The 242,836-nt window shown below is 49.7% G+C and overlaps 5 protein-coding genes and 2 pseudogenes across 26 annotated transcripts; 2 read left to right on the forward strand and 5 right to left on the reverse strand.

Annotated features, from left to right (window-relative positions):
* Positions 1–3,684: 3,684 nt before the first annotated feature.
* LOC101040174 (interferon-induced transmembrane protein 3 pseudogene) lies at positions 3,685–4,163 on the reverse strand (annotated as a pseudogene).
* Positions 4,164–23,278: 19,115 nt separating this feature from the next.
* Positions 23,279–136,134, forward strand: ARHGEF11 (Rho guanine nucleotide exchange factor 11). Of its 10 annotated transcripts, none has more exons than XM_074389635.1 (43): positions 23,279–24,895; positions 81,089–81,121; positions 82,623–82,637; positions 82,963–83,054; positions 85,380–85,478; positions 89,887–89,936; positions 90,791–90,848; positions 91,695–91,873; positions 93,031–93,102; positions 98,575–98,694; positions 100,332–100,377; positions 101,013–101,089; positions 102,261–102,398; positions 106,957–107,031; positions 107,249–107,350; positions 108,471–108,569; positions 110,038–110,080; positions 111,369–111,465; positions 111,646–111,768; positions 112,693–112,716; positions 113,892–114,036; positions 114,648–114,747; positions 115,508–115,537; positions 118,774–118,900; positions 122,323–122,502; positions 122,592–122,639; positions 122,848–123,035; positions 123,524–123,670; positions 123,964–124,043; positions 124,199–124,324; positions 124,826–124,943; positions 125,799–125,977; positions 126,558–126,633; positions 126,891–127,058; positions 128,150–128,240; positions 128,947–129,072; positions 129,491–129,552; positions 130,456–130,677; positions 130,978–131,340; positions 132,398–132,493; positions 133,408–133,655; positions 133,886–134,075; positions 134,835–136,134. In XM_074389635.1, the coding sequence occupies exons 1-43, from the start codon at positions 24,864–24,866 to the stop codon at positions 134,891–134,893; spliced, it is 4,743 nt and encodes a 1,580-aa protein (XP_074245736.1). In that variant the 5' UTR covers positions 23,279–24,863; the 3' UTR covers positions 134,894–136,134. The 10 variants fall into 10 exon arrangements, with proteins under 10 accessions (XP_074245736.1, XP_074245738.1, XP_074245740.1 ...); XM_074389637.1 differs by having other exon boundaries at positions 130,459–130,677; XM_074389636.1 differs by having other exon boundaries at positions 23,280–24,895; positions 114,651–114,747.
* Positions 88,649–89,463, reverse strand: LOC101039324 (high mobility group protein B1 pseudogene; annotated as a pseudogene).
* A 34-nt stretch (positions 136,135–136,168) lies between the features above and the next one.
* LRRC71 (leucine rich repeat containing 71) lies at positions 136,169–149,693 on the reverse strand. Of its 5 annotated transcripts, none has more exons than XM_010348492.3 (16): positions 149,327–149,693; positions 146,591–146,740; positions 146,139–146,267; positions 145,975–146,050; positions 145,681–145,758; positions 143,464–143,532; positions 143,079–143,238; positions 142,917–143,000; positions 142,728–142,817; positions 141,446–141,595; positions 141,150–141,243; positions 140,333–140,421; positions 139,097–139,138; positions 138,932–139,021; positions 138,358–138,479; positions 136,169–138,064 (listed from the first exon to the last, which is right to left on the reverse strand). In XM_010348492.3, the coding sequence occupies exons 1-16, from the start codon at positions 149,484–149,486 to the stop codon at positions 138,013–138,015; spliced, it is 1,635 nt and encodes a 544-aa protein (XP_010346794.1). In that variant the 5' UTR covers positions 149,487–149,693; the 3' UTR covers positions 136,169–138,012. The 5 variants fall into 5 exon arrangements, with proteins under 5 accessions (XP_010346794.1, XP_039315837.1, XP_010346791.1 ...); XM_039459903.2 differs by having other exon boundaries at positions 138,907–139,018; positions 149,327–149,692; XM_010348489.3 differs by having other exon boundaries at positions 138,907–139,021; positions 149,327–149,692.
* A 2,162-nt stretch (positions 149,694–151,855) lies between these two features.
* PEAR1 (platelet endothelial aggregation receptor 1) lies at positions 151,856–174,261 on the reverse strand. 9 transcript variants are annotated; one of them, XM_074390207.1, is made up of 25 exons: positions 174,116–174,261; positions 171,604–171,722; positions 169,616–170,590; positions 164,086–165,837; positions 163,281–163,385; positions 162,422–162,522; positions 161,174–161,266; positions 160,672–160,912; positions 159,860–159,980; positions 159,544–159,680; positions 159,255–159,467; positions 158,788–158,962; positions 158,582–158,702; positions 157,679–157,842; positions 157,486–157,588; positions 157,211–157,357; positions 156,876–157,001; positions 155,506–155,634; positions 155,265–155,393; positions 154,905–155,117; positions 154,605–154,693; positions 154,366–154,498; positions 153,886–153,948; positions 153,540–153,794; positions 151,856–153,020 (listed from the first exon to the last, which is right to left on the reverse strand). In XM_074390207.1, exons 4-25 carry the CDS (start codon positions 164,184–164,186, stop codon positions 152,869–152,871), a joined length of 3,111 nt encoding a protein of 1,036 aa, XP_074246308.1. In that variant the 5' UTR covers positions 164,187–165,837; positions 169,616–170,590; positions 171,604–171,722; positions 174,116–174,261; the 3' UTR covers positions 151,856–152,868. The 9 variants fall into 9 exon arrangements, with proteins under 9 accessions (XP_074246308.1, XP_074246311.1, XP_074246309.1 ...); XM_074390210.1 differs by having other exon boundaries at positions 169,616–169,843; positions 170,410–171,722; XM_074390208.1 differs by having other exon boundaries at positions 164,086–164,279; positions 165,753–165,837; positions 169,616–171,722.
* An 11,763-nt stretch (positions 174,262–186,024) lies between these two features.
* NTRK1 (neurotrophic receptor tyrosine kinase 1) lies at positions 186,025–206,067 on the reverse strand. The gene is made up of 17 exons (XM_003937856.4): positions 205,786–206,067; positions 202,576–202,650; positions 202,221–202,292; positions 200,035–200,103; positions 199,077–199,222; positions 198,661–198,803; positions 195,634–195,766; positions 193,405–193,731; positions 193,003–193,020; positions 192,777–192,832; positions 192,370–192,472; positions 191,751–191,897; positions 191,204–191,334; positions 190,860–191,032; positions 188,179–188,419; positions 187,689–187,847; positions 186,025–186,418 (listed from the first exon to the last, which is right to left on the reverse strand). The coding sequence occupies exons 1-17, from the start codon at positions 205,995–205,997 to the stop codon at positions 186,233–186,235; spliced, it is 2,391 nt and encodes a 796-aa protein (XP_003937905.2). The 5' UTR covers positions 205,998–206,067; the 3' UTR covers positions 186,025–186,232.
* A 1,748-nt stretch (positions 206,068–207,815) lies between these two features.
* Positions 207,816–227,172, forward strand: INSRR (insulin receptor related receptor). Its single transcript, XM_003937855.3, has 22 exons — positions 207,816–208,368; positions 213,210–213,761; positions 215,326–215,629; positions 215,719–215,861; positions 216,072–216,216; positions 217,706–217,920; positions 218,116–218,242; positions 220,434–220,672; positions 221,060–221,227; positions 221,371–221,566; positions 221,770–221,811; positions 221,886–222,106; positions 222,337–222,473; positions 222,556–222,718; positions 222,898–223,003; positions 223,663–223,715; positions 223,918–224,147; positions 224,642–224,752; positions 224,892–225,051; positions 225,369–225,498; positions 225,637–225,771; positions 226,063–227,172. Exons 1-22 carry the CDS (start codon positions 208,284–208,286, stop codon positions 226,304–226,306), a joined length of 3,906 nt encoding a protein of 1,301 aa, XP_003937904.1. The 5' UTR covers positions 207,816–208,283; the 3' UTR covers positions 226,307–227,172.
* The last annotated feature ends 15,664 nt before the right edge of the window (positions 227,173–242,836 follow it).

A 242,836-nucleotide genomic window follows, 5' to 3' on the forward strand; every position in this document is an offset into this window, starting at 1 on the left:
CTCAGCCTCCCAAAGTGCTGGGATTACAGGCATGAACCACCATGCCTTGGAGATTTAAAAACAAAAACAAAAGCAAAGTATTTGCTGTCCTGAATTGTTGGTGGCAGTGAGGACAATCCCCACCCTCTCCCTTCCGTTCCCTAATGAAAACCCTGACCCAGGGAGAAGAAAAAAATTCAAACACCATACATGTTTCATATACATAAGATTTCAGTGTTTCACATCTTGTCCCCTGGGAAAGTCTTCCGGGGCAATAACAAGCATGGAGGTGTCATCTGCTATAGCAACGCCTTCTTCTGAGATACCTCTTGAAGGACTTGCCTGAGACAATCCTAATTGTGCCCACATGGACATGGATAATACTATACATGCTGCTCCGTAACACAGTATTTCATGGATGTCTTCCCAGTTAAATATAGAAAAGCATACAGTCACGCATTGCTTAATGACAGAGATACATTCTGAAAAAATGCATTGTTAGGTGATTTTGTCTTTGAACAAAGATAGGGTATATTTACACAAAGCTAGATGGTACAGGCTGCCACACACCTCAGCTCAGCATAGCCTATTGGTCGTACACTACGAACCTTACAGCAAGCCTGTGCTAAATACCGTAGGCAGTTATAACACAATGATAAGTACTTGTGTATCTAAACATAGAAAAGATACAGTAAAGCCCGGGCGCAGTGGCTCACGCCTGTAATCCCAGCACTTTGGGAGGCCGAGCAGGGCAGATCATGAGGTTAGGAGTTTGAGACCAGCCTCGACAACATGGTGAAACCAGTTTCTACTGAAAATACAAAAACCAACCAGGGGTGGTGGCGGGTGCCTGTAATCCCAGCTACTCAGGAGGCTGAGGCAGGAGAATCGCTTGAAACCAGAAGCCTGAGGTTGCAGTGAGCTGAGATCACGCCACTGCACTCCAGCCTGGGCAACAAGAGCAAAACTCCGTCTCAAAAAAAAAGAAAAGAAAAGAAAAAGAAAATGGTACCCCTGTAGAGCTCATTTTGCCTTGAATGGGGTTACAGGACTGGCGGTTGCTCTGGATGGGTAAGTGAGCGAGTGGTGAATGAATGTGAAGACCGAAGATATTACTGTACACCATCATAGACTATAAACACTGTACACTTAAGGTATACCCCATTTATTTAAAAGTGCGGTAGGGTGATCTCGGCTCACTGCGACCTCTGCCTCCTGGGTTCAAGCGATCCCCGTCCCTTAGCCTCCCAAGTAGCTGGGATTACAGGCACATTCCACCATGTCCAGCAAAGTTTTTGTATTTTATTAGACATGGTGTTTCGCCCTGTTGGCCAGACTGGTCTTGAACTCCTAACCTCAGCTGATGGGCCTGCCTTGGCCTCCCAAACTTTTTTTACTTTAAAGCCTTTAATTTTTTTTAACTTTAGACTCTTTTGTGGTAACACTTAGCTTAAGACACAAATACACTGCACAGCTGTACAAAAATATTTTTTCTTTATATCCTTATATGTAACGATATTATTTGTATTCTATAAGCTTTTTTCTACTTTTAAAATACTTTTTTTATTTATTACTTTCTAAACTTTTTTATTAAAAACTAAGACACAAGCACACGGCCTGAGCGGTGGCTCATGCCTATAATCACAGCACCTTGGGAGGCCGAGGTGGGAGGATCACTTCAGCCTACAAGTTCCAGACCAGCATGGGCAACATGGGGAGACCCCTCTTCTACCCAAAAAAATAAAGTTAGCTGGGCCTGGTGGCGTATGCCTATGATCCCAGCTACTCGGAAGGCTGAGGTGGGAGAAAAGCTTGGGGCTGGGAGTCAAGGCTGCAGACACTTGTGATCGCCACTGCACTCTAGCCTGGGTGACAGAGCAAGACCCTGCCTCAAAAAACAAAAAACAAAAAAAGCAAACAAACAAAGACAGAAGCACACACAAGCTTCGGCCACGCACACACAGGGTCAGGATCGTCAATACCACTGTCTTCCACCTGCACCTCTTGTCCCACGGGAAAGTCTTCAGGGGCAATAACAGGCACGGAGCTGTCATCTGCTGTGACAACAATGCCTTCTTCTGGAATTCCTCCTGAAGAACTTGCCTGAGGCTGCTTCACAGTTAATTTTTTTTTTTAATAAGTGGGAGTACACTCTAAAATAATGTGTAAGATTATAGTACAGTAAAAGTATAAAGTATTAAAAGCATGGTACAGTAAATATGAAAACCAATAACATAGCCATTTATTATCATTACCAAGTATTATGTACTGCACACAATTGTATGTTCTATGCTTTTATGTGACTGGCAGTGCCACAGGTTTCTTTACACCAGCATCACCACAAACACGTAAAGAATGTGTTGCACTATGACATTCCAACAGCTACAATGTCACTGGGTGACAGGAGTTTTTCAGCTCCATTATAATCTTATGGAACCACATGGTTATGAGGCACTGACTATATACAGTTCAACAAACATAAATTAAATGCCTACTGTGTGCCAAACACTGCACTCCCAGGTGCTGAGAGGCAGAGTACCTACCTTAAGACACTTTCATCTGTGCCATGTCACACAGACAGCCTGGCAGAAGTCAGTACGTTGCACAGAAGGCAAGCCAGCTTGCAGGTGGATGGGTTGGGGAGTGGGGGAGTGGCCAGGAGGGGCGGCTCTGCAGGAGTTGTTTAGAAATCAAATCAATCCACTTTTTTTTTTTTTTTTTTTTTTTTGAGATGGAGTCTCATTCTGTTGCCCAGGCTGGAGTGCAGTGGCATGATCACGGCTCACTGCAACCTTCACCTCCCACATTCAAGCAATTCTCTGTCTCAGCCTCCTGAGTAACTGGGATTACAGGCACCCGCCATCACACCTGGTTAATTTTTGTTTTTTTAGTAGAGACGGGGTTTCACTATGTTGGCCAAGCTAGTCTCAAACTCTTGACCTCAAGTGATTCTCCTGTCTTGGCTTCTCAAAGTGCTGGGATTACAGGTGTGAGCCACCACATCTGACCCTAAAATCAACCTACTTTAAAATGCCAAAAAATAAATCTTAAGAAGTCATCTCTAATTCCAAAATGAAGAAAGCCAGGTGATATGTGCTTATAAAGTTATCATAACACGTACGCAATTCTGTGGTCACTTTTTTCCATCTAATTATTTAATAGACACTTCGCCAGGTATTTGCAGCTAGTCTTGACCATGTTAACCATAGCAAATATCCCACTTGAATCGACATACATTTAGCCGTTACCCTTTTGGTGATCTTTTAGGTCGTTTCTTGTTATTTGCTTTACAAATAAAAATGGTTTTGAAACTTTTGACTGTGGTTATAATCTTTTTTGTTTTTCTTATATTATTCCTTGAGATAAATTCTCAGGAGTGAAATTACCGGATCGAAAATTATGACATTTTCCCAGCTATTCTGGAGGCTGAGGTGGGAGGATTGCTTGAGCCTGGGAAGTTGAGGCTGCAGTAAGCCATGATTGTACCACTGCACTCCAGCCTGAGTGATAGAATGAGACCTCATCTCAAAAAAAAAAAAAAAAAAAAAAATGACATCGTAATGACGTTAGATACACATCCTTCAAAAGATGGTCACATTTTTTTTTTCCAGGAGCACGTGCACTTTATTGAACCACTGTAGAAAAGTGTGTGAGGGTAAAGGGTTAATACAGGATGGGCTGGGGGCAGGGCGAGGGATAGAATCTGGATACCAGGGAGACAGACAGGTCACAGGCAGAGCCCCTGGCCCGGGTGATTCCTCTGGATCTACCGATAGGCTTGCAGAATCAGGATTGGGATGATGATCATCAGAATGGTCATGATGATGCCCAAAATCAGGGCCCAGATGTTCAGGCACTTGACGGTGGAGGCGTAGGCCTGGGTCCCGGTCAGGTCGCCAACCATCTTCCTGTCCCTAGACTTCACGGAGTAGGCGAACGCTATGAAGCCCAGGCAGCAGGAGTTCATGAAGAGGGTGTTGAACAGGGACCAGACGACATGGTCAGGCACGGAGGTCTCGCTTCGGATGTGGATCACAGTGGATGTTGGGGGTGCAGGGTTGTGGGGCACCCCCAGCGCAGCCACCTCATGCTCCTCCTTCAGCATCTCATAGTTTGGGGGACGGTCGGTGCTGGCGGGAGTGAAGAAGTTTTGGACAGTGTGGTTCATGGTGTCCGGGAAGACCGGCCGTGGTGGGGTTGCTGGGATCAAGATGGTCACATTTTTTAAAAATCTTCACGTTTATAAAAAATCACATTTAGGCCTCATGCAGTGACTCACACCTATAAACCCAACACTTTGGGAGGCCCAGGTGGGAGGATCACTTGAGCACAGTAGTTCAAGACTAGCCTGGGTAACATAGTGAGACCCCATTTCTACAAAAAATAAAATAATTAGCCAGAGATAGTGGTGTGTGTCTGTACTCAGGAGGCTGAGGTGAGAGGATCACTTGAGCTCAGGAGGTCAAAGCTGCAGTGATCCATGATCATGCCACTGCACTCCAGCCTGGCTGACAGAGCAAGAGCTTGTCTCAAAAAATAAAATAAAAAATGAAAGTTACATTTATGCACCATTTACTATGAGCCATGCTGTCCTAAGTGCTTTGCACACATTAGCTCAATCAATACTCATAACAGCTTTGCACTATTATAATCCGTTCTTTTTTTTAATATAGGTTTTTTTGCAGGAATTGTATCTTAGTATGTTGCTCAGGCTTATCTCAAACTCCTGGCCTCAAGCGATCCTCCTGCCCCAGCCTCCCAAAGTGGTGGGATTACAGGTGTGAGCCACCACACTTGGCCTTTAATCCCATTTTACAGATGAAGAAATTGAGGGCTAGAGAAGTAAAATAACTGGCTCAAGGCCACGTTCCTGGCAAGCCACAGAGCCAGGGTTCAGACCCAAGCAATCTGGCTCCACAGTCTCTGCTCAAGTGGTGGCCTCTGGTGCCAATAGCAAAAGACAAGTCCTCTTGGAACCTCAGCAGCTCTGGCCTTTCCCCACCCTTGGTCACTTTTACCAATAAGAGTACTGTTATGTCAGGCCGAGGCAGGTGGATCACGAGGTCAAGAGATCGAGACAATCCTGGTCAACATGGTGAAACCCCGTCTCTACTAAAAATGCAAAAAATTAGCTGGGCATGGTGGCGTGTGCCTGTAATCCCAGCTACTCAGGAGGCTGAGGCAGGAGAATTGCCTGAACCCAGGAGGCGGAGGTTGCGGTAAGCCTAGATCGCGCCATTGCACTCCAGCCTGGGTCACAAGAGCGAAACTCCGTCTCAAAAAAAAAGGAGTACTGTTATGTCATTACTGTCCTCTTTGATACATCTTCAAATAGATGGCGAGGGCCACCGAACGTTTCTCTGCTCATTTGATACTTGTAATTTAGCCTCTCCTGTTTTAAAATTAGGAATAAGGACGACCTCACTAACACAATAATGAAAAGACATTTGAAATTCATATGGTGGCCAGGTGAGGATGGAGGGAGGAATAGGAATGGGTGAAGAAAGAGGAAGCAAAAAGGAGATGGAGCTCTTCAGAAGATTTTCAGGAAAAGGGAGAATATAAAACATTCCAAGCACCAGACTAGCCATCCATTATTTCACTGAGCGTTGAAAAGATAAATGACTTCGATAGAACTCCCCTCTGGCTACTTGGGCAGAAAGCTGTAATTTCGTTTGAAATTTTAATGCTGTAGCTAATTCACTGTTTGTAATTATTTCATTGTGTTTTCCCAAACACTTCAGAGGCTCAGACCAGGCAGGGCAACCACAGGGAAAACTGAGTGAGCGCCACCGTAAGCACCTGGAGTTTTCAGCCAGAAGAAAGTAAGCACCAAGTGAGACTGGGTCTGTGGACATCCTAATCCCATGAGACCCACGCAGTGCAGATACCATGGACCACGGCCAGGACTTAGCAATGGGGCCAGGGATATCATCCAGTCCAATTCATTTATTTTTCAGTTGCAGGTTCAAAGGCCCTTGAGGAGAATTATTCCAGAACATCAGGAAAAGCAAAACCTGTGTATGAACTCCTTCGTGTCAATCACAGTCACTTTTCCTACCGTCGGCTTTCTGTGAATTGATGGAGAAAATCTCACAACTGCAAGACTTGCTGCTGCCATAAAGCCCTCCCTGTCCAACCTCATCTGGGCCCTCAAAAGCCTTTTACTAGTCCTGGGTCAGCTCGCCGCGTCTATTCTAAATCTTCTCCCACCCATATCCCACTCCCTTCCTCTCCAAAGTTGACTGCACTTCCTTGCCGAGGCGAGGTGGCTCACGCCTGTAATCCCAGCACTTTGGGAGGCCAAGGTGGGTGGATCACCTGAGGTCAGGAGTTCGAGACCAGCCTGACCAACATGGTGAAACCTCATCTCCACTAAAAACACAAAAATTAGCTGGGCATGGTGGCACATGCCTGTGATCCCTGCTACTTGGGAGGCTGAGGCAAGAGAATCGCTTGAACCTGGGAGGCGGAGTTTGCAGTGAGCTGAGGTCACACCATTGCACCCCAGCCTGGGTGACGAGTGAAATTCCATCTCAAACAAAACAAAACAAAAACAAAGTCTACTGCACTTCCTAGTAGGGCCCCGTTGCCCTCCTCCAGTCCTTACTTCCAGTCTCAAGAATGAGTTGTTCCTGACCCAGTGATATAACCCCTCCCACCTTCACTAAACAAGGAAGGTCAAGCAGGTGTTAGCTCTTATGCCCACTCCAGTTAATTGACTGGGACACAAGCTAGGAAGCACATGGAAAAGGATTCCAAGGTTGTGCTGATTGCTTAGGACGGAGAGTGGTTCCATGTTTTTCCCGTGACTTTCATCATACTAAACCCAGTGGCCACATTTTTGTCCTTATCTTATTTTGTCCTCTGGTTGTGACATGGTGGACGGCCCTTCGTTCCATTAGCTGCCAAGATCCATCCCTTCCCGTTCTCTCCTTCCTACGCCTGTTGCTTTTCAACCTCATTTTTGGGCATTCCTCTGCACCTCCGCCTTTGGGGTCCACAGCTCTGTGTATTCCACACATTGTTCCTACAGAGTTTCCGTTTGGGCTTCTCTCCGTGCCTTAACCACCACCTACATGCTGACTGCTCCCAGATCTGTATGACCAACCCTAACCTCTGGCTCAAGCTTCAAGGTCATGAGTCCAAATGCCCACTGAGCATTTCTGCCTGGATGTCCCATAGGCATCTCAAACTCAGCATGTCCAAAATGGAACTCTTTATCCCAACCTCTGGTGCTGCCTTCCACTCTCCTTTCTGTTCCTTGCCCTAGTTAATGACCCCACGATACATCCAATTAAACCCAAGCAGAAACCAGGGTGGCAGCCCATGCGCTGTCTTCTCCCTCACCTCCTGCACCTGGTAGGTTGCCAGATCCGATCAGCTTCACCTCCTAAACATTTCTGAAATCTGCTTTCTCCTGGATAACTCTACACTGACCTAGTTTAGGCCCTGCAGATAGTCTCATCTCGTCACTGTCCAAGTCACACTTCATATTTTTAGGATGGTCTGTTTAAATTGCCAATCTAATCATGTAACTTAAAACTCTTCAGTGGGTCCCCTGAAAAAAAAAAAAAAAAAAAACAACTCTCCATCCCCCCAGTGATGATAATTTATACGTACTATAACATCATTTAAATAGATATAGACATAAAAGTAGGTATAAATATATATTTATGGCACATAAAACTATAAAAGCAATGGCAATTTACCAATTAAATAGAAACGAAACTATAAAGCCAATACATTTTAAAATAAAAACGTGGCTTTATTGTGACAGATGATGTTTGCTGAAACTAATTGCTGCCCAAAACGTGATGTGGAATGGAGAGCTCCAGCGCAGGGTCTCCGGAGTTTGGGACGCTGTGCAATGGCTCACTTCTCCCACCACTTTTCTCTATTGGAACTTGTGCTAACCCTTGGTTCGTTCAGCCTGCTGGGAGGACATTTGGCCTCCTCCAGGCGCAAAGGCATTATTTACATATTAAGTCCTCCTCTGTTCTTTTCTCATTAGCTGAGACAATTAAAGCAGCACTACTTGGTGCCAACTGATCACAAACACAAAGACGAATGCAGACACTGAAATCATTTGGCAGTATAGGTTATAAATTGCCACCCAGATAATCCAAACCATAATCATCTCATTTGTTTTTCATATTGTCATTAAAAGTAAGCCACAAAAGTTAACGTTTTCCTAGAAATTCCATGGACTTCAGATAAGACCTAAAGAACCAAGTCCAGGCCGGGCGCGGTGGCTCAAGCCTGTAATCCCAGCACTTTGGGAGGCCGAGGTGGGTGGATTACAAGGTCAAGAGATTGAGACCATCCTGGCCAACATGGTGAAACCCCGTCTCTACTAAAAATACCAAAAAAAAAAAAAAAATTAGCCAGGCGTGGTGGCACGCGCCTGTGGTCCCAGCTGCTTGGGAGGCTGAGGCGAAAGAATCGCTCGAACCTAGGGGGCGGAGGTTGCAATGAGCCGAGATTGCACCACTGCACTCCAGCCTGGCAACAGAGCAAGAATCCGTCTCAAAAAAAAAGAACCAAGTCCATGGTCTGTATAACGTGGGATCCAGGAGCTCCTCACTGGACCCCATGCACACGACACTCACAGAGACACTTCTGCAGCCACTTCCCACCACCCACTTGACACGCTGGTGGTACCAAATCCCTTGTGCCTCTGTGCTTGGATGCCTGCTCATCCCTCTGACTGGCAGGCCCTGCCTGCCCTCTTCTTAGGCTAACTCCTCCTTATCCTTTAGAGTTTTGCTCAGAAACTCATCTTGACCCCATGGGCAGGGTCAACTGCCTTTCCTCTGTGCCTAGCTTTATCATAGCACTGACTGCATCGTGTGCAAACAATCCTGGAATGTAAGCTGCCCCAGGGCAGGGACCAGGCCCAAAGAAGCTCTACAGCGCTGTCTCCTAGACAAGGTCTGGCATATGGCAGCGTGCAGCAAGGGCTGCTGAACTAGAATCCCGGCTTCATGCTGTACTGGAGAGAAACTCCCCCAGTGGCTGGGCTGTAGAACTTGCTTTGATGACCATCTGTGATCTTACACATGTCATTTCATCACCTCCAGCCCCCAGCTGCCCCATCTATGAAACAGAGACGACACAGATATACTGGTACAGTTACAAAATTAGGAGGAAATTTGATGCAGCATGGCTTCAAGAGCAAACTATTGGAAGCAACTAAATATCCACCTTTGCTGTGCTAATTAAACAATGGTACATTCTTACAGTGGAACATTGCACACTATCAAAAAGAAAGAGGAAGCTCATTATATACTGATGTGGAATTACCCCTCAGGTTTGTCTTAAGAGAAAAAAATGGGAGCAGAAGAGTATGTGTGGGATGTTACTATTTGTCTAAGAAGGAGGGGCATAGATAGATAGATAGATAGATAGATAGATAGATAGATGCATGTTGAGTTGATTAGGTATTAAAATGTTTGAAAAGGACTGGGCATGGTGGCTCACACCTGTTATCCCTGCACTTTGGGAGGCCAAGGTGGGTAGATCACTTGAGGTCAGAAGTTCAAGACCAGCCTGGCCAACACAGTGAAACCCGGTATCTGCTAAAAATACAAAAAAAAAAAAAAAAAAAAAAAAATTAACCGGGCATGGTGGTGGGCGCCTGCAATCCCAGCTACTCTGGAGACTGAGGCAGGAAAATCGCTTGAACCGGGATGCGGAGGCTGCAGTGAAGCTCAGCCACATCACTGCACTCCAGCCCAGGTGACAGAGAGAGACTCCACCTGAAAAACAAAACAAATAAAATAAAATGTTTGAAGAGATAAACAAGAACAATAGAGGTTACCTACTGGGGAGAAGATGGATTCTCACTATATTGCCCAGGCTGGTTTGAACTCCTGGGCTCAAGTGATCCTCCCACTTCAGCCTCCCAAAATGCTGGGATTACAAGCATGAGTTGCTGTGCCTGTTTTATTTATTTATTTATTTATTTATTTATTTATTTATTTATTTATTTTTGAGACGGAGTCTTGCCCTGTCACTCAGGCTGTAGTGCAGTGGTGCAATCTCGGCTCACTGCAGCCTCTGCCTCCTGGGTTCAAGCGATTCTCCTGCCTCAGGCTACTCAGTAGCTGGGACTACAGGTGCACACCACCATGCCCAGCTAAATTTTTCTGTATTTTTTTAGTAGAGACAGTGTTTCACCATATTGGTCAGGCTGGTCTTGTCTTTATTTTTGAAGGACATGTTTGCAGAGTTAAAGGGTTCTAAGTTGACAGTTTTTTTTTTTCTCCTAATAGTTTTAAGATGTTGCTCCGCTGTCTTCCAATATGCATTTTTTACAATGAGAAATCAACTTTACGCTCTAACTCGATTTTTCTGTATGTAATGTATGTTTTTTTCCCTCTGCTTCCTTCAAAATCTTTTTATCACTTGTTTTAAACAATTGGATTATGATGTTCTTGATGTAGTTTCTTGTGCTTGGGGTTCATTGAGTTTCTTGGTTCTGTGGGTTATAGTTTTCATGAAATTTTGAAAATTTTTGTTATGTATTCAGATATTTTTGTCTGTTTCTCTCATCTTGTTCTTCTCCTTTGGAAATTAATTTATGTATAATAGGACACTTGAAGTATCTCACAGCTCACTGAATCTCTTTTTTCAGTCTTTTTTTTCTCTTTATGTTTCATTTTATATGTTTCTATTGCTATTCTGTAAACTCATTAATCTTTTCTTCTGCTGTATCTAATTTGCTTTTAATTCTAGCCAGTGTATTTTTCATTTAAAACATTATAGTTTTCATTCCAAGAAGTTCAATTAGGTTCTTTTTTTTTTTTTTTTTTTTTGGGACGGAGTTTCGCTCTTGTTACCCAGGCTGGAGTGCAATGGCGCGATCTCGGCTCACTGCAACCTCCGCCTCCTGGGTTCAGGCAATTCTCCTGCCTCAGCCTCCTGAGTAGTTGGGATTACAGGTATGTGACACCATGCCCAGCTACTTTTTTTTGTATTTTTAGTAGAGACGGGGTTTCACCATGTTGACTAGGATGGTCTCGATCTCTTGACCTCGTGATCCACCCGCCTCGGCCTCCCGAAGTGCTGGGATTACAGGCTTGAGCCACCGCGCCCAGCCTCAATTAGGTTCTTTTTACACTTTCTTGTATGTCTATGCTTAACATGCTCAGTCTTTCCTTTAGCATCTTGAGTGTGTGTAATACAGTTATAGTAATTATTTGTGGGTACTAATTCTATCACATGTATTATTTCTGGGTCAGTTTCAATTGATTGATATTTTTCCCCATGGTAGGCAATAATTTCCTTTGCATGCCTGGCAATTCTTTATTGAATACCAGCCATTGTGTTGGTAACAGATACTCAGTGCCACAAAGAAAAATCAGCGCTGAGACAAAGGGTCTCTCAGCAAGCAATTTTTGCTTCCTGGACTGCAGGAAGAGTACTTCCATTAGCCATCTTGCCACAGGAGTACAACAAACAAAGGAAAAGCAGACGTATTTATCCCTTACGCATTTGGGGTCATCCTTACTGCCATGTCTGATCTCCATTGGCAGAGCCAGACCTCGCGCAATCTAAACTAAAACCCGATTGGCTAACAACTTAAAACTTTTCTGAACAGGTAAAGGCAATGGCAAGCTGGGACATGCCTGTGAGCACTTCCAACACAGATATCTTGGTTAAAGTACATGGACATAGAATGTACTACGTGCCTGTGAGCATGGCATGTCTAACAGCTACATAGGATAGGGCTTAACAAAGAGTTATTAGCACACTTATGATTTATTCTTTAACAAGAAAGGAAACTTTAAGAGGAACTTTTCTACCTCCCACACATTGCGAGTTTTATTTTGTTGGGTGCTAGATGTTTTTTACTTCCTATATATATTCTTGAATTTTGCCATAGAATGCAGTAAAGTTTCTTAGAAACAGTTTGAACCCTTCAGATTGTTTTTTTTAAACTTTGTTAGGTAAAACCAGGACTATATTTATTCTAAGGTTGATTTTTCACCCTCTTTATTGAGGCTAGACCTTTCTGTGTACTCTGCCTTACCTCATGAGTTATGAGATCTTTCACTCATAACAGACATTGTTCCTGGCCCTGCGTGAGTGTCAAATGTTATTCTCTCTTTTTTATTATTACTATTTTTTCGAGATGGAGTCTTGCTCTATCACCCAGGCTGAAGTATAATGGCACAATCTCAGCTCACTGCAACCTCTGCCTCCCTGGTTCAAGCAATTCTCATGCCTCAGCCTCCTGAGTAGCTGGAACTGCAAATGTACACCACAATGCCAGGCTAATTTTTGTATTTTTAGTAGAGATGAGTTTTCACCATGTTGGCCAGGCTGGTCTCGAACTCCTGACCTCAAGTGATCCACCCACCTCGGCTTCCCAAAGTGCAGGGATTACAGGTGTGGGCCACTGTGCCTGGCCAAGTGTTATTCTTTCTAATCCTTTCAGGAAGTTCTTTTCTCACCCTGAGGAAATTTCCTCACATACATTCATTGATCTAAATTCAGTTGAGTATTCATAAGAGACTGGCCCTGTGGAGATCTCCGGAGTCCCCTCTGTGCAGCAATCTCCTTTTTGATACTCCGGCCTGTGGGCTCCAGCCACCTTGCCCTCCTGGACTCCTGACTTTGACTCCTCAACTTGGAGAATACCACAGGACTCCACCTGAGTTCCCCCTTCCTCTGCCGTGGCCTGGAAACTGTCCAGGAAGTAAGCTGGAGCAAGTAGGGCTCCTGGCACTTGTGTTCCACTTCTCAGGAATCACTGTCTCGAGAACTATTGTTTCATATGTTTTGTCTATTTTTTTCATTGTTTCAGTTGAAACAAGTGAGTCCAGTCCCTATTACTCTATCTGGGCTAGAAAGAAAAATTCTGCTTGCCCTTTATTTTCAAACTTCAACCCCATTTCTGGACTTAAAATCTGAAAAATTTTCACACTAGTGAAATTAAGTTTTAAAGGAGGACTGTTCATGTTACCCTTTTAGGAGGGAGGCTCTTTAGTCTAATGATGAGCTCTTGAGCCCTCTGTCCGGATTTGATTCTTAGATCCTCCAAGATTTGAGTTTCAAGCTGTATGACCTTGGAAATGTTAACTAATTTGTCTATGCCTGCATCCACATTTTAAAGTAGTTAATAATGATAATGATAATGATAATAATAATAATACCTTGCCTATAGAGCTTCTGTGAAGACTAATTGAGTTAATACTTGTAATGTGCTTGTACAATGCCTAACACATAGCAGGTGATTATTACATCTGGCTATTTACATAAATGAAGAGTGCAAGCATTGTGTAATCAGATAAGCTTGGCTATTGTGGGATGCAGATTGGTAGGAAGTCATGAGAAATGAGGGTGGTAAAGGAGGATGAGCAGGGTGGAATAAAGTTTGGAAACTGGGCTAATTTTTGTTGAGATGGACCGATTTTTTCACCTAATTTTTGCTGACTGAACCAATCAGCCTGGGGAAAAAAATGTACAACAGAGCTGGGGGCGGTGACCCACACTTGTAATCCCAGCACTTTGGGAGGCCAAGCCTGGTGGACTGCTTGAGTCCAAGGGTTCAAGACCAGCCTGGGGACATAATGAGACCCCATCTCTACAAAAAGATGAAAAAATTAGCCAGGTGTGGTGGCACACACCTATAGTCCAGCTACTCCACAGCCATGATCATACCACTGCCCTCCAGACTGGCACAGAGACTGTCTCTAAAAAGGAAACCAGCCGGGCGCAGTGGCTCACGCCTGTAATCCCGGCACTTTGGGAGGCCGAGGCATGCGGATCATGAGGTCAAGAGATCAAGACTATGGTGAAACCCCCTCTCTACTAAAAAATACAAAAATTAGCTGGGCGTGGTGGCATGCACCTGTGGTCCCAGCTACTCAGGAGGCTGAGGCAGAAGAATTACTTGAATCCGGGAGGCAGAGGTTGCAGTGAGCCGAGATCTCACAATCTCGTCCCTAAGGGGCACATATTAAAAGAAGATGTTGTTTACTAATCAGTATCAAATTTGCAAAGCATTAGAAAAATTATCTAATGTGGACAAGAAGTATTTCATGAAATAGAAACTCTCATTGAATAAAGTAGAAACAGGTTTTTACTCTTTGGGGGACAATTTGGCCATATGAATAAAAAGCCTTACAGTGGACACATCTTTTGCTTCAGTAACTCCTCAAGAATGTTTATGGCAGCATCATTATACTAATTCAAAATTGGAAAATTTTTTGATGATATAAAATAATTGAATTACAGCTCAGATGGAATGACAGGAGATTTATCTAGTCTTCTTCATAATTCTCCGTTTGTTTTCCTCCAAGTTTTCTGTAATAACCTGTATTACTCTGATAATAAAAACATCTAATTTTTAAATTATTTTAATTTTAAGAGAGGACAGCAGGGAGCCAGTAGGATTATCTGGTCGAGATGGGAAAGGGTAAAGACTACTTCATTCCAACAGTAATATGTAAAGTGGGATGGACGAGGGCCCAGATATTCTGATTACCACTTCTTCATGTACTTGGATGAGTTTCACAGGAGGCTTTTAGGGAGTCCTGCCCAAGGACTTGCACACATAGTGACCTCTCCCGCTGCACTTTGAGAGGAACATTGCAAGGATCCATCATAGCCTGCAGCTCTTTGCTGGCAGGCTGGGCTCCCTGCTTGGTGATTTTTGAGAAGCGTGGCAGCTGCAGGGAGAGCCCAGCATGTGTGCCAACCTATTCTGATGTCTCACTAATCCTCACGGCTGGAGAGCACACAGCAGTCAGACTGGAGAGATTAGAGATTCTCAACCAAGACCACAGTGATTCCAAGAGTGGGAGAGACTGCCTTTTTGAGAAGTGGGTTAGCATTAGGGATGGAAGTGGGAGGCGGGAAGCTGTGTTGCTGGGTAGGGTGAAGCGTGAGGCTGGGGAATTCTTAAAATGAGTATGTGGGGTAAAATAATGAAGATTGAAGAACAAAAATTAAATGGAGTGGACTCGAGTTAAAAGGACATTGGATGAAGGAGGAAGCTCTAATCAACCTGAGCCAGTCTTGGCTGTTATGGATCGTAGGGAAAGAGGTCTTTGGCAGCCCAGGGCTTTTCTAATTGATGTTAACTATAAGCCTTCATGGTTGTGTTAGTGTAGGAAACAGGAAGAGGTCTGACAAGAAGCAGGTATCTGAGCAGAGCTGAGTAAATGATGGATATTGAGACTTGGGTGAAAAGATAGTGAATAAAGAGTTTCCTATTGCTAAGCAGATACACCAAGCTAGGTAGGCCAGGCTAGCACAGACGGCAAGGAGCACATAGATCAGAGTCCATAGGGGTTCATACAAACTCTTCTAGAACATTGAAGTGGAGGTAATTCTTCCCAACTCATTCTATGATGCCAGCATTACTCTGAAACTAGACAAAAACATTATTATAAAAAAAAAAAAAGAAAAGGTGGACGAGGTAGCTCATGCCTGTAATTCCAATACTTTAGGAGGCCGAGGCGGGCGGATCACCTGAGGTCAGAAGTTTGAGACCAGTCTGGCCAACATGGTGAAACCCCATCTCTACTAAACTTCAAATGTTAGCCAGGTGTGGAGGCACATACCTATAATCCCCTACTTGGGGAGGCGGAGGCAGGATAATCGCCCAAATGCAGGAGGCAGAGGTTGTAGTGAGCCGAGATCACACCACTGAACTCTAGCTTGGGCAACAAGAGCGAGACTCTGTCTCCGAAAAGAAAAAGAAAAGAAAGAAAAGCTATGGACTAGTATCTATCATGAGTATCATGAGCACATATGCAAAATCCTTAACAAATTTTTAGCAAATCAAATCCAACAATGTATAATAAGGTTTTTTTTTGTTTTTGTTTTTGTTTTTTTTTTTTTTGGAGACAGGGTTTCGCTCTTGTTTACCCAGGCTGGAGTGCAATGGCGCGATCTCGGCTCACCCCAACATCCGCCTCCTGGGTTCAGGCAATTCTGCTGCCTCAGCCTCCTGAGTAGCTGGGATTACAGGCACGTGCCACCACGCCCAGCTAATTTTTTGTATTTTTAGTAGAGACGGGGTTTCACGATGTTGACCAGGATGGTCTCGATCTCTTGACCTCGTGATCCACCCGCCTCAGCCTCCCAAAGTGCTGGGATTACAGGCTTGAGCCACCGCGCCCGGCTAATGTATAATAAGGTTAATACATCATGACCAGGTAGAATTCATGCCAGAAATTTAAGCCTCGTTCAACACTGAAAGTTCACCATATCAACAGACTGAAGAGAAACCGTAAAATCATGTCAAGCGATGTGGAAAAAAGAATTTGAAAAAATACATCTATTCTTTTTTTTAGAAAAATAAATGTCATTGTGTATATTTGAGGTTCATAACATGGTGTTATGGGATACATATTGAGAGTAAAATGATTACTATAGTGAAGCAAATTATCCCATTCATCATCTCACATGCTTTTTTGAATGGCAAGAAGAGCCAAAATCTATTTATTTAACAAAAAATCCTAATATAATACAATTTCAACTATAGTCCTCATATTGTACATTAAAACACAACTATTTTTGGCAAAGCTCCCAGCACACTAGGAAAGGAGAGAACTTCCACAACCTGATAGAAAGAATAAACCTACAGACAGTATCATGTTTAATTGTGAAAATATTCAATTGCTTTCCCACTAAGTTGAGAAACAAGGCAGGGAATTCTTATGTTACTCGTTCTAACCGCATTGCACTAGATGCTCTAGCTAGTGCAATAAGACAAGAAAAAGAAACAAAGGGAGTGTAGATTAGTAAGAAAGGAATAAAATTTTTATTCCCAGATAACATAAGCATCAACTCAGAAAATTTGACTGAATTTACAAAATACCCAGTTGAACTAATAAGTGGGTTTACAAGATTGCAAGATACAAGATCAATATGCAAAAATAACTGTGTTTCTATGCACCAGTAGTAAGTAATCAGAAACTGAAATGTAAAAAATATCATTCAGCAATAAATAAAAACACTCAACAGCACAGATGAATCTGAAAATAATTATGCTGAGGACAAGTCATAAAAAAGGAATACATACTATATGATTTCATTTATATACAATTCTAGAAGATGAAAACTAATCTACGGGAGCAAAAACTATATCCACAATTGTCTGGGGACCAGAATGGGGACGGGTGCCCAAGGGGAAGGGTTGGGAAGAAAGAATGAGGAAGCAGTACCTGCAAACTGTTCAGGGTAATGTTCATTATCTTCGTTGTGCTGACAGTTTCTTGTGTGTATGTGTCAAAACTTACCAAACTATACGTTTTAAATATGTGTGATTTATTGCATGTCAACAAATTTCTTTTAACGGATATGTTTCAGTTTTGTTTTGTTTTGTTTTTGAGACAGGGTCTCACTGTGTCGCCCAGGTGGCAGTGCAGCGGCATGATCATAGCTTATTGCAGTCTTGGTCTCCTGGGCTCAAGTGATCCTCCAGAGTAGCTGGAACTACAGGCACGCACCATCACACCCGGCTAATCTTTTTGATTTTTAGAAGAGATGAGGTCTCGCTATGTTGCCCAGGCTGGTCTCAAACTCCAGAACTCAAGCAATCCTCCTGCCTTGACCTCACAATATTTTTCAGTTTTAAAAGCAGGATTTGGGCAGTTTTTTTATTATCTTCCTCTTGGCATCTCACCTTTTTTGTTTCTCACATTTGATCCTGGGAACTGTGTCTTATTGGGAAGAACACACACACACGCACACGCACACACACACGCACACACACAGTACAACATACCCAACTTCCCAAAATATTAGCCTTAGGTCTAAAATTGGTTTTCTTTCACACATTTTTTTTCCTTTACAATTTATCTTGGCACCTTCTCTGTTATTCAGTTCGTTGCAGTGTGATGGGAGAGCCTTGGTTTCTAAGGTAACCACAGACAGGAAGGTAGCAAGCTGGGGTGGCTGAGGGGCACACCTGGGTGACCCTGAAAACAATGCGGACCTCTCTCCTCGGGCAAAGGTAAGAAGCTCCTTCTCCACTAAATTTTCTGAGATCCTCAAGAGGGACAAGGGGCCAGATCTCTGGGGGAAGAAAACTCAAGGGACACTGAGATAGAAGACAAAAAAGTAAGAGAAACATTTGCTGGTCCATTACCCCATGGGAAAAAGAACTCTCTGGGAGATTGAGGAGTTAAACCAATGGACTGTATTTCGAGGTCCACTCACCCCAGTTTCTCCTCAAAAGTTCTGCACCTCTGCCATCTTTCTGAGAAAGTTCTGTCAAATTCATCATTCTTCGGTTTTATCATTTTCCCCCAGGGCCTGGCATTGCGCCTGTGACAAGAAGGCAGTACAGGTAATACAGGAAAGTCGAGCACAGACCCTGGAGCCAGAGTGCCTGGGTTTCCAGCTCCGTGACTTTGGGCAAGTTATTCTGCCTCTCTGGGCCTCTGTGTCCCCAGCTGAAAATGAGGTTGATATAATAATAGTACCTACCTCAAAAGCTTGCTGAGAAAATCGAGTGGTTAATCCTGGTAGTTTCCTCAGAACAGTATTTACATAGCAAGCACTAGATACGTTTTGGGTATGCTTATTACCTGATATTAAAATTTTACTGGGAATTCAACAGATTAAATGAAAACAACATTCTGAGTGTCAATGAAATTACATCTGGAACAGAGATTTTAGAATTGGTTGTTCTGGCTACCCAGAAGTATTCTAGAGAAATCAAAATCAGCTAAATGAAAAAGCCACAGAATTGTCTCAGCCTTAGGAGTAAGCAATATCCTAGTTAAGCCTCTCGACATCATCTTCCCAATTAATAAATGTTTAAGAGGAGTGAAAGATCTTCAATAAAACAATGGCGCTATCTCTCCAGTGGTGATTTTATTTTGCCAGACCTGTCCCTTAACAGCACCCTAGAAGGAGGATGATGGCAACCTGGAGTCCATCTCTTTAAAAGAAACACCAGCCTGGGATGGGGGTGTCTGCTCATGGATCAGAAGTTGCTTCTCTAGAATTCACATCATGAATCATTCAAGGTTTTTTTAATCACTGCTGTCCCTTAGGTATTTAATCAACCACTGAGTTTCCAGAATCTCTCCCAGAAATAAAAGTCGGCCATACCCACCTACCCACCTTTTTCTTTGCTTCTCACTTCTTAAAGATAATCAGGTATGAATTCTAGTCTCAATCTATCAACTAATGGGATTTCATGCAAATCACCTAAAACTTCTCTGTGCCATAGTTTCCTTAACCTTAATGTAAATAGACATAACAACTAGTGTCCTACCTATTCCTCGGGATGTTAGGCGGAGAAAAGGATTCATCTATTAAGAGAGTTATGTGGGGAAAAGTTAAAAGGACTATTAAAACTAATTACATTTTACTAATACTAATTCATTTCAGGCAGGGGTGTCTAATCTTTTGACTTCCCTGGGCTACATTGGAAGAAGAAAGATTGTCTGGGGCTACACGTAAAATACACGAACACTAACGATAGCTAATGAACTTTAAAAAGTTTCATCGTGTTTTAAGAAAGTTTATGAATTTGTGTTGGGCTGCATTCAAAGCTGTCATGGGCCACATGCAGCCTGCGGGCCCCATGTTGGACAAGGTTGTTTTAAGGTATCACTTCCTAAGATTTATCCTGATTTTCCTGCCCAGGACTCTATAGCTTACAGAGCCCAGGCTTGTTCATATTAAATCCTTACAAACTGCAGACAACAGATTGCAAAGCTAGAAAGCGATATCTAGTTCTCTGGACTCCTAGTCTAGTGCTCTTTCCATTGATCACCAGCCTCCGGATTCCTACAGCCTAGTCTGTCTAGGCCACAATCTAATCTATTTTGTTTTCCAACCTGAGACTTGCAGTTTACTTAAATGGTCAACTAACTTCAGGGAACTCTATCTTACTAAAGCCACCCTCAACGTCTTCAAAGTGGAGTGTGCAAGGATACGCATGAGGAAAATATTTAAGAATGCACTCATAACGGTATTTAATTATAGCAAAAATAATGACATTTTACTAACACTAACAACCTGGCATTCTCACTCAGTCACTACATCAGAAGTCTTCTGTCACACATAGTATGTGAGGAGGTTCCAAGAACAAGAGGTAACATCACCCTTGACATTCATTTTCTTCATCATGTACGCCATCCACCAGACAAAGACAAGTCTGTTAACTGCCACAAACTTCACAATCCTTGGTAATGACAGAGAATGACCGTGAAAATCTTTGCTGTGCAGCCTGACAATCTCCTGGGGAAAGCCTAAAATGAAATATTGAACGTAGAGACGATGCACATTTTTATTTCACGTGTTCTATGATGAGAAACGGCTGTCAAGCGTATGCTACCTAGCACTTACTTTCAAACACAAAAAACAACAACAAAAATGTCGCTTAATCTGTTCCTTCAAGCTGTCTCTTCAAGGTTAAGATGACAGTCTATCCATGAGCGAGGAAGTCACTGCTTTTCTAAAGAAACACATACTTTAGGAAAAAGTATTTTGAAGATGGATGACTGGAAATAGTTCCAATACCGTGATTTTTAAAATATTACCAAAAACAATGGTTTCACCTATGAAAACCTTTGCACACTTTGAAAAACTAGGAAACAAAATTTTAAAACTTATTTTTAAAATTTAAATGAAATTTCTTAATGGAGGTAGAATCCATTTATTAAGAAAATAAAAATGTAATGTCTTCCAATCATTCCAGAAGGACTGACAAGATATAAATTTACTAGTTGAATTTCTTTTTTTTTTTTTTTTGAGACGGAGTTTTGCTCTTGTTACCCAGGCTGGAGTGCAATGGCACGATCTCAGCTCACCGCAACCTCCGCCTCCTGGGTTCAGGCAATTCTCCTGCCTCAGCCTCCTGAGTAGCTGGGATTATAGGCACGCACCACCATGCACAGCTAATTTTTTTGTATTTTTAGTAGAGACGGGGTTTCACCATGTTGACCAGGATGGTCTCGATCTCTTGACCTCGTGATCCACCCGTCTCAACCTCCCAAGGTGCTGGGATTACAGGCTTGAGCCACTGCGCCTGGCCACTAGTCGAATTTCAATTGGAAGTCTTTGGATTGTTGGTGAATGGAATGGGAAAATAAGTATCATGATTTAATAAATGCAATCAAGGGCGTACTTCTTCTGTTTGAATCTACCTATTTTTAACAAGCATCTTTTCCAGTTATGACAGCCATTAACTTTCACTAAAAAGTATGATTTTTAAAATGTTCTTCATTTTTAAATTTCAACCTTTTAATATTTCTACACTAGTGTTGTGTAAGGTATATAATAAAATGCATGTAAATACTTGTTTTAAAAATAAATATTACATATATTAAGAAAACATTATTAATCTTATTATTTTGAGATGGAGTTTCGCTCTTGTTGTCCAGGCTGGGGTGCAGTGATGGGTTCTCAGCTCTCTGCCTCCCAATTCAAGCGATTCTCCTGCCTCAGCCTCCAGAGTAGCTGGGATTACAGGTGCCTGCCACCATGCCCGGCTAATGTTTCCTAGTTTTAGTACAGCAAAGTTTTCACCATTTGGCCAGGCTGGTCTCGAACTTCTGACTTCAGGTGATCCACCCGCCTGTCTCCCAAAGTGCTGGGATTATAGGCATAAGCCACCGCACCAGGCCAAGAAAACATTATTTTAAAATGTTTGGCAACCAGTGGTCTGTCCCCACAGAGTGGTGTCCACATTTGAGAGCATCATTTTTTCAGGTAGTATGGGAATGACCCAATTAAGTCAGCAACAGTCTAGACTGTGCTTCAAGTGCCGGGCAGATCACCTGTTTTGGGTTCTGGCCTAGGGACTGGTGGAGACAGGGTGAAGGCAGCAGGTTCTTTTATTTGCCAAGTGCTCTCCTAGCACTTACTTGATAACCTGATATACCTGATATACATTAAAGGCAAAGTTCCCGGTTCATAGTAGGTCTTCTATTGATCCTTATTTGTTTCTTTTTCCTCTTGCAATTTGCATAGCTACCACTTCTAACACTGGCAAGGTCATTCCGGAGCTCACAAGCGTGTATGGATAATTTACATATACATATCCACCCCCTCCCAGAACAATCCAGGTAGTGTGAAAGGAAGAGAACATATGCAAACACCCCACTGCCTGCAGAGTATTTTACAATGGCATTTACCTAGGCAAGAAGGCAAAGTCCACTCTCCAGTCCTAGTGAGAGTTTCCTTTTTAATGATTTTTTTTTTTTTTTTTTGTTTGAAACGGAGTCTTGCTCTGTTGCCCAGGCTGGAGTGCCATGGCGGGATCTCGGCTCACCGCAACCCCCCCCTCCCGAGTTCAAGCGATTCTCGTGCCCCAGCCTCCTAAGCAGCTGGGATGTACAGGGGCGCGCCACTGCGTCCGGCTAATTTCTTTTATTTTTAGTAGAAACGGGGTTTCACCTTGTTGGTCAGGCTGGTCTTGAACTCCTGACTTCGGGTGATCCGTCCCCCTCGGCCTTATTTTAATGATTTTTAATCATAACGCTTGGGACCTTCTGACTAATGTCATGTTACTTGTAAAGATGTAGAAACTGTGATTCTACGAGAGGGGGGCATGAAAACAGAATTGCTCTGGAAAGGCTCTTCCATAGAGTTCAAAGACACTTGACACTGCCTGGTATTAAGATGCCCAAGCCAAGCCGAGAGGAAACAGCGAAAGGTCTTCCCCGCAAGTCGGTGGTGTTAGAAGTGGGTAGGACCACATAAACGGGAGGAAACAGAAGAATTGACATCACGAAGGAGGCCGCGACACATGTTTGAAAAATAAGCGAGCCGTGGCCGCGGGCGCCCGGGTCATGCCGGTAGACGCCAAGAGGTAAACCTGTACCCGTGGGCAGGGGCACGGGGCGCGGGCACCGTGTCGGGGCGGGCAGAGGGTCGAAGACAAAGGTCGGCTCAGGAGCAGAAGTCAATAAAAGGGGAAAGCAGCCGAGGAAAAGCGGCAAGAAGGCGGCAGGGGTGGCGCCGGTGGCGGCGGCGGCGGCGGGGACGGCGCGCAGTGCCTGGCGGGGTCGGGGCCGGGGTCGCCCGCGGGCCGAGCCGGGCCGGGCCGGGGACCCGCTAGGCCGCGCCGAGGGGCAGGGCCGGCGACGGAGGGGCCGCGGAGGGGACCGGCCGAGGCGCTACGACGAGAGGTCGCGGGGGGCAGGGCGCGCAGGAAGGCCGGGACAGGGGCGGGCCGGTCGGCGGGAGTCGCCGCCGCGGGAACCGAGGCCGACAGGGGCGCTCAGCTTCCCGCCCCCGCCCCCGGCCGCCGCGGCGTGAGGGGAAAGGCCGGCGGGCGGCGGGCAGCGCGGCGAGGAGGAGGAGCCTGCGGCCCCGCCCCGCCGGAGCGAGGGAAGGAGAAAGGCTCGCAGGGAAGGAGGAGGGAGGGAAGGGGGCGGCCGGCCGGGCCTGAGCCCGAGCGAGCGGCGAGCCGAGGGGGAAGGGGCCCGGAAGGAGGCGAGCGCGGCCGCGACGCCGGCAGTCGGACGCCCGCTCGTGCCGGCCTGCCGCAGCCGCCGCAGCCGCCGCCGCCCTCCCGGTGCTCCGAGCCCGGCGTCCCGAGCGGCGGCGAAGGCCGGAACACGGCGGTCGGGCGCGGGGCGAGCGGCGCCGGGAGCCGGAGGCCGGGCCGGGCGTCCTGCGCGAGGCACGGTGGGCTCCTGCCTGCGAGATTAGGCGAGGGGCGGAAAGGGAGGCGAGGAGAGGCCGAGGGGAGGCAGGCGAGCGGATTTTCCAGCAGGCTGGTGTGGAGGAAAAACCCTCCCCGAACTCAAATCCACGACCAGAATCCGAACGAATAATAAGGGAGCCGTCTTTCTGGCCGGGCGAGAGAGAGGGAGAGAGAAGGGGGAACGGGAGGAAGCGAAATCTCCGTTTCATGGAGGCTGAGGCAGGAGAAAATTTCGGAGCCTGGATGTGGAGGAGCCCAACAGCAGAACTAACTCAGGAAATCGTCTTTCAGAAAAAGGCCGAACGTAGGCTGGGTCTGAGAATCAGTCTGGGGTAGGTGGAGGAACCTGCAAGTTTAAAGGAAAAAGAAAGGGAGAGAATATTTTCAGAGATTGTCTCTGGTTTGTGATCATTGCTACCATCTTCAAGGTAAAAAGCATTGCATTTCAGGTGTTCTTTGATTTTTCTTTTTCTTTTCTTTTCTTTCTTTTTTTTTTTTTTTTTTTTTTTTTGGTGCAATTGGCTCATTTAAGAATTTCAAAACATTTAATGTAAAAGCTTTTTTTTTTTTAAAGAACTCCATAAATTTTAGTTCCCAGGGTTGCATTGGACTTGGAAGGAGTGCCGTTGTGTACATACTATTGTATGGTTTTATTTATTTTTTTACTGTGCAAATCAGCTAGAAGATTTTTTTTCCAAGTGCCATTTCGGATTTATTAATCCTTTTTTTTGCTTTCCTGAAATATATTTGCTGTTGTCATATTAAGCATTGGAGACTAGAAAATTATTTTTCACCCTTTGAGCTAGAGGGTCTCTTGCCCACAGAAGGACAGCTGAGAAAACTGGATTTAAAGGATGGTTTTATCTGTACTTTGCAGTTAACAGTGATTTTTAAAGGCACATTTTTCTGTGATTCATTTTTTAGCCCATAGTGCTAACCTTGAAGAGATTTGTGGCTGGGTTTTTGGTTTCTGAGAAGGTCATAGTTTTTCCCCTTTTCCTTTCGTTTTTTTTTTTTTTTTTTTTTTTTAAGTGAGGGAGGGGAAGAGGGGCTGAGAAAGGAAATCATGCTCGCTGGTAGAAGTAGAGTGGAGCATCAGTTACCAGGGTCCTGAGAGCTGGAGGAGAAAGGATTCAGTCTTCAAGTTGGGAGACCCTCCTCTCACCTTGCTCAAAAATTGCAAGCGATTCAATCCTGATCAAGACACCAAAGCTGCAGGATTCTGGAACCGTGGAGACACCGAGAAACCATGAGTGTAAGGTTACCCCAGAGTATAGACAGGTAGGTTTGCTAATAATTTGATTTTTTTGACATTGACTAAAGGAAAGACTGGGAGGGAGGGTGTTGCATTTAATGACTGGTTGAAAATGAGGGTCTGAGTGGGCTGTGGGCACTGGTAGGCTGGGAGCATTTGTCTCTGGGGACTGTCAGCCTGTGTGGTTATGTGCTCTCTATGTGTCTGTGTTCAAAACACAGCTCTTGATTCAGCATCTTTTGAATATAAGCAATAAACAGTGAAGCCAGGAGAGGGGAAGGAGTGGGAAATGTTTCCAGTGGTTTATGACTTTTGCCAGGATGGAGGCTGAATTTGAGTCCCCCCAACTTGCCAGCCTCAGGTGGGTGCAAGCGTGTCTTGTGAGTCCCTAGGGGTGCACTATGGGGACTGGCTTTTAAGTGCTGGAGCTGCTGGGAGAAGGGTCCTGGGAGGGGCGTAGGTCTCCACCAGGCTGGTTGTTATGGAATGGTGGGGCTTGGTGGTGGGGTGGATCTCATTTCTAGAAATGAAGAGGATGTTCTTGGCCTGGATGATGGGACAGAAACGTCCTTTGCACCCATACAGGTCTGGATTTTTACCAGTAGCTGACATGGCCCCAAAATGCGTAGGTCACATTAGAATTTCCTCTCCTCCGAGCTTAGAGTTTAAATTGAGACCTGCCAACCAGCTGATGCTCTAGGTTTAATCTTCCAAGCCGTTCTTAATAAGCTTGACTCTGCAAAATGGGCCTTTCCTCTGGCTGGAGCCGGAAGGAGTTGTTGTTTTGGGCTCAAAGGCCTGCTGGGCAGCGGCACTGCCCTCAGAGTCTGAGCACATGATGCTCCTTCCCCCAAGAGTCCGCCCAGCCACCTCTGTCACTGGTAATGTTACAGTGTGGTTGCAATTCTTTCCTCCAAATGACTGGTACAACTTTGTAAGGTGCCTGCCTCTTCCTTCCCCTACCCCACCTCAACCCTTCTCCCCATAAGAATCTTGCGGGGTGGTGGAGGGGTGTTTTGTGGGCACTGCACACATTCTAACTGGATAGATGGGTGATTGAAGGACTGAATAAGCAAATGAAAGGACTGGGCCTGGAAAAAATATTATTGGAGAGAAAATGAAGACTATTTGCAAGGAGGCAATTGCTCCCTCCATGCCCAGTCCACCTTCGGTTATCCGTGCTATTAATTTCCTTTTGGCTGTGGAATGTGGCCTAAAATGCATATAATCTCTCTTTCCCAAGCACTAATCTCTGCATTGCCTCAGAGTCCCATTTAGATTAGTTCAGCAATCCCTAGATGGGAACTGACTTAGCAGTGGCGAAGAGGAGGCAGGCAGCCACAAGGATATGTGGCCGGTTCAGACCTCCCTTCCCCTTTCTGTTGGCCTCTCTGCAGTTTGACCCTTGGAAAGGGAGAACTGAGGCATGTCAAGGTGAGGAGTTGGAAGGGTTTACATGGCTGCCCTTCTTCCCTTTTCATCCTCTTGGAGTTTGAGAATTAGTGTACTTGCCTTTTTAAGATTTGAATGGTGAACTCTTTCCGGTAAATTCAGGGATTTGAGAAGATGGAAACCCAAGTTTTGGGGGTGCAAGAAGGAGGAGGCAGTGAGGGTTCCTACATTGATGTGAGACACTCCTCTGGGAATTTGGATATCCTCATAGATAAAAATCTCAGGATTTGCCCAGCACATTACAGTTTCCTAAGTGCTTTCACAAAACATCATCTCATGGTTCTGTGAGGTAGACAGAAACGTCAGAGGTTATTGTTCACGTTTCACAGAAGGAGAAACTGAGGCTCAGAGAGGCTACCCAGCTTGCCCAGTGCCATCTTGCCTGGCTAGTGACTGAATCTGGACTTAGAGATTCAAATACAGGTCTGAATCTGTGGCCCTTTCATTGCCCCATCATATCCAACTAGGTTTCTATACTGGGCCTGTAGAATGTGTGCGGCACCGTTTTCTTCTTTCTCTTTGGCAGTAGGGTAATTACCCACCAGCAGTCAAGGTCTTCCCTACCACTTTCCTGTCTTGGGGCTTCTGTCTTGGGGCTCCTACCTGGGGGTTTCAGTCTTGGGGTTTAGACTTGTAAATCCTATAGTTAAAGCACTATTTTCTCCTATGAGATAGTGCAACTTTGCAGGGTAAGGGTATTCCTCACCTCCACCCTGCCTGACTCTCTTTCCTGTTAAGAGTGAGTGCTAAGACTCAGATCCCCTTCAGATATCCCCAGATAATCTGAGTGCTAGGATTCAGAACCCCTTCAGTCATCCCCAGCTAGCTGCGTTGAATCCTCCCCACTTAGCTGTAGGCTTATTCGATCAGAACTTTGGACATCAGGCTCAAGACTCTATGGATTTTAAATAATTGCAGTCTTAAATCACACTGAAAGGAATAAAATGCTGCAGATAATGGAGTCCAGTATTCTTTCAGTTTATCAGTTTGCTGTGTAGAGAACCTAGTGTAAGGTGCTGTAAGAGAGTTTTAGAAATTAAGGCAACAGTTCTTGCCCACAGAAAAAGCATGCAACTGGGGGACTTAGAAAGATATAAGACTCCTGAAGACCACATTAAGCAACACCAGACTGTAAGCTCCACGCAAGCAGCGACAGTTTGGTTTGCTTGTGTTATATTCTGTGTGCCTAGCTTCGCGTCTTGCATGTGGTGAGTACTCAAGAAATGTTTGACAAATGAATGTTGGAATGAATTGAACGGATCCGCAACTATAAAATCTTTCATTTCAGATTGTTTCAACATTCACGTTAATTTCAAATGTAGTCAAATGGGGTCAGTTAGAGAAGGTATGCTAGGTAATGTGTATTTTCTGGAAGATAAATGACATAATAAAGGGCTATGTATTTAGAAAGAGAATATAGCTCAGAGTAAGAAGACTTTGGAATATTTACTTGGCAGTCTTTTATTCCCTGTAGCACCCTGTTCGAGAGTGACTCCTGGGTCCATAGAAACCATAAAGTATTGGCAACTAATCTTTATCTTTCAGTGTTGATCAGTTATTATTGAAAGATGGGCTAAAGTGTAGCTGCTCATGTCCCTTTCCGTTTTTATCTGTGAGCAACTTACTGCCTATTAATATATATTCCTTTCAAGAGTTTCTAAAAATGTGTTTGCTATTGCAAACAGGGATGATGATACTGAATTATTTTTCATGGGAGTGGTCACGAGTTTTGCTAAGCCATCTGTATCCTTTAGCCTGGTTCCCCATGGCAAATATTTTTGAGATGGACAAGTGGGTTAGGGGTTTGCATTCGTGAAACATCTCTCCTCTGCCCAAAGTTAGTTCGTATGAGGATCAAACCAAAGTACTGTAGGCCAAGAGTTTGTGGTTTGAGTCCTGGCTTTCCCCTTAACTATGTGACCTTGGGTAAGTCACATGCCTCCTCTGGCTTCCTCATGTGTAAAGCAGTAGTAGCTCATTTCTGTGAAGTACAATCCAGTTCTCAAACATTTTTATATGGTGTGTCATTTGAGGAGTATAATGTTTATTTCATCTCTCTCACAGACCTGTTGAAAAGAGCAAATCAAACGAGTTATGTATTTCAAATTATTTTCTAAACTGTAAACTCTATGTAAATTTTAGATGGTAAATTCACAGATTTGATTTAGCTTTGTGGACAACTTTCTGAGCTAAGTAGCCCAAACCAAATTAAAGGTGACTGAAATCTTTACATCATTTTGAAGAATTAAGCAGAGTGAACTGGCTTTATTGTTGCAGAAGTGCATGGGGTCAGGAGGAAGGAATATTTTTCCATTAGACAGGGTACTAGAAGAGTATGAGAAGAGAAAGGTTACTGAATCTCCTTCCCAGGAATTCTGATGAACGAGAGACTTCATCTACCTCGGCTCAGCTTAAATGTATGTCACTGATGGGGCTGGAAGGGATTCGTTCTGTGATCTCTGGCCATTCCTTGTCTTAAAAGCATATGGCTTTCCTAATTCAAAATAAATCCAGACCCAGCAACTGTTCCCTGTCAGGAATCTCTTCCCACCTTTGCTTCTGGTCGTTACTGAGCTCTTCTATAGAAGCCCAGACATTTAGCTGAGCTTCTACCTAGATGAGAAGGTTGGCCTCCCAGCATGGTGACAGGGATCCAGAGCTACACATAGTAAGTCCCCTGAAATGCTGAGTCTTTTTCAAAATGTACCCTTGTTTCTATCTAGGGGTGTGAGATAAGAGACACAATGATTTGCAGCTGAAACATTTGGTGATTAATCACCATTATGAGTAGGAGCAGACTAAGCTTAACTTCAGATACTCAAAAGCATTTCTGAAAGAATGCCCTTTGATTACTTTGTTTGTTTAGCTTTTTTAATAGATAAGAAATAAGAAATTAAATGACAACACGAGTTCATAAAAAAATAAAAAGATTTTGTGAACGGTACATAGCTAATCCCCAAGTTAGTGTAAAGGTCAAGGAGTTCTAGAAGCTCACAGCCTCTGTGGAATGGAGTTTAGAAACTCCAGCTTGTATAGTGTTTCTTGCTGCTTTAAAGTTTTGATAATCTGATGTATGTGAAAAGACTTTGTTAACTGTTGAGTTCTATAAACATGAGAGGACTTATTTTAATCTATATTGACCCAATCTGTTTCGCCTCTTCATAGTGGCATTGCCTTTAAAAATCCATTTTATTAGTTTATTATTTTTTTAAACTGAATTCGAAGATACATCACGTGGCTTGGAAACTCTCATTGCTGTGGACCGTGTTCTTCCTTCTTCTGTTAATCACTGCACTGGGAAAAGACCCAAGCATAGACCTGCTAGTGGCATGCAAGATCACTCCTTTGCCCCATGGGGTAGACAGGACTGAAGAAGTTTCTGAGCCTAGCCTCAAAAAGAAAAAAGTGTAACTTCATAAAAAGTCATGTTGGATTTTTTGTGAAAGGAGGTTTGGAGTTCTGAGGAAAGAACGCAGCGTCTGAGGTAATAGATGTGGGTGTTGGGGCCAGCTTTTAGCAGCTGAGTGAATGACCTTGCAAAGGTGCTCACCTGCCCTCAACCTCAGATTTCTTATCTGGACACATGAGGGAATTAGACTAGCTAGCCTCTAAGATTTTATTCCTTTTAGCTATTACGTTCTTGGAGCCTCTGAAAACAGAATGGAATGCCTTGTGTCTTTTCAGTGGGCAAAATGGTCTTTCAGAAATCATTATCTGACTTTCCTGAAAACTAGTGAAAGTGAAAGTTTGAAAAGAACAGAGAACAAAGCTGCCTGATCAAATGGGAGAGAAGGTGGAAGTACAGGGACATGGAAACATCGGAGGAACTGAGAGATCTGTGACCCCTAATAGAATTGGAATAGGATTTGGGAGGTGATTTTGTTTTGTTTTTTGAGACAGGGTCTCACTCTGTCGCCCAGGCTGGAGTCCAGTGGCATGACCACGGTTCACTGCAGCCTTGACCTCCCCCGGCTCAGGTGATCTACCCACTTCAACCTCCTGAGTAGCTGGAACTACAGGCATGTGCCACCATACCTGGCTAATTTTTGTATTGTTTTTAGATACGAGGTTTACCATGTTGCCCAAACTGGTCTCAAACTCCTGAGGTCAGGCCATCTACCCACGTCAGCCTCCCAAAGTGCTGGGATTATGGGTGTGAGCCACCATGCCAGGCCTGGAAGGTGTTCTTAAGGTCTGGAAGAACACCCCAATTTATCCTACCAAAACAACTGGACAGATTTCAGTGAAAAAATCACAAAAATCTGGCAGGACCTTAAGGGATCCTCTTGCCCTTTCCTCTTGACTCCAATAAGGGTATCTCTTAAGCTAGTAAAGACAGGCTGAGGGCCTCTCCCATTTTCAGTTGTCTGGAGGGTGAGTCCATCAGTTCAACAATTACAAATCCCTTTGGATATGAAACCTCCTCTGCCAGGATTTAAAACCATTTTATTGTTTTTCTATTCTGATTTCAGCATAGGCCTTAAAGTCACTAGTATCCCTCTATTACCTTTGTTGACTTCTTTAAGATTTTCCTCCTCATTTTAAAGAATAGCATACTAAGACACGAATGTGTGAGAAAGGGGCTTTGAAAAGGTAGACTGAAATAATTTCAGAGTCTTGCTTTCCAGCCCTTGCTCCGTTCTCTCCATTACTTGGGAGCAGCCCCTACAAAATGGTGTAATGGGATCTGTAGTCAACAGGCACAGCCTGGCCTCAAATCACATAGGGAACCAATCTAGCAGCCCTCCAAGTGATGACCTGTGGTCTGTGATGCCTGACAGTTGGCTGGTTGGACTCAAAATGTTTATCAGATGGCTCAGTGCCCAGCACAGTTCTCAGTGTTCTGAGAGATAATACATGAGAATGTAGAGCTTACATTCTTTTTTTTTTTTTTTTTTTTTGAGTTGGAGTCTCACTCAGTTGCCCAGGCTGGGGTGCAGTGGCATGATCTTAGCTCACTGCAGCCTCCACCTCCAAGCGATTCTCTGCTTCAGCCTCCTGAGTAGCTGGGATTACAGACACATGCCACCACACCTGGCTAATTTTTGTACTTTTAGTAGAGACGGGATTTCACCATGTTGGCCAGGCTGGTCTCGCACTCGTGACCTCAAGTGAACCGCCCACCTAGACCTCCCAAAGTGCTGGGATTACAGGCGTGAGCCACTGCGCCCGGCCTCAAGCTTACATTCTTGTTGGGAAATGTTATTAACAAAACAACACAAAATAAAAAGATGGTACATAATTGCTGAATTCTTATGTACACCAAAATGTACATTTAGAAAAGAGCCAAAGGTTGGTGCTAATGAAAATAGCCATAGGTGGAATTATTAGGCATTATTATTCAGTTAGGAATTACTCAGGTCGAAGAAAGAGAGGAGGCCATTTCAGACTAGAGAAGCAACGTAAGCAAGGTTCTGTCTGGGGTAGCACCAACACCGTGCGGTCTGCAAGTGTTAAGATGATTATAGAGCAGAGAGAAAGTAGATTGATAAGGTGGGTGGGGTAGGGAGAATAAAGGGAGTCAGGCTTTATGTGATAGTAGAAAGGGAGCCAGGGAAGGTTTATATATCATAAAGTGATAAAAATAGTGTTTCAAGAGAGAATTCTGATATTAATATGTAGAGTGGAAGAGATCTTGGGGTTAGGAAGCCTAGGAGTTTTGTAGCGATCTTAGGAAAAGATAGTGAGCTTCTGAATCAGAATGGTTATGATGGGGACAAAGAGTGGCAGGATTCCCGAGACATTTTGGTAGCAGAATTAACCAGTATTTTAAGGCCGAATCAATATGTTTTTTTTTTTGTTTATTTTTTGGTTTTTTTTTTGAGACAGAGTTTCACTCTCCTTGTTCAGACTGGAGTGCAGTGGCATGATCTTGGCTCAGTGCAACCTCTGCCTCTTGGGTTCAAGCAATTCTCCTGCCTCAGCCTCCCAGGTAACTGGGATTACAGGCCCCTGCCCCCATCCCTGGCTAATTTTTTTGTATTTTTAGTAGAGACGAGGTTTTGCCATGTTGGCCTGGCCAGTCTCAAACTCCTGACCTCAAGTGATCTGCCCACCTCCGCCTCCCACAGTACTGTGGGCTTACAGGTATGAGCCACCGAGCCCTGCCCTGAATCAAATTTTATTCCTAAATGTATGAGACTGGTGGACTAGGAAAAGGGTCGTGCTATTGATAGAATAGGATCTTCAGTAAAAGTCGTTTTGTCTGCCATTGATACCTAGCAATTTACTGAATACAGTGGATACTTAACCTTCCTAAGACCCTTAGGTTAGGCCATTTCTACCACATAGTTTTACAGTTCTTCAACACAACCTTTTAAGAGAAGTGGGAGTCCAGGTGGGGTGGCTCACACACTTTTTAATCCTGGCACTTTGGGAGGTGTGTGGATTACCTGAGGTGAGGCATTTGAGACCAGCCTGGCCAATATGGTGAAACCCCGTCTCTAGTAAAAATACAAAAATTAGTCAGGTGTGGTGGTGCACACCTGTAGTCCCAGCTGCTTGGGAGGTTGAAGCAGGAGAATCACTTAAACCCGGGAGATGGAGGTTTCAGGGAGCCAAGAATCCTGCCCTCCACTGCACTCCACCCTGAGCAACAGAGCAAGACTCCATCTCAAAAAAAGCAAACAAACAAAAAAAACAACAAAAAAGAAAAGTGGGCAGAATCAGTTTTGGGAGCTCCCTTAGGAAGTTGGGTCATGGTTTGAGGAGATGAGCATATATCTGATGGATCGTGATTAATCAGCCACATCTCATTCCCACATAGCTGACGAAGCTCCAGGGCTGGAGGGCCGTTTATGTAGAAGGCATTCTAGTAGCCTAATGTGGAGAACATAGGACTTAAAGTGAGCCCAAGCTCAGTGGCCGACTAGCTGTGTGATCAGGATAATTTGTGTAAAAGCATTTTGTGAATTCCATGGTGCCAAACATATGGTGAGTGTTGTTAGAGCATTTGGATTGGCAGGGACCCCAGATTGTCCTAAACTCTCCTCAGCTGCTACTAGAATACTAGAATGCTTGGGTTACCCTCAGTCCTGTGCTGATTCTCAACTAAGGATGGACAGGCATGGTGTGGGACTGTGCTGAACAAACACAGGACAGTAGTTAAAAATCAGGAGGCCTAAGTGCTCATCCCAAGGCAGATCCTTTGCTAGACACACAGTGTCTTTCCTTTCTAGCCCATGCTCCCAGCTTGGGATTCATGACTTCTTTCTTCAGTTTAGCCCACATCTCACTAATCATAGGTCGCATTACTGTACCCTGTCACCCTGCTTCAGGTAGACCAGCCTGATTTCTGGGCCCACATCCCTCTTTGCACACCTTTGTATCAGTGTTCTTTGTCTTCCCCCAACTCCATTGCTCTTATTTCCTCAAGGAAGCCTTTGCTGGTTCATATCACCAAACCCTACACATTTATATTATTCAGCATTCCTTTTGCACAAACATACAGCAGTTCAACTCTGATTTACTTGTACAAAATAATTTGTGTAAAAATTCTGGCAGACTATCTTAGCACATGGTAGACTGTTATGTTGGTTCTATTCCACTCTTTTATATGGGTCTTGTGTTTTATCCTGTTCCTAAGGGTTCAGGAGTGTCTTCTTTGGCCCAGCTTAGTTCTCTTTAGACAACTAAGAGTTGTCCCTACGTGTTCTTTCCTGACTCAGAACATAGCTCATTCTTGATAGTGCTGATTCCTTCTATGCCTAGCCAAGGGATGTTAAGAAAGCAAGCTCTAAACATTCCTGCCAGGAACTAAGACCAAAATTCCTCTTGTTCTCGTTGGGTGCTAGGTCTTTGGTACTTGGTATGTCTTCCAGGGGCAGAGCAGCCTTGTTGGGGTTGCCTGCCTTCAGCCTCTCCGAGTTCTGGGGATTTCCCCATTGGCGGCTTGGTTTCCGGGCTGCCTTTCCCTGCAGGGGTCTCATGGGCACAAGGCCTACCCTGCCACTGTCCCGCCTGCCCCAGGCTGGCCCCATTCATTTCCCAGAGCAGGGCCTTCAGAAGTTTCTCCCCAAGAGACTGCTGCTGCAGAGAAAGGCCACTGTTGTTCTGGGGGGAGGTGGCTGGAGAGAGTGTAGTAAATAGCTGAGTGAATAGGACCTTGTGTGCAGCTAGAACCACAGACCCTCTTCCCCTCAGAGCCCTAGGGAGAGGGGAAAAAATACCACTAGGATTTCAGTGTCTTCACAGGAACAGCGTTTCACGTTTGGGAACATTCATGCCACCCCTCAAATAAGAAGCTTGGTCTGTTTAACAAGTCTTCACTTATTGTAGTGCTAGACATCAAGGATTCAACCAGAATACATTGCACACGTTGTCCTTAAGGAGCTTTTGGTTTTGTGGAGGGAGACAGAAGTAAATATGATAGCACCCAAACTTAGTCCTGTGGTAATAGTTGAAGCACTGGGAGAGACACGTAAAGAAGGTTTCCTAGAGGGAAGGACCTTTACATTGAGGCCAAAAAATAAAAGCCAGGCTGGAGAAAGGGAAAATCTAGGCCTGGCGTCCCCAGACTTTTTACATAGGGGGCCAGTTCACTGTCCCTTGACCGTTGGAGGGCCGCCACATACTGTGCTCCTCTCGCTGACCACCAATGAAAGAGGTGCCCCTTCCTGAAGTGCGGCGGGGGGCCGGGTAAATGGCCTCAGGGGGCCGCATGAAGCCCGCGGGCCGTAGTTTGGGGACGCCTGCTCTAGGCAGAGGGAGCAGCAGGTACAGAAGCCTCAAGCAAGAAAGAGCATGGTGTTGTGAGAATTGCAAGTAGCCGTGATCTGTAGTGAGACCATTGAACCGTTAATTAAATGAAACTGGAGAAAAGGAAAACGAGTAGGACAGGGCCTGAGGACCCTGTAATGCTCTGTCCTAGAGACCTTGGACTTGCTTCTGAGGGCAGTGGAAGACCATTGTGAGATTTTAAATAGGGGGTGACATGATCAGATATGCTTTTACAAAAGCAAGATCATCCTGGCTACAATGTAGACATGGGATTAAAAGGGTGAAGAGGGAAGATGGGTTAGGAGACCTTTGCAGTAACCTGGACAAGAGATGAGTGTGGTCTGTGCTACAGAAGTGAGTTTGGTGGAGATGGAGAAAAATGAGAGATCAGAGATTACGAAGTTGATTATGTGGGCCTGGGGGAGGCAAGGGTTATATGGGGATGAAGGAGAGTGTGGGGCAAGGATGACACCCTTACTCTTGTCTTGGGCTACTGGGTAGTACTATTCAATAAAAAAAAGGAACTCTAGGAAGAGCATAACATGGTTGAGGAGAGAGGAGGAGGGGGTCAGCATCCCTTTGGACATGGTGCGTTTGAAGTGCCTGTGGGAGATCCAAGGAAAGCTGTTCAGCCGGCAACTGGAGCTTGGGCTGGAGGTCAGGAGGGTGTTCTGGGATAGAGAATCATATTAGCAGGTCATCAACACCTAGCCAGAGCAGTGGAGGCATAAGACTGTCCAAGGGCAGGGTATAGAGAGAGGAGAGGGCTGCGCACAGAACCCTGAGAGGCATACATTTAAAAGGGAGGTGAAGGAAGGTGAGCCTGCAGAAGAGACTGGCAGGGAGTGACAGAAAGAGCCAGGGCAGTGAGGGGCCTCTGGAGTGAAGGGAGGGAAGGATTAACCATGTCAAGTTCTCCCAAGAGGTCATGGACAAAAAGGACAGAGAAATGCCTGAACTTAGTAACTAAGAGGATGTTCATGACCTCGGTGAGTGATACCTGGGCACGAGCAAGGGCAGGAACCAGTTTGCAGCGGATCCAAGTGAGAACAGGAGGTGAGGAAATGGTGATGGACACAGGCTAGTCAGTTCTTTCATGAAGTTTCATCAGAAAGGAAAAACAAATGTAGCTCCTGGTCCTGTCAGTAGGACTTTAATTTTTTTCAAGGTAGGGATGTATTACCCTAGGTTAGAGGTGCTCAACCTTTAGACTACTTTAGAATCAGCTGGAGAACTTGTTAAAATACAGGTCTGTGGGCCCCATCCCAAATGTTCTGACTCTGTGTTTGAGCCGAGGTTGGGGCCTGAGGGTCTGCGTTGTTACCAACTTCCCAGATGATGCCAGTGCTGGCATTCTGTGCTTCCAGAGTCACTGCCTTATGACATCCATGCTCTTAACAGACTCTTTTTATGTTCTTAGAACAGAACTTTTGTTCATTGTCTATTTCAAAACTTGTTAGTGGCTCTACTCTGCTGGGAATTGCTTCAGTGGATTGTGAATACCTTGGAGCAGACTGGTCGTTTTGTAAGCTTAACATAAGCTCCCCATCTGGGAAACCTTGCTTAGCCCATTTCTGCTTACCTCTGACACAGATGCAAATAAATCCTGTCTACTAGAGATCTCTAAGGATGGTGGGTTTACAGGATTTTTTTGTGATTTCAAAATTAAAGCCCAGAAGAGTCATACACTAAATAAATGTCAAAGCTTATAGTAAATGTCAAAATCAAATATACATAATTTTAATAATTCAGTTTTGGGTTAAGAGAGAGAATACATTTCCTCAAACTGATCCTAGGTTCTGAATTTTCTAGTGGGAAGGATCCTTGGAATATCATCGTTGCTTCTTAGAATGTTGTTAGAGCTCTTAAAACATGGTTCCTGCACTGAAAGAGCTTACAGCCCCAGAACATACTTCCGCAGAGTGGGAGGTTGTTCTACCCCTGTGGGAGTCCACACCCCCACTATGGCTTCTCTGCTCAAGGGGTGGGAGTAGGGATCCCATGCAGTTCTGGGGTTCTATTCTAGAGCCTTTGCCACTTCTCTTGAAATTGGGTTCAGGACCACACAACTGTGGTTTCTGAGAGTCCCCTGACCTTCAAGCCTCTTCCTCCTCTTCTGCTTTTCTTTTTGCCCTGTGTATCAGTGGGGCCATTTCTCATCATTTCCAGGTTCTCCAGACCAATGGCTCTGAGTCTGAGATGCAGGTGTGGGTCAGAGGACAGTGGTAGGTACGTGACACGGCCTGGAAGTTCCTGTGCCAGAGGGTTTCCTAAATAACACTTCGGGCCTTAGGATCATTTAGTTAAGCAATCGGAAACCCAGCGGAAATCCTAGTTCTCTTAGCTCAGTCTAGTTCAGGGTTGGTAGCTACACTTCTGCTGTAGCTCATGCCTGCAGACACGTCTTTTTACTCGTCCTGAACTTGAGGCGCGACAGGTTGAGGAAGAACTGGGCAGGGTATAGGGGGAGAGACCACGCCCTCATTAAGATCTTACTTCCCATTTGTTGGTCTGGCCTATGGGAATTTTTAAATTCATTTAACACTTTTACTGAATACCTATTACATGTTAGGCAACATTCCAGGCACTGGGGATAGATACACTGGAACTTTTGTTCTGTTGGGGCAAGACAGACAACAAGCAAGTGTATAAAATTATTATGATTAGTTGTGATCCAATGTATAAATGCATTTTGTAAGACCTGGGTTTATGACTGCTGTGGGAGAGGCAGGAGGAAAGATGTGACAGGTTTAAGGAGGAATTACAGTCAAGAAGAGAAGTCAGTTTTTAAAGTGGGGGTGGGGGGGACATAATTCATGGGAAGAGAAGGATGAAAGCTTGAGGACCAAGATAAGAGTGCAGTGATAATGAGGCTTCTTTGTATTTCTGCAGCACACTATGTAGTTGGCAAAGTGTCTTTTGTCCATTATCTCATTGAGGTGGTCCAGGGCAAGCATTTTTTCATTTTCATTTTTTAGCTAGGGAAACATGCCCAGGGAGGCTTTAGTAACTTGCTTAAGGTCTACAAACTAAAAAGTAATGGAGTTGGAATTAAAAAAAAAAAAAAAAAATCCTGTGCCTACTGAGCGCTCACCTAGTGCTGTTCCTCTTTTCCTGTACCCCTGTCAAGGCTTGGTGGTAAAAATGTGTCATTCTTAAGGGAGCCAGACATCAGATTTGCCTGAAAGTAGTGAAAGGTAACCTCTGTAGATAAACCAGGAGTCAAGTCGTCCAGGTTTTTCTGTCTCTTCCCAACACAATCTTGTCCATGGGCCCTTTAGGACCTGAGGTTTGCAGTCACTGTCTAAGAAGAGGATAACTCCCTGTCTTTTGCCTCCTCATTGGTTAATGGTGGGGATAGTGGCACGCTGGGGCCTGGTAAAGTTTCTGTGAGGCTGGGAAAGACGCAGTCTCCTCAGAAGTGGCTCGGCACTCTACCACTTCGCAGTGCAGCGTCTTTAAGCTACTCAGGGATCCTATCTTTGTGTACACTATGGTGCCTGGGACTGTGTAATGAATGGATGCTCAGGATGGTTTTATTGAAAAAAAGGATACAATTTTTTTAGTTAACAGCTTTATTGAGATATACCGTACCATAAAATCCACTGTTTTAGAGTGTACAGTTCAGTGATTTTTAGTATATTCACAGAGTTGTACAGCCATCATCACTGTCTAATTCCAGGACATTTTAATCACCCCCAAAGAAACCTTGGCCCATGAGCAGTCGCTCCTCATTGCCCGCTTCCCCCAGCCCCTGAAAACCACTAATCTACTTTTTGTCTCTATGGTTTTGCCTATTCTGAACATTTCATGTAGATGTAATAATACAGTATGTGGTTTGTTGTGTCTGGCTTCCTTCACTTAGCATGATATTTTAAAGATTTAACCATGTTTTAATATGTATAAGTACTTCATTCTTTTTATGGTTTAATAATATCCCACTGTATGGATAGACTCCTTTTTGTTTATCCATTTATCAGTTCATGGACATTTGGGTTGTTTCCACTTTTTGACTATTATGCATAATACTGATAGGAACATTTGTATGCAGGTTTTTGTGCGGACATACGTGTTCATTTCTCTTGGGCGTATATCTAGGAGGGGACTTGCTGATCATTTGGGAACTCTGAAGAGCTGCCAAACTGTCTTCCAAAGTGGTTGCACAGCCAGGCACGGTGGCTCACACCTGTAACCCAAGCACTTCGGGAGGCTGAGGCAGGTGGATCACCTGAAGCCAGGCGTTCAAGACCAGCCTGACCAATATGGTGAAACCCCATCTGTACTCAAAATACAAAAATTAGCTGGGCATGGTGGCAGGTGATTGTACTCCCAGCTACTCAGGAGGCTGAGAGGTAGGAAAATCGCCTAAACCTGGGAGGCAGAGGTTGCAGTGAGCTGAGATTGTGCCATTGCACTCCAGCCTGGGCAACAGAGTGAGACTCCATTTCAAAAACAAAAACCAAAGTGGTTGCACCCTTTCACATTCCCACAAGCAATATGTGAGGGTCCAGTTTTTCCGTATCTTTTTTTTTGTTTTGAGACAGGGTCTCACTTCAGTTGCCCAGGCTGGAGTGCAGTGGTGCAATCTCAGCTCACTGCAGCCGTGACCTCCCAAGCTCAGGTGATTCTCCCACGTTAGCCTCCTGAGTAGCTGGCACTACAGGTGCACGCCCCCATGCCCAGCTAGTTTTTTTGTATTTTTAGTAGAGACAGACGAGAGTTTCACCATGTTGCCTAGCTGTTCTCGAACTTCTGGATTCAAGTGATCTGCCCACGTCAGCCTCCCAAAGTGCTGGGATTATAGGCATGAGCCACCAAACCCAGCCAGTTTCTCCGTATCTTTACCAACACTTACTGTCTTTCTTTTTGATTGTAGCTAGCCTTGTGGGTGTGAAATGGTATCTCATGGTGGTTTGGTTTGCATTTCCTTAGTGCTTAAAGATGCCAAGCATCTTTTATGTTGATTATTTGCATATTTTCTTTGGAGAAATGTCTACTCAAATCCTTTGCCCATTTAAAAATTTGGGTTATTTGTGCTTTTGTTGTAGAGGAGTGGATACAGTTTTAAGCTAAGTCATTTAACCTTTCTTGGCTTTACTTTTATCTATTGTAAAGTGGGAAAGTTGGATTTGATCTCTGAGATTCGTTCAAATCTAATTTATTTAATCTTAGGCAATTTAGTCACTCTTTTAGGGTTCTACTCACCACTATGTTGCAGTCCAGTCTGGTTATTAGGGGTATGAATTTTATGTTGAATCAATCTAGGTTTCCTGCTACTTAACCCTTCTAAGCCTGTTTTTCCCTTTGGAAAATGAGGGGAAAAAGTATTTCTTTCATGAGGTTCCTCTGAAGATTAAATAAAAATAATGCATGTGAAGTGCTTAGCAAAATACCTGATGTAGTTAAGAATTCAATAAATGTCAGCTATTATTATATCATTACTTCACGTCTTGTAGTCTCTACTTGGCAAGCCAGTTCCCCATCCCCTGGATGTGACTTGCCTGTCCTGCCTGCTTTTAGAGCTTTTGCCCAGATCAGTATTATTCAGTTTATCTGTTGCTCCCCAACAGGGGCTTAACATAATTCAAATCATTTATTTTGCTCAGAATTCTGGAGGTTGATTGTGCTGAGTCAAGCAGTTGTTCTGACTGGAGGTCTCTCATGCAGCTGTAGTCATATAGGGACAAGGCTGGGCTTCCAAAGGCTTCTTCACTCTGGCACCCTTGCTGGGAGGACTCAAAGAGCTGGGGCTTGAAACAGCTAGAGCTCTTGAGGGTTCTCTCTTTCTCTCCTCCACCACCCTTTCTCTGGAATCTCTAGATTATCTTTCTCCATGGCGACCTCAGAGTAGCTGACTTCATACAAGGAGGGTGAAGGCTCTCAGAGCAAGCATCACAAGACATTTGCAGAGGTGATGTCTTGATGAGCTAGCCTGGGGGGTCCGTTAGTTGAGGCAGTCACAAAGGCCAGCCCAGGATGGGGAGAAGACATAGACGCCACCTCTGATGGGCAGTGGTAAGGCTCTGGAAAAACGCCAGGGATGGGAGCTACTGTTGCAGTTACTTTTGGAAAATTTGTTTGCCACGGTTATTTAACTCCTTTATTGTTACTTTTTTGTCCATCCTCTCCTTCAAATACCCGTCCAAAATCAACTTCCTAGTGAAGTCGTACCTCATTAACTCTCCTTGATGTGGATTTCTTCTTTTTCCTAAAGCTCTCACCATGTAGGTCCCTTTTGATTTTTGTATGACATCTGATTATCTTTTCTTGTGCCTCTGTTACCTGTAAATACTCCCATAGTACCCACAACCAGACAATACTGCTTTTTTTTTTTTTTTTTTTTTTTTTTTTTTTTCCGAGACAGGGTCTCACTTTGTCAGCCAGACTGGAGTACAGTGGCACGATCTTGATCTTGGCTCACTGCAGCCTCAACTTCCTGGGTAGCTGGGACTACAGGCACATGCCACCACACTCAGCTAATTTTTGTATTTTTTGTAGAGACAGGGTTTCGCCATGTTGCCCAGGCTGGTCTCAAGTGATGGTGGGCTCAAGCGACCTCCTGCCTCAGCCTCCTAAAGTGCTGGGATTACAGTGAGCCACTCCGCCCTGTAATCCTAGCACTTTAAGTAATGTGGACCAGCTACCTGAAAGAGTTTACTAAAAATCTCCAATTAAGGTTTTTTCAATAACTTTAATCAACTAGTGATCAAATGTTGACTGGTTCTCTCTGTGTTAAAAATTCTCATGCTTTTTCAGACTGACCCCCAGCCCTGGTCCACATCCTGCACTTTAGGGAAGCCCACGTTCCACCCCTTTGTTTACTCACATTCTATCACATCTAGGCATAACTGATAGACTGGGGTGGCTCAGGAGAGATCTGTCATAACAATTAGCATTTGTTCAGCATATTGCTGATTTTGGAAAGTGCTTTAAAAACAGGCATTCTGAAACATAGCTGTTATGGTTGTTACTCTCCTTTATCATAAGAAAAGCTGAGGCTCCTGGGAGTTGGTACCTGAACTCACATAGTACTGAACCTATGCTCTGACCCTAAACCCTGAGCTTCCTCTCCTTGCTTGAGGAAGGCCTCTGATTTGGCCCCACTGGATCTCGGAAATTGCCTTCTACCTTCCAGTCTTTGTTGAGGGTACTGAACTCTGATGACATCTCTTTCTTCTACAATTCTAGCCCTACCTTCTCTATTATAGTCATCTGGGTGATCTGGGACTCGGAGCTTTGTTTTCCTTGCATGGTCTTGCCTCTGCTGTTTTGACTGTTTACCCTGGAGATTGTGTTGCTTGGGCACCCTGTGAGCTTGCTTAATTTGAAAAATTGCACTCCCATTAGGGGAAACCGTGCGTGCGTGCGTGCGTGCGTGCGAGTGTGATCTAGGAAGACAGTCTGAAAAATAGTGCTTAATAAAATAGGAAGCACAGGATGGGCAAAAGGACAGGAAAGTAGCTAGACAAAGTAGAGAAAAGAATCTTCCAAAATGGTAACTTTAAAGGTCTCTTTTCTTCGGTGGAGGAGAGAACAGGCAGATGCAAAACCCATGCTGTCTCTGCCTCTGACTCTGCTGGTATCCACCCCTGACTGCAGATTGATACTTAGGTCGTCAGGGACTCTTCACTGAGAGTTGGCTTCATTTTATTTCCTGTCTTGACGATCAAATACTTGGTGAGTGTAGTTAGGCTGCTGTTGCAAGAACCAGGATATAAACGAGGCAAAGGATAAGAATCCACTTAATATAATAATCCTTTCAGTACCAAGCATTATACAGCGTTTTTATTCTTCAAATCACTTTCTATCTATTGTTATACCTACCCTCGTCACAGACTCGCGAGGAACAGCCTGGGCATGATGAAGGAGCCATCTCCCGCCAAGTGACTCAGTTTCCCTTTTCTCCTCTCCTTCCTTCTGCCTGGGTTCCTCTAGGACACACTTTTTTGACAGCTCTTTCCAGCTTTTGAAATTGGTCCCTTCTGATATAACTCAGCTCCTTTATCTGTCCTCCCATGAATAGAGTCCCTTCCCTCCCTGATAGTAATTAACAGGGGAGCCTGCTCATCTGTGTGGCTGCCCAGTCTGTCATCATCCATCTCACGGAGAACCCTTTATATGAAAGCCACAAGATTAGAAAATAAATTGGCTAGGGCAGAAAGATTACCAACTCAGGCTAGGAACCTGCATGTTCAGGAAGACGTAGGGGAGGGGTGGTGAAGAGGGAGGAATGAGATAACTAGCTGGCAGCCCTGACCCTCCTGGAATCCAAGGTCCTTTTTCCCTCTCTACTAGATTTATACCCTGTCTCATTTCAGCTACCATTGTCTCAGTCAGCATCTACACCTGCTTTGTCTTGTGTGCTCATTTCTCTTCGACATGCATTGGGGAAGATAATACAGACGAGTGGTACTTGCGTTTAGGGAACCTTGAGCTTGTTGGAAAGGCAAAAGAGCTAAGAACTTGAAAGTAGCAGCTTCACTTGAAGAGCAGAGTAAAGGCACCACAGCCCACAGCAGGAGTGCTTACTGTCTGTACCATAGGTTTGGTAGAGATAACAAATCTCCCCTTCTTTCTGATTTTACTTTCAGGTCTTATTTGGCAATTAACTGACTTCAGCAAGAGATGTTCATAGATCCCGAGTGGATGTTCTGTAATGTGCTAGACAGAGGTTGTAGGGATTTAATTTATAAGTATATAGTTAACATGGGGTATGTGTTCAAAAAATAGGAAAGGAATAATCACTCCAGATGCCAGAGGAGTGACATATCTAAGACACATTTTAAAAAGTTTTCTCTGGTATTATGAATAGACAGGGTGTTCAAGAGAAAACATGAGAGAACTATTATACTATTACAGTAATCTAGTCAAGAGATGATGGGCATAATTATGGAGTTAAAAATCTGTTGTTTTGACTGTGGCACAGATACAAACTTCTTTAACTGTGGAGAAAGATAGGTTCTTGTGTGTCGTTTTTGTTTTTTTTTTCCTTTCCCCCATGCATTGTATCTTTAATAGCTTTTGGTCAAAGATGAAAAGGAGATTATTATAAATGTGCCCTCAAGTCAAGATATAAATATATTGAAACATATTTACATAACATGGCAGGCTGAGTACCACCTATACCTGCAGACAAGTTTTTTGAGGATTAGTGAATTGGCTGATTTAATTGCTACTTCATCTAACCTTCATGACTTCACAATCCATAGCCATTTATTTTGTATCATAATAATCCCTTGTGTATGTGCAACACTTGCAGTTTTATCGTTTGAGTATTTTCATATATATTCTTACATAACAGCTTCTCGAGATCTAATTCATATAAGATTCACCTAAGGTTGTGCAACCATTATCACTGTCTATAATTTCAGACATTTTCATCACCCCAAAAATAAACCTCAAGCCCATTAGCAGTCACTTTCCATTCCCCCTCCCTACAGTCCCAGGCAACCACTAGTCTACCTGGTCTCTGTAGATTTGCCTATTTGGGGCATTTCATATAAACGGAATTATACAAAATGTGGCCATTTGTGTCTGGCTTCTTTCATTAAGCATGATACTTTCAAGATTCATTTTGTTGTAGCATGTGTCAATACTTCATTGTTTTTATGCCAGTTAATGTCCTGTTGTGTGGATACACCACTTTCTGTTTATCTGGTCATCAGTTGAGGGATATTTATTTCTCCTTTTTGGCTATTATGAATAATGCTGCTATGAACATTTGTGTATGAGTTTTATGTGGGCATATGTTTTTATTTCTCTTGGTTGTATATGTAGGAGGGGAGTTGCTGGATCATATGGTAACTCTGTGTTTAGCACGTCGAGGAACTACCAAACTTTTCCAAAGTGTTTGCATCATTTTACGTTCCCACTGGCAATTTGTGAGGCTTCCAGTTTCTCTACATCGTCTCCAGTAGTTGTTATTATCCATCTTGTTTTTGTTTGTTTGTTTGTTTGTTTGTTTGTTTTTTAAAGGCAGAGTCTTGCTGTGACCCAGGCTGGAATGCAGTGGCACGATCTCGGCTCACTGCAATCTTCACCTCCCAGGTTCAAATTATTCTCCAGCCTCAGCCTCCTGAGTAGCTGGGATTATAGGTGTGTGCCACTGCGTCTGGTTAATTTTTGTATTTTTAGTAGAGATGAGGTTTCACCATGTTGGCCAGGCTGATCTCGAACTCCAGACCTCAGGTGATCTGCCCACCTCGGTCTCCCAAAGTGTTGGGATTACAGGCATGAGCCACAGTGCCCAGCCTGTTATCTGTCATCTTATTATAGCTGAACAGTGGGCATAAAGTAGTATATCATTTTGATTTGCATTTATTTAATGACTGATAATGTTGAACATCTTTTTATGTGCTTATTGGTCATTTGTATATCTTATTTAGAGAAATTTCTGTTCACATCCTTTGCCCATTTTTATTTGGGTTATTTGTCCCTATATTGTTGAGTTTTAAGAGTTTTTTATAGATTCTGGATATTAGACCCTTGTCAGAGACATGTGATTGGCAAATAATTTCTCCCATCCCATGGAGTGTCTTTCCACTTTTTTTGAGGGTGTCCTTTGACACATAAGACTTTTTATTTACATCTAATTTCTTTTTTCTTTTGTTGCTATGTTTTTGATGTCATGTCTGAGAAACCACTGCCTACCTCAGAAGTCACAAAGATATACTCCCATGTTTCTTCTGAGAGTTCCGTAGTTTAACTCTTATAGTCTATGGTCCGTTTTGAGTTAAATTTTATGTATGGCATGAGATGGGTGTCCAACTTCATATTTTTGCTGGTTGTTCCAGCACCATTTGTTGAAAAGACTATTCTTTCTCCATTGAATTGTCTTGGCACCTTTGTTGAAAATCAGTGGACCCATAAATGTGATGGCTTATTCCTGGTTTCTCAGTTCCATTCCATTGATCTCTGTCATTATGCCAGTGCCACACTGTAGCTTTGTAATAGGCTTTGAAATCAGAAAATATGAGTTCTCCAACTCTGAGTTTTTTTCAAGATCACCATGGCCATTCTGAGTCACTTATATTTCCATATGAATTTTAGGATCAGCTTGTCAATTTCTATTTAAAAAATCAACAGGAATTTTGATAGGGATTGCATCAAATCTGTAGATAACTTTGTGGAGTAGTACCATCTTAACAATTTTAAACCTTCCAACCCATAAACATGGATGTCTTCCCGTTTATTTAGGTCTTTAGTTTTTTCAGTGATGGTTTTTAGTTTTCAGTGTACAAGTCTTGCACTTCTTTTTTCAGATTTATTCCTAGGTATTGTATTCTCTTTAGTGCTATTGCAAATGTAATTGTTTTCTTAATTTCATTCAGATTTTTCATTGCTAATATATAGAAATACAGTTGAATTCTCTATCTAGATCTTGCATTCTGCAACCTTGCTGACTTTATTTTTATCATAATAGGTTTTGTTGTGGATTCCCTAGATTTTCTATATGCAAGATCATTCCATATATAGAGATAAGTTTTTCTTCTTCCTTTCCCATCTGGATGGCTATTTCTTTTTCTAGTCTAATTTCCCTGGCTAGACTCAGTACAGTGTTGAATAGAAGTAGTGAGTGACCATCCTTAGTTTATTCCTGATCTTAGGGAGAAAGCATTCAGTTTTTCACCATTAAGTATGATAGCTTTGGCTTTTTTATACATGATGTTCATCAGGTAGAGGATTTCTATTTCTAGTTTGCTGAATGTTTTTTATTATAAAAGGGTGTTGGATTTTGCTAGATGCTCTTTTTACATCTATCGATCGAGATGATCATGGTTTTGTTCTTTAATCTCTTAATATAGTGTGTTACACAAATTGAGTTTCATATGTTAAACCAACCTTGCATTCCTGGGATAAACCCCACTTGGTCATGATGAAGAATACTTTATCCATGTTGCTGGATTCAATTTGCTGATATTTTGATGAGGAGTTTTGCAAGTAGAGTCTTGTTTGATCCTTGAAACAACCCTATGGGATTAGGGTCCATATGAAGCAACTGAGGCCTAAGTTGTTTGCCTGTGACCATATAGTGTCAAACTGGAACAGGAATGCAAGACTTGAATTTAGTCTTTTTATCCACTGTTTCACATGGCCCCTTGTTTAGCATCTATAAGCCACAATTGATTCCATTTATTTAGACTGTTTCCTTTTATGAAACACTGTCATTACTGTCTTGTATTGAAAACTTCCAGAGGGTGGTCTTGTTAATACTCCTGTCACATGGCCACCTAATTAGGGCTTAATATTGGATGCATTTGAGGTGCTAGTGAAATTTACATCCTTGATGGTTATTATTTTGATTTTAAATATATCCTTGTCATTGTCTCTTTTTTGATTCAGGAGCATTACAGGGCAAGGACATGGCTGTGATTCTTTCTTTTTGGGTATTCAGCATTTGCCATTCTCAAATAAATACTTGATAAAGGTTTTAGGATTGGAGGGATGCATGTCTGTAGTGCCCACCTGAAAACATCTAAGGACAGGTTCTGTTGTCCAAGGATTCACATGGCCTGAAATCTCCATGTTCTTCTCTTTAACCTATACTGTGTACCCCATCACATCGCTCCCTCTCTCCCTTCTTCCTACAGAGCAAATGACATGTCAGAGACTACAATTGCTGAGAATTTACAGACAGACTCTCAACATTAAATCTTTTGCTTTCTCCACCTTTTCTGATGTGTGCACAGGCTGCCTATTACATATTTCATGTTTAGATACCCAGAAAGGCTCTTCGGGGCAGCTTGGAAGAGTGGCCGGTTAGCACATGGACCAACATTTACCTGGAAATATGTAACATTTTGCTGGCTTTTGAATTCTTTTGAATTCAAATGGATACTTTTAAATTCTCAGTGCCTACATGTAATGCAGTTGGTTTATCGATATCAGCATTGTAGTTTATCCTTGTTGTGAACTCCTTAGCTCCTGCTGTAGTGTAAAATGGGAAAAAAATGACAGTTCATTTTAATGTTAGTCAAAGCCTGACATCCCTAAGAATATATCTGCTGCAAACAGAACCCCATATTATATTACAAAGGCAAATGAGGAAGTGTTGTGTAAAAATTATCTGTCTTTGCTGATTATTTGTGTTGCCTCTCCATTAATGTGTGTTTTGAACTTGCCTGTGCATTAATTGATTAAATCATCTTACGTATGTACAGATATATAAAATGCAAGAGTGTGTGTACGTATTATGATTTTCCTCCATTTTAAATTCAAAGACGGTAGCCTCATTTTAGGATCTACCAGCACTATGTCCTGGACAATAAATAGAATGTCTTGGGACAGCCTTATATTACCACTAAAAAGAGCGAGTGCCTACATCTCTATAATTGAGTAAGGGAATGTTTAGTTCCTAATATAGACCCAGCATATTTTTTTTCTTTTTTTTTGAAACGGAGTTTTGCTCTTGTTACCCAGGCTGGAGTGCAATGGTGCGATCTCGGCTCACCGCAACCTCCGCCTCCCGGGTTCAGGCAATTCTCCTGCCTCAGCCTCCTGAGTAGCTGGGATTACAGGCAGGTGCCACCATGCCCAGCTAATTTTTTTTTTGTATTTTTTAGTAGAGATGGGGGTTTCACCATGTTGACCAGGATGGTCTCGATCTCTTGACCTCGTGATCCACCCGCCTCGGCCTCCCAAAGTGCTGGGATTACAGGCTTGAGCCACCGTGCCCGGCATATTTTTTTTCTTAATGCTGTTTTTTTTTGTTTGTTTAATCACTTTATTAAGGTGTATTTGATGTACAATAAATGTGCACGTTTATATTATATAATTTGATGTGTTTTGGCATACATGCACATCTGTGACACTGTCCTCACAATCAAGATAAAGAACATACCCATCACCTCCGAAAGTTTCCTCATCTGCATTCCTTTGTAATCCATCTTTCTCCTTTTTCCCCCCTCTCCTTTCCCTAGGCAACTACTTGCCTCCTTTCTCTAACAATAGATCAGTTCACATTTTCTGTTATTCTATGTAAATATAATCATACACTGTATACTCATTTCTTGTCTTTTTTCACCCAACACAATTATTTTCCAATTTGTCTATGTTGTTGTGTCTATCAATAGTGTGTTCTTTTTCCTTGCTGAGTAGTATTCCATTTTATGGGTAATTTGTGTGTTTGTTCACCTGTTCATGGACATAGGGGCTACTACAAGTAAAGCTGCTATGAGCATTCATGTACAGGTCTTTGTGCAAACATGTTTGCATTTTGCTCGTCTAAATCCTAGAAGAATGACTGGGTCATATGGTAGATGTCTGTTTAATGTCATAAGAAATTTCCAAATTGTTTCCCAAAGTGGTTTTATAATTTTACATTCCCACTGGCAATGTATGCTATTCCCAGTTGTTCGGTTTCCTGATCAACACTTGATAATTTCAGTCTTTTTCATTTTAACCATGTTAGTACATGTATGGTAATATCTTATTGTGGTTTTAATTTGCATTTCCCTGATGACTAATAATTTGTATTATATAAATAAAAATATAAAATATAAATATGTGTCAGTTTGCCTTGTATATATCTTCTTTTGTTGAAGTATTTGTTTGGGTCTTTTATCTGTTTTATAAGTGGGCATATTGCCTAGTATTAATGCAGTTATTGAATTGTAAGGGTTCTTTATGTATTCTAACTGTAATTTCTCTGTAAGATATATTTTTACTACTATTTACTCCCAGTTTGTGGCTTGCTTCTTCATTTTTGTAGCAGTGTCTTTTAAAACTTGTTTAAATTCGCATATAGCGAAAACTTAGTCTTTTGAAGAACAAAAGTTCTTCATTTTGTTGAAATCCAGTATATCAGGTTTTTCTTTAATAGTTTGTATTCTTTGTATTTAATGAATAAATCTTTGCCAATTTCATAGCCACTAAGATTTTCCTCCTGTGTTTTCTTCTAGACGTTTTATGGTTCTAGCTCTTACATTTAGATCTATGATTTATCCCTCATTACCGTTTGTATAGTGTATGAGATAAAGATTGATGTTAATTTATTATTTTTTGCATATGAGTCACCATTACTTGAAAAGCAAATTCTTTCCTCATTGAATTGTGTTCTCATCTTTGCTGAAAATCTGTTGATCATATATGTGTGGTCCAGACTCTACTGTGTTCCATTGAGCTCTGTCAATAACATCCTGATTTGATTATTGTAGCTTTACAATATGTTTTGAAATCAGTTAATCAAGTCTTCTAATGTTGTTGTTCTGTTTTCAGAATTGTTTTAGTAGTCTAGGTCTTTTTCATTTCTATATAGATTTTGGAATCAATTTGTCAAAAGTGCCTTCTGGGATTATGATTGGGACAGTGCAGAAACCATAGATCAGTTTCTGATCATAGAGAGAATTGGCATTTTAGGCCGGGCATGGTGGCTCACGCCTGTAATCCAAGCACTTTGGAGGCCAAGGTGGGCGGATCACCTGAGGTCGGGAGTTCAAGAGAGAATTGGCATTTTAACAATATTCAGTTTGTTAGTCTATAAACATCATGTATTTCTTCTTTTATTTAGGTTATTAAGTTCTCTCAGCAATGTTTTTTAGTTTCTAGTGTCAAGTATTATACATTTCTTATCAAATTTATCCCTAAGTATTTCATATTTTTGAGGCTATTTTAACTGGTAGTATTTAAATGTCAATTTTCATTTATTTTTGTTGGTATGTATAAACATAGTTGAATTTTTTTTTCTTTTTTTGAGACAGTCTTCCTCTGTCACCAGACTGGAGTGCAGTGGCATGATCTCGGCTCATTGCAACCTCCACCTCTCGGGTTCAAGTGATTCTCCTGCCTCAGCCTTCCAAGTAGCTGGGACTACAGGCATGCATCACCACACCCAGCTAATTTTTGTATTTTTAGTAGAGATGGGGTTTCACCATGTTGTCCAGGATGGTCTCAATCTCTTGACCTTGTGATCCGCCCTCCTTAGCCTCCCAAAGTGCTGGGATTACAGGAGTGAGCCCCCGCACCCAGCCCACAGTTGATTTTTATATGTAGATTTCATATCCCGAAACCTTGCTAAATTTACCTATTAGTTCTGTCATAGCTTTTTTTGTTCATTCTCTAGTTTAGAATCAGCTTATTTGATTCTAAGTGATGTTTTCTGCAAATATGACAGATTTACCTCTTCATTTCAATCTGTATATTTTATGAGTTTTGGAGAAAATCAGGCTGTTAGAACTTCTTGCTAGACCTTTGGAGCAAGTGAGATGCTCTCTCACTGGAAATTCTTTTAAAAATCAAAAGAAAAGAGACTATTAAATCCCTTTCTCCATTTCTTCATTAATTCAGTGAACATTTAGTACCCACTGTATCAGACACTAGTGATTAATGGAGGAGACAGACATATAAACAAATAATTATAATTTAACAAGTATGTGTAATAAATGCCATGGTAGTTAGGATACAAAATGTGCTGAGAATTTAGAGGTGGGACTGTTTAGAATCTGGGCAATGAGATGATCTTTACAGACCCTGCTGCTCTGGAAGGGTATGACTGCCTGAGGAATACTTGGAGGTCATTGATAAGAAAGTGTTTAAACTGAGCTATCTGGAGAAATTCCACCTCCTCCTCATCCTTATTGTCCATATTTGCTTTATTATTATGGGGAGTCTTAAAGAAATACATCTTTATCAATAGTTGTTCTTCTCCTTTCTGTTTTCTCTTTTAAATCTTACATGGTATGGCAGCAGCCTTAGCTTCTAGCCTTAAATCTCACTAGGCTGGATGCGGTGGGGCATGCCTGTGGTCCCAGCTACTTGGGGAGCGGAGGTGGGAGGCTCGCTTGAGCCCAGGAGGTAGAGATTGCAGTGAGCTGAGATTGTGCTACTGCACTCAAACCTGGGTGACAAAGCGAGATTCTGCCTCAAAAATAAATAAATAATAAAACTCTTTATTATGGAAAATTTTAGACAAATAAAAGTAGGATGAGATAAGAAACAGTTATCAACTCATGCCGATTTCATTTTGTCTGCACTCCTACATACCCTTCACCAGATTGTGAAGCAAGTCACAGACCTTATTTTATCTGTAAATTTTTCAGTATGTCTCTCTCAAAGATGAAAACGGTTAAAAATCCAATCACAATACTCTTACCACACACATAATGAACAGACACCAAACAACCTAGCAACAGAGAAAAAGAATTTTAAAAACCGAAATATTAGGCCAGGCACCATGGCTCACACCTGTAATCCCAGCACTTTAGGAGGCTGAGGCAGGTGGATCATCTGAGGTCAGGAGTTCAAGACCAGCCTAGCCAACATGGTGAAACCCTGTCTCTACTAAAAATATAAAAATTAGCTGGGTGTGGTGGCGGGTATCTATAATCCTAGCTACTTGGGAGGCTGAGGCAGGAGAATCGCTTAAATCCAGGAGGCAGAGGTTTCAGTGAGTTGAGATTGCGCCACTGCACTCCAGCCTGGGCGACAGAGCAAGGCTCTGTCTAAAAAGAAAAAAGAAAAAAAAAAAAACCATAAAAAATAAAAACAATAATATTAGAAGTAGCTCCCTTTTGTCGCCTGCCAGGCTTGTCATGGGTATTATGGATGCATGGTCTCATTCAGTTCTCACAATAGGCATCTGGGGCTGTAGGTCTTATTTGTGATTGACTGGGCAGCCTGACTCCTGGCAAGCATATTTCCTACTGTTCTTTTGCTGCTTCATTACTGACTGAAATCTTAGAGATATTCACACTCCTGATTTATTTTTAAGACTGCAGTAGTCATCACATCACTCTTCCAATTCCCCTATTGTGACAAGGTATCTCTCCCCTTCCTCAGTTGAGAATTCCCAGAGGGCAGGGACCATAATAGCAAAGTGACTGGCACCTGGTGGAAATTCAGTAAATGTTTTTGATTGAGTGAATGAGTGTATCTGGCTCCCCCGGGAGACACGCCTGTTGGGCCAGGTCACCAAGAATCCCGTGGCTGATCTTCCTTACCAGTGCTTCTGTCTCCTTCAGTGGAAAGAGGCACCGATCCACACGTGCCTGTGCTACATGCGGTGAGGCCCTCCAGGATATTGTGACCGTTAGCAGACACACACTTCGCATTACCGAGGACCTAGAGTGTAATTATGGCAGTAGACCTTCAGGCTGCAAAGATGAATAAGACAATCCCTGCCTCAAATAGCTCAGAGACCATTAAATAGACAACTACAGAACAAGATGAATGCAGTGATGGGAATGTGCACCGTGAGGTAGGAACAGGGTAAAGTTAACCCAGCCAGGGGAGGAGAGTGCGGTTGCTTCTTTGTTTGATAAATACTTGTATAGTACTTACGTACCAGGCACTGTTCTAAGCACTTTGCACATAATAATTTTTTTAATCCTCATAACAGCCTGTGAGTGTCCCCATTTCATAGCTGTGTGTAATGAGACAGAGAGCATTAAGTACCTTACCCAAGCCACACAGCTGGTAAGTAGTGGAACTAGGGTTCAAATCTAAGCAGTCTGGCCCTAGGTTCTGTGCTCTTAACCGCTATATCATGCAGTCTCTGAAATTCCTGAAGTAGAGGGGGAAATGAGAAGCATAGACATTTGTATCGGATTGTCAGGATTTGTTGTTTAACGGGCTGTGTGGTCACAGAAAAGGAAGAGTCAAGATTGATTGCCAAAGTTCCTACCTAGTGGGGAGAGAATACAAGAGGACAGAGGTGCAGTGCATGGAGATGTCTGTCAGTGCACTGAGTTGAGTTTGAGCACCTATTGGCCGAGTTGTCCCCCAGAAAGTCACACATGGAGCCTGAAACCTGAGAGACACTAAAGGCTGAAAACAGGAATAGGGAGTCAGCATTGTTACAAACGTTGGTTAAAAGGAGAGTAGGCACTGTCTCCTAAGGAAGGGTAGGATTCGAGTAGCAAGTCTGAAAGCAAGAGGAATCAGCATTGTTGCATGCAGAGAGAGGTCCAGTTAGATGAGATCTGGAAAAGAAAATGCTTCCAACTTCTTGGTTGAGGGGCTGTTGGTAATCTTACTGAAAACAGTCTCATCAGGGTTCTAGAGGCAGAAGCCGGATTGCAGTGGATTGAGGGGTGAGTGTGAGGTGAGAAACTGGAGACAGCAGATGTACAACTCTTTCCTGGAGTCTGGATGAGAAGTGGAGAACATAGATTGGTTGATTGGTTATAGATAGAGGGGCTTGTTGGGTCAAGGAAATATTTTTTCCCAAGAGAATTGGATCACTTTAGCCCAGGAGTTTGAGGCTGCAGTAAGCTATGATCACACCACTCCACTCTAGCTTGGACAATAGAGCAAGACCCTGTCTCAGAAAGACAGAGAGAGAAAGAATTGGATAAATTTATGGGCTGAGGAGGTAGAGCCAATAGAATTAGATCTTGAAGATTTAGAAGGGGCATGAGTGAGATTTGACCTTGAACTAGACAGAAAAGGCTAAGATGAGTGTGAGGAACTTGTAGGTAGAGGTAAGAAGTCAAGGAAGAACAACGCCTAAAGGCTCCAGTTATTTTTATGTGGTAAGAGGCAATACTACCTAATGATAGGGAGAGGGCGGGCTTTAAATATGGAGGCTGAGGAGAGCTATAAAGTTGTAGAGTTATGATGGAAGGTCATGGAAAAGGTCGTAGAAACACTAATAAAACCCTGACTGGAAGCACTGAAGGCCCGAGCAAGGCTGGAGGCCTTGAATCTGCATGTTAGATCACACAGTGGTGCGATTTTTCCCTAGCTGAGTGCAGCTAACAAAGTGGAAGTAAAGCCCGAAAATGGGAGCTTTTGCCACTGTGCTAGTTTGTTGGACAAACTTGGTGGGAGGATGAGGATACAAAGGAATGGGGACTGCTGCCTTAGGTGATCAGCTGTGAAATTCAGGCTAAAAAGAAGAGAAGCCGAGAGGAGGTTGATGCCTGGGAGGAAAACACAAGGGTCTGGTGATGTCACCATGAAGAGACTGAAAGTATGAGGGGAAACTGGAGCCTGTGTTTTTGAAGGTGGCAGTATTGTGAGCAATGTCACGATCCAAAATGCAGTTCTGAGTGTGAGTAGTGGAGGTGGGGATAGGAATGAAAGTCATGAAAATTAAGGGAAGAAAAGGGATTCAAAGTGGGTTATAGGAGAGACACCCATGCATGGAGATTTTCTATACAGGATGAAAGGTGTTATAATAGAGGGAGGGAGAATACCAAGTACAGCTGGGGCCAGTAGGAAGGTGTGAGCAGCCACTGCTGGGGGAGAGGCAGGGAAATGCTTCACCAAGAAGCTAATGGTTAACGTTTGAGGAATTAATAGGGGCTTGAGGAAGAAGCAGGAGTTTTTGCCAGGCATCCAAGGAGTAGACATGGTGAGACATGGCTGTGCTACTGACAGTGGTGCAGGGAAAACCAAAATTGCCTTTGAAAGAAACCCACCCACTAGAGAAGGTTCTCAGTGTGTGTGTGGGATAGTGGGGAGGTATGAGGAGTTGGGGACAGACTCAAGTACATGATGGAAGGGAAATGGAGTCAGCCCTACAAATAAACCAGATTTCTAAAGGACAGAGCTACAGTGGCTAAAGGTCTAGGCAGAGGTATCCGTTGCAGGCATCTAAGACCTAGATAGCAGAGCAAAGGACGAAGCGTTCACGTGAATATTATTGTCCTGTCAGCTTCAAATACCTCTCCCTCCACATCACTGCCGCAGCAACCCCCTAAAAATGTACCCTTGTCTAAAGACCTCTGGTGACTTTGTACCAGACAGGGAAGGGGAATCTGACTTGTGCCCTATTTTATTTTTCTCCCTGAGACCTAGCTATAATACGTTTCTTCATGTATATTAGACAGTCAGTTTTGTTGAATGGGTGGTCCAGAAATGATGCAGATGGTGGTGATGATTGCAACTAAAATTTACATAGCATCTACTATACACCAAGCACTGTTCTAAATGTTGTTTAATACTCAACAGCAAACCTGTGAGGTAGGTTCTCTTTTTAGTCAGTCAACATAGATGATTTGGCAAAAATACTGAACTAGTTCCTAGACAGAGAAACTACTTTCTTTGGATATATGAGCAACAGGTATCCATCCAGAGTAGATGGTAAGGAAGTAGTGTCTTCTGAGAATCTCTTATGAAAGTACTAGGATAGACCTTTTCTTCCTATCTATAAAACCAGAAAAGCATGGAAGTGGAGGGCTGGTTGTTTTGCTCGTTTCATTTGTGTGTTATACTTTTTTTGAAATATATTTCACATATCACAAAATTTATTCATTTAAATTATACGGTTAAGTGATTTTTAGTATATTCACAGTTATGCCATTATCACATCCTACTTTTAGAATTTTTCAATATCCCAAATGGAAACCCGACACTCTTCCTCTTTCTTGCTCCCCACTCCTTCATCCCTGCCCCAGCTACCCATCAATCTAATTTGCCTATTCTGAATATTTCACCTACATGAAATCACACAACATGAAGTCTTCGTAACTGGCTTCTTTCACTTAGCATAATGATTTCACAGTTCTTGCATGTTGTAGCATGTATCAGGATTTCGTTCTTTTTTAAATTACCAGTTAATACGTTATTGTGTGGATATGCCATCTTTTATTTATCTGTTAATCAGTGGATGGATATTTGGGTAGTTTTCTACTTTCTGGCTTTTGTAAATACTGCTGCTATGAACCTTCATGTACAAGTTATTGTGTGAAGTTTTCACTTGTCTTGGGTATATACCTAGGAGTGGAATTCCTGGGTCATATAGCATATGTGTGTTTAACATTTTGAAGAAATGCCAAACTATTTTGCAAAGTGACACTATTTTATATTCCCACCAGCAATGTATTAAGCTTCTCATTTCTCCACATCCTCACCAGTACTTGTTATTGTCCATTATTTTTGTTCTGGTTATCCTAGTAGATGTAAAATGGTATCTCGTTGTTTTGATTTGCGTTTCCTTAATAACTAATGATATTGAGCCTCTTTTCATGTGCATATAGTCCATTTGTATGTCTTCTTTGAAGAAGTATCTTTTCAGATCTTTGCTCATTTTTAAATTGTGTTGTGTTTTTATTGTTGATTTGTAAGAGTTCTTTATATATTCTGGTTACAAGTCCCTTATCAGATATGTGATTTGCAAATATTTTCTCCCATTCAGGGGTTTGTCTTCACTTTCTTGATGATGTCCTTTGGAACACTAAGTTTTTCTATTTCGATGAAGTCCAGTTTTTAAATGTTTTTTCTTTTGTTGCTTGTGCTTTTGTTGTCACGTCTAGAAAACCACTGCCTAACTCAAGGTCACAAATATTTTTTCCTGTGTTTTCTTCTAAGAGTTTTACAGTTAGGTCAATGATCCATTTTTAGTTAATTCTTATATATGATGTAAGGCAGGGGTCTAGCTTCATTCTTTTGCATGTGGATATTCAGTTGTCTTAGCACCATTTATTGAAAAGGCTATCATCTCTCCATTGAATTGTCCTGGCACCATTGTTGAAATCAATTGACCATAAATGTGAGAGCTTATTTGTGGACGTTCTGTTTTATTGATCTATGTCTATCCTTAAGCTAGTCCCATACTGACTTGCATACTGTAGCTTTCAGGTAGATTCTGAAATCAGGAAATATGAGTCCAACAACTTGATTCTTTCTTAGGATTGTTTTGGCTATTCATTTTCATATGAATTTTAGGGTCAACTTCTCAATTTCAAAAAAATTGCAATTTTAATAGGGATTTCATTTAATTTGTGAATCAATTTGTGGAATGTTGCCATTTTAACAATCTTAAATCTTCCACTCTATAAACATGGATGTCTTTTCATTTAATTGTTTTCAGTGATGTTTTGTAGTTTTTAGCATATAGGTCTTGCACTTATTTTGTTAAATTTATTCCTGAATATTTTATTCTTTTGCTGCTATTAAAATTATATTGTTTTCTTAATTTCATTTTTGTATTGTTCACTGCTGGTGTATAGAAATACATTTTTCAGTCCGAGTGTGGTGGCTATGCCTATAATCCCAGCACTTTAGGAGGCTGAGATGGGAGGATCGCCTGAGGCCAGGAGTTTGAGACTGGCCTGGGCAACATAGGAAGACCCTATCTCTACAAAATATTAAAAAATAAAAATTAGCCAGGGTAATTCGCTACTTGGAAGGCTGAGGTGGGAGGATCACTCAAGCCCAGGAGTTTAAAGCTGTGGTCAGCTACTATCACACCACTGCACTACAGCCTGGGTGACAGAGCAAGACCCTGTCTCTTAAAGAAAAAAGGAAATGAAATTTTTTGTATGCTGATCTTGGATCCTGCAACTTAGTTCTAATTTTTTTTTTATGTGGGTTCCTTAGGATTTTTTTCTATATACAAGACGACATCATCTGTGAAAGGAGAGAGTTTTCCTTTTTCCCTTTCCATCTGGATACCTTTTCTTTCTTTTTCTTGCCTAATTGCCCTGGCCAGAACCCCTAATTCAACATTGAATGGAAGTGGCTAGAGCAGACATTCTTGTCTTTTTAAAATTTATTTTATTTTTTGTAGCGATGGGATCTCACTGTGTCGCCCAGGCTGGTCTCAAACTCCTGGGCTCGAGCAATCCTCCCTCCTTGGCCTCCCTAAGTATTGAGGTTACAGGCATGAGCCATCGCGCCCAGCCCAGATATTCTTGTCTTGTTGCTGTTCTTAGGGGCATATCTTTCCCTGTTGAGTATGATGTTAGCTGTGGGCTTTCATTTATTTCTGAGGGAAGGGTGAGATTGAATTTTATAAGTGCTCCAGGCAGCAGGTTCATGTTGAGAAGAAAGCAAAAGAGGTTCAGATTGAGATTCAGCTAATGCGTATTGAATCAAGTGCGTGGGGAGAATGGGAGCCTTTTAATATTGGAATGAAGTAGCAAATATAAGATTACAGATCTGAACAGCTTAGTGTCTTTCAGTCTTTCCAGCCAGGTAGACTGGTTTCACCCTCCACAGAAGTTTTCCAGCTAGATTAGACTAGCTCATGAATCTGTGTTAGTAAGAAGTCCTATGTTTAGATCAAATCATGGTTCAGAGTCAGGTTTAGAAGCCAGGAGAAATAAAAAATGAGTGTTTATCCCTTCTGGGTACCCTTTAAGAGCTTAGCTCAGTACCACCAACCTTAGGATAGCTCCCCTTGCTGAGTTCCATTTTCTGATGACTATGTTTATTACTCAGTACATTCTGTGTACAATTGGCCCTTTGTGGCTTTGGACTTCTCTTATTTGTTCATTGCACAAACGTCTGTTTTGCCTGTGTCTCCTAACTCCTCAAGATTGTATGTTTCCTAAGGACAGGAACCATGCCTGCACCTTAATATATGCCTCAAATGTCTAAAGCATTTCTCTGTACCAGTAAATTGTCATTAGCTGTTGATAAAGGTAAATGTGATCATAAATACAAAGATCTCTGAGTCATTTGGGAAGCGTATTAAGTATAAGTCCATTTTATACTATATAAGCAGACTTTTCATAGAGGCGAAGATCGCCTAAAAGTCATGATTTTAAGATTTGACACAGACACACTTGGGTTTTTAAAAACATACAGAAACATTAGTACTAAACTGCCCCTAGGATTTATTTCATTTCATTCTTAATTGTCTACAGGTGATATACTGGGAAGTCTGACTTTTTACTTCCCATGGACCTCATCAGCGTCTCTACTAACCCCTACTCCTGAGTATAATCTTGGAGTTCGACAATAGCTAGGAGGAAAAGCCTTTGAAAACAGATCCATGCCTTGCCTTTTGTTCCTTTCCCCACCTTGTGAAGGAATGAAGTAGGACTTAGGAGAACAGCTCCCTTTGGATGCCTCTCAAAGGTAATAGATACCATTGGCTCCCAGCTTAGAGTAAGAGGCTCTGAGAAGTTAAATGAAGGATGAGATAGAGACGCTGAACCCATTCTTCCAGCTTCTTCTAGTGTTGTTATTTCCAGAATGGCCAACACCCCTGCATTGATACACAAGCACATTCCAAGGCCTTGTGTAATAGAAGGTTCACTGGCCTCCTGGGATAGGAGCTCTGGGTTCTAGTTCTCATTCTGCCACTAGCGGCCCTGAAGACTCCAATTAAAGGCTGTCTTAGTTATTGTGGGTCACCACAGGCTGCGTGGCTTAAACAACACACATTTATTTCTTACAGTTCTAGAGGCTAGAAATCCAAGATCAAGGTGCCAGCATAGTCACATTCTGGTGAGGGCTCTCTTGCTACTTGCAGATGGCTGCCTTCTCAGCGTGTGCTCACATGGTCTTTCGTGTCTGGGGGTCTGTGTGTGTGTGTCTGTGCACGCAAGATGTCTCTTCTTAGAAGGGCACTAATCCCATCATGAGAGCCCTACTCTCGTGACCTCATCTAACCTTAAATACCCCCTAAAGGCCCCATCTCCAAATGCCATCACACTGGGGTGTAGAGCTTCAACATAGGAATTTTGGGGACAAACATTCAGTCCATAACAATGGCTGTGGTCCTCAGTTTTCTTGTCTGTGAAATGAGACTGTTGAGATTCTTTCTAGCCTTTATCATTTATAATTCTGTGAGAAGTAGATTTGCATTATTTTCTAGTTTGAGTTATATGAAATGTTTCCTCTCTTCATTTTCTTGGGCAACTGAGAACTGAATAGGGCTAGGTTTAAAGTTAGGCTTATTCTTTCATTTAATAAGCATTTTTGGAGCATCTCCTGTGTTCCAGGAACTGTTGTAAGAGTGGAAGCTATAATAGAGAACAAAAGAGAAGAAAAACAGAACACCTTTGCCTTCTTGGAGCTTACTTTCTAAGCAAATTAAATAAGAAAATTATTTGTTAGATAATGTGTGTTAGATAATACTGTGTGTTAGATAATAGTCGTTAAGGAGACAAAATAGGAAGTATCAGGAATGTGGGACTGCAATTTTAGATAAGGCGGTCAGAGAGAAGATCACCTTAGGTGGTATTTATGTGGAAAAGGGAGAGAGAATGCTTAATTCTGTGTAGCCAGATTGGAAACTGAGACCCTGCTAGGGAAAGTACCTTAACCCGAAACCCTACAGTAGCCTGGTTCTTGTTCCCAGATGCTGATGACCCACTTCTGTCTGCACATACTCCTCCCCCCACCACCCTGTCATTCTGCTTTGTGCCAGACACTCCACACTAATTAATGATTTCACAGCCCTTTTATAAATCTCAACCCAAGGACTGTAATAAGAAGTTCCATTTAACACCCCTGCTGCCAGTACTGCCTCAGTCTGGGAAGTCTGGCTGGCTTAGAATCTGTACCAACCCCTGAGACAGTCTGATGTTTAAATACTGTCATTGCCTTCGCTCCCCTTGTCAATGCTGCTGCTTCTCTTTTGCTGATTTCTCGTTCCTTTTTCCACATCTTTCTGTGTAACCATCTATCCCCAGCCATTTTATTCTATCATTCTCTTGCTCTTTCCTGTCTTTTGTAACTTCCACATTTCCCCCCACTTCTTTGTTTTTTCATCTCATGTCTGTATTTATTCCATCTCTAACTCTTCTGTTTTTTTCTCCTCCTTTCCATCCTGTCATTCCCTTGTACCCTGAAATGTACATGGAAAACAGGGGTGACACAGGTGAGGTGTTCTCTTCATTTCCCCACTCAGTCATGCCCTGGTACCTCTGCCACCGCCCCCCCCCCAACTGTCTGAGCACAGAACCCTTGAGGGGAGAGCTTCTGACACAAGTCAGAAAGGGCTGTCGATCTTGGCCAGCCTGGCCTTCAGGAGCCGCCCCTCACTAGGCCTGTGACACAGGTCTCATGCTGCAGTTCTCAGGCTGCCTCACTGGGGCCCTTCATCCTCTGGCTTAGGCTCCTGGCACGTTACACTTAGTGTATTATGGGGATGGCATCACATACCAGTCAAATCATTAAAGGTTCAGTGTGATCCAGAGAAGGAGGTACCAGCAGATGGTGAAACTTTTCTCAGTCTCTGCGATCTTCTCACTGCCTTTCTGACCTGAGCCCTATCCAAGTGTCTGGAAAGCCAGAACTGCCTGACTTCCCCTGCTGTTACCAAGAACCAGAGCACTGAGTCCCAGGCCAGTGCTGTCTTCTGTACCAGAGGGCAGACGGAATCAGAGAGCAATTCTCTTGTCCTCAGAACCCTTTTTCTCTAAGCTCAGGAAAGAGTGAAACTAGATTCCACCCATTTCTACCCTGTGATTACAGTTCTTTTAGTGGGATATATCCTAGCTCTCTCACTCCTTCTCACAGTCCCACTCTGTCTTCAAATCAAAGTCAACTTCAGGATTGGAAGGAGTCTTGGCAGTCATCCAATTAAACTGGTTCTCTGATTCTGATGTGGTTCTGTGGGTTCCATTTTCAATATCTCCAGTTTTTCTTTGGCTATCTGGCCTTTTAGATTTGTGATTTACGGGCCAGTTACAGTAGCTCATGTCTATAATCCTAGTGTTTTGGGAGGCCAAGGCAGGAGGATCACTTAAAGGGTCAGGAAGTTTGAGAGCAGCCTGGGCAGCATAGTGAAACCCTGTCTCTACAAAAAACAAAATAGATTTGTGATGTCCTGGTTGCCATTTGTCAACTGGTTTGCCACACACAAGTGGGTTGAACAATGCTGTGTGTAGAATCCTGTTTTATAGTGAATATTGTGTGTGTGTGTGTACATATACACATATGCCTTTGCAAAAACATGTTTTACTGGGCCAGCAGAGGAGAGTACAAAATTTCAAATATGGGAGACATATTCTTTTCTTTCAAGGAGTTTACAGCTTGGTTGGGGAAACCAGAGATGTCAAAATATATTGATCTAAGAATACCTAGAAAAAGAGTGTCAAAACAAGTGCCCTTTAATATGGAAATCAGGCCTCTTTAGAATGAACCCCAGGGAAAGTTCATATTTTTAGTCATGCTGAAAGTGTGAAATATAACTTGAAATAAATGCTTTGAATGGGTTTGTGTTGACTGTTTTTCACTTTGATTTTGTTGTAAGAGACTAAGTAATAGTACAAGAATAAATTTGTGAGGACTCAAGTTAGGAGAGGCTAAATCAAGGAAAGCTTCATGGGATTAACACATTTTAAGTTAGGTTTTGATGGAATTGGGTGAGTACCAGACTGTTTGGGGGCATTTCTCAGTCAACCAGAATTCTGGGGGCTCTGAATAGCCTTGAGAAACTCCCCTGACAACCTTCAGTTCTGACCTCTGAGCCATCGCTGTTCAAAAGACCTTTAGGATGTTGAAGTCCACGTCCTATTTGAGATGCCCCTCCATCCATCTTTTGCACTATCCAACATTAACTTCACCTCCTTAGAGTCCCTAGAGGTGATTCCAGGAAACCCAGACCCATTGAAGGCTGTCAACATTATGGGAGTTGAGGGATGCAGCCAGCCCTGAGACCACTGGGAGCTATAAGGGACAGCATTCTCTTTTTAATGGTGGGTATAAGGCAGTCATCAAACTAAGCTGAGCAAATCCACTGCCCAAGCAATGGGCAATAACGCAGGAAGGAAGAAAGGAAGTACTGTACAAAGTGTGTGTGGAGTTTGAAATAATGGGAACGTCGGTCCTACATTTCAGCATAGAAGAGCAGCATATTTAGAAACAAAGGCAAGGCCTGGCATTCCTTCCTGTTAGCCAAGATTAGAAGGAGCTGTGGGAGGGGTAGACTTTCTGCAGGACCCCTCTGTGATCTTGGGGGTGGAGAGTTAGAGTCCTAGATTCCTTTGACCTTCTGGATGTCATCTTTTCCACATCCTGTCTCTAGCCAAGGCTCTTCCTTTCTGGAGAGATTGAGGTTGTTGTTTCCTATTTCACAAGATCCCTTTTATTTTCACATTTGGGGGGTCTCATCCAGGAAATTCCTTCCTGATGTCATCTTTGTGAGATGTAAAGGAGGGAATGAGGGGAGGGGCCCCAAGAATGTTTCTCCTTCTGTGGAAGCTTTTTTTCGGCTCTTACTGCCATTCAGCATTACTTGTATCCATGAGATGGCTTCTTTCCTCCCTCACCCCACCCTTCTTCAGTTTCCTGGAAATGGAATGGGGGCTGGAAGAGAGAAAGGATGGAAATTCCCATTGCATCTCTCTCAGCTGTGCAGTGGTTCAGATGGGGTTTTGGTGAAGGGGGATGGGAGAGGTAGAGATGGAGTCAGCCCTGGAGGGAGAGGCCAGGAGACTGCTGAGCTGATGGTAGGGGCCTAATTACTCCCTGCCTTGAGCTTGCCTGTAATTGTGGTTTCTGGGAGCCAGCGCGTCCTGGAAATCTGCTGGCACAGCAGAGATTTGGGGTTTCCGCCTGGGATGGAGTTGAATTTTCCACTTGGAGCAGCTTACCCAGCCCCCATTTTTGTTTGGGGAGCAGAGTGAATCCCTAAAGCTCAAAAGGAGCAATTAGGATAGTGGTAGGAATATCAGGCCTTCCTTTGGAACTGAACAAGAGGTTGTGTACTGTGAAATGCTAGACATTTTCGTAAAGTTCAGAGAGGCGGCAGATAGCAGGACCCAGTGAAGAGTTGTATGCTGGAAGTTTGAATATCAACTCTGTCCCTAACTGAGGGCAAGTGACTCAATCTTTTTAGACATTGGTTTCTCCATCAGTGATTTGATTTGAAAATCTGTCTTTCCTAGCAAGGTTGTCCCTTAAGTAATAGATGGAGAAATCCTAGACCAATACAAGGGAGCAACTTTAGTCCCCCTTTTGCTATGGTGGTGATAATAATAATAGTTAACATATTTTAAGCATTTAATGTGTGCTCTGTGCTAAGTGCTTCAATGAATTCTACCATTTAGCCTCTTAACAATCCAGTGTAATAGTTACTTCTGTTATACCTAAGGGAGCGTGGGTTGAGAGGTTAAATATGTTACCTGAGGTCATGGCCCCGGTGAGTGTTGGCATCAGGATTCTAAAGCCTGTGCATTTGGCCAGCAGACATACAAAGTTGTCAGTACTGCATTTTACTCGCTTTTGTCAGGAAACACTCAGAGCCAGACTGGCTTAGTGAAGCTGGCTGTTGGATTTGGCATCAGAGAATCTGAATTCAAGTCCTAGCTCTGGGCCTCACCAATCCTGGGAGCTCAGGCAAGTCCTCTATCTTCTCTGAAACTGTTTTCCATTCATGAAATATATTTTGAGAGTTGTTCTGAGGGTTAAGTGAGATACTATCCGGCATAACACCCGCTACTCAGTAGATACTTAGTGTACGTTAGCAGAATCTGACTTTGAATGGGGGGAATTTGGATAGGTGTCATAGTATAGACTCAAAATAAGCAGCCCCAGTCCCGACCCTCCTGATTTTGTGTTCTGAGATTTTAGAACACTGGCATAAGTTAAAGATGGATCTATGGCAAAGTCAAATGGATGGCGAGGACTCTTTTTAGATAGAGTGCAAAGAATTAGCCGAGTAAAGACTCTGAAGTTAAACTGCTTGGGTTCATATACCAGCTTCATCTCACTTGCTGGATGCATGAAATCAAGCGACTCAGCCTTTGCGTAGCCCATTTTCTAACCTGTAAAATGGCAACATTAATAATGCCAACTCATGAAGTTGTTGTGAGGATTTAATGTTATAAATAAGAATGGCTAACATAATAATCCATCAATGAACAATCAATAAGTAGTTCTTACTGAGTACCAGGCCCTGGCCTGGGCATTATTTGCATGCTTTAAATGATTTAATCCTAACATTCTCATGAAATAGAATTCTAACATTCTTCTGAATTCTGTTATCCCTATTTTATGGATGAGTAGTCTGAGGCAAGAGATTAAGTAACTTGCCTAAAGTCAAAAGCGCATTTACAACTGGGAGGGGGGCTCAGGAGCCTACATTCTTGTCTTAGTAAGTGCTTTAAGAATTTGCTAGCTCTTATTATTATCATCATCATGAGTTCCCATTTATCAGTCACAAGAATTTACTAAGAGCATATGCTTAGCCCTGTGTTATTGCAGGCTCTGTCAACAAAGTATATGTGACAGGATTTCTGCTCATGAGGAGTTTATCATCTAGTTGGAGGGAGATAGGAATAATATGGATGAAACGATTTGATAACAAGTGCTAACTGGCATAGTATGGACTCAAAATGCAGCAGAAATGGATTTGGTTACTGAAAAGACCATTGGGTAAGTTGGACTAGTTAGGAAAGTTTACTAGAGATGGCGATGTTGAATTCAGCCTTAAAAACGTGGGCTAAAGGGCAAGGTTGGGCTCTTTGGGGTACTAGAGTTTGAGAGGATTTAGAATTTCAAGGTTGGTCATTCAGCATTCAACAGATTTCCATCAAGTGTAACCTGTGTGCCTCACTCAATGGAGAATAAGATCCAAATCGATTGCTCAGTTGCGGTTGTTTCTTTCCTGGCCAATTCAGGTTCATTTCCTGGAGAGTATATTTTACAGACTAGCAATTTCCAAGTTGAAATACGATTATTGCCCTACTCAATGTAGGCCATTGTTGATGTAATAAAGCTTCATTATCATGCGATTTGTGCCCGGATAGGATCAGCATACATGTCCAGGCCCTGGAAAGGAACTGCAGGGACCACCTGGTTCATTCATCTCTTCCTCTCTCCATCACCTCACCCCTCCCTCCGCTGCCCAACCCCACACATGCACATGCAACCACACTTTTTGCTTAGGAGGAATATAAGGCCTAGAACTAAGACTATAATTCAAATCTTCAAACCTTCAGGACACTTTATTTAAACTGTGCTGCCTGGTAGTAAATTGTGAGTCAAATTAAGTGCTCTAGAACAGACGCCTACCATTTTTGTAAACCTACAGAGGGAATTATAAGCCCATTTCCCAGTGCCAGTAATTTTTGTCTTCCTAACACTCCTTGCACTGTTGTGCAAGCCCCTCAATATCAAAGATGTAATTCAGTAGGAAATGTGTAAGAGACAGCAACACTTGGTGGAAGTGGCAGGAGCTACTGCTCTAAAAACCACTTTTCCTCCCACAGAATGATCTGGGATCTCCCCCAGTGGAGAGGGCACCCTCCCTTTTTTATGATCTAGATCTGCAGACCCCGGAAGTGCCTTCCTAGCCAGAGCCAATGGAGCATTCTTTTGGTTTGTGGCCTGCCTATTACACCTCCTGTCAGGCAGCTATATGTTGAGTTTGTTGCTTGGGGTTGCCTTTGTCATAAACACAGTGGCTTGTCCCAGTGGTCCCAGGCCCGTTAGTCAGTGTGAGGGGATGGAGTAAACAACAGAAAGATCCAGAGTGGATCCCTGAGTGATGAAACTGGTGAGAGCTGCAGGGATCTGGCTCCTAGAAAACTTGACTCCGATTTTCTCTGGCTGGCCTTCTGTGAGCATCCTAGCCAACTGTGTATATCAAGTATATACGCTGTAGAGCTCAGTCTGTTGGTTGAGAGACCCATTTCAGGTGGCTGGAGACTTGGTGCTAAAGAAACAAAAAAATAGATATCTCCGTCAGGACAGGTATTTTATTAGATCACACGGTAGAATATATGCGTTTCTTTTAAAAGCAATACACAGGCAGGGATCTGTGAGGATAGCACAAGTCAGATGCTTAAGGGCCAGAGGATGCAAAGAATAGGCGCCGTCATCATTCTAGAGTTCATTGAGGAAGGCTTCCTGAGGGAGGGGAGTTTCTGGGCAGGTTTTAGAAGGGTGGAACAGGAATTTCCAGAGGGGCCTGTTGCAGGCTGGAGAACAACCTCCCCTGCCTGCCCGCCCTTCTTTCTTCTGTTTCTAGCAGGGCTTCCTGAAGTCACCATTCAAGAATGTGGAGGATATGGACTCTCAGCCCTGTGACGCTCTGGCTCCCCTCCCACAACTCTAATGCCCCCCCATTACAGTTGGGAAATTAGGTTGCATTTACCTGCAGTTACGTCCGCTGAAGAAAGGCAGCCTCCCCGAGATAGGAAAGGGATTGCAAAGATTTGGCAGACCTCATACCATCTATTCCCATTGCTTCCACAAGTTACCCATTTGATGGTTTAAAGTCAAACACTGACTGACTTTCCTCTGCCACCTAGTACTTTCCTATCAATTTTGATATGAACTCAGGGAAAGGGAACTAATTTAAAATCGACTTTAAGAAAGTAAATTAGAAAGGTAAATCTTCTGGGCCAAATCACACTTTTTTTGTGGGGGAGCGGGGGAGATGGAGTTTTGCTCCTGTTGCCCAAGCTGGAGTACAATGCACAATCTTGGCTCACTGCAGCCTCCACCTCCTAGGTTCAAACAATTCTCTTGCATCAGCTTCCCGAGTAGCTGGGATTACAGACCTGTGCCACCACGCCTGGCTGACTTACTGTATTTTTAGTAGAGACAGGGTTTCATCATGTTGGCCAGGCTGGTCTCGAACTCCTGACCTCAGGTGATCCACCCGCCATGATCCACCCGCCTCAGCCTCCCAAAGTGCTGGGATCAAAGGTGTGAGCCACTGTGCCTGGCCCAAATGACACATTTTTTAAAAGCAGTATGAAGACTTCTTGTATTGGCCATTATCCTGGGTATCTGTTTTATTTTTGATCCTTTATTTGTGCCAATAATCAAAAATCGACTCAAGTAACAACTCTGTTTATACCAGGTATAAAGTAAGGTATGCCTTCTTTGAAGAAAACCCAGTCTTTTGATAATTTATATTTAAGGTATTATCACTTTCAGGATGATTTACTTCAGAACATATTTACTTATCTTTTCAGGAAAATATTAGGTAAAACAAGATATACCTGTAGGGTTGGGCATAGTGGCTCGCACCTATAATCCCAGCACTTTGGGAGATTGAGGCAGATGGCTCACTTGAGGTCAGGAGTTTAAGACCAGCCTGACCAACATGGCAAAATCTCGTCTTTACTAAAACTACAAAAATTAGCCGGGCATGGTGGTGCACACTATAATTCCAGCTACTCTGGAGGCTGAGGCGGTGAGAATCACTTGAATCTGGGAGGTGGAGGTTGCAGTGAACTGAGATCACACCATTGCACTCCCAGCCTATGTGACAGTGTGAGACTGTCTCAAAAAAAAAAAAAAAAAAAAGAAGAAGAAGAAAAAAAGATATGCTTGTAGAATGGTTTTAGGATGACAAATAATGTAATTATCACAGTGCCCTGCAAAAAGTGCAAGGCTTGGTCTTCCCATCTTACCGTTAGGAAAGGTGAGACTGAAGGCTGGTGTGGCTTGCCCAGTGCCACATAGAGGCCATGATGTGGCAAGGAGGAAGCCCCTTCCATAAATGGAGGCCTTTCCTTTGAATGCTGGTGAGTCCCTGTGACAGATCCCTCTTCTTGATCTTGTAGGTTCTAAGTTCTGCTTGTCTCCTTTGCCCTTTGTTGAAAACCAGGAAACTCGAATGAAAATATACTTAGCCATCTTGTGGATTTCGCCAATGCAGATACAAAATTGCTTCTAGATCATGGTTGATGATGGTGTCTGTTGTTTATTTTCCAGTTGAAATGAATTTGGCCATGGCCTGCCCTCCCTTTATTCTTTAGAGAGAACCTTTCCCTTCCAGGCGATGAATGTAGTTCTGCCTGGGTGCAAAGACCTGATACACTGAAGAAGAGTTGGGAGGACAAAGAATCAAGCAGTGTTAGAACAAGAAAGGACGTCAGATGACCTCGCTCAGCTCGCTGGTCGTGGGGATGATAGGGCCAAGGCGCAGAGAGAGGAAGCTGGGATTTTGGTATCAGACACACTTGAACTTGTGTCCTGGCTCTACCGTTTAACAGCTGTATGGCCTGGGGTGACTTGTGTAACTTATCTGAACCTCATTTTCCTTATCTGCGAAGGAAAATAACACTGTTATCTCACTAGGTTGTCAGGATTAAATGAATGCCTGTAACACATGCTTATTATATGTAATTTTCTTCTCCCTTTTCAAGGATATATAAACAGGTGAGGGCAGAGTGGGTCCAGAACCCAGATGTCTGGGCTGTCTGCTGTCAGTCCTGCCCTCTTGTCAGAAGGGCCTGCTCCCTCCCTCCTGCTGGGGCAGCCTCCACGATTTCCCTTCCTGTGGCTTTGCTCTCCACCCCCAACTCCTGCTTCTACCCGCCAAATCTTGGATCTTCCTGAAAGTTGCTTTGTGTTGTCTGGAGTTGCACAGCTAGTAAATGGCAGAATTAGCACCAATATCTAGGTCTCCTGACTTCCTCATGATGTTCTGAGACACTGTTCTTTTCACTGAAGGTAAGTTTGATGAAGCACACTGTGACAAAAGCACATAAATATGGGCTAAACATAATAGTCGGCAGGAGGTCATCTAGGAGATCTGTAAGGTGGTTGCATCTATATTAGGTAACTTAATACTTGTTGGTTTTGTATTGCAAGACAGGATGTGCTTGCTTTGGCAGTCGCTTACTAATTATGTCTGACTTAGGGTCTTACAGCAAGAGGAGCACCCATTTTTAAAGTACTGCAGTGTGCCAGGCATTATGCTAGATACTGTACTTCCATTACACCTATTCTTAACAACAGCCTGATAGGATAGGAAGCTAATATTCCAGTTTTTGTAGATGAGAAAACTGAGGTTCACAGAAAATAGTTTGCTGTCAGTCACACAGATGGCTAGAGGCAGAGCCAGGATGCAGACCTGTTCTAACTGCATACCACACTCCTCCTCAGTATCAGGGTGAATTCCTGGGCATAGCTTAGACATTGAGCTTTTTCTGAGAAATACGTGACAAATTAGATAAGTCAGATGTGAGATTGTGCCAGTACCCATGCTGTTAGAGCCTGTGGGGCTGACGGGGCATTGGGTTCTGAGTGAAGAAAAGGATGCACAGCCTAGGGCATGCTCGATTGTTCTCTACTAAGGGACGAAGATGGTGCCCTCAGCTGGGCTCGGCCTCCTCCCTGGGAGACAGATGAGCTTGGTGTGCCTCTGCACTCTAGGAACTCTCAGTCCAGTGAACAAGGAGAGAGGTCAGCAGTGTGGGAGGTGCTTTGGCAGAAATATATACCAGTTGCTGTGGGAGACAGGAGTTATTGGAGGGGTGACTCTGGGCAGGTTTCTAGTTTGTTTGTTTTTTGTTTTTGACTGTTCTGAAGGGCAAGGAGGCCTAGAGAATGCCGAAGTGTGGTGCAGCTGTGGCCAAAAGAGGCCAGACCAATGCTGTCCAGTAGAACGATAACGCAGACTACGTGTAATTTAAGATTTTCTAGCAGCCATACTAAAACTAGTAAAAAGAAACAGGTGAAGTTAATTTTAATGATATATTTCATTTAACCCAATATATTCAACGTACTCTTATTTCAACATAAAAAGTTATTGAGATATTGACATTTTTTTTAACTAAGACTTTAAATCTGGTGTGCATTTTATACAGTGTATTTCAATTTGACCCGACCACATTTCTGGTGCTCTTAGCCACATGTGACTTGGGGCTCCTGTTAGACAGTGCAGGGCTAAAGGGTACTACTGCCAGTGTCTGCTCCTAGTAACCCACTCTCAGTAGTCTATCCCTCACCTGCGCTTTCTAGTGCATTCCACGGCACTGCTGCCTTTCAGGTGTGCGTCTGCTGCGCCGCAGCTGGTCTCTGGGCCTCCAGCCTTTCCTCTTCCAGGGCACTCTAGTCACTGCAGTCAGACTTATCTTTTTAAAGGCTAAACCTGATCCTATTACTTCTTCTAGAAAGCCTTCAACAGCTCCCTCATCTGTAAAGAATCAAATCCATAATCCTTAGATAGCATTTAAGGCCCTCCATAACCTGTCTTTTCCCTCTGTTGTACTCCTTAGCAATGACATGTTACGTTAGTATTTGCAGAGCCTTTTGACATACTTTGTCTCATTTAATTCTCACAGAAGCTGTGTGAGATAGGCAGGGCAGGACAGGTGAATTATAAGGCTCAGAGAGTTTAAGAGAGATTCCTGGATGGGCATGGTGGCTCACACTTGTAATCCCAGCACTTTGAGAGGCTGAGGTGGGAGGATTGCTTGAGCCTAGGGGTTTGAGACCAGCCTTGGCAACAAAGGGAGAACCCCCGCCACCCCGCTGCTTCGTTGCAAAAAAAAAAAAAAAACTAGCCAGATAGGGTGGTGTAGACCTGTAATCCCAGCTACTTGGGAGGCTGAGAGAGAAGGATCACATAAACCCAGGAAGTGGAGGTTGCAATAAGCTATGATCACACCATTGCACTCCAGCCTGAGTGACAGAGCAAGACCTTATCTAAAAAAAAAAAAAAAACAGAGAGAGAGAGGGGGGTTCCTAAGCTCAACCAGGATGGAGACCCATGTCTTTTTAATTTTATCTCTTATTGATGCTTCCCGTTGTGAGATCTGTCCCCTTTTCTCCCATAGTGCACTGACAGCCTACCCAGAGTCCCTATGTCCTCTCTCTGCCTCCCTCTATGTCTCTACTTCTGCTGCTTCCTCCCCTTGAATGTCCTTCCACAGCATAGCTGCCTGTCAGAATCCCCCACTTCCTCCAAGGCTCTGGTTAAAATTCGCCTCCTCTCTGATTCCTTGTTTGGCTGTTCCCTCCCCAAATCTGCTTTGTAACTACCAACACACTTTACCGGGCCTTTTCTTATTTAGTTGATGCGTCACTGTCTTATGTGCAGAATTCAATTCTAGAAATCTGGGGCACTGAAGAATTTAGGAGCTTAAACAGTTTTTACAGGGTAGCCAGTGGTACTCCCCACTTAAGTCCATGAAGAGGCTAACACCCTCCCACTTTATTAGTCTTTGTTAAACTATGAAATTATGAACTTAATCCTAATTTATATGCATTGTGGAGGTCACTCAAAAATGTTTCTCTCAACTGCTGTAATAAGTATAAGCTTATGATATTCTAATGTCTAAAGATCTGTGACCTATATCTGATTTCCTTTTCCAACATATATTTATTGAATATCTACTATATACTGTGTTCTGAAGCCACTCTGTGCTCTACAGTATAAGATACATAAAGTTTATCATTAAATGGGAAAAGCAGACATTTAAAAAAGCATCCAAACAGGCCACACAGTGGCTCATGCCTGTAATCCCAACACTTTGGGAGGCCAAGGCAGGAGGATCACTTGTGCCCAGGAGTTCGAAACCAGCCTGGGCAAGATAGAGCTCATCTCTATTTTAAAGAAAAGAGCCGGGCAGCTACTCAGGGAGCTTAGGTGGGAGGATTGCTTGAGCTTGAATCCAGGAAGTCAAGGCTGCAGTGAGCCATGATTGTACCACTGCACTCCGGCCTGGGCAACAGAGTGAGAGCCTATCTCAAAAATCAATAAATAAATAAATAGAAAAAAGTCACCCAAGCAATCATGTAGTTACTATTGAGTTAGGCACACTACAAAGGGAAATTTTAGGGTGGTCCAACACAGGCAGTGTCAGAGAAGGCTTCTCTGAGGAAGAGACACTTAAGCTGCACCCTGAGGAATGAGTGTGGGTTCCCCAGGCCAAGGTGGGAGAGAAGGCCCCTGAGGTTGAAATACAGTGAGCAAGAGGGAGATTGACCAGATACGTGGCTTGAGGATAGGCATGAGACCTCACTAAAGAGCTGCTAGTCAGGTGCAGGATTTGGAACTTCATACAAGGACAGCGGGAAACCGTGGAAGGGGGTATATCCTCTAATTTCCCTCTTTAAAAGGTCACTCCGTGTGTAAGAATAGATGTGGGGAGGCCAGTGCTTCTAGGTGAGAGATGTTGGTGTCTTAAATGAACGTGGCGGCAGAGAGGAGGAGAAGTAGGTGGATTCCAGAAATGCTAGGGGGTTGTATCAGTAGGACTTGTCGATTGATTGGATTTGCAGAGGGATGTCAAAGATAACTCTCAGATTTCTGGAATGAGCAAGTGCCTGGCAGTGTTTCCTGAGGAGGAAACATTTGATCAGGAGAAGGACTGGGGAGATTGATTGCAGTTTGACTATTTCAGCTCTGAGGTGTACGTGAAGGTAATTTGGTCCTCCCAATTACCCTTTGAGAAAGGTAGTATTATCTACATTTTTTATTGGGAAACTAAGGCTTGGAGAGGTTGGATGACTTGCCTAAGACTACATAGCCAAGAAAGGGCTGAGCCTGAGCTTACGGCAGTATTTTGACTCCTACAGCTGTGCTTTAAAAACCATACCACGTGGCCTGTGTGCTGAGTTTTCAGTGTTGAACCAAGCTAACCAGCCTTCTCAACATACCAGTTCTCTGCCTCCCTTCTCCACACACAACTGTCTACCAAGTTGTCTGCTCTGATAGTCAAACAAATCCTAAAATCTCTTCTTGTCTAACACCTTTATGGAAGTAGAAAGGTGAGGTTTATTTGCCCTGCCCTACCTAGAATTTGAACACCCTGGGGGTATTTGTCACTCACCCATTCTAGTTCTGTTCCCCTCACCCCTGACATTTTTCAAGCATAGGTCACACACTGTAGACCTGGGGGGAAAAAAAAACAGCAAAAAAGCACAATGAAACCATTTGCAGAGGGCCGTATAGTTTGAAGCACTTAACAAAGATTATCTTTTTTTGCCCTCATATCAGCCCTGGAAGAAAGAAAGGGCATGTGTGGTGCTTCAGCTAACATTTTTGGAGCGACACTCACTAGGCATCAAGCACTGTGCTGGAACTCAGCTGGTGACACAAGGATGCGTAAGGCATGGTCCCTGCTCTCAGGGGCTTCAAGTCTGAAAGAGAAGACAGACTAACAGATGACACCAATATGTGTTCATTTTACAGATAAGAAAGATAATAGACTGATGATAGACTCAGAAATTAAGGGACTTGTTTTAAGTCCAGACCGCAGACCTGCTGAATTGGATCCCTGAGGGTGGGGCCTCAAGTTATTCATATGTTACTGGGTAGCTAGGGAGTGATCCAACTCAGGTGTGAACCTTTTCAGGTACACTGCCAGTGACCATTTGTCTATCCTCTAGTTTAAGAGATGAGGCAACTGATGCTTACAGATCAGCAGAGATTCTCTGCAAACAGGCCTCTTTCCTCATAGCCCTTACTGTAGGGACGTGCAAACCCAGGAGGGTGTGTTTCCAGCCTCAAACCAGAGGCAAAATTCTACCTGGAGGCAGAATCCTTACAAAGTTAGGGTGCCAGGAACCTGCTTAAGACTCCACCCTGGGAGATAAGGGAAACCAACCAGTAAGCCAGGTCAGAGTTCAGTAAGTGTGGACTTTATCTGGAGCTAAGGTCCTGGTAGGGTGGCTCTTTCCTGGTTTACTGCTCTTGTCTTCAGGGAAGGGCCCAGGAATATTACTTTGCCCCAGACTCAGGAAGACCTAGCTCAGCCTGTATATAGTGTGCTTTTTTATCTTTCTCTATCCATCTATCATATGTATGTATATTATATATTTATATGCATTTATAGCATGTGTATTATATATATTTGATCATGTCATATATGTATATGTGTGTGCCCACATGTGATGTATGTATGTGTATATGTCTTATATGTGTATGTGTGTAAAAGAGAAAATAAAGACCAGGCAAATCTACCTGTGACATATACAGGTCATATAACCTTTTGTTTAGGGATACAGACCTGAAAGTCACACCAACTTTATGCACATCTTAACTTCATTTACTTAACCTCTCTTCGTGCATTGGAAAATGGGGATGCACTATCGGTTTCACCAGGCTTTTGTGAGGATTGAATTAGATAAGATTAGATCAAGTGCTTAGCACAGTACCTGGTAGGTAGTAAGAACTTTATCATTACTACCACAGAATGTGGATATTCTAGGCCTTGTCCTTACTCACACATTTGTGATGGGATAGGAGTAAGTCTAAGACCAGCAACCTCCCATTGATAGATGGAAAGGACACAGTATTGTTAGCTTCTCTTTGTTTCTTTAAACTCCAGAAGCCAGTCCTGTTTGGCCACCCTGAGTTCGAACTCATGTACTTTGTAGGGGTCTGAGTGAAGCAGTGAGCAGTGCAAGCTGTGGGCAGTGGTGACTGGGAAAGGTAAGACATCCTATCTGGAGAGGGCTGCCACCACCCAGTTTCAGCTGATTGTCACTGTGTGAGACCATAAGCTCAAGAATGCCAGAACTTCTGGCTGACCTTTTAAGAGAAGTCAGAAATCTGTATTTTATTGCTTAGCAACTAACTTTTGAAACATATATATATACACAGAGACACACTGCAGGCCAACAAAAGGGATACGTGGGCTCTCTGGAAGGTCACCAAGCATCTCCTTGCTCTGCCGCCCACCCTGTAGGCTGGGGTGAGGAGCATGTGGATGCGTAGAGAGGACCTGCTCTGTGCCTTGTGCTGTACTCAGGCATACCGGGAAGTCCACATCGCAACCTCTGCCCTCCAGCAGAGAGGCAGGACTGATGTACCAGGCCTGAGAGAGCAGTGGAGGAGGGAGAACTTGTGCGCCGATGCGGGCTGCATGGGAAAGAAAAGAAAGAGCTCTTCGAGTTACTCTATAGATATTGTAAATGAAAAAAAACAAAATGCAAAAGGGGAGGATATTACCTGTTGGGTAAAGAAGAAAGGAAAATAGTATGTATACGTGTTTATTTAGTTTCACAAGAAGAAACACAGAAAGGAGACCAAAAACAAATGAAAATGGTTATGGGAGAGGGTGAGAAAGAATAGGTACACTTCTGAATATACTTTTAGAATTTCAGTTTGGTTTTTCAACCATGTACATGTTTATTCAAAAATGAAATTAAGCCTGAAAAAAAGCAAGCCCTAAAATTCAGCACAAATATAAAAAGAAACCTAAATATATCTCAAATTGATAACATAAAAACAGATTAAGACCTAGCACAGTGGCTCACACCTGTAATCTCAATGCTTTGGGAGGTCGAGGCAGTTGGATCACTTGAGCCCCAGGAGTTCAAGACCAGCCTGGGAAACATGGCAAAACCCCATCTCTACAAAAAAAAAAAAAAACAATTAGAAAAATTAGCACGGCATGGTGGTGTGTGCCTGTAATTCCAGCTACTTGAGGGGATAAGGCGGGAGGATCACTTGAACCCAGGAGGCAGACGTTGCAGTGAGCTGTAATCATGCCACTGCACTCCAGCCTGGGCAACAGAGTGAAACCCTGTCTCAAAAAACTAAACAAAACAAAAAACCCAACAGATTAACCCAGAAATGTTCACACACAGTACTGATAGTACTGGGATATAGTCTAAGGACAAAAAGAATGGCAAGAAAACCTTGAACTTCGTAGGATTGTTGTTACTAGTGATATTGATGTAGTAACTCCAGGAACTATCTTTTCTGCATATTGAATAGAGCAATGAGTAAATACATTGGTATTGTTGAGGAATGGGGTTCTCAATATGAGAAAAGGAAGATAAAATGTGGAATGGGGAAGACGAAGAACCCTGTTGTGTTGAGTTCAAATTGGACATACCAGTGTGAACTCAAAAATTTATAATAAATTTTTCTAGCTCTGTCCATTAAAAGGGCCTGGAAGGAGGGACAGCTCAGCAATAATGAGTACCTAGCAGCCCAATCTTGTTTCTAAATGCATTTCCTGCTAACAGGAACAGAGCTCCTTAGAGAAATTGTTTGATTCCAGGTCTGGCATAGGGAAAGTACAAGTTGAGCATGGAGTACTGTATCTTTTTGTGCCAGAAAGCAAGGACGTGATCAAAGACAGATGGTGACATGTTAAAAGGACACAGGAGCTGGCTTTCAGAAGCTCCCATTGGTCAAATGGAAACATTTTAAACATTTTTTATTTAAAAAAAGGGTAATAGACTATAATGTATTACTTGGGTGGGGGGGGAGGCGGGGGAGGAAGGTCTGTGAATTCATAGCACTACTCCAGAAAAGGGATGATATGACATTCTTTACAAAAGCTTATTGGCTAGTATATGTAGAAGGAATGATAGAATTAGCAAATTGCCATTTTGCAGGCATTAGTGCAATAAGCGCTTTAGGCAAGAATCATCTATGAAGATTAAAACTATTGGATGAGAGGTTGTTGGAAAACAGAGTATTTATGCAATCTCAAAATATCCCACAGATTTCTCATGAATTCAAATGAGAAAATAGATTTTTACCATTGAAAAAAATCTCAGGAGTACCACTTTACCTAAGTAATCAAACCTTCCATCACCAAAATGGGACAAGCCATCCAACATCACTTATATAATAGTCTTTTTAAAATGTTTAGCCTGAATCTAACCCTGAGGAGGAGTCAGATGCATCCAGATGGTAGGCCATTCAGCAAGATAACTCACCTAGATTCTGCAAAACTTCAGTGTCATGAGAGACAAAACCAAGAAAAGCCAAGAGGGCTCTAGATTAAATTAATCCAAAAGAGACATGACATAAGTATAATTTGAGATCATTGATTGGCTCCCGAATTGAGGCAATTGGGGAATAGCTATAAAGAGCTTAATAAGACAATTGGGAAAATCTGAATGTGTACTATATATTAGATAATACTGTCTCTGACTCATTAAGTGTGCTGAGGGCATTGTGGTTATATAGAAGAATTTCAACACTCTTAGGGGATATAGGCTAAATTCGGGGTAAAGTGTCATGATGTCTGCAATTTTCAAATGAGAAAAAATGTATAAACATAGATAAAGCAGATGTGACAAATGTTAGTTGCTGAATCTGGATGAAAGGTATATAGATACTCACCATGCTGCTGCTTCAATGTTAAAGTAGTTTGACCTTTTTCAAAATAAAATGTTGCGGTAAATGAAACGTGGGCTGCGGTGGTCAGGGATTGCTTCGTGGAGTCAACGTGATTTGATCAGGACCTTGAAAAAGTAGTAGGAGATGGACAGAGATAAGAAGGGATGGCAACCATTAAGTCAGGTGGGAATGAGTACAGCATCGCTTAGGATCCAATAGAGGTAGGTAGTAGGCAAGTAATAAGAGGCGAATCTGAAAAGACATTTGGGTCCACAGGATGAAAGTCCCTTAATACCAGGCTATTACAGGCACATCTGATTGTGTGGATAAGAAGGAGAGAAATCGGCCGGGCGCAGTGGCTCAAGCCTATAATCCCAGCACTTTGGGAGGCCGAGGAGGGTGGATCATGAGGTCAAGAGATCGAGACCATCCTGGTCAACATGGTGAAACCCCGTCTCTACTAAAAATACAAAAATTAGCTGAGCATGGTGGCATGTGCCTGTAATCCCAGCTACTCGGGAGGCTGAGGCAGGAGAATTGCCTGAACCCAGGAGGCGGAGGTTGCGGTGAGCCGAGATCGCGCCATTGCACTTCAGCCTGGGTAACAAGAGCGAAACTCCGTCTCAAAAAAAAAAAAAAAAAAAAGGAGAGAAATCATAAGCTCTTGAGAGTGGTATTTGGGTGAGTTAGTCTGTGATGGTGGAGTGCTGGATGGACTGGAGAGTGGAAAAGAGGCTTTTTTCAGTAATCCAGGCACGAGGCACTAGACGGGGCTTGAGGGGATGAGTGTCAATGATTATGTAAAGAAAGGAACAACTCTGGGAAAAGATGATAAAGAACCTACAGGTTTCTTTGTCTGGCAGTAGGGGATAACTGAGAAGTTGGGTCAGAAAGGCTGTCTCAGTAGTACCATTTAGAGAGTGCGAATTTGGGGGGAAATTCTCCACTCTCCACGACCGCCTCCATACCCCCAGGTTTAGGCTAAGTGAAATCTGAGCTCTGCTACCAAATTTGGATGAGAATGTCATCAGGAAAAGGGAGGGCCTACCATTAAAATCTTTTCTATTTATGACAGCCTCCATTTCAGGCCAAACTACCTTCCTCTCTCCTTTCCTTATTTCTCAGATTTTTAACCTTTCGAAGTCTTCCTTCCAAATATGTGCTCAGACTCAAAACCCAGCTGACGCAACAGTCCGTCCATTGATTCTGAAAACCAGGCCTGCCTTCCATAGGCAATTCTTTCTCCTTCAGTTCAATGGTAGTTTTCTCTCCTTTAAGCTCTCAGGAAAAAAAATTTTTTTTTGCATCTGTTGCACATACACTTATGTTGCCATCTTGTCCCCCACATACCTGCCCTAGCCTGTGATTTTATTTTAGAGAGACTTTGGTGACTGCTGAAATCGTCTTTGTCAGTTGTTGACAGCAGGGACATGGACCCCTAACAGTTGTTGGCAGCAGGGACGTGGACCTTTGCTTCATTAGCCTTTGATTATGTGACACTGCTCATGCCCCAGCTCAAATGCAAACCAAATTAGGTTATCAGGTTCAAATGTACCTTCTAGACTTCAGTATGGGCATAGGAAGCCAGCTTCCTGGTAGGGTGTCTTCACAAGACAAGAAGGCCTGAGGTGGGCTTTCTCTTTGGGTCTGAAGGAGGAGGAGTTCAAGCCCAGCATGGATAACCCTGTGCAGTCATAGGGAATAAAGTAGGCAGAACGTGTAGGAGGAAGGAACAGCGTAGGCAGAGACAGAGCCAGAAACCATAGCAAGTGAAAGGAGGACAGTCAAGAGCAGGGACCAAGATTAGGAGTGAGCCCCTACTGCGTCAGGCACTGGGGATGCCCAGCAAGACCCTCTCTGCTTTCACAGACCTTCCAGCTTTGCCTGTGTAAGGATTATTGCCGAGTTTAAAATGAAGAAACCGAGGCCAGTATAAAAAAATTAAATGCCAGTTTATTCAGCTCCAGGCGAGGCTATGATCCGGGGAAAGGGGGCCAGAGAAGTCGCGCTGACTTCCTGGGACATGGGGTTTTTGTGGCTGAGTAACGAGCAACAGCAGAGCACTCTGATTGGCTCTAGGGGAGCGGGATTGGGCCGCTATTGGTTGGCGGGCAGGTTTTTTGGTGCAGGATTTGGGTTGCATCAGCCCGAAATTCCCGACTGGAAGGCTGGGTGCACAACTGGGTGCTGAGTACAGAGCTGGGTGGCTGTCCGGGCTCCTGATGAGGCGTCCAGCCTTACAGCCTGTACGGCATTTTCACTTGGGTATTTGAGCTGCAGGAAGGATAGATATTGGCAGCTGTGGAAAACATAAAAGGGTGCTTCTACTGGCATCAGGCATTATCCTTCCTGTTAGATGCTGTGGCAAATGGCCTAGCTGAAGGCAGATGACTGTTCCCTGAGTTCATTGGGGAGGTTCTAAAAGGTTTTAAGTGGCAAAATGATGTCGGTAAATTTGCCTGTTAGTAAGCTCATGGCTGTGTTGTGGCCCTGTTGTGGTTTTTCTTTTGAACTAACCATTCTAGTGTCTTGTCTGGTTTATGTCGTGTTTTGTTTTTCTTTCTCTTTCTTCCTCCTGTCCTGCATCGCTTTCTCCTGGGCCCCACGCTCTCTTCCTCCTTGATGGCCTTCTCTCTCTGATCTAAAGATCAGCCAGTAAAAAGCAGTCTCACCTGTCCAGGTAAGAGGGGTGCCACTGTCAGGGGGGACAAAGACCCCCTCCTTAATAAGTTACTTGTACCCTCTCATGTTTCCAAACTTAAAAAGTACCAAAGAATATCACAAAAGCCTGCAGTTCCATTCCTGTGCCCTAGCCACCCACTTTCTCTCCTTAGAGACTGTCATGTTATATGTTTCCTTTGTATTTTTCCAGAGATTTTTTTAAAGATATTTTTGCATATGTAAATAAATATTTAAACATATATAAACATAATTTTATTCTCCCTTCTACTCACTTTTTTTAACTGTTGAAAAATTCTATATTTTGTTCATTTCACTTAGTAACATATCATGGAGATCATTCTCTATCGTGTATAAAGAGCCTCTTCATTCTCTTTTATGACTGAGTTCTGTGTCATTGTATTGCTGTAATTTATTTAACCAGTCACTCATTGTGAACATTTAGGTTATTGCCAGTGTTTTGTCGTCACACACCTTGCTTCCATCAGTAGCCTTCTACTTAGTCATTTGCTCTAGGTAGGATAGGAATTGCCCCTTTCTGAGGGGCAGCAACTGTTGATTCAGGACCTTGCAACTTGTACACTTTTCCAAAAAGGAGTGCCACAGCAATTACTGAAATTTCTTCTATACCTGGGAGGGTCCTAGTTAAAGGAGATCAAGCAGAGAAACCTTTGGTGATCTGTACCATTTGGAGGTTTGGGGTCTTTCATAGTTTCTTTTTTTTTTTTTTTTTTTTTTGAGATGGAGTTTCGCTCTTGTTACCCAGGCTGGAGTGCAATGGCGCGATCTCGGCTCACTGCAACCTCCGCCTCCTGGGTTCAGGCAGTTCTCCTGCCTCAGCCTCCTGAGTAGCTGGGATTATAGGCACACGCCACCATGCCCAGCTAATTTTTTGTATTTTTAGTAGATACGGGGTTTCACCATGTTGACCAGGTTGGTCTCGATCTCTCGACCTCGTGATCCACCCGCCTCGGCCTCCCAAAGTGCTGGGATTACAGGCTTGAGCCACCGCGCCCAGCCGGGGTCTTTCATAGTTTCTAAGCAAGGTGCTTCAGGCTGGCTGAGGGAACGGAGCTGAATATGGAGTTGGAATAGTGCCACCAAACAGACCAGATTCCTGTTCCCCCATGGTAGCCAAAGGATAAATGGAATTTTCAGAAACTTGGGCCATTGCTCTACCCTCTTTTCTAGAAAGTGTGCAAGTTGCCAGTTACCCAGCGGGCTTGTATTCATGCCCATTTACCCTCCTGTAGATTACTGTTACGGAGAGGTGGAACTTTGAGGGACAAAGAGATGAAGCTAAATGGGGAGCTTGTCTCTGCTGCCACCACTGCAGCCCCTGCTGCGCTCATGCAGGCCTCTGTATGTGTTTGACCCACCTCGTCCTTCCCTCCAGTCTCCCCTTCCTTTGCAAATCATCACCTAACACTAACTGGCTATTTGGTTTTTTCCTGTCTTTTCCTTGCATTCATTTTCTCTGCTGCTCCGTTCTGTTCCATCAGCCCCATTGCAGCCTGGTAAGACCCAACAAGCTTGTATACATGTGCACATCCCCCTCTTGCTATTCTCTCTTTGTCGCCTGACTCCAGGAAGGGTTATTTCCCTTCACACCTTGCTGGGTATTAAAGAGATCATGCTTGCTCTGCCAGCCCAGGATGCAGATAGATGGTGTTGGCAGTGATGTACCCATGGCTAATGTCCTGCCAGATTGGATTACAGGGTGGGTGGGTGGGTCTCTCATTATCCAAAACTCAGGGCCCCGTTCGACAGAGACTCCATCTACTACAAGTATGATCCCTTCCTGCCCAGCTCATTGACGTGCTTTTCTTACTCCTTCTCCAGGTTAAGTAGCCTGTCTTCTCTGGGAGATTCGGCACCTGAGCGCAGGTCCCCTTCCCACCATCGCCAGCCCTCGGATGTCTCTGAGACAACAGGTAAACTCCTTGGGCATTAACACACAGAGACAGCCAGGCATGGTGGTACATGCCTATCTTCCCAGCTACTCGGGAGGCTGATGGGAGGATCACTTGAGCCCAAGAGCTCTGGGCTGTAGTGTGCTATGCCAGTCAGGTGTCTGTACTAAGAGTTCAGCATCAGTATGATGACCTTCCAGGAGCAGGGGACTATGAGGTTGCCTAGGGAGAGATGAACTGGCCCAGGTCAGAAATGGAGCAGGTCAAAACACCTATGCCGATCAGTAGTGGGATCACGACTATGAATAGCCACTGTACTTCAGACTGGGTAACATAGTGATACTCCATCTCTTTAAAGAAAAAAAAAAAAAAAAAAAAAAAATCTCATGGCCGGTCATGGTGGCTCACACCTATAATCCCAGCACTTTGAGAGGCCAAGGCAGGCAGATCACTTGAGGTCAGTAGACCAGCCTGGCCAACATGGTGAAACCCTGTCTCTACTAAAAACACAAAACTTAGCCAAGCGTGGTAGTGCCCACCTGTAGTCCCAGCTACTCAGGAGGCTGAGGCAGGAGAATTGCTTGAACCCAGGAGCAGAGGTCGCAGTGAGCCGAGATCACACCACTGCACTCCAGCCTGGAGACAGAGCAAGACTCTGTCTCAAAAAAAAAAAAAAAAAAAAAAAAAAAAAACCATGAACACAGAGGTATACACTCATAGAAAAGGCAACTTAGTTTTTATGTTAAACACATGATGGGTACTAGGTATTGTATTAATGGGTTTTATATAAATTGCCTCCATAGATCAACTGTAGAAGCTAGGTTTTATTATCTTTATTTTGCAAATGAGGAAGCTGAGGCACAGAGGTTAAGAAATATGTCCAAGTTTACAAGTTTATTGGGGACAGAATCAGGCCTTGAAACCAGTTGTTTTAACTCTAGAACCCACACTTTAATCAGTACATGATACAATCACACATACCATACATATGTACAGGGTCTACGATACATTCACAGGAATGGAAACATTTGATAGTCAGAGCCTCTGTTTCTTTTCTTTTTTTTTTTTTTTCCTGTAACTCTATTTAAAAGAAAAAGGTACAAGTCAAGGAGTAGAGGAAAGGCTTCCTAAAGAAAAAAGCCTGCTTTGAAGTGCAAAATACAGAGCCCACTCAGTAGAGGGAAGGATCAGAAGAGAACAAAAACCAGTAGAGGCCAGTGCAGTGGCTCATGCCTGTAATCCCAGCGCTTTGGGAGGCCGAGGTGGGAGGATCACTTGAGCTCAGGAGTTTGAGACCAGCCTGGGCAACATGGCAAAACCCTGCTCTACCAAAAATACAAAAAATTAGCCAGGCATGGTAGCACGCACCTGTGGTCTCAACATAGTTAGAACTCATCTCTACAAAAAAAAACCTTTTTTTTAATTAGCCAGATGAAGTGGCACACACCTGTAGTCCCATAGCTACTTGGGAGGTTGAGGTGGGAGGATTACTTGAGCCCAGAAGATCAAGTCTGCAGTGAGCTGAGGTCACACCTCTGCACTCCAGCTTGGGCTACAAGGCAAGACTCTGTCTATTAAAAAAAAAGGAAGGGAGAAACTGTAAATGGCTTTTAAGTTTTTTTTTAAGAAATAAAACTTTATCATCTTTAATGATGCAAACCCCCAGAATATCTTTATGAGCCTACATGACATGTATCTTTTTTTTTTTTTTTTTTTCATGTATCCTTCCCTGGATTTGCCAGGAGAACACCCCTAAGTCACCTTGCATGAGTTATCCAACTCTCTAAGAAGAGTCAAGCATTGCTGTACCACTTGCTGCATTCATTGGATGTCACTTGACATGTAACTTCTAGGCTCACTTGGGCTTCAATCCTGGGAGGCTCCTTACCAATCCTGGTAATATTAGTCTTCAGGAGGATGGCTAGACTTGGCCCTGCCCCTTCTTTGACCAGTCTCACCCAGACACACCAAAAGGCACAGACATGTACGTGAGAGACAAGCATTTTAACACCTCAGAGAAGGTTAGTTTCTTATTTGGAATACAAAGTATACAAGTTTTGCCAACCACCGAGGGAGGCATGTCTACAGGTAGTTTCTGTAGGTAGGCATGTCTACCTAGTTTCTACAGGTAGTTTCTTATTTGGTATACAATGGATACAGGTTTTGCCAACCACCGAGGGAGGCATGTGGTAGTGTTCAGACAGGAATAGCCTAGGGAATTTGGTTAGTGTGAAAAGGTTTCTTCTTGAAGAAGAAACGTACTGGGGCTTCCCTGGGTTGGTCTTGGCATGTGTACACTAACCTTCCAAAGACACTGTGTACTCAACCTTTCTCTCCACTTTCTAGGTCTTGTTCAACGCTGTGTCATTATCCAAAAGGACCAGCATGGCTTCGGCTTCACAGTCAGTGGGGATCGAATTGTCCTGGTGCAGTCTGTGCGGCCTGGTGAGTGCTGCATCCGTCCTGCCCGCAGTCGACAGTTCTTGCAAAGCCACCACGTATGTGACAGTGCCACTCTACTTGGAGAATTTGTGCTTTCCTGTGGGGCACGAATGAATTACTCTAGAACTGGCTCTCCATGGGTGCCTGGGGAAGCCTCTTCAATGCAAAGCCCCCAGGCAGAATTTCTAGAGATTGCACCTCATATTTGCTTCCCTGGTTGGGAAGTGAAAAACCAGCAAAGTAGCTGTCAGGTCATCATCAGGCAGATGTCTGATTGCCATCAAAGGGAGATCCTCATACTGGGTCACAAGATTCTATGGCAGAATCCAAGACCCCGTTTCTTCATACTTACCTTCACACTACCTGGCTAAGTGCACAGATGGTCACTTTCTACAGAGGTTTAACCTGTGCCAGGCACAATAGTCCAAATGATTACAGAGCACATTTGCTGATACAATTAATATTAAATAATAAATTACCAACAGATAAATGATATATGCTGGACATGATGTCGGTGTTTGGATGTTTGAGTAGTCTGTGATTTGAGGCATAGTTGTTTTCCTTGTGATCGTTTGGGAAGCCCTCTTTTAAAAAAAAAAAAAGAATTTTAGAAGTAGTTTGAAAGATGGAAATGAAAAGCAAATCAGGAGAATAGGAATTTGGTGGGAAGGGAGTAAAGAGTGAGTCGGCATCATAGCCAAATCCATCAAGTTACCAATTGTGTATAAAAGGGGTGCGAACAGTCAAAACTCTAGCATGTACCTACTAGTGGAACCATTGTTATTAGTGGTCCAGGCTGAGGAGGATAGTCAGAAAGACGGTGGGTGTGGAAGATTCCCTAAAGGGTAAAGAAGTGTCCCTAAAAGGAGTTAACTTCAGTGCAGTAAGTAGCATTAGGCTGGTGCCAGGGAGCATCCTAGGTTTGGCTTAGACGAGAGCACAAGGAAAGGATTGGGAGCAGGTTTCCCGTTGGTGCAGAGGAGGAGGGAAAATATACTTGCATTGATTCTGGAGGAAGATTTGGGCTATGTTCACAGGAAAGGTTGAAAAAAGAATTTCAAATTTGTGACCAAAATGAGATATGTGGATCATATAGGGATATAAATAAGCATGGCGTCTTATGTTTGGGAGTAAACGTATATCAGTGGGAGATTTGTTTTGCATATCCTGAGGGGAAGCTCTAAAAAGATACTTTTATTCTTTGCTTTTCTTATTTCTCAGGGTTCCTAGACTGGTGTGAGACAGAGTTAGTAGAACTGCCAATACTTCGTACTTTTCCTCTGCAGCCTATCTGGTACACAAAATGTGGGATCCCCTCCAGTGAAGTGTAGGTTCGGCTGTCCTTTACCTTCTTCCTTCTGTTAGGCTGAGCAGAGTCAGACCCAGAGAGGAAAGAAGGAAAAGATGGCTTACAAGGAGAATATGAGTTTTAGAGACTATGTATTTGTGAGTATGTGTGCGTGCGTGCGTGTGTGTGTGTGTGTGTGTGTGTGTGTGTTGGGGAGGAAAGTAGAAGAGACTTCATTCATTTAGATTGGCATTGAAGTCACAAGAATAACAAAGCAGTAGTTATCTTTTCCAGATATATATTAGGTTTCTTTAATTCACTGTTTCTGAAAGTATAGTCTGTGTTCTGCCTGAATCAGAATCACCTACGCCCAAGATGATTGAAATCCTTTTTCTTGGGGCTGACCTTGGAAGCACTGAATTGCTTTCTGGCAGGAGGTCCATGAAATACACTTTTTAAAAATTCCTGCAGTGATTCTCATGTTTGCTGAAGTCTGAGCCTTTACTCTGAAGAGTTTAGTTTTTTTTTTTAATCACTAAGTTATTAGAAGTCACCTCACATGTTTCATACATTCAGGCAAGACAGCTCTGTTCTCTTCAACATTCGTTTCTAAATGAATGTATAAGCAGGAATTTCAAGCTATTTGCAAGTATTCTTCCATAAAAGCACACTTTAGATGAGGGTAGTCTTGAGTCCCCGTATTGAAAAGCCAAATTGGATTGTAGTCATCACTGTATTTTTCTTTTCAGAGTAGAAACGTTTAGATGGACTTTGTGGGAATTTTGTTTTGATCAGAGGAATGCAACTTACAGATTTAATGATCACGTTGGGGCAAATTTACAATATGTAATTTTTATGCTTCTCTTTAACTTGTTTTGGCTTTAGTGTTTTTTGCGCTTCCTGGATGTAAATTAAACTAGGACTATAAGTCATTTAAAACTATCTTGTGAGGCTGGGCATGGTGACACACGCCTGTAATCCCAGGACTTTGGGAGGCCGAGACGGGAGGATTGCTTGAGCTCAGAAATCCAAGACCAGCCTGGGCAATATGGTGAAAATATTTGTCTCTACAAAAAAATACAAAAATTAGTCAGGTGTGGTGGCACATGCCTGTAGTCCCAGCTACTTCAGAGGCCAAGGTGGGAGGATCGCTTGAACCCAAGAGGTCAAAGCTGCGTGAGCCAAACTCACACCACTGCACTCCAACCTTGGTGACAGAGTGAAACAGTGTCTCAAAAAAAAAAAACCAACCATATTGTGATCAAAACCACTGTAGCCTCCAGTCAGATGACAAGTTGAAAAAGTGAAGAGCATGATCTTTTGAGGACCTGTCAGTCACTATCAGAAGCTCTTAATTTGGTTTATTTTAAAGGGAGAAACTGGGCTGAGTATGGAGGCTCACGCCTACAATTTCAGCATTTTGGGAAGCCAGGGCAGGAGGATCACTTGAGCACAGGAGTTCAAGACCAGCCTGGGCAACATAGTGAGACCTCATCCCTACAAAAAAAAAAATTTTTTTAATTAATTAACCAGGTATGGTGGCACACACCTGTAGTCCCATAGCTACTTGGGAGGTTGAGTTGGGAGGATCGCTTGAGAAGACCAAGTCTGCAGTGAGCTGAGATCATGCTTCTGCACTCTAGCTTGGGCTACAGGGCAAGACTCTGTCTATCAAAAAAAAAAAAAAAAAAAAAGAAAAAAAAGGAAGTGAGAAACTGTAAATGGCTTTAGAAAGGAAGATTTTTTAAAAAGAAAAGTTATTTTTAATGATATGAACCCCCCAGAATATTTTACAAAACCTCTCAGGACTCAGGAAACTCTTGTTTTAAGCCTTTTCTCCATATTTCTCTTAATAATAATAATAATTATTATTATTATTTTACATTTCAATTTTTTTTCTTTAAAAGGAGTGAGTTGTGTACAGGGGGGTTAAATGCTTTATAGACAAGAAACAAAACTGCACTAGAACCAACTTATTCATCATCATCTTCTTCTTCATATTCCTCTTCCTCCTCGTCCTCTTCATCTTCCTCATCTTCCTCCTCCTCCTTCTTTTTCTTGCTTTTTTCAGCCTTGTCAACTCCCTTTTTGGCTGCATCAGGCTTTCCTTTAGCTCGATATGCAGCAATATCCTTTTCGTATTTTTCCTTCAGCTTCGCAGCCTTCTTTTCATAAGGCTGCTTGTCATCTGCAGCAGTGTTATTCCACATCTCTCCCAGTTTCTTCGCAACATCACCAATGGACAGGCCAGGATGTTCTCCTTTGATTTTTGGGTGATACTCAGAACAGAAGAAGAAAAAGGCCGAAGGAGGCCTCTTGGGTGCATTGGGATCCTTGAACTTCTTTTTTGTCTCCCCTTTAGGAGGAATATAGGTTTTCATCTCTCTCATAACGGGCCTTATCCGCCTTTGCCATATCTTCAAATTTTCCTTTCTCTTTAGCAGACATGGTCTTCCACCTCTCTGAGCACTTCTTAGAAAACTCTGAGAAGTTGACAGAAGCATCTGGGTGCTTCTTTTTATGCTCCTCCCAACAAGTTTGCACAAAAAATGCATATGATGACATTTTGCCTCTCGGCTTCTTAGGATCTCCTTTGCCCATGTTTAGTTATTTTTCCTCAGCGAGGCACAGAGTTGCCCAGGGCCCATCCGGCTCTCACTTGCCCCGGCGCTGTCTCTATGGAGCTCAATGTACTGCAATGGCTGTCTTAATAATTATTTTAACAATTATGTTTCATATAGTAAACTCATTTTTTCCCCTGGGTAATAAAAAATAACTAATATTTGACCTTGGAACATATCCAGATACATTAGAATGAAGCACACGTGCTCTCCACAAAGCCTGGACCTGCCTGCCTCCTGCCTTGGCCTGGCTATCAGAAGTCTAGCATCTTATCTAGGTGGAAGGAAGAGCAGAAGATGGGACCTTATATAGTTCACTCTAGCTTAAAAGTAGTTGTGTCTCTAAAGTGGAATGGGAAGTGCACCCAGCCTTTGAAGTACTTAACACAGAGAAATAGGAGGAAATTTCAGAGGAGAGGTGATCTGACAGGGACCTTGGTGTAGCCTCAGTGACCTCTGGGAGAGGTTGTTAGGCTCTGCTGACCAGGCCTTCTCCTTACAGGAGGTGCAGCCATGAAGGCCGGTGTGAAGGAGGGCGACCGGATCATCAAAGTGAGTGACCCCAGCATGCACTCCCACTCCCAGCTGTGGAGGCAGATGTGCAGGGCACTCCTGGCCTTGCCCCGTCCTGCACACTTTCATCTTGATACCAACTGCCAGGCAGCCACTGAGTTAGGGGTGGCCGCATGTGAGGGAGCACAGTGGTATAGTGTAAGACAGAGAGCAAGGAGGAAGATAGCTGTGCTCCGTATTTTAGGCCCTTCTTGACTCTAAAGCAACCAAGCTTTTAGAACAAGTTTTATTATTCTCATTTCATAACTGACCAAAATAAGATTAAGAGGGAGGGGTAGTAACTCATGGAAGGACCCAGGACTTTGATTCTCAGGTTGATATTCTTCCTCCGTATAATGCCAACCTGGGGTCCTTGCCCATTCTGAACTACTATAACCTGCCCTGGTTGTTCAAGCCTTTCTTCAACAGAATGGTGTTCAAAACCAGCCTGGGCAACATAGTGGGGAAGCATTAAGGAAATCCCAGATGCAGAGACTTCTTAGTCCTCTGTAAGGAGGAAGCAGACTGGGGCAGTGGACATTCACATGTGTGTGAGACAAATGGTTGGAAAAGTGTACACCAAAAATAAGCGAATGAATGAACAAATTAAGGAATGAAGACACAGGCCTTATCCCTGAAAACTTATAGGCTAGCTGGAGAGACAGAACAAATAGCAGATATGAACAGAACAAATTCATAGTGTGACTTGAGTAGTGTGACTTGAGTAAACGGGTGACCAGAGGAGGCTAAAGAGCATTGGAAAATGGCTTCCTGAAGAGTGGTGTTTTGAACTTAACAGAAGGATGCCCTCGATGTTCGTCACCATTACTCAAAATTGTTTGTCCCTCCAACAGGTCAACGGCACCATGGTGACCAATAGCTCACACCTGGAAGTGGTAAAGCTGATCAAATGTGAGTTGGAGAGAGGTGACAGCTAAAGTAGAGGAGCAGATGGGCTGAAAGGGAGGAAGGGAGGGAGGAAAGGGCAGGCCTGCCATCCCAGGAGGTTTCCTTTGTAGATGTGTGAGGCAGCTGAAATCGCATCTTTAGTCTTAACATGGAGTGATCCACTTAAATGGCCACAATTCCCTATTATTTCAAGTGGAGACACTACTAGGCTGTCATGAGACATCTTATGTTTACCCACACTCCTCTTTGCCACTCCTGTTTAGACCACATCCTACTGAGACCAGGTCTCCCTCAAATACCTTTCAGTTCCCTCTCCCATTCATGGACATTCATACTCATTTGTTTTATATTTGGCAGGGAAAAGCAACAATAATCTGTTTGTAGCCAGGAAGGCTCAACAGTTTGAGTCTGCACAAATATTCAAATAGAAGCAACAAATGTTGAAGAAAGAATTTAAGAATGTGGGAAGTTTGGGGAGGGCAGAGGGCTAGAATCTGAGTGCCTGGTCTGTGCCATGTGGGTAATATGCTCCGAGTGTGACACTGGCTACTTACTTTAGTGAAATAAAGGGGGAAAAAGGGGGCTGCTGAGGCGGCCCGTGGGGTGTGTTCCCAGGTACTTATGAGTGGAGTTCTAGTTGAGGTCTCTGCATGAACGAAAGGCAGGGAGTGGTACTTGGGTCCATCCAGGGCATGAAGGCAGGAATTAAAGAACGGGTGGGACATTAAAAATGAGGAGAACTTAATCTACAGAATTATAAGCTTAATGACAGGACAAGGGAGAACAGTCCCCCCGCACCCCCACGACCACCGTACCTGGACTGTCTCTCAAGTCTCTGTCTCCCTCTAGCTGGTGCCTATGTCGCACTCACCCTCCTGGGCTCTTCACCTTCATCCGTGGGCATCCCTGGGCTTCAGCAGGACCCATTCCCAGCAGGAGCTCCCCGAATCACCCCAGCGATCCCCCCACCGCCACCTCCTCCACCTCTACCACCTCCACAACGCATCACAGGACCCAGACCTCTGCAGGTAATGATCCTTCTGGCTCTCTTTCCTCACCCTAATGTCCTGTTGAAGAGCTCTGCATTGGGGAGGAAAGCAGGTTCAATCCATTGGGGCTGTGGTAAGCAGAGCAAGCTAAAAGACATACGGAAGACGACTCAAAGAGTTCAGCAGAAACGAGGCCTGCACAGTAACAGTTGTTCCCTGCCTCAGTGTCCTCCTTCCATGGAAATGCATATGTGCTTTTATCACACAGCAACATTGCGTGTTTCCTACATGTGCGGAAGACTCTAAGGGCGCCCTCCAAAAGTACTCCTCATCGGAGAAAGAGTGCACACTTCAGGCAGGGACAGAATGCATCTGTTCAAGACCGTTGCTAGCCAGTGTTAACCAGGGTATGGTATAAAGTCAAGGTATAGGGGAAAGGCTTCCTAGAGAAAAGCCTGCTTCAAGGTGCAAAATACAGAGCCCACTCAGTAGAGGGAAGGATCAGAAAAGGACAAAAACGAGTAGAGGCCAGTGCAGTGGCTCACACCTGTAATCCCAGCACTTTGGGAGGCCGAGGTGGGAGGATCACTTGAGCTCAGGAGTTTGAGACCAGCCTGGGCAACATGGCAAAACCCTTTGTCTACCACAAATAAAAAAATTAGCCAGGCATGGTGGCACGCATCTGTGGTCCCAGATACTCAGGAGGCTGAGGTAGGAGGGTTGTTTGAGCCAGAAGGCAGAGGTTGCAGTGAGCCGTGATTGTGCCACTGTACTCTAGCCTGGGTGACAGAGGGAGACCCCATCTCAAAGAAAAAACAAAACAAATAAGCAAGTAGAAAGGGAGCTCTAGAAGCAAGGAAGGAACACCTATGTGAAGAGTTAAAAGACGACAAGATGCAGACAGGTATAGGGAACAGTATTTTTCAGTTGGAATGAAGATTAAACCCACAAGTCTTGGGAGACTTTAGGGAGCAACTTGATGCCAAAGGTGATGATAGCCAAGGTTTCTAGAAGTTAGGGAATAAACTCAAAATAAGATCTGTGTTTACTGCATTCCAGCAAGGTACTGAATAAAACATACTTATGATTCAGGCTCTACTCCCACAGCTTTCCTTGCCCAAGAATCAGCAGATAGAAGAGAGTTAAGCTATTGAGTTCGTCCCTGACTCTTATACTGCCATATTTTCCATCTCTAGGATCCCGAAGTTCAAAAACATGCCACCCAGATCCTCAGGAATATGCTGAGGCAGGAAGAAAAGGAATTACAGGTAAGGTCACTGCCAAGGGTAGACTGGCCATTGCCTGAGTGAAATAATACTTTCTCAGAGCAGCCTGCCAACGTGCACAACTTTATTTACAGGCAATATTCCATCACAGTGAAACCTAAAAAAATGAAACTTCTGGACCACTAAAGAATTATCATTGGCCAGTAGAATTTATTAAAGCAGAACTTCACCAGTAGAATGAATAGGATTCTCCATGTGTAATAGGTTAGGATAGCGAATATGTAGACCAAAAAAAAATGTCAATGGAGTTTATCTGGGACATTTCCAAGGAAAGGAAGGGAGAGAGAGAAGAAAGGAAGGGGCAGGTGAGTCCTGGGCCAGCCTGATAGAGGTGGGGAGCACTTGGATGAAGGATGAATAAAGAGAGTTTTCAGGCATAGGAGTGATGTGCACAGAGAACAGTAAGTAGATTAATTTGCTGGAGTAGAATAACCAGTTTCCTATTACAGCCATACATGTAAGTGCCACCATATATAAAACATGGTTGGCCAGGTGTGGTGGCTCACACCTGTAATCCCAGCACTTCGGGAGTCTGAGGTGGGCGAATCACAAGATCAAGAGATCAAGACCATCCTGGCCAACGTGGTGAAACCCCATATCTATTAAAAATACAAAAATTGGCCAGTTGTGGTGGCGCGCGCCTATAGGCCCAGCTACTTGGGAGGCCGAGGCAAGAGAATCACCTGAACCCAGGAGGTGGAGGTTTTAGGGAGCCAAGATTGCGCCACTGCACTCCACCCTGGCAACAGAGTGAGACTCCGTCTCAAAAATCAATTGTTTTGTTTTCTAGGCTATATAGAAATGAAAAAGATTCTGGTTCTTCCCCTCAACATGTTTAAAATCTAATGGAGGAAATTTAAATTACAGTAGGAGGGAGAGTGGGAGGAACAAAGAGCTTACAATAAGAGAACAAAGGAGAGCACAGTTAATTAATAATGGGAAATATGGGGAAGGACTTCACAGAGTGGATAATATTTCAGCTGGGCCTTGAAGAGCAGTACTTGAGTAGGTAAAAGAGATGGGGGAGGGAATGCTAGTAAAAAGACAGTGTAGGTCAAAGACACAAAGATATAAAAATACATGTATTTATTTCACAAGCACTGAGTTCTTGCTGTATGCTAGGTACTGAGTGCGTGCTGGGGCAGTAGATGGGAGTAATGATAGGGGTGGGCGTTGGAATGGTTTCAAAGATAAACAAGAAGTGAACCTCTCCTTTAATGAGTTAGTGATTCTATAGGATATGGATGGATGAATGAAGATATGCTATATTATGATAAGTGCTGATATTTATATATTGGCAAATGTCAGGGTAATGAAGACAGTATGGCACTGGTTCAAGGACAAACCTATAGATCAATGGAATAGAATTCAGATTCTGTAAATTAACCCATACATCTGTGGTCAACTGATTTTCAACAAAGGTGCTAAGACAATTCAATGGAGAAAAAATAGTCTTTTGAACAAATGATGCAGGGGCAACTGGCTATTCCACATGCAGTTAATGAATTTGTACCCTTACCTCACATAGTAAACAAAATTTAACTCAAAATGGACAAAGACTTAAATGTAAAAGCCAAAAGCATTTTTAAAAATTATGAAACTCTGAGAAAAAAGTTTCAATAGCAGTAAATCTTCATGACTTTGTATTGGGCAGTGGTTTCTTAGATAGGACACCAAAAGCATAACCAAAAAAAAAAGATTAGTTGGATTTCATCAAAATTTAAAACTTTTGGGTGTCAAAGGATACTATTAAGAAAATAAAGGCAACCCTTAGAAAAAATGGGAAAAAAAATATTTGCAATTCATGTATCTGATAAAGGTCTAATACCAGAATATATAAAAGACTTAGCTCAATAATAAAAAGACAACCCAATTTAGAAACTTGGAAAGGATTTGATTAGAGAGTCTCTAAACACACAAATGGCCAATACGCATGTGAAGATGCCCAACATTATTATTCACAGGGAGATGCTAATGAAAACGACAGTGACCTACCACTTCTCACCTATTAGGATGGCTGCCACCAAAATAATGAAAAATAACCAGCATTGTGAGATGGAGAGAAATCTGACAATACTTATTTATGTTTTGTCTGCATATTCACTATCCTAATCTATTCCACCACTGATGGTGGGAGTGTAAAATAGTGCACGTGCTCCAGAAAACAGTTTGACAGTTCTTCCAAACATTAAACACAGCGATACTATATGACCCAGCAATTCCACTCCCAGGTAATTCTCCCGGAGAATTGAGAACATAGGTTCACACAAAAACTTGTACATAAGCGTTCATACCAGCATTATTAATAATAGCCAGAAAGCAGAAACAACCCAAGTGTTTATCCGCTGATGAACAGATAAGCAAAATATAGTCCATTCATACAATGTGATTTTATTCAGCCGTAAAAAAGAACAAAGTACTGATAAATGTTACAACGTGGACGAACCCTGAAAACAGTATGCCAAGTGAAAGAACCAGACACAAAAGTCTATAGTTACATTATTCCACTTACACGAAGTGTCTGGAATATGCAGATTTATGGACAGAAAGTAGATCAGTGGTTGCCAGAGGGTGGAGAAAGGGGAAATTGGGAGTGACAGCTTACAGGTACCAGCTTTCTTTTGGAGTTATGAAAATGTTCTGGAATTAGATAGTAGGGGTGGCTGTACCACTCCGTGAATATACTAGAGGCCACTGAGTTGTACACTTTAAAATGGTCATGTTTATGTCATATGAATTATAGCTCAGTGACAGTTTAAAAAATTAATGTTCTTGAAGCCCAAAACAAGCCATAATGATTTATTCAATAATCAGAAGGCTTCATAAAGGATGTTTGAGTTGGGCTCAGTCTGCTGTTACTAGAACGTTGAAAATGGCAGTGGGACCAGCAGTGGTGGCTCATGCCTGCATTCCCAGCACTTTGAGAAGCCAAAGTGAGAAGATTACTTGAGCCTAGGAGTTCAACAACAACCTGGGCAGCATAATGAGACCACATATCTAAAAAAGTTAAAAAATTGGTCAGGCACAGTGGTGCGTTCCTGCAGTCTTAGCTGCTTAGGAGGCTGAGGTGGGAGGACTGCTTAAGCCCAGGAGTTAGAGGCTGCAAAGCTATAATCGCACCACTGCACTCCAGCCCGAGTGACAGAGCAAGACCCTGTCTCAAAAGAAAAAAAAGAAAAAGAAAAAAAAAAAAAGTGAATCTCTTGACTGAAGGTGTTACTGGCCTTGAATACCATGAGAAGCTTGGAATTTGTTTTGGAGTCTGTTGGAATTAAAGAATTTTGAATGGGGGACTGATTACGTTTTCAAACCAGTGTTCTTTGGAGAAGTCTGTTAAATGTAAGGAAAGCATCTAGGAGGCTTTGCAGTAGATCAGCAATAATGACAGTTTTAACAAGAACAGGAGGAGTAAGAACAAAAAGGAGGGGATAGCAATGGGAGACATGTGAGAGAGCCAATCAGTAGAACTTATCAATTGGTGCAGGAGAAGAAAGAATAAAAGATGGCCCCAAGTTTGTGTGTCTGGGTAGATCAAGTGATACCAGTGACAGAGGGAGATAGGGGAGAGGAGCAGAGCTTAGAGGAAGGAAATAAAGATCAGCTTTGGGTATACTGAGTATAAGGTGCCCATGAGACATTCAGATAATGTTATCTCCGTTCAGGCACCAGGCATATGGAGATAACAGGGCTGAACTTAGGAGAAAAGCCTGGGATGAATAGAGATTTGGGTATCCTCAGTATGAAGGTGATAGTTGAAACTTGGAACTGGGTGACTGAAAGAGCTCACCCAGAGCACCAGTGCAGAGAGGAGAGAGCTGAGGATGGAATTTGGGGACATATGTGCTTCTACAGCACATGGCACTAACCTCTAATATCATACTACTTGTTATTTGATTTTTGAAAGAGTAGCCTGTGCAGTAATGGGAGGAAACTAGATTGTGTATGTGAAGCAAAGAAGTGCAGGGCCCTAGTTGTAGACTAATGTTTTGAAACATTTGGCTGTGAGCTGGGCGTGGCAGCTCACACCTGTAATCCCAGCACTTTGGGAGGCCAAAGCAGAGGATCACTTGAGGCCGAGAGTTGAAGACCAGCCTAGGCAACATAGCAAGCCCCTGTGTCTATTTGAATAAATAAATACGATAAAATAAAATCAGAAAACCACAAAACCACAGGCTCATATCCCTTTTAAAAAAGAAAGAAAGAAAATATTTGGCTGTGAAAAGAAGAAACAAATGGGGCAGTGGCTTGAAGAATCATCAGAATTGATCAAAAGAGTTTTGTTGTGGTGATTTATTTTTGTTTTAAATCAGGAAACTTGAACATTTTGTGGGATGGAGGGAAGGAGTCATTGGAAAAAGGAGACTTTGAAGCTATATGAACAGTGTCCAAGAAGAGCCCAAGGCAGTCAGAGGGTTTAACTTTGTAAAAGATTTAGACATCGCTTCTCTTCTGAGCCAGGAAAAAAGATGGCTAAAGATGTTTTGAAATGGAGTACAGTTGGGAAGGCTTTTACCAGATAGTGTTATCTGCCAAGGCTAGGGAAGGGTTGGGGCTTGATGGGCATGGAGAAGATGAAATATTAGACATGGGGAATTTGTAAAGTGGTTGTCAGGTAGCAGTGAATTCCTAGATGAGCCTAGATAATATGTGAACCCAGTGTCTATTTCACCGTGAAGCTATGGAGCACCTCCTGTTAATAGCTGCCATGTATTCAGGTGTGTGACTTTGCGCTAGACGTTCTGCTAACCACTTCACATACATAGTCTTGCTCCACTGTTACACCCATCCCATGTGGCAGGTATTGTCATCTCCATTTTATCGATGAGGATGTATTCAAGCTTGCCTAAGTCTATACAGCTAGTCAGTGGAGGTGCCAGAATTCAAAGGCAGGTGTTCCTGACTGTGAAGCCCTCCACCCCTGTGCTGTCCCCTGCTGCATGCCCTGAGGAGTGCTAGATAAGTGCCGGGATGGTACCTGCTCTCCAGGAGCTTCCTGAGGATGGGACTGGCAGAGGTGTTGGCTGCTCTAGTTGATGCTGCTTCCTCTCATTTCTTGTGGTTCTCATTGTGTCTAAGTTCCCTCTTTAGCACTTTTTTATGTTCTGATCTGGACGGTCACTTAAATATTTCATACTTGAGTGATAGCTGAAGAAGACCTCCTTTGGGATGTGGGACTTAAGGCTTGCCTTGAAGGATGGATCAGATTAGGACAGGCCTTAGTGTTTGTCTTTCACTGGTTGCCTCGTATGTTCTTTTTCTCATCACTTACATCTTTTTCTGATCCTAACTGATGTTGAAATAGCGTGCATCTACTTGGAGGCAGAGACCTCTGCTCTCTCCTCTTTGTTTTGGGATAACTGCCTGTCCTCCCCACTGGTGAGTCACCCATTCTCTGCTAACCACCCCTCTCCTCTGCCTTTCCCCCTCCCCGCTCTCCTCCACACCCATCCCCAGCGTATCTGTGAGGACTATAGCCGGAACCCTGACAGCCTACTGGAAGAGCAGATGGAAGGTGCCCGGCGGCGAGTCACTCAGTTACAGCTGAAGATCCAGCAGGAGACTGGTGGCTCAGTGGTGAGTGACGCAGGCACAGCTCTAGGAAGGCCACATGCAGTGCAACTGGGGCTAGAGCGAGGGGAAAAGCAAGGACAGAAAGCTTCTTGGATTATGCCAGGATCTCAAGGCTGAACTAGTAAGTGTTTAGTATTTAACAGAGAAACCAAGGTCAGCACCAGAGAGGCTAAGCACCGTAGTGACGCTTGGGATACCATAAAAAGAAAAACCCGATTTCTTGCCCTCCAGCAGCATAGGCGATGGAAAGAAAGAAATATGAAGTAAACACACTGTCAATGTTAGTCTCTGAATTCTCCTTCTCTTCGGGTAATTCCTCATAGCGGGTGTATGTGTATTTCTATACTGGTTTTACCCAGTGTTTCATCTGGTATCCTTTCCCACCACCTACCCTCAAGTAATGAGTCTTCTCAAAGAAATACAAGCACTTTTTAAAGTCAGACTACATAAAAGACCCCCAGTCAGTTGAGATGGATCTATATCAGCAGATAACCATGCTTGATGAGAAACTCCAGAGAGTAGATGTTTCTTTATCTATTTTCTTCAGGGACGTTGCTATTAGTGTCTTTCTGCTTTCCATCAGGCCTTAATTTTTTGGGTAAATAAGAAGTAACTCTCCAGAAACTTTAAGGTCTCCAAGAATAACATTTGCCAAAGCCAATAGAAATTATGTAAAGATGATCTACTTTTGCTTTGAGAATACCAGATTTTAAAAGTTTAGGAAACACAAGCAAATAAATGTAAACTGCTTCGTTTTCTGAAGGACTTCTCATACTACGTGGTTGACAGGTAGGAGCTCAGGTTGTGGACTTACACCATCTGGATTCAAATCCAGCGTCACTTCTCACCAGCTTAAAGACTCCTGGGCAAGTTAATTCATCCATAGGAGCCTTAGTTTCCTCATTTATAAAATGGAGATCACAGTTGTCAGAGTTAAAGCATGCCTTTGATATGGGGGTTGGACATGTTTGCTGCTGCCACTGCCGCTGTTAGTTGTGCTATGAGGTGATGAGTCTGAGAAACGAAGCTTGGAATCTGAAGGTCTGAGCTCCAACCTCGGCTTTAGGGTTGACCTGCTGTGTACTTCGGGCAAGTTACTAAAGATCTCTGAGCTTCTGTTTCCTCATTTATAACATGAGAGTAACATGCCTAAGCCAGAGCCACTGAAAGATTAAATGTGACGTGGAAAGGTGCTTTGTAAACAGCAAAGCACTATCAGCATCACTTCCTCCACATCCTGTAGCTCAGTTAGTCTCAGGCCAGTCTTATCTCCTCCTCAGAGATCTCCAAAGGTAAACCTTTTATATCTTCCCTTGGTCACCTGCTTGAATTTTTTTAATACTTCTTGATGGTGAAGAAGTTCTTTCTTGTATCCAACCCAAAATAAGGCACTCCAGGGTGATTAGATAAAGCTAGCTTTTAGAATTTCGCTAATGGTAAAGCTCCCTTTCCACCATTAGGGGTCATTGTCATCCTCAAACTGTACAAATGAAGCAATATCTCTTCTAGCTGGGCATTTTTGAGGCAATGAAGCAGAAGAGGCCACTAATTGTAAGCAAATCAGGCACTGATTGGTGGAAGGAAACCATAGGGGGAGAGGTTCACAGAATTTGCCCACCCTGTGGGCCTTTCTGTTTCAGGACATACTTTCACTATATGGTGACACCAGCCAGAGACCATCAGAAGGTAAGTCCCCCCATCACCCCCTTTTCCTCTGGCATATCTCTAACCCAGGTTTCTTACCTATTTCTCCTCCCCATGGGGCAGATTCCAGGAAAGAAAATATATCATGCCTACCCTCTGCGAAGTGGAATAATGGGAGAAAGCAGCACAAATACACAGGGAAGCTGGATACAACTTAGGCAGTAGAAATGAGTGTATAGCCAGGAGATGGGACAGATAGGGGCCTGGAACATACCAGAATGATCCAGACAGTAGCTTGACTAACAGCTCCTGGCATTAAGGAATTCAGCAAATACTTGTTGTAAGAACACATGGGTGGTGACCAGAAGAGGGCTGGGAAGGAGTGGAGGGGCAAAACTAGCTGTGAGAGAGAGCAATGGAGTCTTCTTTCAGGTGGTGACACAGCCTGTGCCCAAGTGCAGAGACAGGTGAAAGCTAGATGTGAGGAGAGCAGAGGGGAGGTGTGCCAGGAAAGCGTTTGAGTCTAGGGGTCATGGGATGAGAGAGCTGAAGGGAAACTGGTGAAAGAAAAGGTGGCAGCTTCCCCTTCCTGCCCTGGACACAGGTGCCCAGAATAGAGGCCCTCTTTCTCCCAGGCTACAGCTCCTTCCATATTATATAAGCTATTTTCTTCTCAGGCCGGCTTTCTCTGGATTCCCAGGAGGGGGACAGTGGCTTGGACTCTGGGACAGAACGCTTTCCTTCGCTCAGTGAGGTGAGTCTCAGCAGGGCAAGCCCTGGTCAAAACATGCATTCGGTATCCCTTCCCTTGCCCTAAGGCTCTGCTGCCTACCGGCTGCACTGAGGCCTCTGTGTGCCTCTTCCATCATTCCATTTCCAGGAATGTAATCACTGTGCTCTGGGTTCCAAAGCGGAAATTTCAAATGCACCCAACATGCAAGATTATCAAATCTGACTTCCATTTTATCATAGTCAACTCTATTACATAAAGAGTAGGGTGGAGAGGGAGGCCACGGCATTAACTGTGGCAAGCCTTTGAGAGCGAGGGAGCAAAGATGAAATAATCTAAAACAGTGACTTGACCAAAAACACATTTCCACCTGTCCAGGAATAACATCATCTTAGATTAATGCACTGAACCCAGCCTGTTCAAAAGGGGGAGTCTTTTTTTTTTTTTTTTTTTTTGCTGTGGATCTTTTTCTTCTCGAACAGCTTGTCTTTTCTGGAGTCACTACAAGAATTTCAGGTTTTGACTCAAAGTTTCTCTCTTCCAGGTGTTCTCAGTTTGCTTATGTAAACTGTAAACTGCAGTATAGAACTAAGAATGAGTGGAAGAAGTAGTAATGAAGTTAGCAAAATATGTGCTTAGCCAGAGTAATTAAATATGTGACTATGTGGTTGAAAATGTGTTAAAAACCTAATTTTAGATAACAGTTGGAATTTTATTTTCTTACTGCTCTGTCCAATGGAAAATGATGAAATATATGTGAAAGGATCCGTATGTGGGAAAGTCATTGAGAAAGTGGAGTGGGATGGGTATCCTAAAGAATCTACAGTTGACATTATCTGGAATACCACAGAGTTGGTGATGAAGAGTGTGTGCTGTGGGCTGAGGCTGCCTCAGTTAAGTCCAGGATATACCTCATGACTAGTTCTCTGACTTAGCAAGTCTTGTAACTTCTTGGAGTCTTAGTTTCTTTGTGCGAAAGTGGGACGCATAATAGTAACTACCTAAAAGGGCTACTGTGAGAATGGAATGAGATAATATGCAATGAAGGGCTTAGTCTAATGCCAGGCACAGAGCAAGTACTGCACTTCCCTGAGCTGATGTTGTAAGTATGGTTATCGCCACCAACACCAAATGAGCTGATCCTTGAGGGTGTTCTGGACAAGGTTCCTTTTCACAGAATTCTCTGTTTCTCTAGTCATTGATGAATCGGAACTCGGTACTGTCAGACCCTGGGCTAGACAGTCCTCGAACCTCCCCTGTGATCATGGCCAGGGTGGCCCAGCACCACAGGCGGCAGGGCTCGGATGCAGCAGTCCCCTCAGCCGGTGACCAGGTGAGTGATCCTGAGCCTCCCTGCAGTTTTCCTTTCTTCTTTTCTCAGAAGCAAGATTTGGAGGTGTGCGTGTTACCGGTACATGGTCTTAGATCATCAGACTGACCCCCTGCTTCAGCGACCCAAACTTTGAGACAGTCACTTACATAGAGAGCAAACAGGAAAGAAAGAGAACATGACATAAATAGAAATATGAAAGTAAGGCTGTCTCAGTTTCTATGTGAAGAGTGGGTGAATATATCTATAGGAAGTAACAGGTAAGGAGCGGATAGCTGGTCTTTCTGTCTATAGAATAGGAATTAGGTTTAGGCAGTGTTTCTCCAGGATACTAATTTTCATTTTCCCTGTTCCTTAGCAAAATCCTTTCTTAAAGAAAAACTTATTATTTGGAACCCTAACATAGAAAAGAAAAAAAACCTCACTTTCCTAGGACCTTTACTGATCAGCAACCCCCTGCCCTCAACGGCACTTCCATGGAGCCTTAAGTTTCTGCAAAACCTGATTTGAAAGGCCCCACTCTCATGGACAGAGCTAGATCCAGGAGAGACTTCAAGAAGATGGGTTTTGACTCAATGCACACAGCTTGCAAAGAAGCTGGGCTGTCTGGCAATGGAGTGGACTGACTTGAGAGCCAGAGAATTGTCCTGTTGTTTTTCAGACACTGTCAACAGTGTCTAACAACGTTAGCATCTAACAATGTTCAGATGTCGTTAGACATCTAAATATTCAACATTCTACCTGTATAAGGTTACTTGATATATTTTTTTTAAGCCAATTCAGTTCTTTAAACTTAAATTCATCTTAAGGAAATCTGTCATTACCTTAAATTAAAACCAACATCACACACTATAAATGCAGAGTAAATGCAACACTAAATATAAGTTTAGAACCAAATTTGTTAAATTCTACCTAGAAAAATATAGAACAGTGTAGAAGAAAACTGCCATTTATATTAAAAAGAGGAAAAGAAGCCTCTTTCTTAAGACCTCTTTGAATGAATATTTAAGAAACTGATGGTTATTGCCGCTGAGGAGGAGAATTAGGTGGCTTGAGGTTGAAGTGGATGGAAGATTTTTTATTTTATATTTACTCCTTTGTGTCCTTTCAATTTAAAACTACATGATGTAAAAAATTACTAAAAAAAATAGAGCGTTTTTGTACCCCAAAACCTAAAATGCAATAAAAAAAATTAAAAAATAAATAAACAAATAAAATAGCCAGATGCTGTGAAAAAAAAAAAAATAGAGACAAAATTTAAAACAAGCTGAAAAATAAACTCTAGCTCAATTCTATTGCTTGTCAAAGGCTTTAATTAAGTGAGGCCAATTCTGCCTTGGTTAAAGGTATTAAAGCTATTAAAGCTATGCAGGCACCAGGCTGAAATTTTTTCTGGGTTAATCAAAAGGATGGAATGAGAACTGAAAAGAAACTAACTTTCTTACAATATGAGCCAATGTTACTTAATGCCATGTCCAATGTTATTTAATGCCATGTCCATATCACCTAACATCATTTTGACCCTCAACAAAAATCATCTCACTTAAAATCATCTTGAGTTTCATTTCCCACACTGGAAAACATTGCTGTCAGGAATTATACAGGTGATATTTTTAAACTGTGGGTTGTCACCTTTTGTGAGTCATGATAACAATATTGAAGGTCATGAATGGCATCTGTTTCAATGAAGTAGAATCTAATAGCATGGAAAAGAAAGTATCAGGATTCATCACATGTGGTTACAGTATAATTTCATGAAACTTCTGTTTTAATTACATAATGTGTATACTAAGTTGCAATGAAAACATATTTAGTAGAAGTCGTGGTCAAAAGAAAATTTGAAAGCTACTTTCTGGAGTTCTTTTGACCCTGGGATCCTATCCATCACTGAGTCCAGGAGGTCTTCAGAAGATGGGGTCTCTAAAGTAATTTGGATAAAGGGAGAGATTGCACAAGGAAGAAAACAGAGCAAACGATGATCCTACTCACTGAGCTGTCTTTGGTGGCATTGTGATTTTAGAAAACTTGTCCTCTCTGGAGTTCAGGGTTCCAAGCGGCATCTTTTTTCTCTTAGAGCATTTATCCGTCTGCTGTTATTTCCCTACGCAGCTTACCTCAACTTTACATGCTTTATCCCTGCAGGCAGCTGGCACATAGGAGCCACCTCATAATGTGTAGTGAATGAATGAGTGAATACTTTGGAATGGGAGTAATCAATATTGTCTTCTGAGTGGCATCTTAGGGGAGGGCTTATCCAGGACACAGAGCTCCTAAATTTCTTGAAGCTGAAGTTTCACAGTGTGATCTGTAGAAAAGAGGACTGTGGCCTAGGTGAACCTATTTTTTTAATAAAGCTAGAGTTACGCGGCATCAAAAGAAAATTCTAATCAAGAGCTACTGTGCGAAAGAATACATGTGAGCAAGCCTCTCTGAGCCTATTCTGGTTGGGCTGCTGAATTCTCAAAAAAAAGAATTAGAAGACAACAACATATGATACTCTAGTTTTACTCATTGTATAAAGTTTGGTTATTCTTAGAATGTGGAGGGGAAAGGTGGGGAAAGGGATTTAATGGGTATTAAAATGCCTAGTGTACCAGCTGCTGTACCAGATCTTTACCAAAAATCCCATGCAATCTCACAATCAGGAAAAAAAGGTGGCCATTAGAATCTTCATGTGTTAAATGGGAAAACCGGAACAAAGAAGTCTAAAGGAATGTTCAAGGACTAACCATGTTACTGTCAGAACTAGAATTCAGTTCTCCTGGGCCCCAACACAGGGCTCTTTCCTATCCTAGCCACTGGTTCATTGCTCTCTCTACAACCCTGTCTTTGTAGAACTAAAGGACCAAGTTCAGGTTGCTAAGGGGTCAGGCATCTACACTGTTCTAGGAGAGGCTTTCCTTCAAGTGGCTCATAGAAGCAGATGTGGGGTAAATGGTCTTGGAGCCCTTGTTTTCCTCTTCGAAACTTTTTCGTCTTCTGAAAACTATTTAGTTGCTATTTTCAAGTGTTAAGAGTAAATAGAGTATAATTCCGGGTTCTTAATAGTAATAAATGTTAACAGCAGAGGAAGAAAACCTAGACTTTCCATAAAACTGTCATCAGCAGGGAAATGGATGCATAAGGACCTCTCACTTTCTGTTGTATCATTCTATAATGTCTCATCTTTTCAATAATCAGCATATTCCGCTTTTGTAATCAGAAAGAATATGTATTTGTAAAGACCTTTTTATACAAAATCCTCCTCCTAAACAAGCAAAAACCTAGTGCTTTTCAGATTTCACCAGAGAGCTCAGGAGAGCCGGAAGTGTTCGCCCACCACCTCCTGGGGCTCTCGGACCCAGGAGGTTCAGAGACTAAGGTGTTAGGAAAGGAGGATACTCGGAATGTTTCTGAGAAATACAAATACAGCACATCAGGCCTGGTTCTGCAGCTTTGGGCACAACATTCAGTCTGTCTGGGCCTCACTTTTTTTTTAATAATTAGTGCGTATTGGACTCTAGTCTCTGAGATACCCTCTGGGCCACTCAAGTGATTCACTCATTCTGCGATTCACTTATTCTGGGCATGGAGGCCATAAATACCCAGGAAAACAAAAAAGGGATGAGGAGCATCAGAGGAACTGTCAGGAAAAGCCCCTTAAGAAAGTGGGTTAGAAGGATATCATAGGCCTGGGTTAAAGTGGGCACAAGCAAGCTGGGTGGGTTCCAGAAGCAGAGCCCTTGTTGGGAATCACTGGAAATGAAGGAGATGAAATTGAGTGAGAAATAGAGTTGGTAGAAAAGCCTTGAAAGCTCAAAGAACCTTTAGGAGAAAAATGTGTACAGTGCAGCATCTGAGAAGTTTATGCAAAAGAAGTCTCTCTCGTCGTTCCTAATCTGTGGCATGTCCATCAGGATTAGGTTTTTATTTAAATTAGCATAAGGAAGGAAGAAAGAAAAAGCCAGACTAAGAAATTTGGGTTTTAGACAGGTAATGGGGATCTACCACAGATTCTTGAGCAGGCAAGGGAAATAATGCAGATGGTGTTAGAGAAAGATCAGCTACATCTCCATTTATTCAGAGAGGCAGAGGTCTACTAGTAGAGTCCCTGACAGTTATTTAGCCAGCCGTACTTACTAGGCACAGAGTAACTGTTCAGTAGCACTGTGGTAGACACTTCGTTTGGAGGGTGTAAGTGTTTGGGGTGGTGGTGGCTGTTAAGTCTGTTAAGGAAAACAGAACCCCCATCCCAGCAGTTCAGCGGGAGCATAGGCTCTTAAATTTGTTGACTGACAGTCCCTCCCCAGATCTTTTGCAAACAGGAAGAGAACATTTTCTCCTACTTCCCATCTTCATACGTCATGTGATCAGGCTGCTCTGAATCTGCCCTGCCCCACCCAGAAGCAGTTGACTTCCTGCAAGTGGAAATCATTTCATCTGTGCTCTGATTTGGGGGCGGGAGTGAGATGCCAGCGCTCACCAGACCCGGGTGTGCTGCAACTAAACAGACTTTACTGAGGTGGCTGAACCCTCTGTCCTCTGTAACCTCTCATCTCTACAACTTGACTCTCTCCCCCAGGGTGTAGATCAAAGCCCAAAGCCTTTAATTATTGGCCCAGAGGAAGATTATGACCCAGGTTATTTCAACAACGAGGTAACGGTTTCCTGGTTTTCTCCTTTCATCATTTTTTGTGTGTCATACAAGATGCTCTTGACTAGAAGCGGTTTGACTAGCACCAGCTGTGAAGGGAACTTGGGGCGGGGAGCCGTTCTCTTATGAACCCAGGAAGGGGGATCACATGGGAGCTAAGCTGGAACCAGCTGTGCTGCTGTGCCCTGCCTCCCATCACACTCATCCTTCTGCCTTTCAGAGCGATATCATATTCCAGGATCTGGAGAAACTGAAGTCTCGGCCAGCTCACCTGGGGGTTTTTCTACGTTACATCTTCTCTCAGGCAGACCCCAGTCCACTGGTAAGTCAGAAGCATCCGTCTTGATTGAGTGCCTGCTGTGCTGAACAGAGAGAACCTCTAGCCTCTGTTTCTGCTCCCTAGCTGTTACAAGTCAGATCCATGGGCACAGCCGGGCACCTCAAGGACAGAGACAAAATAGCCAAGAAGATGAAACCTGTGCAGAAGGGACTTTTCACTGTATGACACAGCTGACTCGCTACGTCACTTGCCTAGGGAGGAGTAAGAGGGCCAGGCCAGGAAAACCCGTTCTTGATCAGTTCAGAATGTCGTCTTGGAGAAGTTGTTCTTCCTAGAGTTTTTTAAATGAAGGTAGATACAGACTGACTAGGGAGTTGAGACAGTAGCCCTGCGAGAAAACTTGCAGATGGCGAGGCTGAAAGGGTCTTCCACGCGAAGATGATGACAAGAGGGAATGTGAGGGCATGGAGACCAGAGTGCCTGGGGACAGCGCTCAGAGCCACAGCCTTCCCAGTCTCCTCCTCCTGCTCAGCTGCTTAGAAAGGAAAGGGAGATGTAGGAGAGGGGTTGGGGTTGTAGTCTTCAGAATAAACTTCTCACCTGGGGCATGGGCTGCTGTTTTGTCTTTCTGGGGATACCATCAGAAGCCAGAATGAACAGCCATCCACGGGTATTCACTGAACACCTGTGTGCAAGTCCAAGTGCTGGTGACTCGGAAGCATTCCTGAATAAGACAGGGCACACCACAGAGAGAAGTAACACACGAACACTTAGGAAACAAGACATAAACAAGCACAAGACGCAAGTGAAATACCACGTGTGGAGAGGATGCAGAGTTGAGGCGTGATCAGTGTTGAAGCTGTGCCCGTGGGAAGGGGGTGGGGATTATTTTACCACAGGTTTCTGAAATAGTGTGAGCCCAGCTTTCTCAACCTCGGCACAGTTCTGAGCTGGAGAATTCTTTGTTGTGGTAGACTGTCCTGCGGCTTTGGGGAAATAGAGCTGCGTCGCCGGGCTGTACCCACTAGATGCCAATAGCACCATGCTCGCTCAGTAATTGTGACAACTAAAAATGTCTCCAGATACGGCCAGATGTCCCCTAGAGGGCAAAATTACTGCTGGGGGAAAACCACTGCCCTAACCCAGTTCTCTCTCCTCCTAGCTTTTTTACCTGTGTGCAGAAGTTTATCAGCAGACAAGCCCCAAAGACTCCCGAAGCTTGGGGAAAGACATCTGGAGTATTTTCCTGGAGAAAAATGCGGTGAGGCGGTCAGAGATTGGATTATAATTTTATTATATTCTTTGAACTACCCAGAGGCAGAGGAAAATTAAGCAAAACATTCAGACCAAACGGAGACAAGTTCTTAAAGAGAAATCTAGGCTGAAATGTTAGTATCCCTGGATTCTGTTCCAGCGCCACTCTCAAAAAATCTCGCTGGACCTCTTTTTCCACGTAGGATACATATTGTATCTCTCTGGAATGTTTGGGGGAGGAGATTGTACCAGATTCTCTTTACTGTCCCCCGATTCAGCACCTTGATTCCCCCAGCTGTCCTTGCCTTGCCCATCTCTGGGCTGAAGAAACAGAGGTCTAGAGACATCAGATGATCTAGATCAGTGAGGCAAGAGGAGAATCCTGGCTTCTGAAGCCAAAGGCAGGAGTCAGAGGTGGGAGGCCTCTGAGTGTCTGGGATAGGCAGCACCCTGTGCATTGGCGCAGAGTTCCCAGGGGTGTGTCAGGGATCCCACGGGCAAGAGCACTTCTGCCTGCAGAGGGCAACTGCCGTCCCAGACTTTCTAATCTAATCAACTCAACTAATTCCAAGGTGACTTTATTCTTCTGGCAGTAAGCTAGTAGGGTTAATGAGGTTGGGGAAAATTGGTTTTTCTTAAGAGCTTTGGCCAAGCGCAGTGGCTTACACCTGTAATCCCAGCACTTTGGGAGGCCGAGGCGGGTGGATCACAAGATCAGAAGATCAAGACCATCCTGGCTAACATGGTAAAACCCCGTCTCTACTAAAAATACAGAAGAATTAGCTGGGCATAGTGGCGTGCGCCTGTAGTCCCAGCTACTCAGGAGGCTGAGGCAGGAGAATCTCTTGAGCCTGGGAAGTGGAGATTGCAGTGAGCTGAGATTGCACCTCTGTACTCCAGCCTGGGCAAAAGAGTGAGACTCTGTCTCCAAAAAAAAGAGTTTCATATTTGCCCCCTTAAATGGGTCTTGAGTGGAGAGGTTAGAGCTGCCGGTTGTTCTCTCTTGGTTGTTTGGAGCCGCTCCAGTACTCAGGTTTCAAGGACTTGTGTAGCAAAAGCCAGACACCATACTAACTGCAAGGCTGGGTGACATAGGCTAGCTTTCCCTTGGGAGTCGGGGGGAGGAAAAGTTCACCACATAGCCTGATGAAGGCTTTTCCCTTGCCGCTAAGTGAGCACAGGTCCACTTTTTGGACAGCATGCCATTCCATGTACTCTAATGGCCTGGAAATAAGAATGGAAAAAACTGCATGTGCTGCTCTCAGCATATAGTCCCAGCTTGCTCTGTAGCCTCAGACTCCGTTTCCCAAAAACCCTAGTCTAGAATTCAGGTGTACAGTTGAAGAGTAATGAGAAGGATGGTGGGCGGATGTAGGCAAAAAGGCATGTGGCCAAGCCCCCCTCACCCTGCACGCTGTTCATCTCTCTGGAGTGTGCAGACCTGACCACTTCTGCTCCACGCTTCTGTTTTTTAGCCTCTGAGAGTGAAGATCCCTGAGATGTTACAGGCTGAAATTGGTAAGTTGGCTCATTGGTCAGTTAGTCTCCGCTTGGTGCCTTTCTTCTCCTGAGCTCTCAGGAGGCTCCAGTGGACAGAAGGGACATAGTCGCTGTCCCTGGGCAACCATCCTCTAATAGGGGAAAGGACCCATAGGACAGTTGCTCCAGAACACTGCACAGTAGCTAATGGACAGGTGCAAATGGGACAGACCCTGCCTAGGCGCTCGCTCTGCCATGGGGAGCTTGTCATGGGAAGACAGTGGACTTGGAGTTAGGAGACCTAGGTTCATGTCTGCCACCCTTCCACACGACCTCTCTGGGCCTCCGCTGGCTTATCTGTACAAAGAGGAAATCAGACTTGATCCGGGATTCCTAAGCCAGGTTGATTATCAAGAATCCCTTGGGGAACAAAAAATAGAGAAACTAGGGCCTCACTCCATCCTCCTGCAGAATTAGAATCTCTAGGGTGGTTTTTCTTGTTGGGTTTTTTTTGGGGGGGTGAGGTGGGGTGGGGGGTTATTTTTGTTCCTTTACTTCTGAAAGTTAAGGAACTGACAGCAGCTAGTCCAGAGTGAGGACCCAGCAGGCTAGATGGTGCCCGGCTCCCTTCTCCTTCTAATCATGAGAAGAAGAATTAAGCAGAGGCGGTCTAAGGTGATACCAGCCCGAGAAGCTAATCACTAGCAGCTTTTTAGAGGACAGGAACTGGAAGCTGCATTTAGAAAGAGATGATTTGTGGGCACATGTGACAGGGAGGAGAGCTTATGGACCCAGGCAGAGGGTGAACAGAGCTTTCTCAAAAGCAGAGTGAGAGTGAAGCACAGCTCCCAGGAACTTAGCCTGGCCTGGGTGGGGATGGATGCAGGAACTAGAGGAGAGACATCTTTCGGTTAATACTGGGGAGCTCAGGTTTCATGGAATGTGAAGTGCTTGCCTTTTAGCCTTGTTGAGTTGCTTCTGGGGCAGTAGAGGGGAGCAAGCCTCTCAGAGGTCTGCCCTTGGATGTCAGAATGGCACTTAGACACATCTGATGAGAGGGGCTTTAATACTTCTCTCAATGGAGCACAGAACATCCAGAAAATATTTTTGTCCTTGCCGTGGACTTTGTATATCAGGATTCCGGTCCTGAATTCAGGAATGATCTGAGAGGTCCAGGCCTCCTCTTCCTTTAGGCTAACAGGGCAAAACCCCAGCCCTTCCTCCCAGTGTCACAGGGAGCTGAAATGCCTTGAGATGCTCAGCAGAAGTGACCTTCCCCCACCCCCAGTACCCCACCCATTGTGCCTTCTCTGGTCTCCCACTACAGACTTGCGCTTGCGGAACAGTGAGGACATCCGCAGCGTTCTCTGTGAAGCTCAAGAAGCAGCCATGCCTGAGATCCAGGAGCAGATCCACGACTACAGGTTGGCCCAGGAGCTGCCCTCCCACCACTCTTCCTGGCACCTCCACCACGTGGCCCTTGCTCCTTCCCTCTGGGGCCTGCATGTGTCTCTTGTTATGTGTTTTTGCCTCACTCTTTCTGGGTGTCCATCTATTGAGCATTTGTGTATAGTTCTTTCTTTCCCTGTGTTTCTCTGGCTTAGAACGAAGCGCACTCTGGGCCTGGGCAGCCTATATGGTGAAAACGACCTGCTGGACCTGGATGGCGACCCTCTTCGAGAGCGCCAGGTGGCCGAGAAGCAGCTGGCTGCCCTTGGAGATATCTTGTGAGTCTTCAGCTTCCTCCCTCCCCACTGAACGTGCCAAGCAGGTTGACATATTTTGTGGATCTGTTCTTTCAGTCTCTCACCTTCTTCCACTTCTTGCCTGATTCTCCTGCCCCTGGAAGGTGGGGAGTCATGCCCTCCTGCTACATTGGTCAGGCTGAGGGCTGCAGGTGTCAAGGGTGTGGCAGAGCCCAGAACTCCTGTTAGTCATTTGGTGGTTATGACAGACTACGAGCCCCATGAATGTGATGAGCTTTCTGCTTTCCCCTGCTGGCCCTCTTCCTGACCTTTCTCCCTTCCTGCCTCTAAGATCTTACCTGTCACAGTGAGTGAGGCCAGTGCTATGTGTGCCCAGCGGATAAAGTTCCTTCAGGAGGCAGCTAAAACTGGCTTAGGAGAAATGGAACCATCTTTTATTCATCCACATCAGAAACCTCAACTAGTGCAACATATGAAGGCACTTCTGGCACAGCTGCTTTTGTTAGGTATTCCTAGCCCCATTTTCTAAAGCGTCATAGGCTCCTGTGATGCAAGCCCCAGTATCATGGACTTTGTGAGGACACTTCAGGCTTAGAAGCGAGTTTTGGCCTAACACTGCTTCTCTCTAAGTAGTTACGTGACCTTGATTAAGCCATTCCATACAAGTCAGATCCATGGGCACAGTCGGGCACTTCAAGGACAGAGTCAAAATAGCAAAGAGGATGAAATGCATGCTGTCTCTGCTAAGGCTGATGTTTCAACTTGGCAAATATTTATGGAGTTCCAGCTGTGTACCAAACACTTGCACATCAAACGTACTTCTCTCCTTTTCCCCCAGTAACCCTCCTTTCATCTAGGAAAAAACTTACCCTCCTCCTAGCGTCTGACCAGGTGACCAGCCTCTGTCTTTGCAGTCTGAGTTATCTGTTCTTTCTTTCATTCCAGGTCCAAGTATGAGGAAGACAGGAGGTAAGCAAGTCTATGATATGCGTCTGCAGCTTTCAAGATGGAAGGAGTGGGGTTGAGCTACTATGCTTTCCATTTCTGCCAATCACAGGGGAGTCCCTAGTGTTGTACAACCACGCGGGACCATGGTTCCTGCAAGTCTAGCTCTCAGGGGTCTGTGTGGCCACAATATAGGGGATCGTGAGGCCCGTGCCCCAATGTTCAGGGATCACTGCCTGGGCATGTGGGCCTGCTCCTCATTGGGAAGACACCAAGCTGCCATCGCTCCTCACAGTCCCATACCTGGCTGCAGCTTCTCTACGCAGATGAGCCACTTTTTTCCCTGAAGTCACCTAAAGTGGTAACGGTAATCATGAAGTCAGCCTGTTAGCAGCATCTGCGGAGGGGAGCTGGGGCGCTGCACAGTTCCTTTCTTGGCACATATTAGATTTTTTTTTTTTTTTTTTTGCAAGCTATGTATTTATCTCATTGTTTTTCATTAGCCAGGGTTAAAGGGAGTTTGCACTCCGTGAGCAGACAAACTAATAGGGGAGACAAAATGGGGTTAGGAGTCTGTTGAGGAGGGAAAAACAGCCAGAGCTGAAGGCTTGCTGCATTGAATGCACAGGGTGGATCATCATCCATCCAGGAAATTGTGGGTACAAATGCGTTTTTAAACACAGAGCTCTGGACATTTTCATTTGTGGCAATTGGAAGCCACTTGACAGCTCCTTTTCTGTCTCTCTTTCTCTGGACTGGGGATGGGAGGATGGTGACGGAAGTCTACCTTGGCAGAGGCTGCTTGGCATTTCTTCCTTCCCCTGGCCTCCCCACCCCTGCACATAGGCCTGAGAGTATCAGCTGCCGACCTCAGCCCGTCCTCCAGGTCTGCCTATGACTCGACCAGCAAGGAAATTACTTACTTACGTTTTAGGGAATTGGCATGTTCTTCCACTGACCATCATCTGCTCATGGGGATGGTCAGTTCTGCTTAGGGAAAGAATTAAGACTTCTCCTGGGAGTCTTGCCAGCCCAGACTTTTAGCCAGCTTCTGCCTGCCCTCCCATTTAATTATTCTAGACTTCCCTTTGGACACTTTGACCTATAACTACCCCTTCCCCACTCCACTGGGTGGTGGTGAAACACACAGGGAAGATAACTTGAGCTCTCTGATTTAAGACACTGTTCCTCTTTTATAGCGCCCCCATGGACTTCGCCCTCAATACCTACATGAGCCATGCTGGAATCCGTCTTCGAGAGGCACGACCTTCTAACACAGCTGAAAAGGCCCAGTCTGCTCCTGACAAGGACAAGTGGCTACCCTTCTTCCCTAAGACCAAGAAGGTGGGGGCTGGGCGCAGTGGCTCATGCCTGTAATCCTAGCATTTTGGGAGGCCAAGGCCAGCGGGTTGCCTGAGCTCAGGAGTTTGAGACCAGCCTGGGTGACATGGTGAAACCCTATCTCTACTAAAATACAAAAATTAGCCAGGCATGGTGGTGCATGCCTGTAACCCCAGCTACTCAGGAAGCTGAGGCACGAGTATTGCTTGAACCAGGGAGATGGAAGTTGCAGTGAGTCCAGATCACACCACTGCACTCCAGCCTGGGCAACAGAGCGAGACTCTGTCTCAAAAAAAAAAAAACAACAGAGCTGTCCTGGAAAATACCTCCTCTCTGTGCAGTGCACTGTGCTGAGGTAGATCAGGAAGGCCATCTTGCAGGTCTCTGGCTATATCCCTCCACCTGGATATGGAGTCAGTGAGAACCCCCAGACTAGAGCAGCTCTCAGTCCCTTCCAAACCCAGGCCAGAGGTGAATGTACTCGTAGGGTACCAGCAAGAGTCAACTCTCCAGTTATTTGCTGAGGGCCAGCCTTGGGGGACAGTGACAGAATTGATTAGCAGCCACACCTGGGTATCGGGACCTCCTCCAAACCCCAATGTCTCCTGTCTCAGCAGAGCAGCAATTCCAAGAAAGAAAAGGATGCCTTGGAGGACAAGAAGCGAAACCCCATCCTCAAATATATTGGGAAGCCCAAAAGCTCTTCTCAAAGCAGTGAGTATTTGGGGAGCAACAGCCTTGGGCATTCCTTGGGCAGGGACCTCAGCCCTTTTATATACCAGTATGTTGGCAGAGGGCCTTCCAGTGTTTCTGGGAGCCACAGGCTCAAACTGAGACCACAGCCACTTTCTCCCCTTGCCAAATCCAGTGCAGCATCTCTGAGGTTCAGGCAGATGTTTCCAAGCCAAGGAAGCCATGCCGGTCCCCAGAACAGTTGTAGCTACCAAACAGCCATGTGAGAAACATCTCCCCCTGGCAAGGATCGCCCTGTGGACAGTAAATGCCCCCTTCATCTTCATCCAAGGGCCTATCATTTTTCCCAGCACACAGGACTGCAGGAGTACAGATGCAGGCGGGGGATGGTTGAGTCACTATTAGTAGAACTAGTCAGTTTGGGGGCAAGTTTGGGACCCAGAGTTTCCCCTAATGCCATCAATAACCTAAAACTCGAGTGATCCTATCATTGATCTCTTCCCAGCATGGAGAAATTTGTCTGGAAATTGTTGTTGGCCCCTCCCAGTCATTGCCTTAAACCCCCTAGCATCAGTGGGAATCTGTGAAGGGCAGGGGGTGGGCCAGCTACCCTTTTTGAAACTGCTGCATTGCAGGAGAGGGAAAGGGATTCTTTGAGATCAGCCTTGATTTTTGCCACTACGTTTTCATTTTCTGGCTTGATGTAACTTTTATTTTTATTCTTAAAACATTGATTTGACTTTTCATGGTTTACTTTTGTTTTTGTTTGTTTTTCTTTTAGCATTTCATATTCCCTTGTCCCCTGTGGAAGGTAAAAGGACCATTTTCTTTGGGTTTGTCTTTGCATTAGCATTGAGTTTCCATCTCCCAAATCCTGTTTTTTCTGTTCCCCTTCCCTCCCTTTCTTTCTCCTCTCCATTTCTCTTATGCGTTGCTCCTTGTTGCTAAAGCTCCTGTGTGCTGCAAACCCTGTGGGGGGTTGGGGAGGGCACCACCCCCATGCCAGGTACAAGACCTTTTCCTAACCCAGAGTTTCAGGAGGCAGGGCCCCTTCTTCTGCAGGGACAGCTCCTCCTGGTAGATCTGGCCAAGGCTAGACTTCTGGTTCCTCTGGCAGTTTTTTCACAACCTGAGGCCTTTTCTCTATTATTCAGTCACATCTCCAAGGATGAGTGTCCAAAAATCCAGAGTTCTATATCAATAAGAGGAATCCTCACACATTGAAGGGTCTTGCAGTGAAGCAGAGTGCCTCAGATTTTTTTTTAATTTTTTTTTGGAGACATAGTCTCACTCTTGTGGCCCAGGCTGGAGTGTAGTGGTGTGATCTCACCTCACTGCAAACTCTGCCTCCCAGGTTCAAGGGATTCTCATGCCTCAGCCTCCCGAGTTGCTGGGACTACAGGCGTGTGCCACCACGCCCAGCTAATTTTTGTATTTTTAGTAGAGGCGAGGTTTCACCATATTGGCCAGGCTGGTCTCAAACTCCTGACCTCAAGTGATCTGCCCACCTTGGCCTCCCAGAGTGCTGGGATTACAGGTGCAAGCTACCATGCCCAGCCAGTGCCTCAGATTTTTGTTTTTAGTTAAAATAATAATAAAAATTCTCATTTTTGAAGGTGATTTTTTTTTTAAAGTAAAGTAGGAGTATCCAACAATTTTTTCTCTTGGGTATTTTTGTTCATATCATCTACTTAAGCCCTTCAGCGTAGCACCTCCATCTCCCTTGACATTTAACTGCCAGCACTGTGTAATCACGGCAGTGAAAAAAGAATGACCTTTAATGTATTTTAAAGGACCTAATATCTTCCAGAATCTATGTATTTAAAACATTAATGGATACACATTAACCCACAAGAAGCTTAGCGCCTATAGTGAAGTGTCACAGAATTGAGCAAGTTCATTTCCTATTAATAAGGTCCATATACATGCAATTGATGAACACTTTCTAGGTTCTACAATAAATATATGGGGCGGGGAGAGAGCAATGGGATGCAATCAGGAAATTATTCTGTTACTACAATTTATTTTATGTAAAAGTGGCAATGAAAAATATTCAAAATTATTTTAAAAGTTACTAAACTCCTAGACTCTATGCCATTTTAAGCAGTAAAAATAAGGAATTAATGAAAAAAAACGTTTATAAAACAAGGGGAAAAAAGAATGGCCTTGAAATCCAGTCCTCAGTTTTGTTTTTTGGGGTTTTTTTTTTTTTTTGGTTTTGGTTTTCTGGTTTTTTTGAGACAGGGTCTGGCCCTGTCACCCAGGCTGGAGTGCAGTGGTGGAGTCATAGCTTACTACAGCCTTGAACTCCTGAGCTCAAGAAATCCTCCCACCTCAGCCTTCCAAGTAGCTGGACCACAGGCATATATCACCATACCTGACTAATTTACTTTTGTTGAGACAGGGTCTCACTCACTATATTGCCCAGCCTGGTCTCAAACTCCTGGGCTCAAGTGATCCTCCTGCCTTGGCCTCCCATGCTGGGACTGTAGGCATGAGGCACCATGTGCCTAGCCACTTCGCCCTTTTTAAAAATGCATTTCCTTCTACCCGTTTTTCCCCTGTTACTCTGGGTCATTTGGTTATACCAGATCTCAGGGCAACACCTGCTTCTTGCCACAGGTAAGGTATAACTCTATCTAGAGCACAATTGGGCATTTTCCAAGTGGCCCATGGGAAAGGGAAGAGGGGACTCAGCCTGTTGGCTTTCCATTATAGGATGTTCCCAGACTCCCACATCACCACTCAGCCACTCAGGGCTGCGTCTGCTCGGCTGACCCTGGCATCTGCATGGCTTCAAGGCCCAGGTGCACATTCAGGCTGGGACAGGCAGATCTGCTCTTAATTTCCAAAATGAGAGTGATGCTAGTAGCCCCTGTTCCTGTAATGTGCACACACAGCCACTTACACAGTTTTAGAAAAATATTCCCTAGCAACTTGCCTAAAGGCTGTGGAGCTGTAGACTTTGAAGACAGCAGCTAAATGTTTTGTTGTTTTTTTTTTTTTTTCTGTTCTCTCTACCTTAGAAATTTTCTTATGAAAGTCACATTTTCAGACAGATTTGTAAGTTTGTATATTTATATTTATAAGTTTGCTCATGACTTCAGATGTCAGAATCTCAGAAGTCGTGGGCAGGACTCTTAATATGGTTAGGATCAAGGCCCAGACCCTGAGCTGTTGATATTGCCTCCCTGTTTCCACTCATCCTTCCTGCTGGTCTCAGGCAGCCAGCATCTCTAGCCCACCCCTGTTCTAGTATCGCTGGACTGGGCTGAGAATTGAGCTAGTTGACTTGAAGGTGAACTCCTTATCTCTTTTCCCTCCTGCTGAGAGCCATGGAACTCTGGGTCTGAGTTCTCCAGGGGCTCTAGATGGCATTACCTGTGCCTTTTCACTCTCTTCTCTGCTCTGTCTGTCTGAACAAGAACAGCTCTCTTCTGCCTTAGCTTTGAAAGGGGGCTGGAGTTTGAATGCCAGGGAAGTCTTCCCTCTGTTCCTCCTAGGTCATCTCTCACGGTACTAGAGAGTCTGATTCTGTAGTGATGGAGGCCAGAGAAGGGCAGAAAGGACGGGAAGGAGAGACAGAGAGAAACAGAAATAATGAACTCTAAAATTCATTTAAATTTGAGAAATGCCTGATATATTTTGGCAACATGGTCAAATTACATGTCAATGTGCTTTGGTCTTCCTGGCTATTTTTTTAAACTGTATGTGGCTCTTAGGAAAAAGCGAATCATGACTTTCAAGCAGAAGCATTATTGTAATAATATGAGAGCCCAAAGAACGTTTATGGAAAATAGACTTCCAAACCCTCTCATTTTGCACATGAGGAAAGAATAGACCCAGAAAGGTAGCATGACTGCCCAGAACCACACGGCGAATTCATAGGAGAACCGGGACCAGGGCCCATCTCCTGACTCTTGGTCCTGTGCTGTTCTCATCCACGCTTGCTCATTGCTCTGTCTTCTGGGATCTGGGGGAGTCAGGGCCTGAGAAGCCATCCCTGAACAGCAAGCCTAGCATCCTTCATTTTCTTTTTGCTTCTAGTCAAACCAGGCAATGTGAGGAACATCATTCAGCACTTTGAGAACAATCAGCAGTATGACGCCCCAGAACCTGGGACACAGCGACTTTCGACCGGAAGCTTTCCCGAGGACCTGCTGGAGAGTGACAGGTAGCAGTGGCTGGATGGGACTTGCCAGCTGCTCAAAGAGTGGGGCCTGGGCGGGGCTGATGCTAGGGTTTCATTCCAGCTACCTTACCCCTCTCCACTAGCCTTAAGCTCCCTGTACAGAACTTCCTCCCCAGCCCCAGTCTTCAGGAGACACATTGTGTGCTGGCGAGGAGGCCAGTAGGAGAGCAAGGAGATACCCAACTTCCAGCCCAAGAACTATACACTTTTAAAAAATTCCCTTTGCATTTACCACTGACGACTCAGTAGCCTTCATCTAAGATCGAGCTAGATGTTATGAAGCAGTTAATCAGGAAACCCTAAGTGACAAGGATAAGGAAGACTTTAGTGGGGGCAAGAGGAAATCCTGAGAAATAAAGACCCAGCAGGCAAAAGAAGGTCGTTTCCTGTCTGTATATGAAAAAGAGAGCCAGAGATGAGGTTCTGCTGGGTACTTTAACAACAAGGAATGTAACTATAGGCATCATGTCCACCTCAGCAAAGAGAGGCTAAGTGGATTGATTACAAATGAACTGTTTTTTTCCTTTTAAGAAGGAAAAAGGGACTGAGACACTGGCATCTCTCATATTCTCCTTCTTTGGTCAGGTTCTAACTAGAGTCCTCGTCTGGCATGAAAACATATTCTTGGACTTCCTTGCTCTTGATTGTGGCATGACAGCAGTCAAGTCATGTCTAAAATTCTACAGCCAACACTTAAAATCAAATGCCTGTAGTCAGAAGTATTCATGCAGATCATTTAAGTCACCCTCAAGGTATAGTCATGTGGTCTTGCAGGGGGGAATAATGCTTGTGTACACTCAAGCCTGAGAGCTATTGAGATGGAGTACAGCAGGCCTAAAAGCAAGTCACACGTAGTAGTCTGAATATTCAAGCCATTTTGCCTTTGATTTTTTTTTTTTTTTTTTTTTTTTTAAAGACAGGGTCTTGCTCTGTTACCCAGGCTGGAGTACAGTGGTGCAGTCATAGCTCACTGTAGCCTCAAACCCCTGGGCTCAAGAGATCCTCCCATCTCAGCCTCCTGAGTAACTAGGGTTACTAGTAACTAGCCATGCACCTGGCTAATTTTTTTTTGTTTTTTTTGAGACAGTCTTACGTTGCCCAGGTTGGTCTCAAACTCCCAACCACAGCAGTCTTCCTGCCTCAGCCTCCCAAAGTGCTAGGATTATAGGTATGAGCCATTGCACCTGGCCTATTTTGCCTTTGAAACAACTAATTGCCAAGCCAGGCACAGTGGTTCACACCTGTAATCCCAGCACTTTGGGAAGCCGAGGTGGGTGGATCACTTGAGGTCAGGAGTTCAAGACCAGCCTGGCCAACATGGTGAAAACCCATCTCTACTAATAAACTACAAAAAAAATTAGCCAGGCATGGTGGCAGCTGCCTATAATCCCAGCTACTCGGGAGGCTGAGGCAGGAGAATCGCTTAAACCCAGGAGGTGGAGGTTGCAGTGAGCCAAGATTGCGCCACTGCACTCCAGCCTGAGTGACAGAGCAAGACTCCATCTCAAAAAAAAATAATAATAACTGATTATCAAATCATGAGTCAAGCTTTCCTGCTTGAGTGCAGGTCACTCCTTTCTGTTTATCTGAAGCCGTTTTTCAGTTTAACACTTACTTAACGATTTTGTAGTCATGAGAATTGACAGATTTACAGGAGGTAAAGGTTAGATTTGTACTAGGGGGAAGACTGAGTTCTAACGTTAATTAATACACAAATTATGTGATTCCTGTGGTAGCACATGATGTCATAGATATAGCAAATATTTTAAGATTATAAGACATCAACATTTGGAGAAAATATTTGAGACCATTTACAAACTTGCATTCTTGGCATTGTGAGGTAAATTTGCCCTAAGACATTCACTGGGATCCTAAAGTCACTCTAAGCAGAAGTCTTTGGATTTGATGATTATAAGTTCATTGGCAATCTCAGAAGAAATAATTTTAGCAGTATGATGGGTGAGGGCTTGTTGTAGATACTCAGCAAGTTTAAGATACCCCAGTTCTAGAAGGCGGTACCCTAGGAATTTTGGGCCAGAGCTAGATGATACACCTCACTTCTTGGTGGGAGCATTACTCGCTTCTGGGTGCTTGAAGGAAGGTGCTTAGCTCTGCAGCTCCAGTGACTCTACTGGGTGTTTGTTGTGGTGGTACAGGGACCCATTAGGATGCTGTGAAAGGGTTCTGAGTTAGTCTGGGTCGGGATTGTTCTAACAGAATTCTGGAGGGTGGATTTAGTAGGCGATCAGTGGGCAGTGTGTTTTCTAACCCTGCAGATAAACCCATCTCAGGACTCTAGGAGATGAGCTCCATTTTGGATCGTCTGGCAGTTTGGCCATGATGAATAGAGACCAAGACATTTAGCTCCTCATTACAGCAACTTGCTGTGCTGTTAAGAGCTCTGCAGACATTTCCAGGCCTCCTGTGGTCCTAGAAGCAGAGCAGGATGTAGATTACTGATAATACCAGAAAAGAGCCAGCCCAGCAGGGCCACAGCATGGGGGTGGAGGACCATCCTGGGGCGGTTAGGGGTCAGAGATACCAGCTGTCTCGGGCTGATGCATGGCAGAACTCAATACCACAACACCCAGTCGTCAGCATCTCATCAAACCCCAGAGACACTTAGTGGCCAAGCACAGCCAGCCAAGGAGTGGGTCCTGCCCATCAGTAAAAAGGCCCCTTGAAGCACAAGGCTGTCTGCTCCTGAGAGGACATGGAATCTTCGGAAGGGTACTGTTAAGATAAGAATGGAACTCATCCACATCACAACTGGAGGGCTAGGAATCCAGCAGCAGACAGAATTTTCTGACAGGCAGCAGATAGAATTTTCTGAGAGAAATTTCTGACAGTTGTGGAATATCCTAAAATGAGCTGCCAATATAGTGGCTCTGCTTTCCTCTTAAGACCTTGTAAAAGAGATCCGCCTCAAGCAGAGTTGAAGGTGGGAGCTGACCCGTTCCAAAGCAAGGGCAACATGGACTGGCCACTGGACGGCCCCAGGGGCAGGAAGCTGGGACCTTGTGGTCTCTGATGAGGGACAACGATGTCCACCACCTTCCTGACAGGACCATGGTTTCTCAGGCCTCTGGACACACTACAGCTCTGGCTTCATTTGCCCCAGGTTTCATCTTCCTGTTAGGATCCCTTCCTAATAGCTCCAGAGGAAGATGACTCTGTTCATCCATCAGGCTAGGCTAGGGAGAGGAAAGGAGTCTGTAGAGCAGCAAAAATGGCCTGTCACTGAGAAGCTTCCACTGCCATCCGGGTGCCTTGGCCGTGTTTCGGGGGGAGAACCTGTAGCACGGAGGCACCCCTTAGATGGAGCCACAGATAGGAGCTGGCCAGGATGTAAGCATGGCCCCACTGGCTTCCCGAGTCCCAAAGTCTCTGTCCCTTCTCCCCAGTTCACGCTCAGAGATTCGCCTGGGCCGCTCTGAAAGCCTCAAGGGCCGGGAAGAGATGAAACGGTCTCGAAAGGCAGAGAACGTGCCCCGCTCTCGCAGTGATGTTGACATGGATGCTGCCGCAGAGGCTACTCGCCTGCACCAGTCGGCCTCGTCTTCCGCCTCCAGCCTCTCCACCAGGTGGGCAGGGCTACAGTGGCTGCACCCATGGTCATTTTGGGGGGTGGGCAAGGATAGAGGGTTGCTGAGAGTTGGCATTCCCTCCATAGGTCTCTTGAGAACCCAACCCCTCCTTTCACTCCCAAAATGGGCCGCAGGTAAGTAATGGGCACAGTGGTGCCTCTGTTTGGTGTCTCCATGTCCCAACCACACCTAGCTGCTCTCTCACCCACAAGGGGCTGGTTGGGTGGGTGTCTCCTCTTCTGGGCCCACTGGTTTCTCATGTGCATGGGGCAAGCAGGTTGGCCAAACCCTCTATGTGAGTTCTTCCTCCTGAGTAAAGCTGAGCTGCCTGTTTTCCCCTAGGAGCATTGAGTCCCCCAGCTTGGGGTTCTGCACAGATGCCCTCCTTCCCCACCTCCTAGAGGATGATCTGGGCCAGCTATCTGACCTGGAGCCAGAGCCAGATGCCCAAAATTGGCAGCATACAGTGGGCAAGGATGTGGTGGCTGGGCTAACCCAGAAGGAGATTGACCGGCAAGAGGTCATCAATGGTGAGAACGGGCCCCACTGCCCGCAGCTCTGCTCACACACGTGGGCCCCACTGCCTGCAGCTCTGCTCACACACGTGGGAACCACTGCCCGCAGCTCTGCTCACACACGTGGGCCCCACTGCCTGCAGCTCTGCTCACACACATGGGAACCACTGCCCGCAGCTCTGCTCACACACGTGGGAACCACTGCCCGCAGCTCTGCTCACACACGTGGGAATAGGTCCAGAATGCCTAAGACACAAGGGTGGGAAAGAGGCAAATAGGGTGGGGGGCCCCTGTGGGCTGGAGTAGCTCCTCGTTGCCTGTTGCTGTAAGGTCCCCCTCAGTTCTGACCCTTGGGGTGAGAGAAAAGTTACTGTATGATCTAAAACCCGCACTTCAGTTCCCCCAAAAGTAGAGTGCTGGAGGGGCCAGGGCAGGGACTCTAGATACTTGCTGATCTATTTTCTCCCTGGCTTTCTACCCTCCTTGTCACAACCACCACTCAGAGCTATTTGTGACTGAAGCTTCCCACCTGCGCACACTTCGTGTTCTGGACCTGATCTTCTACCAGCGAATGAAGAAGGAGAACCTGATGCCCAGGGAGGAGCTGGCCCGACTCTTCCCGAACCTGCCTGAACTCATAGAGATTCACAGTAAGGAGCTGGTGCCCCTCCAGACTTCTCCTCTGCTGCCCTTCAGCTTCCTGTTCCACCTTGGCCCACCTGCCAGGACCTCCCTGAGTAGATAACCCCCCACCAATCCCTGGTGAGGAAAAGATCTTTTCAGGTGGACAGCCTGAAACCAGCACTGGAGTTCACCCAAAAGTAAAACTGTTTCCAGACCCTCCCCATGGCACTGATGTCAGAGATTCGCCTCTTTCTGTCAGAAAGGTTCTGGCAATTGAGCTCAACTCCAGGCATTTCTAGTTGTTCTCTTCTCACCCTAGATTCCTGGTGTGAAGCCATGAAGAAGCTCCGGGAGGAAGGCCCCATCATCAAAGAGATCAGTGACCTCATGCTAGCCCGGGTATAGCTCCAAACTTTTCCCTCTCGGCAAGGAGATTGGGGGAGGCAGGGTCTCATTCCCCAAGGCCAGGGAATTTGGCAAAGGAAGGGATAGGCAGGGGACTGGTCCCAGACAAGGAGGTGATGCCTGGTCCTGTGTCCATTCTGCCTTTTTAGTTCGATGGCCCTGCCCGAGAGGAACTCCAGCAGGTGGCTGCACAGTTCTGTTCCTATCAGTCAATAGCCCTAGAGCTAATCAAGACCAAGCAGCGCAAGGAGAGCCGATTCCAGCTCTTCATGCAGGTACGTCTCACCCATGCCTCAGCCTTCCTTCATCTCCATCAAGGTTACCAAGGGTCTCCTGAGCTTCTCTCCTTGTAGCCACATCCTGCCTCTCTACAGCAACTCCCTCCATCCTTCCACACGAGCTCCTCAAAAGCACTGACTCACTCTAGACAAAGAGACGGCTGTTTGTTGAAAAGAATCCTGGATTAGCAGTCAGAGGCCTGGCTTACCCACCGGCACCTGTGTGTACTGAGGTGGATCTCAGTTTCCTTGTCTGTAGAGTGGCAGCAGTATACCTGCCCTTCTGTTTTGACCGTATCCCTTCCTTGGGTTGGTGTCTCCCTGCCACCACCAACCCTTCTCTACACCTTGAAGGAAGAAGCTGCCACTACCATTTCTGAGTGACCCATCTGGGGTTAGGACCTGTTTCTCATGTTCATACCCATCTTGGCCCTGAGGCTGTAAGCCAGCTCCCAGCCACATTGACATCTCCTCCCTTCTGTGTCTCCTGCTGTCTAGGAGGCTGAGAGCCACCCTCAGTGCCGGCGGCTGCAGCTGAGAGACCTCATCATCTCCGAGATGCAGCGGCTCACCAAGTACCCGCTGCTGCTGGAGAGCATCATCAAGCACACAGAGGGTAGGCCTGGGGAGGGGCTCACACCACAGGCAGCAGGCCTCCTGCCAGACCCTCATTCTGGCACTGCTTTGTGACCTTAGCAAGTCACTGTGCCTTGTGGCCTTTAGTGTCTTCATCCTTGTCCTGTTGTGGGGCGTGTCAGAGAAGAAAATGATTATAAATGTCCTTTGGAAAATATAAGGTGTTCAACAGCGGGAGGAGTAAGGGCCACTATCAGAGTCCCACCTGTGTGGAGCCTTTGTGTAAATTCAGGGAAAGCATCCGGTGCTTGGCACAGGCTGGCACTCAGGGACACCTGGGTCCCTCTGGTTGAATGGGGCTGGACTTTATCCCCATTCATGCCCCCTGCAGTGCACAAAAGACACAGCCTATGTGGTAACCCTAGAGGAGCAGGGGGAGAGACTGAACAAGGGGGTCTAGCCTCAGCTTGTCACTCTCCCTGGGGTCCTGGGCATCTTTTACTACCCCCAAATTTCAGACATTGGGATCAGGACAGAGAAGTGTTAGGAACCCCAGACTGATTTGAACGGGCTTTCCGGAGGCATTATCGTAACCATTCCCACAGTCTGTCCCCTGCATCTGTAGAGCTGGCTGTGGTAGAGGCAGGAATTCCCAAGAGCTATCAGTGTCTTCAAAGCAGTGGTCTGTCTGAGACCTGGTGATGTTCAGTAAAAGTTACCCTGATTTATCACTTGAGGTTCTCATGTGAGGCAAGGGTGGCTCACCTCTACCCACCCAGGCCTGCTGGTTTGAAGCAAGCCAGTTGCCATGGATGGATTCAGGCAGATAACAGCTGACACTGTGATAGACTTCTCAGGCAGGAGCCCCAACCATCTCCTCTGTCCCATTTGGTAGGTGGCACCTCTGAGCATGAGAAGCTCTGCCGGGCCCGGGACCAGTGCCGGGAGATTCTCAAGTATGTGAATGAAGCAGTGAAGCAAACAGAGAACCGCCACCGTTTAGAGGGCTACCAGAAACGCCTGGATGCCACCGCCCTGGAGAGGGCCAGCAACCCCCTGGCAGCAGAGTTCAAGGTAGGAGGCAGAGGCTGCAGCACAGTCAACCCCTCACACTTGTTGCGCACCCTTAGGAGCAGAACTGTGGCCAGGGCTTGGAGAGTCTTAGAGGTAGGAGACACAGACCAGATAGGGTGGCACGATGGAGCCCCAGAAGACACATACCCTGTTACTGTCACCCCGTCCCTAGATGGACAAGGCAGACAGCCCCACCCAGGAAAAACTAGATTTTGGAACTCAGCCTGAGAGAGCAGGGGACAGGGTAGAACTGGAGGTAAGGTGGAGGGTCCTCTGGGAGGGAGCAGAGCTGGAGGCATGGCTGGGAAAAGCAGTGTGTGGTCTTTTTAGGACTGTAGCTGGCACATGGTAGGGGCAGGTGGGAGACCCAAAGTCAGAGCCATCAGTATACCTCCCAGCTGGCACATGGCACATGACTTCACGTTACCTTTTTGCTTGTCTTCATCCCCCACAAGAGAGTAAGGGCAAGAACTGTTTCTTATTCACCAATTCCCAGTATCTTAGCACAATGTCTGGCACACAGCAGGTTCTCAAATACTTGAATGAATGAATGAATGAATGAATGATGTCTCCTTAACAGAGTCTGGATCTTACAACCAGAAAAATGATTCATGAAGGGCCCCTGACCTGGAGGATCAGCAAGGATAAGACCTTGGGTATGTGCCAGGGCACTGGGCTGAGCGGGAACCTGCAGTGGGTGGGCTTCCCTGGGCTCTTCTCTCTGTGTTTCCCAAGCATTGAAACATGATTGGAGGTGACATCTTGGGACATGGGAAAGGAGTAACCAGAGAGAGGAATGGGGTCACCAGACTCCCAGGGCTTCCTAGAGTCTCCAAGAGCCTGAGGCTCCACATTGTGCTCATGAGGGATAAGTGGGACCAGGGAACGCCTCCCCCTGACCATACCCCTCCAGACCTTCACGTGCTGCTGCTGGAGGACCTCCTAGTGCTGCTGCAGAAACAGGACGAGAAGCTACTGCTGAAGTGCCACAGCAAGACTGCCGTGGGCTCCTCAGACAGCAAGCAGACCTTCAGCCCCGTGCTCAAGCTCAATGCCGTGCTCATCCGCTCTGTGGCCACAGGTACCTGGGGAGATGGTCCAGGCTGGCCTCGGGCTTGGGGACCATGATCTCTGTTACTTGTGTCCAGCGATCACTGGATGAGGCAAGGCCAGTCTGGGGCCTTTACAGGACCTACCAGTCCACCTGTGTTCCTTTCTTCCTGTCCTGATCCAGCCTAAGCAGGAGGATAGAGTAGGGTAAGAGTGTCTGAGCAGGACTGGGAAGAATGGGATTAGGCAGGATGAGTAGGACACACCTTTCTGCTGCAAGAGTGACTTGAGCAGAGCTTGGTTCCAAAAGATTTTAGATGTTACTACCTGCGGTACAGAGCTGGGTCCACTGGACAAAGGCATTTCAGTGAGAAGTGCCATGTGTATGAGAAAGGGCTCTGGAGCAAAAGTCAGGCAACCAAATTCTCTGGGCTCACTTCCTTCATCTGTGAGATAGGAGTGATACCTACCCTACCTCTCGGGGGCATCAAAAGGAATAACAGGTATGAAAAAGTTTTATAAACTCCTGGCCAGGCTCAGCAGCTCACACCTGCAAACCCAGCACTTTGGCAGGCCAAGGCAGCCAGATCACTTGAGGTCATGAATTCAGGAACAGCCTAGTCAACATGGTGAAACCCCATCTCTACTAAAACAACAAAAATTAACCAGGCATGGCGGCGGGTACCTGTAATCCCAGCTACTGGGGAGGCTGAGGCAGGAGAATCGCCTGAACCCAGGAGGTGGAGGTTGCAGCGAGCCAAGATCTCGCCACTGCATTCCAGCCTGGGTGACAGAGCAAGACTCTGTCTCAAGAAAAAAAAAAAACAAAAAAACACCGTTTTCTCAGTCCTAAGCACCGTACACACATCAGCCATCACTATTATTAGGACCTGAAAGAAATGGTGGTGGCTGTGAAAGGTGACATTAGGGGTCCTGGAATTTCCTCTGTCCCTTGTGTAAGTGGGTTCCAAGTGGTCCCGATGACCCACCTCTGTCTCCTGCTGCACTCTTCATCCTCACTGAGGGTCAGGGATTTGGGTCCCACTCTGTCACTCTGGCCCAGGCTGCAGTCACACCTACCGTCCCTCGTACAGGCCCTTCTACCTTCCTTTCCTCACGCAGATAAACGGGCCTTCTTCATCCTCTGCACCTCCAAGCTGGGCCCACCCCAGATCTATGAGCTGGTTGCATTGACGTCATCAGACAAGAACACGTGAGACTTGATTGAGGGGTCATCTGTAACTGCGGTCCCCTTGGGACCAGGGTGGTGTGTATGAGGACGGTGGACAGCAAGGCCAGGGCTGGGCCCCAGAGCAGTCCCTGGACGGGGAGTTGGGAAGGGAAGTGGGAGGTAGGACAGAAGAAGAGAAGCTGGGCGGGGTCATAACCCCTGACCTGGTCACCAGGCCTGCCTCTGAGAGAATGAGCTCCTGGCAGTCTTCCAGCCACAGCCGCTGCTGCTGCTTTTCTGCTTCCTGCCCTACTCCCTTCACCATCAGGCGAATTAGATTCATGCATCCTTCTCAGGCATTTGCCTCCCACCCAGCCCATGTTATCTGACAGCAGCCGCCAGAGGTGGAAGGAGGCGGGTCGAGTCAACCCGTTTTCCCACCTCCAGGGTTTTCATTTGTAAAATGTGGCTAATGCTCCCGGTTAGAGAATTACTTTAGAGAGCAAACAGAATGCTTTGCACAGAGCGTAACAGAGGGTTGGTGTCCAGGATTTGGTAGCTGCAAGTAATATAACCCCAAGGGAGCAGCCAGGGAGGACTGTACAGGGAGCTGGGCACCTGCCAGGCAGAGGTTCCTTAGGGCCTGAAGAAGAACCTGGAAGCCCTGAAGCAGTGGGCTCAGCACAGGGGTGGTGTGTGCCGTGGTCTTGCTCTCACTACAGTCCTCTCTGTTCCTGCCGAGTAACAGATGGATGGAGCTCTTAGAAGAGGCTGTGCGGCATGCCACCAGGCACCCCGGAGCTGCCCCAATGCCTGTCCATCCTCCACCCCCGGGGCCCCAGGAGCCAGCCCACCAGGGATCTACACCCAGCAGGTTCAGCGCTTAGCCCTCCAGACCCCACACTCTCTCCACACCAAACCGCCTGCTTCTAAGCCCTTCACCCCAGGGGTGGACAGCCACAACAGGGAAATGCTAGCAGGGAGCAGGCAGCTCCAAGCACTGGCAAATGGAGGAACATGCCCCCCGTCCCTGCTTCCTGTCCCTGTCTGCTCCCCCACAGCCTGCCTCCTGGCTATAATAGAGCCTGAGCCTGAAGTAGGGTGACGGGGGTGTAGAGCAGGGGACCAGAAAACCTCAGCCAGCAACCCCCCTCCTCACCAGGTTGCCATGCAAACCAGCCAGGTGAGGAGGCCCCATACCGTCCTCAGATCCTACTCCATCGCCCATTCTAACACAGGAGTCCAGGATGGAATCTCATGACGTCTCACCCTGGGTTGGTTTTCTCCTTCAGGGCAGAACTGGATGACTCAGACGTGTTCCATGGTGACCCTGAACCCGAGGAGCTGCCTGGAGGTAAGGGCCCTGAACTGTGCAGTGGGAGCCAGCACAGGTCGGGTGTGAGTATGGGAGTGATGGGAGAGGCCATCAGGGCCCGGGGTGTGAGGTTTTGATGAAGAGTAGAGAAGAAACAGGGCGGGAGGAAGTCTGGAGGAGGAAGGAGAGCAGACTGAGTAGACTTAGGCAAGTGTGAGCTCACTCACCTGACCAGAGATTCCCACCCAGCCTCTCTGGGTGATGGCATCAGCCGTGGAGGAAGAGGAGCAGCCTGGCGGGGTTCCCCGCATCCTCCAGCCAGGGATTACTGCTGGGGAGAGAGATGCATGCTGCAGCTACAGGAATGGGAGACATGGGGGGCCGGGGAGCTCAAAGGGCTTCAGATGCACTTAAGTGATGGGATTGGTAGAGGGGACGGCGTTCTCATTGAGAGCTTGTGTGTGAAGTAACCTGGGGTCTTGGGTTTCAGGAGAAATCTCAGGCTTCCTGGCTGGGTCCCTGTTGTTTCCTTCTGCTTAGAATGCTCTTCCTCCTAACGCCACACCTCCTTCGCTTCTTTGTTCCAGTGCTCCCTTCGCCCAATCTGTTTAATGCCAGCAATGCCCAGCCCCCATGCCCTGCTCTGTTGTTTTCTTCTTTCCCGTGGAAGATACTGCCTTCTAACAAACTGCATAGCTGACTGAAGTGTCTTATTTTTGTATGTCCCTCCACTAGAATGTACGCTTAGCACGGGCAGGGATCTTTTTGTTTTGCTTACTGTTGTATGCCTAGAGCCTGGGACAGTGCCGGCCAAAGGAAGTGCCCAGTGACCAACTGTAGAATGAACCGGTGTTCCCAGCCCCTCGACTCCAAAGCTGCGCTTGGGCTCTCCCATACGGGCCCTCTCCCTTCCCCTGCCTGGCAGTCTTCTCTCATCCAAAGCAGGTACTGGGCCCCAGCAGAGGGTCCAAGGGAAGCATCCGGTCCTGCTAGAGGACCCCGAGCGGGAGGGCAGTGCGGAAGAGGAGGAACTGGATGTCCTGCCTTGCCCTTCCACATCCCTGGATGGAGAGAACCGGGGCGTCAAAACAAGGAACCCCATCCACCTGGCCTTCCCAGGCCCTCTGTTCATGGAAGGCCTCGCTGATTCCGCTCTGGAAGATGGTGAGTGCCTCAAGGCCCTGGCGTCAGCCTCTGGTCCCCAGTCGCACAGCCTATGTAAACTGACAGGCGCCTGCACCCTCCACCTTCCCAAAGGCTCTCCCTCGTGCGCTTGAGGAGAGGTGGATGCGGAGACAAATGTCATTGCCCAGCCAACCCCCACCAGCTAGTTGGCCAGAACCCTCCAGCTCCACCTGTGCCTGAGGTCACCACCTTGGGTGGGGTCAGTGGGGCAACACAGCGATCCTTCTGACATGGTGTGCAGTCCCATGATGGGAAGACATCACCCTGTGTCCCCTCCAGTGGAGAACCTGCGCCGCCTGATCCTGTGGAGCCTGCTGCCAGGTCACACCATGGAAACTCAGGCTGCCCGGGAGCCCGAGGACGACGTGACACCCACACCTTCTGTCATCAGCGTCACCTCTCACCCCTGGGACCCAGGCTCCCCAGGGCAAGCCCTCCCTGGAGGTGTAGGGGACAACACCCAGCTTCCAGGGCCGGAGGGGGAACGGCCGGAGCAGGAGAACATGGCTCTCTGTTCTCTGGAAGATCTACCCCCAAGGACCAGAAATTCTGGGATATGGGAGTCTCCAGAACTGGATAGGAATCCAGCTGAAGAGGTTTCAAGCACAGAGGCAGGAGGAGGTTACAAAGTAGTGAGAAAAGGTAAAATAAATGGGCATCTCCAGTAGGGCGAAAAGTACCCTTGCTAGGTGAGATAAGTCTTCGGAACAGCTGCTTCCTTCCCTGTATTCCCCCTGGGTGTTGTGTGAGCAGAGACCTACGCTGGGTCCTGGAAGAAGGAGACATGCTGATATCAGGCAGGGTTTGGAGTTGGACAGTGGCGATTCAGAGCTTAGCGCTGTCACTTAATACCTGCGTAGCTTTAGAGAAAATTGTGAATCATCGCTCAACTTCATTTTGTAACACGTAAGGACATTTCTTTCTGCCTGGCACAAACCACCTGCCAGAACCAGTCTCTGTTAGCGCTCCTCACTGAGCTCCTGATCCCGGGGAAAAGAGCCGCCCTTCCCAGGAGCCTCAGCCCTACAGACAGGGCGGGGGCACGCAGCCCCTCATGCCAAGCGACAGCACCTAGGGCAACAGAGGTGGCAGCTGGGACTGGAGGGCGTGGAGGACAAGGCTGGGAAGACACCTGGCGAGTGAGGGGTCTGGGAAGTGAACAAGGTGACAGGAAGGCAGCCCAGGTCGGGGAGCACCACGGGCGGCCTTGAGGCAAGAAAAGCCCAGACAAGCTCGCAGGGAGGCAGACAGGTTTGCCCGGCCCAAGTAGTGAGCCCAGGGAGGAAGGTCCCCACCCCAGGAAGAGTGGGCTAGTCTGAGAGGGTGGCAAGAAAGGCAGAACAAAGCCCACGCACGGGGTGGGGTTCCACGCTAGGGGGTCTTGAGGCAGGGGCTTCCTGCCCTCCCCTGGGGCTCCGCTCTGCCTCCCTCCCAGTAGCATTTTCGTTCCATCTGCCCGAGGCCTGCCTGTCTCCTGGGTTTCTGGGAACTGACCTTCCTTCTCTCTCTCGGTGAATTGGTGGAAAGTTCTCTGCGCTGCCTGGGATGTCATCGTGTATGATCTTGTGTTCACCTTGTTCTTCCCGTTTTCTCCTCCCCCTGCCCCCACCTCCTACCCTCTCTCCTTCCTGCTCGCTCTCCCTTCCCTTTCCTTGTCTTTCGGTCTCTCCTCTTCCTGGTGGTGGTGGTGTCGGTGCAGCTGAGGTGGCAGGCAGCAAGGTTGTCCCTGCACTACCAGAGAGTGGCCAGTCAGAGCCTGAGCCGCCTGAAGTGGAAAGCGGAACAAAGGCCACGGGTAATAACTTTCTCCTCGGAGCCAAGGACAGGCCAGGACTGGCGTGTGGGACCTGAGGGCAGAGCCGGACCCCTGCCCGCGGTCACACACACACACACCAGCTCCCTCAGCTGCCTGGAAAGGGGAGGAGGAAGATGTGGACCTAAGGACGCGGACAGGCCCTGTGCTGTCCATCCAGCCTTAAGAAGCCACCTGTCCAGGCTCCTGTTCAGAGCAGCAGGGATAAACACCTGTGTGCAGTTGTGAGGGGCAGGGAAGCCTGGCCTGGTGCCGGGAGCCCAGTGTCCTTCACCTGATGCTCGAGCAGCTGCTTCCCCACCCCAGACGCCACTCCAGTGTCACTGTGGAAAACAGCTGAAAGGGCCTCCCAGGTTCCACAGTGGTTCTCTGAGCTTCCTGCCTGTCAGGAACCCTCCAAATCTTTCCTCCAGCTGTCTCTGATGCCCCTTGGTTGGGTCAAGGGACCTCCAGAGGCTCGTGGCATGGATGGCAGAGGAGGAGCAGGGCAGGGCTGCAGTTCATCTAGAGCTGGAGTCAGGCAGGGCAAGAGGGCTGCTGCCTGCTCCTTTCAGAAGAGCCTGAAACCAGCCCCTGATCTGTTTACTCAAGGAGGGGGAGCCACTCCCGTTTCCCCAAATGAAACACTGCAGCCTGACACTTCCCCCTTGAGTTCACTGCTCAGCATCTCCCCCAGGTTGGGGCTAGACTGAGCAAGGTACCATCTAGAAAAGGCTGGGGAGCAGGGCTTTTAGGGGGCTGGCAGACAGTGAGCAAGGCCCATGTGCTCCGAGTTCGCCTGGAGAGGGCTGCCTGGCCTGCGCTGTCGGGCGGCTGGGGAACCCCATGGGAGCGGGAGGGATAGCTCCAACTTCTCTGTTTGCCTCCTGATCACTTTTCTCTTCTTGTGGGGACAGGGAACTGCTTTTATGTCAGCATGCCAGCAGGACCCCTAGACTCAAGCACCGACCTTTCAGGGGCACCCACGAGCCCCCCTCAGCCTGACAGCCTCCCTGCAGGGCAGATGGAGCCTCAGCCTCAGCTGCAGGGAGGCAGTGGAGATCCAAGACGCCCCAGCTGCTCTCCCCCAAGCCTGGCCCTCAGGGACGTGGGAATGATCTTCCGTACCATTGAGCAGCTCACCCTCAAGCTCAACAGGCTCAAGGTGAGGGAAACAGGGCTTGTCCCTGCAAGATTTCAGTCCGTCACCCCAAAACCATTCCCTATGAGCCCTAGATCCTGTCCTGGCCCAGGGATCTTCCCCCAGCCCACCCAGCCACCCTTAAATCACACCTCCTTCCCCAAGGCCCAGCACAGATCAGAGTGTGACCCCTTCCCAGGGGCCTTCTAGGAATAGAAAGACTTGAGCACACATTCCCCCGCCGACTCTTCCAGGACATGGAGCTGGCCCACAGAGAGCTGCTCAAGTCCCTGGGGGGAGAGTCGTCTGGTGGCACCACGCCTGTGGGCAGTTTCCACACAGAAGCAGCTCGATGGACAGATGGCTCCCTCTCACCTCCCGCTAAGGAGCCCCTGGCTTCCGACTCCAGGAACAGCCATGAACTGGGGCCCTGCCCTGAGGATGGTGAGTGAAGCCAGATCCCTCTCGGCACCTACCGTGAGGGGGAAGTCCCCCAACTTGTAAGGACGCATTGCCAAGCAGTAAGAGATGGTGGTTCTGAGAGTCTGGTTTCCCCTTGAGTGAAACGAATTCATTCCCTCAGCTTCAGAGAGGGACCCCACAGACGCTTTCCCGCAAAATGGGGAGCTTCGAATTGAACCTTCTTATTCCTTGTGCTGTGGAGGTAACAAACCAGGAGGAGCCTGGTCTCACATCAAGACCTTTTTTCCTTTTTTAAATTATTTTCTCTCTCTTCTCTCTCTCTCTCTCTCTCTCTCTCTCTCTCTCTCTCTCTCTGTGTGTGTGTGTGTGTGTGTGTGTGTGTGTGTGTGTGTATTATATTGGAGATAAGGGCTCACTATGTTACACTGGTCTCAAACTCCTGGGCCCAAGTGATCAGGAGCCGCTGGGATTGCAGGTGCACACTGCAGTGCTGGCCTAACACTCGTGCTTATTAAATGGTTCAGAACCATACTGGGTGGGCCAGGCTGTGTTGTAACTCAGGAGGACTTGGCACATACCTACTTGAGCTAAGGGCTTTCGGGGCTGATGCAAATGCAGTTCAGCAGATAGCCCTTCTCAAGCCCAACAAGAAACTAGGATTTCTGGAGGAGAGGGAAGGTGCTGAAGGAGCTCCTCTCATGAGCCCGAACGCTTTCTAGACAAAACATGTGGAAGTGGCCTCAGGCTGGCCAGTGCCTCACCTTCATCCTACTCCCGCAGGCTCTGACACCCCCCTGGAAGAGAGCGCAGCAGACGCAGCCGCGTCACCAGGACCATAACTGTGCAAACCACCAAATCCTCTGCGTCCCCACTCCTCCTTCAGGGACTGGCCTGAGACCAGACCCAGGGTGGGGGGATCCTAACTCCTCACTGTGGAGGAGGCAGTTGGGGAAACTAGGATCCAGCCAAGGCCTCGGGGGAGACCCGCATGTTGCTTGGTCTGCTCAGATCAGAGTCAAGTTTCAGTGTCTTTTCCCTCCCTCAGCCCAACCCTCTAAGCCTGGTGTCTCCTAAGCATGCTGACTGCATCTGAAAGGCCCCCACTCACCATGGCTGCCCTCACCCCACACATGCGCGTACGCGTGCATGCCTGGACGTGCGCTGCCCTCAGACATGCAAGTGAGAGGAGGAGGCTTCTGTGTAAACGCACTTTCTTCCTCCCCTCTTTCTCCACAAGACCCCAGGCGGAGGTGGGTGCCTCCCCGCCCTGTCGTCACTTTGGTCCTATAAATATGTATGTATTGTATGTGCATCTTTGCTATTGTAAATAACATTGACCTTTTTTGTTCCTGTTCCTGGAGTGCTGGAGACAGTTATGGAAGGAGCTGCTAAGGGAAGAGGGGGTTCACTTGTATCTCCTAGTTAACCCAGCCCCAGGATCAAGCCTAAACGGGGAGCCAGGCCTGAGTGTCCCTGTCCCTGTGAGTGGGAAAGTCTGGCTCCCCGTCCCACCTGGCTCCCCAACACACCTGGCTTCTGTCCCACCTGGCTCCCCATCCCACCTGGCTCCCGTCCCACCTGGCTCCCCAACGCACCTGGCCCCCCGTCCCACCTGGCTCCAGAGCCTGCCCTCCACAGCTTGCTGCCTAGCTGCTCCCTCCCTCCCTGGACTCCTCATCTTGGCAAGATGGGACCATGGGAGTTTCTCGCCCCACCTGTGTCCCCTCTTCCCCACCCTGTCCCTGTAGAAAACCAGTGAAGCAGGTACGGAGCTGAAGACTGGGCCCCAGGAGGTGGGGAGAGGGGGTCTGAATACTAGGTCCCTGAATTCACCCAGGACCATCCAAGGGGCCGCCGCAGCGTCAGCCCCGTCACCACATCCTCACCAGCTCTCCCTGATGAATAGAATATACACACTGTGCTAGGTGTATATATACATATATATATATAAATATATATATATAATATATAAAATATAGATACGGAAATGACTGTTTTGCTGTTAAGATGATGTATACTCTTTTATTTTCTTCCTTTCATGGTTAAGATTTTTTTTTAAGAAAAGTTAAATATTCTTCAATGGTGGTGTGTGTGTTTCTTGGAATCGCTGTGATAAAAGATACAGTGTTTGTTCCCTGTAAGACTGGTTAGGATTGGATAGTGGGATCCAGAGGGAGCCCTCCCACCCCCAGACCCCGATCTTGCCTCTTCCCTCCCAGAGCTTCAGATGTGCACTCACTGAACTGAGGGCTGGGCAAACTGAAGTTATACAACCCCCATGGAGAAAACATGACAAAACACTGAGCTCAGTTACACACACTCACACACACACACACATATATACATAAAGGAGCTAGTGGACCCTGAGTCAAGGGGTCTCATGAGCTGCCCTCAATGAGCTTCAGTACTTTAAAAGCCAAAACTAAGCAGGAGGGTTCCCTCAGGCCCAGCCAGTTCCTCACTGTCATCCCCAGCCACATCCCACAGACACAGCCACATCACCAAGACTGTAGCCATACCACCCCTGTCTCCTGGCGTTCAGTGTTGGATTCCAGTGACAAATTCTCTTCCAGCCCTAAATATCCAATACCCTGACTCCTGTACCTCTCACAATCCTCAGCTGTGTCCTCGTTAGGTTACAGTCTAGTTGGGCATCAGAACTGATAGAGGAGTCATTACTGGTGAAGGGTGGAGATAAGGATATGGGCTGAAGGGGTCACCGAAGCTCTAGAGGACATGGCAGGGTTCCCAGCAGAAGCTAGAGTGACTGACCGTCATCCAGCACCTCAATGCGTTCAGTGTTGGGAATTCAAAGAAATGATGGGTTTTCCCTGGAGAAGCTCACTCCACAGCTACCTGCAGAGAGATAGCTGAGGCAGTGAGACCAGGAGTGCTCCAGGCGCTGAGGCAGTGAGACCAGGAATGCTCCAGGCACTGAGGCAGGAGACAGGCCCAGGTGCCACTGAGCCACCTAGTAAGATGGCAGGACAAGGGAACTCTAGGTAGGCAGAGGCAGTGGAATGAGGGAAGTGGGACTAGAGAATGTGGAACGGTGTTGTCTGCGCCTTCTCAAACATTCCTGTAGGTTACAGGGAGGCTCCCCAGAAGCCATCCTATGCTCTCTGGGCACTGGCAGGGGACCTCAGCGGAGGCAGCACTGAAGGGTAAAGGTTTGGGGCCCCTGACTGGGCTCAGGAACCTCACACCTCTGGTTTCAGATTGCTGACTTCTGCAGGCCGTGTTACTAGAGTTCATGTTCAATGCTTGGCCTTTGCTGTGTAGATGTTGGGAGTTCAGCACCCTCTCCAAAGTGGCCTGCCAAGCCTTTGTTCATTCTCTTCACCTGAGCCCTTTACTGCTCCTCCAAACCAGTCAAACACGTGGGCCAGCCAGGCAGGGAGGCAGAAGGGAGCGGGTGTGGAGCCCGTGTGCTCCGTCCCTCTGCTTTACCTGCTCCTGCTTCCACGCCTTCTCCCAAGCCTGTGTGTGTCAGTTACTAATCCCTATCCCAGATCTTTCTGAATGCAAACGCTGACCTAATCCATGTCCCCTAGGCAACACAGTGGGGGAATGGCTATTGCCAGAGCCAGAAAGAACTAGCCCCCAGGAGGCAGAAAGGCAATGTTCCTGGCTAGCTAAGGCCAGGGAGCTGAGATCATCCCCAGCAGAACTGTAATGCAGACCATCACTTTTTAGCCATTCCTGGCCATGTAACATGGACAGACACACAAAATCCAAATGTTCTAAGCAGTTCTGGAAGAAGTTTTCAGACAACATCAAGGAAAAGAATAGCAACAGGCTTTGTTATTGGTCTTGAGAACTCCCCCGGGGAGGTCAGTCCACACAGGGACAGGAGGTGCTTCTGTGGCTCAGAGGCAAGCAGGTGGGAGGGGCTAGGGGAAGAAAGCCATGGCCTCGTCCTCCCTGAGCTTGACCTTAATGGGGTCCCTTGGCAACATCAGTTCCTGGATCTTGGCATACGCAGGACATTGTGGAGCGAAGCAATTTTTCTGAAAAGAGGAAAAGGAAGGTTGACATCTGACAAGGAGAGTGAAGATTGGAGCTCTGGGAGAAAAAAAAAAAATGGTGGGTTAAGGGCTGGGAGACTTGCAGAAAAAGTGATTAATACTGTTGATCTTTCAGCAAGAGGAGTGGAGATTTTCTTCTGATTTTTTAAAAAGAAGCAGAGAAGCTATAGACCTTCCTTGAAAACGGGGAGAGAGACCCTCCTGCAGCAGCTCTCTAGTGTGACAGCTGATAGGGGCAAGCTCTCCTTTGGCAGGAGAGAGTGAAAGGGACTCACAGCCAGGGACAGCCACAGCAGCCCCACTGGACCCTTGGACACACTCTTGGCCTTGGAGAACTGCAGCTGGTGCTGCACCGTGGCGAGGAAGCCCTCCAGCCCCACCTCTGTGATGCGGTTCCCTGGTGGAAGATGCAGAGAGGTGATCTCTGAACGCCACAGGCCTCTCTGGCACCTGACACACCAGACACCCCCAGCAGCCCAGTTCCCACAGCTCCCCACTCCAGACTCACTGGCCGTGGCCCACCTTTCCCTGACCTGGCCCTTCACCCAGCTCTCCTGTAATTCCCTGACTGTCCCTCACTCTTTTTCCTCTTCTTCCCTCTCCCCTTCCCCATCTCTCTAACTCCCCTCATGACTCATCGCCTGTCCTCAGTCTCCTCCCAGACTCAGCACTTCCCCTGGCTCCCCAAGCCCTGTGCAAGAGAGCCTTGGGGGACATGTAGCCCAAAGATGGGAGGACCAGGTCTGCTCTGCGGAGTCAGGATAGGCACCCTCAGACAGGACAGCGCCTCAGGGCAGAAAGACAGGGGAGGTTGGCAGACATACGGAGAAGGTTGAGGTGCAAAAGGACCTTGTTCCCAGGCATGAAAACTTTCCCAGCTCGGTGCTCCACTGGCTCCAGGAGAGGGTTGATCACCTCAGTAGCCTCAACAACCAGCTGCTAAAGCAGAATACTAATTGCAGCAGACAGCAGAGGAGCTGGTCAACGGGCCATTCATTCATTCATTCAACATACATGTTTTGACTGCCGGCTATGCTCCAGGCTTTGTCCTAGGTGCTGGGGATACAAAAATAAATAATCCATACCCTCAAGAAGCTCCTTTGTATGGGGGAGCCAGAAAGTGAAAGAGTAATGTGATCTAGAGTGACCGCTGACAGAGGTAAGCTCAGGGCACTGTGGGAGCTGGAAAAGGGATACCTAGGCCAGGCCAGAAGGGGTCTCCTGGCTGAGGAGGGCGGTGAGCTGAAATGTGGATGCACAAGATATTGTCAGATGAGGATGGGAAAGGTGTTCTAGGCAAAGAAAGCAGGTGCTTTCTTTTTGTTCTGGAGGTGTGAAACAGTATGTGGCATTCAGATGTTGCTAAGTGTTTCCCAACACCTAAAGCAATAAGGAGAATGGATAGGAGGGAAGTGACAATGACAGCAGGATGAAAAGAAATTGCAATAGTCCTAGTGACAATCAGCAGCCTGATCGAGACAGAGGCAGAGACGAAAAATGGGAATTGAAAGGCAACCCCACCCCCTTCCGCACTCTGAAGGGCCTTTTTTATAAGATTTTGTCTTGGGTGCCAGCGAAGACTCCTGAAAGCCAGAGGGCCCCTTCCCTGCCTAGGATTTGCAGGGGGTCTTCCGATGGAAGAGAAAAATACAGAGAGGCAGACCCTCAGGCAGCTGACAGAACCGAGGGCTGGGGGGCGGCAGGAGCACTGGAGGCAGCCCAGGAAGATTTCCAATGCAAGGAGCAAGGTGGTCCAAGTTGAAAGGGGGCAGAGAAGATCCAGAGGCAAAAGCGGTCTGAAGAAGGACCCATGCACAGGGTAGCATAGGGCGGTGCCATGACTATAAAAATGCCCCACCTTCCCCAGAGACCTACTGAGAGGGGCAAAAAAGAGGATGCTTTGTTCCCATGCAACTGTCCAAGCGAGTATGGAGGTGGCGATGATGAACTGTGGGCCTCTAGGGGAGCAGCCTGGCTGAGCTGAGACAGAGGATCCGAAGTGTGGGCTATTAACAGGCAAGGAAAAGCAGAAGGGGCTGGTTCCCGTGATTCCCACAGAAGCCCAGGGTGAGATGGGAGCGGGTTTCAAGTGAGGTTGGGACAGGAGTGGAGGACAAATTGGAAAGTAAATGGCTGCTGCCACAGCATGGGGCTGAAGACCACGTTCCAGGAGGGGCTGGGATGAGAGGTCCAGGCAAGCCTGGGACCCCAGGGGTGTGCCCTTTGCCTCCATTCCTCCCTGCAGCTTACCTCCGACTCTGGGAGGAGGCTGCGCTTCTCTCTGCTCCCGATCTTGATCCCTTTTATCTTGCTTGGCTTCTGCTCAGGGATGGTTACCTCTGGGGCCAGAAGAGGAGCCGGAATGCACAGTGCACATTTCTGATACCACCCACACTCCCTCCCCAGACAGAACAGGCTAGGTGGGGCAAAGACACCCCCCAACCATGGGTTTGGGTGCAGTAGAAATGGCTGGAGGGGGCCGGGCGTGGTAGCTCACACATGTAATACCAGCAATTTGGGAGGCCAAAGTGGGAGGATCACCTGAGGTCAGGAGTTCTCAGCCAGCCTGACCAACATGGTAAAACCCCTTCTCTACTAAAAATACAAAAGTTAGCAGGGCATGGTGGTGCATGCCTGTAATTCCAGCTACTGGGTAGGCTGGGACAAGAGAATTGCTTGAACCCAGGAGGTGGAGATTGCAGTGAGCCAAGATCACACCTCTGCACTCCAGCCTGGGTGACAGAGTGAGACTCCATCTCAAAAAAAGAAAAAAAGAAAAAAGAAAGACAAGAGAAGAAAAAGAAAAAAGAAATGGCTGGAGGGGGACCCCAGTTAGGTGATTGGGTTCTTTGAAGACAGAGCCACAGAGCACCAGCTCCGACAGAGGGGATGTAGAGAGCAGTGGCTCAGGACATCATTCCACTGTGAGAAGGAAATCAGGCCCAGAGAGACCTGGTGAGGTGAGCTCCAGGCAGGCGCGCCCAGGCCCAGAACAGCCTCCTGCACCCTGCCCAGCATTCTTTCCTCCTCCGCTGGGAAAGTGCTGCCCAGGGGCGCCTGCACTTACTCCCCTTGCCTGCTTTTGTGGCGTCATCTTTCTTAGGGGTTCCTTGTGTGGGCGACTGCCCAGCCCCTGACTTCTCCTCTTTCTTGGTCAATTCCTGTGGAGAATGTGAGAAGAGAAGTCAAGTCCCTCCTCCGGAGGGGATGGGCAGTGGTGAGGGAAGGAGCAGGTTAGGACCGGAGGCCTTAGGGGGAATTCAAAGGCCCATGTGGCCTTCTTCCCTCCACCGCCTCTGCACGTGATGGAAGCCCCCTCCGCTGTCCATCCAGCACCCAGGCTCTGTCCCATTGCACACCTACCCATGATTTCTCCTTTTTCTTGCCCAGGCCCTTAGGGGTTTTCATTGCCTGCGTCTTGTCTGTCTTGTCCACCAGTGCGCTGTTGCTGATCCCTACCATCTGACTCTTCTCACGGTCTGTTTTGGAGTCTCCGTGTCTCGAGGAGGAGGGCTGTGCTCACAAATGGGAAGGGAGGGAGGAAGAAGCCAGAGCCCCTTCCTCAACGGGAGCATGAAAGGTAGCTGTACCCGTACTTGGGGAGCAGTGGAGCTGACAGCACCCTCCCACCCACCTTCCTGCCTAAATGCTAAAATAATTTGTAATGGACTCCTCTGGGGTTAGATGCTTTGGGGAAGAAATAGAAATAGCAGAGGGACCTGGGTGGGGGTGAGATGAAGGGTGAGGCAGGATCTCAGACTCTCATACTGAGGGTGGGAGGGAAATAGCAGCTAACTTTTATTGAGCTAAGTGCCAGGTGCTATTTTAAATGGATTGCTGGAATTAAGTCATTAAATCCTCTCAATAGTCATGAAATAGGTACAGTTATCCCCACTTACAGATGAAAAAACTGAAGCAAGGAGAAGTTAAGTAACAGGCGGGGCACAGTGGCTTATGCCTGTAATCCCAACACTTTGGGAGGCCAAGAGGGGCCGGATCACTTGAGACCAGGAGTTCGAGATCAGCCTGGTCAACACAGCAAAACCCCATCTCTATTAAAAAATCCAAAAATTAGCCAGGCCTGGTGGCACACACCTGTAATCCCAGCTACTCAGGTGGTTGAGGCAGGTGAATAGCTTGAACCCTGGAGGCAGAGGTTGCAGTAAGCCAAGATTGCACCACTGCACTCCAGCCTGGGCAACAGAGCCAGACTCCATCTCAGAAGAAAAAAAAAAAGAAGTTAAGAAGTTTAGTTATCCCAAATATCCTGCACATAATGAAATAAAGCAAAATATTCTACCATTAAAAAAAAAAAAAAAGAAGAAGAAGAAGAAGTTAAGAAGTTTAGTAACATGCCCAAGGTCACAAGCTAGGATATGGATGAGCTGGACTTCAGGTCCAGATGGTCTTAATCTAGTGTCGTCTCTTAACCAATACACTCCACCGCCCATAGGGTGGTTCTGCAATTAGAGCCCGCCCAGCAGGGGCTTGGCAAACGTTTGCGCAGCAGTCGGAGGGAAACACAGTCGAGACAGAGGATGGAGATTTAACCGGATGGCCAGTTTGCTGAAAAGCAAAACTTGGGAAGTGGGTTCGAGGGTTAGAGGGCCTCTCCGCTGGTCCTTGGGGCCTGGGGGTTCCTCACCGATCGCGAGCGCTCCTGCGTCCCTTTCTCCAGCAGGAGGCGCCGGCGCTCCACCACCTCGGTGTGCGTCAGCTCGAAGGGTCGCAGGACCTGCGGAAGGCGGGCGCCCCAAGGTCGGAGGCCAGGGGAGTCAGGGTCGGCTCCCCCCGGCCAGTCCTCGTCCCGGACCCACCTGGTCGGCACACCCACCTCCGCCAGCTTCAGGGCGCCCTTGTCCTGGATGCGGTTGTGGGCCAGGGACAGCCAGAGCAAGGAACGGTTCAGCCGGAGGCCCTAAAGGGGTGGTCAGGGAGGCGTGAGCCGCCCGAGCCGCCCCTGCTCCCAGCGGGTCTCTCCCCGCTGCGCACTCACGTCCGCGATGTAGCCCGCGCCCTCGTCCCCGATGTGGTTGAAGCCCAGGTTGAGCGAGACCAGGGTCCGGTTGCTGCTGTGCAGCGTGGACAGCGCCTGGCCCAGGAGTTGCGCCCCGCGGTCATCGATGTTGTTGTTGCGCAGAGACAAGTGCGCGATCCTGGGCAGCCGGAGGGGGAATATGGGTCGCTGGAAACTCGGTGCAGGGCGTCCGCTGGAATTTGGGAGACTTGACGGCTTGAGGAGCCGTCTGGTCTGAGGATGTAGGGGCAAGAATCAAGGGCCCTTGCCGAGACGGTAGGGGGACAAGGAAGGCTGGGGACTAAAAATGGCTTGGGATTTCAAGACAGGCCCAGAGGAAGGGGGTGAGGGCAGGGAGTCTCACGTGCTGTCCAAGGCCATGAGCTTGTGATAGGACTGCTCTGGCAGTGGGTTCCCCTCCAGAGACACCTTCCTGAGGGAAGGGGAGATCTGAGAACCAGAAGGTACCACTGAGGCCAGGTAAGGGAGGGGAACAGAGAGGAAGTGCGGGTCTCTGGGAAGCAGCTGGGAAACAGAGTCGAAGGATTGCCCCCCAATATAGAAAATATATGTGACAATTCCCCAGACTAAAAATTCAGAGGTGTGGCCATCTGAAGGGGCTGCTCCACAAAGCTGGCGACCCGTGGTAGGGTGGTCTCTAAGATGGCCTTCGGTGGTCCCCGCCCCTGGAACTCACACCTCTGTGCCATCCTTTCCCCTTGAGTGTGGACTTCACATTATAAGTGACTCACTTCTGGCCGGGCACGGTGGCTCACACCTGTTATCCCAGCACTTTGGGAGGCTGAGGAGGTTGGATTGCATGAGCTCAGGAGTTAGAGACCAGCCTGGGCAACAGGGTGAAACCCCATCTCTGCTAAAAATAAAAATAATAAAATAAAGCAGGATGTAGTGGTGCCTGCCTGTAATCCCAGCTACTTGGGAGTCTGAGGCAGAGAAATCACTTTAACCCAGGAGGCAGAGGTTGCAGTGAGCCGAGATTGTGCCACTGCACTCCAGCCTGGGCAACAAAGCAAGACTCATCTCCAAAAATAAATAAATAAAAAAGAAGTGACTCACTTCTAATGAACAGAACATAGCAGAAGAGATGGGACAGCACTTCCAGGTTTAGGCTACAAAGGCCGTGGCTTCCGTCTTGAGTGCTCCCTGGCACTCTCTCAGATGGCCAGCTGCCATGTGGTAAGGACACTCAGCCAGCCTGTGGAGAGGCCCAGGCAGCCACACAAGCGAGTCTGGAGGTAGATTATCCACCGCAGTTGGTCCTTGAGGTTAACTGCAGTCGCAGTCAGCAGCTGTACGCAACCTCAAACCCTGGGCCAGCTCCATCAGCCAGCCCACCCCCAGGTCATCTCACAGCAGCTATGAGATCACACATGTGTGTTCTTTTAAGCCACTGAATCTCGGGGTTAATTTGTCACACAGCAGTAGATAACTAAGACATAACCCTCTACATGGCAGTGGCTTCTCTAACAGTGCTGTGAGAAAGGCGGTCCTGTTCTAAGTCACAGCAAAAACTGAATGAATGGCCAGAAATTTCTCTATGTAAAAATTTGCTCTCGCAATTTCTTATTTTGTTCAACTTTTCAGGCTGCCTCATCTGTGACATAAACTCAGTTACATTCAGTTTAATTTTTTTATGTTGCGAGGACTTACTTTTACACATTATTTACAGATGAATTCATATAGTTGTTTTCTGCTAGTTAATTACCATGATGGAAGGAAATATGTTTCATGGTGTTCTGCACAGAGTGCTGGGGACCCCCAGCTGAAGAAGACACAGTCCCTGCTCTCAAGGAGCGTCCATGCCATCCGCTGGAGGAAGACAGGCAAGCCACTGCAGGAACAGTGCCCCCGTGAAGCAAGAGAGGGCAAGCTGCTGTGGGAGCGTGGAGAAGCGGCGGGGCCAAATCAGCCTCTCCACTAACACTCCCAACCACAACTGTAGTCACACTGCCTCATGCCTTGCTCCTGCTCCTTCCCATGTAAGAATGCCCTTTCCTAATTCCCTTTCTGGCCTGCTCCCAGGCCTTCTTCAGCTCAGTACCACCTCCTCCAGGCAGTCTTCCAGGTCTTCCTGCCCCATAAAGTGGGGTGGCGCTTCTCTCTGACCAGCTCCCTCCCCTGATGAACCAGTCCTCCATCACCAGTCTCCACACTGCCCTGCAGTACTTATTCTTGTGTCCTTTTCTCTCACTCACTGGACTGCGAGTTTCTGGAGGATAAGAACTCTGTCTTACCAGCCTCTGATACAGGACCAGGGCTCCAGGCAGCCATGAAGGAGAGAGAGAACCTCTGGGGAGGGAGTGGAGGGTAATGGGACTGATGCAGAGGAGAGGACGAGCCCTGGAAGCTCAGGCTCTTTGGATACTGGTGTGGGCAGAGAAGCAGACCTGGCTTCTTGTCTGATGGGGGTATCATGATCCAACAGACATTGCCGGCTTCTGATTCACAGGGATGCTAGCCAGGCCCACAGGAGTCAGCCACTTCCATGCCCACACTGCTCCTCTCTGACCACCCGCACATCCAGGCCATCCAGGCACTGGGGGCCTCCCGGTCTGCTGACCTGAGTGTGGATGAGCAGAGATGCAGGAGGTCGATGAAGGTGGTCAGGGTCTTATCTGTCAACCCCACCTTCCACAAGCTGGCATGGGCGGGAAGTGCAGAAACACAGAGCTGGAGGTCCCCTCCTACTGGAAAACGCTTCCCACACCATCCTTCCAGCGACCCCCTTCCGCATCCCCCACCCCCACCTCCCACAGTCTTCAGGGTCTCCCGTGCCCCTTGGTTCTCTCTCCCAAGCCACCAGGAGCCCCACCTCTCATGCGGGCCTCCCGCCCATCCCCCCAATGTCCCTCACTTGATGGCCTGTAGCTGGGTGAGTGGGGGCAGGCATTTAGAGAAAATACCCAGAATCCGTTCCTCAACTTTCCAACCTGCGGGCCAAGAGGAGGCAGGTGCCTCAGGCCTGGGAGGCGCTGGGGAGCGGGAGGGAGCGGGGACGGGCAGGGGACTCGGGCTCACCGCGGATGTAGATTTCCTTCACCGACTTGCTGTCCTCCTGCTCCAGCTCCACCTGGATGGTGGGCCGGAAGAACACGTATTTGCTCTCCAGACTGTTAAGGCTGCAGGACCCCGACAGCCGTGGGTCTTCTGGAAGAGGTGAGGAGCGAGGGGAGCAGCCGCCTCCCTGCGCCCCACGCATTGCCGGCCCCCGGGTGCCCAGGTGGGATTGGGGGGCACTGCAGGCGTGGGAGGCACCGGCCTGCGGGAGCTGCCTCTCCAGCCACGCGCGCCTCTGCTGGGATTTGGAAAGAAAGACAGGGAGACACCTCCCCCCTCCTCACCGGCCTGGTCGAGTCCCCCCATTCAAACACACACCGTCCCACGTCCCACCATTCTACTGGCTTGGGAAGAGAGGATGAGGATGGTCGAGGCGGCCCAGGTAGGCCCCGGGGAGCTCCACTGTCACTCACCTGGGGTGACCTTTTCTGACAAAGAGGCGGAGGGGACAAAGGGCGGGTGAGGGCGGGGCCGGTTGACAACTTTGGGGAAGTCCGTGTAGCCCGACCTCGTGCAGAGCTCGGCGAAGTCGATCTCGAGGACCCCTGAGCACTGGTACTCCTCTGTGGGGGCAGGCAGGGGCGTGAGAGAAGGGGCCGCGCCCACCCCTGGCTCTGGCGCCCCTCCTCAGACCGGCATCTTTACAGCCATTGAACTTGCAAATGCCTGGAAAAACGGGGAACTAGCAACTTGCAAATGCTTGGAAGAAAGGGGACTAGCGGCGTGCATGGTAGACAATGGTGTCGCCTCTTCAGGTCAAAGCCACTGCCACCCCTGCTCCCCACTCCCAGCCTGGCCTCCGCCTCTCCTGGTGTCCCTAAGTGTTCCTTCCCTGCTGGAACTGCTCAGGGTCCCTGGGAGGGAGACGCGAAGGCCCGACGTGAGCTCCTTTCTATTCCCACCCCTTCCCTACACATACGACCAAGTGCATCAGAACCACGCTATTATTTAACACTTCCTCTGTCCAGTGTGTTTATATGGCACTTCCTCGCATCCATAAAATGCTTTAGAAATACTAACTCATATGTGAGTTATATTAATTTACACTTGCCCACCCCCTCTCATCCTGAGGGCGGTGCTATGTGAGCTTGAGACTCTGAGTCTTCAAGAGATCCTTGCTCTTTCTGGCTCCGAAGAGAGCTTCGAGGGTTCATGGGGAAAGTTGTGAGAGGCACGTTCCTCTTGTGTCTGGCCATCAGCGGGACCCCAGGTGCACAGCGAAATGGACGAAGCAGGTGGGAGAAGGCATAGTGAAGTTGCAGTGCCCCCTGGGCTGGCTGGCTCCTGCACACCTCCCAGCCCTCCCAAACTTCCCTCTGCTGGGAGAGCCCCTCACGCCTCCTTGCTTCACTCATACCTCCCTTCTCAAGAACAGAGATTTTCAAACTTTAACATCTTAAGAATCACCTGGAGAGCCTGTTAAAACCACTTCCTGGGCCCTATCCCCGGAGATTCTGATTCTGTAGCCCAGGTGAGGCCCATGATTTTGCATTTTTAGCAACTTCCCAGAAGATGCTGAAGCACCTGGTCCGACAGCGCCTATAGGGAAGCCCTGCTCTCAAACCGTGAGAACGGCGCCGCCTGCGCGGTGGAAACGGGCTCTCTGCACCTGAGCACCTGTCAGACAGCACAGCTCTCCTCTGCTCCAACACCCCTTCTTCATGCTCACTAATGGTCTCAGCTCATAGCTTCTTGAGCAATAGAAGCCATTAGATAGGACTGCTTCTAAATCCCCACACATTTCTATATGGGCCATCAGCGAGCCCACATCTGCCCCTGCCGCAGCACACCGCGGTGTCTGCTAAGGCCACCGTGACCTCCATGTTGCCTCTCCAGGTCCTGTGCAGGCGTCACTCCCATTCTCTCCTCCCTCTCTGCTGGCTGCTCAGACTCCCCTGCCAGCTCCTCCTCTTCTACAACCTGTCAGGCTGGGTCCTGAGCCCTCTGCTCTTCTCTGTTTATAGAAGGGGTCTCTCTCATTGCCAGGACTTAACTATGCCAGATCATCAGCAGCTCCCAAAGCCGCAACTCCACCGCTGACCTCTCCTAGGCACTGCTGACCCATGTGTCCAGCTGTCCAGCTGGCATCACCCCTTGGAGCTCTTCCCTTACATGCACCTCCTTCGGGCTTTCCCATCCCATAAGTGGCACCTCCTCCCAAACCGTGCCCAGTCCAGAAGCCTGAGAATCATTCTTGCTCTGTCCCTCACTCCCCACCCTGTCCATTCCTTCACCAACTCTTATTACTTGTACCTTCAAAGTGTTTCTCTGAGGAGCCTAACCCAAGCACCCCTCACGAAGCTCACTGTCCTATCCCAACTCCCACTGTCCCCAGACTAAGCTGTTGAAATCGCCTCCTTCCACCCCATTTTCTATACAGCAGCCATGTTGCGTGTGTGTGTGTGTGTGTGTGTGTTTAATGTAACTGGCTTCATACCTGTAGGGGATTCTATACTGTCTGGTCTTCCCTTCCAGAAGATGCTCTTTCCCCAGCTCTTGTAATTACTTCCCCACCCACCAGCACTGACGAGGAGATAGCACCTGGCGAACAGAGGCTTTTCCCAAGTTTTTTGCTTCGATTCCAGAGACAGCAAGTTCTTGTCCGGTAACGTTGAAGCTGGCAGACTTGTATCAAGAAGTCTTCTGATACATTTCCCCTCCCTGCTTAGTTTGGTTGGGGTTCTATCACTTGCAACAAAAAGGGCCACACCTCTACTTACACCATTCTATTAGTTTTCTTTTCCCAGAGGGTGTAAACCCCATGGGAGCAGGGCTGTGTCCCTCTCGTTCTCTTCTGTGACATGCCTGGCCTCGTGGCTGGCATTTGGAAAGTAATTGTTGAATCAATGAATGAACATCTATAAACTCTGCCCAAATGCACCTCCTGGCATCCCCCACCCCGTGCCCTCACCCCTAGGCCTTCCTCTCTTGTCTATCTTATCACATCTTATTGGTATTTGTCAGCATGCCAAACCAAAGCGTGGGTTCTTTAAGATCAAGTTCCATTCAAACATCTATCAAGCCGAGATTCAGAAACTCAACCTGGGTATATGTGAGTTCAGCCATAGCCATCGAGCAGCGAGTATCGAGTGGGAACCTGGAAAGAGGCAGCCTGGAGGCCCGATACCCCAACCCCCGCACCAGCGTACCAGGGTTTTTGGGCTCCTCCTCGCCCACGGGAGGCAGAACGGTCGCCGGCTTCTCTTTGGCCGCGCGCTCTCCCTTTTTGGTCACCACGCCAGACGACTTCTGGGTCCCCGGACGCGGGGCCCTGGGCGAGGCCCCCGGGGCGCTCTGCTCGCTCGACATGCTGGTGTTGTCCGCAGCGTCTCTGGCACCCTCGTCGGGGCGGGAAGGTAGAACTGCACTCTATGCGGCTCACTCTGGGGGTGGCTGAATCAGGGGGTCTCTGTTCCGCGTCCAGGAACCGGATCCGACCCGACCGCAGTGGCGTCGCCTACGCGTCCCTCTCCAAGACAACCGCGCGAGGCGGGCGGGCCCGCGGGCAAGGGGCAACCGCAGAGAGCACGCGGGGCAGACAGGGGGCGCCGCAGGGCAGAGCAAGGCGAGAGGAGCGCCCGGGGGGCGGAGCGAGAGCGGGAGGGGCGGAGCGAGAGCCGGGGGGGCGGAGCGAGAGCGGGAGGGGCGGAGCGAGAGCGGGAGGGGCGGAGCGAGAGCGGGAGGGGCGGGCCCGGCCGGCGGAACCGGCAGGGCGGGGGCGGCCGGAGATCGCGGGAGCTGTTGGGCCCAGGAGGGCCAGGGCCGGCCGAGCCTGTGCTAAAGGAGAAGGGCTAGAGTGACCCAGGACATGCGCGGAGCCATGGCAGAGGGAAACGAGTGGATCCCAGACAGGACCGAAGCGGGCACGGGGATAGGGCGAGGGCGGGTGATCCGAAGTCACCCTGGACTTGAGCCGGGGGGAGCGGGCGGACCGCGCGGGGTAGGGATCTCAGCTGTGGGCAGTCGGAGGACACCAGGGAGAATCCAGGTGTGGGCAGGTCCACTCTCCAGCGTCCACCCACCTGTCCAGTAAGGAGAGGGCACCTGGTGGAAGGAGCCTAGAGAAACCCATCTGGTTGGTGTGGTGCTAGTTTCTATTCTCGACCCCCACCTGTTTAGTCTGGGGGGGGGGGGAATCTCTGGGAACTCAGTTAATCGGCTAACGAGTTAATAAGGTGAGTCACACTCCTTACAAATCTGGGATTCAAAGTCATCACCTGACTCCTGCTCTAGACCCTGATGATTCTGCCCTGCTGGATCCCATTTGAATAAAGGCATGCCCCCAAAATACTAAGGGTTGGGCTCCAGACCACCGGAATAAAGCTAATATGGCAATAAAGTGAGTCACGCCACTTTTTTTTTCTCAGTGCATATAAAATTATATTTATACTGTAGTCTGTTAACTGTGCAATAGCATTATGCCTCAAAAATATATATATCTCTTTTTTTTTTTTTTTTTTTTTTTGAGATGGAGTCTCACTCTGTCGCCCAGGCTGGAGTGCAGTGGCGTGATCTCAGCTCACTGCAACCTCTGCTTCCCAGGTTCAAGCAATTCTCCTGCCTCAGCCTCATTAGTAGCTGGAATTACAGGCACGCACCACCACATTCAGCTAAGTTTTGTATTTTTAGTAGAGGTGGGGTTTCACCATGTTGGCCAGGCTGGTCTTGAACTCCTGACCTCAAGTGATCCTCGCACCTCGGGTTCCCAAAGTGCTGTGGTTACAGACATGAGCCACAGCACCCAGTCCAATGCACATTCCTTAATTTATTTATTTATTTTTATTTTATTTTATTTTATTTTGAGATGGAGTTTCGCTCGTTACCCGGGCTGGAGTGCAATGGCACGATCTCGGCTCATCGCAACCTCCGCCTCCTGGGCTCAGGCAATTCTCCTGCCTCAGCCTCCTGAGTAGCTGGGATTACAGGCACGCGCCACCATGCCCAGCTAATTTTTTTTTTTTTTTTTTTTTTTTTTTTTTTTTTTTTTTTTTTAGTAGAGACGGGGTTTCACTATGTTGACCAGGATGGTCTCGATCTCTTGACCTCGTGATCCACCCACCTCGACCTCCCAAAGTGCTGGGATTACAGGCTTGAGCCACCGCGCCCGGCCGCACATTCCTTAATTTAAAACTACTCATTGCTGGCTGGGCGCTGTGGCTCACGCCTATAATCCCAGCACTTTGGGAGGCTGAGGCAGGTGGATCACGATGTCAAGAGATCGAGACCATCCTGGTCAACATGGTGAAACCCCGTCTCTACTAAAAAATACAAAAATTAGCTGGGCATGGTGGTGCACGCCTGTAGTCCCAGCTACTAGGGAGGCTGAGGCAGGAGAATTGCTTGAGCCCAGGAGACCGAGGTTGCGGTGAGCCGAGATCGCGCCATTGCACTCCAGCCTGGGTAACAAGAGCGAAACTCCATCTCAAAATAATAATAATAATAATAATAAGACTTGAAAATCAAAATTACTCCTTAATCCACAGGCTGAAGAATGGGTACTGTATTAGCAAGCACGCAATCAACATTAATCTCCTTGTACATCTCCAGGTGTGACTATTCCTTTCACTTCAACACCTAGAGACCCTTGTAGGGTTATTAATTAACTCTCATTTCAATATTGTTGTGTCTCAGGGAATAGGGAGGTCCTCAGAGAGGGAGAGAGTCGGGGGGACGGCTGGTCGGTGGAGCAGTCAGAACGCATGCAACGTTTATTGGTTAAGCTTGCCATGTTACATGGGTGCGGTTCATGGCGCCCCAGAACAATTACAATAATATCAAAGATCACGGATCACAGATCACTATAACACATATAATAATGATGACAATGTTTGAAATACTGCAAGAATTACCAAAATGTGATGCGGAGACCCAAAGTGAGCACATGCTTTTGGGAAAATGGTACCAACAGACTTGCTTAAAGCAGTGTTGACACAGATCTTCAATTTCTTTGCTTGGCTTTTCTTAACCTATTGCTGTCACCTATATTTCCCCAAACCTTCCATTTCTTTAAAAATTCCACTACCTGTGAAGTGCAATAAATGGAGGCGTGCCTGTATATTCTCTCCTAATATCCTGTCTCCAGCCTCCGCAGCCCCCTCGGCCCCACCCACCCTGCACTGCTGCCCCTGGTACCTTCCCACGTCTGAGCTCTGTGTTGTCACCCCATGGAAATGCCACCCTTTAGGGAAGTCCCCAACTTATTCAGTCTATAGCGGTCGGAGCACACAGGTGGCTCAGCACAGAGTTAATTGGGTTGGGTCCATCTCCCTCCTACATAGTTAGTGCCCTAGGACGACCTGTGCTCGGCACCCTTCCAAAATCACAGAAACACACACACACGGAGCCCCGCCCGAGCGTGCACAGAAAAGGTTCCCCCACACATGTTTGAAATCAGTCTGGAATCAGAGTTACCTAGCAACTTTCTACCCACCAGTTTATGTACACAGGGCCCTGGAGGCCTTGGGAGCAGTGGGGTGGGAAAGGGAGCCAGGCCTCCTGCTGACCAGGGTCTCCCACGGTAGAACCCGGGAACGAGGCTCCCGTCTCTCCATTCACTTGCTCCGTTAAGCGTTGTTCGTGTTCATGGCCTGCCGGTCCACTCCCTGCTCCTGGCAGGGTACACCAGGCTCTGTCCCCAGCCTTCGGCAGCAACAGCCAGGTGTGGTAGCCTCTGCCACACCATCCTGGCTCCTCACCGGTCCTGGCGTCGAAGTGGGGGTGATGGGGGATGCCGTACTGGAGGCAGGTCATAATGTCCGGGGATGTGGCTGTTCTTGGGTGAGTCATAGTGGCCGGGGGGTAGGCCCGGAGGCAGAGGGGGCTGGGGGCCCACAGAGTCTCGGTCTGGAAAGTACAGCACAGGATGAGAGCGAGGCTCCTCCCACTCCCCTCCCACTCCCACCACTCTCCTCCCCTCTTCAGCCTCTTGAAGGCAAAGAGAAGCAGATGGGTCTCTGGATACATAGCCCAGCTTACCATCAGCTAGTTGTGCGGCTCTGAGCAAGAGGCCCTTAGCACCTCAGCCCGCCACCTCCCAGGATCCCAGGAGACTTCATCCCCTGCCTGGCTCCCTCCTTTTCTGGGTACCAACTCCACCATCCCCCCGCCGATGCTGTACAACCACCACTTCAATCCTGAGCCCTGCGAGGCACATACACACGCTCTTCTCCAGATGAGGACACAGGCTGTGAGAGGCCACCTCACTTCCCCACTGTGCCCAATTTGAGCCCGAGGCTGACCCCGAAGGCCTCACTCTTGACGCCACATTGCGTCTTCTCCTTCTCCTCTCCCTGTTCCTTCTCTTTTTCTGCCTCCCTTGTCCCGTTTCTCTGCTGCTCCTGCCAGTGGAGAGGGAGGGCTCACCATGGATCAGGGGGCTGGGCTGCTCGTAGGTGCCACTGTCTCTCCGTGGCAGGGGCTGCCGATGCCTCTGGCTGTCCCGGAGCTGGAGCTGTCGAGGCTGCCTGGGGGGAGATCCTGAGGGGGGACCTTTCATTTCCATGTAGCTGCTCTCCCGGGGACCCCCTGGCAGGCTGGGCAGGTCCCGGATGGTGGCATAGGGGTTCTCACTGCTCAGGGAAGCCACGCTGGCCCCGAGCCCCTCTTCGGAGATGAGCCCTAAGGATAGAGGAAAGAAGCCAGGCTCCATGGAGGCGCTGGTTCCTTAGCCCCCACTCAGTCGCCTCCCTTGTTGCCCCTGTGCCCATACCTTTATTATAGAATGGGCCTGGGCCATTGCTGTAGCTGTAGCTTCGGTCCAGGAGGCTGCTTCCTGAGGAGGAGACAACTGGCAATCAGCCCTCTGTCGCCTCCCCAGGCTTACACCCGCTCTAGAACTGGGGCCCAGAGCCCCATCTCCAGACACACTCACTCAGACGTGCCAGGCTGCACACATCCACCCTCACCAGAGACCCAGGCCCCCTGCACCTACCCCTGTCCAGAGACCCTGGACCCCGGCACCTACCCCCGTCCAGAGGCCCAGGCACCTACCCCTGTCCAGAGGCCCAGGCCTCCCTGCACCTACCTCTGTCCAGAGACCCAAGCCCCCTGCACCTCCCCCTGTCCAGAGACCCGGGCCCCCGGCACCTACCCCTGTCCAGAGGCCCAGGCCCCCCACACCTACCCCTGTCCAGAGGCCCAGGCCCCCCACACCTACCCCTGTCCAGAGACCCGGGCCCCCGGCACCTACCTCTGTCCAGAGGCCCTGGAGGGTGCTCCCGGCGGTGCTTCCAGTCAGCAGGCAGGGTGGCGTGGTTATCATGCCCGTGGGCCCCACCTGGCCGCTCAGGGGCCTGCAGGCTGGCAAAGAGCTGGCTGGGAACCTGAGAGGGGACAGTGCAGTAGGGAGAGCAGGAGCAAGGACAGGCCTTTCCGGAGAGTCGGGTCTGCGCGCTTCCCTCCACAGTGCACTACTCCCCCAGCACTGACCTTGTTAGGGGGCGGGGGGTTCGGGGAGCACTGCGACAGGGTGTGGTAGCTGGGGTTGGAGTAGTAGTGACTGTAGCTCGGAGGGACATCTGCATGACAGACACAAGTGCAGGGTGAGCTCAGTGATGGGCAGCAGTCCAGGAGAGCTGTTCTGTCCCCGGGGATCAGGACTTTGGCCTTGCTGACCTCCCTTCTTCCCTCCTCCCCACTCCTCAGTTTCCCTTTGGGTCGTGCCCAGCACCCACTCTTGTGTCTATGAGCCAGCCACTCCTCTGTGCTCCAGGCCCCGTGCCAGCTCACCTGGCATGACATAGTCGGAGCCGTCCAGCCGCCCGCTGCTGTAGGCCACTGCCAGGTGATGGTGCTCCTTGCCTTTTTGCCAATGCCGATAGCCAATGAACAGTGCCACCAGGGCTACCACAAGGGATCCCAGCACTGCAATGCCAATCACTGCACCCAGCGAGTTATAGGCCACTGGAGTGGTAGGCATCACAGTAAAGAGCTCCTGGATTCCTGTGTGGGATGGGGCGGTCACTCAGAATGGCATCTTGGCTCCGCTGCATGGGAGAGGTGCCCAAGAGGAAGGCAGGGACCGTATGAGGGACCTAGGTCCCAGTTCCCGGGAGTCAATGGGTAGAAAGGAGGAGGCAAAGAACTCACCAATCCTGCAAGGCGCACCACTGTGCCCGGGGGGACATACACAGGCCCCAGTCTCTGGGTGGCACTTTTCCCCAGGACCACACTGGCATGGCTGGGAGCAGTTAGCACCAAATGTCCACAGAGGGCAACCTGGGGAGACAGCCAAGGAGGCTGGCAGGCATCAGGGGGCCAGGAAACTAGTCTCCTTTCTGGGCGAGGGCTAAGTTGGGGCAGGGTCACGGAGTTCCCCTTCTGTTGGTACCTTGCAAGCAGTGGGGTCCAGTCCAGCCTGGGGGGCAGATACAGCTCCCATCCTGGGGATGGCAGGTCCCACCATGCTGACATTGGCAGGGCTGGGCACAGTTTTCTCCCCAGTGTCCTGCAGGGCATGCTACAGGAGACAAGGGGCCTGTCTGGTGGGGCGGGTACAGCCCCTCCCGGATGAACTCTCAGCCACCAGCATCACTTAAGTCTTTAGCTCAGCTTTGGTCTCCCTGGGGACACCAAAGCTTTGAACAGTATCTGCAACCAATGACTCGCAAATGATTATTTCCAGCCCCATCTCTCCCCCGAGCTCCAGACCCACGTGCCCACCTCCCTACCCCACATCTGCACTTGACTATGTAATAGCCACTTCAAATGAATGCATTCAGTGCCACACAACCAAAGGCTTCCAAGCCACCCCACATGGATTTTTATTTGGTTTTTAACATAAGAGAGAAGTAAACATCTATGCTATGTAAGGCATTATTGTGTGTCTGACACTAGCAATAATCTAACAGTAGTTGTAGCCAGATTCTATGGAAAAACTCTTCGCCAAGATGACTTCCTTTTCTACCCTGCCTGCTGGTAAACTAAAATTTAGCCTTCTTTGTAACAGTCTGTTCCTCTTTCCAAACCCATTTTACTTGGCTCTTTTGCACGAATCTTTTCCATGATCTTCATATACTTTTGTGGGGGAAAGGCTCACAAAATAAAGAAATACATGTATTTATTAGTATATAAATAAAAATAAACTGAAAAATGCAAAAGAAAAAAGGGCCGGGCATAATGGCTCAGGCATGTAAGCCCAGCACTCTGGGAGGCCAAGGCAGGTGGATGACCTAAGGTTAGGAGTTTGAGACCAGCCTGGCCAACAAGATGAAACACTGTCTCTACTAAAACTACAAAAATTAGCCTGGTGTGGTGGTGCATGCCTGTAATCCCAGCTACTAGGGAGGCTGAGGCAGTTCAATTACTTGAACCAGAGGCGGAGGTTGCAGTGGGCTGAGACTCTAGCCTGGGTGACTGCACTCTAGCTTGGGTGATAGAATGAGATTCGGTCTCAAAAAAAAAAGCAAGCAAGCAGGAACGAGTCCCAAGCTAAGCCTATGATTTCCCCTGCTCCCATAAAAATACTGTTCTTCCCAGGCTTCCCATGCAGAAGGGCAGTAAATTGTTTTTTTCCCCTGAGCTGTTCACTGTTGCATCCTTAGCACTGAAAACAGCACCCAGCAGGTAGGCAGTGCCCAGTAAATATTTGCTCAAGGTGGGCCCAAGGATTTTATACCCAGGAACTGTGAGGCAGAGGCCTCCCGACCCCAGCGCCCCCTCAGCATACACACGAGCTCAGACATACAAGCTACCACATACGCTGGGAGCAGTCAGGGCCTGTCCAGCCAGCCAGGCAGTAGCACGTCCCGTTGGAGGGGTGGCAGGAGGAGTGGTTCCCACACTTGCAGGGCACACAGCGTTTGCCATAGCGGCCAGGCTGACAGGCTGGGAGAAAGGGGCACTGGTGACTGGGGGCAGGGGCCAACCTTCAATCTGCCCTTACCCCAGTGTCTCTCTCCCTCCTTCCCACTGCAGTAACTAGCCCGAAGACGGGTCAGAGAGAACCAAGGGGGATGGAGAGGGGAGCGCTCTGGCATCTGACACCACACTGCCCCCTGCTGGTGGCAGGTGGAGGGGGCAGTAGGGAGCCTCACATCTCTGGCAAGAGGGGCCTCGGAATCCGGGTGCACACACACAGTTGCCATTCTCAGGGAGGCAAGTGCCCCCATTCTTGCAGGTGCAGGTGTTGCTACAGTTGACTCCCCATAAGCCCTCAGGGCAGGACAGGTGGCAGCGGGTGCCTGTGGGAAAGACAGCAGTCAGGTGTGCCAGGATGGGCCCCCTTCAGTTCCAGGGGGTTCTTCTGGACACATTTCCTATGGGGTGCATCCCTCAATCCACAGTAGGCCTGGGGCCCCAGAATGCTCACCCATCCAGCCAGCCTCACACTGACAGCGTCCATAAACCGGGTCACAGCCATCAGAGTGGTCACAGTCACAGCGTCTGGCACAACCTTTGCCAAATTGCCCCTTCTTGGAAAAGGAGTGGAGAGCAAATAGGCCAGTCAGCTGGGGGACACCGCACCCTCCCTCCCCCAGGCAGACAGGCTGTGCAGTACTCACCGGGCAGGGCAGCTGGCAGCGGGCCCCATGCCACCCAGGGGTGCAGGTACAGGCTCCAGTTTGGGGGCTGCAGACTCCCTCATGGGCACACTGGCAGCTGGCATTGCAACCGAAGCCCCAGGTTCCAGATGGGCAGGGCACAGAGCAGTTACCACGCTGCCAACCTGGAGGAGGGGCCTGGTAGGTAGGCATGGGGACCCAGCTCCCCTCCTGAGCAAGCACACAGTGGGAGCTGGCTGGGACAGATCCTATTATGCTATGAGGTGTGGTGGCTGGGGGCATTCACAGCACCATACAGGAGAAAAGCCTATGAACTATTCAATGCTGAGCAGAAGGCTAACTGCCTTCCAGTGAGGTACCACCCCATTCTGGGTCTGGGGTGCCTTCTGCAAAATAAAGGGGATGGCAGTAAACCCAAATGCTTACAGGGGTCCCATCAGGTAGCTAAATGAGTTCTACAGAGGATGTACCAGACAACAGGGAGTAGTGGGGACCGAAGGTGGGAGACTTGTTGAACTTAATAGAGAGCTCGCCAAACAGAACACAGCTGTATCAGAATCCAGCCTAAAGGTTGCCCACGTGCCACTCTGGCAGATCTGAGACCCTTCCCAGTGCCGCCATTGTGTTTCTCTATGACTGAGGGTGAGGGATGTTCACCAGGGAGGTGTCTTTTGGCCCCAGCCTTCAAGGACAAATAAGATATTTGTGGTTGAGGAAAGCAAAGTGGATATTCCAGGAAGGAAATCGCCTGGACGCTTTCCCTCCGTCCAGCTGCTGCCCCCTCCACCCTTACCCTGCAGCCACTCCCCTGCCCTTGGCCTGCCCATACTCTTGGACTCTCCCTTCTTCCCTTGCCTGTCCCCCAGTCCCTCAAGTCCTCTCTGGGAAACTCCATCCAGTTACCTTCCTTGCAGACGCACTCGCCGTCGATGGGTGAGCAAGCGATGGCATTTTCACAGGAGCAGCGTGAGGAACAGTTGACACCGTAAGTGTCCGGAGGACAAAGACTAGCACAGTGAGGGCCCTGAAAAAGGGTGAGCAGTGAGAGGGGCGGCCCATTCCTTGGCCTCTCCGCCGGCCTCTCTTCCTCGCAGCGGGGCGCGCCTCACCGTGTAGCCTGGCGCACACTGGCAGAGGCCGCTGGCAGCCTGGCAGACGCCGCCGTGCAGGCAGAGACAGTGCTCCTGGCACCCCGGTCCGTGTGTGTCCTGTGGGCAGCTCTCATTGCAGTGGAGGCCCGCCCAGCCCGGCAGGCAGGAGCACTCCCCGTTCATCGGGTGGCAGCTGGAGGCAGAGGCGGGGGCGCGGCGCGGTCTGAGCTGGGCCAGGGCAGACCGGCTTCCCCGACCCCTCCGCGTAGTGGTATTCGCACATTGCTGGGGCAAGGGGGCCCCTAGGGAGGCTCCGCGCTATTCCGAAAACGGAATTGAGGCAAGTAGTGGTACCCCGAGGCCCCTCCCTTTCCCCTTCTGTGACACCTGTCCCCCTTGGTTATGCCCCTGGCGCTGTGGCGACCTCGGCCCGAAGACCTCCCCATTGGCCTCCTGATCCATTGACCGCGTGTCCCGCGGCCCACCTGAGGCTGTGCTCCGGGTCGCAGGTGCAGGAGGCCTGGCAGCTGAGACCGTAGAAGCCGTCGGGGCAGAGGCGCTCGGTGCAGCGGTCCCCGGTGAAGCCGTGTTCGCACAGACACGCGCCGTTGGCGGGGAAGCAGCGGGCGTCCGGGCCGCAGTCGCACGTCTCAGCACAGTCCCGCCCGAAGCGCCCCACCGGGCACTCCTCCCGGCACCTGGGCACCCAGCCGAGTGAGCCTGGCGGCACCCCACCTCCTTCCGCCCGCCTCCTGCCTTCGCCATGCCACTCACCTATCCCCAGTGTAACCCGGAGCGCAGCGGCACTGCCCGGTGAATCGGTCGCAGAGGCCGCCGTTGTGACAGCGGCATTTCTGGGAGCAATTGGGTCCGTGAAAGCCCTCTGGGCAGGGCAGGGAGCAGATGGTACCCTGTGGGGATGAGAGGTCAACAGGGCCAGGCACCCAGCCTCCTCCCCAAGGCCACAGGACCCCTGACAGCCCCATACCCACAGAGCTCACCCCTCACTCACACCCTCCTTGGAGCCCTACTTAGCATCACCCACAGAATACACCCCACACCCCATGCCCACAGGCCCCACCCTCCATACCATCCAGCCAGGGGGGCAGCTGCAGGAGCCCTTCGGGGCCTGGAAGACACCTCCATTTTGGCAAGGATGGGTGCTGGGGCAGGAGAAGCCAGCAGTGCCCTGGGGGCAGGACACGTCACAGCTGCAGGACAGAGCAGGTGAGGTCAGCCTGCGAACAAGCAATATCCGCTTCCCCTCTTGCCTCCGAGGGCTGTCCCCCCGACCCCCACCTCAGGACTTAGTGATTCACACTTCCTCTTCCCTGCTGGGGACTATCAGTCAGAAAGCAAAGGGTTCCAGGACTGGAAATGGCAGGGACACCCTAGCACAGCAGGTGGAGGTAAGCAAGAGCCAGAGTGGCATGGCCTGTGTGCCTCCTGGGCGCCCGCCTCCTCACCTGCTCTCGAGAACACCTGTGCCACTCCACGAGGGCCGCCGCGAGGCCCCATCCTGATTTCCACCCAGGTGCACCTGCTCCCTCCTGGGACTCTCCAGCTCCCCCTACACCCTGCCTTGCGACAGCGTTCTCTGGGTCCTTGTCCCAGCCTCCCTTTACAGCATGCCTCCACACGTGCTGCTTGATGTTATCTTCACAGCCACCTTCCATGTAGACAATACTCTTCCCGTTTTACAGACAGCAAACAAGCTCACGAAGCGTCAATGACTTGCTCATTCCACTAGTGAGGTGGGATAGGATCCCCTGGGACCGCGATCCTGGCCTCCACACCCTCCCCACTCTTGGGGCCCTGTCTGAGCCACCTCATTTCCCCGTGTATGTGTGTGTGCCCCTGTGTCTGCGACCTCGTTAATGTGTCATTCCCCCTGTTACACACCTGGGCCCAGTTCTCTCTGCGGGGCAGAAGCAGGCTCCAGTCTGGGGATCGCAGGGTGCCCCATGGCACTGGCAGCGGAACTGGCAGGCAGGGCCATAGTACCCGGGGGTACAGGGCTGAAGGCAGTTTGGGGGCTGCAGACCAGAAAGGCAAGCACACACCCCACTCTTGGGGTCACAGGGGCTGCTGCCGCAGGTGCAGGGCTTGTCACACTGTGGCCCCCACATTCCTGGGGCACACTCTATGGGATAAGGAGGCAGAAAGGGGGTCACCAGGGGTCTAGCCCATCCCCGGCCTCTAGTTAGCCCCCACCTCTGTCTCCCAGCCCCCACACCCCACTGTGTCTTCCATATCTCCAGAAAAGGCAGCTGGCAACAAGGGGCTCTCAAAGATAATTGCCCTGGAGTCCTAAGCTCCTGTGCCCTGGTAGGGATGGTGTGCCTGAGGGTCCTGTGGCCCTGAAGGCACAAGAGGCCACTCCCCGGGGTCAGTAGCCACTCACCACTTGAACAGTCGTCACCCCGCCAGCCTGGTACACATTGGCACTGATTGGGTGCCACACAACGGCCATGGACACACTCCTGGGCACAGAGCGCTGGGACAGAGATGGGTATCAGTGAGAAGATGTGTCCACCCCTGTCCCTACCCAGCTTTTATCTTGCAAAGCCTAACCCCACCTTCTTCCAACACCAGGGACCAGAAGTTCTCCAAGCCCCAAAGCTGCCTCTAAGATAAAGAAAGACTGGGGCCGGGCGTGGTAGCTCAAGCCTGTAATCCCAGCACTTTGGGAGGCCGAGGCGGGCGGATCACAAGGTCAAGAGATGGAGACCATCCTGGTCAACATGGTGAAACCCCGTCCCTACTAAAAATGCAAAAAAATTAGCTGGGCATGGTGGCGCGTGCCTGTAATCCCAGCTACTCAGGAGGCTGAGGCAGGAGAATTGCCTGAACCCAGGAGGCAGAGGTTGCGGTGAGCCGAGATCGCGCCATTGCACTCCAGCCTGGGTAACAAGAGCGAAACTCCGTCTCAAAAAAAAAAAAAAAAAAAAAAAAGACTGAGGGGCAGCAACTCAGTGGGGAACTTAGCAAGATGCCAGGGTCTGTGGGTTCCGGTTCCTTTTTGTGAATTTGTCTGAGCCCTTGTTGGGAAAAGGCTTTGGGGGAGATCCGCAGAAGGGGGCTGGACATGGACGCTGCCCAGAGAGAGGGCGGGTGAGGGCCAGGATGGGTCAGGCTGGAGAGCTGTGTTCCCAGGGCCTAGTGATGGGCAGTGGTTGAGGGAAGTGGGAGGAGGAGGAAGGCAGGCTCCGGTCATTACAGGGTGCTGGGAGGGGGTGCAGTGGGCAGGAGAGGCTGGATGGTGACAAGTCAGAGACCAATAGCAATAGAGAGTCAGGGACAGGAAGAGACAGAGGCAGACCCAGACACCAAGTCCTCAGACACACAGTGACAGAGAGACAGAGACAGACCAGAGACAGAAGGAGAGCTGTAGGGCAGAGACAAGGCTGAGGGGCCTGCAGAGGGGGAGCGGACACCCGGGTGGCTGGAGAGAGGGGTGTGAAGTGCTGATGGAGAGGGAAGTGCTGATCCTGATCGTGGGGACAAGGCCAAGGAGCGAGGAGGAAGGGGAGAAAATCCAAAAGGGCAGAGGAGTAACCCCACCTTCATGGGGGCCAGGAGGGACTCAGAAGAGTGGGCTAAGCTCCCCACCATTCCACTGCCCCACCCCCCAGCCCCATAGTGGACTCACGGACACAGAAGCCACTGCTCTCGTAGAATCCGTGACAGCACTGTAGGCGCTGGCGGTGATCCGTTTTCACCACCTGGCGGTACACGGTCCGGTACACAACCCTAAGGAGACCAGGAAGGCGGCCCTCAGCGCTCCGGCTGTCTGCCCTCGAGGGGTGGTGCGGAGAGTGGCACCACCTAACCACTCTGGGCTCGGGGAGCATAGAAAGCGCATTTCCTGGCTGGGCGCGGTGGCTCATGCCTGCAATCCCAGCACTTTGCGGGGCCGAGGCAGGTAGATCACCAGATCAGGAGTTTGAGACCAGCCTGGCCAAGATGGTGAAACCCTGTCTCACTAAAAATACAAAAAGTAGCCACGGGCGGTGGCAGGTGCCTGTGATCCCAGCTCCTTGGGAGGCTGAGGCAGGAGAATTGCTCGAACAGGGGAGGTGGAGGTTTCGGTGAGTCGAGATCGTGCCACTGCAGTCTAGCCTGGGCGACAGAGCAAGACTCTGCCTTTAAAAAAAAGAAAGAAAAGGCATTCCCTGTTTGAGGTTGCAGTGAGCTACCATCTCGCCACTGCACTCCAACCTGGGTAACAGAGTGAGACCCTGTCTACTAAAAAAAGAAAAAGCATTTCCTTCTTACGCCCCTCACACAGGCACATACTGTAACATGCATGCGCACCCTAAACACACACACACACACACACACACACACACACACACACACGAACCCCACACAGTCCACGCGGAATGAGTCCTGAGAAGCCAGGAGTTCCTCAGAGTTTCTGAGAAGCGAACAGGGACAGAGGGCCAGGGACCAGGCCGAGGCAGCAACTCAGGCAGCCCACCCACCCATGGAGGATGATGAGCACTCACGTGGGCTGGGGGCAAGTATGGGCGCCCTCCCAGGGGCGCTCGCAGGGCTCCGAGGGGAGCAGACTGAAGGGGCGGGAGTGGGACTCCTTGGTGGTGGTGGTGAAGCTGCAAGACAGGGAACAGGGTGAGGGCGGAGGGCAGGGAGAGGCCTGAGCCACACAGCGGGAAACGGCCACAGTGGGGAATCCACAGCCCAACAATGGGGCTGGCTCCCCAACAGGACCCCCATCCTGTCCCCCTCTCTCAAGTCTGGAGTGCTTCTCCCAGAGTTGGAAGCTTCCTGGGATTCCCTCCATCAGAGCCCCCTTCCCACTCGATTGGACCAGGGACTTCCATTTTTCTCTCCCCACACTACCCACCCTGCATGAGAAAGGTAGGTAAGTGAGAACCGAATCTGGGCACAGCTGGCGGAGGTGGGCTGGGGCATTTCCGGCTATATTCTGCCCTGGGTCTTTTGTCCCTGCCCTGCTCCCTTTGCTCCCCCTGGGCCAGCCCCTCTGCTTGCTCCACCATGAATGGCTCCCACTCTGCGCTCTGTTCCGAAGCTGGCCTCCCAAAAGGGCTAAGGGATGGGGACAGAGAAAGGATGGGTCAGAGACAGGACAGAGACTGAGACAATGTCAGAGACGGCGCTGCCGTCAGCGGCAACCCATAAAGAGGAGTAGAGAGCAGAAACAGAGAAACAGGCGGGAGGGGAGAGGCTGGAGAAAAGGAAGGAGGTGAAGGAGGGGACACCCATGGGGACAGTAGGGACAACCAGGAGCTAGGGCTTGGTGCCCTCAAGGCGCAGCAGGGGCCCTCTCACCTTTCCCAGAAGCTGCAGGTGTTGGGATCACTGGGGTTGAGAGTTCCAGCCAGCCTCAGGCCCAGGGCCAGGAGAAGGAGAGGGCGCAGAGGCAGTGACATCGCAGAGGCCTGCCCCAGGGCCGGCACAGAGCGGGCAGGGGCGCTGCAGCGGGTAGCCTGGAGGACCTGTCTGCAGAGATCTGAGCCGTGGGCCTGCAGAAGAGACCAGACTGCAGCCCCGTGTCCTGTGGCCCCCTTGCCCTGGGCTCCAGCTGTCCACCTCACTCCTGGAGCGCAGTCACTTCCATGCCTCCGGTCTTTGCTCCTGAATTACTTCGACACCCTCACATTTCATTCAGCTAGAGTTCTCATCGTTCAAGGTCTAAACCAGGTGCCACCCCTTCTCTCCTCTCCTTCCTGACCCTCAGTGGCAGACAACCCCACTGATTGCTGCTGGGGGTCCCAGAACCATTCACCCCACCCCACTGTTCCAGTGCCTGCTCCCTGGCCATGACCTCCAGAGGCAGGGACCCAGTGCCTTTCACCTCGGAATCCCCAGCCCCCAGCCCAGGCCCTTCCCAGGGCACTCTGATATTTGTACCAAGGTGTGAGACCGGAAGCAGTGAGGGGAAGTGATGGGGGGTGCAGCCCTGGGCTCAGTCAGAGGAAGAACTTTCCAAGTCGGAGCAGCTCAGGAGCGGAGTTGGCTGCCTCAGGTGGTGAGCTCCCCATCACTGGATGTATGCAGGCAGAAGCCAAAACCAGCCTGATGCAATACTGTCAGGGGTTTCCTGTTCTATGTGGGGGGAATGGGACTGGGTCCAGGTGACCTCCCAACCAGTGGTGTGCTGGAGGCAGTTCACTCGGGCATCTCCTCCTAGCAACCTGTTCAATGATGTCACGTAAGTAGCTTGGAATCAGGCATGGGGGGTTATTGACACCAGAGAAACTAGCAAACACTACAACCCAAGGCCAGCCCCCCTCCCGCAGTCAGTAGTGACACCTTAGCCAGCACACTACACCCAGCTCTAGGGGCCATCACCAGCCTGGTGACCTTGCATTTAAGGAAAAGCTCCCGCCTCCCTCACACCCTGTAGGCCATTTGGAAATGGGGTCCTCTCCATCCACCACCCCGGCTCCCAGGACTTCATAGAACTCTGCTCCCGCAGCTCCTGAGCTCAGGAGAGGCTGAGCTCCCGCAGCGCCCGCCCCCGCGGCCGGCTTCAGCTTCTATGTTCCGTGTTCCCAAAACTCGCTCTGGCTCCCTGCTCTACACTCCCCGAGGCGCCCACATCTGCTTATAATTTTTCTGAGAAGAGAGAAAGGTCGTGGTTGCTGGCCCCTTACCCCCCTGAGTATCTCTGGAATGCTGGCCCCACCCCACACCCCACACCCACACACTCCCAGGGCTCCCACAGCCCCTCTCAGCCCCATGGAAGGCAGCCCCTCCTTCCCTCCAGGTCTAGGCTGCTAACTTAACCCCATCTCAACGCCAGGCTCCTCCTCCGTCTTTAACCTGCCAGCAGCCTTTCATCCAGGATGCTGGTGGCCCGCCCCTCCTCCCAGTGCCGGCCAGCCCTCCAGTGCTGCCCCGCCACCACACCCCATCGCACCCCTCCGCTGAATCGCAGCCTCTAGCCTCCTCTGTGCTCCCTCCCAGCCATCCTCAGTCCCCAAGTAACTCACCAGGTGGGACCTGCCCACAGCTCAGCCCTGGGGCCTGGGGGCCAGGGAATGTCCTGGGGGGATCCCAGCGTTCGGGATATGAAGGCTGAAAACAGGAAACAGAGCCTGGCTAGGATGACGGACAGCGGGCAGCACAGGGGGTGGCTCCGTCCTCCCACCATCCTGAACGCAGTAGTAGCGCAGGAAAGGGCCGTGCCCAGAAGCCTCTTTCTGTCTGCCTGTCTCCAGAGCGGACACTGTGGCCCCCTCTGCAGGGGAGAGGCCAGGGTCAGGAGTGCCCTAGAGACACTCCCCAGAGTGTCCCGGTGCTCCACTCACGTCACCCATACACGCCCCCACTCCTGGAGTCATCCCTTCTCCCAGCCCCTCCCACCCTGCCCTGCTCCAGCCATCTTCCCAGGTCCGGTGCCCACTCCAGGGCTCGCTCTGCCTGGCCCCAGCGAACCTCCTCCCCACCTCTCCCTCCACATGGTTGGCAGCCAAGGCCGTGGGCAGGACCCTGAGCCCTCCCTCCATCCATCTCTGCCTCGTCTCTGTCCACACTCCCCTCTTCCCGGACCCTCAGCTCTGGCCCTGGCCTGGGGCCCCTGTGCTCGGACTGGACCGCAGCTCAGTCCGTCTGAAGCCAGGCTCATCACCCTTGTGTCTGGGTGAGCCTCATCTCCTGAGCCACACAGGGACTCCCCAGGCATCCGCCTGCCTGGGACCTGTTCCCAGAGCTGACGGCGGGGTGGCACGGATGACCCCTGCTGCAGGAAGGACTCGGGTTAAGGCCCAAGGAGGTGCCGTGTAGCTTGAGCAGTTGTGGGGACTGGAAAAGGTCCTTCCCCCATTCCTGTCACCCCAACCACCCAGGTGCTGTCCCTGTCACCTCCTCCCAGACAACTTCTAGGGGACACGGTTCACCTGGGGGGCTTCGAGATGGACTGGAGGAGGAGGAGGAGCAGGAGGAGGGGCTGGCTCTAATCCGCTCCCCCTCTGGCTGGCTGGGAGCTTAGCTGGCTAGATTCTGTTTTCCCAAAGGTCCCCGGGGTAGGGCCGGAGTGTGGAGGAGGCATCAGCTGGTCAGCCCAGGGGCTGGAAGCCAGGGTGGGGTCAGGGGAGACCAATGGGTGGCCCAGGGAGGGGACAGATCAGGTGGGCGTCCTGGCTGGAAGAGGAAGGGTTTGGCCTGACCATTCTTTGCCCCTGAGAAGGGAACACAGGCCAGACCAGGAACCCAGAGCCTCCAGGCTTGTTCCCATCTGAGCCTTTGTCCCTGAGAGGCTGGGGTACCTGAGCCGGCCCATGCTCCCCAAACCCCTTCCAGCCGCAGCAGCACTGTGCCCCACCACTGCACATACCCCTCAAGCGGGTGAAATCAGACCGCTCCTGGGCCCCTGATCTGCCCTGGGGACCCACAGTGCACTCACTTCGGGGGGACCCTGGAGCACCTCCCCAGCAGGCTTGCTTCTTCTCATACAGAGCTCCCTCCTGTTCCCCTGCTCAACCTTCACCCTCTAAGTCTCTGGTTCAAGGACTCAAACACCTTCCCTGCCAAGAATCATAATGTGACCGCACGTATCATTCACTGAGCTGAAACAGGCAGGGTGCTGAGAAACGTACATGTATCATCACATTCAAAGTTTACATTCACCCCTTGTGGTAGGTGTTATGGTCCACTTCAGAGATGAGGAAGCAGGCACAGAGAGGGTAAGAACCCTTCCCAGGACCACACAGCCAGGAGCATCAGAGCTGGGATCCAAATCCAGGCTGCTGGCAGAAGCCTCCCCATAATTCCATTCTTTCCCGAGCCCAGATGGGAAGCCCAGGGGCTCCACATCTTCCTTTTAAAAGCCTCCTTATGGGGGTGGGGGAGCTGGCAGGGGGTTGGACAGGAGAAGGGGACGGGGGTGTGGGCTGCCACAAAAACATGATCAGAAGCGTGGGAACCAAGATGTGTTTACAGTCAAAAATGAGCTGACACTTCTCTCTCTTCCACCTCGAGACGTGAACCGGCTGGGCTTCTGGCCAGGCCCTGAGATCCCAGCCCTCTCTGCCTCCAAGCCCACACAGAAGACCAGATCACCCTCCCTGGGCTTCCCCAAACGCCAGCTCAGCTGGTTCCCTCTGGTAGGGAGCCCCCTACCCTCGCTGTGCCCCAGCCCCTCCTAGGAGGAAGGAATTGAGTGTAGGCTCTGGGGGAGCAGGGGTGGGGGTGGGGTTCCTGGTGGACAAGAGGATCCATTTCTATAGAAAGCAGAGAGTAAGAGTGACGGAAGTGAGACAGCAGAAGGGACCTCCCCACGGCTCCTTCCAGCTTCTCTGGGAAGTCATGAAGCGTAGATAACCCCTGAGCTCTGCACCCCCAACCCCTGCCCAAGTTCAAGCCTGGGTGTGAATCCCAGCTTGCAGTTCCCTCACCTATAAAACGGGGATGAGATGGGTACCTCCTTTGTAGGGCGTCTGTGCAGACTAAAAGAGTTGATCCAGATAAAGCGGTTAGAGCCCGTGCCTATATGCTAAATTAACATTAGCTGTCTCCATGACAGTGTCCTCAGTCCCATTCCTCCTCCTGCACCCAACGTGGCCCTCCTTCCCCCTCCCCCTGACGCCTTTGGGTATTAATTCCAGGAAAAACTTTCTTGTTTTCTCTGAAGAACCCCCAGGATGATCCGGGAATGGGAATGGGGCCGCAAATGCTGACAGAGAGAAAGGAAGTGCGGGCGGGAGGGGGCCAGGCTCCCCCGAGAACCTGATCCCCCAAAACGATGGGCTGCCCGCCAGGTGCATCTTCAAGCCAGATGCGCTTGACAAGGCAGAATGCCTGAATTCTGCCTCCCCCAGCCCTGGGCCTGAGCACCAATGCTAGCTCCTAGCTCGGTTCCACTGTCCGCTCTTCTCCATCTCCCTCTTTCTCTCACCACTTCCCATCCTGAAGGACAAAGCTTCTAGTCCTATCTCTGTTCCTTGCAAGCTGTGTGAACTCAGTTATAATATATCACTCGAGTCCTCTGATCCTCCATCTCCTCATCTGTAAAATGGGAGAATATCACTCCCCGCCACCTCTCAGGGTTCTGCCAGGGTTGGTACTGCTGGTTCCAGTGACCATTCTGGAACAGAACCTCAGACCAGAACCTGCTTGGTGGATGCGTGTTGATGCAAAAACAGAATCCTCGAAGCTCCAGGGTTTCTGCCTCTTCCTTTTTGACGTTTGTCTTGTTCTTCGTCAGACATTTTGCTATCTGCCTTTCGGGCCTCCCTCATCAGCTTCTTGGTCTCTGTCTTCCTGCCTCTCTCCTTTCTATACTAAGGCTGACATGCACAGTTGCACAGTATATTCGCTGCACAGCAGCACCATTTTCGAGGGTAGAGTGGAAGCCGAACTCCAGCCACGATCCACCTACTAAAGCCATGCATCTTAGTAAAATCAGGTGCTACGGTCGTCTTGCCCTGTATCTCACTTGCCTGTCTGTCTGTCCTGTCTTTCTGTCTGTCTCCCTGTCTCTGGGTCTGTTTCTCTGTGGCCTTTTCTAATCTATCTTTGCCATGGAGATAGGATCACTTAGTCCTTCCCACCCAGCAGTGAGATCCCAGTCTCCCCTCCCTCCCCACACAGGGAGCTCTCCCAGCGGCCTGCTGCGCTCCGTGTGGGCTACCCAGAACACCCATGTACGCGCCTGCACACTGAGCACAGAGCACCGCCTAGATCCAGGCTGGCCGGGCCCTCGGCACGCCAGGCATGTCTGCCGGATGGAGGAACAGGAAGCGTGCGTGTGTGCGCCAGAGTGCGCCAGAGGCTGGGCGGGAAGGGGCAGGGGTGAGGGGCCGGACTTGTGTTCTCTGTGGCTCAGGAAACAGAGCTAGAGGGTCCTAGGTCTGACCTGTTTACTCATCAGGAAATGGGACGGCTGCAGGGATCCTGATTCACACATCTGTCGCGCACACACACCTCCCGGAGGCTGTCGCCAGGGCCAGTCCCAACCCTTGCCACCACCCTGGAAAGTGCTGGTGATTGTCATCCCCACTTCATGGGCGGCACGGTGGAGGGTCTCTGGTAAAATGCCTTGCCAAGCCCCGTCTGGCTGCAGAGGCAAGAGCAGGATTCGAATCTGCTTCAAAGGACAAAGCAGGGTGGGGAGGTAACCCCTGGGGTGACACAGGCTAGGGAGCAGCGCCCCCTCAGACCAGCCTGAGATTACCTTCAGACAGTGCTCTGGCCGCTGCCCCCTCTCCCACCCTCTAGCTCCCTACACCCTAGGAAGAACACCCAGGGGCCCGTCCCCCACAGTGGGCCCAGCCTCATTGCCTCTGCCCCGGTGCTCCCATCACATTGGACAGCCACTGACCCACATGCCTCTCACATACCACCAGCACCGCTCAGGCCACCCCTGAAACGCCCAGATCCTACCCAGCCCCCGAGACCAGCCTCTTCCAGGAAGCCCTCTGTGGCTCCAGCCGCACGCACTCCTCCCTGCTCTCCAGGCCTTCCTGCAGACTCTCTGCACAGTCACCATAGACCCTCACGGGCTCAGGGAGGCCAGGGTTGCTCTTCTCCTCCGAATGGCCTGAGGCCGGCTCCCAGCGGGACTTGCATCTGTCCCAGAGGCTCCACACCTCCCCAAACCCCAGCCAAAGTCCTGGCACCAGTGGACCTCTGGAGGCAAGCGGAACTCACCAGGCCAACCCAGGGCTTCACAGCATACCCCAAGTCTGCCGGACTGATCAGGCTGACAGATGCCGTATCTGTGATTGCTAGCCTGTGAGTCTGGTTTCCACACCGGGTTGGACTCTCTCAAATCTCATTCCTCTCCATGGCTCTGTGAGCGGGCCTGGGTGCCCCCTGGCTGTTTCCCACCCTATAAGTCATTATGTTTTTATTAAAGTCAGCCTGCCTCACCGGACTGGAGCTCCCCAGGGACAGGGTATGTCTCTGCCTTCCTCACCACTATAACCCCACCAGGACCCACACCCTGGGCGCTGGGCACCCAACAGACAGTAACTAAACGTTCGTGTGGAGCAGCTGGACTGATGCACCCTGAAGTCCTTTCTGACTCCAGTTAGCCTTGACTTTCCGGGAATGGGAGAGAGGGAGAGACGCTGAGAGGCCGTGGCTTCTCCCCATACCCTGCACAGCAGAAATGGGCCCTAGTCCCGGGGCCCTCAAAACCCAGTGAAGTGCGTGTTTGCTGAGATGATGGAAGGCGGAAGGCAGAAAGAACTTTTCTTTTTTTTTTTTTTTTGAGACGGAGTTTCGCTCTTGTTACCCAGGCTGGAGTGCAATGGCGCGATCTCGGCTCACCACAACCTCCGCCTCCTGGGTTCAGGCAATTCTCCTGCCTCAGCCTCCTCAGTAGCTGGGATTATAGGCACGCGCCACCATGCCCAGCTAATTTTTTGTATTTTTAGTAGAGACGGGGTTTCACCATGTTGACCAGGATGGTCTCGATCTCTCGACCTTGTGATCCACCCGCCTCGGCCTCCCAAAGTGCTGGGATTACAGGCTTGAGCCACCGCGCCCGGCCCAGAAAGAACTTTTCAATGTTACAAAGCAAAAGGCGCAGCTCCAGACTTGCCCTCCTGACCCCCAGCAGGAATTCCTCGGGGCCGGCCTCCAAGTTCCTATGGCATGAGTGCATGGAGCGCCAGGCTCTGAGTCACCTGGAGGTGTGGTGGCATGCCCGCGGCGCCTGAGCCCTCATCCGGTGCCTCCCCACCCAGGGGCAACACCCCCTCACTGTCCACTGCACACATCTCCCGTTACCCAGAGGGACTGGGCCCCAGGTGCCACTCCATGGGGCTAGGATGGAGGGCAAAAGTGGGAGGGCATGAGCACCCACCGGCAGTGAATGGGCCACGCCCCAGGACTCACCACGCGCTGTTTCTCCCAGGACGCTGGTCTTGCTGCACGTGGGTGCTGTAATACTAATTACCGCGCCTTGTTAAATGTGTGCTGTGGGCTGCTAGATCCTTTTGGTTCTCCCAGCATGCCTATAAAGTAAACGCTATTATGCCTCCCATTTTATGGATGAAGAAATATCCCAGAAAGGTTCAGTGATTTGTCCCAGGCCACACAGGTGACTGAAGCCAGAGCAGGGGTTTGAGCCGGCTGTATCTAACAGCAAAGCCTGTGCTGCTTTCTTTTCTTTTGTTTTGAGACAGAGCTTCGCTGTGTACCCAGGCTGGAACACAGTGGCCTGGTTACGGCTCACGGCAGCCTCAACCTCTGGGCTCAAGTGATCCTCCTACCTCAGCCTCCTGAGCAGTGGACCACAGGTGGGCACCAACACCCCTGGCTAATTAAAAAGACACTGTAGAGATGCAATCTCACTGTGTTGACCAGGCTGGTCTTGAACTCCTGGCCTTCAGATTTCCTCACACCTTGGCTTCCCAAAGTGCCAGGATTACAGGCGTGAGCCACCTCGCCTGGCATTTCCTGTGTGCCGCTTTCTAACCCCATGGTTTCTTCGGTCTTCTGGCTTTCGCCCTCTCCCTCTGTCTCCACCTCCTTTTGTTCTGTCTCTAGGTCTCTTCTGTTTTTCTAGGCCTGCTTTTCCTCCTCCGGGCGTTTCGCTGTAATGAGTCTGCTTCTGCGGTGTCTCTTCATCTGTCAGCCTGCTTCCATGTTTATGTCTGTCTCTATCTCTGTCTTTGTGTTTCTCTCTCTCTTTCCCTGTCTTTTCTGCCCCTTCCTTCTGGCTTCTCCCCTGCAGGTTAGGTGACAGGAGCCAACATCCTCCCTAGAGCTAGGATGGCCCCCTCAGCGTCCCCCAAGAGTCCTGGGAGGCCTCTTTCTCAAGGCTGCCTAGGCTCCTCGGCGGAGAGGCTTGGGGAGCAGAGCGTGCTGGGTCCAGGGAGGCACACAGCGGCCCCACGACTTCTATCTCTCTCCAGGTTTCCGACTGGTGGATGGGGCTGCCTGGAGCGTGAGTTTCCTCCTCTGGGAGAGTCTGATAGGGGAGGTTGAGGGGGAACAGAGGGTGGAGAAACAGCTGCCAACCCTCAGCTTCACCCTCCAGTGGAGAGAGGAAGGCAGACAGGTGAGCCTGGCCAACCCAGCTCCTAGAGATGGCCCCACCTGCACTGGGGCACATGGTGGATGGATCTTCAGAGGCCTCAAGAGTGGGAAAGGCCACAGCAGGGAGGAGACAGAGGGAACAGGTGGGCTGCGCCCACACCCTGGCTCACGAGCACACACAACAGGTCCTATACCATGAACTGGGTTTGAGGGGGTTCAGAGACTAGCTCCCCCGTCTCCAACCATCCCCCTAGCACAAGGCCAGCTTAGGCCAGAGTTGAGAGCTGACACTCAGCCCAATGCTGCATGAGCTGAGGCCTGGCTGAGCCTGGGAATCTCAGGCCAGCACAAGCTGTTCCTGTCCCAGGGGACGAGGGTCACTGTCCAGCCCCGGGAGAGGCCACTCATAACAGGCCAGAAGAGGGGAGTGGAGAGCAGCTACGGGAGCTAGAGATGGGGGCAGGAGTGAAGGGTGGCCTTGCTGGGGCCTGGGCTCCTGGACCCCCGACACACCCACCTGGCCCTTAGCACAACCTCAGATCATCAGCCTGCCAAGCTTTCTGAGGATCCCGATGCCCAGGGATTCATGCCGGGACCTGAGGCCAAATCCCCAGTCCTGATAACTGGTAAAGATATGAGAGCCAGCGACCTGCAATCCCGGATCCCTCCCCTGCATCCTCCCTCACACATTCCTCCCCGGTGGGCAGGGAGGTGACACTGACGGTCAACACTGACGTCGGATAATAAGCACTGTCCTCAGCGTTTACTATCTGTGTATCCAGTGAACACAGGCGTCAAAGCAGGAGACATGCTTTTGCTCACTTCAGCCTCACCACTCATGAGGTAGGCCCTATATTATTCTCCTTTAGAAAATGAGAAACTGAGGCACAGAGGGCAGCTCTCTTGGCCAAGGCCGGGCAGACAGTAAGCTGCAGGGTGGAGGCTGGCACTTCAGCAGTCTTGGCTCCAGTGTGGGTGCTCTCGTGGCTACACTTCCCTTGAGCCAAGGACAGTACCCCAGTGCCGGCCAAGGACAGCACCCAGTCTTCTCTCCCCAGCCCTGGCTGCCGCCGACTCACACAGTCTGCGGACCAGGCGCTCAGGGAACAACCTCGCTAGTATTTCATCTCATTTACACGTTCATTACCGAAGGGAACCCCCAATCCATCCTCTCTGGCCCCCTCCACTGCCCCCGCCCCCTCCTTCACGTCTCTGTCCATCAGTCCCTCTTTTCTACACTCCTGGCTCTGGGGTCTCAGACTCCAGTCAAGGAGGGAGACCTCAGGCCCTATGCCCTTTCCCTGGGGCAGGGTGGTCTTCAGGGCCCTCCACTGCTGGGGGCGCGCAGTCAGGCGCAGTCACTCACCTGCCTTGGGGCCCCGTCTCTCCTGCGGCCTGGGGTGGGGGGCCGCCGGGGTCAGCGGGGAGGAGGGCTGGACGGTTGAGGACGGAGCGAGGGTCCCTGCGTCGAGCCCCAGCCTGACTGCGGGAGCGGCGTGGAGGCGGGACGCTGCTGATCACAGGGCGGAGAGGGGCGCGGAGCGGCGGGGGGGCAGGAAGGGGGTGGGAACTCGGGCGCTCGCCAAGGCAGGAAGTTTTGACAAGGAAACGGGAGCCGGGGGAGGGGAGATCCAGGCGCCCTGGAGGGAAAACTGTTCAGGGTGGGACCACCGAAACCGACTCTGAGCAGCCTGGGCCAGGAGCAGAGGGGGATGAGGAGGGGAGGTCAGCGCAGGGTCTCAGGGCCCGAGTACCCCCCTAGCTTCCCTTCGCTGTGCGGCCTGGGTTACCTAACCTCTGGTGCCTCGGCTTTCCTATCTGCAAAGTGGGGTTGTGGAGAGGAATCAAGATCACCGACGTCGGGCATTGTCCAGTGCTGCCCAGCAACCATCATCTTATTAAGACCCCGCCCGGGCACCGCATACCACTGGTCTCGGAGAGGTGGACAGGGCGAGGGCCCTCCTCTCCTCCTGCCGCCGTAATCACGCTGCGGAAGGCCGGGTGCGGTGGCTCACGCCTGTAATCCTAGCACTTTAGAAGGGCGAGGAGGGCGGATCGTTTGAGGTCAGGAGTCGGAGACCAGCCTGGCCAACATGGTGAAACCCCGTCTCTACTAAAAATACAAAAAATAGCTAGGTGTGGTGGCGGTGGCCTGTAGTCCCAGATACTGGGGGAGGCTGAGGCAGGAGAATCACTTGAATCCAGGAGGTGGAGGTTGCAATGAGCCGAGATCCGGCCACTGCACTCCAGCCTGGTGACAGAGCCAGACGCCGTGTGGGAAAAAAAAAAAAAAAAAAAAAAAGCTAGGTGTGGTGGCGCGCACCTGCAGTCTCAGCTATTGGGGAGGCTGAAGAGGGAGGATCACTTGAGACTAGGAGGAGGTCGAGGCTGCAGTGAGCCACATCGCGCCACTGCACTCCAGCCTGGGCGATGGAGCGAGATCCTGTCTTTAAAAAAAAAAAAAAAAAGTAACCCCGCGGGAGGGTGTGACCCTGGGCAGCCCGCCCCGCCCCGCCAGGCTCCCGCCCCGCTGCGCGGAAGCAGCTCCCGGGCCCACCGAGCCTGGTGCGAGCGCCACCTCGCGGCCAGCGCCCGCTTCCCAGAGCCCCGCAGCCCGTGGGCGGGACCCGGGCGCCGCCCCCCGCCGGACAGCCACGGACGTTCGCTCCGGCCATTTAGCCCTTCGGGCGTGTTGTCTCATTGAATCCTTCAGTCGAGATTGGTTTTATCATTACGGCCTTTGACATATGGCGAAACCGACGTCCCCAGCGGCTGAGGACACTGATCAGTGGCAGAAGCACTGTTTGGTTTGGTTGAGGCGGAGTCTTGCTCTGTCGCCCCGGCGCGATCTCGGCTCACCGCAACCTCCCCCTCCCGGGTTCAAGCGACTCTCCTGCCTCAGCCTCCCGGGTAGCTGGGACTGCAGGCGCTCGCCACCACGCCCGGCTGATTTTTTGTATTTTTGGCAGAGACCGGGTTTCGTCCCGTTAGTTAGCCAGCATGGTCTCCATCTCTGAAAATGTCAGAACTTTTTCATCATCCCAAACTGAAACTCTGTACCCATTAAACAGTAACTTCCACTCCCGCTACCCCCAGCCCCCAGCCCCTGGTAACCACTATTCCACTGTCTCCATAAATGTGTCTGTTCTAGGTACCCCAAGTAAGTGAAATCGTAAATACTTGTACTTTTGGGTCTGGCTTATTTCACTTCTCATATTAGTTTGATGAGGTGTGTGTGTGTGTGTGTGTGTGTGTGTGTGTGCATCCGTTTAGCCACCATTCCAATTTTTAAAAATGTTTTTAAATTTCCATATCCCCCAAAGTTTGACTGCTACCCTTTGCAGATAATGTCCCCAAATTCCATGTTCACCCCTCAACCCAAACCCCGTGAAATCTCTGATCTGTTAGTCTGGGTGCGGTGGCTCACGCCTGTAATCCCAGCACTTTGGGAGGCCCAGGTGGGCAGAGGTTGGAAGTTTGAGATCAGCCTGGCCAACACGGTGACACCCTGTCTCTACTGAAAATACAAAATTAGCCAGGCCTGTAGTCCCAGCTACTTGGGAGGCTGAGGCAGGAGAATTGCTGGAACCCAGGAGGTAGAGGTTGTAGTGAGCTGAGATCACACCTGGTCGACAGAGCGAGAAAGGAAGGAAGGAAGGAAGGAAGGAAGGAAGGAAGGAAGGAAGGAAGAAAGAAAGAAGAAAGAAAAAAGAGGGAGAGAGAAAGAGAAAGAAAGATCTCCGATGTGCTTTCTGTCACTTCAGGTTTATTTGTTCTAGAATTTCCATAAAAATAGAATCGCACAATATGTGCTCGCTTTCTGTGGCTTCTTTCACTTACCACAGAGCTTTTCAAAAGTCCACCGCTCCTCACCATGAGCAGAATCCCACCGATGCACCAACCTTGTCTTACCCCTACCCCAGCTATGGGTCTTTTCCGGTTTGGGACTACTATGAGCGAAACTACTAAGAACATTCTTGTATAACTCTCGTGTGGATATATGTTTTCATTTCTCTTGATTGCTACTCAGGAAAGGGATTGCTGGGTCATAACAGCTGTGAATTATTTACGTATTCTAGTTTCAACTTGTCTAAAATGTGTAATTGAGAATACTTTTATCTGGGAAACTTCGATGTCAGAGAGATGCAATTGATGTTTAATGGAGGTGTGGGTGGGTGGGCGACAGGATGGTGCCGCTGGCTTTGGGGAAGAAAGGGAAGAATGAAAGATTCAAGGTGGCTTTTTGGGACTTCAGTGCCACCGAAAGCCTCCAGCAGAGGGCAGCAGAAACCATTGTATAGCTCAAGGGCTGGCCGCCAAAGATCACGGAGTTGCAGACTATGAGAGGCCAGAGAGGACTTGAAAGTCACCTGATCCAGCACCTTTATGGAGCCCAGAGGGAGACCGAGGCCTCAAGAGGAAGAGGAACAGGTGTTCTTCCGTTCCTTCACCTGGCCAACTTGATTCTCATCTTTCTACGCTCAGGCATGAAACATTTAACACACACATGGCTCCCTCTCTAGGACTCTGAGTTCTTCAAGGACTGGGGCCAGATCAAAAGAGCCTGGCACAGAGTAAGTGCTCAATAAACGAGCCACTTTGTGCTATGCTCTTCCAGCTCCTTGGCCCCCAGCTCTGCCTGCTGGGCCCAGTCATACATATAGCTAAAACGATGGATGTCCCCCGAGGCCAGCCAGGAAAGCAGATGCAGGCTCCACGTTCTCATTCATTCAGCTGTTCAACAGCATCATTTTTTTGTCTGCCTAGTACCCAGGACACAGAGGAAATGACAATGACGATGACCATGATGATGATGATGATGATGATAGCAACTACTAACTTTGGGGTGGGAGATGGGGGTGCACCGACCTCTAGCTCCTATTTACAAGGGCTGCCCACAGGGGGCAGGTAGCTCCGGGTATGCACAGGCAGGGGCTACAGGCTGACTGCAGCTACTAACTTAGCAAACAACTGATTACTTGGCAGTATTTTCAACCTTTAAATTTAACTGAACTCCTACTGATTACCAGGTACTATTTTAAACCTTTATTTAATAACTTATTTATAAGAGTGTCCTGCTAATTGGGGAAAGAGTCAATTATTCATTGAATAAAGATTTATTGAGCACCTACTATATGCAGGCATTGGGGCTACAGATATGAACAAAATAGACAAGATTTTCTGCCTAAATATAGACAATGGGGAAAAATGGAGCAACATTCTGTTAATGGTGGTGGGGAAGGGATGGTAAAGACGCTGAATCAGGAAAATTGTGACACATTAGATGATTAAAAGAACTATCATTTTTAAATAGAGAAATCAAACAGGGAAGATGATAGGGAGCGCTGGGGGCGCAATTCTTGGAAAGGGGGTTAGGGAAGATGCTGTTGAAAAGGTAACCTCCAGGTAAAGGAGATGAAGGCAGGAGCTGTGCAGATTTCTGGGGGAGGAGCATTTCAGGTGATACAGCAAGTTCAAACGCTGTGAGGCCCGAGTGTGTGCCGCATCCAAAGAACAGCAACAGTAGCTCTCTTGGGAGCGTGGAGCCGAGAGAGTGTTGGGGAGCACGGTGGCAGGCACTGAAGATGGAGATGTAATGAGGGTCAAATCCTTCAGGCCCTCCTAGGCTGTGGTAAGGCGACTGGATTTTGCTTTGCATGAGATGGAAGCCGTTAGAGAACTTTGAGCAGAAGAGAGCCATGCTCCAACTCAGATTTTAAGAGAATGGTTGTTGTTTTGAGAATAGGCTGTAGGGAGCTACGGTGGCAATGGGGAGACCAGTGAAGAGACCGCAGCACGAATCCGGGTGGGCAGCCGTGTGCTGAGGAGTGCGCGCAGCACCTGGCAGGGGCTAACAGAGGGCCTCTTCCCTCCGGGCTGGGAGGGAGCTGTGAGGAGTCCTGGGCTCTGGGAAGGGGCTGGAGGGGGCTCCCCGAGGCTGTGGCTGCAGAGAAGCAGGAGGCTGCTCTCACGTTCTCCCGCACACACTCACCCCAGGAGGCTAAATGTCAGCGCACACCATGCGCGCCACTCCACGTCTCACCCACAGTCCTTCAGGGATGCTCTAGCCGGAACACACAGATGGGGGAGGGAGCAGCCTCTGTCCCTCCACGTGGCACAGGTGGGTGGCTGGCCTGGGGAGGGGCTGCGAGGAGCAGTGAGGTCCTCTCAGGAGAGTCCCATAGGGATAGAACATTCTTGCTTCTCTCCTCTCCTCTCCCACCAAGCTTGTCACAGATGCCTGGCCGTGGTGCTGATGATAGCGGTGGACCTGGCCACTCACAGGGGCCCTGCACATCTGACCCCTCCCTCACCCTCCTGGGTCTTAATGTGTGAGTGTGTGTGTGTGTGTGTGTGTGTGTGTGTGAAGGGGGGGTCCCTGAAATGCAAGCCAGGACCCCCTAGCTACCTGCCTTCCTGCCTGGCCTTCTTCCCTCCATTTCAGGCTCTCAGGTCCCTGCCCCTGGGTGGTCCTTGGTCTGAATCTGCCCACAAGGTCTGGACCCCGCTCTCCTTTCCCCCTCCCATCTCTGCCTCTGGCCTGCCCACCAGCCTGCCTGGCACTAAAACTCCCATCCCTCTCCACCACCCCCCACTCTAGCTGTAATCACAGCTCAGCCCAGACCTCCCCCTCCTGTGAATAATTGGGGCTGATTTAGGGGCTATCAGGGGAGAAAGGGGGGGTTAATGGAGTTCGTGGGGGGCCGCCCTGGTGACGAGGGGAAGGTTGAGAGGCAATTAGCAGGGCTGACAGCCTCAGGAATCACCTAATACGCCTGCCAGAAGGAAGGGCTAGTGAGGGGCGAGTGGGGAGGGGCGGCCTTCGTGGACTTGGACTTGAGGAGGGATCTGCCCCTCCCTCAGCAGGAGGTTAAAGAACACAGCAGGAGGGACCTCCAGAAAAAAAAAAAAAAAAGAAAAAAGAGGGCCGGGGCAGGAGCCGGAAGGCTGGACGTGGTAGGGGCACTAGGGAGGGAGGGAGGCTGATGGGGTCAGGCAGATGCTCCTGGTCCCCCATCGCCCCCAACACACACACACACACACACACACACACACACACACACACTGCTGTGGCCCAGCTGAATCCTATCCCTCGCTGGGGACCAGCTCCTGATTAATACCAACATTAGCCCTGAGCACTCACCCCCTCACCCCTCCCAGGACTCCTTGTCATTAATTACCTCCTCTCCCAGCCCAGCAGAGGGGACGCCAGCGCCTCTGGGCGAAAGAGCCAGAGCTCTGACCCCCTGGCCAGAGAAGCCACCCTACTCTCTCCTCCCTACTTCCAAAGAAAAACAGAGGAAGAGAGGAAACAGAAGAAGGAGGGAGGGAGGGAGGGAAGGAGCGAGGGAGTTAGTTGTGCCTTTCTGCTCCCAGACCCTGCTGCTCTCACCTCAGGGTCTTTCTACAGTCTAAGCTCCATCCCCAACCCTGAAGATGGTCAGCCAGGAGCTGGAAACCTCTATCTGGAACTGCCCATAGGGGGCCCTCCCTGGAAGAGTTGGACAACCAGATCCCTGAGTCCTGTCCCTTGCCTGTAGCCCTTCTGATTTCTGATTAGGAGCACGAATTTGCACAGATCCATGCAGAGAACTGAGTTTACACAGACCTTCTCACAAGAACCACCACACAGAGACACAAAACCAGACACACTGGGACCAGAATCACCCTGGGTGGGAGGGGGCGACATGCTCCACCGTGAGGTACCCTTCGCCACCAAACATGTAATCACATCAAGAACATCCCATTCAAAGGGGCACCAGACAGCTGCCCAGAGAGGGCAGGGAAGGGGTTCCGGAGCACCGGAGTGCTGGAGGAGCACGCAGGAGGCTGGGGTCGGTGGCCAGCCTGTGTACACGAGCCTGGGGGAGGGAGTCCTTCCTCCCTCTTGGGCGGCCATCAGGAACCACTGTAGCTCCATTTCGAAACTCTCCCTCTCTTTTTCTCTCTCTCCCCTTCTCTCTCTCACTTTCTCTCTTTTTCTGTCTTTGTGTGTGTGTCACACACACAAACACACACACAGACTCAACCTTAAGCAAAGTGTAGTAAACTGAAATCAGGCCCATTCCAGTCCAGTCCGCTCCCTGCCCAGGGCGCCACACCCTGACGCCCCTCTCAGCCCAGCCTCACTCCTGCCTCCCGGGACCCTCACCTCCCAGACTGTCTCTGCATGTCTTCCTTCCAGCGGACACTGGTAGCCCAGCACCCACTCCAGGATATGGGGAAGGGGCTCTGTGAGATTCTTCTGAGCCCCTCCCAACACCTCCGTGAGCCCCGTTATAAGACCAAGTGAGCCTGGAGACCTGGCGATCGATATCCCTCAAAGATGAAGACGCTAATAACTTTATCCCCCCTTGTCCTCCAACTCTAGCCTACATTAGCTCTGACCACAGGCCCCAGGCAGCTGGGACCTGCCGTGGGCGGGCCTGGAACTGAGTAACCCCTTCAGATCCAGGTGGGAAGCATGAGGGTAGACTGTCAGAAGGAATTCTTGGCACTCAGGAATGGGAGGCCACCGGGACGAGGGATACGCCTTGGAAGCATGTTTCCCACGCCCAGGACCATATCCTTGGAGACCTCAGAGACAGATCTATGAGGATTTGTAACCTCAGAAGTGTCCTTCGGGGCACAAAGGTCCCTGTCCAATCCCTGAGGGCTGCCCAGAAGAGGTGAACTGAGAGAGAAATTCTCACTAGGGAAAATCAGGGAGTAGAAGAAGAATAAATGGGGGTCAGAGGGCAGGGGAGGCTAGAGGCTCTTCCTGCATTAGGGTCTTCTGGCTCAGCAAAGGGACGTGGAGCCCACGGGAAACCCCTTCCTCACCTCATGCTCTCTGCAGCCCCAGGTCCCCTGCAGCGAGAGGGAGTGGTTGAGATCAGGGAATAAGAGCTTTCCTTCTGCAAACACTATCCCTTCACAGCATACAGCCTGCCTCACTCACATGCCAGGGCTAGGGCCCGCGCTAGCAGGATAAAAAGGAGGCGGGAGAATAGTGAGGGAAAGAAGGAGTGGAAAAGAGTGTTTTTACACAGCAGCCACTAAGGCCAGGCCTCCAGGGAGCGCTTTCCACATGGGACTTGTTTAAACCTCAAAACAATCCTGTGAGGTTCCTGCTATTATTACCCTCATTTTGCAAAGGAGAACACCAAAGCACAGAAAGGTTGAGCAACCGGCCCAATGTCACACAGGTGGCAAGTGGCACAAGCAGACTCCAGAGTCTAAAGGCTTAACTACCAGGAAACGCAGCACTTTAAGAAGAGGAAGGGGGGCCGGGCGCAGTGGCTCAAACTTATAATCCTAGCACTTGGGAGGCTGAGGCAGGTGAATCACCTGAGATCAGACTGACCAATGTAGTGAAACCCCGTCTGTACTAAAAATACAAAAAAAAATTAGCTGGATGTGGTGGCGGGTGCCTGTAATCCCAGCTACCTAGGAGGCTGAGGCAGGAGAATCGCTAGAACCTGCGGGGCGGGGGGCGGAGGTTGCAGTGAGCCAAGATTGCACCATTGCACTCCAGCCTGGGCAAAAGAGTGAAACTCCATCTCAGAAAAGAAAAAAAAAGAAAAAGAAAAAAGGGAAGAAAAGAGGAGGAGGAGGAGGAGGAGGAGGAGGAGGAAGGGGGGGCCCAGTTCAGTGGGAGGTGGGCCCAAGAGCCTGTGGTCCCCAGGACTGGGCTGGAAGCAAGGCTCATAGGAAGCACATGGCCTCTGGAGCTCTGCTTCTGTGGCTCTCGGGTTCTGTCCTGTGCCTCAGGCTCTCTGCCCTCCTCTCTGTTCCCTGCACATGCAGGGCTTGAGCGTCTGCAGGGATCTGGGCTGCCTCTCCTCTCCGCCCCTCCTTGCCCCTGGTGGGCTCCTCCTGCAGCTCTGGCCTGTCTTGCCTATCTCTCCCGGCTCCAGATCTCCCTCCTGTCACCACCCCAGAGCCACTGCTGCTCAAAATTCCCATCTTAGCACAGGAGTCCATCAGCGCTGGAGTGGGAGACAGAGGGATCAGTCCGGGAGGGTACAGCTGCTTAGAGCAATAGGGCCACCTAACTCCCCAGCATCCAAGGAGTGCCAGAGTGGCCTGGTGGTTCAGCAAGCAGTGGGTTGAAAGTCTGGATTCCTAGGTCCTGGCTCCTACCAGAAGAATCCCCCTCCACTAGCCCCGCTGGGCAGCTTGTCCAGTGCTGCTTCAGGAATTTGGCAAGACAGGCTCTCTCCAGCAGGTACTTAGAAAGGGCAGGGCCTCTACAGAGTCTCTGTGAGGCTCCAGACTGCAGTCTGGAATCTCTCTAGGCTCTCTCTTCAGCCTGGAGATCCAAGGGGGCATGGCCAGCACACTCTCCACAAGGCTGTCCCAGCACTCTGCCTGTCCTTTTCCTGGAAACCCGGACAGATGCTGGCTCTCTTGTCAGGAATCCAGCCCCCGTGGGAGCAGGGCAGGGAGGAGCCAGAGGTTCCTTAGGAAGGCTCAGGGGGTTGAGGGTGGCCTGCACGCCCCGGATCCTTTAGAGACCCCATCCCAGTGCTGGCAGCCACCGGGAAGCCCCATTGGCCTCTGTATCACAGAGTCTTTCCTTGCAGAGTAGGTGAGGAGAGGCTGGCAGAGGCTTGCTTAAACGTTCCAGCTTCTTTCTTCAGTGCTGGGTGTTCCTGAGGTGTGCACCATCCTTTCTGAGCCTGTCTGTCAACCAAGACAGCCCTCTCTGAGAAGGAAGGGACCTGAGCCAGGTTGGGGGGAACCCAAATGTTCGATCTTTACGGCCTCAGGTTGTTGTCCTGGTCTCAGACCCCCAAGGGGTCCGTGGGGCCGCATTCCATTGATCCCCCAGCAGCTATCCATCTCAGCCGGTGCTCAGCCCCTGGGGTATGTCGGGGCGGGGGCAGCTAATGGACTTGGCACAGCCAGGAGGTAATTAACAGGGAGGGGGCAAGGGCCACAGAGGGGTGGAGGGGGCACTGTTAATGACAGCGGAATCCAACAGCTATGAGTGACTGGCGAGGGGCTCGTTTGTGTGTGTGTGTGTGTGTGCACGTCTGTGTATGTGTGCGCGTGTGCACGTCTATGTGTGTACACATGTGCACGTGTCTGTGTATCTGTGTGCACATGTGCGTGTCTGTGTATGTGTGTGCGTCTGTGTGTGTGTGCATGTGTGCGTGTGTCTGCCACGTGTGTGCGTGTCTGTGTGTGCGCGTGTGTGCATGTGTCTGTGTATGTGTGTGAATGTGTGTGCGTGTGTCCGTGTTTGCACATGCATGTCTAGGCTGGGTGGGGGTAGGCCAGGTTTCCTGTTGATGTGCACACTGTGTGTCCATCAGTGAAGGGGAGAGAATGGGGTGCTTTCAGGGGAGAGAAATATGGGTGCAAGCCCCCTCCTCACCCATCAAGACAAAGCCCCACATCCAGATCGCCTGAAAGGATCGGAGTGCAAGGTTTCAGCCCCTGCTCCCAGATCCAATGAAAACTATCCAGTTCCCTCTCCCATGCTCTCCGGAATCTCCCTTCCCGGTCCAAACCTTATTCCCAGAATCCCTCACCTTACCTGCCTCCCCACACCTGAGGCCTGATAACCTTCAGAATGGTTCACCTGCCCTGGCAGCTCCCTAGTGCTACCTGACTCCAAACCAGCTCTTTAGTGATGCCCCAGTCCGGCTCCATATGGGGCAAACCTCAGGTCCCCTCCTGTTTCTACCCACAGAGCCTCCAAGTCTAGATGTCCCATCCTCTCCCAGCCCCTGCATAGAGGCTCAAAGGGCAGAGGTGAGGGGACAGGTGAAGTAAAACCCCCTGTGGAGTCCATGATGTCCTCCCAAACCTTCTACGACTGAGCCACTGGCCTACCTGTGTCTGTTGGCAACACTGGTCTCACCCTCTCTCCATGTGGTGTCTGCTATGTCTGTGTGTCTGTCTCCATCTTTCTATCTGCATGTCTCAGTCCTGTGTCTCCCTCTGCAGTCTCTCTTCCTGTAGCCATGTCTGTACATCGTGTCCCTGCCTCTGTCTGCACTGTCGCTCTGTTTGCATCCACCCCTGGGCTCACCTGTTGGATCCGATCCCCCTACTCTGCACCCCTCACCATGTTCCCAAGCCCTTTCCTCCCGATGGCTCCACCTGCTTTAAGCGCCCTCCCTCATGGGGTGATTCGGCACCAGCCCCACCCATACTGGGCAAGAGAGGAAGGCCTGTGAACTTGGCCCTTAGGGACCAACCACACACACACACACACACACACACACACACACACACACACCCGAATCCCCCTATCGATCAGCCTGCAGCCCTGGGTCAGTTCTCCATTAGCACTAACCAGCCTGGACAAGAGGCAGACACACCACCGGGCTAGGCCTAGGGGTGATAAGACACAGATTGAATCATGGGGTTGGGGGTGGGGTGGGCCTGGCACCCAGGGACATGAGACAGCCGTGTGATTAGCCCTGAGGAGCCATGGCAAGCTTGCATTATTGCAGGAGCTGGGCAGGTGATTGGATGTGATAGTGCTGAGGATGGCGGGGAAGCCGCTCCTCCCTGGCTCTGGGTGGAACGCACGTCTTTGGGTTAGGGCAGGTGGGGACAGGGCCCAGGTGCCCTGACATGACGGGGCCCAGGCTCTGTGCTGACAGAGCCTCAGACCACTCGGTTAAGGTCAGTGGTGTCCCGAGGGACAGAGGAGAGGGGAGACCTCACCTACTCCCTTGGAGAGAATGGGACAGGGAGATGGCTTTGTCCTTAGGACAGCCTCTGACCTCCAGATGCTAATCAAAGCACCTAGAGCCAAGAACAGTAACAGAGGGACAGGAACAAGGGGTCCCGCCTCCATCAATCCTTAGTCCAGCTCCCTCCCTGCTCTACACACATACACACACACACACACACACACACACACACACACGCACACACACACATTCTCTCTCTCATCCACTTGTTCCACTGCATGCTTGCTCTGCTCCAGACACACCAATAGAAGGAAGACACCCCATCAACGCTTCCATCCGGCCCACCATCCCCCACACTGTGGCACCAACCTTCCTGAACGTGAGGCACAAACATCGACAGGGTCTCAAGGTCTGGGACGTCTGACAAGAGGCTGCCTCACCAGCAGCTGAGCCAGGTGACCACGGGACTGGGATCCAAACTATAGTCACACGGTGAGAATGCCAGGTCCATGGAGAAGAGGTAGGCATGTGAGGGAAGCCTGAGTGGGGGAGGACAGCAGAGAGCTGTCCCCCTACCTGAATCCCGATGCCTCCCTCCTGGAACGACGTCATCCCACGAACAGGCAAGAGACACAGCCAAGGGATAATAAATATAATTGCTATGACGGAACCTTGCCTAGAGAAGCAGGAGCATCTTCTACTCCCAGCCCCCACCTGTCCCCTCCCGCATGCTGAGGGTGAGTTAGATGCTTTGAGATCACCCTGGGGCTGCTGGGAGCTATGGAGGATGCTGAGGGCAGGCCCCCATATTCCGGCTAACCACTCCCAGCCCCTGGGCCAGCCCCCTAGCCCAGGACATCCAGGTAGACAGGAGGTGCCTGGGCCAGGGCTTGCAGGCGGGCGTGCACATCCTTGATGCTGTGGCGTTGCTGGGGCTCCCGCTGCCAGCAGCCCCGCATGATGGCGTAGACCTCTGGTGGGCAGGCCCGTGGCCGCTCCAACTCACGTCCCTGCGTGATGCATTCGATCGCCTGGGGCCACAGGAGAGACGGAGGAGAAAGCACACTAGGCGGGGGGCTGGAGAGTGAGGCCAGCCCCAACGCCCCCACTGAGGTTCCCAGGGCAGCCCACACTGCTCATCTGGGCTTCTTAGCCGGTAATCATCTGAATGGACACAGTGAACCCCAAGATTTCTTTATGCCCTGACACTGAGAAGTGAGAAGGATTAAGACTCTCCTCTGGGAAGCTCGGGCTAGGGTAGGATTGCCTCCAGAAAACTGGGATCAGATCCTAAGAAGACTTGCCAGGTGGGTTGAGGAAGGGGAGGGGCTGAGGTGCTTATCAAATCCATCCGATTAGTGTTGGGGGCTGAAAGGAGGAGAAGAGCCCTCTGACTCCCAGCTCCGGAGGGAGAAGAAAATACCACAGAATTGCAGTTAAAGGCTTTGAAAAATAGCTGGCTTTCATTTTAAAGAAGAGGGCAATCCCCACTTCTCCCTTCTCTGGACACCACTCTGTGGGACTAGTTCTCCCGAAAAGAAACTGCAGCAAGAAAAATCAAAGTTAGACTCTAGGAAGAACTGTTAAAGCAGCTAAGGAATCCAAAGAAGGAGAACGGGTGGCAGGCAGAGGCTGGAGAAGGGGCCTGGAGCCTCCTTTCCCCTTCTCCCTCCCTCCCTGTTAGAGGACTTGGGTTATGGGCGGCACTAATTCCATTTCTTCTCTCAGTGCTTGAGAAAATTAAAATCTATAACCCTCTCCCCCACCCCACCAGCCTCCGGGGAGCAGACTGCATTAGGAGGAGAAATGGAAACTGACAGCTGTGAGCCAAGGAGGGGGTGGGGGCAGCTGCTCTGGGAGACAGAACACCTGGGGCCTGCTCTGGCAGTGGCCAGCTCGGAGGACAGGGGGAGGGGTAGGGCCGTCGTCTGACAGTCTAACTTCCAGCCATCCTGCTGCAGCGCTGGGCCCTCGTGCTGGGATCCTCTTTGCATGCTGGTCCCTTCCACTCTGATCAAACGCAGCTAAGGATGGGGGTCTGGCTCCGCGTACAAAGCACTTTGAGGTTTCCCCAGGGGTCAGTTGGGGCTGGGCTTAGGACAGTAGGTGCAGGCAAGAATAGGGGAGGAAGAGAAGAATGGGGCTGGGGTGGAGGGGGCACAGTGTGGGCACAGCGCTGGAAAGGGCCCCCCAACAGGCTGTGGCAGAGGGGCAGAAGGGGGACCAAGTTCCCTGAAAAAGGGACCTGAAGGGGCGTGGAAGGGGGTGGCCAGCCAGGGGTGACCAGGGGCCGGGGCTGACCTCGGTGTTGGAGAGCTGGTACCAGGGCTGCTTGCCATAGGTGAAGATCTCCCAGAGCACCACGCCAAAGCTCCACACGTCGCTCTCGGTGGTGAACTTGCGGTACAGGATGCTCTCGGGCGGCATCCAGCGGATGGGCAGCATGGTGCGGCCTCCCACCTGCCCCGGGGCGGGCGCCGCGTCACCTTCAAGGGCACCCAGGACCAGGACCGCCCATCATGGCACAGCCCGCCCCAGCCCCATCATTGAAAATAAATAGATGTGGCTCTCAGGGCTGAGAAGGAACAGCTGAACGTGCTGTGTCCGTCCAGGATAGCAAAGGAGACAGAACCCCCTCCACTGGGGGCCGAGGAGGTAGGTTGAAAACCCGAGCCAGTGAATCTCAGACCCGAGCAGGTGTCCTAGCAAGGGCAGGCTCTCTGTGGGCTCGGGATCCAGGGTGTCTGTAGTTTGGATGCAGGGGGAGGGGTTGAGGATGAAGGACCCTTACACGGTAATAGTCGGTGCTGTAGATATCCCTGCTCATGCCGAAATCGCCAATCTTGACCACCAGTCCCTGGCCCACCAGACAATTGCGCGTGGCCAGGTCCCGGTGTACGAAGTGCAGACCCGCCAGGTACACCATCCCCGCAGCCACCTGACTAGCCACGGCCAGCAGCTGCCCCAGACCCAGGGGGCCTGGAGCCACATCCTCCCCGCCAGCCAGCAGCTTGGCATCAGGCCCATGGGATCTGTGAACAAGTGAAGGAGAGGGGATAGGCTGAGAAGACAGAGCCTTCAGGAGCCTGAGGAAGGTGATCCCCAGTGGCAGGTGTGATGGGAGAGGAGGCTGGGTTCCTGGAAGTGGAGGACGAGGAGAACAGCAGAGGCGGAGGTCCGGAAGGGCAGGATGGAGGAGCGCAACAGGCATGGCCCCCTCCAGAGCTCCCGCCGAAGACAGCCCACAGTTCCCACATCTGTGCCTTCCTCTCTGGCAGCTCCTTGAACTCCAGATGCGCACTGGCCCTTACATCCCTTGCCATAGACACGTCAGACTCAGCTCTTGCCAATCAGAGCTCAGTGTCTTTCCCCAAGCCTCCCCTGCCTCAGGGAAGAGACCCTCCCCACGCGGGCAGACCCTGAAACCAGGGAGTCCTTTATTGTCCTGTCTCTCTCCCCTCTGCCCTCAGTGTCCAGCCATTCATACAGGGTCTTCCTTCCTCTCCACGCTGTCTAGGATGCCCGCCTCCCCCCACAGCGAGCACTCGGGTCAGTCCCCACCATCACCTGTATTCCTCTATGTTCCTTTTTCTGAACCTTTGCCTGAGTTGACCACTTTGCCAGGAATGCCCTTTCCTGCTAGCCAATCTTCTTGTTCGTTTAGTCGAGGCATTTGTTAAACACTTCCAGTGTGCCAAGCACAGGGGCTACGCTGCGGAGTGTGATGCGGATAAGCAGGTCATGGCAGTGCAGTGTGAGAGGCACCTGACGGGCACCATGGGTGGCAATGAAAGAAGCCAGGGAAGGCTCCCTAGAGGAAGGGGCACCTAAACTGAGAGTCAAGTCATGAAGCCACTGGAAGGGAGCTGAGGCAGGGAGGGGTAGAATCTTCGTGTCTGTCTCCATCTTTCTCTGGAGGGAGGGAGGGAGGGCCAGGGCATCAGGCAGAGGGAACTGGAAGTGCAAAGGCCCGGAGGGAAGAAGGAACAGATGGCCCCTCCTAAGGGAAGTCTTCCAGACTCATCTGTAAGCATTAATGATTCCCTCCATGGATTCCCCCAGTGGTCCATCCAGCATCAGAGCCTCATCTCCCACAGCCTGGGTCCCAGATAGTGGTATCTCCCTGGCCTTCGTCCCCAGAACTAGCACTGAGCCTGCGCCATGTCTTGGAGCAAAGAAATAGGCTCCTCCCTGGCGTTCTGCTCCTCTGTGCCGATCTTCCTCCACACTCAACCTTGGGTCTGGCCTCGCCTCCTGCTCTACACCCTGCTCCCTCCTGGTCCACAGGATAAGCTCAAGACTCAGGGATCGCTCCCATCTGAGTCCTGCAGCAGCCTGACTGCATGAATGATCCATCACTCCCAACCACACAGCCGTTGCTCATCCAGATCCACAGCCCCCGCTCACCGTCCCTCTGACTGGTGAGGAAAGTGAGGTCAGAGAGGAAAGTGACTTGGCAAAGAAGGCTCAGCTCATAAGCGGCAGCTGATTCCAAACCCTCTTCTCCCTGCCTTACAAATACTGCCCCATCCTCACGGGAGCGATCTCATCAGGGAAGGACTCCGCCAGGGGAACAGGTGCCCATCGCATAGGGGTTGAGAGTAGGGGCTGTGCCTGCGATCACACCGCCCCTGGACCATTCACTACCTGTATGCACTCGGGCAAGTCTCGGAACCTCTCTAAGGCTTAGTGAAACAGGCACGTTTCTCGAAGCTATTAAAATTATCAGCACAAATAGAGAAACATATCAGAGTTCTTCTGTCCAAAGCCAAAGAAATGAATTTTTTTGTAACTTGCTTCAAGTTTAAATTGCAATATATGCCTGGAGGTCATAAAAAAAAATGCATATCTGTATTACTGTACAAGATATTTTTGTACCAGCACATAGAACCATAATAAGAACGAATTGTAGAGCCAGGTGCAGTGATGTGCACCCGTAGCCCCAGCTGCTGGGGAGACTATGGTGGGAGAATCGCTTGAGCCCAGGGGTCTGAGGCTGCACTCCAGCCTAGGCAAGAGAGCAAGACCCAGCTCTAAAACAATAACAATAATAAATACATTTTTTAAAATAAAAAAAGAATAAATTGTAAAGGATGTAAGGTAGCAACTGAACACAGAAGGTGCCTGATAAGTGCTCGTTACTGTTGTTCCTATCGTCATTATTGAAGCTGCCACCCTTCAGGCCTGGCCTTGCGTGCTGCACACACATGCACATACACCTTCTGCGAAGCCCACTCACCCCAGAGATTTAGCTCATGGCCTTGGCCATCGCAACCCCACTGACTACTGACACTTGTCCTTTGCAAGAGTCACCTCCCATTCGCACATCTGCCTCCTCTATCGTCTCAGAGTTCCTTGGGGACTTGGGGACGGGAATGTGCCTTCCTGATCCTTCTTGGTGCCTCCCCTTGGTTGGAAAGACAAGCAGGGATGTGCTTATCAGGGAGGGATGACAGGGCCAGGTGCCAGTACCGGAGGAAGCGGTTGAGGTCCCCATGCCGCATATACTCAAAGACCATGAGCAGGGGGCGGCCCTCGGTGCAGACGCCGAAGAAGCGCACAATGTGCTGGTGCTGCAGCATGGTGAGCAGCTCGGCCTCGCGCTGGAAGTCCTGCCGGGCGCTCTCCGACACCTCCTTCAGTGCCTGCTTGGAAGGGGCAGGGACAGGACTGGGTGGGGGCCCAGCCCTCACTGCTGTCCATCAGTGACACTCCAGCCACGTCAGCCCTCAGCCTCTGTCCCCACTCCGTCTTGATGTGAGGGAGCTCCTGGGGGTGGGACCCAGGCCAGCGGTGCCTCCTGGGCAGGGTCTCACCTTGACGGCCACCAGCATCTTGTCCTGCTCAGGCAGGAGGTTGTGGCACTCAGCAAGGAAGACCTTCCCAAAGGCGCCCTCGCCCAGCTCCCACTTGAGCACGATGTCCCGGCGCTTGATGTGATGAACACCTGAGGGGCTGGCAGGGTCAGGCGGAGCCCCAGGCTCGGGAGGGCTGGGGTTGTAAGGGGGACTGTCTTGGCCGGGCTGTGTGCCGCACAAGGCTGCCCAGACAAGGGGCTACATGGGGGCTGAAATTCCCCAAACCCCATGTCATAGGGTGGGGCTTCATCTGCCCAGAGAGGACATGGTGCAGAGTAGCTGTGGCTCTGCATGGGGCTGCTACTAAGAGCCAGGCTGAACTCAGCCTGAGAATACGACAGGGGCTATGGCTGGAATAGGGCTGGAAAGGGAGGGATGGTTCAGGCCTCGGTGGGTAAGGGCAGCCTGCGTGTGCGTGCGTACACACACACACACACACATGCACACGCACACACACACACACACACACACTCGCCCCTGCCCTTGACCCAGCATAGCCCCTCACAGGCATCACTGAAGTATTGTGGGTTCTCGATGATGTGGCCTTGGAGCCCAGAGCCTTTGCCCTCAGTGGGGGACAGGGAACTGCCACCCAATGTCATGAAATGCAGGGACATGGCCAGCCCGTCCTCTGGAGCCAGCACAGCCGGGCCTGGGGAGGAGACACAGACATATGGAGAGTTTGCCCACACCTTGGCCCTTCCCACCCTTGCCTGCAGGATGCCTGGTCACCCCCACCTTGTAACTTGCAGAGGAGAGACTGAGGAGCTAGGGAGTGAGATAGCAGGCAGGGGGAAGGGGAGCACCACCGCCTCTCCCTGTGCTGGCTCCTGTCCCACCCCTGGCCCCAGGGGCACCAAAGAACTCCCCCCTCACCCCCACAGAGCCCAGACCTCCCAGACCCACTTAGTGCTTGACTACAATCCAGCCACCAATTAGCAGCTGCCGCCTCTGAAACTACCCCAGCACCAGCCCGACACACACTCCCGCACACACTCACACGCCCTGGAACTCCCGTGTGGACAGCCCCGAGACAGACACACAGTCAGGAAGAGCCCATAGAAACCAAGCCAGGAGAACAGACAGACGGGACAGACAGACGGCCCTCTGCAGCCCCGACTCACGGTTGATTCCAAACTTGTTTCTCCGTCCGCATTTGTTGAGCACAAGGAGCAGCGTGGAAAGGAAGAGGCAGGCAAAGACAGCCAGGCCCACGGCCACCGAGACCTGGTGGCGCACAGGAGACGGGGGCGGCCATTAGACCCAGGGGCTTCTCCTGCACTCTCAGAACCGCCCACCACAAGCCATATCTTTATCCGGCAGGGGAGCTCAGAGCCAGGCCTCCAGACCGGGGTCCCCAGGGACCCGCCTCCCCTCCCCTGGGGACCCCCGCAGTGGCTGTGAGGGTGGCAGGCAGAGCTCAGGCCAGACAGTAGCGATCTCCCGGCTCCAACCAGAAATGCCGCGCGGATGAGCCTCCACCCTGCCTCCCCATCCCAAGGCCTGCACAAGCTTCTACTTCCTATCTCACCCCAAAAGGTGTTTCGTCCTTCTTCTCCACCGGGTCTCCAGATGTGCTGTTAGTGTCTGTGGGGACACAGGGTGGGAAGGGTGGGCCTTGGCACACCCTGTTGCCTCTAGCAACCCCCCAACCTTGCCCCCAGCTGGCCTCTCGGGGATCAGCTCAGTTGTGCCCTCTACCCCGGCCTCGGTGCCAGAGACCAGGCAGAACCTGCCCTCCACCCGGGGCTACTCACCCGCTGGCGAGAAGGAGACTGCAGCAGGAAGGAGGAGAGAAAGCAGTCAGAGGGAGGAGGAAAGCAGTGAGTCCCCTGCCTACTCTGGGGCTCATTCCTTCGTGGGGCGAGGGTAGGATGGAGGTGGGCTGCCTGGCCTCGAGGGAGAAGAGGCATGTGACCCTTTTCCAGCTGGGCCGTGACGCCCTGGCACTGTCTCCTCAGCCAGCCCACAGGGATGGAGGAGCTCAGGAGTTCAGGAGTCCTGGCTCGGGGACAGGGTAAGCTGGACACTGGGACTCCAGACTCCTTTCTGTCCGGAACCAGGCACTCCAACTTCTGGGATCAAGGCCATAGCAGGAAGTTGGCTGTCACCCAAGTGGAGCCCAGGAGTGGGGGCAGGGTTCAGGATGGCCCTCGCACCAGGGATGGGGTCCTCGGGGTTGAACTCGAAAGGGTTGTCCATGAAGGCGGCCATGATGGAGGCGGCGGCCTGGCCCAGGGGGTTGGCGGCCAGCAGCGTGTAGTTGCCGTTGTTGACGTGGGTGGGCTGGTTGAGGCGCAGGCAGCCGTGCCGCACGGTCTCATTGGCCGCCGGCTCCAGGAACTCGGTGAAGATGAAGCTGGTCTCGTTGAGCACCGAGCCGTTGAAGAGCCAGCGCAGAGACGGTGCCGGCTGCCCATCCACCGAGAAGGGGATGCACCAGTGGTGCATCTCCACCGCGTCCTGCAGCTCCACGCTGGCCGGGACTGTGGGCCAGAAAGAGCACCCGGAGGTCAGCGCGGCTGGAGGGAGCCTGGCACAGACCCGACAAGTCCAGGGGCAAAGCCAGTAGAAACAAAACCAAGGGACAGGCCTGAGAGAAGCCAATCAGCAGGCCCTGAGAAATTCACCAAGGAGAGATGTTTTGAAGAAAGTTGACGATACATTTTAAATAAATCAGGCAGCAGGCATGTAAAATGTAGAGGCTTAAAGAACAAGCGGCCGGGTGCGGTGGGTGGGTCATGCCGGTAATCCCAGCACTTTGGGAGGCAGAGGCGGATGGAGCACAAGGTCAGGAGATTGAAACCATCCTGGCTAGCACGGTGAAACCCCGTCTCGACTAAAAATACAAAAAACTAGCCGGGCATGGTGGCACGTGCCTGTAGTCCCAGCTACTGGGAAGGCTGAGGCAGGAGAATCGCTTGAACCCAGGAGGCAGAGGTTGCAATGAACCGAGATCGCGCCACTGCACTCCAGCCCGGGCAACAGAGCGAGACTCCATCTCGAAACAAAAAAGAAAAGAAAAGAAAGTAAGGGGTAGGCCATAAATAAGTCACAGCCCCAGAGAAGTGGGGTACCAGCTTATGACAATTAAACATGGAGTCTTTTGGGGTAAGGAATCTAGAAAAAGTCACTGTAACTAAGCTGAAGATGGGTCAGGGGGCCTAACAATCAAACAAGCAAAAAATATCTACAGTTAAATTTTTTGGAAAAAGCTGGGCACAGTGACTTGCTCCTGTAATCTCAGCTACTCAGGAGGCTGAGGTGGGAGGATCGCTTGAGGCCACGAGTTCAAGTTATGATCCCAAAGCACTCAGGCCTGGGCAACAGGCTGAGACCCCATCTCTTAAAACACACAGATACACACACACACACACACACACACACACACACACACACACTTTGAAAAAAGACATGGGTTTAAAATAGACCCAATCTGGTCAAAGCAAAAACCCCTCAATGACAGGAAAAAAAAGTGTATGTCTGTATAAATATATAGATAGATAAATATACATATATATATGGCATTCATACACAGGAATAGTATTTAGCAATGAATTGCATAAACTACATATAGCGACTTTCATTAATGTAGATGAATCTTATAAAATGTTGAGTGAAAGAAACCAGATACAAAATAATACATGCAGTATGATTCCATTTATATAATGTGCAAGAACAGGTAAAACTAAACTATACCGATAGGAAAGCATGTTTGAGAAAAATTGTTTTTAAAAGCAAGGACGTGGTTACCCTGACAAAAGTCAACATGAGATGGGAGAGGGCGATGGGACTGTGACTAGGGTGAGGTGTTGCAGGGGTCTTCCGTGGTGCTGGTAAGAGTAGTTATTGTTTAAGTGTATATATATATATATATATATATATATATATATATATTTTTTTTTTTTTTTGCACATCTCTATGTATATTTCACAACAAAAGAAGAAAACTGGTATAAAGTAGAAAATTTAAGATAATTTGTTGGCCAACCTAGAGAAATTAGGCAGTGAGCCTAAAGAGGAACCCAGGAGGAGATTTTCCTCTTTTGAAACTAGGATTTGGGGAGAAGGAGCTGAAGAGGGGTGGGCATGAGGAAATACTTTGGAGCAGTGGGACCAGCCAGGCAGCTGGCGTTGAGGGCCTCAGGTAGCAAGGCTTGGGCAGGAGGCCAGAAAGAAATCTATCTCCGTCCCTCTGGCCTTGACGAGCCCCCAGGACTTCCCCCAAAGGATCAGGTTTTCATGGGAATCTGGAAACAGCTGGGAGAGAGCAGCTGTGGAGACACACATCCCATCCTTTCCTCCAGGCCCCCACCCTACATCCTCTTTTGAGGGAAGAAGAGATGAGTGGGTGGGGGGGGGGGTGCAGAGGCTGCCACTGAGACTCACAGGAGACGTTGACCTGAACAGAGACCTCTGCCCGGCCCACATCGTTCTCTGCCCAGCACGTCACATTCTTCCTGTTGAGGTCACGGGTGACATTGGCCAGGGTCAGCTCCAGGGATGGCAGACCCCCAGATTTCTAGATCAGGGAAGAGAGAGGGAAATCAGAAAGAGGTTTAGCCAGCTTGGGGCTGGGGCTGATGTCTTTGGAGAGCCCCTCTGGCTCCGGATGGAAAGGAGAGGAAAACTGGGAGAGAAGAAGAGGGAGAGAGGGGGTGGGAGAGAATGTATCAGAGAATTGGCTTCCTCCTTTAGGTTTGTTAGTTGACTGTCTTCTGGATCAAATTTTTTAATTTTATGTTTTATTTTTGTAGAGACCGAGTCTTGCTGTTCTGCCCAGGCTGATCTTGAACAGGGTCTCAAACGATCCTCCCGCTTCGGCCTCCCAAAGTGCTGGGATTACAGGTGCGAACCACTGCACCCAGCTTGAATCACATATTTAATCATCTGAAAAATCTAAAATATAACCAAATAACCTCAAAATAGGCACAAAATACCCCAAACTGAAACTAAAACCAGCCATCTGAGCAGCTAAGCAGACATCATGAATCCCAAGTACCAAATTCGTACCCAGTTCATTGGAGACCCCACTTGGATCTCACCGTCTATTCATTCCCGTTTTACACACAGTTCTAACAAACCGAATCTCAGCCCGAGGAAGATCAGAAACAAAGAGATAGTGCAAATAGCAGGGCGGCCGCTATTTTCCACAACGGCAGCAGCAACGCCTCCTGCAGCAGATGAGGTGAGGTTAGACAGGCAGAGCAACTTGATTCTGAATCATCATCAGGGCTGACTCAGATCGAGTTTCTCTTCCTAGGAAACCATGGATTTGTCATGTATAAGTTACACGATCTTATGATGATTCTTCATCTTGCTGAACTATGGGTTTTTGTTTGTTTTGTAAGCTGAAGAGGTGGGCAAATTATTTTCTGACATTTTACAAAGAGATTTTCACAAAATGATGAAAATAATGAAGTGGTGGACAAATCTCATTTATCTGAAAACTTCATAAATGTGAAATTCTTTGACCACATGCCAGAGGAGGTATGGTTTCCCCAGGCTTCCATCGGAATATGTGAGTTCAAAGGTTCCAGCAGAGTTCCAGCCTTTTGTGCAAGCTCTGGGTTCCAGCCATCTCGAGAGGAAGCTCTGCCCTGCTCTCTGCTCCCCTTGGCTGTCCCATCCCTCTGCTTACTGTGGGGCCAATAACTCTTCCCCTTGAGCTGCTCTGCCGTTCCTTATGCTCTTAACTGAGGGGCAGCAGCCTCTTTTCCCCTCCATTTAACCCAGTTAGGGTGTAATATATTTTTTTAAGAAGACAGACTCTGGCCGGGCACGGTGGCTCATGCCTGTAATCCCAGCACTTTGGGAGGTCAAGGCAGGTGGATCACAAGGTCAGGAGTTCGAGACCAGCCTGGACAATATGGTGAAACCCTGTCTCTACTAATAATACAAAAATTAGCCAGGCATGGTGGCACACGCCTGTAGTCCTAGCTACTCGGGAGGCTGAGGCAGAAGAATCACTTGAACCCAGGAGGCAGAGGTTGCAGTGAGCCAAAATCATGCCACTGCACTCCAGCCTAGGTGTCAGAGCGAGACTCTGTCAAAAAAAAAAAGAGAAAGAGATTGAGAGAGAGAGAGAGGCTCTAGCTTTGTTGCCCAGGCTGGTTTCAAACTCCTAGTCTCAAGTGATTTTCCCTCCTCGGCCTCCCAAAGCACTGGGATTACAGGTGTGGGCCACTGTGCCCAGTAGGGTGCAGCTTTTGTATAGGTAGTTTCTAGATAACACAGATGGTAGCAAACATGTAGGTCTCTCAAAGAGAAAGCAAATCCTGGAATCGCCCCAAACACAGAGTTGATCTAAGGTCTCTCCATGCGTGAGCATGGCCTCTGCCTGGTCCCCTCTCTTTCACTCACTCCAGGCAGCTTTGCTTTCTGGATGGGGAGGAACCCTCCACCATGACTGAAGCCCCTGCCCAGAGCCCCCATGGCTCCTCCCTCAGTGCGGTTCCAGGTGCCTTCAGCAATTCTGGGGTTGACACTCCCACCAAAGTGAAGGCTCCCCAACTGAACACCATGCTCCCAGTCCCCAGGCACACCCCCCCGGCCCCTGCATAGCCACTCCTGCTGCCCAGGTGAAGCCAGTTTTTTAGGTGGGCACAGCCCATTGTCAGCTCCTGTTGACCTTGTCAACAAAGCCACCGGAGTCAGCGGTGGCTACTCTCATCTGCCCATCGCCAGCCTAAGGACAAAGGGCAAGGCCTGGGAAGGTGCCCAAAGACATGTCTGGATAACAGAGATAGAGGCCAGAGAACGCCCAAGGGCAGGCAGGACATCAGAAGGCCATCATATCCACCTTCTTAGCTTACAGATAAGAAAACCAAAGTGCAGGCAGATGAAGGGACTTTTCTGAAAGTCATCCGAATTAATGAGTGAGAGAGCTGGAGCCCGATCTGTGCCTCCCTTGCTCAAATGTTCCTCACATGCCCAAGAGGATGCTGCTTCCAGAATCTCCAGAAAAAAGACCTCGAGGCCCCCAAGAACTCACCCCGATGCAGTACCACTGATATTGTGCCTCCTCCTTGGGTCTCAGTTTCCTTACATAGAAAAAGGATGGACGAGAGGGATGGTCTATTGGGTTCCTCTCAGCTCCAACATGTAAGGGTTCCGTGACCCTCTCCCTTGCAGCCAACACCATGTTTCCAGAAAGGGGTCCCAAGTCCTGGGGCTCTGTTGTGGCTTGGGGTCCCTGCAGGGCCAGGGACCACCCCGAGGGTGTGTGTGTGCCCTGGGCTGCCCACAGCACAGGCCTGAGCCCTGTGGGTCTAAACCATCTCCGTGTGTCCATCCCTCAGCCTCTGTGTGCTCCTTATTCGTTGTCTCTTTCCTCCACAGTGTGTCTCTCTTTCCGTCTTTGTCCCCTGTGCCCTGCCGGAACCTCTCGGGGGCTGCGGGCGAAGGGCTTCTCACCATCACTGTGGCTGACTGCTCCAGCTCCGTGAGGATCCAGCCGGCCTGCTCCAGGCCCCGCCCCTCCACCTGGCACCGCAGTGGCACGTCGTCCCCCACATCCACGGAGGCGTTGGGCACCTGGACCTTCAACGTGGGCACACCTGGCCACCCAGGATGCCCGAGGGCCAAGGGGTGTTAGAGCTGAGAGTGGCCCCAGAACTCCACTGCAGGGTGCTCCTTCCCCCACCCTCCTCAATGACCCGAAGCCCGGGTCACGTCACCGGAAGCCCAGGTCACGTCACCCAGGCAGTTTCCCCCAGCCTTGCTAGTGCCCACTCCCCACGCCCTTCCTGTGCTTGCTCGGTGCCCTCTCCCCCAGGCAGGTAGCTCTCTTTCCCAGCCCCCTTATGCCACCTCCCACACCTGGCACCTACCACAGCTGGCATTGGGCATATGGGCCAGGGGCCCCAGCCCATGACATTGCAGCTTCTGTTCGCGCACTCCGCCCAGTCCCTCCTCCTCCCAGCGCTGTAGCCAGCGCAGGGCACAGGAACAGTGCAGAGGGTTCCCGGACAGGACCCTGGTGGGCGTGGGGGACACCAGCAGAGTCAGGAAACGGGGCTGAGCGGCCACAGGGGATAAGAGGGAGCAGTTAGGCAGCAGGGAGGACGGTCTACAGGTGAAAGGGAGAACACAGAGGTCTTTCTCTCTGACTCCAGTAACAGGATGTTATTCGAAGAAATAGGCCAGGCGCAGTGACTCACGCCTGTTAATCCGGCACTTGGGGAGGCCAAGGCGGCGGATGGCTTGAGCCCAGGAGTTCAAGACCAACCTGGGTACATGGCAAAACACCATCTTTACCAAAAAACAAATAATAATAATTTAAAAGTGAAAGAAATAGAATGCAGAACGTGGAAACCAGCTGATGACTGGGGGATGCATGCGCTCACTCACCCCAGGCTCCCCGGGTGACAAACCAGGCAAGGCCCTCAGCATGGTGACAAGGAGGGAAGGGCACAGCCTCCCAGAGTGACCCAGACGCCTTAAGTGCCCGCCAGGTCCACGTGGACCCCTGCTGCCCCACTCACCCTGTGCAGGGTGCCCAGGGAACATGGGCAGATGTGCCATGGACACACAGCGGGCCTTCGGTCTGCTCAGCCAGGCCCGGCACACACAGCATCAGCCATCCAGGCCAGCTCCCCAGGGCAGTGCCCCCTTAACGGGTGGTCCTGCAGCCTCTGCCTTGATTGGGGTTTCACTGGCATGCACACAGTTCCTGGAGACCCCCAGCAGTGCCACACAGACACAGTGACATGTGCCATCCCACAGAGCCAAGCACACCCAGGCACACACACCCTTGCTGCTCTTGCCCCTGGAAGTGCCCTCACTCACAGTTCCTGTAAGGGGAGGCCCCGCACGGTTTTCCAGGAGAGAGACTCCAGAGCGTTGAAGGAGAGATTCCTGCGGGCGTGGAGACACAGCAAGACAGACCCCTTACCCCTTGAGCCACCCGACCTCACTCTGACCCAGCATGAGAGAGGGGGAGCGGAGAAGGAAGTTGACATCTGGCTCTCCCTCCCCAGCCTAGGCAACCAGAACAAGCCCTGGAAGGTAGTGTGTGTGGACGGTGGGGAGACGGGGGTGAGGGGGGTGTTTCGAGTCCCGCTCCTCTCCCTGGAACAACAAGGGTTAACCCCACTTAACCCCCTCCCCAGACCCCAGGGAGGGGGATCTGAAGGATCTGAAGGAACAGCCGTTCCTCCCTCCCCCACCGCTTTGGCCCCAGCTGGCAAAGTGCTGAGGCCACAGCTGGGGGAAGGGCTCCATCTGTGCTCCCCTCCCGACAGAGCCAAGGACAGGGCCAGAGGAAGAGCGAGAGGACTGAGGCTCCCACACTCCCTTGCGCCTACCTGACCACAAGGAACTCAAACCGCTTCCTCAGGTCCCCTCCTCCTCCTCCTTTCGGCTCCTCCTCAGAGACTAAAAGGTCAGGCAGGAAAGGACCCACACCCCCAGCCCCTCTTTGTAGGGATGGAGAAAGTGAGCCCAGCAGGGCATCCGGCTCCAGACCACACAGGAAACGGAGGTAGGAGCCCCAGTGCCCTGTGCTCTGTGCCAGGCTGCCTCTGCTGGGACCCTCTGTCTCTGAGGGGCCTACCCTGACCCCTCTCCTTTCCTAGCCAACCTAGAATATGTGGTGGCTGGATTGGAGAGGTGCCATCGCACAGGGACCAAAGACACAACCCACTCTAGAGCTGGAGAGAGCGGGGTGTAAGTTCCATCCTGCCACTTACAGCTGTGTGACCTCAGTTCAGAAACTCAACCTCTCTGATCTCAGAATTCTCATCTATGAAATGGGGACAAGAACACTCTCTGTCTCACCAGGTTGACTGTGAAGAGTGTCATTGAGCACATGTTTAACTGAAGCCCAGGTATAGGTGTGATACGACATCACTTTATTTTACTTTGTTTAATTGCTGGACCTAGGAGAGTTTAGAGGACCCAGCACACGTCCATGAATGTCAGCCCCACCATCCTTCCCGTCTCTCCACCTGCGCATGTTGGGGGACAGGGGAGCTGAACTGCCACCCTCAGAAGGCCAGGGAGGAGCTGCCAGGGACTCTGATGGTCTCTCCTGCCATCCCATGACCCGCTCTGTCCTCCAGCAGGGGTGCCCAATCCCCAGAGCACAGACTGGTAATAGTGCCACTGTTCAGCCTGGGCAACAGAGGGCGACCTGACTCTCAAAAAAATAGAGAAAAAGACAGCAAGGAAGAGGGGCTATAAACAGGGTAATATGTGGTCTGTTAGGAAGCCACCGCACAGCGGGAGGTGAGCAGTGGTGAGCGCGCATTACCGACGGAGCCCCGCCTCCTGTCCAGCAGCAGCAGCATTAGATTCTCATAAGAGCGCAAACCATACGGTGAACTACTGCGCATGCGAGGGACCTAGGTTGTGGGCTCCTTTTGAGAATCTAAGTAATGCCTCATAATCTGAGGTGGAACAGTTTCATCCTGAAATCATCCTCCCCTCCCGCACCATCCGTGGTAAAATTGTCTTCCATGAAACCAGTCTCTGGTGCCAAAAAGTTTGGGGTCCATTGCTCTGCAGGAGGGATAGCTATGATCCCCAGGAATGAGGGGGATGATAGTGGCAGACCTAACACCCCAGCTCCCAGGCCGTCCTAGGGGCCAAGTCGATGCTTCCCCACCAGGGAGGGGATGGGACATGGAGTCCCAGCCAGAACCCAGGAGTCCTGCTCCTGCCGCTTGCTGCCTTTGCACTGGTGCATGTCTGAACCCTGGGGAGAGAGAGGGGGCAGGCACCTATGGGAAGTGTCCTTGCAGCATGAAGCATGAGGCATGGAAGTGAGATGGCAAGAAGGACCTCTAGCTGGCAGGGTGAGAGCAGGCCGTCCCTGAGGGAGGTGGGAGGAAGCCCCAGGAGAATGGGTGAGATGACTTCCCTGACGAACCTGGGGCCCTCCTCACAATCATTCCCTGGGGACAGCCAAGCCCATTAGCAGCCCAAGTCTGGGTGTCCTCCCCCACCCCCACGACCCAGCACTGGCCACTCACAGGCGACTGAGCCGAGGAGTGAAATGGAAGGCATCTGGCGCCACGAAACGGAGACCACTCTTCACGATGGTGCTGGGGAGGGGTGCGCGAGGATCAGCCCCCAGGTCTCGGCTCCTCTGGGTCCCTGGCTCTCCCTGCTACCCCAGCCCCCCAGGCCCCCACGCTGGACTCCTCCTCCTCCCCAGGCCCTTCATGGTTTCCTCCAAGCCCTGTGCTTCCTGACCTCTCCCGGTCCCTTAGTCCTCAGCCCCTCAGGTCCTCTCAGGCCCTCGGATCCTTGAGCCCTCCCCGACTTTCTGGTCCCCTTTCCTGGGCCCATGCTAAGCTCCACACCCACAGTCCCCATTTCCCTCACAGGTTTCTCAGCTCCCCCAGGCCCCTCAGGTCACGGAGCTCCAGATGCTGCAGATGCTGCTGGTTCTCGATGTAGCTGTGGGGAGAAGGGATAGGAGTCACAGGGCTCAGGCCCACACTTGAGTTCTCACGCCCTCCTGCCTGCCTCCCTCACAGTACACGTGCACGTGTGCACACACACCTCACAGGTACACACATGTGCACCTGTTCAGACCTGCATACACACTTACACGGGCATGCACGCACAAATGCATGCATGTGCACAGAGACGCACCTCAAGTCACACATGCACATGTGTGTCAATGAACACACACACACACATGCACGGATTCCCCACACCCTCACACATATGCACTCTCACATACCTCTTGCACACACGCACACACACAGAGGCATAAGCATCTGCACGGATGACGCTCAGGAACGCGCTCACACAGGGACACACAGAAACAAAGCTGGCATACATCTCCCACACGCACACACACAAGTCCATTCTCAGGTCGGCGTTCTGCTTTTACAGCAGGTGTCCCCGGCACACGCTCACCAATGGAGGTCATGCTGAAACACTTGCTTCCACAAAGGGCCGAGGCTCATCCCTGCCACTGCCCCACCCAGCACAGACGAAGCCTGTGCTCATGCAAATGTGTGTTCCCAAACATGCCCAGGCTCACCTATACTGCTACACACACACACACACACACACACACACACACACACACACCAGCATCTGTGCACCCCCATAGCCTCTGACCCCTCTCCACACCTGAGCAGCAACCCCTACTCCACCCAAACCTCCCCCACCGTCTTTTCAGCAGCTCAAGCAAGAGGCTTAGAGGCTATCCATCAGGGACCCCAAGGAGGGACCCAGGAAGAGGAGAGGGACAATGAGAGGATGCAGTCAGTGTTGGGGTGGGGAGAAAAGGCACAGACTGGCTGACTCCCACAGCACGAGAGAGAGAGAGAAAGATGGAGAGCCACAACGAGGAGGGGGGGCAGAAGGGCAGAAAAACAAAGAGAGAGTGAAACAGAGACACTGAAAGGGAAACTGACAGGAAGAGACTGTCAGAGAGATAGCGACAGGCAAGAAAGAAGACAGATGAGGGAAGGGAGACAGAGAGACAGAGAGATAAGGACAGAGAGGCACCGAAAGCAAGACAGGGAGACAAGAAAGAAAGAGGAAGGAGCAGGCATTCGGAGCTGGGGGACAGCTGACACCCTGGGCCCTGCCTCGCTGCTGGATCTGACGTACCAGGGAGTTCCTGAGAACTCGGCTGCCCTGCAGTGGCATGTTAGTGTGCCCCCGCCAACAATACACATGCCAGGGGCCCCTGACTCACTGCCGGTTCTCAGAACTCTCTCCCTCTACCCTCTAACTTTCCCTAACTTGTAGGAAGCAGGACCAGCCTGAGTGACCCTCCCTTCCTCCTTTCCTCCCTTCCCAGCCTTGGCCCCAGCAGGACAGCAGGATCAGGTCCTAAGTCTCCCCACGGACTTAGTGGAAGCCTAGAAAGTAACCTCCACTGACTCCAAGGGAGGGCAGGCTCCTATTCAACCACCCCCAGCCCCTGCCCAGAGGGTTTCAAGCTGGAGGGACCCAGGGAGGGGGCAAGAATGCAGTGGGCTAGCAGGGTGTGTGCGAGCTGTCAGGCCAGCATGCTCAAAGCTGGCTCAAAGCTGCCTCAAAGCTGCCTCATTCGTTTGGATTCATAATCAATCTGTCTATTCGAGTCCATTATCTGCTCGTTAGCTCTGCGGGTGAGGGAGGAGGGGGGGGACTGTGGAGGCAGTGGGGAGGGGGTGTCAGGCTGCAGCCCCACCCAGGGGGACATCTCAGCTCATGCCTGCGGACTGCACACCACCTAGTCCCCAGCCCTGACCTGTCCACTCCCCCTACCACTCCCATCCCTACCCTGCCAGACCCACTTGGGGTTTGGAAGGAGTTGGGAAATGTGAGCCCTGATGGGGAGCACTCAGGAGTCTGGACCCCAGTCTGAAGGCCCAGGGTGATGAGAGAACTGGACTAGGACTGGCAGACCATATCTCATGCCCCCTCCCACCATGCAGAGACCTCAGCCAGACCAAGACCAGGCCATCTCCTCTACTCCTAGTCTCCCTAGAGCCATTAGGGAAATTGAGTACCTTCCCGTTAATTACCATGAGATAACCCGAGTAACTCAGTGCCAATTATTGCAAGCTGCTCAAGAAACTTCCAGGCAGCGATGGGCTCCACCTAAGATAGCTTCCAGTCCATCACCGCACGAGGCTAGGGTTCCTTGTCCACCTTTTAAACCCCAGGCCACAGGAGGAGAATTTTCTAGCAGTTCCTCCCCTCTTCTAGATGTCTCGCTGGCCACGATGGCCGTAAGTAATACTCAAGTATTTTCCAGCCATCACCATGTGATGCCTGAGTACCTCCAGGCCAATCATTACCGCATGCTCCCGTAGGTTTCACCAGCTGCTAAAAAGTACTTGAGTATTTTGTAACCAATTCCTGCAGAATGTCAGAATCCTGCAGAATGCTGAAGCTTCCTCCCAGTGTCATGCCCCAGAGGGAGGAGGGTCTCTCAGCAAGGACCCTGACTCCCCACCCTAGGTAGAGAGTCGCAATTGGAGAGGGAGATGGGAGTAGGGAGAGAGAATCCAGGAGGGGGTCCCATTTCCCAGATCCAAATCAAGGGGTCCTGGGACAAGGAATGGTAAAGATGCAAAGCGGAGAGCTCAACCACCCAGCTACGCTCCTCAGCACCTCCCACCGATGCCAGCTCAATCACCAATTCCAGGAGAAAAGCTGGGGTTGCCTCATCATAACAAGGAAGTGGGTGGGGGCTGGCAGTAAGGGTGTCAAACTGGGGACTTTTCCGCACCACCCTTCTCTAGTGGGACAGGGCAGGGGCTCCTGGCAGAGCTCCAGAAAGTGGCTTCTAGACGGCTGGGCTCTTTCAGACCTGGTCCACGGAGATTCCCCACTCGATCTCCCTGAAGCCGGCTGCCCAGCTGCCCTGAACACTAGGAAACACCCAGGCTGTCACCATAAAGCTTGCTAGGGCAGCGGCGGCTGCGGAGGAACGCCAGGGCACCTCCGAAGGCTGCGTGGTGCCAGCCCTCCACCGTGATCGCCTTGCCTGACCCAGCAAACAAGCAGCGAGTTAGCGCCCTCGGGGCACGGCAATGCCTGCCTGTCCCCGAGCCCCCTCGCCCGCCGAACACTCACAGCTCAGTCAGGTTCTCTGCGCCAGGCAGGTGGTGGAGGCTATCCAGGGCCCCATCCCGGGTGCATCGCAGTCCCGAGGGACCGTGGGGGCAGCAGGCATCGGGGCAGGGTGCGGCGCCTGCAGATGCCAACATCAGCCAAGCCAGCAGGCTGCTCGGCCCCGCAGCCCAGCAGTGCCAGCCGAGCTGCCCGCGCCGTCCGCCTCGCAGCATCGCGGCGGCGCCCGCCTCGCTCTGGCGGGGCAGCCGTCTGTGCGCTCGCAGCTGCAGCTGCCGGGCCTCCCCCGACATGTGCGAGGAGCGGTGTTAAAGACCCAGCCGCCAGGAAAGGGCGGAGCCAGAGGCCCCCGCCCGTCCCCGCCCCGCCCCTTGTCTCCACCCCCTTTCCGCCCCTCTGATGCCCCCAACTCCGTCCCCTCCCCTGTTAGGGGCCCCCAGCGTCAACCTTCTCCCCGAGGATGCCCCCAGCTCCGGGAGATGCGGAGGGGCTGCTGCAGAACGCCTGGGAGGTGTCTGCTGAGGCTGGGAGTGGGAAATTGATAACGTTATTTCTCCCGGCTTAAAGCAGCTGCATTTTTACATTTGGAGAGGCGGGGAGATGACTGAGTTAGTGAAGGTTGCCGTCCAGGTCATCCTAGCCAGCCCCAGCCTCGGCGCTCCATCCTCACGGCGCAAGTGCCTGGGGGAGTGCGCATATCACCTGGAGTAAGTTAGGTAGAACACTCCGAACCCTAGGAAGAAAAGGAAAAGGGTTATAAAAGGATCAATTGCAGAACCTGGAAGGAGGACACAGACCGGCCAGAGAAAGGGAAGGGGTCGCCTAATTCGGCCGAAGATAGTCGAGAGAGCCAAGACCGCGCCTTCAAGAGAGGCCACAGGGTGGCGCGAGAAGGCCGCACGCAAAGGCGCAAGCTCCCCGCCCGGGCCGGGTGGCTGGGGGCGCGATCTGCAACCCCCAATGCGCAACGCTTCGGGTCCCAGCTTCAGTCCCTGACCCTGGCCAGTCACTGCTGGCCCCGGAGCAGGACAGGGCTGACATGGATCGCCTCCCTGACAAGAGCATCGATTTATTCGTGAAGAAATTAATAGATCTTCTCTTAGCTCCTCGGACGCAGGAGCCGCCCGCGTGTGGAACTGAGGACCCGTCGGCCCCTGGAGGCCGCGCACCTGGAAAGCCCCGGGAACTCCAGCATCCAGGGCAGCAGAAGGCTGGTCCCAACCCCTCCCACCGCGCCAGCCTCTGTGGCTGCACGAGCCCATCCGTCTCGAGCTGGGGACAGCAAGGGGGAGAGGGGTCTGTTTTGGCGGGGGGATAGGTAAGGCTCCAGGGAGCAAGCGAAGGACAGCCTCCTAGAGGGTCACGGTTCTCCTCTCTGCCAAGGCCCCAGCACGGACGTCTCCCGCCCCCCAAATTCCCAAGACGGGGACACACAGACGGACGGAGAAGCCTGAGCTCAAGAAAGTGACTAGACGGAGGCAGAGCCCCACACGGTGATCGCCCTCTTCATCGGGATCTTGGTCAGAACCAAGGGACTAGTCGGTGAGGGAGCCTGGCACTAAGGGGTCTCCAAAGAGGACAGGGCGGCCTTCTCGGAGGCTGAGAGAGGCTCCGAGAGGCCACCGGCTGTCCAGGTTCTCCCGGGTCAAGGCTGCCAGAAGTTACCCCGCAGATGTCAAGGCACCGGGGAGCAGAATCTAGACACAGCGCTCCCCAGAAGCCCGGGCGCTGGCTGACCCTCTGGCCGTGCAGCCCACTTGGAAGAAGCCTACGGTGGGACCAAGCGGTTGGGGGGACCAGTCGCAACCGCAGCAGAGTTTGGGGACGCTCAGTTCTTGACCCACCCTCCCCCTGTATTTTGGCCTTATTTCCCCAACAGATCTCTTCTCCCCTCAGTTGTCAGGCTAAATATTTTGGCTTGGCTGGAGGGGCGGAGAGAACTGAGAGATCCCTGTGAACCAATCTGTTTCGGCGAGGGGCAGGGAGGGCGGGGGTTGGGCGCGGGCTGGGCGCGGCCCCTGCGTGCCCGCCCTGGGAGAGACCGCAGCCAGCGAGGTCAGCCAGCGCTGAGGGGCCGCGCGCCCAGAAGGATCCAGGGACTCTCCCTGTGGAGTCCTATGCTGCCCTCCTTGGGAGCGTCCCCAGCCTTCTGCTCCGCCCTCAGGGTTGGCCGGCCTCTTGGCCTGCCTTTTGCTCAGAACCCTGTGTCATTTTCTGCCTCTGGAGGCCTGAGACTCTGCCCGTCACTGTCTGCATCTCTGTCCCCATCTCTCAGTCTCATGCTGAGCCTCTCTGTCTCCACCTGCCTGTCACTCTCTTTGTGTCTCTGTGACTCTCATTCCTTGTTTTCTGTCTCCTGCTGCGTGGAATTCCTTGCCTCTGCCCCTGCCCCCTCCGTCTCCTATCTGAACCCTGGTCTCTGTGTCCCTTAGGGCTTGTCAAACCCTTCTCCCCAGAGCCACCAGAAGAGCCGGGACTGGACACAAGCCAAGACTGGGACAATGGCAGTGCCCGGTCTGTGGCCCTGGGGAGCATGCCTGCCTGCGATCGTACTCTCCTTGGGACTTGGCCTGGATACACTAGAAGGTGAGTCCCCAGAACTGGCTCCCAGACCCCTACCTCTCTCCCAGCCAGCTGGGAAGCCAGACGACTGGGCTTGCAGCCACGGCACATCCTCTTACTCTGCACTGGACCACAGAGGCTGCGGTAAGCTCTCAGGAGAACTGCCCAGCAGGAGAAGCAGTGAGTTCCCTGCATAAAGGTGTTTTTCCCTCAGCTCCCTCAGAGGGGAGAAGGGCTTCAAAACGGGGACGAATAGATATCTTCCATCCCTACTAGTGAAACTGCGATCCCAGTAAAGCTTGCCTAAAAACCAAAATGAGGCTGTGAGTGTTAGAAGTCCTCTCTGGGGCCATGGAATGGGAAGAGGCGGAGTGGGACAGGGAGCTGAGGACCAGGCACCAAGAAATAATGGAGGCAATGCTGCAGACAGGAGGCTGTGCTCAGAGGACTAAGGGTGAAGCTAGACTGGGTCCTGAGCACCAGCCTCCAGGGCCCTGGCCTGTTGTCCTGTGTGTCGCCCCCCCTCCTTAGGGTCCAATCACTACCAGGAGAAAGGCTGGTTCTGGGGGAAGATTGCTTTTCCTCAACTGCTTTTCCCAGGGCCTGTCCCCCGGGCTAAATACTGCCCATGAATAGGTTTTGGAGTATGGGGATGAGGCCAGGTGCTGTGGCTCATGTCTGTAATCCCAGCACTTTGGGAGGCTGAGGCGGGCGGATCACATGGTCAGGAATTCAAGACCGCCTGGCCAAGATAGTGAAACCCCATCTCTAGTAAAAATACAAAAAAAAAAAAAAAAAAAAAAAAAGCTGGGCGTGGTGGCAGGCACCTGTACTCCCAGCTACTCAGGAGGCTGAGGCAGAGAATTGCTTGAACCTGGCAGGGGGGAGGTTGCAGTAAGCCAAAATCACGCCACTGCACCCCAGCCTGGGCAACAGAGCAAGACGCCATCTCAAAAAAAAAAAAAAAAAAGAGAGAGAGAGAGAGAGAGAGAGAGAGAGAGATGGAGAGTATGGGGGTGTAGGGGTGTCAGGAACTATATAGGCTAAATGACCCTCATAGAGGTGCCAGGGCCCTCCCTGATGGAAAGACGAAAAAGAGCTGAGGGTGGAAGCTTCAAAAAGGGAAAGATTAAGGGGTATCCCCTTCCCCAGTCCCACCATTCCCCTCCAGACTGAGCCAGCTCAGGAATCCAGCATTCGGTGCCTGCCCAAGGGGTCCTGTGATGCCCCTCAGACTGGGGGCTTCCAGAATTAGGGGAGTCTCCTCTTCCTATGGAGACAGCAGAGTGATGCAATGGGCTCGGTAGGAGGTCCCCTGAAGGGTGCTAGTCACTGAGCCTCTGTCTGTAAGGCACAGCAGCACTTCCCCAGCCACTGAGCCCCCTCCTGTCCTGCACAGCAGATGCCAGCTGGCAGTGTGGTTGTCAGGACAAGAGCACGTCCTTGGAGGGGTTAGTATTTGTTCAGGGGACCCAGATGTTCCATTCCCAGTGCAACTCTGCACAGAACCAGGTCCTGAGGGAAGGCAGGGGTTAATCTGCGAAGGTTTTAGATTTGTTTTTCCAAATGACTCCCATCAGGGGAGCCCTGTAGAGGCAGGGGCATGATGGGAAGTGGGCGCCTGAGAGAACCCCCATCTGCCTTGCAGAGCCTGATTGGCTTTCGCCTGGAAGGGAAAGAAGTGTTTTCTCATTCTCTCTCCCTCTATTTTGTGTGTGTGTACCTGCATGGGCTCAGAAACACACACACACACACACACACACACACACACACACACACACAGCTGCTGGGCAGAGCCAAGCTCAGGACCATTAATGACAACTGGAAGAAGATGTGAAGTCACCCCCAGGGAGCCAGCCTGGCCTGCCTACCTCTCTTAACAAACTATCAGGAATGGGGCTTCTTGCTGTGTTGTGTTTGTGATAACCTGGAGGGCTCGGAAGGGAAGTAGAGGCTGGAGACATTAGCAGGAGCTGAATATCAGGCTGAAACATTCAGACTTGAATCTTCCGCAGTGGGGAGTCATAGAAGGTCCTCTTGGGAGCAAGTGAGTCCAGGCATCCAGCCCCCTTAGGGGTCTGGGGAGAAAAAGGGAATGGGGCTTGGGCCCTGGTAAAGAAGCCAAACACACCCAGGTCCCCAAGGAAGGAGCAGGCTTGGGATCCAGACAACCACTGTCCATGGTTCCTGAGTTCCCAGTGGTTCCAGCCCTGAACTGGGCACAACTGGGGGAATGCAGGGCTGACTGACAAGGGTCCCACCCTCTTTGGAGGGGATGGCAGAGATGTATACAACAATTTTGGAGCAATGCCCTCAGGTAATCTGGTGTAGGCACTGGACTAAGCGTAGCTGAGCCTGAAGGGGAAGTGACTAACTCCGGGCCAGAGGGTCAGGGAAGGAAGGTCTGACCCGAGATTTGCAGGACAAGGCCTGAAGGACCCTTCTGAGCCCGGAGGCATAAGTAAGGAATGGTTCACCTACACCCTGAGATGTCAGGCTGAGGAACTGAAACTTGATTCTTTAACAATGGGGAGCCCTGAAACGCTCCTTCATGAGTAATCAAATTCAGGGAACAGGCATCTAACTCCCTTAGGACTGAGAGAGACACGGGATCTATGTAGCTCAGACCACTGCTCTCATTCATTCACTCATCAAATTTTTATTGAGTGCCAATTTTGTGCCAGGCACTATACCAGTCACTAGGGTACAACGTGAATTAGACAAATATCCGTGCCCTTATGGAGCTTACAATAAACAAAATAAATATATTTATATAAATACATATCTATATTAATATATAAATTATATTTTAGCCAGTGTTAAAAATAAATATATGGTCAGGCATGATGGCTGATACCTGTAATCCCAGCACTTTGGGAGGCCGAGGCAGAGGGATTACTTGAGGGGACCAGGAGTCAAGGATGCAGCAAACTGTAATCCCGCCACTACACTCTAGCCTGGGCAACAGAGTGAGACCCTATCTCAAAACATTACACACACACACACAAGACATTAGTCAGTGTTAAGAATTATAGAGAAAAATAAAGCAGAAGGGGGAGTAGAGAGTGCCACAATTTTATTTTATTTAGTTTATGATTATTATTTTAGACATTGAGTCTCACTCTGTCGCCCAGGCTGGAGTGCAGTGGTGTGATCACGGCTCACTGCAGCCTTGACCTCCTGGGCTCAAGCTATCCTTAACCTCCTGAGTACCTGAGACTATAGACATGTACCACCACATCTGGCTAATTTTTGTATATTTTTGTAGAGATCCTGGGCTCAAGCAATCTTCCCACCTCAGCCCCCCAAAGTGCTGGGATTACAGACGTAAAAAGTCCATTTTAAATAGGATGGTCAGGCCAGGCGTGGTGGCTCATGCCTGTAATCCCAGAACTTTGGGAGGCCGAGGTGGACGGATCATTTGAGGTCAGGAGTTCAAGGCCACCCAGCTCTCGTCTCTACTAAAACTGCAAAAACATGCTAAAACCTCGTCTTTACTAAAAATGCAAAAATTAGCCAGGTGTGGTGGTGGGCAACTGTAATCCCAGCTACTCCGGAGGCTGAAGCAGGAGAATAGCTCGAACCCGGGAGATGGAGGCTACAGTGAGCTGAGATTGTGCCACTGCACTCCAGCCTGGGCAACAGAGTGAGACTCCATCTCAAACAAACAAACAAACAAATAAATAAATAAAGTCTGATGGTGAGAGAAGGCCTCATTGAGAAAGGAACATTGGGCCAGACTTAAGGAGGTGAGCAAGCCATGTAGAGGGAGGAGGGTTCTGGCCAGAAGGAACAGGACAAAGACCCCAAGACGGGAGCTTTGCTGGCTTGTTTAAAGGATAGCAAAGAAGTCAGTGAGGCTGAAGAAGATAAAAAGGATGAAGTCAGAGAGGTTACAGGGGCTGAAATTGTACAGGGCCCTGTAGGCTCTGATAAGATCAAGAGAGATGGAAGTCACAGGGTCGTAAGCAGAGAAGAAGCGTGATCCGTCTGTTTTGAGATCACTCTGGCTGCAGCATGGAGAATGGCCCATAGAGGGACAAGGGTGGCACTGGGGAGACGCTCTGGGAGGCTATGACTGTAAATCCAGGGGAAGATGATGGTGGAAGCTGTGAAGGTGTTGACAAGCAGTTCAGAGTCTGGGTGAGGGTGGGTGGGGGTGTGTGTGTGTGTGTGTTTGTGTGTGTGTGTGTGTGTGTGTATTTTTTTTTGTTTGAGACGGAAGACAGAGTCTCGCTCTGTCACCCAGGCTGGAGTGCAATGGTGTGATCTCAGCTCACTGCAACCTCCACCTCCCAGGTTCAAGCAATTCTCCTGCCTCAGCCACCTAAGTAGCTGGGACTACAGGCGCCCACCACCACACCCAGCTAATTTTTGTATTATTAGTAGAGACAGGGTTTTACCATGTTGACCAGGCTAGTCTCCAACTTCTGACCTTATGATCTGACCACCTTGGCCTCCCAAAGTGCTGGGATTACAGGGGGTGGGCCACCACACCCTGCCATTTCTGGATACATTTTAAAGATAAACCCACAGGATGCAGAAGGTAAAAGAGAAAGGCATTAAGGATGACTTTCGGTTGGAAGCCCCACTGCAGGAATGTTGCTATTAACGAAGAAGGGGAAATGGGCTTGGGAGAGAAGGTCAGGAGTTCATTTCTGCCTGTGTGGCTCATCTGGTAGAGACCCCGCAGGCTGCAGGTGAGCCCTCCAAGGCCCAGGGCAGAGGCCACCTCACACCCAGAGAAGAGCCTGGCTCCTTACTCATTGTCCTACTGCCAGCGTGCTCCCCTCCAAAGCTGCTGGGGCTGGACGGGGAGCTTGGCCTAGGCTGTACTCACCGCGGCATGCCATGTGTGCCCACAGTGTGCCCCAGCCTGGACATTCGCTCAGAGGCGGCAGAGCTTCGTCGGCTGGAGAACTGCAGCGTGGTGGAGGGCCACCTGCAGATCCTGCTCATGTTCACAGCCACTGGGGAGGACTTCCGCGGCCTCAGTTTCCCTCGCCTCACCCAGGTCACCGACTACCTGCTGCTCTTCCGTGTCTATGGACTGGAGAGCCTGCGCGACCTCTTCCCCAACCTAGCCGTCATCCGCGGGACACGCCTCTTCCTGGGCTATGCACTGGTCATCTTTGAGATGCCGCATCTGCGTGACGTGGGACTGCCTGCGCTTGGGGCCGTGCTGCGTGGGGCTGTGCGTGTGGAGAAGAACCAGGAGCTCTGCCACCTCTCCACCATTGACTGGGGACTGCTGCAGCCGGCACCTGGCGCCAACCACATCGTGGGCAACAAGCTGGACGAGGAGTGTGCTGACGTGTGCCCTGGTGTGCTGGGTGCTGCTGGCGAGCCCTGCGCCAAGACCACCTTCAGCGGGCACACTGATTACAGATGCTGGACCTCCAGCCACTGCCAGAGAGGTGGGCACTGGCATACAATGTTGACTGCAGGGATCAGAAAGAGCAGGGGCACTTGGGGCTGGGTGGCCACAGGGTGTTTTGGGTCGGTACTTTCAGCTGCCACTGTTTTTTAATCCTCACTCATCCTGTGAGGCAGGTAAGGAAACTAAGGCTCAGAAAAGTTAAATAACCAATGTGGCGTAAGACAGCCAAGGGGAAGGCTCAAGACGGCATCACAGAGTAGGTGAAGGACAGGTTCAATGTAGGCATGAGGAAAAAAGAGTAGGCACAAACAGAGAGGAGGCAGCACAAGAAGCAGTGTGGGGCAGTGGCTAAATCCAAAGCCAGAGGGCCTGGGTTCAAGTCTCAGCTCTACTACTTATCGCTGTATTCACCCAGCCTCTCTGTGCCAGTTTCCTGAGCTGTAAAAAGGGTCACTGGGTGGCATGAGGAATGAGTTATTCTACAAAGCGTCAGAGCAGTGCCAGGGTCATGGTAGCAGTTCCCTGTTCCTAATCAGAGTGGCCGCAGCCTAGTGATCCAGGGTCAGCTGGCAGTACTGTAATGGGAGGTTGAGGTTGGGGGTGAGTGGGAGAAGAAAGGAGGCGATCGATCCATGCAGAACTGAGCAGGTGAGAGCAAAGATGTGAGGTGGGGCCTTTAGGACGATGCTCTGAGAGGAAAGAGGCAGTAGAGAAAGGGGGAAGGAGAAAACAGAGGGATGGTTGGAGGAAGAGGAAGTGAAAAGTTACAGAAAAGGTGAGGAAGACCTTTCAGAGGTGGGGAGCAGATCTGGGGTCTCCCAGCCTGGGGGTCTTTTCCACTCAGCTCCTGGAGGTCAGCTCCTCTCACCCCCAGTGCCTCAGCAGCAGGGCAGGTGGGAGAGTAACCAGATCCCCACTGTAGCGGCTGCGCCCCACCTCCCTGATGCCTCCCTGTTGGCTGTAAACACAGCTGCCGGCATCCTCTCATGTACAGTGTCAACACGACCTGGCTGACCTCCGCCCCACAGATAGTTCCCACAGCCAGCCAGCTGCCACTATGCAGTTTTTAGACAATTGGGCCCCCAACCCCAAACCCTCCCACTGCTGCTTGGAGCCACCTCTTGTCCAGGGCAGGGAGCTGAAGTGGGAGGCGATACAGGCAGGAGCGTGGGTAAAACGACGGATGTCGGCCCCTCCCTGCACACACTCCCAGGCCCCTGGGCCTAGCTGCTCAGGAGAGGCTGGCTGGCTCACCTTGGCACCATGCCCAGCCATGATCTGGGCACCAGGCCTAGACAGGACAGACAGGGCAGCAGACTGGAGAGCAACAACCCTGATGGACAAGGTCACTGCTCTGTCCTGAGCTCTGACACCCCCAACTAGGCACTGTGGGAGGTGGGGAGCCACAGACAGGGCCACAGGCCTTGTCCTTAAGAATCGCATCAGAGGGAAACAGAGTCGGCAGCCAGTGTCACCTGGATGAGAGGGACCTGGGTGCAGATTGAGTGTCATCCCAAGAGAAACGGGGTGGGGCCAGCATTGGAAGGGCAGCCAGGACTGAGGGAGCATGGCCAAGGTCTAACACACCACTCTGCCCACAGTGTGCCCCTGCCCCCATGGGCTGGCTTGCACAGCGGGGGGCGAGTGCTGCCACGCCGAATGCCTGGGGGGCTGCAGCCGGCCAGAAGACCCTCGTGCCTGTGTAGCTTGCCGCCACCTCTACTTTCAGGGTGCCTGCCTGTGGGCCTGCCCTCCAGGTACCTACCAGTATGAGTCCTGGCGCTGTGTCACAGCTGAGCGCTGTGCCAGCCTGCACTCTGTGCCCGGCCGCGCCTCCACCTTTGGCATACACCAGGGCCGGTGCCTGGCCCAGTGCCCTTCTGGCTTCTCCCGTAATAGCAGCAGGTGAGTGTAGGGAGGGTGGGGGGCGCCTTGGGAGCAGTGAGGAGGCCCAAGCTGGTCCAAGGCTCAGGACATCCGCTTGCTCCTGCTAGCATATTCTGCCACAAATGCGAGGGGCTGTGCCCTAAAGAGTGCAAGGTAGGCACCAAGACCATCGACTCCATCCAGGCGGCACAGGATCTGGTGGGCTGCACGCATGTGGAGGGAAGCCTCATCCTCAACCTTCGACAGGGCTGTCAGTACCTACTCTGGGTCATACCCCTCCTCCTGGCCATACCCTTCCTCCCAGGCACACCCTTACAATGGGCCCGACTAAGCACCACCTTGCATCATCCTGGGTTCCAGCCCTGAGGGCCTACCTCCCCAGCCCCCCATTCAGCCCCCTTGCCCCACAGACCCATTACCTTCCCTGCTCCTGCTCCAGCCCTGTCTTCCCTATCCCTAGACAACCTGGAGCCGCAGCTGCAGCACAGCCTGGGGCTGGTAGAGACCATTACCGGCTTCCTCAAAATCAAGCACTCCTTTGCCCTCGTGTCCTTGGGCTTTTTCAAGAACCTCAAGCTAATCCGAGGAGACGCCATGGTAGATGGGTAAGGGTCAGGCCTCTGGCCAGCTCCTTCTATTACACCCCTTCCTCCAACACTCGCAGAAGAGTAGTGAAGAGAATGGGCTCTGGAACCAATTATTCTACTCACTAGCCATGTGACTCTGAGTAGGTTGCTTAAATTCTCTGGTCTTCAGTTTTCTCATCTGTAAAATGGGACTAATATAACATTACTTACTTTGTAGGGCTGTTTCGAATATTACTCAAGTTGTTATGTGTAAAGCACATCAAACAATGCTTGGAACACAGTGTATACAATATAAATTACAGTTACATATAACTCTATAAGGGTTGGCTATAATTGTTATTATCTGGTCCTGTCAGCTGCAAAGCAAGACTGCCTGGGTTTAAAACCCATTCCTATCACCTGCCAGTCAAGGCCTACCTATAATGTAGGCAGGATTTTTTGAAATAAAAGGAACGTTTTAAATTACCATCCAGGCAGGGCATGGTGGCTCACGCCTGTAATCCCAGCACTTTGGGAGGCCAAGGCAGGAGGATCACATGTGGTCAGGAGTTTGAGACCAGCCTGGCCAACATGGAGAAATCCCATCTCTACTAAAAATACAAAAATTAGGCCGGGTGCGGTGGCTCAAGCCTGTAATCCCAGCACTTTGGGAGGCCGAGGCGGGTGGATCACGAGGTCAAGAGATTGAGACCATCCTGGTCAACATGGTGAAACCCCGTCTCTACTAAAAATATAAAAAATTAGCTGGGCATGGTGGCGCGTGCCTGTAATCCCAGCTACTCAGGAGGCTGAGGCAGGAGAATTGCCTGAACCCAGGAGGCGGAGGTTGCGGTGAGCCGAGATCGCGCCATTGCACTCCAGCCTGGGTAACAAGAGCGAAACTCCGTCTCAAAAAAAAAAAAAAAAAAAAAAAAAATACAAAAATTAGCCAGGTGTGGCGGTGGGCACCTGTAGTCCCAGCTACTCAGGAGGCTGAGGCAGGAGAATCACTTGAACCTGGGAGACAGAGGTTACAATGAGCTGAGATTGCACCACTGCACACCAGCCTGGGTGACAGAGGGAGACTCCGGCTCAGAAAATAAATAAATAAATAACCATCCAGGCCAGATGCAGAGTGGTTCACACCTGTAATCCTAGCACTTTGGCAGGCCGAGGCGGGAGGATCCCTTGAGCCCAGGAGTTAGAGACCAGCCTGAGCAACATGGTGAACCCTGTGAGACTCCTTCTAAAAAAAAAAAAAATCGAGGGATGGGGTCAGGGAAACTGCAGGCCCCATTTCACTAATTAGGAAAACCAAAAGAGGGGGTGACTTGGCAGACATCACACTCCTGGTCATGGCACAGAGTGGGTCTGCACGAATGCCCCCAGTGTGCTGGGTGTGAGGCGGACACTGAGTGCCCCCCTCCCTGGGCCCAGCAAAACCCCTCCAGGAGGAACCCATAAGCCACCCCCTTCCCACCCCCTGCCCCCACCTCCCCACAGAGCAAGGTTTCCTGGCCTCCTCCAGGAACTACACTCTCTACGTGCTGGACAACCAGAACCTACAGCAGCTAGGGTCCTGGGTGGCCGCGGGGCTCACCATCCCCGTGGGCAAGATCTACTTCGCCTTCAACCCGCGCCTCTGCTTGGAGCACATCTACCGACTGGAGGAGGTGACGGGCACGCGAGGTCGGCAGAACAAGGCTGAGATCAACCCCCGCACCAACGGAGACCGCGCCGCCTGTGAGACCCCAACCCCAGAACGGTGGCCTCGAGGCCACACACTAGACGCGCGCACCCGGGGGGAGAGGTGCTCGAGGGGGGCAGTCTGAGAAGTTCTCTTCAGAGATCTCACTGGGAATGGGATGCCGCGGGGTCGGGGTGGGCGCTCAAGCAGCTGGCAGGAGCGGTTGAGAGCAGGCCCCTCGCCCCACCCAGGCCAGACTCGCACTCTGCGCTTCGTGTCCAACGTGACGGAGGCAGACCGCGTCCTGCTACGCTGGGAGCGCTACGAGCCACTGGAGGCCCGAGACCTGCTCAGTTTCATAGTGTACTACAAGGAGTCGTGAGTGCCGGGGACTGAGCCGGAGCGGGGGCGGGGCCGGAGCGGGGGCGGGGCCGGAACCAGAGGATGCCAATTTCTTCGGGACCACAGACTGGTAGTTGAGGGAGGAGCTCAGCGAGGCTACGAAAACCCGGGAAGACAGTAGCCCCCAAGTTGTATTCCGTGGTAGGGCCCACGTCTGTCTCTCTCCCCTCGCCTTCTTCATGCCTCCGTGCCTCGGTTTCCCCTCACCAAGTGAAATGGAGAAGACAGGGCTTCTGAGAGCCCAAGAGAGCCATCCTGCTGGCAAGGCTTGGATAATTAAACTTCCCTTCACTATGCTAATGTTCTCCACTGACCACATGCTCCTGCCCCCAAAGCAGCGGTTTGGGGAGCGCCCACTAATTTGGCCAGTTTTATGAGCAGCTCTGCCAGCGTTTCATTTAAGCCTTAGGAAGGGAGGGAGCAGAGACCTCCTGGTCTCTTTTCTTTGGAGAGAGTCAACTGACCCTAACAGTAGGGATAGTGGTTAGACCACAGGAAGGACTTCTCCAAAAACGTGGCTAGGAATCAAAAGGAGACATCCTTAGAGGAGGTAAATGGATTCGGATGCAGGCTGGGAGGGCAGGAGTGAGGAGCATACTCTCTCTCTCTGATAGATATTATAAAAGATGGGGGCCACCTGGCTTGGAAGCATTTCCTGTGAATTAAAATGGAGAAGACTTAGCTGACCACTGGCTCAGGGTCTGGCTTGGGAAGAGAGAGGAAGTCAGTGGTAGGAAACCCATTCAAATGGTCAGTTGCTCTCCTTGGCTTCAGTGGTAGGTGAAGGTCTCTAGCATGGGCAGCTGGAGAGTTTGTTAAATACAGATTCCTGGGCCTCACCCCCACTGATTCTGATTCAGTTATTCTGAGCAGGGCCCAAGAATCCACATGTCTAATAAGCTCCTAGGAGATGCTGAAGCTGCTGGTTCATGGACTGTACTCTAAAGAGCACAGGCATGACTGCAATGTGAATCTCCCCCAGGGCCCCAGCTTGTTCAGTCTGCAACCTGCACAGCTGTACACAGCCATCTCTGGGCTCAAAGAGCAGAGAACCTTGGGGTTCCTTCAAGTAGCTTCCCTAACATCACTGCCTTGCAGCGTGGCTGCAACAATGCTCCCTCAGAGACACACACTGCCAATCCTGCCCAATCCTGACTCCAAACAGACCCAGGCCTGCTCGGTGTGTCATGCCTCACAGGACACCTGCTCCCATGACACCCACTATGAGCCCTGCACTCCCAACCTGCTTCTGGACTATCCTGCATATAGGTCCCAACAAAGGCAGGCACTCCCAGTGAGGCCACTGGGAGTGAACAATAGCTGAGCGAACTGAAGGTCCTCCACTGCCACCAATTTGATCTCCCTCAAGTTTTGTCGCTGGCTCAACATGAATTCCACCACTCACTTCCCCATCCAAAGAAACAAATACCATGAACTTCAATGCGATGTTCCATTGTCTCCCATGCTATAGCCCATGTGGGCCCCGCTTTCATCTCCCCCAGTGAACCCTCTTCTACCCCAAAAGCCAGTGATGCTTCCCCAAGCCCTATGCTCAAACGGACCTTCAGACAGCCAGCACTAGTGGCCTCTGGCCCCAGTTAATTTCCCTGGGGCCAGAGCTGGGGGCAGTGGGTCTTGGCCTTTTAGGCTCATGGACATGTTTGAGAAGCTGCTGAAAGCTCAGAACCCTCTCTCGAGAAAAACACACATGTACAAAATTTTGCCTATAGTTCAGGAGGCTCATAAACCTCCGAAGTCAATTCAAGTGCCTAGGTGAAGACAGTGGGAAGGGAGCAGTCTCCTGGTCCTGGTTCCAGGCAATTACACTTAGGGGGATTAAAATAACCTCATTGCTTGCTGTTTCTAGGAAAAGGGACTCTTTCACACACATTTTCTAGTTTTATTTGTGCAACGCAAGATTTTTTGAATATTCATTGAAACTAGAGCTCAATATTCCCTGCTAAGGATGAGAAGATATATCATTACAAATTTCACTGATGACACAGATATCGCAGGGTTCCCCACAGGTCTAACAGGTGGCTGGAGTCATGGCTTTGCCCTTATACGTATTGGAAGGACAATGACAGTCCTGGGGCGATTGTGGGGGCGGTGCCAGAACTTGTGGGTGGGGTTGAACGACCCCTCGGCTCTGGGGATGGGTGTTCAGTCCATTCCAGAATGCCACAGAGCACGTGGGTCCAGATGCCTGTGGAACCCAGAGCTGGAACCTGCTGGATGTGGAGCTGCCCCTCAGCCGCACCCAGGAGCCAGGGGTGACCCTAGGCCCCCTCAAGCCCTGGACACAGTACGCAGTGTTTGTGCGGGCCATCACGCTGACCACTGCTGAGGACAGCCCCCATCAAGGAGCCCAGAGTCCCATTGTCTATCTCAGAACACTGCCTGCAGGTAGGCATTTGGACGGTGCAAGAGTCAGATGCCTGCATCCATAAGAACAGGGGAGCACAGGCACCAGAAATAGAGAAGCCAGGACACCAAACACCTGACCCACAGAGGCTGGGAGGCCAGATGCTTGAGTCCTAGAAAGAAGAAGGGGCATTTGCCTGGGTCCTTCCGGGGCTGGGGTTGGGACAGTGCAGGGTTAATAGCTGAGCCAACTGAAGGGCCCATGGCAAATGATGGGACAGAAACACTGAGTTCTAGGAAGGTGGGGTTGAGGATTAGCTATTCTTCGGGAGAAGAGGGCTTTTGGACCCCAGAGAGAGGGGGTCATTACTAGATAGTATGCAGAAGGAAGACCCACAAGCCCTGATTGCATCCTCCTGGCACTCCTAGCTCCCACGGTGCCCCAAGACGTTATCTCCACATCCAACTCCTCCTCCCACCTCCTGGTGCGCTGGAAGCCACCGACCCAGCGCAATGGAAACCTCACCTACTACCTGGTGCTGTGGCAGCGGCTGGCGGAGGACAGCGACCTCTACCTCAATGACTACTGCCACCGCGGTGCGCAGGGACCCCGCGCAGGCCAGCCGCGGGGCGGGGAGTGGGGAGGGGAAGTGGGGATGGAGGCGCAGGGCCGTGGTAGGTGGGGGATCAGGGGCGGGTAGACCGCCTGTCTTACTAGTGTCTTCCCGCCGCGGTGCCAGGCTTGCGGCTGCCCACCAGCAACAACGACCCGCGCTTCGACCGCGAAGACGGGGACCCTGAGGCGGAGATGGAGTCCGGCTGCTGCCCCTGCCAGCACCCACCTCCTGGTCAGGTTCTGCCGCCGCTGGAAGCACAAGAGGCCTCGTTCCAGAAGAAGTTTGAAAACTTTCTACACAATGCGATCACCATCCCCAAGTGCGAAGAGCGCGTGGCCTGGGCGGGTCTGATGGGTGGGGCCTGCTAGGGTTAGGCCTTGCGGGAAGGGTGGGGCTTGTGGGCGGGGCCTCCCTTGTGTGGGCGGGGCCAAGGTTGTGGGCGGATTTGGAGGCGGTGCACGCTGCAGAGGGTACGGGGATGCATCCGGACAGGCCTCATAGGGCTACCCCTGGCCTCCCCAGATCCCCTTGGAAGGTGACGTCCATCAACAAGAGCCCCCAAAGGTGAGCAGGGCTGGGCCGGTGCTCAAGGCCGTTGCTCCTGGGGCTGGGCCTTGGCTCTGACTCGCTCTCCCCAGGGACTCAGGGCGGCACCGCCGGGCAGCTGGGCCCCTCCAGCTGGGGGGCAACAGCTCGGATTTCGGGATCCAAGAGGACAAGGTGCCCCGTGAGCGAGCGGTGCTGAGCGGCCTGCGCCACTTCACAGAATACCGAATCGACATCCATGCCTGCAACCACGCGGCGCACACCGTGGGCTGCAGCGCCGCCACCTTCGTCTTCGCGCGCACCATGCCCCACAGTAGGTGACCCCCACACACCTTCTACCCCCATCACCGACCCCAAGGACCCTGTGCAAGCGTTTGGGGTTTGACCTCCCGCTAACCCCAGACCCTCGCTTTGCTCACCCCTCTCAGTTCCCATAATCCCAAAGCTTCCCCCACCTCCCAGCTCAGCCCAGTCGAGCTTGGGTTTGAACAGAAGGTGAGAGGAACCACTTTTGGCCCTGCTGCTGGATGCCCCCTCCCGCAGGAGAGGCTGATGCTATTCCAGGAAAGGTGGCCTGGGAGGCCTCCAGCAAGAGCAGTGTCCTCCTGCGCTGGCTCGAGCCACCAGACCCCAACGGACTCATCCTCAAGTACGAAATCAAGTACCGCCGCTCGGGAGAGGTAGGTGCCCATGGGACTCCCATCCCGGCCCCGTTTTATGCCTACATCCCCTTCCCAGACAGCTGTTCTGCATCACTCTCAGGAGGCCACAGTGCTGTGTGTGTCACGTCTTCGATATGCGAAGTTTGGAGGAGTCCACCTGGCCCTGCTGCCCCCTGGAAACTACTCTGCCAGGGTTCGGGCAACCTCACTGGCTGGCAATGGCTCTTGGACAGACAGCGTTGCCTTCTACATCCCTGGCCCAGGTATACACAGCCTCTGTCCCAGACCTGTATCACCGAAGAGCCCCACCTGGTCCCCAGCCCAGCACGGTCCCTCCCCCACATCCCTCCCATCCTTACCTCCCAGCATGAAAACAGAAGCATGGCCTTCCCTCTAACTTCTACACCTTTGACCCTGCCCTCTGCTGCCCTCTGACTGCCAGAGGAGGAGGACGCTGGAGGGCTGCATGCTCTCCTCACTGCCACCCCCGTGGGGCTCATGCTGCTCATCGTTCTTGCTGCCCTTGGTTTCTTCTATGGCAAGAAGAGGTGATGACAAGCCCCACCCATCCTCACCCCCTTTTCTCCCGGAGCCCTCATCATAAGGTCAGTGCAGTCACAGGGAGGTAGATAAGTCAGCAGAAAGACGGGTCTTCCATACAGGCAGTAACTCTTCCCCTGGGGTTGCGCCGAGGAAACATACCCCTCGGCTAGGGTGACCAACTCATCCTGGTTAGCCTGGGACTTTCCTGGTTTTATCAGTAAAAGTTCCACTGGGAAACCCCTCAGTCCAGCCACACTGGGATTGTTGGTCACCACCCTCTCAGCCCAAGCTGAGAAATAATAAAGCTGGTCCCTTATTAGGAGGAGAGGCAGGAGGCCTGGGGATGTGTTCCAGAATGCCTGATGTCAGATCCTTCCAGGGCTGACTGCAAGAGAAACATGGGCCTGGACCTTGATTAGCTGGGCTACAGGGACTAACTGAGGGGGTGGAAGCCCCTCTACTCTTGTGTCCTCCCTATTCCCTGACAAATCCCAGGAATAGGGCCAAGGCCAGCTTGGAGGGTACTTAGGGCTACCCTGACCGAGGCTGGGGGTGTGGTCAATAGCTTCCCTCCTCCTTGAAATGTCCTTCTTCCTTCTTCTGATGTTGCTCGTTCCTTCCTGAGAACCCTTCCAGCCTGACCCCCCCTCACCTCCTGTTGCAGAAACAGAACCCTGTATGCTTCTGTGAATCCAGAGTACTTCAGCGCCTCCGATAGTAGGTCTGGGAGTGGGTGGACAGGTGGTGTAGGAAAGGGAGATGGGAGAGGAGGAGGGGCAGACTTTCAGGAGACCTTCTTGCAGAAGGTAGCCTTGGAACCCGAGCCCTTCAGAAGAGGAGAAGATAAGTTGGGGGGTGGACAGATAAGAGGTGTGGCAGACAGCAGCATCCTCGCCTGTGACCCTCCACCTCCTGGCAGTGTACATCCCTGATGAGTGGGAAGTGCCTCGGGAGCAGATCTCGATAATCCGGGAACTGGGCCAGGGCTCTTTTGGGATGGTATATGAGGGGCTGGCACGAGGACTTGAGGCTGGAGAGGAGCCCGTGCCTGTGGCCCTGAAGACGGTGAACGAGCTGGCCAGCCCACGGGAACGCATCGAGTTCCTCAAGGAAGCTTCTGTCATGAAGGCCTTCAAGTGTCACCATGTGGTAAGGGAGAACCAGGAGCATTGTCAGGGTCTTAGTTAGTGTAAAGGTCATGTGGTAAGAAAGAAAGGGTCAGAGATGAGGTTAGGGCACCATTAAAGTCAAGACTGGGGCAAAGTTAGGATCCTAATTGGGGTGAAGGTCGTGGTTAGGGTTAGAGTCAAACAGGGTCATAGTAGGGCCATGGTAGAGTCATGGCTAGGGCTGAGATTAGTCATAGTTAGGGATCAATATCGACCGTCCAGATCATTATCAGAGTCCTGACTGGGCTCAAGGCCAAAATTGGGCCAAGTTCATGATTGTGATGATCATCAGCTATGATGAAGGTCATGGGTTAGGGTCAGGGCATTGTTAGGTCAGGAGTCAGGTTATAGTCATGGTTGGGGTTAGGGTCAGGTTTGGTGTCTGAGTTAAGACTGTGGTCATAGCAGATCAGTCTTTTGGCCAAATGGGTCAAGGGGAGCTAGGGGGTCTCCTAGGCCCTTTGTCTGTCCCAGGTGCGTCTCCTGGGTGTGGTGTCTCAGGGCCAGCCAACTCTGGTGATCATGGAGTTAATGACCCGTGGGGACCTCAAGAGCCATCTTCGATCTTTGCGGCCTGAGGCAGAGGTAGGGACCAGGGAGACCCTGGGCCCAGGGTCTGGGGAGTGAGAGAAGAATTGGGCACAGTGTGGGGGGCAGGGACCAGTTCTGGACTGGAGACCAGCCTCTGTGCTCCTTCCTCACCAGCCCCTAATCTTGACTCTAGAACAACCCTGGGCTCCCACAGCCAGCACTGAGGGATATGATCCAGATGGCTGGTGAGATTGCAGATGGCATGGCCTACCTTGCCGCCAACAAGTTTGTGCACCGAGACCTCGCAGCCCGCAACTGCATGGTGTCCCAGGACTTCACCGTCAAGATCGGGGGTACGGAGGGTACCAGGCAGATGAGGGCAGCCTGGAAAGTAGAGAGACTCCCCTACACCAGGGATCAGGAGACCAATAGCCCTGGCCCTGACAGCCTGTGAGACCTTTGGCAAGTCATGCCCACCCTTGATCTCAGTCTCTCCTCAAAGGGCCGAGGAGTTTGGATGGGATGAGCTCTGAGGTCTATTGAGCCCCTACTTTCCAGGGTTCTTGGTGACTCTAGAGGGTGAGAAGATTGGGAGAGGTATCCCAGGGGCAGAAGCTAGTGTGTGGCTCTGATGCCCCACACCTCCTCCACCCTCTCCCTCACTTTCCAGACTTCGGGATGACTCGGGACGTGTATGAGACAGACTATTACCGCAAGGGTGGGAAGGGGCTGCTGCCCGTGCGCTGGATGGCCCCTGAGTCCCTCAAAGATGGGATCTTCACCACCCACTCGGATGTCTGGTGGGGCCGAGATGGAGCATAGGGCTCCAGGGATGTGGAGGCGGGATCTGGGGAGGGGCCTGGGACACCCCCCCTCCCTCAGAGTGCACCGAGCAGCATGAAGGATGCTGGGCTCAGGCGCTCCTGCATGCCCTCCAGGTCCTTCGGCGTGGTACTCTGGGAGATTGTGACCCTGGCTGAACAACCCTACCAGGGCCTGTCCAACGAGCAAGTGCTCAAGTTCGTCATGGATGGCGGGGTCCTGGAGGAGCTGGAAGGCTGTCCCCTTCAGCTGTGAGTCACCTCCCCTCCCCCTTCATCGTCACTGCTCTACATACAACCCTTCCCCACCCCCACCCCCATGATTCTGGCTCACCTCTTTTGATGCTTCGACATCCACTGATCCTCAGCCATTAGCCCCACCCCTCCCTGTCCCAAACCCCCACAACTCCCATTTAATCCCCTCTCACTCTCCCAGGCATAATGCCCCACGACCCCCACTTCCACCAACTAACCCTCAGTGCAGGAGGCTGAGTGTGGCAGGGGCTCCAGGATGCCTCTGACCCTGCTCCCCACACCCACCAGGCAGGAGCTGATGAGCCGCTGCTGGCAGCCGAACCCGCGCCTGCGCCCAGCTTTCACGCACATTCTGGACAGCATACAGGAGGAGCTGCGGCCCTCCTTCCGCCACCTCTCCTTCTACTACAGCCCAGAGTGCCGGGGCGGCCGGGGCTCCCTGCCTCCCATGGATGCAGAGCCTGACTCCTCACCCACCCCAAGAGCGGCTTCCTCAGACTGCAGCCCTCAAAATGGGGGTCCAGGGCACTGAGGGGCACCCCATTCCCTGGCTGACTGGCCTCCCATGGGCAGAGAGGAAGGGACCCAACCTCTGTGGCTGAGATGTCTAGATGTTCACCCCCACGCAGACAGGGCAGGGGGTGACCGAGGGTGGGGCAGAGAACAGGAGCAGGGAAGGCTGTGGGGTGCCAGAGTGGTCTCACCATAGGAGTTTCTCAGACTCTGAGTCCCTGGGGAAAGCAAGCAGGGTCACAGCAGAAGGAGTGGAGATGGGGCCAGGGACCAGGGACGGATGTCCTGCCCTCAGTCAAGGGACCCCACTCAGACTAGGAAGAGGGGCTCTGCCCAGCCTAGAAGTCCTGCCCCTCAGTTTGGAGCCTCCTGTGGACAGGTAGGGACATCGACATGTCTGAGATCAGATGAGCAATCAGAAGCGGGCCTGGGGCGCTCTCCCTGCGTATGTGGGAGGCAGGGTTGGGGGGCCACATGGCCACCTTGCTTGCCACTGCTTTTCATCTCCTCCCCTCGGCCCCACTGACCAGGTGGTGTGGGGAGAAGCCAGGGGCCTGGGGAGTGGTTCCCAGCCTGCCAGCCCTCACCTCCTCTCCTCTTGCCCCACCTAGGGCCCCCCCCAAGCTTGGTGCATCCCTTGGAGGACAGTCACCCCTTCTCCAGTCCCTCCCCTCAATGATTTGACCTGGATGCTTAAGGCTTTAAGAGCCTCATCTTCCTCCCTCCCCTCTCCCTCGCCCAGCCCTGCCCCCAACCCCTGCCTCTCATGGGAAGACTGAAGAAGGCACAATAAATGCTGAGGCCTGTTTGTACCCTGGTCCCAGGCAGCCCATTATCTCTCCATCTACATGGTGTTAACACTGGATGAACTTCCTCTCTCCCTCCTCTGGGACTCGAGGTGGTGACCCTAAGGCAGAGACACAGTATAAATACGCTGCTGTCAAACACCACCTCCATGAGGACCCGAGCAGCCAGGGTTGCCATGGCAGTGAGGCAGGACAATCTTGCTATTATCTCCAGCTCAGGACCAGAAGTGGCTGAGCCCGGCAGGGAACCTTTGTGTCTAGCCTCCAAGCAGAACCAGCCAGGCCCCGACACCTCATCTTAATTACAGCCCTTGTTATGTCTGTTCTATCGGTCCACTGGGTGGGTATTTTCTGGAGTGTCATAGGACAGACTTTAAGTGGGCAGACATGGGACAGGGAAGAGGCCCTGATGACATCACCTGTTCATGCCAAATGCCCCCCACCCAAGCCAGGGGACACGCAGCAGAGCAGGGTCCTTGTGTCTGGCACCCTGTGGTTATCCTGGGGGGCCAGAATCTCAGTGTTTGTCCTGCATGTAGAGATGCCATTGAGGCATGTGGGTGTCGCACAGGAGAGTCAGTTCCAGGCTTTTATGGCAGTGCTGTAAGGGCATTGGAAAGGGAGGAGCTGCAAAAGAATGACCTCAAACCTTGGCGAAGGGGTTGGCAGCGGAAGGGGCTGCCACAGCTCAGGACTCTTTAGCTTCCTGCACCCAGAGGCTTGGGGCATAGCTGCCATGCCACACCCACGCCGCACTCTCTGGGTCTGGCGAGATGGGCCCCTCTGGGCATCCTTGCTCACCCCCGCCAGCAGCTGTCCTGCAAACCACAGCTCCTTCACGCCACAGTGGAGTGGGCACGAGTCTGCGTGAGGCCGTCTCTATGACAACGACTACCCTGTTATCCCCACAGGGTCAGGGTGGGCAGCAAGGACCACCTGTGTGGAGCCCCACCCCTGCCCTGCCCCGCATTGGTGACTGAAGCAACAGTGACCCCTAATGGTTACCAGCAGAACCGCAGCTAAGGGAGAACGCTGGGGAGATTGGGCTTCCCTTCCTCTGTTGCTGGGCCTCCAAGAGGCCTCCAGGAGGGTGGAAGGGTAGACAGACTCCACGCAAGCCCTGGATCTGAGACCTGCACGCTCACGCAGAGCACACAGGCATGCCTGCATTTGCACATGCCCGCAGGGCAGCAGTGGGGTCCACCCCTCTCCCCACCACGCCCCCCAAACCTCACAGCGCTGGTCGTAGAAGAGCTTAATGAAGGGATTGGAAGTTGAAGAAAAGAGGGCTTCAGAAATACGCCATCAGAGCCGGGCGCCGTGGCTCAAGCCTGTAATCCCAGCACTTTGGGAGGCCGAGGGGTGGATCACAAGCTCGAGAGATCGAGACCAACCTGGTCAACATGGGGAAACCCCGTCTCTACTAAAAATACAAAAAATTAGCTGAGCATGGTGGCACGTGCCTGTAATCCCAGCTACTCAGGAGGCTGAGGCAGGAGAATTGCCTGAACCCAGGAGGCGGAGGTTGCGGTGAGCCGAGATCGCGTCATTGCACTCCAGCCTGGGTAACAAGAGTGAAACTCCTTCTCAAAAAAAAAAAAAGAAAAAGAAAAAGAAATACGCCATCAGGGCTGCACCTGCAAAGATGGGCAGGTGGTGGCTGGCCCGGAAGTAATTCTGGGGGAAGGAGGACGTAGGGGTGCTAGGAAAGAAGCTTGATTGCTGGCCAAGTCCTAGAAAAGAAGTGGATTTAACTAGGTAGCAAGATCGATGGAGGCTGGACTTCAGGAGGGACTTCCCAACGCTACAGGGAAGCTTTGTGGAGGGAAGACATGTGTCCTCTCTGAGAGGTAGTTGCAGACAGACAGCAGGTTGACCCGGAGAAGGAAGGATGGACACCTACCACAGAGGCAGAGCAGTAAATGCCACAGCTAAAATCCAGAAACACTCCTCCTCTCCCCCAGATCCAGACAGAACTCCAGAAAAAAATAGCCTGTAGCTGGCTAGAAGACAGGGGAGCATAAAGGAAGGGGATGTTTGCCACCTATCCCCTCAGAACCGTCCCCGTAGCCTTTCGGCAGGCCCCCCATCTGAGAATGGGTTCTGGGGACTATGGTCTCATACCCTACCCTTTCCAAGCTCAGGAGCAACTGATGCTCTTTGTGGGAACTGGGAGAACAGGTTGGAGTTCTCCAGGGAGAGAAGCCTGGGTGGACATGGTCCAAGCTCAGGTGAGCTGTGCCGGGCGTCGGTGGCAGCGGGATGAGGTTCCTCTTCCTCTAGGCTCTGGCTACGGAGCAGGGGGTGGTTCCTGGCTGTCACCATGTAGGAAGAAGAATAGGGTACAAGGACATGAGAGCTCAGCTTCCGACACCTGCTCTTGCCAATGTCTTTTATCCCACCCCATCACACCAAGCTCCCTCCCGAGTCCCAGGGAGCTTGGATGGCAGAGTACCAGGTCTTAGATGCCCAGCCAAGGGGCAGCCCTGAAGTAGACACTTTGGACCTTGCCCTTGGCCCAGTGTGGACACACTGTGGAAGCTCCCTCCCTGGTCCATGAGCTGTTGGCATCCTCTCCCACTTTCTGTTGAGGGCTAAGGATAAGGGGAATGTTAGTAGGTGACTGCCAACCCACAGCGAAGATCTTCCTGCTTCTAACCCGAGGCGCCCATGCACAACTCCTCAAGCCAACACTGCCTCTCCCAGGGTAGTCGATCTCCTCCCAGCCCTGTGAAGCCAACTGACAAAGTGCTGACACCCCTGCCCACCCCATTTCTTTGCACAGGAGGCAGAGAGCCTGAACACCTGGGTCATCTCCTGGCCACCACCATGAAATTGAGCCCCCTGGGTTACTCAGCCAAGGGGCTCATTAGTGAGTGATCACTAGGGTGGCACCACCCACTGCTGGAGAGGGTGGGGAATGTGGCATCCTCTTGAATGTGTACCAAATAAGGAATCCGGGTGGGCAGAGCTGGGGATGGACTTAGAGCAGAAGATACTTGGTGAGCCCATGGACCCTGGATGCACAGCTGGAGTGGAGGATGCTTGGGGAGCCCTGGGACATAGTGCACAAGGTAGCTGGCAGGTCCCTGGTACACAGGCGGATCCCTGGTACACAGGTGGGGCGGAGGATGCTTGGAGAGCCCCGGATGCAGTCAGATGGGAAAGGTACCTGGTGAGTTAGGCACCAGAGATCAAGCCTTGAGCTGCAGCTGATGCCTGGCGGAAGCAAGGCTGTTTAAAGGAGCTACATGACTCAGAGTTCTGATGTCCTTGCTGTTGAAAGGTGGCCTGATGGGCCATGGGGCAAGTGTTCAGAGTGGATGTAGCAAGGCATGGAGTGACCACTGGGCATGGATATCTGGATTTCCCTAACTCTGAAATATTTGCCCTTCTCCAAAGCCAGGAGATCCAGCCGCCTGCCCAGGATCTTGGCTAATTGCATGGCTTGTCCAGCTTTGATATGCTCCTCATTCAGCCCTGTGAAATATGCCTCTCATCCAGCCCTGGGAAGACAGTACATCTGAATGGTTTGGCCTCCCAGACTTAGCAGGCCCAGAGTTGCAGGCAGAGGTCCAGCCTCTCCCCACCTTCATCACTCCCACCACGAAAGAGGAGGGAGGAGAGGGGAGCATGGGGAGGGGCTCACAGAGTGAATGCAGGACTGAAGGTCCAGGACCAAAAAGTGAGGCTAGACAGGGACAGAGGCATTCCTTCTTGCCTCTCTCCCCACCCTCTCCTTCCACACAGAGGGAGGCAGCTGTCAGGAACCAAGGCCTCTATATGTTGGAGGTAGGACAAGAAAGGATGGGGCGCCAGGTAGGTCACGAGGAGAGAAAGAAGCAGAGCAGGGTCTGGAAGAGAGACAGCGGTAGGGAGATGGGAACTCAGAAACCTCCCTGCACACATCTGTGAATGCAGAGGACACCCCGGGACTTTTTACCCAGCCCTGCCCCTTTGATGTCTGTGGGTCTGGCCCCTAACCCTCCCCACTTGTGAACAACAGAGGGACTTTCTGCTCAGTCATTTCCGGAGATGAAACGGGTCCCATCCTGAGGGCCCGCTCTGGCTCCCAGCCCCCAAGTGTGTCACGCTGTATCTTCAGCAGAACTGAAGGAGGAGGGGGGCAGGCAGACATGCAGGAGGAGACAGGAAAGGACAGATGAAGCAGGGAAGATGACAGTGGCAGCTGAGACGAAATTCTGAGACTGAAGAAGGAGTCTCAAGGAAATGAGACAAAAAGAACAGAAGTTGACAGCAGGGTCAGATAAGAAATGGAGAGGGAGAAGGGGCCTGGCCAGCAACCCTCCCTAGAGGGTGGCGACTTCCAGGGAGCAGGAGGCACAGGTGTGAAGGAGGCAGGGGTGCCTCTTTTGGAAGCAGAATTTCCTAGGGCAAAGACCTTCACGCTGGAAAGCCAAGAGCTGAAATAAGATAATGAATGCCCAGGCCGGGCACAGTGGCTCACGCCTTTCATCTCAGCACTTTGGGAGGCCGAGGCAGGTAGATCACGAGGTCAGGAGTTCAAGACCAGCCTGGCCAACGAGGTGAAACCCCATCTCTACTAAAAATACAAAAATTAGCTGGGCGTGGCAGCAGGCACCTGTAATCCCAGCTACTCGAGAGGCTGTGGCAGAGAATTGCTTGAACCCAGGAGGTGGAGGTTGCAGTGAGCTGAGATCGCGCCACTGCACTCCAGCCTAGGTCACAGAGTGAGACTCCATCTCAAAAAAAAAAAAAAAAAAAAAAAATAGATAATGATGGCCAGTGCTTTGTAAGCTCTAAAGCACTATACAAATTATTGTCGCTGTTATCTGGTTGTGATATCATTTACAAAGATACCGCAGAAGCACATTTAGTGACACGGAAAGATGGCCATGATGGACTGTGGAGTGAAAAGAGCAGTTTACAGATAATATAAATGATGCCATTTTTTACATTTACATGTGCAGATTCAGAAAAAAATATCTGGAAGCATAAATATGCAGCTGGGTGATGAGTTGTGGATGATTTATATCTTCTTTTTGCCTATCTGTATTTTCTCTTCGTGTTTTTTAAAGAACATACATTATTCATACAGTGAAAAACAAGCAGTTTGCTTTTAAAAGAACGAGGCTTCCTGCCCAGAGGTCTGGGCTCAGGATGAGTGAGCAGAGCCTTCCAGCCCCCCCGGCTCTACCTCCTCGCTCCCTGGGTGTTTATGTCGGGTTCTGTCGCACACATACTCTCCAAGAACACTTTTTTCCTCCATGTTTTAGGCTGGGGCAAAGTCCATTTTCTTGAATTCAGGATTGGCAGCATGTTTTTGTGGCCCTATCGTGTCTTCCATCCCAGGAGACACAAAACAGGCAAACAGGCAGGAAGTAGAGAAAAGCAGATACTTCTCAGAGATTCCCAGTAACCCTAGGCTTACCCCAAAGGAGGCAGGCCAATAGCTCTCTGCTTACAGGGTCTTCATTATTATTATTATTATTATTATTATTATTATTTGAGATGGAGTTTTGCTCTTGTTGCCCAGGCTGGAGTGCAATGGTGTGATTTAGGCTCACCACAACCTCCGCCTCCCAGGTTCAAGCGATTCTCCTGCCTCAGCCTCCCAACTAGCTGAGATTACAGGTGCCTGCCAACTCGCCCAGCTAATTTTATTTTATTTTATTTTATTTTTGTATTTTTAGTAGAGATGGGGTTTTACTACGTTGGCCAGGATGGTCTCAAACTCCTGACCTCAGGTAATCCACCCGCCTCGACCTCCCAAAGTGCTGGAATTACAGGCATGAGCCACCGTGCCCAGCCTCTGCTTGCAGGATCTTTGGGGCCTCCGAAAGTGAGGGCACCTTCCCCTCCCAACCCTGTGGGGTCAGCCTCTGCCTATAGAGGCTCAAAGGCCCCAGTCTCGGCTCCCACAGCCGTTCATTTCTCACACATTCCACGCCCATCACGCAGACGTGTCTCCCTCTTCCATTCCTTCCCTCATTCTCTGCCCACCTTTCCTCTCAGTCTGCGTGTGGACCATCGCACCCCTTGAGGCCTTCCCCAAATTCTTCCTCACTGGGCTCCCACTCTCCTCCCTTTCCCAGCCTGGAAATACAACCTCCCTCCTAAAACCCCTCCCCCAGAGCCACTCCCCCCACCTACTCAGAATAGTTTTTGTTCTGTTTTGTCTTTTTTTTTTTTTTTTTTTTTTTTTTTGGGACGGAGTTTCGCTCTTGTTACCCAGGCTGGAGTGCAATGGCGCGATCTCAGCTCACCGCAACCTCCGCCTCCTGGGTTCAGGCAATTCTCCTGCCTCAGCCTCCTGAGTAGCTGGGATTACAGGCACGAGCCACCATGCCCAGCTAATTTTTTGGATTTTTAGTAGAGACGGGGTTTCACCATGTTGACCAGGATGGTCTCGATCTCTTGACCTTGTGATTCACCCGCCTCGGCCTCCCAAAGTGCTGGGATTACAAGCTTGAGCTACCGCGCCCGGCCCTGTTTTGTCTTTTTAAATAGAGACAGGGTCTCTATCACCCAGAATGGAATGCAGTCAGAATAACATTTAATATCAGTAACTTTTTATACTGGCAAAGAGCTTTCTACTTCCAAATTAGATTTTTTTGAACCTACTTTAGAGAGGGTGGCATGATCTGAGAGGCAAAATGACTCTCCTAAGATCACATAGCCAGTTCCTGGAGGTCCAGCCCACGTCCACCACCCCACTCTGCCTGGAGGACTGGGAATCCAGCTGCATTTTTCTCTCTTGGCCTTCAGTCTCTGTCTGTAGGTCTAAACTGCATCTTCTCTGTCCCTAGGCTGTGGCATCGAAGCCTTCTACTTCTAGCTGCAACCTGCCTTTCCAGCATCATGACATGCCCCAGCCTAATACAAACCCCATGTTTCAACCAGTCTAGACTCTTCCCTATCTGCCAGCTTGTACTGTGCCACCCATCAAGCCTCGGACTTGCATCTTCTGAGACTTGCCTCCACACCTGTCCCCATCCCCTCCTCCGCATCCTTGGTCTCTGTGGCTTCCCCGTGATGCCCTTTCTGATCTCTATACCACCCACGGGGCTCTTACTACCTACTACCATACACAGCCATGGTGTGAGTGTTAGGGGTCCTCTTAGGAAAACAGAAACCATTCTAGGTATTTCCATAGAGAGTATTGAATATAAGGGATTGACTCTTCTGATGTGAAAGGGTCAAGAAGCAAAAAAGAGAACACGAAGTAACACAGAGATAACTGCAGTTATCTCTGCAGATAACTCCCCTAGGCTGGGGGAGCAAAGAGGTGAGGTTGAGGTTGTGATAATCTAGAAATGCAAGAAAGGGACCCTATATTGCTGGGACCCCTCTTCCTCAGAGGTGATACTGCCCAGCTGGTACCCCAGCAAAATTGAAAGGAAACAAACAGAAAGAAATGAGTCCTCCCCTGTCTCCCTGCAGCACCCACTACTGGCAAAACCTAACAGACAGACAGTTGGCAAAGGAGTCTGGGAAATATGGTTGGCAGGTTTCAGCCCCAGCCTCACACAGCACAGTAGAGAAGGGAGGGTTTAGAGCCAAGAAACAATGCAGAAATGACCAGCATGGTGGTAGTTATTATTTCTCTTATACCTAAAATATATTGAGCACCTACTACATGTCTACACTTGACATACACGTTCTTTTTTCTTTTTTTTGAGATGGAATCTTGTTCTGTGGCCCAGGCTGGAGTGCAGTGGTGCAATTTCGGCTCACTGCAACCTCCATCTCCCAGATTCAAGAGAGTTTCCTGCCTCAGCCTCCCAAGTATCTGGGATTACAGGTGCACACCACCACACCCAGCTAATTTTTGTATTTTTAGTAAAGATGGGGTTTCACCATGTTGGCCAGGTTGATCTCGAACTCCTGACCTCAGGTGATCCACCTACCTTGGCCTTCCAAAGTGCTGGGATTACAGGCATGAGCCACTGCGCCTAACCTTGACATACACTTTAACACAAAAAACAATCTGGTAAGCTCATACTATTGCTGACATTTTACAGATGAGGAAACTGAGCCTTACAGAAGTCAAATAACTTCCTTAAGGTCCCACAACTAATAAATGGCAGGGCTGGGATTCAAAGTCAGATCTGTACCCATATTCTCCCCTGTATCAGGCTGCCTACGTGGTGCACCACTCTGGACCAAGAGGGCTTTGGAGATGGGTGGGCATTAGTCCCTATGGGCAGGACAGTTGTCTGTATGGCCCCAGCACCAAAATGTGTTTAGCGAATAGTGATGTGCTGAATACCCACTCGTAGTAGGTCCTGCAGTGGGTGAAGAAGTCACAAAGGTGGGCAAGAACAAGCCCCTGCCCTGAGGGGCATGCTGTCTGCCGGGAGAGAAGACATGTATAGTTGCAAATCCTCACGGAGCTGTGTAAGAACCAAATGCTGCAAGAGCACCGTAAATGAAGGAATGAGGATGATGCAACTTGCATCTCGACGCTTTCCTGCTGAAAATCCTTCAATGGCTCCCTAGTGCCAATGAGGTAAGCACGGAGCTTGCAGACAGGCCTACCTCCAGGCTTCGTCTCTTGAGCCTCCTGCCCCTTCACACCCATACCATCCTCCAGAGGGCTTTGCAGCTCTAAGCCTGCATGCCCTCATTCACTTTGCTCCTGCGACTCAGCATCCTCCACTCTCCTCCACCTCACCCTTCCCATTTATCTCGAGGGTCACCTACTCCCCCTTTAAATCAGCTCTTTCAACTGCCACCTCCTCTCTGAAGCCCTTCCTGACTTCTCTCCCCCATGCAATCTCATCCTAGGCAGAATGGATCGCTCCTTCTTATACCTCTTCCCCCAAATCCTTGCTTCAAAGTTAAACTCTGAATTACCTGGATTTGTTTGCCTATATATCTCTCTTATCCTCGTGTCTCTTTATCTTTGCATCCCTCGAAGCCATAACAAATTCCAGCACATTCTAGGTTTCCAATAGACGCTTGATGTATTAATGACAACAAGCCAACTAGGGGCAGAGAGTACAGAAAGGAAAGAAATCCTACCTGAGAGCCAGACCTAAACTGAATCTTGGTTCAACATACTTAACTAAAACTAGTTAAGTTTAATTTTCTCTAGCAAAGTCATTGGTAATTTACTTCTCCGATCCTCAGTTAAGTCGTCTGTCAAATGGAAAGTCCGCCACGTACCTCGCGACACATGATGCCTGAGCCAGAGCATCAGCTGGACCAACTGCCTCATCCCTGAAGTGGTCCAGGATGATGCTGGGACCATGTGTGAGGACCTCAGTTCCTGGAGCTGCACTAGGAAATCTGAAGGCCTGACTGCCATGACTACGCCTCAGCCATCAAGTCTACACTCAGCCATGATCGAGGAGGGAGGAGGGAAACCCTTAAATCTCCCATCCCCTCCAGCCCTCCAGTTCCAGTGCTCAGCGTCTGTGAGATCAATTCCCTCTAACATCTTTCTTCCTCGACCCTCACATCCTCTAGTTCCTTTGATGCCTTTAGCTTCGTGGGTCCCTCAGAACATCTAGAGCCTCCTTGGGCTCTCTAGGGTATCTCTTGGTATCCTTGAGAACACTAGGATACCAAGCAGTATCCCTCCCCGATGACCTCCAAGCAGTCCTGGAATGTGGCTCTCAAGTCGCCAAGCACTCTCTCTGCCAGTCTCTCCAGACTCTCAGGCTGTCTCGTTCTCTTCACCATCCCTCTCCGCCCCCGCTAGGCACTGCCAGCTCTGACCCAGCACCATCTGGACACGTGGCCCCCGACACAAGGCTACAGCTGCTGCGGGGCACCTCCCCCTGCCCTCCTGTCACCGCTGCCCCAGCTGGTTCGTTGCCATTCAGTCTAACAGCAAATTCAGGCTCAGGAAATTTCTGGCAGCAAAGCACTCACAGCAGGAGAGAGAAGAAGGAGAGAAGTGGGGAGGGCAAGCTGATCTGACCCAGCGTGCTCCTGCCACAGCTCCAAGTGACCACCCTGCCCCCACATCCTCGCCCAAGCCCTTCCCCATGCTCGGGACACCCTCTCCACCCATGACTTCTTATAGGTAGGATCCTACTTAGTTTTTAAGGCCCAGCCCAGATGCCCCCAGACTGCACTCTCCTGAGTTTCCTCCCCTCCTCTCCAGGATGTAAGCTCCTTGAGGAGAGGATGACATTTGGGAGGCTTTTCAGGGCCCAGCAGCATGCAAGGTTGAAGAGACAGATAAACCCAGAGGGGAGACCTGAGGTCTGACCCTCAGCGCTAGTCAGCAAGAACAAAGGGAAGGTTGCTAAATGCTCCCTTCAGGGTTCTGGGGGCTGGCAGAAAAGAAATGAAGAAAATACCCAAGCTTCTGATGGCTGGCACATCCATTTGCTGATAGAATCCCACAACCATGCCAGGCGCGGTGGCTCACGTCTGTAATCCCAGCACTTTGGGAGGCTGAGACGGGTGGATCACGAGGTCAGGAGATCAAGACCATCCTGGCCAACAGCGTGAAACCCTGTCTCTACTAAAAATACAAAATTAGGTGAGCGTGGTGGCTCGTGCCTGTAATACCAGCTACTTGGGAGGCTGAGGCAGGAGAATCACTTGAACCAGGGAGTTGGAGTTTGCAGTGAGCTGTGATCATGCCACTGCACTCCAGCCTGGACACAGAGCGAGACTCCATCTCAAAAAAAATAAAAAAAAGAAAAGAAAGAGCTTCTGGCCTGGGCCCAGGCTTCCACACACAGAGGGACTGATTCCATTTTAAAGGTGAAAACGCTTCTATGGCAGTGATCACAATGTGTATCAAAGTGGTGAGCACGGTTTCCAGAAGTGGGCTGTGCAAACAAGCGTTCAGTCCATGCAGAGCGGAGCCCCAGCGTTTGACGGGCTGTGCTGAGACTGGCCCACCGCCTGGAAAGCAATGCTTAGACAGCGGGTTTTGGAGAGAATGGCAATCAGGTGTGTGAAAGCTAACAGACTCACTGCTCTCCTCGTTTGGCCCTTTTCAAATAGAAAAAGACAACCGGGCCAGGGGCGGTGGCTCACACCTGTAATCCCAGCACTTTGGGAGGCCAAGGTGGATGGATCACTTGAGGTCAGGAGTTCAAGACCAGCCTGCTCAACACAGTAAAACCCTGTCTCTACTAAAAATACAAAATTAGCCGGGCATGGTGGTGCGCACCTGTAATCTCAGCTACTCAGGAGGCTGAGAGGAGGGCTCAGCTCTCTTGAATGAGCTGACTGGATGGACCTTCACTTCTTATTACTCCTCTACAATATACTATAAACATAACAATGATAATAATTCCAGCCTGACAGCAGCAGCCTTTTGCAGTCGACAAAGCAATGCACTGAGTCACTGGGCATTTCCCACGTACAATGACTTAGTCTGGGTTATTCCCATTTTACAGATGAGGAAACTGAGGCTCAGAGGGCCTCTGGGATTTACCACAAGCCACAGGGCCTTCCTGGTGGCAGAGCTGAGACTCAAAAAGACCCCGACCCCCACTCTCCTTCCATAGCCTCACAGTCACCGGTACAGGGAAGGGTAAACCACGGCTCCTTCTTCCTCATCATCCTCATCCACGCAGGTGCCCATGGCAAACACACAGGTGTTTGAGTGAAGAATCATCTGCCACACACAGAGGCTGACCCTCGGCTGTGCGTGAGGAGATGTGTGGACCCACAGGAGGGAAGCCTGCGAGGGGCCCATCGGGAGTGTGGGGAAGGAGTCAACATGGAGCCGCCCCTCCCTGGAAGGCGATTATCCTCCACACCTTCCTTTTCTTTGCTATATTTGCCTCAGAACGTCAATAAATAGTTATTCAGCATCTCCTACATGCCAGCATTTTACCAGGCACTGAGAATTCCACATAAATAAGACAAGGTTCCCGCCTCAGAGTGGAAACAGATGAAGAAAATAAACTTGAAACCTATCACTTCTGCCATTGATTTGTTGTTTATTCGAGTAAATCAGCTGACCTTTGAGCCCGCTATAGTCCTGGAATCCCAACACTTTGGGAGCCTGAGGCAGGAGGCTGTGTGTGCCCAGGAGTTTGAGATCAGCCTGGACAACATAGTGAGACCCCCATCTCTCTTAAAAAACAAAAAAGGGGGATATCTTATTATACTATATAACATTTTGTGAAATAAGTTTTTTTCGTACCTTCATAAGAACAAGGACCGATTTTACTAGGCCTGGCTCATTATAAATTCATGCACTAATTCTACAATAAAGCCTGATTTAGAAACCCAGCCAGACACATGTCAGACCCATAGAAAAAAAAAAAGGCCCTGTTGAAGTCAGGGCCAAGGGCTGACCATTTCAGGTTCACAGTCTCTCACTTCTATTTCATTTGTTACCTGCTAATTTTCAATTCGAAGAGGCACTAAAAAGCTAACGTGCAGCCAGGCAGGGTGGCTCCTGCCTTTCATCGCAGCACTTTGGAAGACTGAGATGGGAGGATCGCTTGAGCCCAGGGGTTCAAGACCAGCCTGGGCAACATAGGGAGACCCGTCTCTACAAAAATTTAAAAATAGGCCAGGTGCAGTGGCTCATGCCTGTAATCCCAGCACTTTGGGAAGCCAAGATGGGCGGATCACCTGAGGTCAGGAATTCAAGACCAGCTTGGCCAACATGGTGAAACCTCGTCTCTACTAAAAATACAAAAAGCAGCCAGGTGTAGTAGTGAGCACCTGTAATCCCAGCTACTCGGGAGGCTGAGGCAGGAGAATCACTTGAGCGCAGGAGGCAGAGATTGCAGTGAGCTGAGATCATGCCACTGCACTCCAGCCTGGCTGACAGAGTGAGACTCTGTCTCAAAAAAAAATAAAATTAAAAAAATACATAAACTAGTGGGGAAAGGGAGGGCCCACTGAGGACCATCCCAGCAACCTGACCACAGCTGGTCTTCCCTGGACACCATGAGCCATATGTCCAATCCTTCTTCACTCCCACCAACACCAACCGTCCACCCAACTATGAGATGCTGAGGGAAGAGCATGAGGTGGCTGCTGGGGGCACCCCACAACCCAGCTCCCCCGACATCCACCGTGATCCATATCCACAGCAAGACCTCTGTGCCCGACCACGTCGTCTGGACCCTGCTCAACACCCTCTTCGTGAACTCCTGCTGCCTGGGCTTCATAGCGTTCGCCTACTCTGTGAAGTCTAGGGACAGGAAGATGGTTGGCGACCTGACCAGGGCCCAGGCCGATGCCTCCACCGCCAAATGCCTGAACATCTGGGCCCTGGATCATGGGCATCATAATGACCATTCTGCTGATCATCATTCCAATATTGATTCTGCAAGCCTATCAAGAGATCGAGAGGAATCATCCATGCCAAGGGCTCTGCCCATGACCTGTTTCCCACGTGCTCCAGCTTCCATTCCTCGCCCTGCCCGGAGCCAAGTCCTGTATCAGCACTTTGTCCTCACACGCTTTTCTACATTGGTGTTCAATAAAGTGCACGTGCTCCTGATAAAATAAATAAGTAACATTAGCTGGGTGTGGTGGCTTGCACCTGCGCTCCCAGCTACTTGGGAAGCTGAAGTAGAAGGATCGATTGAGCCTGGGGGGCTCAAGCCTGCAGTGAGCTGTGATTGTGTCACTGTCCTCCAGCCTGAGTGACACAGAGATCCTGTCTCAAAAAAATAAGGAAAGAAATAAAAAGTTAATACGCAATGGTTATTTCTTTTCCCTCAGATGTGAAATCCAAAACAGGGAGCTGAGTTTTTATTTACTTTTGCATGTTTGGTGAACGTAGGCATAGAATCCGTGTTGACTAAAGAGACACAGGAAGAGTAACTATAAAGTAACGCTTTGGCTCTGCAAATGCCTACAACTGTTCAGAGAAAAGGCATTATGTGAAATCTAAGATATCCCACTGCTCCTTTCAGTGGTGTTGTGGGAGGGTGCTATGATTGCTCATGATGTTGGCAAAGCACATTCTGCTGAAAGAAAACTACTTGCAAAAAGATACTATGGCTCTGCAAATGAGCCCATGTTTGGGGTTTAAATGGCTGTAAAGCCTACATTCCTGCAAGGGTAGGATTGGGGCTGGCAGTTAGAAAAACGTCCTGGATTTTGGTTTCTTTTCTTTTCTTTTCTTTTTTTTTTTTTTTTTTTTTTTTTTTTTTTTTTTTTTTTGAGATAGAGTTTTACTCTTGTTGCCTAGGCTGGAGTGCAATGGTGCGATCTCGGCTCACCAAAACCACCTCCCAGGTTCAAGCGATTCTCCTGCCTCGACCTCCCAAGTAGCTGGAATTACAGGCATGTGCCACTAAGCCCAGCTAATTTTGTATTTTTAGTAGAGACGGGGTTTCTCCATGTTGATCAGGCTGTTCTCGAACTCCCGACCTCAGGTGAACTGTCCACCTCAGCTTCCTAAAGTGCTGGGATTACAGGCGTGAGCCACCATGACCAGCCGCATTCTGGTTTCTTAAAGCTTGAAATCGAATTGGATGTGGTGGTATGTGTCTTTAGCCCCAGCTACTCAGAAGAAGTTCGAGTCTAGCCTGGACAACATAGCAAAACCCCAACTCTGAAAACAACAAACCAAAGAAACCTTGAAACTAGTCTTCGCAGGGCAATTCCGTACAGAGCTCTTTTGCTCTAGCAGTAGTTCAAGGCTTTGGAAGGTCCTGCTCCTCGTTTCTCCTCAGGTGTCTTGACCATGAACTCATTCCGTGGAAAAGCAGTGAGCAGTGCCCACCCATCTGTGGTGGCGACTGTGTCCCTAACTCTTTGGCAGCTATACCGGCTAGTGATTGACATCCCAAAACCTGACACCAGACGATCTGGTTCTAATCCCCACTTCTTTCTGTGTGACCCTGGGCAAGTCATTCACCTCCCCAAGTCTCGGACTCCCTGACTATAATGTGGGGAGAATAATAATGGCGCCCACTTCACGGGCCGGTTAGAAAGGAGGTGAGTTCATACCAGTGAAGCACTTGGCACAGTGCTTGCTCATGGCAAGCAGGACATGACCGCGTATCTCTCTGCACCCCCACAGCCTACGAGTTCCAGATCGGAAGCCCCCAGTTCACATGAATGTTCTTACTGTGTGACTGAAGCCAGATCTCTTGACCATGATCTCAGTTTTCTCACCTGTAAAATGGCGCCAGGTAATCCTCAAATAAGGCAAAGCCAGGTCTTGGCAGTTATCTGTCAATTGTCACTGACTATACTAAGGTAACAATGGGCCATTGTCAAGGTTTGGACACAAAGGGCAGGGTGGTAAAAATTAGAACTCATCAGTTTTGTTCCCTGAAAGCAGACAGTAGGAGTAAAAAAGTGAAGAACTCTCTCTGCATGAGCCGCTGTGCATATTATTCTTGCTATATTGGACACAGGTCTCCTCAGATTCCCTTGATCGCCATATTCTTTCCCAAAGCCCCGTCCTAGAGCTTGCTGTACAGGACAGGATGCTGCACCCTGCGCTTCCTGGCAGTAAGAAAGGGGCACGGCATTTATTTCGCCTCTCTGGATTTTGGAGGCAAGATATGCTGCACTTGAGAATCTTGTTCATCCTGGTTACTGGGTGACCCAGAAGGCAGCTGATTCAAGTGAGTCCCAGGATTTTAAAAAAAAAAAAAAAAAAGTCCCTACTAGGCCGAGCGCATTGGTCCATGCCTGTGATCCCACCACTTTGGGAGGCCGAGGCAGGAGGATCACTCGAAGTCAGGATTTCAAGACCAGCTTGACCAACATGGCAAAACCCCCATCTCTACTAAAAATATAAAAATTAGCCGGGCATGGTGGTGCCTGCCTGTAATTCCAGCTACTCAGGAGGCTGA

Source organism: Saimiri boliviensis, chromosome 19, assembly GCF_048565385.1.
Source record: "Saimiri boliviensis isolate mSaiBol1 chromosome 19, mSaiBol1.pri, whole genome shotgun sequence".
Lineage (NCBI taxonomy): Eukaryota > Metazoa > Chordata > Mammalia > Primates > Cebidae > Saimiri > Saimiri boliviensis.

What these genes read in the sequence shown, in the direction of transcription:
- ARHGEF11 (XM_074389635.1), top strand. Translation starts at nt 24,864, where the DNA reads ATGAGTGTAAGGTTACCCCAGAGTATAGACAG. An exon ending in GCTGCCCTTGGAGATATCTT is followed by an intron (nt 111,769 to 112,692) that starts GTGAGTCTTCAG and finishes CTTTCATTCCAG; the next exon opens with GTCCAAGTATGAGGAAGACA. An exon ending in CAGCAAGGATAAGACCTTGG is followed by an intron (nt 126,634 to 126,890) that starts GTATGTGCCAGG and finishes ATACCCCTCCAG; the next exon opens with ACCTTCACGTGCTGCTGCTG.
- LRRC71 (XM_010348489.3), bottom strand. Translation starts at nt 149,486, where the DNA reads ATGTCGAGCGAGCAGAGCGCCCCGGGGGCCTCGCCCAGGGCCCCGCGT. An exon ending in CTCATGGCCTTGGACAGCAC is followed by an intron (nt 143,239 to 143,463) that starts GTGAGACTCCCT and finishes CCGGCTGCCCAG; the next exon opens with GATCGCGCACTTGTCTCTGC. An exon ending in GCGCCCTGAAGCTGGCGGAG is followed by an intron (nt 142,818 to 142,916) that starts GTGGGTGTGCCG and finishes CGCCTTCCGCAG; the next exon opens with GTCCTGCGACCCTTCGAGCT.
- PEAR1 (XM_074390212.1), bottom strand. Translation starts at nt 164,186, where the DNA reads ATGTCACTGCCTCTGCGCCCTCTCCTTCTCCTGGCCCTGGGCCTGAGG. An exon ending in GCAGAGAGAACTGGGCCCAG is followed by an intron (nt 159,981 to 160,671) that starts GTGTGTAACAGG and finishes TCTGTCCTGCAG; the next exon opens with CTGTGACGTGTCCTGCCCCC. An exon ending in TCCAGGGCCTCTGGACAGAG is followed by an intron (nt 153,949 to 154,365) that starts GTAGGTGCCGGG and finishes TCTCCTCCTCAG; the next exon opens with GAAGCAGCCTCCTGGACCGA.
- NTRK1 (XM_003937856.4), bottom strand. Translation starts at nt 205,997, where the DNA reads ATGCTGCGAGGCGGACGGCGCGGGCAGCTCGGCTGGCACTGCTGGGCT. An exon ending in ACTCCTCGGCTCAGTCGCCT is followed by an intron (nt 200,104 to 202,220) that starts GTGAGTGGCCAG and finishes CCACGCCCGCAG; the next exon opens with GAATCTCTCCTTCAACGCTC. An exon ending in AGATGCTGGTGGCCGTCAAG is followed by an intron (nt 191,033 to 191,203) that starts GTGAGACCCTGC and finishes CCTTCCAAGCAG; the next exon opens with GCACTGAAGGAGGTGTCGGA.
- INSRR (XM_003937855.3), top strand. Translation starts at nt 208,284, where the DNA reads ATGGCAGTGCCCGGTCTGTGGCCCTGGGGAGCATGCCTGCCTGCGATC. An exon ending in CTTCTACATCCCTGGCCCAG is followed by an intron (nt 222,719 to 222,897) that starts GTATACACAGCC and finishes TCTGACTGCCAG; the next exon opens with AGGAGGAGGACGCTGGAGGG. An exon ending in CCTTCAAGTGTCACCATGTG is followed by an intron (nt 224,148 to 224,641) that starts GTAAGGGAGAAC and finishes TGTCTGTCCCAG; the next exon opens with GTGCGTCTCCTGGGTGTGGT.